Source organism: Schistocerca americana, chromosome 2 (genome assembly GCF_021461395.2).
Source record: "Schistocerca americana isolate TAMUIC-IGC-003095 chromosome 2, iqSchAmer2.1, whole genome shotgun sequence".
NCBI lineage: Eukaryota > Metazoa > Arthropoda > Insecta > Orthoptera > Acrididae > Schistocerca > Schistocerca americana.
Window position 1 is genome coordinate 368,996,804 of NC_060120.1, and position 288,358 is coordinate 369,285,161.

Here is a 288,358-nt window from a genome sequence, read left to right on the forward strand (position 1 = left end):
TCTCAGTATAGACAAAAGTCATTTCTACACGATGGCTATCAGGTGTGTTCAACGTTACTGGAACTTTCCATGTGGAGATTATAACAACACACAACTAGAGGACATACACGTGCAGATTATCACCTTTTTTGAGAAGGGTCGAATCTTTGGCATGAGGGCCACGGAACCATCATACCGACTGATTGCACAACCATGTAGTGCAGTGACTATGGAACAAGTTGCAATGAAATAGAGTCAGGATGGTAGTGACAAGAAAAGTAGATATGGGTCCTTCCAGGAGGACTACACCACAAGAGGATTGCAGGATTGTTCGACTGGCTCTGATGACTAGATGGAAGGCAGCAGTTGAAATCTGGGCAGAGGCTGAAGCCAGAGTGGGTTGAGACCTCCAGTTGCCATGTGTTGTTTACCAGTGACATTATACACAAGACAATAGATACTTGCATGGTGTGGAGTCAATTGAGAAATATGGAGTGGCCTCCTGTGGTGTTCAGCGATGACGCTTGTTTCTGATTTTGACAGATTGATGCCAATGTGTCAGTGGATGACCTTGTGGAAGGTTACAGAAAGCAGTGACTCTCGAGACCCATACTTCTCATACACTTGGAATCATAGTCGAGAGCTATCAGGTATGACAATGGGACTGGTTTGATAATTGTTCAGTTCTGGCCGAATGCTCGCCAGCATGTGCCAGAAATGGTAAACCGTTTTGTCATGCCCTTCATGACCAGGGCACCAGACAGCATATTTCAGCAGCAAACCCCAAACAGGAGCTCACACCATAGTCATTCTGAGGAATGTACAAATCCTTGACTGGCTGACTTATTCCCCAATGTGCCAGCCGTGGAGCAAGTCTGAGTTACAAAGGAAAAACATGTACTTGAATGTCATCCTTCAACTGGCAGTCGTCATCTACTGACACAGCTTGTGTTTCAGGCATGGCAAGAAATTCTTTAGGATGTCATTTGGAGGCTATTTGATTCCATGGCACAATGATTACAAGAATGTATTCATAGTAGTGGACATTAGATCTAACACTGATATCAATGGTGGAAGTCAGTTCCAAATGGAATAAAAGTAAAACGATTTAATATCCATTAGGTGATGGACAACTCAACAGAATTTGGTATCTAGGGCTGATTTAACTGTTCATAGAGACACTGAAGCCTTGACTGAATTATCTTGGCGTAATATAATAAATCATGGGGGACTAAAGCAAAGAAGGAAACAAAGATATAGTTCTACAAAACAAGTACCATCCCAACCTCACTATACGCGATCGAAGATGTTGATACTGTTATTATTTATAGAGAAGAATGTTTAAAAATGACATGGCTGCAAAAAGTGTTCGAAATTTCGGGATGTCGCAGATCCTCAGCGGCAAAGTTGAGCAGACTGACCGCCGGTGGTGCCACCTCGAGAAATAAAACACAATCTTATGTGATTTTACCACTTTTTACAGAGCTTGAGCAGCTATCGAAGATGAAGCATTACTTGTCACAAGAACTTGAAGACATGAAATTATTGCGTGGTTCAGAAGGATGTAATGCCTGAAAAGCCAAGTGAATGATACAGAGAAAACTTTCGCATTAGATGCCATCCAAACTGGAAGACATTTATCATCAGAGACAGAAACGTATGAGAAACTGGATCGTTCAAGACACAGAAAGCCGACAAAGGTTCTTGACAAGCTGTTATTTACACATTAGAATTTCAGAAGATGCTGTTGTGTCGTGATGGTTGACACTGTGGGAGAAGATTCGTCGATAAATACCCTGTAAAAGATCCCATCCTAGTGCTCTTCTCGTACTTGCAGACCTTAGTTATGAGCAAGTTACTAACTGAAATTAGGGGCTGGTCTAGAGATTGCAGTACTGGACAAACAAGAGATCTAGAAAGACCCAAATAAATCTATAGACTCAAATAAAAATATGCACTGAAGAAACCACTCAGTTACAGATATAAAAGCTTTACCAAATCAGTTAATGTGATACCACCGAAACGAGTGGAAAAGCGTCATTAAACTGTTCAAATTTACATTTTTTGGACTGACCAGTCACTACTCGATCATTAGGAGAAATTCAGACACAATAAATATCGAAATACCGTAGAAAATGGAGACGAGTGAGATAGAGGTTCTGTCAGACGATGATATGACTGAAAAACATTTACAGTTACAGTGGCTGGCCAAAAGTATCGAAAGGGTTGCCTGCCCTCAGGCGCTAGAGCAGCAGTGAAGCACCACTCAGCTGAGTGGATGGCGAGGTCTCTGACAGGCATATTTTTAATGTGCAGGCTTAATGATCGAGCTCGAAGCAACCAAGAAAAAGATTAATTTTAGCAGAGCGTGGTTTCGATCCACGGACCTCTGGGTTATGGGCCCAGCACGCTTCCACTGCGCCACTCTGCTGCGTGGAAGCGTCCACCCTCTTCGGTGCGTGACATGAGACACTTGGAAAGCGTGGTCTGCGTCGGTTTCACGCGCCTACCGTTTAATTAACTGCGTATCATCTCTCAGCTTGACTTGTCTCGACTTTGTAGGTACGTTGGTAGAACCGAAGGTCTTGCCGAACTGGGGTGTCTTAGAAGGATCCTTTGCCGTTTTATTCACGCACATGTCAATGTTGCACTACCTGTGATCATGTCGCATGAGGGCATGAGACAGGAGGGCTGAAAAAGCATAAACACCCTTTGCTGTTCTGGGTCATGTTCAGATTGCGTCGAATGGTTCTGAACGTTCCCTACTGGTTCCATCGTGTGTATCAGAGCAAAAATTACGGTCGCACTACACTCCAAGAGGGTTAGATGACGTTCAGTGGGGTTGCAGCGCCATGATGGTCCTTATGGTAGGATCAAATCGCCCGGGAAGGACGGGTGTCAGCAGCGTCGTCCTGTTGCTTACTGCACTATGAACTGTCGTTTCGACTGCAACTTGTGGGAGATCAGCTACTCAAGGGAAGAGGTAGGTTCATTGGCGCCCTTCATACCGCCTTCTGAGGATTTTTCGTGTCGGTTGGTTGCGGCTGTGTGTCTGAAATGTTTTCCTCGCCCATCCATAAGAAAATAGCGTGATTTCAAAGCTGGCTGCCGTAGTTGTGACCTCCATCGCAGGAGCGCCAGAAGAAGGGCTAAATGCGGGTAAGAGGGGCTCTGACGTCCTTCCCAGCGTGTAACACGCCCACGTTGGCCTTGGCCAGAATTGTGCCAAAGTGACGTCATTAACCCACTTTACACCTCACATGAACTGAGCTCTGCCCTCCTCCTCGCACGTGCCGACACCTTGCTGTTTGAAGCGTCTCCAACTAAGAGGGTGACGTCGCATGGCGCCATGCTTTTTCAGCATTACAAAGATAGGTTGTAGGAACCTTTGAGTATTTATCGGTTTCGAAAAAATGATATTTTTTTCGCAATGTAGATGTGCGATTCCTCCACAACGTTGCCACTTGATCTTTGGTACATTTCATCCTTTGTGAATGACAATTGAAAATCACTAGGCAGTAGAGATGTATTTTGCTCTAGTGAGCGCAAAATTGATTGTAAAATGTACAAAATGAAAAAATAATAAATGTATATCAGTACCTCAATCCATGGAGCTTAACATAATTTGTTATGCCACAGGAGAGAAAGGTGACACCAATTAAAAACTGTCTAGGGTTTTCAACTTTGGCCCCTAATTCTGCACTGAGTCAGAAAGAAAACTGTGCTGAACAGAAAAACTACTGTTTGATAAAGTCGTTGTGTAGTCTGTCTTGTGTACCTTCCACTGCACATTATAAGATGGCTTGTGGAGTATAGGTATAGACATATAACTAATTCATTAATATTAATTTATCAATATTAGTTCTTTTACTTTTTGGTTTCGTGACGTTTTTGGTCTTTTCAATTACATTTCTTAACACATGTCTTGTCTACTTGCAGGTTATCTGTCCCACTGACTTCTTTCATTGAATTTGTTAAAGCAATTTGTGTGTGTCACTTCAGCTCATGGACAGGTATTTTATCTGTGTGTACTGGCACTGACTGTAATTTTATGGATTAGTTTTGTACTGTGTTTTCATACTCTGTTGTGGATAATATAATTATATTTGCTATATGTTTTGTATAATTATTGTATTTTCGCTGGTTTCGTTGTAATTTCTCTGCACTATGTATTTAATATATGCCACTATCCTTCCTCAGTTGCTTTGCAGTGCTGTTTAGCTTCAAAATCAAAACAAATGTTGCTCATCTTTTTCAACTGAACTTTGTTTTTGTTTTTAAACCAAGTGCATTTCATTTAATTGTTTTAGGCATATTCTGTAGCATGGTGGAGTGTGATGAACAGCAGAAATATGAAGTTTGAGTCGAGAAATGCTAATGGAGAAACCAGTGATCATACCTAGAATATAAGATACATAAAAACCACTGGTGAACCCATTGGTGTGTCATCCTAGAAACGAAAATACATCAAACAGCTTCTTAATAATTTGATAAATTCTGATTTACTAACAGTCATATAATAAAGCTGTGTTCATTCTGTTTTTGTCTGGCTTGCCAAGAAAATTTGTCCCTATGTTCTTGAGCGAGTTCAATGATTATTAATTCTTTATTAATTCTGTCCTTTAACGCAGACTATGCAAATCAATCTACAGAGATGGATGGAATGGATCTGTCCCAGCTACAAAATATACCTATTCTAGAGGACCTCTGGGATGTCATTACACAGAATGGCCGCTTCAGAAGTCGCCGCACACCAACACATCGCAGAAAACTATAAGCATTGCTGCCAGCAAAGCACTCGTAAGTAACGAGTCTGAAAGGATTAGAGTAGAGTGTAATTTTTATCCTGAGAATGTACAAATACGTCATGTATCTGGCTTTCTTAACCCAAATTTTTAAATATCGCTTCACATGAAACAAGTGATCAGAGCCATGGAGTTTCATGTAGAAGCTGATAAAGATTTACTCTATGAACGGTGTGCTTTCGGATGTGCAGCCGACTTTCTGATTCCATTGTTCAGCACAATATACAATATTTCTGTGGCTGACCTAGTCGCCTTTTTTACGTTCCGCGAGCTGTTGTTATGTGTACTCATTGCCTGGGCTTCAACCACAGACTGTAAGTAGTGTCGACCGAGGGTTTCTATTCTAAACTATAGCAGAGACACCCGAATAGTTGCGAGAGGCCAGTGGCGGCAGTGTAGGGACGGAATTCAGACGGGAAGATGTATTTTCGGATTTCCACAAATCTGATTTCTCACACAGTGTTTTTTTCCAGTGTACACGTTCTTACAAACTTAAGAACAATTTTTGGTGTTGTGATCCGAAGTAAAGTCAATTCCATAATCCCCGTCTTGCAACCTCGACACCGCTGCTTTGTGGCTCTATGTGGGTAAGGTGTTGGGAGTGGAAAATTCTGAATAATCTCTGTTCATTTTTCTTATATTTGCTCCACTGTTATAGAAACTGTGTGCTGTTCGAGATTTTCTACTTTCTTATTTGAGCAGATATCCATAACGAAGCCTAGCATTTTGGAAGCAAAACTGCCACAATGTTGGTTTGATGTGTACTAATTTTTCCAATATTCCCATCCTTTATTCCAGTGCCAAAAAATCCTTGCTGACCTCGATCAGTTTATTGTAATTTTCCGCATTCACTGGAGGATAGAATGACCGGCATTGATTTAATGCACTGGAATTGATCCATTAAAAGAAATATCTGTTTGTGCAGGTGTCGCTACATGTGTCACATCAGTGTGCACCTGTAATACATTTGATGAGTTTTACAGAATACTTTTCCCTGATATTTGAGGCGTCTGGTACTATGCATTGTTTAGTGTTGTACTCGATTTATTTCTGTGATAAATGTACTTAAGTGTTTTCTGTGAGCTTTACTTTTTGAAGGGGTCAAACAATTGGTCCGTAATAAAAGGCATGAGTACAAGTAGAGCGTTACCCAGAACGAATTATGTCTGCAGCATGTACATGCTGATTTGAAACTTTCTCGTAGATGAAGACTGTGTGGCAAAGCACGACTCAAACTTGGATCTTTTGCTTTTCGTGAGCAAATGCTGTAGTGACTGAGTTATCTAGGCATGACAAAAAACCTACCCACATATCTTTACTTGCTCAATTACCTCCTTCCTTTCTTCCAGCTCTCTGAAAATACTAATCGGATTCTGAGGAGTGTAATGCTGTTGAACGCTCATTTCTTTTAGAACTACAATACCAGCAGCAGAAATGACTATAGTTACAATTGAAAATGCAGAGTCAATATCGATACCTCTGTAATTAACATAGCTCTGTAAAGAGACTATATATCATTTAATAAGGACTTTTTCTCAGTTCATTTGACTACACACAGAATTACAGCATCTTAAATGGTTCTGGCGATATCTGACACTAACATCTTAGCTGAATCACCCTGCATGGACAACATAAGCACTGCTCAGCTATCAGAGACATGGCATAAAATGAACAAAAATTGCGACAGCAGAACCACACTGATCCAGGTGTCAGTTACATCATTTCAAGAAAACTGGGACAATGTGTTTGTTTTTGTTTTAAGGAAACGGTTTTTTCTTATAGTTTAATCTTCAATGAAATGCTGACTAATATGTTAGAATAAATTTAAAAATGTTTTATTGACATCTTTTTATTGAAAGATACAAAAGTTTGGTTCCTGCATTAAACAAAGCACTTGGATCATTTTGATACAAACGAATAATGAATCTGCAGCTGTGTCACATCAAAACACTGATATAATGAGGTAATCAATCTTGACCATCTCCAGATCTGGTGTGTAACATGTTTTCATCCTCCTGGGCCTCATTGCTCCTTAGTCCTCTGGGTACATGTAGACTTGATACGTAGACTGAATGATGAACTGACGGAATAAATTTCAGAAGTTTTTTATGACTTGTATCGTTTTGCACAGTTTTGGATTTGCTACCATAGCCTGCGCAGGTATGTAATTTCAGAATCTTATCAGAAATGGCCGCAAACCTGTTTCACTAGGTTTCAGGTCAATCATTTTATTCAGAATATAAACACTGTGGAAACTTAAGAAAGTCAGACATTAGAAAGCTGACTTTGACATAAACAACAACTTACGTTACCAGTCGAAAAATACTCTATAGTCATTTTTATGAAATATGTTGTAAATTACTGTTATAAGAAATAATCACCTATAATAATATTTTGCACTTGAATCACTTCAGCTTTCGCACTAAGCTAGAACCATAAATTGGAGATGTGGCGGCAGCTGACTCAGTGCAGGTCGACCAGCACCTATGTGAAGACTAACAATTTGACTTACTTTTCGTGTGCTCTCAGTGATCTCCATACTAACTATAGAGATCACTGCGTGCTCTCATTCAGCAATGTTGTGTGTCGTTTTTGCTATCAAGTGCTATTATTGCGTGAAAAGACCCCGTGAATGAAGTGTTTATTATTTAACAGTATGTCTCTAGCACTTCCGAGAATATCGTAGTATTGATTGGAGTACCCACGGGGTCATAACAATTCAAGTGCAGTTTTACAGTTGGATTAATATGACAGGATGCATTTTTCAAAATAAGATCAAATCTAAAATGGGAGATTGAGACATTCTTATAGAAGATTGTGGTTTTTATACTTGGATAAATATGGCTTGAACTTTTGTATTTTCTCCCATGCATCCATGCAAAAAGCGCTAATAAAGAAGGAATGTCACTTGGATCAATTTGGTTCTACTATCCCCAAATGTCTTCCTGCAATGAAACCATATCGTCCAAAATGACTGATAAGGTGGCAAAGGTGGTTATGCAATTTTGATATGAATGATATTTCCCATTTTGGAATATAACTATATGCAATGACAAACTGAAAATTTTTAGACTGTAGCTATGAGAATGAAAGCCTTCAGGAGAAAAGTTTAATTCTCTGCCTTTACTGTTGGCCAAGGACTTTAATCTCTGTGGCAGTGGTACTCACTTCCATCTCAAACAACAAGTTTACTTTTACAGGAAATTAATCAAATACACATAAGGAGGAGGGTTTCGCTGTTCCTATCCCAGTGTGCACTGCTGCCAGATTTCCAATAATCAGATCCCCCTTCCCCTACCTCACTTATCTAGACCAGTTGGTGTACATATAAGATTGTTGTAAATTGTCCCACTGGTGGAGGATACAGGGGCCACCTGCATGGTTGCCGAGCTTAACTAGTTGTTGACAATGTAACCCAATCAAGCGAAATTAATTGGCAGCATCCTGCCAAGTGTGAGCTGCACATGTAGCACTTAGACAGGTAAGTCATGTTACAAGATGTCACAAGATGGTGGTCTTAAGAGAATTTTCAGAGGCTGAATGGTTGCCATGGGGAATTAATTGTGGTCCCCAATTGTGTAATCCACTCAAGTACAATTAATTGTAGTGTCGTGCCAGATGGCTTACACCAGCATTGATTGGGATAATCTACTGGAAATTCTAATTGGGATGTTACTATAAACAACTGTGGCTGCACCACACTGTAGGGTTATTTTGTAGTCATTTTGTTGATCTTCTTATATTAGCTCTAAATATAATTGCTTGGTTTGCAATCATTCTTTCTCATATGATTACAATGAATATAATAATTCCTACAATAGAAGTTGTAGATCCAATTCTTGATACTAGTTACAGCTAAGTCCTTGTCACACCATGTCACCACCATACTGCTGAAGACTTGTTACGTGTGTGGTGTATCATTCATATCTTTTGCGGGCAATGGGTGTTGGACACTGTCTGGGCTACCATGCATCTGCTGCTGAAGGGCTTCCACAAGGCTTACAATGCACTCATCCACAATCATACTGCAGACATGCAAGCTAATGGATGACAATGGCATCATCATATAAGACCTAACAAGCGACTGTGGTTCGACTGGCAATTCAGATGCTGTCAAACCACCATCTAATTGATGCCTCATTATCATTGTCAGACACCTCAGATGATGATGAGAACTGAATTTCTATGATGTGGCAGTCCGTAACATGTAGTCAGCCCCATATACTTGGCAATGTCAGAGATTGGTTAGGTATTTCTAGAGGTCTCCTTCTATCTTAACCTTTCCTTTACTTAAATTTGCACATGCCTGTATTATTAACAATGTTTTACTGACCTCTCTCCTGCTTCTTCAAATTCTTGCAAATTTGTTGTTGCAGAGTTAGAAGATGTTGATCCCTTGTATTTCTTCATGATTAAGTTGTAGTGCTGTTTGTGTGCCACTGTTTTCTTCTTCTCCCCCATTACTAGACCCAGGCTGCGTCATCAATATTATACTCGGAAGCACTTCTGTTTTCTTCTCCACCATCACCCAAAATTATTGACACAACAACCGAAAAATGTGTATCTTCTTATATTTCTTCACAGCAAGGTTCCAGTTTCCTTATTTAATTAGGACGTTGTTTTCTTCTGTCAGACCATGAATTGTTTCTGGTTCTCCACTGGTGATTATGGTATGTAATATATCATTCAGCAATTCGTTATCTGGCATCTGAATGAAAGATAAATCCTCCTCTAAATTTGTATCATCACAGCTGTTTCCACTTGCGCTAATACCTTCATTATGTGCACTCTTGTTCTCTGAACGCAGGCCACTTTCAGAATATTTTGATGTCTTGGCTTCCATACCACGCATTTGTTACGTCCCTAATGTGCTGCACATTTGACTGACTGATTGTTCAGCAATCTTAACAACTGCCAGATTTAGATCTGGCGGAATTACAGTATCGGTTGCTGGTGTCTCACCTCAATTCAGTGAGCAAGGCGCACACAGTATTTCTGGTACATTTGTGGTGATTAACATGCAATAGTTCTGTGGGTTAAGATAGTTACCGTCAACGTGGATATGACGTTTTTAGTGGGCGTTTACGATTCTCGTCCAAAGTGATGGTAGATATGACAGTGAAAGTTCAAATAAGTAGTAATGTAAAAATCAAGACCTAGGCTGTTGAAACTTTTAGCAACCGACGCACAATGTTCAGTGATTTATCGCAATGTGATTTCCACTCAGAAATATTACTTACGATAATCTGCCTTGCAAGGAACGATGTGACACGTCCTGCCATATACGAAATAACGATACCTGTATGATGGCACTAGTACGTGACTCTAAAGTCGTCAGATATGCCTGAGATAAAATGTATGTCAACATATTCATAATAATTGTTTGATTGCAAACGTGTTCAGAGAGTTATCGGAAAAGTTGTCTGTACTCCGCAAAACAGCACTGAATATTTTCCTTGTATGTTTCACAGGTATCTTGCGCGATATACTGTCGACATCATAGACCATAGATTGTTATATATGGTCTATGGTCGATAGTGTCAGCATTTTGATTACATATTTCAAAGAACATCTTTGACATTTTATGGGAGTGCAAACGCAAAGTGCAAATAATGTAAACAGTGAAGTGCGCGTTGGTTGGAGGCATGAGAGATACCGAAATAGTTTGTTGTTACGTGCTAGAAGCTATAATCTAATAAAGATGCACAGCATTTCGGACCTTAGTAGGATAGTAGTACGTTACGGGAGAACAAAAGTGCATTTCAGGGGGATGAAGACTATGCTTCTACATACGAAGTGTAGTTGTGAGAACATGTTTCGATGTTTTGGAAATACTATAAACAACGTTGACGATAGTGCTTCAAGCATAAATACAAATGGCGCTTCTGATGTATATACACCGTTTTATAAATTTCAGTATGTTCTTGCTGCAAGAAATCTATCCAGACTGAAGTGGTATCAAACATTTTGTACTGCGCTGAGTATTCCAACAGCGCTGTGTTTGGAAGTAGCTGGTTTGGTGCCAACTGATACTGTGAAAGCGGTTTTTATTTTAGGTTCGTCACTGGTTATTTTATGCAGATTGAATATTGACCTCGTTACTTAATAGTATCTAAAACAACTTTGAAAGAAAATTATGTTAAAACGGCTCCGATTCATCTGAGAAACGTCACTAGTAAGCTGCATGAAGATCCATTATACGCATTAAGATCCTCAGAAGCCGTATCTTTTAATATCTTTTCTTCCCGGAATAACATAAGATAATCAAAAAATCATAATTTTCAGAATAGTCTGAAGGGTATAGCACTAGCCTAATTCTTTTCTAGTATTCGATACATTTAGCAGCAATTGTGCTCTCTGCTGATGACTCATCTTAATCAAGCCATACACAACTTCAGCAACAAAAGGAGCAGTAAATGAGTTATTCAAAAGTATTGTTGGATATTGGATAATCGCCCATCAGCTAACGCTGAAAAATATGTTTCATTAAATTGAGCGCTAGTATGAGATATTGGAACCCTTCCCCTGTAGTTGTGAAACAGATTTGTCTGAGGTATATGTTCGGTAGGAATGTGGTAATTGTTAATTTGCATATCCAACGAATGTCACATAAAGGTTGTGGTGACAGACTGACCTGTAGCGTGGCCTCATGCATATTTGGCCCATATTTAATGCACCTTTCATCATAGAACTAAAACTGAGAGGTGTATTAAGAAAACATATTAAATAATGGGCTAGTTTCCTAATATTCTGATGTATTTAATGTACATATTTTGTACGTAAACTACAATATTTGCAAGGTGGACACCAACACAACTTTTACCCTGTTCTGTACAAGGTAAGATATACACAATGTGATCAAAAGTATCCGGACACCTGGCTGAAAATGACTTATAAGTTTGTGGCGCCCTCTATCGGTAATGCTGGAATTCAATATGGTGTTGGCCCACCCCTAGCCTTTATGACAGCTTCCACTCTCGCAGGCATACATTCAATCAGGTGCTGGAAGGTTTCTTGGGGAATGTCAGGCAGTCCACTCTTCACGGAGTGCTGCACTGAGGAGAGGGTTCAATGTTGGTCAGTGAGGCCTGGCACGAAGTCGGCGTTCCAAAACATCCCAAAGGTGTCCTTTCAGATTTAGGTCAGGACTCTGTGCACGCCAGTCCATTACAGGGATGTTATTGTCATGTAACCGCTCTGCCACAGACCGTGCATTATGAACAGGTGCTCGATTATGTTGCAAGAAGCAATTGCCATCCCCGAATTGCTCTTCAGCAGTGGGAAGCAAGAGGGTGCTTAAGACATCGATGTGGGCCTGTGCTGTGATAGTGCCATGTAAAACAACAAGGGGTGCAAGCCCCCTCCATGAGAAACACATCCACACCATAACACCACCGCCTCTGAATTTTACTGTTGGCACTACACACACTGGTAGATGATGTTCACTGGGCATTTGCTATACCCACATCCTGCCATTGGATTGCCACATTGTGTACCGCGATTCGTCACTCCACACAATGTTTTTTCACTGTTCAATCGTCCAATGTTTAGGCTCCTTACAGCAAGTGATGTGTCGTTTGGCATTTCCAGAGTGATGTGTGGCTTATGAGCAGCCGCTCAACCATGAAATCCAAGTTTTCTCACCTTTCACCTAACTGTCATAATACGTGCAGTGGATCCTGAAGCAGATTGGAATTCCTGTGTGATGGCCTATTACACAGTACGACCCTCTTCAGCTGTCGGTGGTCTTTGTCAGTCAGCAGATGAGGTTGGCCTGTGCGCATTTGAGCTGTGTGTGTCCCTTCACATTTCCACTTTGCTATCACATCGGAAACAGTGGACCTAGGGATGTTTAGGAGTGTGGATATCTCGCGTACAAATGTATGACACAAATGACACCTAGTCACCTGACCATGTTCGAAGTCCGTGAGTTCTGCGGAGCACCCCATTCTGCTCTGTCACGATGCCCAAGGACAGCAGAGGTTGCTAATATGGAGTACCTGGCAGTAGGTGGCAGCACAGCGCACTCATAACGTATGTTTTTTTTTGGGGGGGGGGGGTCTGGATACTTTTGATCACATAGTGTATCACTAACAACAATATTGATTGGACAAGATAAAGGACACTTCACATAGGTGACTATTTAAAACATAAAGCTTACTAACAACAGCATAACAATATATTTACTCTTTTATGAAGTTAGTTGTGAAGAATCTGGCATTATTTGAAAATAACAGTAGAATTCATAAATATAATGCAAATATAAATATAGCAAGAAAAAGAGCGTCTGCTGTCCACATCTTGATCTTATTCATGCATAGAATGAAGTAAAGTATAACATAGAAAAAGAAATTGACCACATACCTTGTGAAGACCAGGATTTTCATGTTCCTCAGTGTGTCATATTCTTGGTGCGGCAACTAATTGTTTCAGGATTAAATTGTAACAGAATATCTAGCCCAGCCTGAGGCCTACGTTACATTGAAAGGTGACAGTTTAGTTGAGAGTTGGCAAAGGAGTGTCAAAGACGTCTGTTAATCCATAAACTGTTAAGGTAGTAGCAATATACATCTGTATCAGAAGATAGTGCTTCATGAAGCTTCTAAAAGTGGATGTATAGCACTGACAACAATTTTGCAGTTATATAAACATTTGACCATGATAATTCATTCATTATTCTGTGATTACGAAGCTGCTTAGTGAGGCTTGTTGCAATATTATGAAATGGATAGATTCCTGTTCAGTTGCAGACGGCACAACTAAAAGGTTCTTAACACATTGAGCTTTCAGCCAAAGCCTTTTTCAGAAAAGGAAACACCCACACATTCATACAAGCAAGCACACCTCATGCAAACATTACCGTTTTCTCCGGGCGCTCTAAATTGCATATTAATCTTTTTTTTTAAGATTGTGTTTTAGCATGTCATCAGCTGGAACAGAAGCTGCTTGGGATGAACTTGCAGATTTAGAGGAAATGGAATTTCCCAAATTGTAGTGAAGCTATTGAGGGCAAACACATTACCACTCACTGTCCAGAATACAGTGGAAGCCCTTATTTTAATTACAAAGCTCATCCTGACATTGCTCATTTACCGGGTCGACAGAAGTGTCCGATCCAACGCGTCGGCTTTGACCCGTGACGTAAGGGTGTTGTCGAGTGTGACGTCATGACGGCGCGAGTTTGGTTTGAGTGTGGCTGTCTCCAGTTCCGTTTTATCTTATTTTATTTACTTTTCTGATCTGTTCGTTCTATCTCGTGAGATTTTTTTTTTAATTTAAAAACATCTATTACTTATTTTAATTGTTTCCTCGAATTTCTGTTTTAGTTTATTATATTTATCTTTCTGATCTGTTCGTTCTATCCCATGAGATTTTTTTTTTTAAAAAGACAAAAAACACTAATCAGCTACTGAAGCATCTTTATCTTCTATGGGTTGCAGGGGTTACGACCCCTGGGGAGGTGGGTGGGTATTCATGCATGGCTGTCTTCACTTACACATTGTAGCTACGCAAGGCGTCTAAATTTGTTTATATTTAGTTTGCCCCCCCACCCAAAACACCCCATTTCCCGCGCTTGTCCCGTTAGTGTCATTAGGCTTCTTGTGGAAAGTGTGTGTGTTTGTTTCCGCCATATTTGTGACGTCATGGGTCAAAGCAGACGGTTGGGATCGGACGCTTCCGTATTTCCCATTTACCTATTGCAGTGTGGGATGATGGGAAAATTTTGAGACAGTGGAATATATTTTTTTTTAAAAGAAAAAAAAAACAGAAAGTGTCAGCAGTATACTTTTCAAAACAATTTCCGGCTACAAAACATAAGAATTCATTATTTTCTGTTGGCTGATAACTAACATCTTTCTGTTACCATAGAACATAATGACTCAGTTCACTGTGTATGAAAAACAGTTCAATAAAATGAATAGGCCTATACAGGTATAGACAAAGCTCATTGCACTGTGGAAAATGCTTTAGATTTATTGACAACCGATTTTAAGGGAACAGTGGAATTAACAGTTGAAAATGTTCTGTTAAGTGTACTTTCATGATTTTGTTCAAAAGCAGCTAACATTTATGAATATGTATGCTCCATACGGGTTACAGCATACCGAGTGTTCTAGTTCGGAAGAGGTAGTTGCAGGCTCAAAGAGGAAGACAAGCTCTGATACAAATCTTGTGCCTTTACCAGGTATTCCAAAAAAATCAGCAACATGTGTTAAAGAAGTCTGAGAGGAATGTTTGGAATATATTGAGAGAAAGACGATCATAGCCCTGACAGAACAAATATAAGTAAAACTGATCTCATAAAAAATGTAAATATGTCACTAAAAGTAATAAAAGGATACTTCATGTCCTCATAGAGTAATGAAAATAAACGACATAACACCTTACAGCTATGAGTCATGTTCATGCAAAGCAGAGGGGTTTATTAACTAAACAAGTTTACAATGTTTTAAGAATAAGTTTAAAGAGGTAGTACGAGATGAGGTATATATGGAAAGATATGCTAATGTGAATGTCAATATATTTTGTATTGTCAGTATTTGAACGCAGCTTTCCTAAAAAAAATATTCAGAAAGTTCATTAAAAAAAGTCAGCAATAGGTAACTAAAAGTGTCTAAATATTATGTCCGAGGAAAAGAGAGATTTATGTAAAGGCGAACAAGCCAAGAGCCGACACCACTTGAATTCTACAAGAAAAACTGTAGTATTTTAAGGAAAATTACTTAAGTGTCCAGAAATACGCACATAAAGACAGAAATTAATAATGCTGACAATAAGATTAAAACTACATGGTCCAGTTACATTAATGAGGCCACCACTGATGTTTAATGTCAGGGTGCAATAGCCACTCGCAGATGGCAGTTAGCAGCATGAACGTGGAGGGTATATAAAGTGTGTTGGGGAGATGTGGAAGATTGCCCTCATCGTAATGTGGAACTGTAGTGATGTATCTGATGTCCAAAAGGATGTGATTGTTGGCTCGCTGGTTAAAGGTGGCATAATTTCCCAAAAGCATAAGTTTTTTCATGTGTTGCCTTGGTTAAAATATACTGTTCATGGCAAACCAAACCTGGCGCCGAGACCACTGTGGTGCACCATGGGCCATAGATGATGGGTGAATGATGGCTGCAGAGATGTGACTAGGCGAATAGATGTGCAACTGTTGAGCAGTTGACTGTACTTGAGAATAGCCTCACATTTAAGGAGAAAAAAATTTCTAATTGGATTCCACAAGAGTTGCCCAACTTTGAGTGCTGTTTATACATTCTTTCACAGCCGTAACAATAAAATATCATCAGTTGCAATTTTTTGTGGTCTTTCCAAGGCATTTGATTGCGTAGATCATGTTACTCTCTTGGAAAAACATACGTTTTATGGAACTGATGGCTTTACAAAAAATTTTTTGACTCATACTTAATAAATAGAATGTAAAAAGCTGTGCTTAACAGTTCTAACAATGTTGGAAAAAGGGAGACTTTTAGTGACTAGGGAGAAATCACAAAGGGTTCAATTTTGGGTTACTGTTATGTATGTGAAAGACCTTCCACTTCCATTTATCAAACAGAATTAGTACTTTTTGCATATGATACTAGTGTTATAATAAATCTATTTACAAACAGAACAACAAGTGATAAGGTTAATGACATTTTTCAAAGAATTGAGAGTTTTTTTGAAAATGGAAACACTAAATTTTGAGAAAACAGACTATATTCAATTCTGCACAATAAAATCATGGTACCAATTAATGTAGTACATAAACAGGAGTCAGTAAATGAGATAGAATGGTCCAAATTATTGCTTGTATGTACTGATGAAGACCCGTATTACTGAGCTGCTCAAACAGTTAAGGTCATCTACTTTTGCTGTTCATATAATTGCTGGTCTTGCAAACACGTGAACCTCATAACATTTTTTTTTGCATATTCTACTATATAATTTCTTATGGAATAATTTTCAGGGGGTAGCTCATCAATGAGGAAGAAATTTCTACGCAGCAACAATTATTTTTTTTAAATTTCCCTAATAAAATAAAATATCTGTCAGGTAGCAAAGCAAGTTTTAAAGCTAATCTGAAATTATTTCTACTGGACAACTTCTACGAGGTGTGTGAGAAAAGTAATCAGCCTGGCAACATGGAGAGAGATCTGGCAATGCTGTGTTGTTCTACTTGTGTAGACTGGTGTGTTTGTTCCTTCCAGGTCCTCGGGCTGAGTTTCAGGTTCATACAGACATCATGTGGTTTTTGAAAGTGCCATCAGTGAAGTTGTGTTTTTGTTGTGTGTTTAGAAAATGGAACAGTGGAATTTAGAGCAACATTGTGCCACCAAGTTTTGTGTTAAACTTGGGGAAACTTCAAGTGTGACCTACGTAAAGGTGAAGCAGGCCTATGAAGAACATTTCTTATTGATAGCACAAGTGTTTCACTGGCAAGGCCAAGAATGTGTTGAATATGAACCTTACTCAGGGAGACATTGAATCAAGTGAGACCGGACATTGCAGACAAGTGGATGCTGCATCCTGCAGTACCTCATATCACATAGTCGTTTCTATCATGGAATTTTTTACCTCAAAATGCAATCCTATTGCTCCACAGCCCCCCTATTCACCTGATCTGAGTCTTAGTGACCTTTTTTTGTGTGTGACCAACCTACCAGTTGAGACCTTTTGGCACTGCTACAAAGACTGGGAATGACGACTCCACTGGTGTATTGCTGCCAAAGAGAACTATTTTGAAGGGGACAGTATTGTTGTTAGGGAAAAAAAAACTTTGGTGGATAAAAAATAAGTCTCATTACTTTTCTCATTCACCTCGTACACCATAGCCAAATTTTTATTTAAAAACTAGCAACTTGCAGAAGAAAAAAGAAGTCCATTAATGTTAAACCTAAAGCTGTACACACATCCTATAAAGTGACTAGTTCCACATCGTTTTAATAAAGGAAAATCATTCAGATGATGTACGGAACATGTAACTAACTCATGGGTCATTTCTTCCATACTTGTTTTTGGCACAGTGTCTATCATTGGTGGCAGCTTGTTGTCTTTCGAAAGTGGCGATGCAAAAAAGGTGAACCACTTGGATTTGTATATTATTTCTACTCTGCTTCCACATTTCCTACTCAGGGATTTATCATATTCTGGAAGTATAAATGGAGACTTCTTAACTTTAACTGGAGCTAAGGCAAGCTCATACTTAGTGCTCAATTTCTTTAAGACATCAAATCTCCAATTTTTGTTCAAATAAGGCTTTCTTTTTGTCTGCAATCTTCTATAAACTTCAGAATACAACAACACACATGTGAGCACCAGCTGATCCCTAGTGCCTATTGTCAGCCTTCTGGAATTCAATGTCTGATCTGCTAAGTACAGGATAAATAATAATAATAAAATAATAATAATTCAAAGGTTGTCGATTCAACTAAATGTTGAGGGATTACAATTACCAACAACTTAAATTGGAGCCATCACACAGAAAATTATGAGAAAAAAGGAAAGTCAAAGACTGTTTATTGGCAGAACACTGCACTGATCAGTGCAACAGATCTACTAAAGAGACTGCCTCCACTATGCTTGTCTGTGCTCGGCTAGAGTATTGTGTGGTATTGGGATCCTCACCAGGAAGTATTGACAGAAGACATCAACATAGTTCAGAGAAGGGCCATTTTGTATTATCACAAAATAGGGGAGAGAGAGTCTTGGATATGGTACACAATCTTAGGTGGTAAGTTAAAGAACAAAGGTGTTTTCCATTGTGGTGAGACCTTTTCACAAAATTTCAATCACCATGTAAAAATATTTTGGTGGGTCACATCTACATATGGACAACTGACTGTTGTAATAAAATGTGAGAAATCAGAGCTCGCATGGAAAGGTTTCAGTGTTAATTCACCCTGCCCCCCCCCCCCCCCCCCCCCCCACTCCACTCCAGGGAGTGGAGTTTGTGTGAAAGTGGTTCTGTGAACCCTTTGTCAAGCAGTTGGATGTGAATTGCAAAGTAGTGATACAGATGCAGAAACAGCACAGATTCCCACCAAATATGAGAAGCAGTGCACTTTGACATACACTCTCCACTTTCAGCACAGTTCACTCGTGTACAAGAGTGTTTTAATTTTTTGTTTAACAAAAGTGGAACACAAGTGTATAATTTTTCGACATAGTCTCCTTGTCATTCAACTCACTTGTTCCAGTGTGTAGGAATTACATGGATTCACTAGGGACGGCAGTTTTGGTCATGTGCTTATCCACTCGTACACTACCTGCTGCACCTCTTCATCAGAATGAAATTTATTTCCTCCTGTTGCCCCTTTGAGTGGTCCAAACATGTGATATTCACTTGGTGTGAGGTCTGGTGAGTATCAAGGTGCAGGTCATTGATGGTTGCACAGGCAGTACGAGACCAAGCATTGCCATGTTGCAAAATGACACCTGTAGTCAGAGGCCCATGTTGCTTTGATCTTACTGAAACTTATTAGAATATGATGTACTGGTGACTGTGTTTCCCCTAGTTGTGTAGCATTCAAAGACAACGCCTCATTTATCCTAAAATAAGAGTCAGCAAAACCTTCATTACAGATGGCTGCATCTTGAAGTCCTTGGCTTTTGTTGATAAGCAACGGGGCCATTCCTTCCTTGCTCTGTTACTGGTTGTGTACCCAGGTTTCATCTCCTGGAACGATTCTCATGTAGAAGCCATCACCTTCTCGTTGAAAGCTCCGCAAAAGTTCTCCACGACATCAGCGCATTGGTCTTTCAGTTCTGGACCGAGCTGTTGATGACACCCACCTTGCAGACACTTATATGAAACCTGGGCACTTCGTGAATGATGCGAGGTGCTGTGCTGTGCCTTGACGAATATTCAGATTTGTGGCTTTTTAATCCATCATCACTCGGCGGTTTTCCATCACCATGGCATCAACTGCTGCAGTAGACTGGTGTCATAGCACGGAATGCCTGATGTCACTGAGCAACTATCACAGAAGTCAGGCCATTTCCGAACTTTCAACATCACTCACACACTTGCTGCAGTGATAGACACGCATCATCATACTTGGCCCTCATTCACCGACAGATTTGAATAGGTTTTGTGCCTTTATTGCTTCAGAAACATATGACAGAATGCTGTTCTTCCTTGGAGGATGTCACAAGCAGGGCAGCCATTCTGAACTGGTATTGCGGCTGCTTTTTGCTTGTCTGTAGTATGCTGCCCCCTGTAGGGCATTCCTTACCTCACTGGTAACAGTACAGCTGATAGAACAATGGCACAAAATGTCAATTTTTAATTACAGTTTTAAGGTTATACTTGACTCACCCATGTATTTCCACTTGTGCTGTTAGGAGTGTGGAGCAAGAGAGCAAAGTTGAAGGGAAATGCAGTGTGTTGCATCTTTATAACGATTAATAAACATTTTGGAATTTAAGTGTCATGACAGTATAAGAACAATGCAATGTAAATATGAATATTTGTCATTGGTAAAACCTAGAAGTGGATTTTACAAATAACTGGAATTGCTAAAGGAACTAATTAACATTCCAAATATGTGAGAAACATGCTATTGTGAAAACAGTGCATAGGAAGATATGCAAAAGTCAAAAGCATCATCCACCTATTTTATATTAAAACATTCGTGAGGCACAACACCCCAAATATTGTGATTTCTCATTCCCTTCAGAGTCTGTTTTACATTAATGGTGATTTTTGCAGTAACTTCTAAGCAATTATACTTTTATTTTTCAATAAATAATTCTTTCCTTTCTCATAAACTAGTTTATTTTTACTGTTTTTGCAGGTGCAATGGGGACACTTGCTCTACACACAATTGGTGTACTTGGCACTAATGTAGTAGGAGCATTGTACCTCAATTCATCTGAGAGCCTTGTAAAGATTTCTTATCTGGATTTCTATGGTCGCCGTATTGATACCATCTGTGGTAAAGAAGATATAATGTTGTTGTCTGAGTTAGCAGATGAACCAAATGACGTGTATATTTACCTCAGGCGTTACTCCACTTCACAGAAACTTAAGCTGAGTTTAAGATTTGGAAAAATTTTACACATGGATAAATTTGTATCAGTCTTTGGTCAAATAAAGTAATGTTTTATTACCTACAGATGTATTTACAGACTTATAATGTCAATGTAAATTTCAATTGCTGTTGCAGCATGGAAGGCAATTACCAAAAAGTACAAAAGTATTTTTTTTTCATCTATCCCCATCGGTAATGTGCGTATGCTCTGTTAGCTTCACAGAGTTTATGTAGTTCTTGCTTCCTTCTAACAACTTTTCCCTGTAACAAAAAACACAGACCGTAATGAATCTGAATGACACTTTTGTTCCCTCCATGAAAGAATGTACAGGAAAATTTCACCAGATCACTCATGACACTAAAACATTTTTATCATGGGTACAAGAAATATCATTGCCACAATGAAATCTTTGGACTTGGAACTTTAATTGAAACAAATGCAATGTGCTCACTCCTTGGTTAGCTAATGGTGATCACAATGTAATCCAAAATAATATGTTTCTGCATTTCACACATTATTATTCACAATTCAGTTGCACAGTATCCAGTTTCTTTCTTCCTGAATGGATTCTGTGTAGTAAGAAAGCTCAGTAATGAAATGTATCAGCAGCTGCTATTATTCTCATCGGACTTTAATACATAATTGTTATTTCTAACGCTAATAATGTACAGCAACTCAAAAGGATGCTTGGAAAGCCTGTATACCATGGTTTAACAATGTGTTACTATATAGACTGTCATTTTTGCATTTGCCATAAACCACATAGCACTTAAGATATTTAGGCAGCATGTTATAGCAGCAATACACAGAAGAAGCAAGACAGAAATATAAAATATGCATTTGAATATGAAAACAGTGGTAACATCACCTTTCTAGGCTTGAACATAGTAAAGAAAACAATATACACACCTTCAAATGGTCAAACAACAGACACCTCCTTTCGCTACCCTCCAACACACAAATATGCTTCACACAGAGAACTAGTCGAAAGAGCCAGTAACATATCACTGAATAAATATACAAAGCGTGACAAACTCAGCATAATCAAACAAATAGTTTCATTAAATGGCTATGACACACTTATTGACAACCTCATACAGAAAAGGAAAAATAATAAATAAACTGCTACAACAAAAATAGAAAGAAAAAAAAAAAAATCCCACTCTCCTATCAGATAGCATTTATTTTCAAATTGTACCCAATTCCCATACACAACAGCACCAAGCCACGGATTGCTGCTCACCCTGACCATCAGATCATTTATGTCTATAGAGAATAAGAACAGTCCTGAGACGGAACTTCCTGGCAGATTAAAACTGTGTGCCAGACCGAGACTCGAACTCGGGACCTTTGCCTTTCGCGGGCAAGTGCTCTACCAACTGAGCTACCCAAGCACGACTCACGCCCCGTCCTCACAGCTTTACTTCTGCCAGTACCTTGTCTCCTACCTTCCAAACTTAACAGAAGCTCTCCTGCGAACCTGCAAGGGGCGTGAGTCGTGCTTGGGTAGCTCAGTTGCTAGAGCACTTGCCCGCGAAAGGCAAACGTCCCGAGTTCGAGTCTCGGTCCGGCACACAGTTTTAATCTGCCAGGAAGTTTCATATCAGCACACACTCCGCTGCAGAGTGAAAGTCTCATTCAAGAATAGACCTATCACACTTCCATGGGGCACCTGTGGCAATAATCTTGTCCTGATGGCCTATTTGAGCCTCAGAAACATTTTGCAATACTGCTTCACATTAACTGTTGCAAACAATGGTAGCCAGACGATCAGCAGAGGACCTGCTTCATTGAAAAAGAGATTGAGCATTACTTTTCTGGCCTTAGGGATGGAGTGGCCTTGTTTTAGATGATCAGATCCAGGTTGTTGCTACTCCATGCTCGTGTATTTAGAAGGAGGGTCGAAGTGGTGACACATTTCATCATGTCACAATCTGAGCAATGAAATCCGTTACTTCCTTTGTGTATCTCAATATATGGGTCAAGCAAACACCCATTCTCACTGCTTTCTGATTCACTGAAAGCCATAATGAAGCTTCTCGTGTTTACGGAATGTACAGTTCCTTTGATGACACCACCAGAATACAGTGCACCATCCAAGACACTTATCTTCATACATCTCTTTCATCCTTTGATAAATTTATAAAACATGCTTCCTTTCTGTGCAAATACATTGGCTGACCACTCTTTGTGCTGATTGGGAAGAATCAATAATGCAACAAACTGTAGAAATAACTTCAAAAATAAGGGAATTGCTGTGAAGCTGTTAACTATGCTTGTGCAACTGGGATACCACCACAACATCTCTTGGCAAACACATCAGGATTACACACAATACCTCTACAGCGAAGGTTTCCTTTTCAATTGGGGATACCTTTTATATCTTTCTTCCTTAAATTAAGTCTCTTTGATACTAGTCGACTTCTTTTGGCCAGGAATGCCTTCTTTGCCCTTGGGTCTGCTTTTCATGTCATCCTTGTTTTGTTTGTTGTCTGTTATTTTGCTTCCATGGAAGCAGAATTTCTTAACTTGTAGTCCTTAACTTTTTAATTACCTTCCACTCCAAGACGTTAAAAAGAGATTTGCATCTAAGGCAAAAACTCAAGAACAATTCTTCACTTGGAAACTTCTATTAAAGTATTGCTAATGACAGAAGCAAAATCTACTATATACATTAGTAGAATTTACAGAGAGGAACAACATGATTATGTTAACACATTCTTTCAGAATAAATTAAACAGAAGTTGGGACTGATTAAGGTTAAATGGAACCCTTTAGTTCCAGTGACTTCTCCTCTTCTACCTCTCCCAACCAACCCACTTTTCCTACCTGAGGAAGGAAATACAAATGTTAACTTGGTTCAAGTGAAGATTCTGAAACAGATAGATAGTAGTAAAAACCACAACACTCCAAAACTGGCATCAAAGCAGGTGCATAGAGTTATCTGAGGAATGAAAAAGTGAAGGTGTGGTCCACAGCATGAAGGGAGAAAGGAAATGAGTTGAAATGGAGGAAAACAATACAAAGGGAATTTGTGATGATATTTACATAATGCTCATCAATGAATACACTCCTGAAAAATGGAAGCAATGTTTCAATTATTCTACTTCAAATGAAAGGGACTTACAATGTGTAAAAACTATAGACTTATCTGACTTTTCCCTGAAATATACATAAGATCTTCACAAGAACATGGGATTTTAATAAACAAGAAAGCCAGCTAGCTAGCTAGTTTTATAGGTGAATAAAGCACAATGGTCCGTATAAGATCACATATGAAATTACAGTCAGAGCCATAAATAGGAACCACCATTTCACTTGGGCTTAAACTATTCTCGGGAGGTGGTTGGATGGTTAAAAGCTGAAATATAAGAAGAAGAAATATTGCTGTCGCAGATGCATGCCCGAAAGTTGATGGAATGGACCAAAAGTAAGTTCCCAGATCCTTAAAGTAAGGAAATGAATACACATTAATGGAACATGTAAAACTGCCCTTCATTTTGCTGGCAACACTGTTTATCTTCAACATCTAATGAAAGAAGTTTGCAAGTAAGCTGAAGTCAATTATAATAAGAATTTGTAATTACCATACCAAAAATATATATAAATTAAGAGCGAATTCATAGAACCAGTTGACAATTTTTTTTTTTTTGTATTTAGGACAGCAAAAGAAATGAGCAGAAAAGTAAAAAAGAGACTGGAGTGTAGAATTTTCCTCTTTCAATTCTAAACTTGCCACAATCCTGATGAAATTTAACAGAAGCTGTCGCACCGTCATATGGATTCTGCAGCATAGTAACATTGGCTTAGTCAATATATTGTTTCTCAAGAGCTATTAGTACTGCTTATCTTGAAACTGACAAGGAGAGGCCCCCAGCAGTGGGATCAACTTTTTGAAATCATCTATATGGTGATGTAGGTTTAGATCACAGCTATCACCTTGTTTGCGAGTTACAGGAAAGAGGATTCAGAATTCTGCATGAGGTTCAATAGCATTAAAAAAGTAGCATCATATCGACTATAGCTTGTGTCATGTAAGATGGTGCTTCCACGCATCGAGGCGGAGCAGTGGAGGGATGAGAACTATGCATGTGTGGCAGCAGAGAGCAGCAAAGCCCACATTGCCAAACAGTGTTGCTGCAGACAAAAGTCAGGCTCATTTTCCAACGGTACATCATATTATATGTTCAAATCTATGTGGGGAATAGTAAATATTAAAACCAATTTTGATCAGGCGTCATGAGAGAAATATTAATTTACATCTGGACGATGTTGCGTCCACTGCTCCACAGATTTACTATGTGTGAGGTCGGGAGGTGAGAACAGCTGACACAGCTTTGTGAAGACACGAAGGAAAATTTTTCTCACAATGATAAGTGTCTAATAACAAGATTTTTGAAATCGCTTGCAATAATTATCATTTACTGTGATCTGAACTTTATTATAAGTAAACATTTAATACATTACAAAATCAACTTGAAGCACACATGAAATCATTGGATTTGATTGACAACTGCTTCTGCTCGATAGAATTTTGAAAAATATGTATAAGGTTTGTGTGTGTGTGTGTGTGTGTGTGTGTGTGTGTGTGTGTGTGTGTGCATGTGAGCGTGCGTGCACGTGATGTGTTTGACTGTAGTTAAGCATAATCACTGTGCATAAAAAATAATTAGTGGTAGGAAAGACTAATGAAAAGACTATTGTAAAAATGGGCAGTAAGTTGTCATATTTTTCGCTGTTAATGGGCATTATGAGTGTAAACTAATTCATTCGACATTGCAGTGAGAGACCACATTTATAATCCATTGAACAAGCAAACAGTTAACCATCAACTGCGAATAACGCCAGGGAACAGTGACCGATAACATCAAAAACCACTGATATCTCGACCAGTAACAGTTACTGTCATTTTAAGGCCTTATCCAATTTGTTCCTTGAAAATGACAGGGGTTTACATGTGGAAATATCGGACTTTTGACGAATTCATCCAGCTGCATTCTTGCATATTAGAGCGTACAAAAAATGTGGTGGGAGAAGCTTAACTTCTCCTTGGGCAATATGTTGAACATTAAAGTCTGTGTAATTTAAAGGATACAAAGTCCTAATCAAAAAGGCTAGGAAGTTCTCATTATTATGTATCAAACTGAAATGTTGACAAACATGTTTTTTAAACCACAAGTCTTTAAAACTAAGAAATATTATTACTTTGTTCCACAGTCTACATCGAAATAGCGCCATCATGTCTATTTGAGTCTGTTTCCGAACAATCTGATTGTAAATTTATGGTGATACGTTCAAGGCTTATATCCACCATCACTTCCCTGTGAAATTATTCTTTCTGAAGCTTTTCAGCATGCACAGATGTGCCCACACTACAGGTGGGATGTTGTCTATTGCCTCATGCGCAAGCGATTCAGTGAATATTATCTTGAATGTGTTTTCCTTCTCCCATATAGCCTTATCCTTTGCTCACATTAATTCCATAGTGCTACACTGACAGTGATGCATGGGTAAACGCAAAACTGTGTGACCCCATTCACGTGCAAGGAAGTCAAGTTTGTACGTTCTGTCAAGTGACCCATATAAATTAACAAGCTGCAGGACATCGGCACGAGTCTAGTTTATACTGTGCTTAGTATTTTTATTTTTAAGTCAGGGAAAAATATCCGCTTTTCTGGTGTTTATACTTGGTGTTTTCCCTGTAACAGTTTAATTATAACTGACAATGACCAACTTCGAAGCAAGGTATGACAAGAATTGTGAATCACATCACGAAACTAACAGTGTTCATTTCCGAATGGTAGTCACTGCTGTTTTTCTTATACGCAAATACAAGTTTACTCTCAGGAACGAAACCATAGGAAGATTCAGCATGCAGAATAATTATCTGAGAACCTGTTCCTATGAAAACTTTAAAACCGCCAGTACCAATACGCATTTTCCAGCAGAGCTTCCTGGAAAGCTTCTAATTGGCCCATATTCCATCAAGGTAGTACACTGCTGAACTACCTCCTCCTTTTGTATCATGAATCTTTATATGGGATGTAGTTTGTGCTGCACCTATGTCACTTCTTTGAACAAAAAACTCTATTCTTAACATATCAGGAACCAACGTCTTTTACACTGATGAAGCATTTACCACTAAAGCTATTTTTCTCCTGCATAACTGTAACAAGTTTTTGTAATGTTGGGCATTCATCATTCACATGGAGTACTTTAAAACAACGTTGTTAATACCATCCATTTGTGTTACAGGTTCCTTGTGATTTTGATGCTTTCCAGGTGACACGAAACCAAATTTTCCTGCGGTTCCTACAGCTTTGGCACTTTCTTTTACAGTTCTCTTTATATTTCTCTTGCTGATGCCACACGGCTCTGGAGTCAGTTTTTGTGAGTTCAACTGTCAACAGTAGGAGACCTGCTTTCAAATTCAGTTATTGCCATCACCTGGCTTTTTTTTAATCACACTTAAACATTTATATTCACACCTACACAGCTACAAAAAAAAAAAAAAAAAAAAAAAAAAAAAAAAAAAAAAAAAAAAAAAAAAAACAACTGACAGTTGAATGAATAATTTGATTGTCGTGAAGTGCAGCATGTAGAAGAGAGATTCTTGTTGCTAGCTGCTTGGAAAGAGAATGCATATTAATGGCTGCCAGTGGCTAGTGGAGGGGGACGCGCAGAACGGCCTTCCAACATGATGTGGACTTTAGTTGTATAGTGTAATGGATAGGGTAAGGCACTGACATATGTAAGGTTGTGGGTTTGGATCGCGTCAGGTACTTTTTTTTTTTAATTGAAATTATTTTGATCATTATTTTCATTCAACTAACTGGTTTAAATGCAATTTTTTATTTCTGTTCCTTCATTACGTCAGTTTAATCATCATATCAACTGCTGCATTTGCTCTCCTTTTTCTTCCTATCATTCTTTTCCTGCTTGAAACCTTTGTTCTCATGATTTTAATTAATTTTAGGTACTAATTACATATTAATATCTTTCATTTAATCATTCTATTTTCCATCAATGTCATTGCATTCATTATTTCTATTCCTCATTTTGCTTGAATTTCATTATCCTAATAATCCCTTCAGAATCTAAGTGTGGAATTGTGATTGCTGAAAATACTGGAATCTGAACTTTATGCAATACTATTGTTTTGCAATATAGTTTTACGTTTATTCTTATGTGCCAATGTTCAATATAATGACATAAAAGAAACAAAGAAAAAAAGAGAACAAATGAAAAAAATCATATGGTGATTAAAATGATGCGACAAAGGAGTGGAAATAAAAAATGTACATTTAAAGCAATTAACTGAATATAAACAATGATCAGAGCCACTTCAATAAAAATTTAAAAATGAAAAAATTTAAAGAACCTGACAAGATTTGAACCCATGACCTTCAACACATGAACAGCTTACACTAGACATTACACCACACCACCTATCTGCAAAATTCTTCTCTTTTAATGCTACTGAGCACCATGCAAAATTTCAATTTTTTTGGTGATTATTTGCAAATGAGTGCCCACCAGTGTGAATGCCTGCAGCGTGTGATAGCTGGGATTTTAACCTTCCTCACCATATAGATGGTTTCAAAAAGTTGATCCCACCACTGGTGACCCCTCTTTGTGAGTCCAGGCCTTCGTCAAAATTTAAGCATCCAAGACGAATCGGTACATCTGACTCATTGCTCCATAGTGTCAATGGTAAACCAGTTTAGAATTTGCAAAGGCCATAGATCAATAATACATGAGGATGAAAAATGAGGATACTAACCTAGAAGATGCTAACTCCTTAAGGTTCAGTCCAGACTAAGTATTCACAAATTCTCAATAAAACTGACAAATTCAAACCTCTATAAATGATTACACTGAGGGCTTAAATACGAAAAAAAGACCAATTATTTGTCTGTAACAAGTTAACAATGATATGAATAACTGTAAGTCCATTCTGTTGTATGAAATCTGTTCAAAAAATTGCAGAACATTTGTAATTCTGTGCCAATGGTGTGTTGAAGCGAAATGTGGTTGGCATCCCTGCACATGCCTATGTTTAATGTGTACCTGCCAGAAGTTTCGTTGTTGTATGTCTGTCAGTTATTGTTCAGTGCTGTATTGAGTAGAACATTGTGTCGCACACTTTGCAAATTTCAAGATGGCGGAGGTAAAGGAGCAACATGTCTGCATTAAATTTTGCATGACTCTCAAGAAACCTTTACAGAGGCTTACCAAATGATGCAGGAAGCCTACAGTTATCAGTGCTTAAGTCGTGTTCAGTGTTATGAATGCTACAGTAACGCAGCATCTCTGTGAGTCATTCAATGCCGTTACACAAGCAGCTCCATGGTTGTGGGTGTATAACCGCAGCTATTGTAATTGTGGTGATGTTATAGATACGCTTGGTCTTGGATCTTTCAACACTCAAGACTTTACAGCATACCACACATTTCAGCTGTCTGAGGTTTTCAACAGGGACATTGGAACCTCTTATTTTATTTTTAGTATGCCTTTAATTTTAAGGACTCGTGACATTCATAAGGATAATGAGACTGAGTCTGTTTATGTACGGTTTAAAGGTGTCGTTGTACGTGCAATTTTAAGAACAGTAGCTGATTTTACAGTTTATTATAAGAAGTGAAATAAAGAACTTTGACCTTGGGGATAAAAACTACAACAACACACTGAGCTTTCTAAAAGCCAACAAGTGATTTTTCTTGGTGTTGTAGCTCTCAGGGGCACCCTGGGATGCTCTTTGTGTGAGGCACCTCTGGGCATCTCTGTGAGTCGCGGCTCATGATTTGTTGTGCAACACTGACACCAAACCTCCAGATGTCGGGCACTCATATAGTCATATCGGTACCAAACACTGAGTGTTGATAGAGTATCAATCAAAGCACTGATCTAGTTCATGCTGTGTACTGTCGTCCATGAGAAGATGTGTAAATGGTAATTAAAAGTAACACCAGAACTTTGGAGTATAGGCAAACTGTTCTTGTGAGCTCTGAGTGTGAAGATCTCTGGTAGTGAGTTGGTAGAGGATCAGATCGTTGTACTAAAGGTTCCAAGTTTGAAACCCATAGGTGAAATTTTTTTTAATAGACTATGCATGAAATTGTTATATGGGTGAAAATTTTTCTGCTATGTAAAAGGATGTTTAGGAATTTATAGCACTGTTCTTTTGGCAGTCTGCTTCCACTTCATTAGCTGAAAATAGCAAACCTATAGCATACATTTGTATAGATAACACCACACCTATCCATACAAGTATACTCTATAGGTTTACTACTTTCAACTAATGAAGTGAAAGCAGACTGCCAAAAGAACATTACTACAAACTCCGAAACATCATTTTACATGGCAGAAAAATGTTCTCCCATATAACAATATCATGCGTAATCTGTTAAAAAAATATTGTGGGTTTCAAACTTAGGATGTTTAGTACGATGATGTGACACTCTAACCAACTCATCCAATCTTCACATTCAGAGCTCACAGATACGGTTTGCATATACTCCGTAGTTCTGGTGTTATTTTTAATTACCATTTCCACATCTTCTACTGGAGAACAGCACACAGTCGAACTAAAGTGGCGTTTTGGTTGATACTCCATTGACACACAATGTTTGGCACTAATCTGAGTGTCTGACATCTGGAGGTTTGGGTGTGAGCTGTACGAAAGGTCAGGCTGCTTGTGCAACAGCACTGAACATCTTACAGAGATGCTGTGTTACTATAGGAGGAGAAGGCATTCGCATGGTACTATTTATAAGTCTATTGACAATTTATCAATTAAAATGCAGAGCCAATTAGGAGCTCGACCTGTTCTGCACAGGGCATTATTCTTTGTTGGAGGTATTTTGAAGTTTATGTTGACAAAGAATGATGTAGCTCAACATGGTTGGGGATGGATAACCACAGCTATTGTACATTGTGGTGATTAACAAAGATAAGCTTGGCCTTGACTCTTTCAGTGCTTCAGACATTATTGCATATCACACATTTCAGATGTCTAAGATTTTCAACAATGACATTGGAACCTCTTATTTTATTTCACGTTTGCCTTTAGTTTTAAGGACATTTAAAAATGGCCAGATGGAAGTTAACGACCGATGCATGTTCAATACCACTGCTACCATGGTTAAGGACATTTAAAAATGGTCAGATGGAAGTTAAAGATGACTCTCATTCAGGATGTCCTTCAACGTCTACTGACGATGTTCATGTCAGGAACAGCAATGTGTATCAATTGAAGACAGACTGTCTGAGAGATTGCAGAAGAATGTAGAACAGCAATGAAATTGTGAGTTACAGTCGAAGACTGACTCTCTAAGAGATTGCAGAAGAATGTAACATTTCAGTTGAATCATGTCATGAAATCCTGACACAGCATCTTGGAATGCATCATGCTGCCACCAAATTTGTCCCACAGGTCATGAGTCAAGACCAGAAAGACCTTCGCCTCGCAATCTAAGAAGAGCTTTCAGATCGCACAAATGAGAATAGTATGTTCCTTCAGAGTATCATAATTGGTGATGGGACGTGGGTCTACAGATATGATATTGAGACCAAGGTTCAATCTTCACAATGTGTCCAGAAAGGTTCTCCAAGACCAAAAAAAGCTTTTCAGATCAGGTCAAATGTCAAAGCCATGCTGATACTTTTCTTTGAGTCTGAAGGATTAGTTCATAATGAATTCGTGCCACAGGGACAAACTGTTAATCGACGGTACTATTGGGACGTGTTACAATGCCTGGAAGAAAATGTGAGAAGGAAATGGCCTGAAAAGTGGCGAGACAATTCGTGGCTCTTGCATCACGATAATGCACCTGTGCATTCATCCCTGTTGGTGCGTGACTATTGCCCAAAAAACTAAATCACTGTGCTGCCTCATCCTCCGTACTCTGCAGATATGGCCAAGCAGAGTTTTTTTATTTCCAAAGTTAAAGACCCTGCTGAAAGGATAAAGATTTGCAACGATGGATGACATAAAAGAAAATTCACAAAACGCAATTTGCGCGATTCAGCAAGCGGCATACCAAGAGTGCTTTCGGAGGTGGAAACAGTGTTAGGAGTGGTAAATTTTTGAACATACTTGATTTACAATATGGCTATAACTTCAATTACATCATATGAAAAGGGACGAAAATGCAAAATTAAGGAAGCTGAATCTAGGTTACAAAAACGGTTTTCTATTTTTTACCAGTAAGTTGGAATGCAGAAATAATATGTAGAAACAAGTCTACCCAAACTATCTTTGATATGAGGAGGATATTGTTTCATTGCACAACTGCATTTGAACAAGGAATGGAAAGAGCTTGGATGATCAATTATGAGACTAGGCCTAAAAGTTAACTACAACAAGATAGTAAATATTAGTAATTAAGTTATTCAAGCAGTTGATGAATTTGTGTGCTCAAAATAACTAAAGGAAAAAAAGTAGATGGACACTGAAACATATAAACAATAGTGTAAAAATTGTTTTCAGCTCATTTAGGAAACTGAATATCATATTAAAAAGTAAAATCTACTGTTTGCCTGAAATTCTAATAGCATGCTGGTAATATTACATGGGAGCAAGACATATGAACTGGGTAATGGAACACGGAGAAATGACATCGGTGACCAGATAGGAAAAAAATGCACTCCTAATGCTAAAATGTAATACAAAAAAGTTCGGAAAAGGCCCTTACCCATTAGTGACAATAAACTTTTCTAATTTCTGAAGAATATCTTCTATTCTTTTAACCATTTTTGCTATTCTCAGTGAGATTTTGTATCACAATTAGTAACCCATCTACCCCAAATATCCTTCTTGTTAAGTATCTACTTGATAAATGACAAATCTAGATTGATGCTCTATGTTATCCATTTTTCCCTTAACTACAATACTTATCAGTACAACTTCCAGTTCTATCAGCCTAGCTTTAAGTACAGTACATCCTCCGAATCTATACAATATACTTGTTTATCCATACACAACCCCTGGTCGCAACCCCTTAACTCACTCACAATTACTTTTCCTTTGAAGGCATCACCTATAAACAAATACATGGTATGGCCATTGGCACCCGCATGACACCATCCTATGCTCACAAATTCATGGGCCATCTAGAGGAATCCGTCCTAAAAACCCAAAATCATAAACCGCTCACCTGGTTCAGATTCATTGATGACATCTTTGCTGCCTGGATCAAAGGTGATGACACTCTATCCACATTCCTCCAGAACCTCAACAAGTTCTTCCCATTTGCTTCACCTGGTCCTACTCAAACCAACAAGCCACCTCCTAGATGTTGACCTCTGCCAAAAAGATGGCTACATCAGTACCTCCATCCATATCGAACATACTAATCACCAGCAATACCTCCACTTCAACAGCTGCCACCCGTTCCATGCCAACAAGTCCCTTCCATAAGCCTAGACACCCGTGGTCGTTGCATCTGCAGTGATGAGCAGACCCTCTCAAAATATACCGAAGGTCTCACTGAGGGCTTCACTGACTGTAGTTATCCTCCCAACCTTGTACAAAAACAAATCTCCCATGCCTTATCTTTCCAGTCTCCCACCACCTCTCAAAGTCCCGCCATCCGGCCACAGAGGAGCATTCCCCCTGTCACTGACTGTAGTTATCCTCCCAACCTTGCACAAAAACAAATCTCCCATGCCTTATCTTTCCAGTCTCCCACCACCTCCCAAAGTCCCGCCATCCGGCCACAGAGGAGCATTCCCCCTGTAACTCAGTACCATCCAGGACTGGAGCAACTGAATTACATTCTCCTCCAGGGTTTCGATTACTTCTTGTTGTGCCCTGAAATGAGAGATGTCCTGCCTATTATCCTTCCCGCCCCTCCCACAGTGGTATTCCGCCATCCATTGAACCTATGCAATATAATTGTCCATCCTTACGCAACTCCTACTCCCAATCCCTTACCTAATGGCTCATAACCCTGTAGTAGACCTAGATGAAAGACCTGTCCCATACATCCTCCAATCGCCATCTACTCCAGTCTGGTCACAAACATCACCTATCCCATCAAAGGCAGGGCTGCCCATGAAACAAGTCATGTAATCTACAATCTGAGATGCAACCACTGTCCTGCATTCTGTGTGGGCATGACAACCAACAAGCAGTCTGTCGGCACGAATGGCCAACGACAAACTGTGGCCAAGAAACGATTGGACCACCCTGTTGCTGAGCACGCCGTCTCCCTGCAATATATCGTACGTTCCTGTAACCCTCCTGGCCTCAACCTTCATTAGTCACTGTCCTTATCCATCCAGCCCCTTCCCTGTTCCCATTCCAGCAGTACACATCCCTCTATTCCACCAATGCACCCAGTCTTTTTACATCTCTCCTTTTCCACTACCCCTCCCCCCTCCTCTCTGACCTCCATCTCCCCTCCCCCCTGCTCTCCATCTAACCTCCTGACTGCACCTAACTGCCCTAACCTCTCTTCATCTCATCCTTGCATGCTCCCCAGCAGCACTTCACCGTCCCCCATCCCTACTCTGCTTTCCCTACCCCATCTTCCTCCTTACCCACATCCAGTTGCCTCTCCCATCATGCACTACTGCTGCGGCTCGCAGTGTGGCTTCAGCTGTTCAGCTGCCAGAGGCTGCAGTCATGTGTGCGTGAGTTGCATTTGTGTGTGTGTGTGTGTGGGGGGGGGGGGGGTCTATTTGATGGGACTCAGCATCTCCACTATATGGTGAGTAGCAACTATCCTTTCATAATATTGTTACATAGTATTAAAGAAGAAGTTATGGTTTGTTAATTGATTACAATAACAATGTTTGAGAAAAAATGTATTATATTCATGAAGGAACTTGACTTCACCTATCAGAGTCCCAGAACTTTACAGTTTACGGTTCCTATATATCATATGACAGAAGGGGTGGTAGATGTAGTTGGGTATGTTCAATTTTTCAAATACACTGCCTAAGCTTCATCCCCCCCCCCCCCCCCCCCCTCCCAAGAACCAAGGACCTTGCCGTTGGTGGGGAGGCTTGCGTGCCTCAGCGATACAGATAGCCGAACCGTAGGTGCAACCACAATGGAGGGGTATCAGTTGAGAGGCCAGACAAACATGTGGTTCCTGAAGAGGGGCAGCAGCCTTTTCAGTAGTTGCAGGGGCAACAGTCTGGATGATTGACTGATCTGGCCTTGTAACACTAACCAAAACAGCCTTGCTGTGCTGGTGCTGCGAACAGCTGAAAGCAAGGGGAAACTACGGCTGTAATTTTTCCCGAGGGCATGCAGCTTTACTGTATGATTAAATGATGATGGCATCCTCTTGGGTAAAATAGTCCCCCATTCGGATCTCCGGGCGGGGACTACTCAAGAGGACGTCGTTATCAGGAGAAAGGAAACTGGCGTTCTACGGATCGGAGCGTGGAAAGTCAGATCCCTTAATCGGGCAGGTAGGTTAGAAAATTTAAAAAGGGAAATGGATAGGTCAAAGTTAGATATAGTGGGAATTAGTGAAGTTCGGTGGCTGGAGGAACAAGACTTCTGGTCAGGTGAATACAGGGTTATAAATAAAAAATCAAATAGGGGTAATGCAGGAGTCGGTTTAGTAATGAATAAAAAAAATAGGAGTGTGGGTGAGCTATTACAAACAGCATAGTGAACGCATTACTGCGGCCAAGATAGACACGAAGCCCACGCCTACTACAGTAGTACAAGTTTATATGCCAACTAGCTCTGCAGATGATGAAGAGATTGAGGAAACGTATGATGAAATAAAAGAAATTATTCAGATAGTGAAGGGAGACGAAAATTTAATAGTCATGGGTGACTGGAATTCGGTAGTAGGAAAAGGGAGAGAAGGAAACGTAGCAGGTGAATATGGATTGGGGCTAAGAAATGAAAGAGGAAGCCGCCTGATAGAATTTTGCACAGAGCACAACTTAATCATAGCTAACACTTGGTTCAAGAATCATAAAAGACGGCTGTATACATGGAAGAAGCCTGGAGACACTGACAGGTTTCAGATAGATTATATAATGGTAAGACAGAGATTTAGGAACCAGGTTTTAAATTGTAAGACATTTCCAGGGGCAGATGTGGACTCTGATCACAATCTATTGGTTATGAACTGTAGATTAAAACCGAAGAAACTGCAAAAAGGTGGGAATTTAAGGAGATTGGACCTGGATAAACTGAAAGAACCAGAGGTTTTACAGAGTTTCAGGGAGAGCATAAGGGAACAATTGACAGGAATGGGGGAAAGAAATACAGTAGAAGAAGAATGGGTAGCTCTGAGAGATGAAGTAGTGAAGGCAGCAGAGGACCTATGGGTAGAAAGATGAGGGCTAGTAGAAATCCTTGGGTGACAGAAGAAATATTGAATTTAATTGATGAAAGGAGAAAATATAAAAATGCAGTAAATCAAGCAGGCAAAAAGGAATACAAACGTCTCAAAAATGAGATCGACAGGAAGTGCAAAATGGCTAAGCAGAGATGGCTAGAGGACAAATGTAAGGACGTAGAGGGTTATCTCACTAGGGGTGAGATAGATACTGCCTACAGGAAAATTAAAGAGACCTTTGGAGAAAAGAGAACCACTTGTATGATTATCAAGAGCTCAGATGGAAACCCAGTTCTAAGCAAAGAAGGGAAAGCAGAAAGGTGGAGGGAGTATATAGAGGGCCTATACAAGGGCAATGTACTTGAGGACAATATTATGGAAATGGAAGAGGATGTAGATGAAGACGAAATGGGAGATACAATACTGCGTGAAGAGTTTGACAGAGCACTGAAAGACCTGACTCGAAACAAGGCCCCGGGAGTAGACAATATTCCATTAGAACTACTGACGGCCTTGGGAGAGCCAGTCCTGACAAAACTCTACCATCTGGTGAGCAAGATGTATGAGACAGGTGAAATACCCTCAGATTTCAAGAAGAATATAATAATCCCAATCCCAAAGAAAGCAGGTGTTGACAGATGTGAAAATTACCGAACAATCAGTTTAATAAGTCACGGATGCAAAATACTAACCCGTATTCTCTACAGACGAATGGAAAAACTGGTAGAAGTCGACCTCGGGGAAGATCAGTTTGGATTCTGTAGAAATATTGGAACATGTGAGGCAATACTGACCCTATGGCTTATCTTAGAAGCTAGATTAAGGAAAGGCAAACCTACGTTTCTAGCATTTGTAGACTTGGAGAAAGCTTTTGACAATGTTGACTGGAGTACTCTCTTTCAAATTCTGAAGGTGGCAGGGGTAAAATACAGGGAGCGAAAGGCTATTTACAATTTGTACAGAAACCAGATGGCAGTTATAAGAGTCGAGGGGCACGAAAGGGAAGCAGTGGTTGGGAAGGGAGTGAGACAGGGTTGTAGCCTATCCCCGATGTTATTCAATCTATATATTGAGCAAGCAGTAAAGGAAACAAAAGAAAAATTCGGAGTAGGTATTAAAATCCATGGAGAAGAAATAAAAACTTTGAGGTTCGCTGATGACATTGTCATTCTGTCAGAGACAGCAAAGAACTTGGAAGAGCAGTTGAACGGAATGGACAGTGTCATGAAAGGAGGGTATAAGATGAACATCAACAAAGGCAAAACGAGGATAATGGAATGTAGTCGAATTAAGTCGGGTAATGCTGAGGGAATTAGATTAGGAAATGAGACACTTAAAGTAGTAAAGGAGTTTTGCTATTTGGGGAGCAAAATAACTGATGATGGTCGAAGTAGAGAGGATATAATGTATAGACTGGCAATGGCAAGGAAAGCGTTTCTTAAGAAGAGAAATTTGTTAACATCGAGTATAGATTGAAGTGTCAGAAAGTCATTTCTGAAAGTATATGTATGGAGTGTAATACCCTCAATTCCATGTATGGAAGTGAAACATGGACGATAACTAGCTTGGACAAGAAGAGAATAGAAGTTTTCGAAATGTGGTGCTACAGAAGAATGCTGAAGATTAGATGGGTAGATCACATAACTAATGAGGAGGTGTTGAATAGGATTGGGGAGAAGAAAAGTTTGTGGCACAACTTAACTAGAAGAAGGGATCGGTTGGTAGGACATGTTCTGAGGCATCAAGGGATCACCAATTTAGTATTGGAGGGCAGCATGGAGGGTAAAAATCGTAGAGGGAGACCAAAAGATGAATACACTAAACAGATTCAGAAGGATGTAGGCTGCAGTAGGTACTGGGAGATGAAGAAGCTTGCACAGGATAGAGTAGCATGGAGAGCTGCATCAAACCAGTCTCACGACTGAAGACCACAACAAACAACAAGCTTCATCTATTATTTCCACTATTCTTTCATACAGGGTGAGATACTGCCAGCCAATGAGTTCAAATGCAACAACAGCGCCTCCTGTGACACTAAATTTTGGCATCGCTAATTTCTCATAATTTTCACCCCGACTGAGTTTCATGAGCTGCACAATTCAAATTTCATGGATAGAGTTTCTTAATGCCTGAGATGTACACCTGTGTAGCCAGCCTGAATACCAAGTGTGTCATCAACAATAAATTTCAGTCTTCTTCTACTTCTGCAGATATTGTGGTAGGCCTATATGGTGAAGGGAAAATGATGGTAGAGAGTGATAAAAGTTAAAACACCCTGTCTCACTTGGAGAGAGTGATAAAAGTTTCAGTTTCAGAGTGATAAAAGTTAAAACACCCTGTCTCACTTGGATGACCATGCCATAAGCTGCAAAGGTTGGTTCACATATGATGCCAGTGTTGCCTCCAGGGTTGTGGAAACCAGTAGGGCTCTGACTGCCATGTGGCGCTCTGGCCTGTTACTCTGACAGTGGTTCAAGTGATGCATCGATTAACTGTGTGCCTTGTGCCTCATTTACTACTCACTATAGTGTATACAATGGATCAATGAGTGTTCTTGTGTTGAACTATGCAACAACAGAGTTTCAGATGTCAACTTGCCTTCACATAGAAATTTTCTGATGTCCACATTCAAAATGATTCAATGACACATAGATTAGTAAAGAAATTTCAAGTGACTGGATCCATGTTGGACAAGAAAGGTCTAGAAAACCAAGCATTTCAAGCAAGAATAAAATTCACAAGTTAGAAGCAGTCTCAGAAAGAAATTCAAGAAAATCATAGCAATACTTAGCACTCCACATGGTGTCCATAGCATCAGCTCACAGAGCTGTGCACAAACTTAAATCTCAGTAACTAATGGCAGTACATTAAGTGGCAAAGTGGTCTCTGATTGGTATCAGTACTGCAACTGGCTATTTCAGCCTGTGGACGACGGAGTTTTCTGTTGAAGCATGGCTGCATTTATCAAGGCATGTGATGTTGCACAACAAGCAATGTTGGAGATTTAGAACACACCTGTTATATCAAGAGCAGCTGCATAATGTGAAAACTGGAGTATAGTATGTAATTACTCCAATGTGAATTACTGGACAACTCTTTCTCAACCAAATCATAACCTCTGATGGGTATGTGAATGGTATACTGCAATCTTATCTCTCTGTGTTTTCCAGAAAACTAACAGGTAGTGAAAAGACCTATGGTTATTTCATGCAGGACAATGCAAGAACACATGCCATCAATGCATCTAAGGCAGTGTTATGAGATTTTTTAATGGTAGGATAATTGATTAGCCTCCTCGTTCCCCGGCTCTAAATCCATGAGACTTTTATCTGTGCAAAAATACCTATAAACTCAGAGAGGCAGTATTCAGCTTGCAATCTCGTGAAAATAATGGGAAGCTTAATTTAATCACATGCTTCTTAGTTTATACTCACCTAATGGAAGACATACAGAGTCATGAGGCAGCTGCCATGGAAATTAGCTGATACACATTTAATGAAAGCTATAGGCATGCCTTTGTGTTGTTCGTATAACGCCCCGTACACTAACACTGGAATAATTTTAGGCTTCCTGTTGATTCACAAACCTCTCTAGTGTCTTAGTAACATCGCTGAAAACCAAGCTGTTGGGTGCCTCAATTTCATACTCCATCCATTCATCCCTGGCTATTCATCCCTACTCTTTTCTTCTTGTCAACAATGTTGCCGACTTCCTTCTCTCCAGCATTGCTTCATTAAATTATCAGGAGACAGACCACAGCATACTGCTTTGTTCCCACCAACTGAAACATCTTATTTATACTCAGGTTCAGAGTGAATTTTCTCTTTCTACACAATGTACAATTTCCTCTTTTCCTTTTTCCCTTCTCCTGATTAAATATGGAAACCATGTGATGCATTCATTCTGATGCTGCTGTTAGCTGTATTTTACTCTTTCTCTTCATTAATACAGCCTCAAATATACACATTGCCTCACAAGAAAAGTGAAGTGCCCAGAAGGGGATAACGAAACAAAAGGAAAATTCAAAGGTTGAGAGAGTATGTGATGGTATTTCAGTCATTAAAAAATCAAGTCAAATTTACAAAGAACTTGGCACTATGAGTCCACTTATCAGTGTTAGGTTGCTCTCCCTCTTTGTTGGATGCATGCATTGATTCATTTGGGGAGGGTGTCACAAAGCTGTTGTATCCTCCTCCTGAGGCAAGCCAGCCCACAACTTTTGTAACTGACCCTTGATATCCCAGGTGCTGGGACTTTCATGAAATTGACGTCTAAGCTGGTTTCAAACATGTTGTATCGAGGACTGATCTGGCCACGGAAGTGCCTCAACAACATACAGACAGTTTACAGACACAAATGCCATACGTGGATAAGCACTGACCTGCTGACGCCATGATACTGTCACATGAGGAGTAACACCTGATGATGCAGGATGTCTGTGACATACCACTGTGCCATCAGAGTTCTCTCTATCACTACCAGCTGTGATATGAAAACATTGAGGGCTCCCCGCACAGTGACGCCAAGAGAAATACCACTCTTTATCTCAAAAATATGGGAAGACTGACAGACCTCTCCTCCATGTTACCAACATACCCACCTACGATGGTCATCAGGGGTAATGCCGAACCATGATTCATTGCGGAAGACAATGCAACATCATTCATCAGCAGTCCAGGCTTCCTGGTCATCTGGTCACGGCAGCACTCCAAATATAACCATTTCTGTTTTGGTGTTAATGGCAGCATACACATGGAATGGTAGTTCCCTAGTTCAACTGCTGATAGAATCGGACCAATGGTGCAGGATGACAGGGAATCTGTAATTTGGTGTGGTCCTGTTCTCCACTCAAATTCCTACTCTGGTTGGTCCTGCATTTGGTCCTTTAATCATTGGTTTCTGTTTTGTCTAATCAGCACTCTCCTCAGGCTGTGTTACCTCTGTGACTCCCATGATTTATCTGCCTCCCTTTTCTACAAATGATGAGCCTGTTTGAAGAATGGGACACATACGAGAAATGTCTGCGACAACACTTTCAACCTATGAGGATTACTGATGCTATTTAATGTCCTGCCTTGTTCCTGTCATGGCTATCACCAAGAATGTATCAAGTCCTATGTCAACTTGCAGCTTCACAGGATCCTCTTCTTTGACATTTGACCAAATGTAAGAACTTCTCTTCAAAATACTACTGTAAATGCACTCATGTTATCACATCCTGGGTTGAGTTTTACTACTGTAGGAAGCAACCACATCAATTCTATCGAGCACGGGTGTCTGAACTCTGTGGGTTAAGCCGTCATTGTCATTTTCTGTCTGATGTGCATAAAGAGCCGTATGGTGAGAAATGCTATCATTCATTTAGCTTTGGATTGTGAGGTGTAAGAGAGAGCCCTCAAGTGTGAAAATCCATGCCTCTCCGAGGTTTTAGCTATTGCACAATCGTTTGAGGTGTCGCACGCTGCAGGTAACCAAATTGAGTCATGGTGTGAGGTATTACCAATCCAATCCTTTCCTCAACATGCTTCAGATAGTTCACAGGGGGAAGACATGATCACTGCGTCAAGGCTGCCAGCCTTGCTCCCAGCAGCAGCTGCACTAACAAAGTAAACAGACCAGTAAACAGCAACATATGCATACCACGCTCCCATCCTCCCCTTATTGTTTCATTAATCATGAGCACTGGGACTGCCCAAAATGCTGGGCACCTGTCATAACTGCAACAAAAATGGTCACATTGCTTCTGTTCATAATGCAAAAATTCAGCACACATTGCTTCTGTTTGTAATGTCATATTCAGCATGACAATCCCAATCCAGATATGTACATAAATATTGTATCAGCAATTTCTGTTATGCCAAACAAGCTTTTCATTGATGTTATGGTTTTTTGTAAAGTTCTGCAGATGCAAATGGATACAGCAGCTGTGGTAACCTCGTTAAACTCACAAACTTACAAGAACTTGAGCTGCCCTCCACTTCTCTTTGTGTCACGAAACTTAGTAGGTTACAATAAACAGAGTACAGAGAATGTTTTTGGATTAGATGCTTTTGAGTTGTTTGGTTTTAACATTTCAGATGAAGTGAATCTAGTGTCCTAACAAGTCCCATATACGCAGTTAGATGCATTATGTTCCGAGTTTTCCTCTTTGTTGTCTCCTGGATTGGAGTGTGCCAACAATTTTCAAGCGCACATTACCATGAAACCTTCTGCTCGGCCTCATTTTTTCTGGGTGTATCTGGTTCCAGTGGCACACAGGAAATAAGTTAAAGGTGAATTATATCACCACATGTAATCTGGCATTCTTCGGCCAGTTGCATCAAGTGAATGGTCTATCCTCCTTATTTACAGTAAAGAAACCATCGGGCTGCTTATGCGTCTGCGGCAATTTTAAAGTTTCTGTGCATGCACAATCTGTAGTGGATACATATCTGATACTGCGCCTGAACAAATTCTTTGCAAAGTCATAAGGTGGTTAATATTTCTCAAAAACTGACAATTCAGATGCCTATTTACAACTCCCTTTAGATACAGTCACAACATACGTTGGTTGTCAATACCCCTTGTAGACTGTACCAATACTTGCAGTTGCCTTTTGTAATCATCAGCGCTCCCACTATTTTTCAACATTTTTTGGAACAACTTGCAGTGTCTGTGCAGGGTTGTACAAACTATTTGGATGATACTTTAGTTTCTGGTAGCTCCACTGAGGACACTTACAAAATACACTTAAAAAATCTCCTTATTCTTTATTTCTGTCCTCCAAGTGGTGGGGTTGAAGTGTAATTTAGGAAAAGTCAATTTTTTCAACTTTCTATCATTTATCTTGTATTTGAAGTTTCTCATGAGGGTCTCAAATCCCTGCATCAACATGTTTCTGCTGTTGTATTGCTTCCACTCCCAACATCAGTCAAAGGGCTTCAGGTTTTTTCTGGGCAAAGTCGCCTACTACCATAAATTCTTGCCTGGGGCAGCAACAATTGCACAGCTGTTATATGCGTTGCTGTAGAAAGGGACTCAGTTTCGCCCCTGATGACCGGCTTGTGAAATCACATTTTCCACCCTTACACCATGTTGCAGTCTGCGCCCTATTTAGTGACATAACAACCAGGCTCAAATTAGATATTCTCAGACAGAAAAGGAAGTTTTGGCCATTGTATATGCTGTGAAGAAATTCCACGTTTTTCTCCAAGGTACCAAATTCCACTTGGTCACTGATCATAAGCCATTGGTTTCCTTATTCTGTCATTCTGCGTAATTACTAGATAAAGCAGCACATAACATTCAATGTTCGTCTATTTTCCTTTCGCATTACAACTACAAGATTCATTTCCACCCCAGGAATCAACAAGCAAATGCCGATGTTTTGTCCTGCCTGCTGGCCGGTTCGAACCTATGATTTGATTACGAAGAATTGTTTTGTTTCCACATTGATGTTGCCACATGGCAGACAGTTGATGGCTTTCCTGTAACTAACATGCAGATCATGAAGGCTGTAGCTTTGGATCCTGATTGTAGAAGATCATAGTTTGCTGGATTCACCACCTTCTCGTGTATCCACCCCCTCTGCAAGTATTACATCTTTCGAAATCGATTCTCTGTTGTGGACAGTGTTCAGGTTTTAGACACAGATCACACAGCCCCTTGGGTAGTGATCCCCTCACTGCTTTGTTCAGAGGTTCTCCATTTATTACATGCAGGTCATTGGTGTGTATGACGCACAAAAGCGTTGGCCCATAGACATGTATTTTGGCCCAGTTTTAATGGTGACATTACCTGCCTAGTTGCGTCTTGTTCACAGCGTGAGACATACCAAGCACTTCCCTGGACGTCACTGTCTCCTTGGCTGACACTGTCCATGCATGTGATCGTTTACATGTGGATTTCACTGGCCCTTTTCTCAATGCTTATTGGCTGCTGGTTGTTGTCACATATTCTCATTTTCTGTACGTTGTTCGTTGTGCTTCCACATCCACAACTGTCACCATCAGAGCCTTGGCCAAAATTTTTTCACTCAAATGCTTAGCCAAGATGTTTAGTATCTGATAATGGTCCACAATTTTCATCACAAGGGTCTGCAGCATTTTGCAATGCTCATGGTATCTGTCACTTCCTTGCCCCGACATTCCATCCAAAATCTAATGATGAGGTGAAATGCCTAGTGCGAACATTCAAAACTCAGATGAAAAAGTATGTTGCCAACTCTTCATCCCACGTTGCCTTAGATCGGTTTCTCTCCTCATACAGTTTCATGCTGACTGATTATAAGAGCCCAGTGGAGCTATTCTATGGGTGCTAGCCGAGGAAGCAGCTGCACCTCCTGCATCCTCCAGCTGGGCATCAACCCATGCACCCACTGTGGCTTTTCGGCCAGATGTAGCTGTCTGAATGCATGGTTTCGGACATTGCCCTAAATGGATTCCAGCTGTTATCGCCACATGCCGGGGGCAGCGTCTCTGCGACATCTAAATGGAGGTCGGCCTCTGCTCGAGGCACCATGATCACATCACTGCTGCTTCTCTACTCCCGCACGGGTGTGACCATCCATCCTTGGTGGCCGAACCAACAGTTTCTCTATTGCTTCTGATGCCATGGTCAGGAATGCTGTCACCTGTTCCTGAGCAACTGCTGATAACAGTATTATTAGCACTGGCAGCACCAACACCAGAGCCAATGCCTAAGGTTGACATGGAAACAGCCCCAGCATCGCCATTCGACCACGTTTTTGTTAAGTGGTGTATATTATCACTGGCCCAAAGTTAAGTAATAAAAACATGAATTCTCACTGTTGAGGTTAGATTTTAAGTTTCAAAATTTACGCAAATGAGATCATTGTCAAAAGACAGTACCTGATTATTTGCAGCATCCACTAATTCCCACGCAAGCTTTTCTGGAAAATGAACTGTGCGTTCTTTGTCTTTAGCTGCTTCAATTAACCATTTCATAGCCATGAAGTATGAGCGCTTTTCAGTGATAGGCACAGGAACCTGGAAAGCCAAATTTCTTAACATTATATTCACTTTTTAATAGTATGTCACATATTGAATAGCAGTTGTTCATGAGACATACAAACGTTTAAACTCTTAAGAATAAGCAAAGGAAATTACAGAATGAATGAAACTTTATAGCACTGGTTCTTAGAAAATGATTTAACTGATATCTGCTTTCGGGAAGATTACACTCAACAAACAACTGAAGTTTCAAATTTTGTGTAATAATCGTGTTGTTTTAGTAAACATACATCTTCCTCCACTGGTTGAGGTTACAGTAGCACTCCATGGGTAAACTGCAAAGGAATCTTTGTCCACATCCACATATATTTTCAGCAGCCAGTGCAGGGCATGATACAGTATACTTTGTTTGAACACTAGCAAATGTTAAAAATTAAACTATGCTGATAAAAGAAAGTTTAAAATGTAAGTCATCAAGTCTGAGCAAGCGTAATGCAACAAACTTCAGAATCATGAGAACTAATGCTTGGTTAGTCTCAGTTACTTTATACTACTACAACAAACAATATTGTAAAATGATATGTATGGCCTCCACAATTCATTGCAGCGAAGATTTTTGCATTGCAGTGAGGACTTTCAGCAGTTTCTCAACACCTCTGACACTAATATCTGTTTCACTAATCTTCTCAGTGGTACGAGGATCAAATTGGGGCAAGACTCCTGTCTCGTCTGTGTGTGACTGGACACTAGCTTTGGTGATACTAATAGCCTTTATATATACACAGAATTTCTTTGCGTTTTGCAAGAGATCTTTCAACAGCATTCTGGTGTGGTAGCCACTGAAGGCTTCATACATGGCTCTCTTGATAGCCAAACGTGTAGTCTCTGTTTCTTTACAATGATTGTATAGTATGGAGGATTCCTCCTATCATAAACCGTTCTACTGGTTACAAATCCATCCACTGTGTTGTCAACTATGCTGGTATAGTTCTTCTACATGCTCCTGTCCTGTACCAAAAGTTTAAAGTCCTTCATGAGATATGACACTACTACAACTTTATCTATCTTACTGAACATTTAAATCTGTCTACATGTTTTAGTTGTCCTATGTACTTTGATTGTCATTGTTACTACAACTGCCCCTTGATCAATGATACCACTTTCAACTGGACATTCTACTATACGTAGCACTTTGTAAAACATTTTTCATTCTAGAAGCTTTATAAGTAGCCATCACTTAAACTGTCTACTTTTCGTTTGTACAAAACATTACATTTTTAAAATATTTTAAAACCACTTGTACCTCAAGCAATCTGAAAAAAATAGTAATTCCCATCTTTTATTCTTACAAAGGGACCTTACACACTGAGTGTCTTCCATTTTCTACATACTTATAGGATTTGAAACTCAGTGCACAGACATCAGTTTCGTAAAGCAGTCTGATACAATTTTCAAAACCAAACTTGAACATTGTAAAACTTTCGAGTGCATTAAGTACAACACATCTGTGAACTATTAACATGGCAGTCAGTAGTTGAGTGCATTGTATAATTGTATATTTGCTCTTTTGATACTTGTTAATAGCAAAAGTTTTATTAACAAATAGAAATATGAAATCGTAAATATTCAACCATAGTTTTTAATAAAAATAATCTTTTTATTTTTAATTACCACTAGTACGAAAATGGCAGTATTCATAATAAATTAAAATTTGGTACACCAGTGCAAAACATTGAATATAAAAGAATGTTCTTTTTCATTTCTAGAGACTGAATAATATTACTGAAGTACATATTTGTTTTCATTTAACAATAAGGCAGTTAGCATATTTGTACCAAACTTTAATTTATCTTCATTCAAGCAGTAATTAAAAATAAAAAGATGTTCTTTTTATTAAAAAAAACTATGATTCAATATTTGTTAGTTAAGATTTCCATTTGTTAGTAAATATGACATTTAAATGATAACATAACAACAAAAAAATTGCAACTAGCAAATTTCGAACCAGCAACTATGCAGTTACCAGACTTGTATATTACAGTCTGAGCTACTGATGACTATATTAATTATTAACAATTGTTTTGTACTAAACAGCACTAAGAAATCTTACCTTGGAAAGAAATTTTTTTGAGTTGCGTATGCGCTCCTCCTCCCCCCCCCCCCCCCCCCCCCCCGAACTGCTTCACACTGCCCTAAGAAATTTATGTATTTGCACTGACCTTTAAATCTTACAAATACGAAGAAAACTGAAGAGGGCCAGTCTGCCTCTACGGTCTCTCTGTTAGATTAGCACAACTGATGGGATCATTATATATTCAAGTATAAGATTATGTTACTTAGGTTGTGCATATGCATTTTTAATCACTGTCCTCATTTTTCAAGGAGATCTAATTTCTCACATTCTATAACACTCTAATGCCTGAAGTTTATTTTCTCACGCGTAAACTTTCATGATAGCTTCATATCATCTTTTTGGTTCTTATTATCTTCGTGCTTTATATCTTAACAAATTACCAGACTGCCACAGACAAGAGACTAGTACAACCCATTCAAGAGGACTGCTCTGGTATTTGAGGTCTCTGTCAATTAGTCTTAACAGTAAACACAAAATAATTTAGAGAGAATTGAAACAGTTTACTGTAGTTCAAAGGGAAGTGTGAGAGGGATGCTTAGGACAAGAAAAACGGAATTGTTGGAAGAAAGGTGACATTATCGTTGGGAAAGCCTTTAGGGTAGAGTTAGAGAGATGGCAGTAAAGGCAACTCATGCAATAGCTCTATTGCCTCCATCATATGGTCACCATCTCCACTTCTATGTGTGAACGGGTTTGGATAAAGAAAGTCTACTACTAATACAGAGCACCATCTACTACATGCTAAACACAGGTTTGCAGAGTTTATATGTAGATGATTGTAATCTATTCTGGAAATGACAGGTCTTTGCTTTTCACATTTAGCACAAGTGTAATGTGCTGCGAATACATAGAAAGAAACATCCCTTATCATTTAGCTACAATATAGCAGGTCAGCAACTGAAAGCAGTTAATTCCATAAATTATCTGGGAGTATGCATTAGGAGTGGTTTAAAATGGAATGATCATATAAAGTTGATTGTCGGTAAAGCAGAAGCCAGACTGAGATTCATTGGAAGAATCCTAAGGAAATGCAATCCGACAACAAAGGAAGTAGGTTACAGTACGCTTGTTCGCCCACTGCTTGAATACTGCTCAGCAGTGTGGGATCCATACCAGATAGGGGTGATAGAAGAGATAGAGAGGATCCAACGGAGAGCAGCGCGCTTCGTTACAGGATCATTTAGTAATCGCGAAAGTGTTACGCAGATGATAGATAAACTCCAGTGGAAGACTCTGCAGGAGAGACGCTCAGTAGCTCGGTACGGGCTTTTGTTGAAGTTTCGAGAACATACCTTCACCGAGGAGTCAAGCAGTATATTGCTCCCTCCTACGTATATCTCGCGAAGAGACCATGAGGATAAAATCAGGGAGATTAGAGCCCACACAGAGTCATACCGACAATCCTTCTTTCCACGAACAATACGAGACTGGAATAGAAGGGAGAACCGATAGAGGTACTCAAGGTACCCTCCACCACACACCATCAGGTGGCTTGCGGAGTATGGATATAGATGTAGAGATGGCGATGTACTCTTTCTATGGCGTCAATCAATAAACTATTCTCCCAACCAATTTCAATAACAAGCGACAAACAATCAGTTATCTTTAAAGGTAATGATAAGGCAAAGGATTAATTCGATTGGTAGGGCATGTTTTGAGGCATCAAGGGATCACAAATTTAGCATTGGAGGGCAGCATGGATGGTAAAAATCATAGAGGGAGACCAAGAGATGAATACACTAAGCAGATTCAGAAGGATGTAGGTTGCAGTAAGAACTGGGAGGTGAAAAAGCTTGCACAGGATAGAGTAGCATGGAGAGCTGCATCAAACCAGTCTCAGGACTGAAGACCACAACAACAACAACAACAACAACAGGTACAATAAAGTTAGTCTTTTAGTTACCATTTAAACTTCAGGATTTTTGGTTATTCTCTGGTGGGAAAAAATACAAATTAAAGTTTCAAATTTGCTCAAAAACGACACATCCGAAGATTGCGTCCTGTCGTGGGAGCCAGTTGTAGTGGTTAATATAAAAAGAAAAACAGAAGAGAAGAAAAGAAAGGATTTAAAATGTGGGAAGAAATGGTGAATAAAAAGGGAGTTTTAAAATCGTTAATGACCGTGAAAAAGGGAAAGAATGAAATGCAAATCAGACTTCGAATTACAGAAAAGTTATCAGACTTAGTGATTCGGAAAAGCTATTGTTGGGGTGGTCCTTGTGGCGTTTCTGAGCAAAAGTCAAACCAATCTCCACTACAAAAATTATTTGAAGGAGTACAGAGAATAACAAAATGTGATTAATAGGGGGAAAGGGTGTAGATAAGAGTTCATCCTTTACCATGTTAACATGTCTTCTTTCGTGCGGCATCCAGGTTTTCAAAAATCTCCTACTTCATCTTTGCGTGAAAAGTAGTAGCTGCTCTGAAATCTTGCACTTGTCCAGGAATCACTAATTTATACTAATCAAAACTATCTTGGTGTTGAATGCAGTTTATTTTACGTTACTACTTCCATTGTCCGAATTTCATACCAATTTCCACAATACGTATGCACATCAATGAGTTTTTTCGTCTTAATCTGATCAAGATTAGCTAATAAGTAAGTTAAGCTTCCGCTCTCAAGAGACAAAAGACGGATAGAAAACAAAAAGAGTTACAATTTTAGTACCTTCCTTTTCTTACATATTTTCTCTGCCGTCGAGCGCTCATACAGCTGCGACGGTATAATTTATATCTGAGGAAACGAGTGTAGCACGGCGAAATTCAAAGTCCTGCTACATCATGTACATTGTCCGCACAGTCAAGTGTTTATGAGACCACACATTCCACCGACTCATCTCGCAGAAATGCTAATATTTCATCAGCTAGTTCTTTCTCTATGAAATTCCTTGGGTTCCTTTGTGATGAAATGTCAACTTTGGAAACTGTTGTAGATATAATGCAGTGTTTGCTTTGTTTATTATTGCCATTGCTCTGCTTTGTATCAACACCACTTGCACTGAAGCACCTTGTGAATTACATGTCGACTAAGCAGGTCAACTACACACCATAGCCTCATGCTGTGCTCACCATTGGGCAACTCCAGTCCTGCCCCCTGTTGCCACTAGCAGCCAATATTGTGGTTGCAGAGTAGACATTATGTGGGGCATTGATTGCCGTAAACATCACTGGCCTTTTGCAACCTCACACTCAAGGGGTTCTTTGTGTCTACAACCAGACGCCTTCTGTCTGACACAGCGATAGTAAAATAATTACACAAACCATCCCCGTGAATCGTTCTACCTGTTAGTGAAAACCATATCCAGATCCCTGCAGTAGTTCCTGACATTAGTCTTCACATTGACATCAATGAAACTTGCATAGATAGATATGTGTGGATTCTGATCTCTGATTCTCTGGAGCTGTGCTGGCTGTTTACTTTACTGCTTTTCTCTCATTGGCACTCGATGTGATTCCAGATACCCATTACATGGAATGGATAACAAAATATATATGTTACACACTCATCATTACTACACTTATTAATTATATACATAACCTTGCTTGTTAATCAGTCCATCTGTTAGTGAGGAACACATTAAAATCCCAACAGTAGTTCCTGAGATTAACCTTCTCATACAAAAGAACACTGTAACAAAGAAACACTGGTGGGGTGGACTTTATTTTAGTATTCCATACAATGAACAGCAAGTCTTTCATACACTTCCCTGGTGCAGATCTGTTGATAACTCTCTATCCAAGATAACATGCTGTAGCCTCACTACCAAGAAATCCTCTGTCTAGTTGCAAATTTCATTTGCTAGCCAATATGATAGTATTTTTGTTAATAAATTTTGGTGTGCTACTGAATCAGGTGCTTTTTGTAAGTCAATAAATACTGCATCCACCTGATAGCCTTGACCCATAGCTTTTGAGATATCATGTGAGAAAAGCTCAAGTTGGATTTTGCAAGACTGATGTTTTCAAAATCCATGCTGGTTGGCATGGAGATCATTGTTTTTGAGATATCTCAGTATGCTTGAGCTTAGAATATGTTCTAAGATTTTATAACAGACTGACGTCAATGAAATTCAAAATAAGTTTTGTAGATCACTTGTGCTACTCTTGTTGCAGACAGGTGTGACAAATGCTTTCTTTCAAACTCCGGACACCATTTTTTGTTCGAGAGGTCGGTGATATATTATGGTCAAAATGGGAGTTAACTCATCTGCAAATTGTGTAGAGAATCTGATAGAGATTCTGTTGGGCTCCAGAATTTTGACCAGTTCAGACTCCAGAACTTTGTTCAGTTTTTGCGATTTCAGGTGCTTGATAATGCCACTGACATTAATAAGTACATCACTCACTTTTGCAGTGATGAAGCAATCAAACTAGGGTAGTTCTCTTATATATCCTTTGTAAAAGGCAATTTAAAAATGGAGTTTAACATTTCTCCTATTGATTTACTACCCTCAACTTTGATTCCACTGTTATCTGTGAGTGTCTAGACACTAACTTTGATGCCATTGACTGCCTTTACTTGTAACCAGAATCTTCCAGATTTTCTGTGAGGCCTGTTGCTAAGATTGTACTGCAGTAGTCACTGAAGGCTTCAGGCATTACCCTCTTGACAGCTAAAAGTGTTTTATTCAGCATCTCTCTATGTATATGCCTCTTTTTTTCCCATACATATTATGTATTATGCAATACTCACAGTTTCTCTGTAAGTTTCTTTACAGTGACTGCATACCATGGAATGTAGGTACATATGTATTCAGTGCTTTATCAACTATTCTTTTACGCTTTAACCACAGTGCCTCTAAATTCTCCTGCTGCAGAGCTACATATTTCAAGTTCCTCATTATGATGTTAGTGCCTATCCAGTGGGCTGAACTTGTAATTTCTACTTGTTTTGGCTGTGTTTTGTTAATAGCCTTTATACCTATAGTTCCAAGTAGTTTTTCAAGAAAGTAATTGCTATTAATTTCCTGGAATTCCTTGACTCATCCGCACTTACAATTGTGTAATCATCCCAGTCAATTAAGTACCCTCCAGTGAAGACTATATGATTGGGAACATATATATTACCAAAATGAGGATTTATCTAAAGTTTTCAGTTTCACCTGGAGATTAGTCTGGTGGTTATAAGTGTATGCCCATCCTTTATAATCAGTCAGGCCCAGACTATTTCTCATGCAGCTTCAGTTTGTATCTTGATGGAATTGAGTTTCTTGGCTACTGCAACAGGTATGCCACATACGTTTCCAATTAGTCTATTCTTTCAATATACACTCAGACATAGCCAAAAAAAATCTCACTTCTTTCAATTTTTGGTTGTATCCAGCTTTCTGTAGCTGGTATTATATGAGCTCCATTGTCCTTTAGGACTGCTTCAAACTGCAAGATCTTGTTGCTAATGCTTTGATAGCATCATCTGTTGGGTGACATTTCTTTGAGTGTTACACTAATACTTCAGCCTCCTACAGCTATCATTATCTGGACTGGGTAGATAGTAACCAGATCTAAAAGAAACTCTTGTGTACATTCCACAACAGTCAGCTCTCTTGGTCGTAACCTCTGATGTGTAGTGCACCCCTGACCTATCTTATAGGACCCTACGGTTCTTAACAATATGGCACAAGTGCAGGAAGTCACAGACCAGCACGCCACAGAGCCTCCAGTTTCTGGTTCCATCCTTTTATTCAACTCACAACCGGTAAACCACAATCAGTTCTTGGGAAAATGCTGAAGATTGTGAGCTTCGCTGAGATTCATGAGCAAGACTGGTCTCCTTTGCCAGTCACTGGAATGAACCAAGTATGACCTAGAAGCTCAGACGACAGCCATCATTTACTCCAACATTTGTCACAATTTGCAAATTGTTGCACCATGTACCCTCAGTGGCCACCAGAACAGCATCTACAACATGTTACACAAGGTCCGGAGGTGTATACATTGACTGCAAAAGATGATCCTTCCCATTACTTGCTGTTATTTCTCTATGAGGTGTCAAGGTGAACTCTTGAATGTTCCGTCTGAACCATGTCGTTTGCCACGGTTCCCGTTTTTCCCTTGGTTTACTCCTGTTTGGAATTTCTGTGCTTTCCTAGAGGGCATTGCAGAGCCTCTGCTAGTGCGCCCTCTGGAAGGAGGCGCTGTGTGCCATGCCGAGGGCGGATGAGGCAGTTGAGATGAGTGTTTGTCCCTGGACGACCATTCTGCAGTGGGACGCTCAGTCCCTCTATGCTAAGTCTGGATGGGCTCAAAAACCTGGGGCGTGAGGACACAAGAGGCCATAAATCCGTGGACAAGGTTTGGTTTCTGTTCATGGGCTGGGGAAGCTTTGAAGTCTGTCTGCAACTGCCAATAACCTACAGAAGGTGGTGTCGTCACTGAACATAAGATTTTTCATCTAGTTAGTGCAACGGTCGTCATCTGGCGGGAACAATCTCTCAGTGTTGTGGGAGCTATTAATAACTGCATGGCAACGTTTCTCTGCTTTGAGTTTGTGATCGGAAATTACTTTGCGTGTGTGTTACTGCCCCCTTGCATGATCGTGTATTTGAATGCCATGCTGACTTAAGGTGCACATTGTAAAAAAATAATGATAATAATAATAATAATAATTTGCTGTGGACCTTCTGCAAGCCGTTGTTTTCCCATGGACGGCGTAGGTCATTGTTTGGATATTCACGTTGTTATGGATGTCTGAAATGCAAGATTATGTTAATGTCCGCCAATATCTGAGAATGCAGGCTTTCTCAGCGAATCTCGCTGATAAAATCTTCTCAGATTGACAGCCGAGTCAATGTGTTGTTCTCCAGAAATGTTTCAGCAAGTTTCTTACTTGCCATCTTCAGGCAAAGATGGCAAGTAAGAAACTTGCTGAAACGTTGCTGGGAGAACAACACATTGACTCGGCTGTCAACCCGAGAAGATTTTATCTTTGCCAATATCTGTTGTGTTTTAGTATGTAGGCATATTTAACTTTAGTCATTGTTATTGGGTACATATTCTCGTGTTAAGGAGTTTAGTCCCCGTGGCATTTAAGTGCTCTATTTAATTATATTTAAGGTAGTTTCTATTTGGTAATCCGCCTAGCCATGACTGATGTCAGTTGCTCAGTCTGTCTGAAACGTTGGGCTTATTGGGTAGAGACCGTTGTTGACTTGCTCTCCTCAGCTCCGAAGTCCCGTACTGATACTACGGCGGTAGTTCTGGCATTTGCAGAAGTTATTAATTCTTGTGAGCACAAATAAAGCTACCTTTGTCTCTGTAATTTTCATCTGCTGGCCAGGAAGCTTTGGTTAATGATTAAAATTAACCAACTGGTCTTTGTCCAACCTAGTGGCTCGTGTTAGTCGAGTTCCCTTTCCAGTTCGGGTAAATGTTTCCTCCTCCTGTTGGAGCCATCCTCTTTCACAAGCCACACTGGGGTAAGAGTTGCCCGAGTGTCTATTGCCACTCAGTGTTCCACGAGAATGAAATAAGAGGTTAATTATCTACTCCACCGTTATGCCCAAGAAAGGTGAATTAGAGTAGTTCTGGATAACCTAAGTGTTGTACACTGTTAAGATGGTTCTCGGTTTGGAGAAATTGCTGTTTGGTAAAATTTAGCCTTTTGTGTCTGTAATCCTGCGTATTCCACGATCCAATGTTGTTACAGAACTGAAAGATTTGGTTTTGATGCATTTGCTGGGATGTGACTTAATTATTTGCTATTGATGTTAATTGCTTTAAATGAATCTTCTTTAATTTGTGGTTATAAATCTTAATGAGTGATTGTCCTCAGTGGTGTAACATTTAATGTACGTCTGATTGTCCCCTATGTTACCTACGGACTTATTAAGAGACCGAAAAGGTGATCCTTCTCAAGTTTATGGGACTTTATTAACTGTTGAAAAATATGTTTGTTAAAAAGGAATAATTTTAGATTCCTATTGTTTATTAAGTAATTCTCAAGTAATATAGCAAATATTATGAGTGCAAATATTCTCTCATTGTTATACCTGCTTGTTCTGTGGTTAGCACTGAAGGGCGTGACAATAAATGCAAAGTCGAAAGTGAAGTGTTAAACTGGTCCCTTCTTTTTGTCAAGTTGTGCCACAAACTCCTCTTCTCCCCAATTCTATTCAATACCTCCTCATTAGTTATGTGATCTACCCATCTAATCTTCAGCATTCTTCTGTAGCACCACATTTCGAAAGCTTCTAATCTCTTCTTGTCCAAACTACAGGGTTATTACAAATGATTGAAGCGATTTCATAGCTCTACAATAACTTTATTATTTGAGATATTTTCACAATGCTTTGCACACACATACAAAAACTCAAAAAGTTTTTTTAGGCATTCACAAATGTTCGATATGTGCCCCTTTAGTGATTCGGCAGACATCAAGCCGATAATCAAGCTCCTCCCACACTCAGCGCAGCATGTCCCCATCAATGAGTTCGAAAGCATTGTTGATGCGAGCTCGCAGTTCTGGCACGTTTCTTGGTAGAGGTGGTTTAAACACTGCATCTTTCACATCACTATGCGTGAAACTTGCCCGCACGCGTTCAACCGTTTCTTCGCTCACTGCAGGCCGACCCGTTGATTTCCCCTTACAGAGGCATCCAGAAGCTTTAAACTGCGCATACCATCGCCGAATGGAGTTAGCAGTTGGTATCTTTGTTGAACTTCGTCCTGAAGTGTCGTTGCACTGTTATGACTGACTGATGTGGGTGCATTTCAAGCACGACATACGCTTTCTCGGCTCCTGTCGCCATTTTGTCTCACTGCGCTCTCGAGTGCTCTGGCGGCAGAAACCTGAAGTGCGGCTTCAGCCGAACAAAACTTTATGAGTTTTTCTACGTATCTGTAGTGTGTCGTGACCATATGTCAATGAATGGAGCTACAGTGAATTTATGAAATCGCTTCAATCATTTGTAATAGCCCTGTATTTATTGTCCATGTTTCACTTCCATACATGGCTACACTCCATACAAATACTTTCAGAAACGACTTCCTGACACTTAAATCAATACTCGATGTTAACAAATTTCTCTTCTTCAGAAACGCTTTCCTTCCCATTGCCAGTCTATATTTTATATCCTCTCTACTTCGACCATCATCAGTTATTTTACTCCCTAAATAGCAAAACTCCTTTACTACTTTAAGTGTCTCATTTCCTAATCTAATTCCCTCAGCATCACCCGATTTAATTTGACTACATTCCATTATCCTCGTTTGCTTTTGTTGATGTTCATCTTATATAATCCTTTCAAGACAATGTCCATTCCGTTCAACTGCTCTTCCAAGTCCTTTGCTGTCTCTGACAGAATTACAATGTCGTCAGTGGACCTCAAAGTTTTTATTTCTTCTCCATGAATTTTAATACCTACTCCAAATTTTTCTTTTGTTTCCTTTACTGCTTTCTCAATATACAGATTGAATAACATCGGGGAGAGGCTACAACCCTGTCTCACTCCCTTCCCAACCACTGCTTCCCTTTCATGCCCCTCGACTCTTATAACTGCCATCTGGTTTTTGTACAAATTGTAAATAGCCTTCCGCTCCCTGTATTTTACCCCTGCCACCTTCAGAATTTGAAAGAGAGTATTCCAGTCAACATTGTCAAAAGCTTTCTCTAAGTCTACAAATGCTAGAAATGTAGGTTTGCCTTTTCTTAATCTTTCTTCTAAGATAAGTCGTAAGGTTAGTATTGCCTCACGTGTTCCAACATTTCTGCGGAATCCAAACTGATCTTCCCCGAGGTCCGCTTCTACCAGTTTTTCCATTCGTCTGTAAAGAATTCGCGTTAGTATTTTGCAGCTGTGACTTATTAAACTGATAGTTCGGTAATTTTCACATCTGTCAACACCTGCTTTCTTTGGGATTGGAATTATTATATTCTTCTTGAAGCGTGAGGGTATTTCACCTGTCTCATACATCTTACTCACCAGATGGTAGAGTTTTGTCATGACTGGCTCTCCCAAGGCCGTCAGTAGTTCTAATGGAATGTTGTCTACTCCCGGGGCCTTGTTTCGACTCACGTCTTTAAGTGCTCTGTCAAACTCTTCACGCAGTATCTTATCTCCCATTTCGTCTTCATCTACATCCTCTTCCATTTCCATAATATTGTACCTAATCAAATGATTATACAATAATATTGTAAAGAATTTTTGTAACTAATTCAATCTGTTTTTCTTTGCATGGCATATATTGATGCAAAACTGTTATCTTGAGACCTTTTGGTGATTATCCGACAGAGATGTATTAAGAAAATCCATATTTTGACGAATACGATTTGCGCAGAAGTGATTGACCAGCCGCTGCAGGACAGAAAATTTAATGGTGAGTCACACAATTATATTTCATTCAAACATTCAATAGCAAACTGCAGAATCTATTTTTCTCTTTCCACACATCCTGTAGTTTTCTTCTAGATTTTTTCAAAATTATCTATCTCTATTGTAGTTTGTGGTAATTATAGTATTGTTGTAGCATATGAAAATCGTGAATTTGACCGCCAAACAGTCATTTGTTAGGAAGAATTTTGCCCCCCCTTTGCATCTTTCTCAAACCATTGTTGCAATAGAGCAATCATTTACATTGACGAGAAAATATTTCAACCTAAATTTGAGTCAAATCTTTATTAATCAGACTTATAGTATTCCCTTTTTGACTTACGATTATACATCTTATTAGAATGGAACACAGTAAGGTCGAGATAGTTTCGGCAGATGAGTTAAGTGAAATAGATTCATCGTTCAACCAACAAGAAAGTCCGTGTTTACCTCCATGGACGAGTTCACAGATCAATGCAAATCAATTGCCTCAAACTCGCAACATTTGTGATAATATACAGATAGCGACTTTAAATGACGAAATGTGGAATGGACGCGAGACTAGACCATCAGTGCCATTGTTAACATCAATGTCAGAACCGAATATGAGACAAATTCAGCAATGTGACACAAATCGGACACAGGAGACTGACAAACTGGACCGACTACTAGAGTTATTTGCAGACATGAAACGAGACGTTAGTCAGAAAATTGACATATTAAACCATACTATGACCGAAAATTTTGAACGAACGACAAAACAGATGACAGAATTAAATATCACTACTCAACAGCTCAGCCAGCGATTTGAGACATTGTCCGAGACCGAGTCACTAAACAGGAAGAAATAATATCACCTGATGTGAGAATCAGTTAACTCAAATAGTTAATGTGCAGCAGGAAGTGAACACCCCTGTGGAAGAGTTAGCTCAGGCCCACACTTCAGCTAGCTCCACCCAAGAAAAGCTGACTGAAGAAGTGGGAAATATTACCCAACAGCTCACAATGGTAGTTCTTGAACAAACCCACCTCAAAGAAAAGATAGAAAAATTAGAAGACCGAGCGGACCTCGCATCACTAAACAACGACACCAACATGGCCGAAAGAATTGTACATGAATGTAAATTGTGTGACTACTATCTGGACAAAAAACTTGAAACAATTACACAGGACATACTTTCAAAAACAAAGACACATGTTAAAGACGAGACAAAACACATAGAAGACGAAGTGACAAAATTATGAGACAATGTTGTGCCGTGTTTGGCGAGCAAACGCATCGTCAGGGAATGACAGAACAGCTAAAACCATGGCTAATGACACAGACAGAACACCTATTGTGGAATCACCCATTTCCAATCAAAATTACAATGTGCCACTTTCTTTTCCACCAAATGAGCAATATTACGGTACAACACCTAGAGTAGCAAGTGACATAAACCACATCAATACAGTTATGCCAACAGGCATGGCCAATGACATATTTGTAAGGCATGGGTATTCCAGACATTTTCCAGTGAGGAAAGCACAAAGTCCACCCTATTGTGTTTATTAGATCATTTGATGGTGTTTTTCCACGCAGTTGGTCAGAAGTCAATAAAATCAGATACGTCACCAATCTCATGAGAGGACGAGCAGCTAAGTGGGGTGCCGCTATGAAACGGCGGAGCCTTACATTTGAACAGTTCGAACAAGCCATCTTGGATGAATTGTGGTCCGAGAATGAGCAACAGAGTCTAAGGAGAGAAGTGTGCAACCCTGAGACCTATGACCCTAAAAAAGAGACATTAAGACAATACTTTGAGAGGTACCTAGACAAGACACTGTACTGGTCCAAACCACTTGCCAGCGATAATTGACACTTTAAAGAACCACTTACACTTTCCATACCGAGACAGATTAATAGGAGTACTGGAGAATGACATTAAGACTTTCTTAAACTTCTTAGATCAAATAGACGTAGTTTACAGAGGCGATTCACGCCATTCAAATTTTACTCATATTAGTAACCAAAATCAGCACCCACCCCCGTAGTGACGGTGGTTGGTGGAACCATCCGTCCGCACCGTGACACAATACGATGCCTGCGCGCGAAACATATTCACATGGAAATGTGTATGACGGTAGGAACAACCGCAGAAATTCGAGGAATAACAATAACAACAATTATCATCCATATCAAAATGGTAACTACATGCAAAATGAAAATCACAGACAGTACAACAACAACCGCAATAGGAGACGTGAGAATAACCAGCACAAACAGGGCTACTTTGACAGGAACATGCCATATAACAGGCATAATTACCACCAAAACAACAACAATCCCAACAATCACCAACAGAATATGTGGAACACACAAAATTGACGCATGACAAATCATAACCCTCCACGGAATCCGTCGCCGTTCCCCAGTACAGTTATACACTCCCCGCCACGAAGTAGCAATAACAATTGCGGTGCGCCATCAGCTGACATGTGGGTGCCTACCGGCCGGAATGTAAACATAGTGGAGTTGGTCAATGAATCCAGCCAAACACAGCAGACGATGGAAAACAGTTGACGACCGAGCTAAGCGCTCGTGCTTCGGTCGTGGGGTGTTGTAATAGCGCAAAGGCTGAGATGGTTTGTTTCCTCAGGTACGATGACAAAATGACAGCAGAACAGGAATTAACCGTCGAGAAAAACATTAAATCAGACAGTTGTGTTAAAGAATTCATACAAGCTACGGCATGGGTTAAGTTTAACGATTATAATGTACAAATTTTATTCAATACTGGTGCTGCTGCAAGTGTGATGTCAACTGCATTCTATAATGAATTGAAACAAATTATAAACATACCTACTTTACCTGTACAGAATTGCCACATGTTTTAGAGCCACAGGTACTAAATCTAAGAACATATGCATGCAAGCCCTAGTTAACTTCACGTTTTCCAATACACAGTTCAAGTGTAATTTTCTGATTGTAGACAAGCTTATTGTACACTGCATCCTAGGGTTGGATTTCTTGAATGAACACAAAGCAATCATAGATTTAAGTAAGGGCATATGTCAATTATCTGTAGGAGAACAACTAATCAATGTTGAACTTAACAAGACGATTGATCCACGAAGTAAGTCAATTTCAATTGGTATATCCTACCATAGTTAGTGTATGTAACTTAACACTTGAAGATTCAGACTATCAGGAGATTGAACAGGATTTATTGTATCAGAAATGTGTTGAATCTCATTATTTAATGAAACAACAGCAAGAAGAATTGTACAAATTATTATGTGATTATGCACAAGTTTTCACTGAGAGGCCTGGTGTAATCAGAGGTTACAGCTACAAAATGGATGTTAAGCCACATAAGACTTATTGTAGGACACATTATAATATTCCATGGGTGAAGAAACCTGCAGTTTTACGTGAAATCGAACGTATGTTGACCTGGGGTGTCATAGAAAAATCACATTCCCCTTACTGCAGTCCTATCCTGGCGGTAGGCAAGCAAGATGGCAATGTCAGATTGGTGCTAGACGCACGTGAAATCAACAAAATTATTATACCTGATAACACAAGACCCGTCAACTTGGACGAACAGGTGCTAAAATTTTATAATGTACAATACCTAACTAATATTGACCTCCGCTTATCGTACTGGCAGGTGTCCCTTCACAATGACAGTCATAAATACACTGCTTTCCTTTGTGAAGGACGCAGTTATCAGTTTAGTGTGTTGCCTTTTGGTTTGTGTGTAAGCGCGGGCGTGTTCATCGAGGCACTTGACGCCGTTCTCGGCCTGTGTTTGTTGTCACGCGTCACGGCGTACGTCGATTACATTGTTATGGCAACAAATACGTGGGAGGAACACATTGATCTGTTACAGCAAATTTTATTTAAATTTTCACAAGCTGGAGTCACAGTAAATCTTTCAAAGCCCCACTACAATGAGGAGTACAACGATGATACGTGCTTAACAAGTGAAAGTGATACTGAAACAGGTGTTGAGGCATGCAGTTCATCATGCTTGTCGAATAGGGAGAGATAAATCCTGTCCCCAGCGAAGCATAGTAAAGAACAGTTGTTGTCCAAGGAGCAGGTACTAAACATAACTATGTACATTGAAGATCATCCACAACATATTACAAAAAATTATAAACAGATTTCGAATAAACCTACAAGCCATGCGGGGTGGCCGCACGGTTTGAGGTGCCATGTCACGGATTACGCAGCTCCTCCCGCCGGAGGTTCGAGTCCTGCCTTGGGGATGGGTGTGTGTGTGTGTGTGTGTGTGTGTGTGTGTGTGTGTGTGTGTGTGTGTGTGTGTGTGTTATTCTTAGCATAAGTTACTTTCAGTTAATTTAAGTAGTGTGTAAGTGTAGGGACAGATGACCTCATCAGTTCGGTCCCTTCAGAATTCACACACATCTGCACATTTGTAACCTACAAGAATATGACCATTTAGTGCATAAGAAAAACTTACAGATATTCAATGGAGGACAAGGCGCACTTGTTACAAAAATTAGCATTTGCGCATTTCAAGCATGCTCAATACAATTTACAGGATGTGCATCATGTGACCTATTACATTACGCATTTAAAACTGCATGCGAGATAGACTGCAGTGACTTGAAGGGTAGCAGTGGATGGTTGCATAAGTTCAAAAAGGCTACAGAATTGGAAGATGTAAGATAACGAAATTACAAACAAAGCATCAACTTGATGATGCACAACAAACAGCAGAATCGGCCTGGAAATTTGTAGATGAAATCAACAAACTTATCTCATCATTCAGAAAGGAATTTGTTTTCAAATCTGACCAACTGAGATTTGAAGAGGAAATGCATATGAAAGGAACCCTGGAAATTGGAGATACCAGGAGAGTTGTATCAAGATCAATTAACATCAACACCTCAATGCATTTGTATACAATTATGCTCACTGTTAATCTGGATGTTAAATTGGATGGAAAGTTACTTAGTGTGCTGTGAGAAGTTGGAGATGCTTTGTCCCCTACGATTCTTTCTCGTGTGCATGATCTTGCAAGAGCAGAGGGGAATATTTATGTCACAGCAAGAAAGAGGCAGGAAAATGGGCTTAAGAGAACTACAACTATGGTATGAGCACTGCTTTTGGCCAATAGCTGGTCAAAATAGCTTGCTTTTGCTTGATTTCTGGTCTGCATATAAATATCGTTCTCCTTTAGAGCAAACTATCCCTCCTGAAAAGTGTGTGATATTGCAACTCATATCACCTAGAACCACTGGACAAGCCCGGGCTCTAGATGTTTGTTTTTTCCGTGCCTACAAAATATATTATTGCACTATCTGCAGCTATGCCTTAAAGGATAGCCAGTTTCACAATAAGCAGCATGACAGACTGTTTCACATTCAGTTGTGTGCCATCACATTCCATCAGTTCTCATCACCTCATTTCACCAATATGATTCTACATGCATTCCTTAAGAGTGGATGCCTAGCTGAAAGTCCTGCTCAGTTTGCAACTCCCACAGAGTTCACCTACAATTTTGATGGTGCAAACCCCTGTGATCACCATGGCATGCCATTTTTCATTTGGTGTTCATGGTGCAATCTAGTGGTTTGTTTTGAACATTTCTTGAATGTCGACAATGTCCATTTTGCAAAGTGTAATACGTACTTCCCATAGAAGGTTGATCTCTGCCACTACTGCACACTCATTTTCTGTCACCATCCTGATGCACATGTTGAGTCATTAGCAGCTAATGTTTTTCCTGTCATAATTGTTAATACAACACTTTCAAATGAGCCTTACTAAATACTGAACATGCAGCCTTGCATTTGAGGGGTTCCTTGTTAGTGCTACCTAAGCGAAGCCAGGCTAAATCGCTATTGTTGCATGTCAATTAACTGGCAGGCAACAATAATTGTAACCCCGGACTTTCCGGAGATGATGTAATTATGTGTACTGTGTATGAAGGAAGAAGTCTGCAAAAATACAAAAGCAGATTTTGATAAGATTTCAAAATGGCGCAACGACTGGAAACTTGCTTTAAATGCACAGCACAATAAAATTATGCAACTTCAGAAAATGCAGAAAAGTTGTATCCCATGACTAAAATATCAGTCACAACTGGAATCATTCAACTCATACATATATCTAAGCGGTAACAATTTGTGGGCAAGTGAACTGGAACTATCATGTGACTCAAACATAGGTAAACTAGACGGAAGAGTTTAGTTAATTTTTGGGTTACTGAGAAAATAATGTCAGTTTAGAAACAAGACAGTATACAAAACACTCATGTGGTCCTTTCTAGAATGTTGGTCAAGTATGTGGGACCTATATCAAATAGTACTAACAGGTGATACTGAATGTATTCAAAGAAGGGCAGCACGAAGAGTCATAGGTTTGTTATACTCAAGGGAGAGCATCATGAAAATGCTGAAAAAACCTGAATTGGAATACACTTGAAGATAGAAGCCAATTATCCCATGAAAGCCTATTTACAAAATTTCAAGAACCAGTATTCAATGAAGAATCCAGGAATATACTAAAGCCCCTATGTATTGCTCCAGTAGGGGCCACAAAGCCAAAAATACACTAATTACTACGTCTACACTAGCACTGAAGCAGCCATTCTTCCTTTGCTACATATGCGAACCAAATGGGAAGAAACCTTAACACATGATACAATGTTAAGTACTGTCAGCCACACAGTTCACAGTGGTTTGCCAAGTATGTACTTTATTTTACAGATTATAAGATGCACTTTTTCTATGAAAAACTGCCTCCAAAATTCAGACAGGTCTCGGATTAATATAAAAATGTCCAGTGTTTGATTTAAAATTCCCGCCAGTCTTAAAATTGGGCACACCTTTGATGTCACAGGAAACCTATCTCTATCTGGCAACACTGGATTCAACTGGCAGCAGCAGTGCACCAATGTGATGAACATAATTGCAGGGATTCACAAGCTTGCTAACATCGTCTCCCTCCTGCCCTGCCGTCACAAACCCAGAACACTGTCTAGCCTATGATGCGTCACTGCAGTCTATGGTGCCAGTGAACTTGAATTGTAAGTGGTTTGTGTTGTCCGTAAAAATACAATATTTTTGTTAGTAACTAGTTTCATAATGGAAAAAAAATAAAAGGTATTCATATGATGCAGGTTACAAACTGGAAATAATGGCATAGAAGACAATGATGACAATGAAGAGGAAGAACAAGAAGCAAGAAGCAAAGTAAGGTGTGTGTTAGAGACGTAGCCTCTTATATCTGTAAAATACAATATATAGATTTAGTTTTGCGGTGACACACACCCAACCAACATGATATCTCAAAGAATCTATAACTCAAGCAGAAATACAAGTATGACATAACTTTATGTTCTTTATTATTTCACACTATTTAAATGTTATATGAAACTGAGGAATACAGCTGTTGCTCATTTACCATATGTAAAAGTGCTTAGAATAATGCCCATATGTAAAAGCGCTTAGAATAATGTGCAAAGTTGTGTGTGACTTGTATCTCCAAAACTAATTCTTTCTTCTACGATGTCTGCTCTATCCAAGGCAGATAATTATAGTTACTGTGACATGAAACACAGTGGAACAACGGCAGAAGTAAAGCTTGAGGGAAGGTACTGTGTTTTACATAAATAATGCTCTCGACCTACCCAGTCCACATCAGGGCTCCCCTCCCTTTTCCCCTCTCCACATCACTTTCCTCAATACCACTACTCTACTCACACACCAATTTTTTAAAGACAGCTTAGTCGGTAAGTGCACTGTCTGTGAAAGGCAAAGTTCTGGATTCTAGCCTCAGTCTGGCACTGTTTTAATCTGCCAGGAAGTTTCAGTTAATGGAAGTCAATGATGCAAATCAACAATTTTAGTGGTCAGCACTACTTGTAGATAAATGTAAACAGTTCATTATTAACTCTCTCTCTCTCTCTCTCTCTCTCTCTCTCTCTCTCTCTCTCATGCACTATGGACGAGTTTCTCCATAAGACCTGGGCAGTAAATCACAATAATTAAGAAGCATAGTCAGTACAGAATCTTACATGGATTCAATCAATTAACAGAATAATATTCAAATTTTAATGACTGATTGCTGGTCATTGTAGCTATGAAGACCAGAATTAGAAATTTATAAGGAGAGAATTATGCTAAACATGCACTTTTGTTTATGGTAAGCATATGATGTATGAGGAAAACTATAAAGACCACACAAAAAATGTCGCCTGCAATCATAAAATATCTTTGTTGTATCCAGGTACAATAACATTTCATAACTCGAATATCCACCTCCAAGGGCAATAAAAGACTGTACAACTCCTGCAAGAGTGTAACACAGTGGCTGTCTCATGCTTACATAAATGATCATTTCATGCTAGAACAAGTGTGTGAGGATGAGGAGCGGGAGGAGGAACTGAGGAAGAGTGAGTATTGTTTTACATCTCAAATACTTCAAAATCATTACAGATGAGCACAGTACTGAAAAGAGAAGACAAGGGAAGAACTTCTCATGTCTTTGTTCTATGAACCACTCTGACATTTACTTTCAACAAATTCCTTGAAAAATGTCATTTGAATCCCACACTTCCAGATACGAGCCCAACAATCAAACTATTGTACCATTTCGCACATTTAGTGAATACATAGCCTGTCAAATGAGAATTTTGTTAACATCAATACAGATTTCAGAAAGAACATACTCAGAACATGTACTTTTTCATTGCAATTCTACTTTATAGCATTTCTTTCTTTCAAGGGACATCTGATTTAGTGTTCCTAGTCTTCACAAACTGTTTAAATTCTGCACACAGCTAAAACAATCACAAAAAACTTACATTATTTCACATATATTAATCTATCCAATGAAATCGTTTGTCATATATTTTAGCAGTGGAGACTGCATGTAATTTAGTGAAGATCATATTTCTGGATCTTATACAGAAGTATTAGACAGAGTTGTTCAAATGATTAAAAAACTAAGGGCCTATTCCTGAAATACAACCACAGAGAACTAAGCTTTGAAAACTTGTACTGAAAATAACTGATCTACAGCATTTAGACTAAAGTTACGCTGTTCTTTCCATTCTTCACAAAATCTTAATCCAAATACATTCTTGGATATTTTCACAAAATGATACCCAATGCCACAGACCATATACTGTTTTTTAACTTCTTTCTTTCTGCTTTTAGTTCAACTACATTTGTATTTGATAACTTTATTTGAACATTCACTATTTGATCTCTGCACTTACATACAGTCTTTCAAAACAGTTTAGTGTAGATCTTCAAATAACAATAAAGTATTTGTTTTGTAAACAAAACTGCCTTTTCCTGCTGACTTTATTTATCCCATACGCGTTTCGCCTTCTCCTGTTCTAAGGCATCATCAGTGGGATCTATAATGATACAGTTTTGTTAGTTATAGATTATCAAACAGTTCACTTTGCAATTTTTTCAATAAAGTATGTCAGTGGCATTATCATTTTAATAAAGAAATATGCCTTTACTTCATGACGGTCTTGGTCTTTAATGAGTGAATAAAATTCAGGAAAGTCAATCTAAATAACTCAGTGAAGTTCTGAAGAATGTAATATTGTTGCTCTTGAGGTGACTAAGCCTAAAATAATTACATACATAGCCTTGTAAGCAGTCATAGCAAGCACCATCTTAGTACATAATTGGGGTATACTTTTATGTAAGAAGCCGTGTGTGTGTGTGTGTGTGTGTGTGTGTGTGTGTGTGTGTGTGTGTGTGTGTCAAGAATGCTTTTTTCCTACTTGACTTTTTACAGCATTAAGTGTGGTGGATATTATGACTGAATTGTAAAAGAGAGCTTGGCTGAAGATGTTCGGTTTTAACATAAGTTAACTTACTTGATAAGTTGCACCACCTCGTTTTATTGGTGCAACATGTAGCACAGGTCTTGAATTAGCAATAGCTTTATGGAAAATTTTTTGTGGATTAGTTTCAATTTTTGACTTTTCAAGCTCATTTGCTTTGTTATATCGTTCAAGCTGTATCCTTTTTATGTTTTCAAATGCCTGTAACAGAGAAAAATATTTTCATGCATAAACTGAAATTCGTTAATAATCCTCTCATACTACACAGCAGGCAGCTTTGTATCAAATGTGTCGTACATCATTAACAAGTGTTTTCTTTCAAGGATGAAATACAAACAGTAAACTGTGAAGAAGTAGTGAGAGAAATTTTATCACCACCAAAAGTGAATATAAAACAGACTATTTCTTGAGAAAAGAAGTAGAACTGCTCTTGGAAGCTCTATCAAACTTAAACTGACAGCCATTCAATAAGACTCAGGTGGTACAAATGAAGTAAAGATATAATATGTATACTGAAGTATCTTTTTAACTTCGTGTAGCTGTTGTGTAACAATGGTGATAGTAGTGACAGGCACAAGAAGTGATGGTGACTGTTAGACTACCTTTACTGAGCACGAGATTTATCGCATCTGATTAATAAATTAATTTATTTATTGTGCATGCATCACCACCTATACTGCATACTTTCATTAAGCATCCACATGGATGCCTTTGTCATTTACTATGATAAGGTCTGCCACTGCAGGTTGATGATCTTGTATTGTACCACACTCACAGGAATTGCTCTCTTTATATCCCCATTTTCACAGGTTGGTACTGCATTGTATGGCACCAGTTCTTAAAGGGTTAGGTGCAATGCATGCTGGAAACAGTATATAATTCCCAGCAGCCATTTGTTCTTACAGCTTCATTAGTATCTGATTAACACAGTTTTGCCATAAATGTTCTTGCCGTATTTCAGGTGGCTCGGCTAAAGGATTGGTCATTCGCATAAAACTTTGCTGGGACTTCAGCCAGTATTGCTGTACCTGGTAGCCTTATATGGGTACCTGTGATCATTAGACTGTTTCCTACTTTCAGACTCAGCTGCAACTTATCTTCTGATTGTGGATAGAGCTATGATGAGAATGGATAAATTTGTTGAACTGGTGCTTGCTTTATGCAACAAGACACTACACGCATTGATGATGATTCTGAAATGATGTAGCTGATATCAAACATAGTTAGAAAAAAGTTTTAAGCACCAAATGGCAGCACAGGCAACTACATGCTTATAAATATGTTACAGATACTGTAACAAGAGATTCTTTAATGTTGAAAAGATGATGAATGGGTAGGATGAAACAAGACTAACGAGGTGTTATTTAAAAAAATCCAAGATTACAGGGCAAATGAGAGACAACAAGACAGAACACAGACAACCTAACAATGACATGCTACCGTCAGATGATATTTGTAAAACTGAGAGGGGGCAAATGATAGCTTGTAGCTCAGAGATAACCAAAACTGGGAACATATATGAGACAAAACAGGCACCAACAGATAAAATGTAAGAATGGAGTATGTAGTAAGGTGGAAATAACCATGGAAAAAAGAAACATGTCAAGCCATGTAAAGAATAATAAAATGTAAGTAATGGAAGGAATAATGGTAACCACTCAATATATAGTTGCAGTGTTGAGCAGACAACAAGATTAAAATTCAAAATTATTGAGGCTTTTGTGGCCATTTGTTGACAAACTGCCTATTGGAATCTGTTTTGGGTTCTTCTGCTGAAATTTGTTTGATGATTTTTCCAATACTTTACCAGCACGAGTGGTCAGCATTGTCAAAGCTTCACTCTCCATTGCTGGTAGTGGACTGGACTTGAGCTTGCGGGTGCAGTTTATATGTCCCAGTCACGCCAGTGTCCAAGAGCTTTTCCTTGGTCATTACCTTTATGGCTCTCCCTTGCTACCTGCAATTGTTGTTTGCCACAGCTTGGGAATCCAGGATCTATTCCCAACAAAGAATTTCCTCAAGCTTGCTGGAAATACTGTCATGTTTGTGGAACTGTACGGCTTCCCAGAACAAGTGAGCATGGAGCTCTTGTCCACAGCAAGAACCTCTGTGTTGGAAAATTTTATTATTTGGTCACTCTCACACAGTGCATGCTCCACTACAGCCAATTTCTGTGTCCCAACCTATGATACAATTTGTGTTCTGTGATCCTGGTGTTGACAGACTATCCAGTGGTTCCAACATACACTTTTCCACATATACAAGGTATGCAGTATATTTCCGACATTGCTTCTCAGAGAGCTTTCCATGTGTTGCATCTTGTGTCTGAAGTGCTGTGTCTTACATATTCTCAAGGTGAACATATCTGGAGTCCCGTGCTGCAGCAAATGACCATTTTGGGCAGCAAGGGGAGAACCATAGTGATAATGATCAGGGAAAAGCCCTCTGAAATTAGTGCAACAGGTAAATACTATCTGTAGCTGCAAGCTTGACTCCAGTCTGCCACCAACAATGGAGGGCGAAGCTCTGACAATGCCAGCCACTCGTGCTGGCAAAACGTCAGAAAAATTCTGAAGCAAATGTCGGCTGAAGAACCCGAACAGAAGCCAAAAGGCAATTTGTCACTACGCTTTCAGTCACTAAGCTTTCAGACAATGTCCTTTCTACTCTAACAGACAAAATACATACTGGCAGACTATATTATCTTTGTGCTGCCACCCAATTTTGGTCAGGGGTTGTTCTGGTGATGCGAGTGAAAGGAACAAGGAAGATGGGCAGGGGAAGGGAGGAGTGGAGAGAAGAGACAGTAATGGCTGGGTGGTAGAGGCAGCAAGAGAATGGTTTAGGAGTGTGACACCAGCAAGCCAACCCTGGACTCTGGACAAGCAGAAGAAGTTGCACAGAGGCTAAACTGAGGCCCAGCACTTGGGTGGATAGGGAGAAAACATACTCCTCCATCAAAGTGGTCACAACTAATGTTATAGTGTGTTACAAAAAATCACTGCAATTACAACAGTACACATCTAAGAAAGGGAAGATGGAAAATGAAGGGACAGATAAAGATGGATGAAGACAGAGAGAGAGAGAGAGAGAGAGAGAGAGAGAGAGAAATTTACTGTCTACATACATCTATTCATTTTCACTAATTTTCACGTTTAGTTATCGTCTTGGCAATACAAAAACTTATGCAGTGGTTGACTGTAAGCTGGATAATGGTTGTTGTCTCACAAGACACATTGAGGAGAAATAGAATGAGTGATCAGATTGTTATGGACACTTAGCAAATTAAAAATAATTACTCTTGGTGAATCAAGTAAAATACTTTCTACAGGGTACCACTGCCATCAAGGAAAATTTGATCGACACAACCCACACTAGAAAAGCATTGTGTGGTATTCTGTTGTTTTAAGAGAGGTAAGTATGTAATGGCCTTGTCGTACTACTAACCTATTTGTAATTATGGTAAACTTTTATTGTCTCTTATTATGAACCTTCAAAATTACATGACATTGATTGGCTGTCATAACATGTAACTACAAACTCACAAAGATTTATAAGTCTACACTTTGAGAATTGTTTTCACTTAAAGTGAACTTTTTATAAATATTAACCATGTGTAAACCTGACTCATTATTTGCTTATTCGATGCATGCTGGCATGGGGTGGTAGATTTGCAACTGTTCAGTAATCTGGAACTTGGTTAATTTTTTATTTTGTCCATCTCAGTTGCATTGATGTAAAACTCAGCAGTAGTGGTTACAGGTTTCGGGCTGACTCGCCCATTTTCAAACCACACACCGTGCTATTAACCTCAGTTGTTCATACAATATTGTTAAAGCTATTGTAATTATTCCAAAGTGTTCAGAGGAAATTTGGGGAGGGAGGGGACGAGAAGGAGGGGCTTATTTTCTCTAGAAACAACATTTAGCACTTCAGTTCACTCTTACCTTAGTTATGAATTTGATAATTGAAATTTACCACTAAAACAAAGTGCCTGTATTTACACGTTGGCCAGGAACCTGTGCAAACTCACCTCGAGCATTTTCCTTCTGAAAATAAATAATTATGCCTCCTAAAATTGATCACCAGTTCTGGAGGGATAAATTTTGAAAATAGTTCTGTTCACTTCACTTGAAATAATTAATAAATTTGTCTTTGTTTACTCAAACAGTCAACAGAATATTTGTCCTGACAAGTAAGGCTGCAGAGGAGGAAGTGTCTAAAAAGGCAAACAAAATGAGCCTTAGTGAAGCACCTGGTGAATGTGATCAGTGAGAATGAATTTAAGTTTTATAGTGAGTTCTGCATTTCATCCTTGCTGTGGATGTGGCTAGTGAAAATAGTGTCACAAATAGTGTCACTATTTCAGAACCAGAAGATGAGCTGTATGGTTCAAGTATTCCAGAAAAACTTCTATAAACAAATGTTGAAAATACTGACTTTAACAGAGATCAGTATAACTGCCATGATCTGTTTGTTATGTTAACTGTGAAACAGTTAGATTAAGGGGAAATGAAGTAGAGAACAAGACTGTCTTCAATGGATAACATCAGAAGTCTTTGGCATCAAGGAATGTTGGTGTTTTGGAAGTAGGCAGTGCTGGTGACAATGAAGGTAATATGTGTTTGTTGCAGGGTTCTAGAGCACATTCTTAACTCAAACACTGTTATGTTCCTGGAAGAAAACAAGCTTCTTTCAAAGAGTCAGAATGGATTATGGAAAAACAACTAGTGTGAAACAATGTTGTTTTATTCATACAAGACATCATGCAAACAATTTGTGCTGGTTAACAGGCAGATTCCTTCTTTCTGAAAGGCATTTGACACTGTACTACATCACTGACCAATGTCAAAGATAACATCAAAAAGTGCATCTTCAAAAGTGTGTTATACCAGATGGAGTGTTTCACAAAAATGAAGGTAACATTGACCATATCCTAAGGAAGTGTAACAGAAACTCTAATGTTTTTAATATATAGGGTGTTTCAAAAAGAATATACATATTTTGAACAAACATTTATTAAACGTGTAAGACAGAAAACTGTGAAACTTGGGATATGTATTTATGAATCTCTCAAATTTAGATACAGATATTTAATATGTCATCCACCAGCATCAATGCTCAAATTCCTCCCATACTCGGGCAAGCATGTCCATCGTCAGCAATGTTACAGCGCAATGAATCCAGTTCGTCACCTCTTCTAGGTTCTGTGGTAAACGTTGTCCTTAACGAAACCCCACAGGAAGAAGTCACAGGGTGTCAAATCTGGTGACCACAGAGACCAGCTGAGAAGTGTTCCTGTTTGTTTGACGATCAATCCAATAGCTCAGTTGAGTTTCATTCAGATATTTACACACATGTCGTCTCCAGTGAGGGGGTGTCCAGTCTTGTTGAAAAATAAAGTACTCCTTGTTCAGCCTCAGAAACAACCAATTTTGTACACAGCACAATACTGCTGACTGTTAACCATGTTTCCATCAAAGAAGAATGGTCCCTAAACAGATGAGTGGAACATTGCAAAAAACACATTGATTCTGGACGATTCTTGTGCATATTCAGTGTGTGCGGGTGGGTTATGTATGCCACAAATTTGAATATTGTGTTTGTTTACTTTCCACTGAAGTGGAAAGCTGACTCATCACTGAGTACGATGCGCTGTGCAAAGTGTTATCATTGTCAATAGAATTTGAAGCTCGTCAGAAAATGTCTAATGTTTGCGTAACTTGTACAGCTTCACAACCAACTGACATCTTAAAACACACCAAGTTTTGTTGCTGTAGGCAGTTTAACTCCTGGCTAGTATGACAAGTTGACTTTCACAATTAATTTAGTGGGATCCGCTTCAGCTGTACTAATATTTATCCAAAGAAAGACTGGTTTTGAGATTTTAAAATCCCACCTTCAAGTGTATGAAACTGTAACATAAGAGAGTAGGAACATAATGGAAAGTATGTGTAAAAACCAAAAGAGCAGACAGCTGAAACAAGGCGACTTACTTATTGTATACAGTAATACATAACTAGAAGAGAGGATATACTGAAGGGCAAGTTCCCATCTCCGGAGTTCGGATAGGTTGGTGTTGGTGGGAAGTATCCAGATAACCCGGACGGTGTAACACTGTGCCAAGATGTGCTGGCCGTGCACCAAGGCATGTTTAGCCACAGGGTGATCCTCATTACCAACAAACACTGTCTGCCTGTGTCCATTCATGCGAATGGACAGTTTGTTGCTGGTCATTCCCACATAGAATGCGTCACAGTGTAGGCAGGTCAGTTGGTAAATCACGTGGGTGCTTTCACACGTGGCTCTGCCTTTGATCGTGTACACCTTCCGGGTTACAGGACTGGAGTAGGTGGTGGTGGGAGGGTGCATGGGACAGGTTTTGCATCGGGGGCGGTTACAAGGATAGGAGCCAGAGGGTAGGGAAGGTGGTTTGGGGATTTCATAGGGATGAACTAACAGGTTACGAAGGTTAGGTGGACGGCGGAAAGACACTCTTGGCAGAGTGGGGAGGATTTCATGAAGGATGGATCTCATTTCAGGGCAGGATTTGAGGAAGTCGTATCCCTGCTGGAGAGCCACATTCAGAGTCTGGTCCAGTCCCGGAAAGTATCCTGTCACAAGTGGGGCACTTTTGTGGTTCTTCTGTGGGGGATTCTGGGTTTGAGGGGACGAGGAAGTGGCTCTGGTTATTTGCTTCTGTACCAGGTCGGGAGGGTAGTTGCGGGATGCGAAAGCTGTTTTCAGGTTGTTGGTGTAATGATTCAGGGATTCCGGACTGGAGCAGATTCGTTTGCCACGAAGACCTAGGCTGTAGGGAAGGGACCGTTTGATGTGGAATGGGTGGCAGCTGTCATAATGGAGGTACTGTTGCTTGTTGGTGGGTTTGATGTGGACGGACGTGTGAAGTTGGCCATTGGACAGGTGGAGGTCAACGTCAAGGAAAGTGGCATGGGATTTGGAGTAGGACCAGGTGAAACTGATGGAACCAAAGGAGTTGAGGTTGGAGAGGAAATTCTGGAGTTCTTCTTCACTGTGAGTCCAGATCATGAAGATGTCATCAATAAATCTGTACCAAACTTTGGGTTGACAGACTTGGGTAACCAAGAAGGCTTCCTCTAAGCGACCCATGAATAGGTTGGCGTACGAGGGGGCCATCCTGGTACCCATGGCTGTTCCCTTTAATTGTTGGTATGTCTGGCCTTCAAAAGTGAAGAAGTTGTGAGTCAGGATGAAGGGCTAAGGTGATGAGGAAAGAGGTTTTAGGTAGGGTGGCAGGTGATCGGCGTGAAAGGAAATGCTCCATCGCAGCGAGGCCCTGGACATGCGGAATATTTGTGTATAAGGAGGTGGCATCAATGGTTACAAGGATGGTTTCCGGGGGTAACAGATTGGGTAAGGATTCCAGGCGTTCAAGGAAGTGGTTGGTGTCCTTGATGAAGGATGGGAGACTGCATGTAATGGGTTGAAGGTGTTGATCTACGTAGGCAGAGATACGTTCTGTGGGGGCTTGGTAACCAGCTACAATGGGGTGGCCGGGATGATTGGGTTTGTGGATTTTAGGAAGAAGGTAGAAGGTAGGGGTGCGGGGTGTCGGTGGGGTCAGGAGGTTGATGGAGTCAGGTGAAAGGTTTTGCAGGGGGCCTAAGGTTCTGAGGATTCCTTGAAACTCCGCCTGGACATCGGGAATGGGGTTACCTTGGCAAACTTTGTATGTGGTGTTGTCTGAAAGCTGACGCAGTCCCTCAGCCACATACTCCCGACGATCAAGTACCACGGTCGTGGAACCCTTGTCCGCCGGAAGAATGACGATGGATCGGTCAGCCTTCAGATCACGGATAGCCTGGGCTTCAGCAGTGGTGATGTTGGGTTTAGGATTAAGGTTTGTTAAGAAGGATTGAGATGCAAGGCTGGAAGTCAGAAATTCCTGGAAGGTTTGGAGAGGGTGATTTTGAGGAAGAGGAGGTGGGTCCCGCTGTGACGGAGGACGGAACTGTTCCAGGCAGGGTTCAATTTGGATGGTGTCTTGAGGAGTCGGATCATTAGGAGTAGGATTAGGATCATTTTTCTTCGTGGCAAAGTGATACTTCCAGCAGAGAGTACGAGTGTAGGACAGTAAATCTTTGACGAGGGCTGTTTGGTTGAATCTGGGAGTGGGGCTGAAGGTGAGGCCTTTGGATAGGACAGAGGTTTCGGATTGGGAGAGAGGTTTGGAGGAAAGGTTAACTACTGAATTAGGGTGTTGTGGTTCCAGATTGTGTTGATCGGAATTTTGAGGTTTTGGAGGGAGTGGAGCTGGAAGTGGGAGATTGAGTAGATGGGAGAGACTGGGTTTGTGTGCAATGAGAGGAGGTTGAGGTTTGCTGGAAAGGTTGTGAAGGGTGAGTGAGTTGCCTTTCCGGAGGTGGGAAACCAGGAGATTGGATAGTTTTTTGAGGTGGAGGGTGGCATGCTGTTCTAATTTACAGTTGGCCTGTAGGAGGATGCTCTGAACAGCCGGTGTGGATGTGGGAGAGGAAAGATTAAGGACTTTTATTAAGGATAGGAGTTGACGGGTGTGTTCATTGGCTGAGTTGATGTGTAGGTGAAGGATTAGGTGGGTGAGGGCAATGGATTGTTCAGTTTGGAACTGGTATAGGGACTGATGGAAGGAAGGGTTGCAGCCAGAGATGGGAACTTTAAGTGTGAGGCCTTTGGGGGTGATGCCAAATTAAATTAGGACAGCATGCCACCCTCCACCTCAAAAAACTATCCAATCTCCTGGTTTCCCACCTCCGGAAAGGCAACTCACTCACCCTTCACAACCTTTCCAGCAAACCTCAACCTCCTCTCATTGCACACAAACCCAGTCTCTCCCATCTACTCAATCTCCCACTTCCAGCTCCACTCCCTCCAAAACCTCAAAATTCCGATCAACACAATTTGGAACCACAACACCCTAATTCAGCAGTTAACCTTTCCTCCAAACCTCTCTCCCAATCCGAAACCTCTGTCCTATCCAAAGGCCTCACCTTCAGCCCCACTCCCAGATTCAACCAAACAGCCCTCGTCAAAGATTTACTGTCCTACACTCGTACTCTCTGCTGGAAGTATCACTTTGCCATGAAGAAAAATGATCCTAATCCTACTCCTAATGATCCAACTCCTCAAGACACCATCCAAATTGAACCCTGCCTGGAACAGTTCCGTCCTCCGTCACAGCGGGACCCACCTCCTCTTCCTCAAAATCACCCTCTCCAAACCTTCCAGGAATTTCTGACTTCCAGCCTTGCATCTCAATCCTTCTTAAAAAACCTTAATCCTACACCCAACATCACCACTGCTGAAGCCCAGGCTATCCGTGATCTGAAGGCTGACCGATCCATCGTCATTCTTCCGGCGGACAAGGGTTCCACGACCGTGGTACTTGATCGTCGGGAGTATGTGGCTGAGGGACTGCGTCAGCTTTCAGACAACACCACATACAAAGTTTGCCAAGGTAACCCCATTCCCGATGTCCAGGCGGAGCTTCAAGGAATCCTCAGAACCTTAGGCCCCCTGCAAAACCTTTCACCTGACTCCATCAACCTCCTGACCCCACCGACACCCCGCACCCCTACCTTCTACCTTCTTCCTAAAATCCACAAACCCAATCATCCCGGCCGCCCCATTGTAGCTGGTTACCAAGCCCCCACAGAACGTATCTCTGCCTACGTAGATCAACACCTTCAACCCATTACATGCAGTCTCCCATCCTTCATCAAGGACACCAACCACTTCCTTGAACGCCTGGAATCCTTACCCAATCTGTTACCCCCGGAACCATCCTTGTAACCATTGATGCCACGTCCTTATACACAAATATTCCGCATGTCCAGGGCCTCGCTGCGATGGAGCATTTCCTTTCACGCCGATCACCTGCCACCCTACCTAAAACCTCTTTCCTCATCACCTTAGCCAGCTTCATCCTGACCCACAACTTCTTCACTTTTGAAGGCCAGACATACCAACAATTAAAGGGAACAGCCATGGGTACCAGGATGGCCCCCTCGTACGCCAACCTATTCATGGGTCGCTTAGAGGAAGCCTTCTTGGTTACCCAAGTCTGTCAACCCAAAGTTTGGTACAGATTTATTGATGACATCTTCATGATCTGGACTCACAGTGAAGAAGAACTCCAGAATTTCCTCTCCAACCTCAACTCCTTTGGTTCCATCAGTTTCACCTGGTCCTACTCCAAATCCCATGCCACTTTCCTTGACGTTGACCTCCACCTGTCCAATGGCCAACTTCACACGTCCGTCCACATCAAACCCACCAACAAGCAACAGTACCTCCATTATGACAGCTGCCACCCATTCCACATCAAACGGTCCCTTCCCTACAGCCTAGGTCTTCGTGGCAAACGAATCTGCTCCAGTCCGGAATCCCTGAATCATTACACCAACAACCTGAAAACAGCTTTCGCATCCCGCAACTACCCTCCCGACCTGGTACAGAAGCAAATAACCAGAGCCACTTCCTCGTCCCCTCAAACCCAGAATCCCCCACAGAAGAACCACAAAAGTGCCCCACTTGTGACAGGATACTTTCCGGGACTGGACCAGACTCTGAATGTGGCTCTCCAGCAGGGATACGACTTCCTCAAATCCTGCCCTGAAATGAGATCCATCCTTCATGAAATCCTCCCCACTCTGCCAAGAGTGTCTTTCCGCCGTCCACCTAACCTTCGTAACCTGTTAGTTCATCCCTATGAAATCCCCAAACCACCTTCCCTACCCTCTGGCTCCTATCCTTGTAACCGCCCCCGATGCAAAACCTGTCCCATGCACCCTCCCACCACCACCTACTCCAGTCCTGTAACCCGGAAGGTGTACACGATCAAAGGCAGAGCCACGTGTGAAAGCACCCACGTGATTTACCAACTGACCTGCCTACACTGTGACGCATTCTATGTGGGAATGACCAGCAACAAACTGTCCATTCGCATGAATGGACACAGGCAGACAGTGTTTGTTGGTAATGAGGATCACCCTGTGGCTAAACATGCCTTGGTGCACGGCCAGCACATCTTGGCACAGTGTTACACCGTCCGGGTTATCTGGATACTTCCCACCAACACCAACCAGTCAGAACTCCGGAGATGGGAACTTGCCCTTCAGTATATCCTCTCTTCTCGTCATACGCCAGGCCTCAATCTCCGCTAATTTCAAGTTGCCGCCACTCATACCTCACCTGTCTTTCAACAACTTCTTTGCCTCTACACTTCTGCCTCGACTGACATCTCTGCCCAAACTCTTTGTCTTTAAATATGTCTGCTTGTGTCTGTATGTGTGGATGGATATGTGCGTGTGTGCGAGTGTATACCTGTCCTTTTTTCCCCCTAAGGTAAGTCTTTCCGCTCCCGGGATTGGAATGACTCCTTACCCTCTCCTTTAAAACCCACTTCCTTTCGTTTTCCCCTCTCCTTCCCTCTTTCCTGATGAGGCAACAGTTTGTTGCGAAAGCTTGAATTTTGTGTGTATGTTTGTGTGTCTATCGACCTGCCAGCGCTTTTGTTCGGTAAGTCACCTCATCTTTGTTTTTATATATAATTTTTCCCACGTGGAATGTTTCCTTCCATTATATATATATATAAAAAACTGGACTGATTAGTTAGAGTGCTTACAATATTTCATTTAATGACATAATAGAATATGAACGAGCTTTGGTACACTGATAGGCTAAATAAATCTCAAGCGTGTAACAATTTGTTACTTTTTATGCAACAAGGCAATGGTATGCAGGTAACCTGAATGAACAAAGGATAAAAAACAGTGGTAAAAATTAATGGTAATATAAACCATCAGAAAGAAATTTTCACTCTGCAGTGGAGTGTGCATCGATATGAAACTTCCTGGCGAATTAGAAATGCGTGCTGGACCGAGACTCGAACTTTGCCTTTCGTTGGCAAGAGCTCTACTGAATGAGCTACCCAAGCACAACTTACAACCTGTCCTCACAGCTTTACTGGCGCAAGCATAGCTGTAAGAAGAGGTCATCAATCATGCTTGGTTAACTCAGTTGGTAGAGCACTTGCCCATGAAAGACAAAAGCCCTGAGATTGACTCTTGGTATGGCACACAGTTTTAATTTGCCAGGAAATATAAACCACGTTAAGTAAAGCATCACATTCATGATACATTATGGGCTAAGTGACAAAAATAAAAATAAAATACACAAAAACCATCACCAATCTAAAATGGGTGTAGTAATGTAAGCATCAAAATAACACACAAGAATGATCAAGTTGGAACCCATACATTTCACACAGGACGGCTAAGAGAAGCAACTAAATGAATGGGAGAAAAAGTAAATCTGCAACTTACAGATTAGTAAAAAAATATGTGCTGCTATAGGTAACTAGAAAATGGTAGATAGGCCAATCATTATTCCTTTGTATAATGTATGGCACCAACATGATCTTTTTTATGCATTGTTTCAATGCTTTCATTTTAGACTTGTGACGGTTTTTATATATTTTATTTTTGTCACTTGAACCAATAATGTATCATACATGTGAAGATTTACTTAGGATGGTTTATATTACCATTAATTTTTATCACTGATCTCACTCTTTTTATACCTTGTTCATTCATTTTACCTGTGTACCATCACCTTAAAACATCACATATTGTCACATGCTTGAAAGTTATTTGGCCTATCGGAGTAGCAGAGCTCATTCATATTTTATTATGTCCTTAAATGTAGTATAGTAAGTGCTTGGACCAGTCACTCCAGATTTTCTATATCATTGCTGATAACATCAGTTTATTTGCTTTGCACAGTTGGCACCCACACTCACCATGCTTCCACACCTCTGGCGTAGCCCTCCACTAAGTAGTAGTTGACGTTCCTACCATGGTTCTGCCCAGTGGTGGACAGTGTGAGTACTGTGTTTGTTCTCTACTTCTGTTTACTTCATCCCCCCCCCCCCCCCCTGCAAGTGTTACATTTTTAATTGATTTGATTATTGGGCTCTCCCCTTCTTTTTTTCTAGTCTCGTCTATATGCAATGATTGGAACTCTTGTACTGACTGGCCCAATCACATGTCATTTATTACCAGATACAATAAGTCACCCACCTTGGTTTGGCAGTCTGCCCTTTTGCTGTTTACACGTATTTCACATTATATTTCTTGTTTCCTCTCCTTTATATATTACAGTTTATACACCTGATGATGGGATTTTAAAATCTCAAAACCCATCATAGTTTGAATAAATGTTAGTACAACTGAAGCAGATCTCTCTAAATTAATTATCACGCCTCTCATTTGCAGATGTTCTATGTATCAAATTCTGTGAGTTGATTTTGTATGAGTATGCTGGAAAGCAGTTTGAATTTGTGTAACATTTTTGATGGAAACACAAGGGCTGCCTGGATTCTTCCCTTTACACACACATCCTGTACCTACAAACTGTCAGTACCTTCTGTGAATGTTCCAGCCATTTGGAGGCTCAGTTTGGTAACTCAGTCTGAAATGTCTCTGCATGTAATCAAGGAATTACACTTTGCAAACTCAAGAACACAAAATGATTTTTGCTGTAAGGTAGCCATTTTGCAACATGTGATAGTAACCAAGCAAACAGAAGACAACCAACATCTAGCAGCAATGAATATAAACTAAACAATGTATTTGTTCCTCCAATAACTGAGCTGTGATGCAGCAATCAATATCTCGACACACAATACTTTGTAATATGTACAGGGTTATTATAATTAAAGTTTAACTTTCAAAACACTGTAGAAGTAACACCACTGGTCAGAATGACATCAAATTGCAATGGAATATTGTTGGAGGAGGAGGAAAACATACAGCAGAAGAAGAAGAAGAAGAAGAAGGAAAAAAGAAACAGTAAGAAAATTGATGAATAGATGGCGCTGTACGTGACAGAATACGTAAACGAAAAAATGTGTCATGTGTGCATGACCCACTGAAGTTTGTATAAACATGCCGGGTACACAGCTTTTCCTCCTTTCCCGTCTGTGACGTTCACCATAACTGTCTCAATGCAGGATTGCACTCTGCTTGTAAAGCTGTATTAAAAGATTGATGACTGTGCACATGTGGCTCTGCAGAAGTTCTGGACATGGAAGGGTTTGAAAAAAGGTGTTGTGGAACTAAATTTCCGATGCATTGATCCAGTTTGGGTGTCTTTTAGCTTATGAATTACAGATACTTAAAGACACATAAAAATTAGTGCACGAACTGTGAAATTAACAGTGACTAAATAAAAACAGCTACACAGAAAAACACCGTGTCAACTGTTGGTCACTGACGAGTGCTACCAGTTGAGTTGCAGTCTAGCATTGTACAATTATTTACACGGCAGCTTTAAATGGAAAACTACTTATTAGGATTAATTAATAATTTTCACTTATAATGAATCCATACAAACTAATGAATACTGCAGCATTTTGTAGGGTTTGTGTTCCCAATGCATAGGATAACATTGTAAAACATAGCTAAGTTAATCAGGAGGATATATCAAACATGGTGCTCACGTATGAATGAGCTGGCTTTAATTATGATTTTGTGTGTGGAAAATACAACTTCAGTTTGTGTGGCACAGTTATGGAGACTTGCCAATTTCAGCAACTGTGTTGTATTACAATACATAGCAAATTTCACAAGACTAATCACTGCACTTAGAGAAAATTCCAGGGCAGTCAACTCTTGGAATTTTACATGTATGTGATGAGCTGGAATAATTTAACCATTTTACAACTTATGCTAGATTAAATTCTGCTCTACCTTACAGAGTTGATATGAAAAGTACCCAAAGGTGGGATCAACTTTTTTGAACCGCCTAAACGGTGTCGCAAGTAGAGTCCCAGCTATCACACTCTAAAGCCACTCCTGAAAGTGTACCCTCATTTGCAAGTAATTGATAAAAAGAAATTACGAATGTCACATGATGACTAGAACTTTACAAATATTAGTATCATGCAGAGTGGCAACATAGTGTAATGGTTAAGGTATATGGAGCCAGCTGAGGGTTTGAATCCTGTCAAATGCTATGAATTTTTTTATTTTTAAGTAACTCTGGTCAGTGTTTTTGTTCAATTACTTGGTTTAAATGTAATTTTTTCCATTTCTAAATGTTTGTCAAGTCACTTTAGCCATCTTATTAACTTTTTCATTTGCTTTAATTTTTCTTCCAATCATTTAATATTTCTGTCCATGTGATTTTTATCGTTTTTATGTATTGGTTGCAATTTAATTTCTTCCATTTTATCATCTTATATTTCTGTAAATAAGTTATACAAAACTGCAACCAGTCACTTATTTGAATAATTATGTTTTATTCCATGAATCGGTTTTCGAACCTTTTCAGGTTCATCTTCAGATGGTTTCAGGAAGTTACATCATTATTGCTAGCATAATGCTGGGTGCTGGCTCTATGATAAAAAGATGGAACACATTTTAATGTATCACCATGACTATAGCTTATCTGTCGATACAGATGTAAATTTAGTTTTTTACTTACTGCGACAGTATAGGCGGCTTTTCTCGGTTAGTGTCCATTGTCTGCCTCCATTATGATGTCCAGTTGTTATATCACTACGCAAACTATATTAATTTACACTCTGACAGGGAAACTTTTCCAGCATACAGCATGTGCTTTACAACTGTTGCTAGTAACAAAGATCTTGACAGAAAGATATGGCATAGGCGTACTTTGCACAGAGATGTAATTTGTTCTTCTTTACATGTGTTAAAGTCGACATAAGGGCAAATATTTTAATCAGACTGGCGATAACATGAGACTACAAAATAAAATAAATACTGTTTAGTTCAGCTAAAGGTATATGTATAAAAGTTATAGTGATTGTAATGGACTAAAGCTGTTTGTATGGCTGGCTGTACACTTTATATTTAAAAAAAAACCATAAACAAAAGTTCTTTAACTGTTAACTTACTTTTATTCTAACATTAAAGTGATCAGGAATATTGGTAAAGGCACAGCTAGAAGTAATATGTATAAAAGTACTGATTTATATTAGCGATAGAGGGCTTTGACATTTAGAAATATAGTACAGGTTTTATTCTGTGGTAGGATATTACACTGACACCGGTGTAGTTAGGATGTAAGGAGAGGGAGGGGGGTCGTTGGGGGCTGCTTTATTACAAACGCTATGTTGATGACACTCTCATTCTGTTCAATGGAACAACAGAAGAAATAGATAATCTAGCCAAATAACTTAATAAAATTCACAATAAAAGTCAATTCACAGTAGACTAAGAAACACCAGAAGGCATTAACTATCTTGATCTAAAAATCTCAAATAAAAACCAAAAGCATAAATTTCAAATTTTCAGAAAGCCAACAACCACCAATATTACCATACACAAATCCTCTTGCCATCCAGACCAACATAAAAAAGCATTCTTCAGAACAATGGTTAATCACATGCTTAAAATCCCGATTGACACAAGTGAAAGACAAAAAGAAACAGAAATTATTAAATAAATTGCCTCCAGCAATGGGTACAATGCTGCAATAATAGATAAACTACTCCATACACCAAAATTAAATCAATCAACTGCTGAACAGCCATCCACAAACAAGAAGACAACATTTATAAGTCTGCCTTTCCTAGGGAAGATTTCTCACCAAATTGCCAACCTCTTCAAGACATACAACATAAAAATAAGTTTCATCACCAACAACAACATACAAAATAAAATCATACACAGCACCAACACCACTATACAACAGTATCAAAGGTCAGGTGTGTACAAGTTCAATTGCAACTCATGTCCAAGCTTCTACATTGGACAAACTGGTAGAATCTTCACAATAAGATTTAAAGAACACATAGATGCACTCTGTCTTAAATACCTGAAAAGTCCAGCTTTGCCTCACATCTTGCCCAACACAATCATTCTGCAAACAACATAGAACAGAATCTCCAAATACTCCACTTTGCCAACAATGGCACAACACTTGACCTTCTTGAAGAAACTGAAATATTTATCTACACAAATACAGCACCTGACTACCTACTCAATGATCAAATTGAACTGAGAAACAAATTTTTCCTTCAGAACTTTGAAGATCTACTAGTTCAAAACAAATAACCACTCAACGAATGCTAGACCCCCCCCCCCCCCTTTACATCCTAACTACACCGGTGTCAATGTAATATCCCACCACAGAATAAAACCTGTACTATATTACTAAATGTTAAAGCCCTCTACTGCTAACATAAATCAGTACTTTTATACATATTACTTCTAGCTGGAACAAACAGAAGCTGCCTTTACCAATATTCCAGATTACTTAATGTTAGAATAAAAAATAAGTCAACAGTTAAAGGATCACTTTAATGTTAGAATAAAAAATAAGTCAACAGTTAAAGGACTTTTGTTCATGGTTTTTTAAAATATAAAGTGTACAGCCATACAAACAGCTTTAGTCCATTACAATCACTATAACTTTTATACATATACCTTTAGCTGAAATAAACAGAATCTACTCTTGCTAATACTCCAGATCATGTTAACATAACAACAGAAATAAGTCAACAGTTCATCTGAAGGTTTGTTTTTAATTTAAATTTAAATATAAAGGTTCTAGTCTAACAGATAGCTGCATCTCACTGCATATACAATAACTCAGTATCATTGATTCCTGGGTATTCATGTTAATGCCAATCACGTTTAAAAAAATGCTAAAAACTGCCTGTATTATATGTAATATACAAATAGAAATAAGATATCAGATCACCTGAAGTTTGTTCTTGTAGTAATTTATCGCCAGTCTGATTAAAATATTTGCCCTTATATCGACTTTAATACATGTAAAGAAGAACAAATTACATCTCTGTGCAAAGTACGCCTATGCCATATCTTTCTGTCAAGATCTTTGTTACAAGCAACAGTTGTAAAGCACGTGCTGTATGCTGGAAACATTTTGCTGTCAGAGTGTAAATTAATATAGTTTGCGTGGAAGTGTGTGTAGTGATATAACAACTGGACATTATAATGGAGGCAGACAGATGGACACTAACCGAGAAAAGCCGCCTATACTGTCGTAGTAAGTAAAAAACTAAATTTACATCCATATCGACAGATAAGCTATAGTTATGGTGATACATTAAAGTGTGTTCCATCTTTTTGTCATAGATCCAGCACCCAGCATTATGCTAGCAATAATGATGTAACTTCCTGAAACTATCTGAAGATGAACCTGAATAGGTTCGAAAACCGGTTGCTGGAATAAAACACAATTATTCAAAAAAGTGACAGGTTGCAGTTTCGTACAACTTATTTACATTCAATATACAGTCACGGTTCTAAAATATCTGTAATGGATAAGCACAAACATTATTTCACATTGCACAAAACCCACTGCTTCATACCACAAATTATTAATTGCTTTGTCAAAACTTGCAATAAAGTTGGCTCACATCTGTTTCTCCTATACCAATTTGTCCTACACAACCTGTTCAGTTCCTTTATGACCCTCTCACTGGTGTTCCCTATGGACAATATGGTGAAATCTTGAAATGTCTCATTCCATAGTATTCCCACATTTCCTCTAAATTGTACATTGTAAATTGAGGACCACTGTCCAACAATAACATGCCAGGCTTCCCCACTTGCACAAAGTAGTCCTTTTCTTTCTTCTTTATCAAGACCCCTGAAATATATCTGTTGCAGTAACCCCAGAAATATACCTGTTGTGGCCTTCATCAGTGCAGTTGAGCAGGTGGCTCTCAAACTGCCTCCAAGTGAAATCGAAGTTGTCCAACGAGATACATGCAGGTCGTTCACTAAGCATTGTGGTGTTGCCAGCAGATAATGGGACTGCTACCATCATGCTACACAAGGCAGACTATGATAGCACAGTTTGACAACTTCTGGATTCCAGAATGAGATTTTCACTCTGCACCGAGTGTGCGCTGATATGAAACTTCCTGGCAGATTAAAACTGTGTGCTGGACCAAGACTCGAACTCGGGACCTTTGCTTTCGCGGTGAAGTGCTCTACCATCTGAGCTACCCAAGCATGACTCACGCCCCGTACTCACAACTTTACTTCTGCCAGTACCTCGTCTCCTACCTTCCAAACTTTACAGAAGCAATTTTGTAGTTCACATAGTCTTTGAAGTTCAGTATGATGGTAGATTAACAGGCCACAATGCAAACAAAGATGTATAAGAAGCAATCAAATGAAAATGAGACAGGACGGAATAAAATATCGCCAGCTGCTAGTAAGACACACACACACTGAGGGATCTGTACAAACTTAATTAGGTATACGGACTGTTTATCCATTAGCAGAATCAATCAAGAACCTTGATGATTTTTGTCTGTTATCAATATTGATACTGGCAAGATATTGGCCCTAGGCATACCAACACTTTCAAGAATGTTTTAATTTCAAATTTGAAGTAGAATAAAAGAAATTTTTTTGTGAGTTATAATTAAAAATTAACAATTTCCTATTTTTTCTCTTTACTTGTACTGTGAAACCTATCTTCTTGCCAAATTTCATTATTCTATGTCATGAGGAAGTACCCTGTACATTTTACTGAGTGAGTCTGCGAGTAACCAAATATGTGACATAAATGGCCATACCTTTTGATTGCACAAACTTAGAATATTTTCATTTTTACGCCATCAAAGTACTGTAGACCACAGTATGTGACATAAATTTCAACTTGAAATATCAACCAGTTCCTGAGAAAATGGGGTCAGATATATATACAGAAAGTCTGATAACAAATGACATTTTTTTTCATGTGATATAATTACAAGTTAACAATTTCAGGATTTTTCCTTTGGTTGTAGTGTCAAATCTTGCTTCTTGGCAAATTTCAGGATCTATGTCAACAGGAAGTACAGTTTTAAAAATTTGGACATACATACATAGATACATACATCATATGTACATACAGACAGACAAAAGGGCAGTTAAGTGATCCTATTAAGGATTAATTTTTTCCGACTGAAGTACAGAACCCTAAAAAGTAAGTAAACTGTTTACTGTTTCAAACATAATCACCATAAATGTTAACACATTAATCTACTGTGGGACAAGATGACACTAGTTTCATGGAAAAATGTTTGAGGTTGCCCACGACACCATTATTGTACCCAAGCATGAAGCTCTTTGTCTGAAGCAAATGGACAAATGTCATTCTTCAGGGCTCCAAAAATATGGAAATCGCGTGGGGAGTGATTGGGACTGTATGGATGATGTGTAGGAGCTCTCCAGCAAAACTACTGCAGTGCACTTGGAACAACCTAGGCAACAGGCGGGTGGGCATTATCCCGTCATCCGTCAACATTCATGGGTGTTAGGACTTGATGGCTCACTGGCTTTTTTGGAACATGACACCACAATTAATGCACAGTGCTACGTGGACGCTTTGCAAAAACAGAAGAGCACCACGACGTCCAAAGGCCCAAGAATGTTGAAGGACAGCATCATTCTGTTGCAGGATAATATTCACTCACGTGTTGCCAAGGTTATTTCAACTAATTTTGAAGTTTCGCTGGAAAAAACTTATACATCCACCATACAGTCAAGATCCTTGACCATGTAATTTCCATATAGCTGGACTCCTGAAGAAAGATATTCACGGCCGTCAATTTGATTTGGACGAAGAGGTGGTCACCTGGCTGCAAACAGGGTTGTGTAGGCAATCATAAACATTTTTATGTGAAGGCATTGACCATCTTGTCTCACAATGGTGATTACTTTTGAAATATAAATTTTGAAAACAGTATTGGCAAAGCAGTGACTTGATTAGATAATTTGAAATAACAATCAGTCTTGATCACTATTATTATTAAAAAGTCTCATGTAATGGTAAATGGTTTTTATCCTATCTAGATCATCATCAGTCCATGTCTCATAAGGAGCACTGACAAGTTTCAGAAGACACCTCTGGCAGCTTGAGCAGTTTACTCTTATTCCTCCCTAACCCCCCCCCCCCTTCCCCCCCGAATTTGTTGCATTTTCATTTGACTGCCCGTTATACTTACAGCAGAGATCATTCTACAGAGATTACAAAACAGGTGACAGAGTAGATAGTTTCAGTAGGGGTTTTACTGTAGGTAAGCCACAAAACAATCACTAGAAATGATATGTTTATATCAGGGAAATGCTGTTGGTGTTCCTAAGCCCTGTATATGTTGGTCGGATGTTCTACAGTAATGCACACAGCTGGACAAGCCTAAGTTTGTCTTGGTCATGTATGATGCACAGTGATGAACAGTATTCAAAATTAAGTTGAAATTATAAGTTTACTCTGACAGGTGATTGAATTAATTGCTAGCTTACAGAGAGCAAAATCAGTCACGACATGACAGGGCAATATATGACCTCCTTGGAGGAAAAATATTATTTCATGCAAGTGCTAGAAGGAGCCGTTATATTAGCATTTAGTTAATAAACTCAACATTTGCATTCTTTTAATAAACACAAAGTCGAATTCTTCCAAATTTTTACATACCTTTTGTACCAGCTCTCGGGCCAAAGCTTTCCTTCCTGATTTCATAACATGATTTGTAAATTTCCTGCAAATCATAATGCAATAATGTATTCACAACAGATTAAATAAATAAATATACAGTGAAAAACTGTTGTTTATTTACCTCACAATATCATCATGAAAAACAGACGACGTCTGATCATTTAGGGCGGCTTTCACAGGTAAATGTGAGAGCTTCTGGGCTTCTCCTTCTTCTATTAATCTATTCTGTTCATTCTGCTTAAATACAGGGTCAATAAAATATGGTGCGTATGAACTAAACAATGCTTGTTTCACAACATTACAGCATCTGGAAGACATGAATACACTCATTAAAAAATAAAAAAAATAAAACACCCACACAAAATGACAGAATAAAAAATAATTGCTAAAATGGTTTTAACAATATGTCCAAATGGTGATGTGTGGAAACAGATTTGATTTCACCTCCAACAAGGTTAGATTTGAAAACCCTACATGTGGATAAAAACAAATAAAAATTGGCTTGTTCAGCAACATACAAAATTACAGAACATCTGTACCTGAGATACTGCTATTGCAGGCAGAAAAGATATGCCATGAGTTAGCTAAAGACTGATCACAATCTTGATTTGAGAAAGCAAATCGGCCATATCCCTTTCAAAGGAATAATCACAGCAATTTCCTTAAGCAATGTAAAGAAAACCACGGAATACCCATCTGATCAAGAAATCAAACTTATGCCCTTCCTAATGTGACAGTATCTCTAGTGTTTTACTCTGTGTTGCTTTGCTCAGTGTAGTTGTTGCAGGAGTGAATTATAATTTGCTCTCCTTGCCAGTCTTTACGTTTGTGTTGTCTGTTATTTGGAGTTAAATTTAAAAATAACCATCCTTTATTTTCTAAATTTGTGTGTTATATATTATTATTATTGTAAATGACTAATCAAATCTATGTCGAATGGGCATCAAATCTCATTAAAACATTTACACAAGGCTTTTGAGTGCCTCTACTAACATTAACACTATGATTCACAGCTCAAAAAGCAGCACAATCAATGGCACACAGTAAATGAAAACCCGTGCATGAAGTTTGTATGCATCCAGGTGGCTATGAAAATGATGTAACACCAGAATATGAACAAGTTAACCAAGAAGCTCAGTCCTACATGTTTTTTCCTTAAAAATCTTTCCCCTTGCTGATCTGCAGGCAGGATTGTATGGATAGTTTCAGTCAATACTGCCCTGTGGCAAAATCTTCTGGTTACTGAACTATGGCAAAGTCTTCTGGGGCAAGGCTGCCAAGGTGACAAAAGTATTTATTCTACAGGAGTGTGAATGTAAAATTGATAACCAAATATCAAGCAGAAGTGAACTGAAAGACATTGGGCTTTTTACACTCACATACCAATAAAATTATTCACTAATGGTATTTGGTTTAATAATAATAGTGAATTTGGGATGAACTGAGAAATTCAAAATCACATAAATAATTTCCATATAGCTCATGTTTCATCCATGGCAAGATGTTTAGAAAGAAGTTTTACATTCTCAAGAACAAGTATTTAACAGATTGTCATCAGACGTCAAGCAGGAAATTGCAAATCCCCAAATATTCAAAAATATAGAGAAAGAGGATCATATTACTCACTATTCCTATAGTTTTTCAGCATATTTGGGTCCAATGAATTGTATTTCCAAGTGCTGCAGTTATTCCACTACTTTACATTATACTGATGGCATTATCAGCAAAGAGAACTAATTCCGCTTCCTGGATATATGATGGAAGATCATTTATACAGAAAAACAATAACAGCAGTTCCAATATCTATTCCTGTGGTACACCCATAGTGATTATTACAGATTCTTATGATGCTATCTTATTGTGTATGCTCCCTTTGTGTACTATTAATGTAATATTTTGTAACTTATCAGTTAGGTAGGATGAAAAGCACCAGTATGATACCATGCTATTTGAGCTTCTCAAGGAGGGTACTGTGAACTGCACAAGCAAATGCTTTTGATAAGCCACAGGAAATATCAGTTGGTGGCATTTTTACATTTAGTAAATGTATAACATGATTTACAAATTGAAAAGTAGCATGTTTTGGGAGAAACACTTTGAAATCAACCAAAACAAGCAGTTTCCAGAAAGATACTAGATCTTAGGTATCTAATAATATTTTCCAGCTATGCCTATGTTCTTCTAGTCACACATGCAGGCATAAATGGGGTAATGCCTATTGATAGGATATTGTGGAGAGAGTAAGGCAAATCAACTATTTCAATCTATCCAAGAAAAATTCTAACGGCAAGAGATGTGATTTTTAAAGAAAATACAGTTCAAAAGGGTCTCCTGAACCTACCATAACAGATGTATGCTCTGTTCCATAATATAATGATGAGGTGGCATGTGATGTCACATGTGAACAAACCGAAAGTGAACAGAACACTGACAATATGTCGTTGCACAGACTTCAGATCTGTCATTATCAGAAGAAGCTTTGTAAAGTAAAGGATTGCACAAAGGTTCTCAGGCAATTAAAGAAGAGTGGCAAACATACTGAAAATAGGACATAAGAAACAGCTATTTGCCCTCAGATAAAAAGCCAGTCAACACCAAGTGGATTTTCAAAATTAAAAAGGCTGTTAAAGGCGACAATACCAGTTACAAACCACATATAGTAGTTGAACGATGCACTGAACCAAAGGGTCAGTCTACGAAGAGACACATGCTCCAGGAGTCTGCTACAATTCCATAATACACCTGTTTGCTTTAGCTTGCCAGATAAATATTATCCAAAATATATCGCTTACACATTGCTGCGGCATTCCTACAACACTATTTGAAAGAGCAGATTTATGCTAAAATCCCAGAGACTGATTTCCTCACTAGAATTATTAAGGACAAGTGCATCTAGATAGTTAAGAAAGCAGTTTGTGGGTTAAAACAATGCCGTTGCAACTGGAATATTAAACTATGTAGAACCGACTTAAAACACGAACATTAATAGATGTACAACAGGTTCATATATTTATTAGAAGAACAATGTAACAGTATTATGAAAAGGAAAGTTGCTACTCACCATACAGCAGAGATACTGAGTCGCAGAAAGGTGCAACAAGAAGACTGTCAGAAATAAAGCTTTTGGCCCATAACGCGTTCGCCAAAAATAGACTCCCCCCCCCACACACACACAACGCAACTTGCACACACATGACTGCAGTCTCAGGCAACTGTAGCCATACTACAAGCAGCAGCACCAGTCTGGCTGCTGCTCACAGTGTGGCTACAGTTGCCTGAGACTGCAGTTGTTTGTGTGTGTGTGTGTGTGTGTGTGTGTGTGTGTGTGTGTGGGCGTGCGCGCGCTTGGATGTGTGTCTGTAGTCTATTTTTGACAAAAGCTTTATTGGCTGAAAGCTTTATTTGTGACAGCATTTTTATTGTGCCTATCTGTGACTCAGCATCTCCACTATACGATGAGTAGCAAATTTCTTTTTCATAATATTGTTACATTCCATCCTGGACTTTCCATTGCTAGAAGAATAATCGGATGATATATTAATTTTTGCAGTGTATGTTGGCAACATGTTGATTTTAAGTAATAACCCACAAGAGAAGGGAAGTGACAAAAAGAAACTCAAACTACAATTTACATTCAAAAATCTGGTAGTATTGAATTGTTTGGCCATCAGAACCACAAAAGTTCACAAAAGGGAGTATTATAATGAATCAGTCTTTATATAGAATGAATACTTGATAAAAGCAACATGAAGAATTGTAATCCAAAGTTGACAAACTCTGAACAAGACATACTCAGACATGACCTGTGATCCAAGACAGATGAAGAGAGAACAGTCATGAGAAATATTCTTTAAGACGAACTGTAAGCAGGGAATGTATGAACAATCAGGCACAAAATCTGGATATGCAAATGCAGTTGTAAGTCATTTCAACAATAATCCACGAATACTGCATTGGCAAGTAACTGAAAGAATCCTGTGATACATGAAAGGACTAAAGACTGAAACTGTCACTGTCTAGTGCTGAAAATTAGGCAGGAGACACAGAGGGTAGAAAATCAGCCACTGGATTTATGATTAAATTACAAGCAGGTGCAATTTCTTGGAGCAGCAGAAACAGCCTACAGCAACTGTATCAACTATCGCAGATGAAAACATGATCTTTGCTTCAACTTGGTCACGAGACACTCAGTCAGCAAAGATTGGAAAATGAAATCTCGTCAGTCCTTGGAAGTAACCTAATTAGAATTTACTGTGATAATAAGTGTGTGACTGATTGTCCAAAGCAAGTGTCTCCAAATAATAAACCAAACATACTGATACCAGACATCAATTTCTTAGAGAAAAATAGAATCGGCTCAGGTTATAAAGGAACAAAGTCCAACAGAGCAGAAGCTCACTCAAATCTAGATGAAGCAACACTCACGACTACATAATCACGTAACTGAAGATTGTCATAATTCAATGACGTAAAATGTGTTTCTGATGCACAAGCAATGTGACACTTCTTGCTCTTTCAGTTTAAATCTCTCTTCGAGTTTCTTTTTGTCACTTCCCTTCTCTTGTGGGTTATAACTTAAAATCAACATGTTGCCAATATAAATTTCAACAATTAATATATCATTTCCAACTTCTAACAAATACACAGACCTTTTGTACATCTATTAATGTGCAAATTTAAGACTGTTTTATTTAGCTTAATATTCTAGTTGCAACTATACTGACTAATGATTTGGTGTCACCTGAGTAACAAATACATCAGAAATGTTTTAACCATTCTAAAACTGCTCAAGTTGACTGTTGGTAATGTTACTGTGAACTGGAAAGGTGAAGGAACAACTACAGCTCTGATAAGATGAGAACCATCGAGCATTGTGGAGTGTGAGTATAAAAAATTGCAAGAAATCAATTCCAATTCCAACTGACTTCCAAAGTACTGGCTCTGAGCACTATGGGACTTAACATCTGAGGTCATCAGTCCCCTAGAACTTAGAACCACTTAAACCTAACTAACCTACGGACATCACACACATCCATGCCCGAGGCAGGATGCGAACCTGTGACCGTAGCGGTCACGCGGTGCCAGACTGTAGTGCCTAGAACCGCTTGGCCACACCGGCCGGCTCCAAAGTACTACCAGGAGTCCAACTAGCACAATAACTCTGTGTAGGGGGTTAAAAAGAAAAAGGTACAGTGGTCAAGCAGCTTCTCATACATCATACACTTCTATAGTCAATGTTAAGTGATGCTTGAGGTGGAGTAGAGTGAGACAGTCTGATGGAAGATTAGGTGAATGCCTGGAATGTTATCTGGTATCATGTATGTACAGATGAGATGGTGTTATTGACATGGTTTGGGGGTGTTCCACATGCTTAGGATGTAGTTCCCCTATTGTGCTTAAGAAAATGCTGAATGTGGAGGGATATGAGCACCTGTTACAGCATTGTGTACTGTATTTAGTACAGGAACAGTTTGGGTTGTTTTGAAAAACAGTCTTATGCAAACACAATTCATTTATTTTTGTATTTACGCAGACATGTTTTGAAACCTTTGTGTCATCTTCTGTGGGTCAAATTCTTATTTCTGTAAAGTACAATATGAGATTTATAATAATTAACTGTTGTATACCTAAGAATTACAGTATGTGCAATTTGCTTTGTTTTGTTTAGACGCTCACCTTACAATTACGTTGCTAAATGAACTGCATTATTATACACCAGTTTTTTGTGCTCTTTTTCATAATTTTTTGACAGCATGTCATCTGCAAACTAGCTATGAAGACAATTAATGCATATTTATTAAGAACTGTTTCGGGGGTAGAGGTTACGTGCGTTTCTGCACTTACATTTTTTTGTCCTGTTGCGTGTCTGGATGGTTTCTCAATCAATGGTTATTTAGTTTGAAAAAGTGTGTGGAAACAGTGCACTGAATATCCATTGATCGAGACATCAACCAGACACTCAACACGATGAAAAAATGTAAGTACAGAAACACACATAACCTCTAACCACGAAACAGTTCTTGATAAATATGCATTAATTTTCTTCATGCCTAATTTGCAGGTGACATGTTGTCAAGAAAACGACAAAAAAAGAGCACAAAAAACTGGTGTATAATAATGCATTTCATTTAGCGATGTAATTAAAGGTGAGTGTCTAAACAAAACAAAGCAAACTGCACATATCGTAATTCTTAGGTCTACAACAGTTAAATTATTATAAATCTCATATTGTACTTTAAAGAAATAAGAATTTGATGCAGAGAAGATAACACATAGGTGTGGAAACACGTCTGGGTAAATATAAAAATAAACAAATTGTGTTTGCATAAGGCTGATTTTCAAAACAACCCAATTTTAAATCGCTAACATGGAAGAACATCAAGAGGAGCTTCAGACCTTAGTAAAATGAGCAACAGTTTGTAGACAATGCATACTGGCATGAACAAGTGTCTATGAAGTGATGATTTGTAGACAATAACATTCTTCAAGTGGCCTGGTCTGCTGAGTGCTCCGAATCGAACCCAACTGAACACCTTTGGATGAATTGGAAAGCTAACTGCACTTCAGGCCTCATCAGGCCACTCTCGACCCCTTGTCACAGAGATCATTTCCCATAGGATTATCCTACCTCACAGGGGCAGGGACATGTCTGAAAGCAGTCAAACTGTGGCCAAAAACAAAACTGACCATCCAGTGGCACAACATGCAGCTGAGCACAACATGCTTGATTTCAATGGCTGCTTCACAACCTGAGCCATCTGGATCCTTCTTTGCACGACCAGATCTTCTGAACTCCACTGACAGAAGTTATCCTTGCAACACATCCTTTACTCTTGTAATCCTCCTGGTCTCAGTCTTTGCTAACCCTCTGTCTCCGCACTCTCCATCCAACAGTTTCTCCTTCCTCTCCTATATCATCCCCTCCCAATTCACACCTCTATGTTACCTTCACCAAAAAATGCTCCCCACTTACTCTGGTGCCTGTGCACCACATGCCTAGCCGGCACCCCTGCCACACCTCCCTCTGGCATTCACAGTCATCAAACCCAGCTCAATGCTTCTGCTATTCGGCGAGTGGTCTCCTTTACTCCTAAATTATTTAATATTAATTATTTCGCTAGTAAAATTAAGTTCAAATACAAACTGAAATCATATTTACTTGACAACCTACACTCTGTAAAAGAGTTTCTAAAAGTGTAAGTGTGTGTGTGTGTGTGTGTGTGTGTGTGTGTGTGTGTGTTTGTTTGTTTGTTTAAGAGACATGGAGAGAGACTGAAAATAGTTAAGTATAAACAATGCAATAAATCATTGGCAAGACAAGAAAAAGGACTTAGAAGATATGAGGATCTTACTAACAAAGACAAATTCAGACTAGAAGTCAAGAAATTCAAAGGTTTTCAGAAAGCTAAAACAAACAGAAAAAAAACCTGGTGTCTAATGGTCACATCAGAGAAAATAACTCATTCTGAGAAAATGAACATGTGTTCAAGGAAATTACCCTCTCCCTTAAAACCCACATACTTTTGTCTTTCCCTCTCCTTCCCTCTTTCCTGACGAAGCAACCGCTTGTTGCGAAAGCTTGAATTTTGTGTGTATGTTTGTGTTTGTTTGTGTGTCTATCGACCTGCCAGCGCTTTGGTTTGGTAAGTCTCATCACCTTCATACCTTCGCCCTAGCCAGATTACACTCCCATATTTTATTTACTAAGGATTGTCTGACATTTGGCATTACCCCCAAAGGCCTCACACTTATTTAAAGTTCCCATCTCGGGTTGTAACCCTTCTTTCCGTCAGTCCCTATACCAGTTCCAAACTGAACAATCCATTGCCCTCACCCACCTAATCCTTCACCTACACATCAACTCAGCCAATGAACACACCCGTCAACTCCTATCCTTAATAAAGTCCTCAATCTTTCCTCTCCCACATCCACACCAGCTGTTCAGAGCATCCTCCTACAGGCCAACCGCAAATTAAAACAGCATGCCACCATCCACCTCAAAAAACTATCCAATCTCCTGGTTTCCCACCTCCGGAAAGGCAACTCACTCACCCTTCACAACCTTTCCAGCAAACCTCAACCCCCTCTCATTGCACACTGACCAGGTCTCTCCCATCTACTCAATCTCCCACTTCCAGCTCCATTCCCTCCAAAACCTCAAAATTCTAATCAATACAATCTGGAACCACAACACCCTAATTCAGTAGTTAACCTTTCCTCCAAACCTCTGTCCAATCCAAAGGCCTCACCTTCAGCCCTACTCCCAGATTCAACCAAACAGCCCTCGTCAAAGATTTACTGTCCTACACTCGTACTCTCTGCTGGAAATATCACTTTGCCATGAAGAAAAATGATCCTAATCCTACTCCTAATGATCCAGCTCCCCAAGACACTATCCAAATTGAACCCTGCCTGGAACAGTTCCGTCCTCTGTCACAGCGGGACCCACCTCCTCTTCCTCAAAATCACCATCTCCAAACCTTCCAGGAATTTCTGACTTCCAGCCTTGCCTCTCAACCCTTCTTAAAAAACCTTAATCCTACTCCCAACATCACCACTGCTGAAGCCCAGGCTATCCGTGATCTGAAGGCTGACCGATCCATCGTCATTCTTCCGGTGGACAAGGGTTCCACAACCGTGCTACTTGATCGTCGGGAGTATTTGGCTAAGGGACTGCATCAGCTTTCAGACAACACTACATACAAAGTTTGCCAAGGTAATCCCATTCCTGATGTCCAGGCGGAGCTTGAAGGAATCCTCAGAACCTTAGGCCCCCTACAAAACCTTTCACCTGACTCCATCAACCTCCTGACCCCCTCGACACCCTGCACCCCTACCTTCTTCCTGAAATTCACAAACCCAATCATCCCGGCCGCCCCATTGTAGCTGGTTACCAAGCCCCCACAGAACGTATCTCTGCCTACGTAGATCAACACCTTCAACCCATTACATGCAGTCTCCCATCCTTCATCAAAAATACCAACCACTTTCTCGAACGCCTGGAATCCTTACCCAATATGTTAGCCCCGGAAACCATCCTTGTAACCATTGATGTCACTTCCTTATACACAAATATTCCACACGTCCAGGGCCTCACTGCGATGGAGCACTTCCTTTCACGCTGATCACCTGCCACCCTACAGAAAACCTCTTTCCTCATTACCTTAGCCAGCTTCATCCTGACTCACAACTTCTTCACTTTCGAAGGCCAGACATACCAACAATCAAAGGGAACATCCATGGGTACCAGGATGGCCCCCTCGTACCCTAACCTATTTATGGGTCGCTTAGAGAAAGCCTTCTTGGTTACCCAGGCCTGCAAACCCAAAGTTTGGTACAGATTTATTGATGACATCTTCATGATCTGGACTCACAGTGAAGAAGAACTCCAGAATTTCCTCTCCAACCTCAACTCCTTTGGTTCCATCAGATTCACCTGGTCCTACTCCAAATCCCATGCCACTTTCCTTGACATTGACCTCCATCTGTCCAATGGCCAGCTTCACACGGCCGTCCACATCAAACCCACCAACAAGCAACAGTACCTCCATTATCACAGCTGCCACCCATTCCACATCAAACGGTCTCTTCCCTACAGCCTAGGTCTTTGTGGCAAACGAATCTGCTCCAGTCCGGAATCCCTGAACCATTACACCAACAACCCGAAAACAGCTTTCGCATCCCGCAACTACCCTCCCGACCTGGTACAGAAGCAAATTACCAGAGCCACTTCCTCATCCCCTCAAACCCAGAACCTCCCACAGAAGAACCCCAAAAGTGCCCCAGTTGTGACAGGATACTTTCCGGGACTGGATCAGACTCTGAATGTGGCTCTCCAGCAGGGATACGACTTCCTGAAATCCTGCCCTGAAATGAGATCCATCCTTCATGAAATCCTCCCCACTCCACCAAGAGTGTCTTTCCGCTGTCCACCTAACCTTCGTGACCTCTTGGTTCATCCCTATGAAATCCTCAAACCACCTTCCCTACCCTCTGGCTCCTACCCTTGCAACTGCCCCCGGTGTAAAACCTGTCTCATGCACCCTCCCACCACCACCTACTCCAGTCCTGTAACCCGGAAGGTGTACACGATCAAAGGCAGAGCCACGTGTGAAAGCACCCACGTGATTTACCAACTGACCTGCCTACACTGTGAAGCTTTCTATGTGGGAATGACCAGCAACAAACTGTCCATTCACATGAATGGACACAGGCAGACCATGTTTGTTGGTAATGAGGATCACCCTGTGGCTAAACATGCCTTGGTGCACGGCCAGCACATATTGGTACAGCGTTACACCATCCGGGTTATCTGGATACTTCCCACTAACACCAACCTGTCAGAACTCCGGAGATGGGAACTAGCCCTTCAGTATATCCTCTCTTCTCGTTACCCACCAGGCCTCAACCTCCGCTAATATCAAGTTGCCGCTGCTCATACCTCACCTGTCATTCAACAACATCTTTGCCTTTGTACTTCCGCCTCGACTGACATCTCTGCCCAAACTCTTTGCCTTTACAAATGTCTGCTTGTGTCTGTGTATGTGCGGGTGGATATGTGTGTGTGTGTGTGCGAGTGTAAACCTGTCCTTTTTCCCCCCTAAGGTAAGTCTTTTCGCTCCCGGGATTAGAATGACTCCTTACCCTCTCCCTTAAAACCCACATCCTTTTGTCTTTCCCTTTCCTTCCCTCTTTCCTGATGAAGCAACCGTTGGTTGTGAAAGCTTGAATTCCATGAGGGAAAAATATATCTAAAAACAAAGATGATGTGACTTACCAATCGAAAGCGCTGGCATGTCGATAGATACACAAACAAACACACAAAATTCAAGCTTTCGCAACCAACGGTTGCTTCATCAGGAAAGAGGGAAGGAGAGGGAAAGATAAAAGGATGTGGGTTTTAAGGGAGAGGGTAGGGAGTCATTCTAATCCCGGGAGCGGAAAGACTTACCTTAGGGGGAAAAAAGGACAGGTATACACTCGCGCACACACACACAAATCCATCTGCACATACAAAGACACAAGCAGACTGCTTGCATATAAATGGTCAGCACGTTGCCTTATTTTTCACTAACAAAGCGTAATGTAATTGAAAATCCTACTCACTCCAAATCCCACCGAGAAGTCGCAATAATGGTCCATGGAACACACAAATAATTGACTAACTCTGGTGTCATCCCTTTTAAGGTTTTCACAAACTTTCTGTTTGCTGCAGAGACTGCTTCTCCCTACCAATACATCTTTTTGGTATTCCTGCATCAGACAATAAGTATCGGGCCTTTTCTAATAATAATTTTTTTTACATCTCTGTCACTCCATTTTGTTTCTGTGTGTAAAGTACAGTTGTTGGATATCTTATTTCTTCATTCTTTATAAAGTTTGATAGTTCCAACTTAGTTTCATGTTACATGGATCATTCTGCACGATAAATGATGATAATGCGGAACAAGTCATTTTACATACACACTGCTAATTAATTTGGAAATGTGGCTAAATACTGAATCTTTCTAAGGCTTTTATTAAAATTTTATTTTAATGTAAATATGTGAATTTGTAATTTCTACCCACCACCTTTTACACATTACCATAGTAGGAATTCTGCTACAGAATACAAGGAGGTGTCAAGTAGAAACTTTTTCAATTTGTTTTCAAATTTTAGCCTGCTGTCTGTCAGACATTTTATATCACTGGGTAAGTGATCAAAAATTTTTGTTGCAGCATCAAGTACCCCTTTTTGTGCTTAACACAACCTTAATGTGGAGTAATGAATGTCATTTTCCTTCTGTTATCGTAATTATGTGCATCATTGTTCATTTTGAACTGTAGTAGGTTATTTGCAACAAACTTCATCTACATCTACATGGTTACTCTGCAATTCACACTTAAGTGCCTCACAGAGGGTTCACTGAATCATTTTCATACTACTTCTCTACCATTCCACTCTTGAATGGCGCATGGGAAAAAGCAACAACTAAATCTTTCCGTTCGAGCTCTGATTTCTCTTATTTTATTGTGATGATCTTTTCTCCCTATGTAGGTGGGTGTCAACAAAATATTTTCGCATTTGGAAGAGAAAATTGGTGATTGAAATTGCGTAAATAGATCTCGCCGCAAAGAAAACCACCTTTGTTTCAGTAACTGCCACCCCAACTCGCGTATCATATCAATGACACTCTCACACCTATTGCACGATAACATGAAACGAGCTGCCCTTCTTTGCACTTTTTCAATGTCCTCGGTCAATCTTACCTGGTAAGGATCCCACACCGCAAAGTAATATTCCAGCAGAGGACGGACAAGTGTAATGTAGGCTCTCTCTTTAGTGGGTTTGTCGCATCTTCTAAGTGTTCTGCCAACAAAGCGCAGCCTTTGTTTCGCCTTCACCACAATATTAAAAATGTGGTCTTTCCAATTTAAGTTGCTCATAATTGTAATTCCTAGGTATTTAGTTGAATTGACAGCCCTTAGATTTGTGCGATTTATCGTATACCCAAAATTTATTGAATTTCTCTTGGTACCCATGTGGATGACCTCGCACTTTTCTTTGTTTAGTGCCAATTGCCACTTTTCGCACCATACAAAAATTCTCTCTAGAGGAATAAATATACTGTGAAGCAGTAGACAGAATGCTCAACTCATTAAACAGATGTCTACAAAATGGCTGCAGGCTAGTGCCACATATTATTGTTACAGCATGTTTCTGGGCAATGCATACTTTCTTTCTTAAAGATTAGTTACTCCAGAACATTATATATGACATTACTGAATGAAAATATGCAAAATATGTCATCTTACTGATATGTCTACGCCCAAGATTTGCAATGATTGTAAGTGTAAATGTGGCTGAACTAAGATGTTTTAGAAGTTCGAAACTGCACTTTTTCCAGTTTAAATTCTCATCAATATGGACATGTAAGAATTTTTAAATTTCCATCCTATTTATTAATGCCTCACCATGTGTTAACTTATCATTGGTGTAGTACTCCCAGATGTACAGAACTGAATATGTTGTGTTGTTTTAACATTGAGGGTGACATAATTCATGAAAAACAACTCAATCATACTTTTAAGAACATTGTTTCTGTATATATGTTTGGTGCTAGTGTCATTCGCAAAAAGAACTAACTCTGTTTTTGTATATTAGTTGGAAGATCATTTACATATATGAGGAATGACAGTGGTCCAAAGATTGAGCCTTGGGAAACTCAGACGTGATTTCTCCCCAGTCAGAATTATGTTCCCAGATTATATTGGCCGAATTACTAAATAAAACTTTCTGCATTCTTTTGGTTAGATATGGCATTATTCATTGGTTGGCTAGAGCATCAATCCCATAAAACTTCAATTTATCTAGGAGAGTACTATGATTCACATTGTCAAATGCCTTGGAAAAATCACAGAAAATACCAACTGGTGCTATATTATTGTTTAATGCTTGCAAAATTTGGTGAGTGAACACGTAAAAAGCATTCTCAGGTGAGCAACCCTTCTGAAGCCCAAAGTGAGATTTGTTGAGGTTATCATTGTTGCTAAGGTGACATATTATTCTAGAACATATAACCTTCTCAAAAATTTAGGAAAATGACATAAGCAGTGAAACAAGTTGGTATTTATTGACATCTCTTATATCACCTTTTTTACAGAGGTTCTTAATAACTGATTCTTAACTGATATATACCATCAGTCTCCCTGGAAAAACTGTCTTGAGTCCGTGATGCATAACATATTTCCCACAAGACTGGGCGTATTATACGGGAAGAAATCTTTAGCAGTCTTTTGGAAACACCGTAAAACCCAGATATGCTTTCATTTTTAAGAGAATGTATAATTTTCTTAATTTCAAAAGGAGAAGTAGGTGATAGTCCATATGAGTGAATTCTATGAGTGTTATTTTTTCCACATACTACCGTGATTTTCTCTTGAGCTGTTTGTCCCTGCGCTTTCTATTATATTTAAGAAATGATTATTAAATATTTTTGCTACATGTGCTATTTGTTCACATATCCTTCTCTTCGTCAACACACAATATAAAAATTTTACTACCAATCTGTTTTCCCACCACCTTCTTGAAGTCTCTGATAATTTCAGGTACTTTCACTAAGTGTATACAAAAATATTTATATTGAATTATCATCTAGTAGTGTCAGAAACTGTCTAGTACCTCCAAGTGGCATTGTTTGCATTGATCCACACAAGTCAGATTGTACCAATTCAAGAATACTTTTTGCTCTCAATTCAGAATGCTGAAAAGGCAGTCTTGTCTGTTTACCTTCCTAATAATCAACACATGACATATACAGGGTGTCCAGGAACACTTTCAATTATTTATTGCACAAGACCCACACATTGTACAGATTATCATACATATGTCATTTTGAAGAGAAACCCTGAAAGTAAAGCTGACCTCAGGGAAGATCAGTTTCAATTATAAGGAAATGTAGGAACATGCAAGGCAATAGGTTAAGGAAAAGCAAATGTGTGTTACAGCACTTGTAAATTTAAGGAAAGCTTTTGACAATGTTGACTGGAATACACTCTTTGAAACTCTGAAGGCAGCTGGGGTAAATTATATGGTGTGAAAGGCTACCTACATCTTGTACAGAAACTAGACGGCAATTATAGGAGTCGAAAGCCATAAAAGGGAAGCAGTGGTGGAGTAGAAAGTGAGACAGGATTGTAGTCTATGCCTGATGTTATTCAATCTGTACATTGAGCAAGTAATAGAAGAAACCAAAGAAAAATTTGTGTTCATACACAAATTTTTCTTAAATATCAGGGAGAAGAAATAAAACTTTGAAATTTTCTGATGACATTGTAATTCTGTTGGAGACTGCAAAGAAATTTAAGAGCAGCTGAATGGAATAAATTGTGTCTTGAAAAGGAGGAAAATCAGATGATGCTAAGAGAATCAGATCAGAGCAAGACACACTAAAGGCAGTAGACAGGTTTTGCTATTTGGGCAGTAAAATAACTGGTGATGGCCAAAATAGAGGGAATATAAAAAAATAGACTTGCAATGTCAGGAAAAGTGTTTCTGAAGAAGACACATTTGTTAACAATGAATATAGATTTAAATATCAGAAAGGTTTACTGAAGGGGCATAATCTGTATCACTTCAGACAGGGGAGTTACCTTCATAGTCTCGAATGCTATAAATTTTAAAATGCTGTATCTCTGTATCAATTCTAGATATTTGTTAGAGTATTTTTAATTAGAAAGATAATTGCTTTATGATTACAATGGTATCCTCCATTTGGACATATCTGTCAAATTTTTTTACTGTCGCCTTTTGAATTTTTTTTTATAATTTACAGAAAAAAATGCCAATCCAGAAAAGTTACATTTCTTTTCTCCGTTGATTAGTACTATGTAGTACTATATTCTCTGTAAAGTAGAGCTTCCACTTTTACGTTGAACAGGTTTTATTTTAAAAAATCATTTTTTTAACTTTCAGGTGAAATCTATGACTTCACTGAAGTTGTTTCTTACTAATTTCTTTGTTGCAATGTTTATTTCTATTGTCTTTGTTGCAGTTATTTCTTATCACTTTCTCAGTTGCGGTTATTTCTTTTCACTTTCATTGCTACAGATATTTCTTACACTTTGTTGTAGTTTCTCATTGCAGATTTCTGAATTGTAGCTGTTAAGTACTAATTTGTTTACTGAAGAGGCCCCTAAGAAAGCTGAGACCATCTACTGAGTTCTGTGTTTTTGTGGGGAATTTGCCAGCTGACACAGTTGCAGTGTGTTTTGTGAAAAGGACTGTTTGAAATGTCTTCTGACTGGGGCGACAGGACAGTGAAGTGTGCTGACTATTTGCATATCCATAAAAGAGTGCTATATATGACAAACAAAATAACAGACTTCGTTCAGGTTAGGAATAAGTGTTTTCATTTGCAATCTCTGTTTCAAAGTGAAGATGCTTCCAGTGACGACTTTTTGTGTTCTAAGTGTTCTCACAAAATAACAACAATGACAGTATCTTAACAAGATGAAGCCTCCCAAGGTGCAGATGATGGAGATTTTGCATCAATAGAGGAAGAATTACATACATTGAATCAGTCAACTACAGAGGTAGGTGTTAGTACTGTTAGGAAATCATGGTCAGTGAAGTCGAGTCATAAGCTCTATGCATCACGAAAGTGCAGAGAGATTACTAAAGGTATGGATGAATACACTACAGCAAAACTGACCACACTCTTCAAAGTAGAAATTCCATCTTCAGAAGAAAATGAAACAAAGCACTCTTGTACCTCTTGCCAGGAATTTTTCACAAATATTAATTCATCTCTTGAATACTGTGCATCCTACAGTGAAAAGGAGCTCAAGTTCAAATAGTGCAGTAATTTTTATCTGGAAGATAAATGGGACTGTTCTCGCCAGAGTGCCAACAAAAAAAAAAGACACTATAACTGTAACAGTTGAAGGTCAAAAAGTTGTGAAAGTGAAGATGCCAATGACTCGCAGTATTAAAGAAACTTTTGCAATTTATAAGAGAACTATACAACTTCACATATTGGAAGATCAAAATTTTATGCACTATTGCCAAATTGGGTAGTTCCACACCCATCTAGAGAAGTCTGTTTATGTGCGCACTGCGAAAATTTTGAATTGTGTGAGGTAACTTCGAAGAACTAACTGAAGCACGTGACATATGACACCTTGGTTGGGCATGTGAAGTCATTAGTAGTCTGTGATGTTGCAGCAGCACTACCATTTGGGATAGGAAAAGTCAGTTTTGGTGCAATATTTCAGAGCACACAAGTTGCAGCCAGGCACGGGCCTGTTGACAGTAAGTTATGCTACCAGCGGTTGTGACGCAGAATGGAGGCCACAGGGCCATAGATCCGCTGAAAAGAGTAAACACAGCGGTTTTGCATGTCGCAAATCACAGGCAGAAGGGGCCCACTGGCCAACCTAGCATGTTATGAGTATGTGATGCATATGGCAAAACAGAGGCACACAACCGCGTATAAATAGGTGCAGGTTTCTAACGGGATTCATTCAAGTGTGGCAGCTCTCCTGGATGGCGGGGCGTGTAACACCACCAGCTACACGCAGCAGCAGATGGGGCGCCAGCATTCCAACTCACGGTGGGTCACTGGTTCGACCCTCTGAGGCCGACGCAGGGTTTGTAGCCAGCCAGTGGCAAGCCACTCCATGGCTCGCTACTGCGGGCAGTCTGGCTTCCAACACACGCCAGAGGCATACCGAGGTGAGGGCCGCAGATTTGGATGCCGGATCGTGGGTGCTTGTTGTCGTCACGATCTTAGCAACGCCGGCGAGAAGCACACAGCTGGCGGCCTGCGGCTCACACCGAGCGGCGCTGAGTCGGCTGCCGGCATCCTGATGACGACGTAACTCTGCTGCTGTACAAGGCCGACACACAGCTGGGCAATACAATTTTGCACATCTGAGACCTGATCCTTTACAAGTTTACACTCAGTTATTGCAAATTCTCACAAACTATCTTCATCAGTATGAATTTCCCTGATATATTCTTGAATTTCATCACGTACAAGTTTGCATTGTTGAAGCATTTGAGTATGAATTTCGTTTTTAGAAACATTTAATTTATGATCTAGTGTACTGACTAAACCTTCCCCCAAATGCTCAAGTTTCTTGACTGGATAAGGGAGCATTTGCTTCAGACTGATTAATTAAAGTTGAATGTTTTGTCACAACATCTTTCTCTTAATGGAGGGATATGTAGTGATACATCCCATTCCTTGAATGAGAGGTATCATGCCCTTAAATTCATACCATAGCATCCAAATATGTTCATGACTGAAAGTAGTGAGCACCCCCATTGTTGGGAGGCGTTTTAAATTGCAGGTGCTATTTGCAGCTACAAGGTCTAAAATATTTCCATTGCATGTGGTCTCTCAGACTAGCTGCTCAAAGCATTTTTCGGAAAATGTGTTCAAAAACACTTCACAAGACTACCTGTCTGTACTAAATGCAATGAATACACAGACTTCCCAGTCTATACTTAGTAGGCTAAAGTTGCCTCCAACTAATAATATTGCATGATCTGGTTAATTCCACATTAGTGCCCATAGTCTGTGGTTGAAAGCCTAATTTAAAGCTGTCAGTGGAAACAGGTGACTGGTAAAAAAAAAAAAAAAACAAAATCTATACCTGTTACATGTGTCCAGATAACTTCACAGCCATATTAAGATTCAGCCTCAACAGAGACAACATTTTTGTCGACTGCAATGGACACTCCTCCTCCTATGGCATCTGAACTTTCTTTCTGATTTACATTAGGCTACATGACTTGCTAAATATTTCAAAGCACCCTATTTCGAGTTTCAGCCAGCTCTCTGTTCCAAAAATTTTGACAAGTCGATTTGGCTTTATTCTTAATGCAATCTGATTATGTGATTTTGCTATCTGTGAGTCAACTAGTGAGTGTTCATCAGAGTATTTCCGGGAGAGGGAGACCATGTGTAACCACAAGTATTAATGCTCCACTGACCAATCAAGGAGGGGAGTCCTGCAATTCTCCGCCTAATAATGCAGATCCACTAGTGCCAGCTGTCCATATGAGCTGAGGATGCCCTCACAACCCCAGTGACTGGCATCAATGATGCTGACATGAGCCAACTGGCAAATCATTCCTCCCACGTGCCAGGGGAAGATCTGCGTCGGGCACACTATGAGGTGGCTCAGCAGGGTGAAACAAATGACACATGAGATGTCCTAAGCAATGCACCAAATTCTGCACCACTGCTACATCCCGAGGCAGCACCCTGAAGACAGGTGGTCATAGACAAAAGTGCATTCAATTGTCCGTGAACTGCGGGCAGCTCTTCCTGCGTCTGCACACATCCTATCCATTGCAGCAGAAGTAAACTACAAAATCACTCAGAGAAACCTAAATATGCAACTTGCTATCCTCCTGAGGTGTCACCAATAGAGACTGACTCTTTACTGAGTTGTGTACTGGCTGTTCAAAAGTAATGACTTATGTGCTACTGACTGCCTGAATCAAAAACATACATAGAATTTAAAAATTAAGCTATGAAGAAAATACAGAAAAAGCTAAATACATAACTAGCTGTTCTGCTGATGCATATTAGGTGACAGCTAGAACCTGACTGACTATGGTGGAACGAATGGTTGCTGGTTTCCCAAAACAAACAACTGAATGACAACTGTGTTATAGACTGCCTGAATCTACACTTCAGAGTTACAGTAAACCTCTCAAATAGAAAAACACATGTGGAATTTTAAGAGATATGCTACAACCAGAACACAGAAAAAGCTAAATATATAATTTGCTGCTCTGCTGATCCATAACAGGCGACGGCTGAAATCCGACCCTGGACAACTTGCCTAACTGTAACCAATAGATGTGGTATGAAGTGCCCTGAATATATGTGCAACACGTTTACAACATCTATCATTACACAAACGTCAGATGCTGATAAAAACGAAATGAGTGTATGGCATAACTGGCTGGAAGACATGTCTGAGGTTGTTTGGCCACTTGGTGCAAGTCTCCCTATTTCACACCGCTTGCATGATGAAGAAGATGGGACGAAATGATTAGGACAACACAAGTATCAAGTCACCAAGTGAAGAAAATCTTCAAATTGGACAGGTATCGAACCTGGGGTCCCATATCCAAAGGCAGACTTTTGCAGTAACCACCAGCCCACGAGCTGCAGACAGTCAGCTGCTGGTACCTTGCTCCATTCCTATGTAATATATCTAAAGAGATGAGCATATTCAGAAGCTTTGGATAGAACACGCACTGCAACAAGCCATGCTGTGCTGGCGAGGCTTCATACAGTCATACTTCAAACGTATGGGTGTATATGGAAACGTTTATAGATTGCTTTGAGGAATCTCTTCTCCCACATGCCAGGATTTTTGATCGTGGCAGTTTACCATTTCACTTCAGCCGAGGCGTTCTTCGGCTCCGAAGTGTTAATGGTATAAAATTTGTTTCCCCCAAAATACAAAAAAGCTATATAAACCACTGGATGTCTTCAAGCATAGGAGTGATTGTGTACAATGACGAGTCGGAGGATGTCAGCCAGTGTGAGTGAAAATCATTCGCGCTACTTTGAGGAAACGATTAGGCAGTTTAAAGAAGAGTTCATTTGCGCTTGTGGAAAGATGGCTCTAGAAAAAATTCACAGAGTACAGATATGTGCACAAAGTGCTGGAGATTATGAAAATATGGAACGACACTGATTGTTATTATTATTATTCGTAATTTATGTTGCTTCTCTTGCCAATAAATATATCAGACAAAGATACCTGACACTGTTAATGACATTTATTGTTCCAGCACACGTTTCGAACACTTTACACAATAGCATATTCGTCTGTTTAATCTCCAACCTTCGTAGTATTCATACGAAAATATACACTCGTTCAAATTAAAAACAAACTTCACCATCCAGACATTACTCTACGCGTCACAGCTAAACTCTTTGCTGCATTTCAAGGATCTTAATGGCACAGACAAAACGCCACAGCATGTAAACATTTCTGCAAAGGTATTTGTGATGCCTGTTAATCAATGAATTCTGCATTACGAACTGAAAGGGTGGTGAAGATAAACTACACATCTACAGTTAAAAAAACGTTAACAATGAGTGAAAGTTTAATAAAACGTAGTTCTGTGCGAATTCTTCGAACAGTGAGATAAATGTGTTAGTAAACTTTATAAGTGGGAAGCAGGTGCGCGAAGATATTCTCTCGCTAAGGTCCTAGCTTGGATAGGAGTTGTTGTTATATACCTATAACAGATGGTTTTTATTATTGGGGGTGAGCACTTTCTTTTATTGAAAGTACGAGAGAAAGTGTCTTAAAGTGGCGGAAATTTCGTATTTATTTTTGCTGAGGACAGTAATCAAAAATTTCAATATGGCGGAACCCCAAGGAAATTCTTCAAATCAAATGAACCAAGGTGTGTTTTTGTCAACCAGTCTAAATGACATACTGCTTTTATTTAAAATATGTGAAGTGTATTTTATTCAAATGTTCATTAGCTTTGAATGTCCATTTATTTGCAATATTAGCGGCTGATAAAGTGTAAGTAGTAGTTACAGCATTTTCATGACATGTCAATAGAGCTGTGTAATTTGTAAAGTTTTTGTATACCAACCCTCATTTTTTTAATTTGTCATCCATTAAATCTTGCTAGTATTGATTGTCCAGTTCCAAATATTCAGGCTTAAAACATAAGCGTTGTCAACTAAATAATGAACTGTCATTACTGGTAGTATAATAAAATGCCCAAGACTGTTGACAGCTCACAGAATTTTTAAACAACGTATACATATAATTGATATTAAATTAATATACTTTAGTTATTGAAGTTTCATGTGATAGTGCGATCTCAAGCGTTTAGAAATTATACCCTCTAGAGGACAATATTTTTGTAACTTATTGTCCAACTTGGTGCAAAGTTTGTGATTTACATTGTCACAGGGAAGACACTTTCACTGTAAAATTTAGAAAAAGAAGCATTATGCGCTGTTTATTTCTATCCATTAGTTTGTCCATGGATCATTTTGACAATGGTATGAAACACATCAAGAAATACATTAGAACAAATAGATAGTATATAAATGCGAAGAAAATTAAAATTGTAGAATAAACACTGTCTATAATTGCCATTCAGAACATACCTCCAAAAATGCAATACACTAGATGTAACATTTATTTTGTTTGATATTCTGTGTATTCACATTTGATTTATTATTTTATTTGTTTATTTGTTCTTGCACCATTCACTACAACAAAGTTGGACATGTCATATACCATACATAAATAATAAACAAATATATAAAACATAAACAAAATAGCATAGGACTAGGTAAGGAAAGGGCAGGAAGTCGACCTTGGGCTAATAAGTGGAACTATTCCAGCACTCACTTTATAGCAGTTTGGGAAAACCATCAGAAACGCAAGTCAAGATGTCCAGACCGAGTATAAAACCAGCTTCTCCCAAATACAAGTCCATCTTGCTCGGTGCACGATTAAAAAAGAGAACCACATATACGTAGTCTTCAAAGATATTGCAACACACAAAAGAATGATAAACAGTGATATAACTTGAACATGATATATTGCACCTCTGAGGAGGGGTGGGGGGGGGGGGGGAGGGAAGAAACCACATGGATGAATATAAACCCTGCTGAAAAGTGTTACACATGAACGCTTGCTGCCACAATATACATCACAACCAACCTTTTCCAGATGCCTTCTCTGAGAGAGTATATTGCACTATATCTGGAACAAACAAAGCCAACAGTAGAAATATATTTTTGCAGAGACAGACACAGCACAGATGGTACATCAGTCAACAGATTGAAAAGTAGTACTCAACAATAAACAAGGGCCTTTTAATACTAAATGCTAACACATTCACGTACATTATAGAAACACTTATTGACAAGAAATTATGTTAATCCTGTTGTAAAAGCTGTTTCCTTCTCCAACATCTTAATGGATGTTGGCAGTGGATTGTGAAGAATGACACTAAATGGCTCAGATTTCGTTGAGTGTGAGTTACTTTTACTTGTTCTACATGGAGGGTCGCCTCAGTTGCGAGTATTATTACTGTGGTAATTGGTATTGGTTTGCAGTTCGCCATGTTTAGCTCTGATCAGCATCACACATTTGTAAACTTACAGTAAGCACACACAACTTTTACCTAGGGCCTTGCAGTGGACCTCAGGGGAGCTCTGTGACAAGATTAAAATCAGGTGCCTTCTGAGAAGCAAATTTTTTCTTCACATTAAGTGTCATCCTATTGGCATTGAACCATGAATCAAAGGACTTGCGCAGTTATTGCGGACAGAGAGTTCTTATCACCACTCAGTATGAAACTAGTGTCATCTCAGACAACATAATCTTAGCTGCATTTTTAGGTCATATTTAATGAAGAGAACGGGGCCAAAACACTACCCTGTGATTCACCTATTTCAACTTTCTTTGCATCAGATACTAGTCTGATTTTATAACTAAAATGAATTGATGTGACTTCCACAACAGGTGTTGTTGTTGTTGTTGTTGTTCTTGTTGTTGTGGTGGTGGTCTTCAGTCCAGAGACTGGTTTGCTGCAGCTATCCACGATACTCTATCCTGTGCAAGCTTCTTCATCTCCGAGTAACTACTGTAACCTACATCCTTCTGAATTTGTTTAGTGTAGTCATGTTTTGGTCTCCTCCTATGATTTTTACCCTCTGCACTTCCCTCCAATACTAAATTGATGATCCCTTGATGCCTGAGAACATGTTGTACCAACTGACCCCTTCTTCTAGTCAAGTTGTGCCACAAATTCTTCTTCTCCCAAATTCTATGCAGTACCTCCTCATTAGTTATGTGATCCATATTTGTATCACTCAGGAGGCCATATTGATTACTGTTCAGTTGATTGTGGTCATATAAGTACTTGATGATTCTCTGTTTCATTACTCTAGCTCAATTACTTTAGAGAATGCTGAGAAAAGTGATATGGGTTGACAATTTTCAATTTTATGCCTGTTATTACTCTCAAATAGGTGTATTTCCTTCTGAGATTTTTAGTCTCTGGGAGGAATGTTCTGTCAGTAAATGATGAATTAACAGTGTCAGTTAAGGGCTTTGCAGTATGTAAATATTTAGGAGTATAATACTTATGTTTCTCCTGACTTGTGAAATTTAACTGTTTGGGAAGCATTTATAAAGTAATCATTTATGTAGTGTGGCAGTTGATACTCTTCATTTAGCAAACACAATTGTAATAGGCTATTAAAAGGCTGTTTCACATCATAATATTTATTAAAGCCTTGTTAGCAGTTACTTGAAGTAAATGCTGCTCTTATACCTTTTGGAATATTTGTAGTGGTACGGTATTTTTTTTAAAAAAAGAATTGAGAATTACAGGGGCTGCAGTAACTGTATTTGACTTTTTAGCATTCCTGCACCATCCTTTGTTGCTGATAGTTCTTTTAACTATAAATTCCAGAATTTACCTAGTCTGCTAGTTATCATCTTATACAAGTACTAGTTCTTTCCCCATATGGTATGCAAAACTATAAAGCCATCTGTCACCTTTGACACAAAGTAATGCATGATTCTGTAAATGTTTAGTTGTTTATCAGATTCTTAAAATTTTGAGCACATGTAGGTCTATGTGGAATGAATGTGCAAATACACAATGAATTTTTGTCAGAGTGAAATAAAGTAAGTGCGCCATAACAAATGTTAAATCTAGATATGGTTTTAACAATACAGAAGACGCAAGCCTTAATCACAAAAGACCTAATAATACCAGTACTGATATTATTATTATTATTATTATTATTATTATTCTTACTGTTAGTAATCTAATATTAAATACAGCTACTATTATCATGTTTATTTTTAATTCCAGTTTCACACTATTGCAGTGGTTTCAGTCCCAATTTTGAAGTCAAGAAACCTACATCCATTGGTGAAAATACATACAAAAGCATTAATAAAGATACAGACAGATGCTTTACTGAGAGTACAGACAGAGGTATTAATGAAAAAGATTATTGTAAATACAGTCATGCTTAGACAACATATCTGTGGACAGTAGAGAGAATTTGTACTGTAATTGGTTTCTTATAATTTGATAGGTGATGAGGTTTATGGATTTAGAGAAACCTTTATGGACAGTTCCTCTGAGTAAAATAACAGTTGGGATTTTTTTTTTTCCCCCCCACTCTAGCTGAAATGCCAAGTTTGCATATTTTGTAAAGGTTTCACCTCCTTGTACTATGCCTGTTTTCCTTGGGCAGAAAAGATGCAACAGGAAGGAGAGGAAATTTCCATTACTTGTTTAAAGTTATGAGATGTGATATATAGTGTGCAGCTGTCTTGTGTATGAAGACTGTGTGACTGGTTTATGTTTGGGATGCATGACTGTCAAGATCATGCCCTATTTGTTTCTAGTATTATAGCACATCATTTCCTTGTTACCTAATGGGGCATTAAAATACCATTTGATAGTGTTTGTTGTTATAACAATCAAGTTTATTTGAATCAGAATTGATGTGATTAGCTGTTGTTAGTCAGTGCAGTGTCAAATCCCCTAAGGTTATCACTGTGACCATTTTAAACTATTTGATTGAATTTGAATGATTCTTTTTTTTCCCCACATATATACATTTCATCATTCTGTGTCAACATGTAGCTACCAAAACACTTACTTGGGAAACTTTTTAAGAGATGGTTTCTCAGTAAGAGACTGCTGTTGTGTGACGAAAGTAGGGATAAGATTCAGTGATTGTGATTGTTGTTTGTATTTCAACTACTTTCCAATATTTTTTGTGCTGCATTTTATTTCCAAAACAATTCTGATGGAATATGATTTGTTTTAAACAATATGTCTGGAGTTTGGGAGCTCTCCTACTACCCATATTTTATTTCTACACTGGTTGGAGCTTGCATGGTTACCTGTTGTGTGTTTGTGTTTTTGTTTTTTTCCACAAGTAATATGGAGGGCTTTACATTTGCCATGGCACAGTTCAAAACAAGTGACTTCTCATCATTTGAGAAATATGGCAGAATAACAAGACGTGTTTCTTAAAATAAACAAAAGACATTTCACAAAAAAAATTAAGCATGTACATCGACATGCCTACAATGAAAATGTAAATAATGTCGTGGATAACTGAAAGATAATTGGGGGGGGGGGGGGGGGGTAATTGGGCAGGAATGGGTTGAAAAACAAAGAACAATCTTCAGTTGGGTGATTTTGGTTATCATACTTGAAATGAGCGAGGTCATACATAGTAGAATTTGTGTGATGGTTGTATTTTTCCTTAATGCATTCTTTCAGAAAACATATGGTTACAAAAATGGACTTGGCAGGGACTGCATATGACCTACAGCGAGTGAGGCTCCTTATTAATATGCAGTGGTGGGACTCATAATGGGAGAGACTGTCACAGCTGTTAGCTAGAGCAGTTTCAAATTTCATAAATGTTTGAGCACTACATGACTCATATCCTGGAGAGCATACAGTATACCACTCATTGAAGCCATGATAATTGCTAAATGTATGTGGCGGGCTTACTAAACTGCTGTCCCATTGATTTGGATGGAAACCGCAAACTTCTTCAAAGCATCTAAATTCCTTCAAAGTGTGTGTGTGTGTGTGTGTGTGTGTGTGTGTGTGTGTTTCCCTCTCTCCCATTCTCCTTCTCACACTCCTCTGTACACTGAAGTGCAAGATTTATGGGCAAAAGTAGCTTTTGGATGATTTGTTACTGCTAAGTAACATAGCTCAATGAAATTTGGACTATACATCAAAAGAAATGCAACAGTATAGTACAGAAAGTTACAGAAAGAAGTCCACAATGAGATGAACAGAAATAGCAGTTTTATTCAAAGACAATAATTGCACTGAAGTCACCACAACCCAAGATGGTCTCTTGGATATTATAAATGGCTGGACATGGTTCTTAATAGAGTGTGTGATTATCATTAGCAGCAGTGCATGTTCTGCAGCGTACTCCCATGCAGGACATGTTCTTGTGATAGGGTGTTCATTCTTCCATCAGCAATTCACAGCTACTGGTTTATCATTGATGCATGTGGATGTGCTGCAGTTTATTTTCCCAATGCATCCCACACATGCTCAATAGGATTTAGTTAGGGGAAGTGGCAGGCCCATACATTCACTGAATATGCTCTCATTCCAAAAACTACTACTACTACTACTACTACTATTCCTGTACTGTTCAGTGTGGTCACACATTGTCATCCATAAAAATGAAGTTGGCACTGAATGCACCCCTAGAAAGATTCACATGGGGAAGTAGTACAGTGTGACAACAGTATTGACCAGTGAGTGTACTGTGTTCAAAGATTTGGATGTCAGTAATCCCATGCAACATTGTGCGTCCCTCGACCTGGACCACGAAAACGATCACCTTTGACAATGCTGAACATACCCTCAGATGGCAAGAGGGGGAACATCTTCTGCTCAGTGGCAAGAGCCATAATGTTTTAGAATGCAAACTGTTGGCAGTTGCCGCTTACTTCTTTCTTGTGAATTGCTGTCTATGTCCAAACTCATGTCAGAATGTCTGGCTGTAAAGTTGTTGTTATTTTCGTATCCATGACAGTACAATAAAATTATTTACAAAATCAAACATATCTACAATATATACACAGGATTTTACACAAGTCAAATTGGTTTTGAGGCCCAGAAATTGGCAGTCTTGATTGCTGGAACATTTGCTGTGACCAGGTCATCAAGTGTGCAGGATTGAGGCAACTTTGGGCAGATCAAGAGGTGTGCATCATCTTGAGATTCTCTGCATTCACAGGCTGCATTTCCAGAAATGTATCCCCATCATTTCAAGATTTGTTTCCACTGCGTCACTCCAGTCCGCAATCTGTTCAGAGTATTCCACGTCTGATAGGGTTGTTGGAAACTAGCAACAGGCTCTTCCTTTAGGTTTTGGCTATTACTATTACCAGTTATTTTCTGCCACAGCTCAATTTGGGGAGTGGAAGGTGAAGATGTAATTGCTTCAGTTGTGTGCAGGAAACTCTTTCTGGACTTCAGCCTTGAATATGGTGCTTCACTTCCAAACATGGGATGCCAGGGGCCGTTTTCCTGTTTTTTCTTTTCAACTTCTGCCACTGTTCTTCCTTTTATCTCTAGGAGTGCGATGCCTGCCAGCTGGTAGACTTTGTCAACTGGAGTTGATTGTAGGCAACCTGTTATGACGAGGCCTGTTTTGTTGAGAGCAGTATCAACATTCTTGGTGTGTGCAGAGTTCTGCCAGACTGGTGCTCCATATTCAGTTGTGGAGGGACATAAAGCTAGGGCAGATTCACATAGGACATTTGGTTGAGCTTCCTATTAGCTATTAGTGAGCCTGCGTCTTATATTATTTTGGCTGCAGACTGTGAGCTTTGTTTTCTCGTCGTGAACTTTGAAAGTGAGTGTTCGGTCAAGCTTTACTCCAAGGTGTGTAGGGGTGTATGTATGTTGTAATTGCATTTCCCTCCAAGTTATATCCAGTTTTCTTGTAACTTGTGTATTTCTCAAGTGAAATGCAGACACCTGTATTTTGAATGGGTTGTGGTTTAAGGTGGTTGTTATCATAGAATTTTGTCAGGTCTTCAAGGGCTGCAGTCAGTTTCATTTTCACCTCTCCAAATGTAAGTCCTTGGGCTGCAACTGCTGTATCATCGGCATAGATGAAAGATCTTGTATCTGTCCCGACAGGTTGGTCATTGGTGTAGATATTGTACAGCAGTGGTGTCAGCACACTCCCTTGGGGGGGAGGGGGAGACCATTCTTCTGTATTCTCTGTCAACTTCTCTTGTTGTTCAGGATGGTGAAGAACACCCTGTTTTGAAGTAAGCATTGGGTGAACTGCATTAATTGATAGTTCTTGGTGATTGTATAAATCTTCCTTATCAGTTGGTTGTGATTCCCTATATCGTGTGCTGCTGTTAGGTCCACGAATGCCACACCTGTAATTTGCCCTCTCTTGTATCCATTCTCTATGTGCTGAGTTAGGATGAGGATTTGACCACAACATGATTTTCCTGGATGAAATCCTACCTGTTGTTTGATAGGCTCTGGTATAGATAACCTGATGTACAGTTCAAGATCATTCTTTCCAACAGTTTGTATAGATGACACAGAAGAGAGACTGGTTGAAAGTTCTTGGGGTCTGTCGATTCATACCCGGGTTCAGTAAGGCTACCAATTTCGCTTTATGCCAGAATTTGGGTATCTGTAGTTTAAAAATTCGGTTGTTAATTAGATTTAAGATCCACCTTTTAGTTTCTAATCCGAACCTCTTAATTTGTTCTACTTGTAGATAATCTAATCCTGGAGCTCTGTTCTCATCATGCAACGCATGGCATCCTCTAGTTGTGCTAATGTGAAAGGGCAGGCAATAAAGTCATTTTCTTCATCATATCTTTTTATAGTTTGGTCTTGATATATCTTCTTTTCATTTTGCCATTTAATAGCAGATGATGAGGTTCTTCATCAGTAGCTATATTAGCCATTTCAGCAGGAGCTTTAGTGTGGTCATTGTTGAGGTTTTTCAAGAGTTTTCAGGCTTTAAGACTGCTATGCTTCATGCCTGTGTCACTAGGTTGCACCACTTTTCCCTTCTGAAGGCAGATATGCCAGACACAGCTGTTCACCTGTTTCAATTCTTTCTTCAGAAAAGGGTCCTCATTGATTTCAGCAGTGCTTTTGAATCTTTGTTAAGTCGTGGAATATATGTAGTTCTGCATCCCCTAGGGATATGTTTATGTAATATGGTTTTCATTAGCTCGACAAACTGGCCATACATTTCTGGAATGAGTTACACATTTTCCACTTCCTTATCCAGATCTTCTGCAAAACTGCTCCACTTTGCTGTCTTAAAATTATGTCATCTCTTGAACGGGACTCCTTCTGGCACCACAGCTGCTTCTACAGAACAGATTATAGGTCGATGTTGGTAATGGTGGGATTGGCCCCATAACATCTTTCTTTGACTGGTGTGCTATACGTTCACTTACGGAGATGTTATCAGGATTCCATCCAGGCCACCTTCCACTGTTTCGAGGGGTGGTTTCTTAGTATCGTGTATGAGCTTCAGTTCTATGCTTTCGGCCCAATCTTTGAAGTCTTCTCCATTCTTGTCCGTGTCCCTGTAGCCCCATGATGAGCTGTGACAATTGAAATCCCCCTTAACAAGTTTTGTTGGTTTGCGACAGAAGTTACTTGGTTCCTTGAAACTGAAGTCTGTTCTTGGTGGTTTATACACTGATGTTATTGTGCATGACTGGACTTCAGCAGTCAAAATTTCTACATCATCTTCTGCCATTATGTATATGGATAGGATTAGAAGATTCGTTTTGGCAAAATATTGCGCTACCATATTGAGCAGTTGGTCTCTCAGCAATCAGTTTCATAACATTGGCGTCTGTTCATTGTGGCCTCTGTGGGTTTCTTGTATCAAAAGAAAGTCACAATTTGCTTGTTTGTAGATGTTTGATGGCAGAGCTTCTTTCTCATATGATATTCCTTCGATGTTAATGGAGACTGCTGTCAGAGCTGGCTTTGATATTTTAAAAGCCTTTTGAGTTCTCATTTTTGTTGTCCTGGTGGTGGAAGGAGCTGCCACAAGGGTGACTCCTAATGTTGCCCAGGGAATGCCTTATCATTTCTGTCGGCATATTATTAGCAGAATGATCTTCATGGAGGCTTCTTGTACCCCTGTCTGCAAAGTGTCTTGGTTTGTTTGTGGCTGTAGAGAGTAATGGTATGCTGATGCAAAGTACATATTATTAAGTGAGACAACTAGTAGGTGGTTTTGGCACAGGGATGCTCCCTGTGTAAGGGAGTAATGTTCATTTTTGGATCCAGGAATATTAAATGGTTAGGTACCCCAATCAGTCATTTGACAGCCACTACTTTTCCATACATTGCAGTATTCAACTGTATGTGCCACATTGTTTCTGGATGTTTTCTAATGTCATCTACACATATTCCATTAAGCTGCCATTTTTGTCTTTCTTTTGTCTGTATGAATCCAGCATCCATTTGCCTGTCTGTGTGTCATGCCCACTTCCATGTAATTTTTATTACAGGTGTGGCTCTCTCTGTAGTCCCTTCCATATTGTTTCCCTGTTTCTCCCAGTGATTTCCAATATGTATCTCCACTGCTTGGTGAGGGACTCTCATAATTGGATGGGTTTTTACGTTAAAAGTCCATAGTTTCTGTTATTAATCAAAACTCGTAATACACAAGGATAATGAACTTTTTTTCTGAGATAGAGGAAGTATAGTTTTGAAATCCTTGTTTAGCTTACTGAAATCACTTCAGGCCATTTTTATCCTTCAGTTTATTTCTTTTCTTGTTCATGTGGTGAGTGCCATTGACTGCGAAAATACGAAAATTCACAACTGCTTCTTTGTCTTCAGAGCTAACTTGAACAGTTTCATTTTTGACATTTGTCATCCTTTTTAAAATTTGACTCCACCTGGAACCTGGAAGTGCTCATTGATCGTACTTATTTCAGTTGGCGAAAGAGGGTACAGTAAGCAGTTGTAACTTGTGTGTATTATAGCTGATCTAGATTTCAGTCAGTGCATGTGTGTGATGATCTTCAGTGCTAGACGTAATACAGGAAGCAATTAAAATACAGTGGCATTTATGTTAACACACACCAAAGTACAGTTGTATAAATTTCATGTATGAGTGGATGGTATGTACCAGCAGATAAAGTTAACACATTTCAGTCATTATTTGGTGTAGTCCCTCTTGAACTATATACATCAAGAGTTCAAATTACACTAGATTAGATTAGATTAGATTAATACTTGTTCCATAGATCATGAATACGACACTTCGTAATGATGTGGAACGTGTCAGGTTAATAAAAGATGTCTGTGCAAGATATTACATTACACAAAATATTGCATGACGCTAATGTTTAAGGTGCACTTCCAGGTTCAAGACTGAGTAATTAAAAAAAAAAAAAAATTCTTACTGGGCATGTGCTACAGTCTAAAAATACAAAAATTCCGTGAGTGAAACTCGCAATTCTGAATAAGCACATTAACTTGGACAAAAATTGCATTGCAAGAAAGTTAACACAAAGTATGTACAGTCACACATCAAGAATAACTATAGCAAGAATGGTGGTTTTGGATGCAAAAGGAAATGTGAAGTGGCGATTATGATAAGTGAAATTCGGAGTCTCTTTGTTAAAAACAAATTTTAAATCAAGAATTATATCAATTGCTCTTCGCCATATCGGCATTGGTTAGTTCCTTGATCTTTAATCATCTTTCTTTGTTTATTTTTGAATAAGTAGATAGAGTTGCCAATGAAACTAGACTTAGAAATTTGAAAAAAAAAAAAAAAAAAATTGAAAATTTAGAGAATGAATCTAGTAGCTCTTACAGCAGTGGCAATGCAAATTTTTAATGTTATCCTTGAGAGTTTAATTTTACTAATAATATTTTTAATGGACAGGGAGAAAAAAATGTTACCGAAAGATTTCCAATACAACACCCATACGTGTATTGATACAAGGACAGTAACCGATACTGTAGTATACACCAAGGGAGCAACTGTCAGCTTGAAATTTACCAAGCACAAACAAAATAAGATCACTGTATCAGTAAATAAAACTATAGAGAGCGAAATGCTTTGATTTTCTTTTTTTAAAAAAAACCACTTTGTATTCAGCTGACAAAATTTTCAAAAAATAGCTCAGAGTTGATTGAAAAAATAACATGTAACAGTAGCTAATGTCATGGAATTTATTAGACATAACCAGTTTATGCACTTATATTCCGATAAATGAAACTATAGAGATTATTAAACAAAACTTTTAATGCAGAGTATATTATTTAATGATGAAATAACAGAATTTCTTCCAGTGCTTACTCTTATTTTAGATAACAAGTATATTAAATTCAGTGGAGAAATATTTGTACAAGAAGGTGGTTTAAGAATGGGTAGGCCATTATCAAGTTTCCTAGCAGATATTTTGTCATTTCATTGGGAAATAATTGTTTTAAGGTAGTACAAAAGTGGCAAGTACAATTATATGTTATCTTAGATATGTAGATGATACATTGCTCGTAGTAAAACAGTTGTCGACAGGTTCAGTAAATTACATAAGAAAATTATGTTTTCTTGGAGATGGAGTCGGACAATCCATAAATTTTCTAGGCTTAACTGTCAGCATCTCTAGTGATTAACACACCTTTGCCATCTACAGAAAAGAAATCCATGTTTAACTCTCCAAGCTGACATAAGAAGGCATTTTTCCATTTTGCATTTAACCAGTTAATTAAAACCCTAGTTTCTAAAATAGAATATGAAGTAGAGTTGAACATAAATATATACTGGAAAAGTTGATGATTACCCACATAATTACACAGGGCGGCAATTATTGAACTACATGGAATAAAATGATCAAAACTTCTGAACGGTTCGCGTTAGGATGTTCAAACTTTGCGGTCAGAGTAAAGCATGCCTGAGTGTATAGTACTTGTGAAGGCCTACTATGCGAGCAATAAAAGCCCAAAGGTGGTTTCCGACCGAGCTCAAGCTGAAGACAACTGGTCCAAGTGTGCTAATGATCAAGAATTTGATTCACAAGTTTGAGAGAACGGGTAGTGTTCGTGATGACAGTGTCAGCAATGTCAGTCATCCAGAGAGGGTGAAAACATCGAGAAGACGCGCTGTGTTTCAAACGAGCCCCAGGAAATCAGTCAGATGAGCTGCACAACAGGGGAATCAACTGTGAGACACTGCAACAAATTGTTGTTGAAGACCTGCACCTCTTCCCATACAAAATTCAAACCCATCAGCCATTAAGCCCCAGGACCATGGAACAATGGTTGTGTTTTGCCGACACTATTGTTCACAGGATAGACAAACAGGACTTTGATGTGAATGTGGTTGGGTTTAGTGAAGAAGCCCACTTTCATTTGGATGGGTTCATCAATAAGCAGAATTGGCATATTTGATTGACTGAGAAGCTGCATTTTGCGACAGAGAAGTCTCTTCACCCTCAACAGGTGACTGTGTAGTGTGCAGTGTTCAATCAGGGAATAATCAGTGTGATATTCCTTGATGGCATGGTGCTGGTGAATGGTATGCGAAAGTTTTGGAAGATGATTTCATACCCATTATCTAAAGTGATCCTGAGTTCGACAAAATGTGATTCATGCGAGACAGAGCTCGACGCCATCGAAGCAGGAGAGTGTTTGATGTCCTGGGGGAGCAATTTGGGGACCGCATTGTAGCTCTGAGGTCCCAGAGGCCACTGACAAGGGCCTTGATTGGCTGCCATATTCTCTGAGTTTGAACATAAACGATTCCATTGTGTGGGACTGTATTAAAGACAAAGTGAACAGTAATAACCCCAAAACCATTGCTGAGCTGAAAACAGCCATGCAGGAGATCAACAGCAGCAATGTTCTGACACTTCAGCAGGTCATGCAGAATTTTGCTGTTCATCTGTGCCACGTCATCGCCAAGGATGGCAGGCATATCAAACATGTCATAATATTTATGATTAATCTGTAGATCAGAACCATATACAGGTGAGACCTGAAAACAGTTATCTGTCAGTTTTCTTAACATGTATGTTGAATTTCACTGTTAAATGTCTTTTCAGTGTAAAGAATTATAGAAGACAACTTGGGTGCACCAATGTGGTGGTATGTCTTTATTACGTTACTTTAAATTGAAAAGACAATTACAGTGAAACAAAAGAAAAGATGCTAGCAGTAGTGAGAGAAATTAATAATTTTTTATATTTATACGGGTATAAACAGTATAAAAATTCTGCAAAGTATAATTTCAAAACAAATTCAGCTATAAAGAAGGAAACTGTATTTTTAAAAATCTTCCATATTGCATATAACTTTGATTTCCTTGACATTTTGATCCAAAGAAATGAGTTCCCTTAAAGGAGACAGATGCGATTTTTTTTTTCTTTTTTTTTTCATAGCACTTATTATTAAGTTCATACAACTGTGCACTGTCTCTTTGTGATGATAGGACATCCACTTAACATGTAAAATTCGAGAATGGGACATAAACAGCGTTTTTCCTGCTGGGCCATGAAAGGAATTGTGATTCAGCAGGAGATACGCAGTTAATCTCAACATCTTTAAATTCATGTGATACCTGGTCGAAATGTGTCCTATGTACCAATATTCATCATATTTGAAAGCCACGTACAGCCTGATTGCAACTGTTCCCACAAAACATTTTTATAAGCTTCCATGGCAACAGTGATCCCATTTTCTTTGTTTCTGTTGAGTGCGTCTTCATTAGAAAGGTGTTAGTAGCAATGCCTACAAATACTTGGTGTGAATGTGTTCCTGTAACTGTCCTCATTGTACTGTACCTGCATTCTAAGAAACCTTCATACAGTTTGATGTCCTTTGAAGAAATGAGGAAGATACTAATGCCCTGTATTTTGTAGAGTGCCCATGTGAATAGTGCAACCATTTTCCTGATGTAATGGATCTCCTAAATCAGAAATACAGACTTAATTCAACATGCAGTGAACAGATCCAAGTTTTATCACTTGCTCCACCTTCATGGAGCATTATCAGTGTAACATCTACTTCTGGTGTCACAGAGCATGTGATATGTGCAACAGGAAAAGTGAAAGACTTGTTTCTCCAGAATGCAGGAGTTGTTAAAGATGTTACCCGAAATTGCCAAACAAGATGTAGTGATGCTTTTACAAAAAGGACAATTTTTCAAGAGTTCATGCAAGAGAGGAAAGATTATGTTTCCATCATGATAAGTAACAGATTAACATGCAGAAAAGATTTATTTTAGTTAATCTGGGGGAGTTGTACACCAAATACTGCATGAAATGGAGAGTGTTAGTATGTTCTTTGTTTCTTCACAGGAGATCAAATCGTATGAAGGTTTCTTGGAGCGCAGGTACAGTACAGTGAGGACAGCTCCAGGAACACATTCGCACCAAGTATTTGTAGTCAATGCTACTAACGCATTTCTAATGAAGACACACTCAACAGAAACAAGGCAAATGGGATCACTGTTGCTATGGAAGCTTATAAAAATGCTATGTGGGAACAGATGCGTGTCGAGAAGTATGTGGTTTTCAGATATGATGAACATTGGTACACAGGAAAAATTTCCCAGGTATCACATGAATTTAAAGATGTTGAGATTAACTGCATACCTCCTGCTGAAGCACAATGCCTTTCATGGCCCAGTAGGAAAGACGCTGTTTGGGTCCCATTCTTCGATGTTACATGTAAAGTGGATGTCCTATCATTACAAAGACACAGTGCACAGTTGTATGAACTTCATAATAAGTGCTATGAAAAAATTGCATCTGTCACCTTTGAGGGAACTCATTTCTTGTTTGGATCAAAATATCAAGGAAACCAAAGTTATATGCAAGATGGAAGATTTTTAAAAATACAGTTTCCCCCTTTATAGCTGAATTTGTTTGGAAACTATACTTCGCAGAATTTTTATGTCTGTTTATACCGGTATAAATGTAAAAAATTATTAATGTCTTCATTACTGCTTACATCTTTTCTTTTGTTTCACTGCAGTCGTCTTTTTAATTTACGGTAACTGAATAAAGATATATCATCCCATTTGTGCTCCGAAGTTGTCTCCTAAAGACATTTAACAGTGAAATACAACATACATATTAAGAAAAATGACTGATAACTGTTTTCAGCTCTCACCTGTATACAGTTATGACCTACAGCTTAACCATAAATGTTTTAGGAATAGTTTTTCAAGGAATACACAAGTTTTTTATTTACCAACTCCCCATAGTGGTGAATGTAGATGGTATGTGTAATTGGCACAATTATTTTATTCTTTTCCAATGAAAAAAAGGAGTTAGAATATTCTTATTTGTAGCTAAGATTACTCCCAGATATGTTCCAGCAAAAAATCAAGTCTGTATTCAACTGTCTACATACTCCCCCAGGAGTTTTATTCCAATGGAGTTACCTTTAAGGGAAGATACAAAATAATAATTGGAATGCCAAATGCTTTTCATTATTATTTCTACTTAACACTAAGACTACAGAGTTACAGTGCAAAAGCTGTGGTACATATTGTTTTCTTGTGCAAACAGTGGCGTCAGTGCAATTTAAACACTGTATGTGTGTACTCCAAGAGAGACTATGGTAAATAACAGCTGACATGTTATCTTTATCTACTGGTATGTGCCATTTTCTTATATGTGAAATTTATACAAGTGCACTTCGATGTTAACATGGATGTGGTTGTATTTTAATTTGTTCCTGTATTACCTGTAGCATTGATTATGGTCATTCAGTGTCTAAAATGTGATTCTGCCACAATAAACACAAGTTGTGACTGATTACTGTACTTTCTTTCACCAGTTGTTTTATTATTCAATGTTTTAGTCTTGTAATTGATTTTCAGTCCTACTTGCTAACTTGCTGTGTCAAATCATTCGATTTGTTATTAAAGTTTATGTGAACAGTCTGTTTTGGATATGATCAGCTCCCATTAGCTGAGTGGTCAGTATGGCAGAATGCCATGCCAAGGGGCCCGGGTTCGATTCCCAGCTGCGGCAGGAGATTTTCTCCGCTCAGGGACTGGGTGTTGTGTTGTCCTCATCATCATTTCATTCTCATCTCTGACACGCAGGTCGCACAATGTGGTGTCTAATGCAATAAGTACTTGCCCTTGGTGGCCAAACTTCCCCGAATGGGGGACCCCTGGTCCACAATGCCGTACGCTCATTTCCATTTCTTTTTGGATATGATCATTTAAAACAGATTCATTCTTCATTTGCTCATTGCAAGGATCAGAAGACTTCCTCTTGGAATGCTGAGAATTGTATTGGTTGAATCTCCTTGCGTGACTCTTTCTACTGTCTTGATGAGGCATAGCAGAAGCCATAGAATAGATATTTGTTACTGTACTCGTATAAGTTGAATCATTGCCTTGTCTCATTAGGGCTTTTTCTACAGATTTCAATGAAAATGAGTTGGAAGCTTCTCGGAATCCATGAATTGCGTAGAAAGTAGTAAATCATAATAATTTCTTCATTCTCTTATAGTTTTGTTGATGACTTGAAATTGATCTATAAAACTAGCCCCTTCTAAAGCCAGCTTGTTCATTTGCCTGATTAATTGTTTGTTCTATGTAGGTAATTATAATTTTAGTGAATATTTTTTGCAGAGGAGGCTGGTAAGTCTAGTATTATTTGTGTGTCTCCTTTCTAGTGTAAATGAAGAAATAGAGCATTGTTACATTTTTAAGAAATTGTCTTTGTTTTTAAAGCTAATGCATTTTGTCCTCAGCAAATTCTTAGAGCATTCAATGTAAAACCTAGAATGCAGGTATGTAATGGGGCAGAAGGTAGCAATTCTTTCAGATCAAGTGCTGTTTTGCCCTATGTGGGTGCTTTTTCCTCGGAGATAGGCCATATTCTCCTTGAAACACTGTGTTAAGGTTATCTTCTGACCTCCCACGAAGATTGTAGCTTTACTCGGCTCTGTAAAGGAACATTTATGGCTTTGTAAGGCGGGAGTGTATCGGATTCCTTGTGGAAATTGTGAGAAGTCATACCCAGGTCAAGCAACACACAATGTTCATGAGAGATTTGTGGAACATCAAAGATACACACGTTTATCACAGCCAGACAGGTCAACTGTGGCCGAACATTGTATTGATACATGGCATTCCATGAACTACAGTGATTTGAAGAGTCTAACATCAACCTCTTCCTTTTGTGATTCCGTCTTCATGGAAACTATAGAGATTAGATTAGCTAATAATTTAATAAATAGAGATAATTTAATAAATAGAGATAATTTAATGAATAGAGATAATTGTTTTACTTTGTACAAAGCATGGAACCCAGCTCTTAGGATAATTAATCTGCAGAACAAGTCGTCATGGTGTCATTCTTGCCGCACACAGATCAATAAGCGAATAAAATGTCTACACGTCTTTGCCACACGTGGCACGTGTGTAAACATCTCTCTTTGTTGCCAGTTAGTGTCTATGACTTGCAGGCATGTACTGATGGGATTGAGCATATAAGGCCGCGCGTGGCACCTTGTCGTCAGTCTCGAGACTCACTCTGAGGGTGGGCGGATGATATGCACCCGAAATACCAGTGGAAGAACTTTTATTTAAGTGGCTGCATGCCCGAAATTTAACGGACTGTCCATATGCCTCCATATGAGCTGTAATTTCTCTTACCTTCACGATACTTAGGCGAAATGTAAGTTGTTGGTGGTAGAATCCATGAGATTCACAGTTCTCAGTTTCTGAGCTAAGTGTTAAACCAGTTAGTCCTTTGCCAATTTTTACAACTACGATGCAAATCAGTACTTTCACTGTTACTTTTATGACACATGTGCTGTGTGATTCATTCTTTATGTTGACCAGTGTATGATCTCAATAGTTCTGAAGAAGAATTCTCCTGAAAGATAACAGCATTGTCAGTATTGTTTATGTGCCTAGCAACAACTTAGAGCCTTCTGAGTTAGACAACATACACACACATATTCATTTAAATGCATCTCATACACACATGACCACTGTCCCTAGTTGCTGAGGCCAGATTACTAGCAACAACTCATGATTGGAGAAGCACTCTGGGTGGTGGGGGAAAGGGGGAGGCTGGGGTGGGTAAGAGGAGGGATAGCAGTGTAGGGATGAGGATGGTGAAGTGCTGCTTGTGGGAGCGCACAGGAATGAGGTGGGGAGAGGATAGGGCAGCTAGGTGCAGTCTGGAAGGTAAAGGGAGTTGGAATGGAAATTTTTTTTTCACATTTTTGGATTTTTATCTCATTATAAAATTTGCAATTTTCTGAATAAAATGATATATATATCATTTATAACCTCACGTGGGAAGTATTTTATTTTATTTTTTTAACTATAATCTACTCCAGTTGAAAATGTTAAATTTTTTACGTGTGTTACTTCAAGATCTAATGAAATCGGTAATTTTTTATATAGAAGGCTGTGGATTGCTGTGTTATAAAAGTTAAATTATGTGTTTGTATTGGTAGCACTGTCAGAAACAGTATCGTATCGTTTCATAGTATAAACATGCATTATATGTTGAAGTGCTAACATTTTTCCAAGGAAAAGTGATGAATAGATTGGTAAATCTCTCAAAAAGTAAAACACGGGTTTCATGGTAATAGATTTTTGAATAAAGGGAAACGTGTTCAGCTTGTGGCGTGTGAAGTTACAGGCAATGAAATACAGGCAAACTTGTCAGTATCTTGAGAAACACCAATTAGTGCTTCGAAGATTAAAACAAAACATTGTGATACACAGGTTTCATAAAATGAAAGTGATGTAAATGGTAGGTTAGATTATATTCTGATAGATTTACACATCCTAACAAGGGTATTAGATGAATGTGTGTGTTGTAAAATATGTGGAGGGCCAGTTAGTTTACATAAAGACAGTGAGGTATCAAATGGACTAGCCAGGAAACTTATCATTAATTGTGCCAGTTGTAAATATACTCATTCATTTTAGAATTCTGAAAAGCTAATTATTTCGAAGTAAATGTTTGGTGGTTTTATGGATTGAGAGCTATTGGCAAAGGACGCACTGCAGCAGAAACAATGTGGGCTATGATGAATATGCCACGCACACCTCGTAAAATCGACAAGTATGCAGGATTTTATTGGAGCTGCTGTGGAATCTGTTGCATGTGAGTCAATTTAAGGGTGCTGCAAACGAAGCTGTTGAAATAAATGATGGTATGACTGACATACCAGTAGCTTTTGATGGCACTTGGCAGAAGCTGTTGAAATAAATGATGGTATGACTGACATACCAGTAGCTTTTGATGGCACTTGGCAGAAGTGCGGGTACAGTTCTAAGAATTCTGTTGCTACTGACTAGTGTGGATACTGGTAAGGTGATAGATTTCCAGATTTTAACCAAACATTGTTATAAGTGTAGTCAGGGAATGAAGAAGGGCATATCTGTGACAGAGTGGTGGTATGGAGGCCTCTGCAGCTATTGAAATTTTTAGTTGATCTGTGAACAAGAAGGGAGTATGTTACCCTAAAATCTTATGTGATGGAGACTCAAAAGCATGTAACAGTGTAGTAGTCGCTCAGCCTTATGGTGAGAAGATTATCACAAACCTGGAATATGTTGGTCATATTCAGAAGAAGATGGGCACTATGTTGAGGAAGTTGAAACAAAGTTTGAGAGACAAGAAACTTTCTGTTGGTAAAACTATAAGAGGTAGGCTGACAGACAAAATGATTGATGAACCACAGCAGTATTGTGGGATGACAATTAGAAATAATACTGAGGATTTGTTGAAAATGAAGCAGGCAGGCAGTATGGGCTACCTTCTTCCACAGACTGTGAACTGATGAAAAATCAGTACATCACCTTTGCCCCCCCCCCCCCCCCCCCCGCACCTGATTCATGATGCAATTACCGCAATGCCCAGTGCTCAAATAGTTCATACAACCATAAACATTCCATCGCAGCAGCAGTCATGGATATCATAGAACCTATTTAACAATACCAGAGAAGGAAAGTTGCTACTCACCATATAGCAGAGATGCTGAGTCTTGATAGGCACAACAAAAATATTCACATAGTTGTAGCTTTTGGCCATAAAGGCCTTTGTCAGCACACACACACACACACACACACACACACACACACACACACACACACACAAATGCAACTTGTGCACACGTGCCCAGTCAAAGAGAACTGAAAGCACACTGCAGACATGTGTGCAAGTTGCGTTTGTGTGTGTGTGTGTGTATGTGTGTGTGTGTGTGTGTGTGTGTGTGTGTGGGCGCGCGCGCGTGTACTGCTGACAAAGGCCTTTATGGCCGAAAGCTACAGTTCTGTGAATCTTTTTGTTGTGCCTATCGCAACTCAGCATCTCCACTATATGGTGAGTAGCAGCTTTTCTTCTCTGATATTGTTACATTCCATCCTGGATTTTCCATTGTTTGATAAAACCTTTTTACAGAGACCTTGCAAATCCTGAATTACTGAAGAAGTGTCTGCATGGTCAGACTCAAAATCTTGATGAGTTGTTCAATAATCTTATATGGACTCACTTACCAAAAAATGTTTTTATTGGAATGAAGACACTAAAGTGGGGGGTCAGTGATGCTGTTATTGCTTTTAATGATGGCAACATTGGTAGGGTGAAAGTGCTACAGCATATGGGAATTAATCGTGGAGCAAACTGCATTAGAGAACTTGAATGGATGGACAAGGTTCGCTTTGATAAAGCAGAGTATGCAGCATAGTTGGCCACTAAGGAGACGAAAGAAGAAAAGAAGAAATAACTTGGAAAAAGATCAAGAGGATGATATACAGTATAGCGCATGGTGCTTCCGAGTGACTAAAAATAAAAAATTAAGCATATATAAGTGAGTTACAGTCTTTTGAAACTTTAGAAGCATTTCCTGAAAATTTACATTTTCTGTTGCATTTTTTCCTAAATCTCAGAAACCACTTCTTGTAGAGTATTAAAATTTTCAGGGAGTAATAAGATACATATCCTGAGTCTACTGAAGTAAAAGAAGAACATAATGTTATGTATAATTAAAATTATTTACGATAACATACAAAAAAGTACACAAAATTTTAACTGTGTAATTAAAAAATTGTATTTTCAAATTCAGTGGCTGAAATGCAATTATTGTAGTTCAGTAGACTCAAAGCATACAGTTTAATGTCCTGTAAAAGTTTCATGTCAGTGGCTACAGTGGTTCCTGAAATCCAGGGAAGCCAAGTCACTAAATTGAACATTGTCGGGATAGGGTATTCCAACTGGCTTTAAGACGGGCCTGGAAGAGGGGGGCAGAAAAAAGGAGAAATAAAAAGATTGTGAGTGTGTTGGTGGATTAGAAGGCTGCATAGTGCTGGAGTGGGATCAGAGAAGGGGATAGTTGGGTGAAGGACAATGACTAATGAAGGTTGAGGCCAGGAGGGTTATGAGAACATAGCATATATTGCAGGGAGAGTTCCTACCTGCGCAATTCAGAAAAACTAATGTTTGTAGCACAGGCTGTGAAGCAGTCATTGAAACAAAGAACATTGTTTTGGACGCCATGCTCAGCAACTGGGTGGTCCGGCTATTTCTGGGCCTCGGTCTGTCAGTGGCTGTTTGTGTGGACAGACAGCTTGTTGATTGTTGTGCCCACGTAGAATGCAGCACAGCGGTTGGAGCGTAGTTTGTAGATCACATGATAGCTTCAACAAGTAGCCCTGTCTTTAATGGGGTGGGTGATACTTGAGACCGGACTGGAGTAGGTGGTGGGGGAATAGATGGGGCAGGTCTTGCATCTAGACCTATTACAGTGACATGTGGCATTAGGCAAGGGCTTGGGAGCAGGGGTGGAGGAGGGATAGAGGGGGATATTGTGTAGGTTCAGTGGACGGTTGAATACCACTGTGGAAGGGGTGAGAAGATAACTGGGTAGGACATTCCTCATTTCAGGACACGACGAGAGGCAGTCGGAATCCTGGCAGAAAATGTGGTTCATTTGCTCCAGTTCTGGGTGGTACTGACTCATGAGGGGAATGCTGCTCTGTGGCTGTATGGTGGGACTTGAGAGGTGGTGGGTGACTGGAGAGACAAGGTATGGGAGGTCTGTTTTTTGTACAGGATTGACAAGGTAATGTGCTCCCACAAGCAACACTTTACCTTGCCGCAATCCTACCATGCTATCTCTCTCCCTCTCCACCACAGCCTCCTCCTTACCCTCACCACCAAGATTGCTTTTCCCATCATGCATTGTTGTTCGCAGTCTGGCCTCGGCAGCCAGTGGTCATGTGTGTATGAGTTGCATTTGGGTGAATGTGTGTGTGTATGCCGTCTAATTCAGAAGGCGGCCTTTTAGCTGTAAGCTTACTTGTTTAGCAGTGTTTGTGCCTGTCTGTGACTCAACTTTTCTGCTGTAAGGTGAGTAGCAATCTATCCTTTTCATAATATTGTCATTATTCTATCGTGCATTTCCCATTTTATGGAATGTGTGTGTTATACACAAAGTCCATTCTGAGTAAGCTATCATTATTGTAGCACTTTGTGTAATTACTATAAGTTCTGTTATGCCTTTGATCTGTCATAATTCCTTGTGGTTGGGTTTGTATATGAGCATTGGTCTCCTCACTGCCAAATGGGGTGTTTTATTGCTACACGACACTTACAATGAAGACTAGACAGATGTAATAATCGTATGTTTCAGCATCTTTAAGAGCTCTCTGCGAAAGGTTTATCTCATGACGTCAGATGTGAATGGAACTAAATTTATTTTCCCCCACAATATTTGCTCACACATTGGCTTGCTACATCTTCCTCTGATGGTACAGTGGCTAATGTATATGGCATTCATGCATCACTTGCTGTGCTTGCTTATGGGGAGTCAATAAATACTGCAGTCAGTCTCTGATTTCTATTTTATTGCTCATCCTCAAAAGTTTGGAAAAATCTCATCTTCAGGTGGACAAAAAATCCATATCTATACTCTGCAAATCACTGTGTAGTGTGTGGCAGAGGGTACGGCAGAGGATACGGCAGAGGGTACGTCACATTGTACAAATTATTGGGGCTTTTCCCTGTTCCATTTACAAATGGAGTTTGGGAATAATGATTGTTTAAATACTTCTATATCCTGTAATTAGTTCAATTTTGTCCTCACTATCCTGATGGAGCAATATGTAGCAGGTTGTGAGGTATTCCTAGATTCCTCATTTAAAGTTGGTTCAGGAAATTTTCTAGGTAGCTTTTCATGGGATAATTTGCCTGTATTTTTAAGTATCTGCCAGTTTAGTTCTTTCAACATCTTCGTAAGACATTCCCATATGTGAAAAAAATGTGTGATGAGCTGTGCTGCCCTTCGTTGTATCCATTCAATATCCCCTGTTAGTTCTACTTAGTATGGGTCCCACACACTTGAACAGTATTCTAGGATGGGTTACATGAGTGATTTGTACAGTGTGTTAGCTTTAAGACGGCTGAGTTGTGAGGGGTGTGCGGGGAGAGAAGGAAGCAAGCATTGGCTGGCGAGGGGAGAGGAGCCATTGGGGGGGACAAGGCACGCCTACCAGTTGCAGTGCTGGCGCTACAAATTGCGCGTCATGCTTACAGGAAAGCAGACGAAAGGCTTGGAAGTAAAACTCGCTTTAAATGTTGTTCGTAAACGAAACTGAAATCGTCATGTATATTAAAATCTATTTATATAAAAATGAATGTATGTATGTTTGTCTACTATGCGCTCAAAAAACCATTCGTCCGATTGCAATGAAACTTTGATGAGTTGTTCTCAGAACGCCCGTAAAGAGTAATGGAAGCAATTTTTTCTGCTCCATTTCCCTTTCGCGGCATTCAATCACACGCAATATAATTTTGCGAGCATCGCTATGTAATACTGGTTTCCTTCTAACTGTAGCCCTACCGGTAGGGGTTGTTGGCGACTCCCCAGATGGGCCAGCAACTGCCTCTTCACTTATTTTGATAATGTTTAGCACAACTGGACGGTAAAAACACGCAGAACAGTACAGCGCAAAACAATAACGAAGCAGACGACAATGGCTACCTTGTACAACACAGTCAGCTACGTAATGTTGGCAGCAGTCGCAACTGCATGCCTACCGAAGCCTCCCGACGTTTACCGACTTCTACCGATTCGGGACTAGGGAGAGGTCTGCCATCTAAAAGTTTACACACTGTAAGTACTTTTCTTTGTAGACTGATTGCAATTCCCCAGGATTCTGCCATTAAACCAAAGTCTACCATCTGGTTGACCCACAGCCGAGTCTTATGTTATCATTCTATTTCATATACTTACAAACTGTCACTCCTAAGTATTTGTGTGAGTTGACAGATTACAACTATGATATAGCCATAGGATACTACACTTCTTCATTTTGTGAAGTGCACAGCTGTACATTTCTGAACATTTAAAGCAATTTGCCAATCTTTACACAACTTTGAACTTTTTTTTTTTATGTGCATCTTTTCGACTGGAAGTCTTGGGGAACATGGCCGTTGACTATTGTAAGAAAATGAAATGCCTATAGCCATCTGCATGATTTTATTTATTGTGTAGCTATCAGTTTTGGCATTTCAATGTGCCATCTTCAGGCCATAGTTGATGCTGAAGGGGTTATCACGATCCATATGTACACTGAATCAGTGGCTGACATAACTGGGTTACGCAGTTTACCTGTAACTGTGGTGTCAGTAATCCAAACCATCAAATGTTGATGGTTGGAGTGCTGACATCATAGTTAAAGATAGTCTGCGTAAACCAGTTATGTTGGCCACTGATGCAGTGTATATATGGATCGTGATAACCCCTTCAGCATCAACTACAGCCTGAAGAGGGCACATTGAAGTGCCGAAACTGGTAGCTACACAACAAATAAGATCTTAAGGATGGCCATAGGCATTTCATTTTCTCACAACTGTGAACTCTTGTCAATATCTGACTGAATATTTTTGCAGCTTTTTTTAGACAGTGCTTCATTGTAGAAAACTGCATCATCTGTGGAAAGTCTGAAGTTACTATTGATATTGTCCATGACGTCATTAATATTCAACATAAACAGCAATGGTCCCAATACACTTCCCGGGTCACACCCCAAGTTACTTCTAAGTCTCATCTCACTCTGTTTGCAAGTGAAACGGGAAAGGAAATGACTAGTAGTAGTACAGGGTATCCACCACCATGTGCCATTCAGTGGCTTGTGGAGTGTCTATGTAAATGTAAATCTGTCATTGCCTCTCCATCCAAGATAACTTGCTGCATCCTCTGTACCAAAATATCCTCAATCCAGTCACAATACTTTTGACAGCCCAAGTAGTCTAGGTGGAACTGGCACTCTCTTTTGTCATCGTTGAATGACTTTGTCAGGCATACTGGTTTCCTTCAAGAGAGCCCTGGTCTTCTTGTCCACTTTGTCTGTAGGGTCACAATCCAAGAGTCTATACGTAGGGTCCTCCAGAAGCTGGCGCACTTTCTCATCATAATCAGTCTGCTGCAAAATGAGCAAGAGTTCCCTTTGTCTGCTGGCAACACCATGATACTTCTGTCTTCGTGAGCTTCTTGAGTGCAAGCCACTCATCACTTGAGGTGTTCTATTTTGGAGTCTTTGTCCTGGTGAGCACCCTGCAGGTCTCCCAGTGAATTTCTTTAGCCACATTTGGTGTAAGTACATTGGTTACTTGCTCCACTGCACTGATGAAACCTGAAATGGGCACATTTTATAGAAGTCATTGCAAAGTATTTTCAGAGTGGTGTCATCAAACTGGTGGCCACTTAGGTTAATCACAGTGCAAGTGTCCTCCATCTGCTTCTGGATGTAGAGTCTGTTGATGTAATTCTTCATACTTATCTGGTGATCTGTTGACATTTTGTGTCAGGTATTCTGCTGAACATTAGCATCAGTCTTGCATGATATTTCAAAGACGTGACTCGTGATCTCCATCGGGTGTTACCTGCGAATGCTTGTCAACTAGAATAGTTTCAGTATTTATATGTACACTCTTTTCCCTCCAGCGTTGGTTCCACGCATTCAATATGCCGTGTGCTCCTGCTAGCAGTGTCCTTAGGTGTTCCATCTTTGGCCTGAGTGCCTGTCTGTGGGCTGACATTCAGTTTGTGGTCCACTGTGGTTCCTGTCTGGAGTCTGCTTCCACTAGAGATGTTCTTAGCTCTCGTTGGTCCAGCCAAGTATTAGTGTTTTGTCTTTGACCCCATGCACCAATCTGCACACTGGCATTCTGTTTTTGGTCCAGTGCTGTTCTAGGTGTTTCCTTTGTGGTCTGCTCACACTAGAAGTGCCCTGTGACAGTCCATCTTTGGTCTGGTGAGCCTGGATCTTTATCTGGGGCTCATTTCCAATGTCCACACCCTCAGCTCTTCTTTTTGTGGAGTTCTGCTGCTGCTCCCATTGTGTTTTCAGCAACTCCAGTGCAGAATTCCAGGCTATACTGAGTAGGTACACAGTGTCATGGTTCATGAGGTTTTCCGTCGCCTTTATCCCCATAGATCCTTTAAGTCTGATCAGTGCAGGGGAGCAAATAGCCAACACACTTCCATAAAATGTAACAGAAGAAATTTACCAGAGTCATGCAGGGTGATCACCAGGACTAAGCCTCTAAAATTCAACATGGTAAGTGATGAGAGGCTTGCACACAAGAGGCTATGGCAAGGCAGCAGCACCATGGTGTTGCCAGCAGACAAAGGGAACTCTGCAGTTATTATGCATTAGGCTCATTACAATCATAAAGTGCATCAACTTCTGGAGGCCTCTGCATGCAAACTCGTGGAATGTTATCCTATGGGCAAAGTGGACTAGAAGATCAGGGCTCTCTTCACGGAAAGCAGTATGCCTGGGAAGTCTTAAACAACTATGAACTGGAGTGCCCTCTTCTATGTAGACTGTATAGACTGTGGAAGGTACACCAAGAGGGTATGCCACTGTGCCTAGTTGTGAGCAACATTTGTGCATCAATGTACCCAACAGCCAAGTATTTGAAGAAACTGCTATTCCCATATGTGGGGAAGTGTGTTCACCACATCCACTAATCTGAAGACTTCTTGCAGTGTCTCAAGCAACTACATCACACAGAATCTGATATAATGGTCAGTTTTGATATGGTATTCCTGTTCACCAGGGTTCCACTGAAAGACTCGCTGGAACTGATTAAAAGATACTCTGTTGGACCTGTTCAGACATATACTGACCTTAACTTATTTTCTGTATGGGGGGCAATATTATGAACAGACAGAAGGTGTAGCCATGGTCAGCCTTCCGTCTCCAGTGGTTGCCAATATGTTTGTGGACAGATTTGAAGAGTAGGCATTAGAGATGGCTAGATACAAACCCAGACGCTTCCTCAGGTATGTAGATGATACCTTTGTGATCTGGCCTCATGTGGTTTAGGCTCAATGCCTTTCTGGAACTTGTGATTTCATGCCACTCAAATATTAAGTTCATAACGGAACTGGAAAAGGATGGCCACCTGCCATTTCTAGATGTACTTGCCAAAAGGAGAGCTGGACCCGATGGGATACCAGTTCAATTTTATACAGAGTACGTGAAGGAACTTGCCCCCCTTCTTGCAGCGATGTACCGTAGGTCTCTAGAAGAGCGTAGTGTCCCAAAAGATTGGAAAATTGTACAGGTCATCCCTGTTTTCAAGAAGGAATGTCGAACAGATGTGCAGAACTATAGGCCTATATCTCTAACGTTGATCGGTTGTAGAATTTTTGAACATGTATTACATTAGAGTATAATGACTTTTCTGTAGACTAGAAATCTACTCTGTAGGAATCAGCATGGGTTTCGAAAAAGATGATCGTGTGAAACCCAGCTCGCGCTATTCGTCCACTAGACTCAGAGGGCCATAGACAGGGGTTCCCAAGTAGATGCTGTGTTTCTTGACTTCACAAGGCGTTAGAAACAGTTCCCCACAGGCGTTTAATGAACAAAATAAGAGCATATGGACTATCAGACCAATCGGGTGATTGGATTGAAGAGTTTCTAGGTAACAGAAGCCAGCATGTCATTCTCAATGGAGAGAAGTCTTCCGAAGTAAGAGTGATTTCAGGTGTGCCGCAGGGGAGTGTCGTAGGACCGTTGCTATTCACAATATACATAAATGACCTTGTGGATAACATTGGAAGTTCACTGAGGCTTTTTGCGGATGATGCTGTGGTATATCGAGATGTTGTAACAATGGAAAATTGTACTAAAATGCAGGAGGATCTGCAACGAATTGACGCATGGTGCAGGGAATGGCAATTGAATCTCAATGTAGACAAGTGTAATGTGCTGCGAATACATAGAAAGAAAGATCCTTTATCATTTAGCTACAATATAGCAGGTCAGCAACTGGAAGCAGTTAATTCCATAAATTATCTTGGAGTAGGCATTAGAAGTGATTTGAAATGGAATGATCATATGAAGTTGATCATCAGTAAAGCAGATGCCAGACTGAGATTCATTGGAAGAATCCTAAGGAAATGCAATCCGAAAACAAAGGAAGTAGGTTACAGTACACTTGTTCGTCCACTGCTTAACTATTGCTCACCAGTGTGGGATCCGTACCAGATAGGGTTGATAGAAGAGAGAGAGAAGATCCAATGGAGAGCAGTGCGCTTCGTTACAGGACCATTTAGTAATCGTGAAAGCATTACGGAGATGATTGATGAACTCCAGTGGAAAACTGTGCAGGAGAGACGCTCAGTAGTTCGGTACGGGCTTTTGTTGAAGTTTCGAGAACATACCTTCACCGAGGAGTCAAGCGGTATATTGCTCCCTCCTACGTTATATCTCGCGAAGAGACCATGAGGATAAAATCAGATAGATTAGAGCCCACACAGAGGCATACTGACAGTCTTTCTTTCCACGAACCATACGAGACTGGAATAGAAGGGAGAACAGATAGAGGTACTCAAAGTGCCCTCCGCCACACAACGTCGGGTGGCTTACGGAGTATGGATGTAGATGTAGATGTAGATGGCCTGTTTGGCCGCAATGTGTATCGCAGATCCACACACACTGATTTGTACATGCAAGTCAGCAGATGCCACCACCCAGTGCAAAAGAACGAAGTTCTGATGACATTGATATTTTCCTCCTTCAGTGACATATTTTAGGTGCCAAATGTTCAGATGTATGTCCTCCCGCTGTTCTAATGAGGCTGTCTGTAGGGCATGTGGACAGGTGTCCCATGAGGGCAGTCCTCAGTATGTTAACTGTCTGGAACAGCAACCTTCTCATTCACCGCAATGCTCAGTGTTCAATAGGGAGAAGGAAATTCAAGAGTATAAAACACTTCACTGCCTATCTTATCAAGATGCAAAGAAAAGTTTGAAAGACTTCATCTGACTGATATGGTCTCAAATTTTGCAACTGTTGTGTCACAGTCCATATCTCAGGTGATGTCAAGGTCTCGCATGACACTTCCTGGCCCTCGTTGTATTCAAAGGCTTGCCCTACAGTTGAGGGAGGGAATGTCAGCTCCTTTACTCTGTACAACTGTAGCACCGATGGCACCCACACCATTGGTGTGACCAGAGGTGCTTAGACTCCTCTGGCATCATGTGGCATGATACCTGCCAAGGAGCCCCCCTGTCAAGACAAGGACCAGTAGCCAAAGGCTATATGGTCCTCGTTGCTCCTGGAAGATAAAATGGGGAAATCTTTAAGGAAATTGAAGTCTCACAAGGATAAGATAGATAAGCAGAAAGATAAACTACTTTCTGAAGCTTTGGATGTTGCACTACCCGTCCCTGTAGAGGTTGAGCCTATGCACACTGGTGATGCATCTCACAATCAGGTGGACTATGATCTAATAGTGAAGTAATCACACCCATCTTTTCCATTCGCCATTTTCTCAGATCTTACTCCATTGCTCCTTCAATGGAACTTTAACAGCTCTTATCACCATCTGACTGAACTCCATCAATTAATGGCTACTTACTCCATAATGGCATAGTACGTCAGGAAACATGGTTTACAGCAAAACAGCTCCCTGCTCTGGAAAACTACAAACCCTGCTGTATCAATTACGTTAATGTCAAGAGAGCGTCCTGTGGGGTCTGTATCCTCGCACCCTCTGATACTTCCAGCAAGCAGGTGCAATTTACCAGTGCACGAGAGGCTGTGGCCGTTAGTGTGTACCTGTCAGCTTGGGTGACAATATGTAAATTTCATCTACCCCCAGATGGACCTTTCCATTATTACGAGTTGTTAGAGTGGAACAGCTATCTCTCTCCTTCCTCTTACTGGGGGACTTTAATGCCCATAATCCTCTGTGGGGCGGAGAAACTATGTCTTGCAAAGGTAAAGTACTAGAACACCTTTCAGAATTGGCCGTTCGCCTACTCAACACAGGAGCTGCAACACATTTAGTGCAGTCCAGGGAACATACTCAACTACTGATCTCACGGTTTGCATCCCAAGTATCTTATACCTGATTCAGTGGGCATCCATGTTGATGATGATCTTTGTGACAGCGACCATTTTCCTATTGTTCTCTTCCTCTCCACTCACAAATGTCTGGAACATGATCCATGTTGGTCATTTTGAAAAGCTGACTAGAAGGCTTTCATCGTCATGGCCAATTTTGCAGCCAGTTGTGCAATGGATATCCGATAAAGTGGTGCAGGATACTCTTGATACTATTAAACATACTGTAGCAGCAACGATACCCTACTCCTCCAGTTCATCCTGATGATCACTGGTACCGTGGTGGTCTGAAGATATAGCCGCATCTATCAGCACAAGCACCATCCCTCTATGAATAATTTAATAGCATTCAGGAGACTCTGGACGAAAGTGCAGTTTTCATTAAAGAAAAGGAAGCAGGGGTGTTGGGAGTAATGTATATCAACTGTGCAATCTCACACACCATTGTTCCAAGTAAAGACTAAACTCTGGCGCATTTGTGGCCTCTGCCATCCTCGGCAGTTCCTGGTGTCCTCGTCAGTGGTAACATCTGCCCTGATCCCATGGAACTTGCTGAACGTTTTGTGACACAGTTTGCGGAAGTGTCTGATAGCAGTAATTACTATCCTCATTTCCTGACTCTGAAACATCTTACTTGACACCACTTGCCGACCTTCCACACACACGGCACATGGCTCTCTATCGTACAGCATCACTTTCAGTGAATGGGAGCTTTGCAGCACTTTGAGTATCGAGATATGGCTCCTGGACCTACAAAATCGTGACCCAATGCTCTAAATTCATTTTGCCAACAGCTGTGGTGTCACCGCCAGACACCACACTTGCTAGGTGGTAGCCTTTAAATCGGCCGCGGTCCGGTAGTATACGTCGGACCCGCGTGTTGCCACTGTCAGTGATTGCAGACCGAGCGCCGCAACACGGCAGGTCTAGAGAGACTTCCTAGCACTCCCCCCAGTTGTGCAGCCGACTTTGCTAGCGATGCTACACTGACAATTACGCTCTCATTTGCCAAGATGATAGTTAGCATAGCCTTCAGCTACGTCATTTGCTACGACCTAGAAAGGCGCCATTACCAGTTAATATTGAAATTATAAAACATGTACCGTCAAGAGCGATGTACACCAATTATGGATTAAAGTTAAGTATTACATCAACTACGTACTTTATTTGCTACTATTAATTCCCTTAACTGTTCCAGACCTCACAACAATCTGCGTGTAATTAAAAGCGTGCATTTCGGCCGCCTCTAGCAACACGGTGTTGGCTCTTCTGCCAACACTTCAACAGCAAAATATGTATCCTTGGGCTTTTTAATCATATTTTGGAGGAAGGAGAATTTCCCTCTCAAAGGCAGGAAGGTATTGGTATTCCTTTTCTGAAACTGGGAAAGGACCCACATATTTTAACTAACTACTGGCCAGTCTCTCTAACAAATGGGCTGTGTAAGCTATTCGAATGAATGGTCAATCACCATCTTTGTTGGTGCCTTGAAGCTGGAGAGCATATATCACAATTTCAAAGTGGCTTTCAGGCTTTCCAGTCCATCACAGATCATATGGTTCATCTAGAATCTGCAGTGCCAATGCTTTTGTGTATTGCCGGCATCTGATTGCTGTATTCTTTCACCTATAGATGGCATACCATACCACCTGGTTATGTCTGTCACACCCGATCTACACTACAGGAGTGGTGTTTTCGGGGCAGTTTACGATTTTGATCGAGAATTTCCTGTGTCTCGGTCCGGATAGGTTTCAACTTTCAGCAACCATTATGTACAGGAAACTGGAGTGTCTCAGGGATCAATTCCGAGCGTAACGCTGTTCGCTCTTGCCATCAATAATATCATAAATGCAGTGAGTCTCACAGTCTCTCCATCACTGTATGTGGATGATCTTTGCCTGTGCTCTACTTTTGCATCACTGCGCACTGCTGAGTGCCAACATCAGGTGGCTGTCTAGAGAGTAAGTGATTGGGCCCTGAATCACGGCTATCAGTTTTCCCCTGCAAAATCATGAGTTGTGCATTTTTGCAACTCCGAACTCTGCACCTGCAACCAAAAATTTATCTTGGTGACCAGTCACTTGAAATCATTGAAACTTTTAATTTCTTAGGTATTAATTGTCAACCATATAACTTGACTGCCACATGTGCAGTTGGCGACGGGAGCCTTCCTTATGATCACTGTTGACAGCCTCGTGACACAAGCTGGTGTCCCACCATTGTGGGTTAGATGATAGCAGCTTCTGGCAAATTATGCAATCATAATCTGTCAGAGGCCTACTCACCCTTTCACCCAACTCTGTTCCACAACCAACGTTGGGGCATCACCCAAAACTGGGTGGACCAGGTGGGAGTAGACTTGATATTCTACTGAAGGACCTCTACAGCCTTCTTCACTCTGTGTTCCTACAGCTCCCTCTTGACAGCTCCCATAGTCTGTACCCTGTCCTGCGATACAGATGGATCTGTTTTCTTTTGTGACCCCAAAGAGGATGCTCATCCTACCCTTCTCCGACACCTGTTTCGTTCGATCTTCCGTTATTATTTTAATTCAATATGCATCTACACAGATGGATTGAAAGTCAGTGACAGGGTTGGTTATGCTTTACCACATGCAAGGGGACACGAGAAGCACTCTGTCAAGTGCCTGCAGTGCATACACTGCAGAGTTGGTTTCTGTATCTCAGGCATTGAGGTATGGCAAATCCATGGCCACAATGAACTTTCTGATCTGTTGCGGTTCCACAAGTTGCTTAAAAGGCATATTGCTGTGCTATCCCAGAAAAATGTTTTGGACACGAACATCCAGAACCTACTGGTTGAGCTCTACAGCTCTGGAAAGTCAGTGACCTTCCTCTGAACACTGGTTCACATAGGGATTCCAGGAAATGAACTCACCGACCATTTTCTGTTGTACAAGAATGGATGCAGCTGCACGAGACCAACTTGACGTTGGAATAATGAGCTACTGGGCATTGACTTATGACTACAACTTCAACGCAATCATCAAGAAGACATTGGTCCACCAGGCATGCAGCGTGTCAGATCCGGATAGTCTGGTGGCAGAAATAGAGTATCTATGATCAGTGTTATACAAGAATGGATACACAGCCAAACAGACTCAGAAGGCCCTTCAGCCACTCCAACACATGACCTAGAGGAAGAGCAAGATGAGGCAAAGACTCTTGCATACGTGCCCTATGCAGAATCAGTTTTTCTGCCAAAATCGGCCTGATTCTGAGGAAACACAACGTGAAATGTGTGTTCTGTCCTCCTACCACAATAAGAGGGCTACTGTGAAATATGAAATATGACCGGGGACTGCGAAAACCAGAAATTTGTAATAAACCTTGCCAGTGTGACATGCCATACACTGGCCAAACAACTAGGACATTGGACATCATATGCAAAGAACATCAGAGGCATATCCAGCTAAGACAGAGAACTATATCGGTCATTACCAAATATTGTCAGGAACTCAATCATTTCCTGAACTCTTATGAAATGAGGGTTCTGACACAGACCCCCAGATACTGGGCGAGTCTACGGAGATAAAGGTGATGGAAAACTGGCTACCAACTCAGCAGGGCCGTGAGTTCTGCACTGGAGTTGCTGGAAACACAATGGGGGCAGCAGCAGAACTCCAGAAAAAGAAGAACTGAGAATGTGGATGCCAGAAACGAACTCCAGACAGAGCACCAGGATCACCTTACCAAAGATGCAGCATTGCAGAGCATTTCTAGCGGGAGTAGCCTGAAGAGAGAACACCTAGAACTGCACTGGACCGAAAACAGTATGCCAGCGAGCAGACAATTGCAAGGAATTGAAGACATAACACCGGCACTTGGCCTGGTGCACAGGACAGAAGAGGGAATGCTTAAGAACGTTTCTAGTGGGAGTGGACTGCAGAGAGAACACCTGGAACCGCAACAGACTGAAAATGGTATGCCAGTTCACAGACAACCACCATGGACTGAAGAGAGAACACCTAAGGACACTGCTAGTGGAAATGCACTGCAGACTGAACACCTGGAACTGATGCGGGAGGGGTAAATGCATGGATATAAATACTGGAACCATTCCACGTGACCAGCCGTCTGATGAAGATAATGAGTCAGAGTTGTCAAAATATTTCGTGCAAGGATGATGCTGATATCCGACAGAATACCCAACACCTCAAGATGAATTTCACATGTTTGATGTTTTCAGAATCCATGCTTGTTGGCATGGAGGAGGTCATTCTGTTAGAGATATTTAATTAGTTTGAGTTCGGGATATGTTCTAAGATTCTGCAACAAATGGATGTCAAGGATATCACATGGTACTTTTGTGGGTCACTTCTGCTATGCTTCTTGTTGATAGGTGTGACCTGTGCTTTCTTCCATCTATTGGGCATGTCTTTTTGAGAGATCAATGATAAATTATTGTTAAAAGGGGCCTAACCTGGCTGAAAATTCAAGATAGAGTCCTTAGGAATTTCACCGGGCCCTGGAGCTTTGTACAGTTTTAGGAATTTCAGCTGCTTCTCTATGCCACTGACACTAACATCTATTTCTCTCATCTTTATGGTGGTACAAGAATTAAACTATGGTTGTACTCCTGGGTTTTCCTTTACAAAGGAACAGAAACTTTGACTGTCAAAATTTTATCAGTAAATTGTTGAAGTATTCATAACAAATTTACCTTATTTCCCATATTGTTAACGTTGATATGCAGCAAGATTTTAGAACATAAATTGTGTTCGAACATTATGAATTACCTCGAAGGAAACAGTCTATTGACACACAGTCAACGTGGATTTAGAAAACATTGTTCCTGTGAAACACAAATAGCTCTTTATTCACCTGAAGTGCTGAGTGCTATTGACAAGGGATTTCAGATCGATTCTGTATTCCGGGATTTCCGGAAGGCTTTTGACACTGTACCACACAAGCGGCTCATAGTAAAATTGCGTGCTTATGGAATATCGTCTCAGTTATGTGACTGGATTTGCGATTTCCTGTCAGAGAGATCACAGTTCATAGTAATTGACGGAAAGTCATCGAGTAAAACAAGTGATTTGAGGCATTCCCCAAGGTAGTGTTATAGGCCCTTTGCTGTTCCTTATCTATATAAACGATTTGGGAGAGAATCTGAGCAGCCGTCTTCGGTTGTTTGCATATGACGCTTTCGTTTATTGACTAATAAAGTCATCAGAAGATCAAAACAAACTGCAAAACGATTTAGAAAAAGTATCTGAATGGTGCGAAAAGTGGCAGTTGACCCTAAATAACGAAAAGTGTGAGGTCATCCACATGAGTACTAAAAGGAACTCGTTAAACTTCAGTTACACGATAAACCAGTCTAATCTAAAAGCCGTAAATTCAACTAAATACCTAGGTATTACAATTACAAACAACTTAAATTGGAAAGAACACACAGAAAATGTTGTGGGGAAGGCTAACCAAAGGCTGCGTTTTATTGGCAGGACACTTAGAAAATGCAACAGACCTACGAAGGAGACTGCCTACACGACGCTTGTTCCTCCTCTTTTAGAATATTGCTGTGCGGTGTGGGATACTTACCAGGTAGGACTGACAGAGTACATCGAAAAAGTTCAAAGAAAGGCAGCATGTTTTGTATTATCGCGAAATATGGGAGAGTGCGTGTCACAGAAATGATACAGGATTTGGGCTGGAAATCACTAAAAGAAAGGCGTTTTTCGTTGCGACGGAATCTTCTCACGAAATTCCAATCACCAACTTTCTCCTACGAATGTGCAAATATTTTGTTGACACCGACCTACATAGGGTGGAACGATCACCACGATAAAGTAAGGGAAATCAGAGCTCATATGGAAAGATATAGGTGTTCATTCTTTCTGCGCGCTATACGAGATTGGAATAATAGGGAATTGTGAGGGTGGTTCGATGAACCCTCTGCCAGGCACTTAAATGTGATTTGCAGAGATGTACTCCCTTCAGGAAATTTCTCACACTCCGATTATTCTCAGGACTAAGAGCTGGCTGAAATCCAAAGTAGGAAGCTCTGAGATATTTAGCAATTCCTATAATGTAGATTGGAGACAGATTTGATGCCGTAGGAGGAGGAGGAGTGTTCATTGCAATCGGCAAGAATATTGTCTCTACTGAGGTTGAATTTGAGTGTGACAGTAAAGTTGTATGGTCACATATAACAGATCCAGGTGAAATCAAGGCAGTTGTTGGATGTTTTTACCAGCAACCTGATTCCACTGTGACACTTGTAGAGTCATTCAACCATAGTCTACAGTCAGTAGCTCAGAAATAACCAGATCATGCAATATTAGTTGGAGATGACTTTAACCTACTGAGTATAGACTGGGACATCAATGTATTCATTGCAGGGGGTACACAGAGGCAGTCTTGTGAAGTATTTGTGAACACATTTTCCAAAAGCTGTCTTTGAGCAGCTAGTTTGAGACTCCACACACAGTGGAAATATTTTAGACTTGGTAGCTACAGACAGGCCTCACCTTATCAATGATGTAAGTATAGAGACAGGGATTAGTGACAATGAGGTCATCATTGCGACTGTAGTTACTAAGGTTAATAAGTCAATCAAGAAGGACAGGAGAGTATTTCTAGTAGAAAGAGCAGATAGGCAGTAGTTAGCATCATACTTAGACAGTGAATTAACATTATTTAGTTCCAGTATGATGGACACAGAGGAATTGTGGGTGAAGCTTAAACAGACTGTAAATCCTGTTCTGGGGAAGTATGTGCAGAGTAGGTAACAACAAAATTTGGAAACTGCTGTGGAAACAAAGGCTGTTGCACTCTCGGTTCAAAAGAGAATGTGCAAATGAAGATGAACTAAAGTTAGTAGAGATTTGTGGATCTGTAAATAGATCAGTGCGCAAAGCATATAGCAACTAGCACCGTCATACCTTTGCAAAAGATCTTGTTGAGAACCCGAGAAAATTCTGACCGTATGTAAAATCGCTAAGTGTGTCTAAGGCTTCCATCCAGCCACTCATTGACCAGTCTGTTGTGGCAACAGAATATATTAGAAGGACACCTGAAGTTTTAAATGTCATGTTTAAGAAATCATTCACACAAGAGAATTGTTCAAGCATTCCATCGTTTGACCATTGCTCAGACTCCTGTATGGAGGGCATAGTAAGAGGCATCCCTTGTGTAGAGAATCAACTGAAAGTGTTGAAAACAAATAGGTCACCAGGTCCGGATGGAATCCCAGCTTGGTTTTGCGAAGAGAATTCTACAACATTGGCCCCTTCTTAATTTGCATATATCACAAATCTCTCACCCAGCACAAAGCCCCATGCGATGGAAAAAAAGGCGTGTGTGACTCCTGTATATAAGATGGGTAAAAGAACAGATCTGCAAAATTACAGACCAATATCCTTAACATCAGTTTGCTGCAGATTTCCTGAAAATATTCTGAGTTTGAATATAATAAATTTCCTTGAGATGGAAAAGCTGCTGTCCACAAATCAGCATGGTTTCAGAAAGCATCACTCGTGCAAAACTCAACTTGCCTGCTTCTCACTGATATCCGGTGAACCATGGATGAAGGGCAACAGACATATATTTCATATTCATAGATTTCCAAAAAGTGCTTGTCACAGTGCCCCACTGCAGACTGTTAATGAAGGTACAAGCGTGCGGTCTTGATTCCCAGATATGTTAGTGGCTTGAAGACTTCTTAAATAACAGAACCCAGTATGTTGTCCTTCGCAGCGAGAGTTCATCAGAGGCAATGGTATTGTCAAGAGTGTCCAAGGTAAGTGTGATAGGATTACTCTTATTCTCTATGTACATAATTGAAGTGTTGGACAGAGTGAGTAGCAGTGGACAGCTGTTTGCTGTGGTGTATGGGAAGGAGTCATCATTGAGTGACTAAAGGAGGATAGAAAGTGACTTACACAAATTTTCTAGTTGATATGATGAATGGCAGCTACCTCTAAATGTAGAAAAATATAATTTAATGCAGATGAGTGGCAAAAACAATCCTGTAATATTTGATTACAGCGTTAGTAGTGTCCTGCTTGATGAAGTCACCATTATTAAATATCTTGGTGTAATGTTGCAAAGCAATATGAAATGGAACAAGCATGTAAGGCTTGCAGTCAGGAAGGTGAGTTGTTGAACCCTTCATTGGGATAATTTTAGGAAAATTTGATTCATTTGTAAAGGAGACTGCATGTAGTACACAAGTATGGCCCACTCTTGAGTACTACTCGAGTGTTTGGGGCCGAACCAGGTCGGATTAAAGGAAGACATTGAAACAATGCAGAGGTGGCTACTAGATTTTTTACCAATAGATTTGAATAACACACAAGGATTACAGAGATGCTTAGAGACCTGAAATGGGAATCCCTGGAGGGAAGACGGCATTATATTCAATGAACACTATTGAGAAAATTTAGAGAAATGGCATTTGAAGCTGATTGCAAAATGATTCCAGTGCCACAAATGTACATATTGTCTCTTACTGAGGCATACAGACTGTCATTTTTCTCTTGCTCTATTTGCGAGTGGAACAGGAAAGGAAATGGCTAGTAGTGGTAGAGGGTGCTGCCCGCCACACATCTTACAATGACTTGCAGAATATATATGTAGATGTAGAAGAATTTCTGCTTTTGCTTTACTATCCTCAGTTTCAGTTCCTGTCACATTTGTGATTGATGGGGTGCTAACAGTCTTTAATGTTGGTGTACATAATTTGTGTGTGTGTGTGTGTGTGTGTGTGTGTGTGTGTGTGTGTGTGTGTTAGATCATTTATGTGGGTTTATGATTACAAGTAATGTAAATGCATACATTCAGTAGTAGTAGCAGACTGCTTTTAGTTGTGTGAAATTTGTAAGAGTACTTATGTTGCAACTGGGAAAGACATTGCGTAACTAGTAAGGATCTCAAACAATAAATGGAAAAAATAAAAATAATAGCAGCTGTGAGTTGAAACAAGGCATAGGGTATAGTTAACTGAAATAATTGTAAAAAACCTATACGACAAACCAAAACTGATATCGAGGCACTCTAGCAGCCTGTGTGTAATACGCAGATCTGCATATCACAGAATATTGCCAACATCTTCAGGTTCCACAGTATTCACCATAAATAAATAAATAAATATATAGTAGAGATTTAGACTTTATATAAAACAGGATGTAAAGAATAGCACACAAAATCAGGCATATATAGGATCATTTATAAGCTGTGTTCAGTAGGTAAGTTACATCCAGAATGTTATGTTGCTCGACAATCTGAAAGAGAATTTTATAAATGCACAAAGAAGAGTATATGATAACAGCAAATGTTTGACTATTGTTAATCATACAGAAGAAACAGGCCACAAGTTTGATAAGAGACATTTCTCAGGATATTGCGCAACATGGAGAAGAGAGACCAAATGAAGATGCATGGAGAACTAGACATATTTTTCGCTTCTGTTGAAGGTGAACTGCATAATGAAAAATAAGATAACTCTACCCTTTCCTCCAGGCATTTTGAGAAAATGTTACATAATGTCAAAGTGTTGTGTTTATTAGTACCCTGCTGAATTGTATAATAACAATATTATTTGTACCTTTGCACTCACTTAAGTGTATATTAATTTAAAAGTATAGTATTATTGACACAAACTGTCTAATTTGGACAGAACAATACATGTGCCACAAATTCTTTATCTTTATATTCAAATGTAAACACTATGGTTGTGTATGTTTGTGGTGGGAGGGATGGGGGATAGTTGGTAGAGCATTGCAGTAGATGCGTAACGTCCAAAGGCATTATGCAAATCTCAGCACATTTAGTCTGGTAAATAGTATATGTACAAACAGGTTTTGTATGATTCATTGAAAATACTTGAAGGAAATGTAGCTGCTCAGTGACTAAAGGTGATAGTTGTTCAGAACCTGACAAATTAGGTATACTCATGGTAACCCCTCTTTTTCTGTCCATCTCTATTTCGAGCACTTCTTTGTAATTTAGGAAGCATCCATCCATTGTTTGGTCTGTGTTCACTGATGATATTTGCTCCACCTGAAATAATAAATTTATCTTATTCTGTTTTTAGAAATCATTTCATGTGATCTTTTCTCTTAATGCCATGTGATACTCCTTGTTGAAGATCGTATCTGTTCAGCAGTACTTATTGAAACTAAAACCTGTATTCCTGAGTTGCTTTCCTGTTTAACGCCTCAGTAGTTTGGTTTTCTCCAGTCCTTTCCCATCCGAGTATCAGATGAAGGAATGGCCGCACCCAAGGTGTATGTAGGATTCTTGCCACATTTTATTTGTGTATTTATTATGCTACCTGAGTTTTAGACTTTGTTCTATATTACATTGATTGTAATTTCTTTACCTGGTCACTTTTAATTGTTGTTATGTGAATAGCTTACCATTTGAATACAGTAAAGTATTTTGTGACTTGCTCCTGAGGGGTAGTGTGTTTAAGTACACAATATACTGCCTTTTACAATTGTACATATACTGATTCATTAAGTGATAATATGATATAGCTCTAAATAATTTGTCATCCTTCTGTAGAACTTGTACATTGTACTATTTAATTTATAATTTTGATAATTTCTTGATGTGTCATCAGGGTTTGTTATGTGTACAGTATGTATTTCACACTGATCAATTGTGTTGTCCATTACAGCTGAGAAAAGGAGACAGTTGAAACTCAGTTTTGGCTCATCTGGCGGTGGTTATGGGAGCGGTTCAAGTTATCAGCCATTTGTGTGAGTGAAAACTACAGGAGTAAACTCTATTATCATAGTCATAATGAGAGCAAAATTTCTGGGACATTATATGTGCAAAGGAAGAATAGACCACCACTGACTATATAGATGAAACCAGTGGGTGGTGCATAGTAGGTGAAAAAGGACAGGCGAATTGCTTAGCACCCAAAGTCATCATTTATTTTTCATGGAACAAGAATTAGTGAGAGAACACATGACACTTCTCTGTTACTGTAAAGCTGCTAATTGTATGTGTTTGGGGAGGAGAGGGGACAAGCTACCTATTACCTCTTTCACATATGGCACATGAAGCTATGCACTGAAAACATATACGGGAAAAGCATCCATTCAGATCATCTGTAATGTTAGTGGTTGTTTCTGCTTCCTTCACTTTCAAATCCAGCTGCAGGCTGTATCTGACGATGCTTTTTATAAGTCTATTAGTCTGCTGCAGTCTAGTTGGTAGATTTTGGTTTCTTTTTTTGTTTAAAGATAAAATGTATTGCATTCATTTTGGGCTGCATTTTGTAGTATGAAGCATACAACACCATCACAGAGTATTATGTCCTAAAATTTTTGTTTCTGTTTGTCAGCAACAGCACATTGAACGTTTCACAAGGGAAGTAGTGTTTTTCCAGCCTATTTTATGAAATATTTTAAATGTAATGAATCATTCTGGGTGGATGTTTGTAATAACTGTCTCACAGAAAAGCACACTGCCTGCAAATTTCCATTCTGAATAATAAATTTAAATAGTATTTTATTTGTGGTTCCTGTGTAGTTTCATGGTTCTTTATCTTGGGACTGCAGCCAGTTGATTTCTTAGCTATAATAATTTATTTCATTATAATCAGATAGATGTCTGTGTTCATAGTCCGATAAGAGAATGTCTCCTTCTGTGCTGTGTTAATAAAATTATCACAAAGCCTCTCCCACAGTAAAGGAAAATACAACAAAAGTCTTAGATAAATTATGCAGGATTGAAATTGTATCTCTCACAAGCGTTAAGTGACATACATATTGAGAAGTAAATCGACATCTATTAAATTATTTCGTGTGGGGTGTATTATCAGCTTCCCATAAAAAGTGCGTGGTCATTATGACTAACATGGTTGCTTGTATCTTTGATAGTTACACATTTGATTACAAGCAAATTAGTATTGTGCAGAACTGCAATCTTGTAGTAGATCTTTTGTCATTTCTTTGATTTTCAATACCATTCTCTGGTGGTCACTCACAAGTGCTGAGTGATGAATCTGTTGTGACAGTTGAAAGTTTTTGTCAAACGGAGATTTGAACCCAAATATACTGCTCACATAACCAGTTGCTTTAACTAATTTGGCCATCTGAGCCAGTTCAGACTGTTGTAAAGCTGACCTGTATGAAGCAGTGGTTTTCCTAGAAGTTTCAATATTTTATACTCCTGTTCTACCAGTGCTGGTATTTTTGGGTATTATAATACTTCACAGCTGATATTGCCGTGTTTGAGTCCTGATGAGGATAAATGTGAATTCCCACTGTGAAGTTCAAGTCCAGTATTGGAATCAAAGAAATAAATTGAATGAAAATTTAAAAATGTGATATCTATAGTATGTAAAACAAGGGGAATGCACTCACCCATAGTGGACTAAGGTGTGGCGCATAGAAACATGTATCAAGAAGCACTGTGCTTTTGGGCTTTTGCACTTTTTCTAGTATAAGTACACTCATTCCCACACAAACACTCAAATGCACACACTGGTGGCCATGGTGAGACTAATTATTACTGATTATTTGTAGCAATTACCTAGACTGAAGGAGGCATAGGAAAGGGTGCAAGGAGGGGAGAATGGGGAAGAGAGAGGTCTTTTGACAGATGACTTGGTTTCTGAACAACAATATGAGAGGAGTAAAGAGAGTAGAGCATAAAAGAGAGCTGGAAAGAGGGAAAGGGGGAGGTAGGGGGGAAAATGGACAGGAAGGTAGAGAGCGCTAGCTCTGAGGAAGGGCCTCATCCAGAACCTTAGTGGCAATTTCAGTGTTTATTTTCTTATCAACTGCTCAAAAACTCATTCAGATGTCTTACTCTGTTGATAAACAGTTCCTGAAGTGAGACTACTGGTCTGACAACAATTTTTGGGTATTCTTCTCAGAAACCTTCAAAATACTGGAAATAAAGAAATTGGTCAATAATTGTCTGTATTATTTCTCACACTCACACTCATACTCCCACTAGTTTCAGTAAAGAATGTTTTAATCTAGCTGAGAAGTATGTGAAAGATACATTGCACAAGTGACTAGTGCAGCAATTACATATACCATATCCCTGCATTTCACTGCAGTCTTCAGGCATAACAACCTTTGTACAGGCAATAGCATTGACGTGAAAGCATTATGCACTAGATCACTAATGTGCATTGTAAAGAGTGATGGCTCTATCTCACTCCCTTGGGATACTCCTGAAATTATCTTTACATCATAGATTTTGTTCTGGTAAGTATGACATGTGTTTTATGTGCAAAGAAGTCTTGAATCAGTCACATATTATGTCTGACTCTCAGTACTCGTATTTTGTTCACTGAACAATAGAGCATAACTATATCATATGCCTTTCTGAAATCAAGGAACATTCCATGAACCAGGATGCTATTGTCTGCAGCACTTTGGACCTGTTGGACAAACAGAGCAAACTGAATCATTTGAGGAATTCATGTTGATTTTTATAGAGGAGTTTTCAAATTGTTATTCTTCAAAAATAGTATAATACAGGAACATAAAGAATATTCCATAATTCTATAATAATATTATGAGAAGGAAAGTTGCTACTCACTGTATAGTGAAGATGCTGAGTCGCAGATAGACACGACAAAAAGACTCTCACACTGAAGCTTTTGGCCAACAGACACACACACACACACACACACACACACACACACACACAAACACGCACACACAAACGCAACTCACCCGCATGACTGCAATCTCAGGCAATTGAGAACACACTGCGAGCAGCAGCACCAGTGCATGATGGGAGTGGCAACTGGGTCGGGGTAAGGAGGAGGCTGAGGTTGGGAGGGGGAGGGATAGTATGGTGGGGGTGGTGGACAGTGAAGTGCTGCAGGTTAGATGGAAGGCTGGGGAGAGGTGGGTAGGGGGGGGGGGGGAGTAGCAGGCAAAGAGAAATAAATAAAAAGACTGGGTGTGGTGGTGGAATGATGGCTGTGTAGTGCTCGAATGGGAGCAGGGAAGGGGCTGGATGGGTGAGGACAGTGACTAATGAAGGTTGAGGCCAGGAGGGTTGTGGGAATGTAGGAAGTATTGCAGGGAAAGTTCCCAACTGCGCAATTTAGAAAAGGATCCATATGGCACAGGCTGTGAAGCAGTCATTGAAATGAAGGATATCAAGTTTGGCAGCATGTTCAGCAACAGGATGGTCCACTTGTTTCTTGGCCACAGGTTGTTGGTGGCCATTCGTGCGGACAGACAGCATGTTGGTTGTCATGCCTACGTAGAATGTAGCACAGTGGTTGCAGCTTAGCTTGTAGACCACATAACTGGTTTCACAGGTAACCCTGCCTTTGATGGGACAGGTGATGTTAGTGACCGAACTGGAGTAGGTGGTGGTGGGAAGAAGTATGGGACAGGTCTTGCATCTTTTGTTGTGCCTAACTGTGACTCAACATCTCTGCTATATGATGAGTAGCAAATTTCTTTCTCATAATATTGTTATATTCCATCCTGTATTTTCCATTGTTTGATAATTCTATAACAGAATGACATCAGCAATATTGGTCTATAATATGTGTATTTATTGGACAACCCTTCTTGAAAACAAGAATAACCTCCACTTTTTTTCCTACAGATGGATACCTTATTGCCCCAGTGACCTATGATAAACTGCAACTAGAAGGGGAACAAGTTCTTTTGTACAATCTCTGTAAACCTGTATCATGTGCCTCATCTGGTCCAGTTAATTTTCCACTCTTGAGCAGGTTTAGTTGATTTTCTATTCCAGTATCACTTCTCAATATTCAATATCTGTGATTTTGGTGTTCATGTGGTGGAGGAAGAGCCACTACAATCTTCTGGGGCAAAGTGATCTTTGGAAGACCAAATTCATTATTTCGGCCTTCTTTCTGACACCTTCTTTTTCTGCGCCAGCATAGTTCCTGAGTCACTGAAATAATGATTTCAGTTGGTTTTAATGAACAAACCGTACAAATGCCCTGCATGTCCCCAAGTAATGTGACCAGTAGCTGAAGCAGAATTGAGTCATTAAATCTAGTATCCATGTGAGGTTCTGGTAAGTCACTTCTGTGTAGCAGAGGGGCTGTGTTGCACTGATTATGAGTCCATTACTAATAGGAACATGGTAAGTGACATTGCAAAACAAAGTTGTATAACAGGTGAATGTTTGGTACATTCATAGGCCGGTCAACTACACAGCTGAAAAAAAAACCAACATATTCCATCTGTTGCATATGTTTCTTGAAGAGACTGTTTGTGAGCTGATGGATTGTGGAACTATAGGTTTTGATTTCAGTGTGTTGGTAAGCTAGGAAATATTAAACTGTGTTTATTGAAACATGAACATAACTCCAGTCTATGTGTACCCTCTAAGTTCATTCTCAATTTTTCTAACAAAACAACAGATCCTGAAAGAAGTGAGAACTCTGAAAATAGTGAAGAGGATGTAATGCAAAACAGTATTGTCTATTTTGCTGAGTATATTAGCACTTGTAAGATATCTTCAGAAAGTTACCTCAAATAATATAAATAGTGTACAAATTAGTAGCTGATAGTTGCTAGACTATAAGAATTTTAGAAGTAGGCCAAGTGTATCATTGGCAGAACAGGTAGTAATGTATATACTGCGTGCAAAGACCCACCATGTGCATATTGTGAAATAGCTTGTGTCATGCTGATGCTGGTGTGGTCTCTTTCATGGCCATTTGAAATCTGTTTGGTGAAGTGCAAGATGAAAGGACTATCCTCATTAGCAGATATAAGTAAACAATAGTGGCATTAACTGAATTTAATGTCAGAGTCTGGTAGAACATGACAATAATATTTAATAAGAAACTCTTTCCTTTTACCCTATGGCTATACATGATCATAGGACACTGGGTCAGACTACAGAAGCTTTCAGCAAGTGTGCATGTACAAACAGAAAAAGAAGGTACAGAAAGTTACTTTTTAAAATCCCCTTGATGATGAAATTGTTAAAGAGGCATCACAAGTTAGTATTTGACAAGTATTATCCAGGATATTGGCTGTGGCCCACTTGAAAAACTAGCTTTTAATTTTCTTGAAGTCATTCAGTAAATACTGGCAGATGAAATCTGGATAGCTTGAAGGGATTTGTACTTCTCTTAATCCAAGTTCTGTACTAAGAGGAACATACTGAATGACAGTGCCGAAGTTGGTTGTGCGATAAGTGAACAGTGGTCACAGGTGATTGACTGGTTCCAGCAGACAGACAGATTTTGTAGACGTGGAACAGTCTTACAGTTTGTAGGTGCTATTATGGTTTACATCAGACCTTAAAGAACTTATTTACTGAAATGTGTTCATTCGCTGCATACAGTCAGACAAGGAACAAAAACTTGAGGGAATGGAATTGTGGCTGGCAAACTTTTTCCCAGTATTATCCAGAATAATTCGAGCTTTATTTTCAGCATCGTCATTAGTGCTGGAGCCATTATACTATTATTTTCATTTCATTAGTACACAGTAAAAATACATGAAATTACCACAGCTAAAAAAGTCACATGTACACTATTTAAGAAGATACTGCTATCATCTTTTAACATAGAGCACTAACCTTGAAATCTAGTTGAAGATGAAACAAAATAACCTTTTCTTACGCCATAGCTTATTTCTCTGTTTTATGGCTTAGTTTTGTGATTAATTCATTCACTCATTCATTCACCATGTTGTGAAGAACCTTCAGGGATTTGGAAGAAATTACACATATTCATTAACAAAGGGAGGCTGTGGTTGGGAAGGGAGTAAGACAGGGTTGTAGCCTCTCCCCGATGTTATTCAATCTGTATATTGAGCAAGCAGTAAAGGAAACAAAAGAAAAATTCGGAGTAGGTATTAAAATTCATGGAGAAGAAATAAAAACTTTGAGGTTCGCCGATGACATTGTAATTCTGTCGGAGACAGCAAAGGACTTGGAAGAGCAGTTGAATGGAATGGACAGTGTCTTGAAAGGAGGATATAAGATGAACATCAACAAAAGCAAAACAAGGATAATGGAATGTAGTCTAATTAAGTCGGGTGATGCTGAGGGAATTAGATTAGGAAATGAGGCACTTAAAGTAGTAAAGGAGTTTTGCTATTTGGGGAGCAAAATAACTGATGATGGTCGAAGTAGAGAGGATATAAAATGTAGGCTGGCAATGGCAAGGAAAGCGTTTCTGAAGAAGAGAAATTTGTTAACATCCAGTATAGATTTAAGTGTCAGGAAGTCATTTCTGAAAGTATTCGTATGGAGTGTAGCCATGTATGGAAGTGAAACATGGACGATAAATAGTTTGGACAAGAAGAGAATAGAAGCTTTCGAAATGTGGTGCTACAGAAGAATGCTGAAGATTAGATGGGTAGATCACATAACTAATGAGGAAGTATTGAATAGGATTGGGGAGAAGAGAAGTTTGTGGCACAACTTGACCAGAAGAAGGGATCGGTTGGTAGGACATGTTCTGAGGCATCAAGGGATCACCAATTTAGTATTGGAGGGCAGCGTGGAGGGTAAAAATCGTAGAGGGAGACCAAGAGATGAATACACTAAGCAGATTCAGAAGGATGTAGGTTGCAGTAGGTACTGGGAGATGAAAAAGCTTGCACAGGATAGAGTAGCATGGAGAGCTGCATCAAACCAGTCTCAGGACTGAAGACCACAACAACAACAACATTAACAAAGTGAAGGAATTGTTAGAAAGATATTGTATGATATACTTGCATTTCTTTGTTTAATTTTATGAACATAGACATATGCAGTTGTGTGTTTGGGCTTATAGGTGGTGATGGATAACATATTTCATATTGAATATTGCTTTTGAAATGAATCTATCTTTAAGTTCGCCTTAATATCTGTTTGCTTGTCTATGTGATTTCTTTTCTGTTTTGTTAATTAGAATATTTGAAAATATTTTTAATTAAGGTAGAAGTGATAGTTCTCTGTAGTAATAAGCATCTTGTTTGTCACCTTTTCGTGTTGTGAATGTATGTTTCCATTTCTCTGGTGTCTGTTCCAAGTTATATCTTTCTTGGAAAATTCTTTGTTGGCCTTTAATGATTTTTATTTAGGATCACTTCAAAAGCTCAAAAGTAAATTTTTTATGCAGCAAATTTGATTTGCTTTTGTTGAAACTCTGTATTAATGTTACTTCTCATTTTCTATTCCTACATACTCTCTTTTTACTTCTCACTGGTCTAAGTATTTCCATTTCTGTATTATTGAAATTGTTATTGTGATTGTATTATGTTAATTCTGTTATTATTTGTGTTTTTATTTCTAATAACTCTAAGCAAATAAGGTTACTTACTTTTAAGTATAAATATTCTAATACCTAGTACCAGTCTCTAGCTCACAAGTCCTTATAGACAAGTTTCTGAACTATTATCCTCAGTATATATGTTTCCACTAATCTCTTATTCTTTGTTTCACTCTAGTTGATACGTTAGATATGTTACCAAACTTGCTTAAAATTCTAAATCTCTCGACTTTGTCAGTGCATATTATTACCAATGCAAACAGTGTGCTTTCAGAAATTTGGTGTGTCATATTAATAAGTACTGTGCTGTGCTGTTATTAATTTGTGTAAATCATGCTTTCTTTGTATCATTTGTGTTATAATGTTTTTGTGTTACATGCATGAATATTTTTGCAGCACATCCATGAAAAAGTGATAATATTTGTCAGTATAAAATAATTTACAGTTACCAACATAATTCTTACAGGCTAATAGTAGCCAGAGCAGGAGAAAAAAAAAAAAAAAAAAAAACCTTCAGAGCCAGTGGCGTGTGGCGAGCTTACATGTTTCACGCAGCAGTGTTGTCAGCACTCACCATGAGGTATAAAGGGTGCTGTTGATTCCAAGCAGCCAGTGAGAGAGTAGCAGACAGATGGTGTATTCTGAAACAAGAGATGGAGAAATATTTTCGCATTCTCATTTCTCATGTCAGTATACCACCACCTTGGAAATTGTAACATATTCAGAAGAAACAGTTAAATAATGGGGGGGTGGGGGGGGGGGGGTAGTCATAAACATTGGGCAAGCTTTTGAATCTTAAGTTTGACAAGCTTGAGTAGCAAACTTCACATTTTTGTCTGTTTCCTATCATGTTTCACATGTGCAGCTGTTTCATGTATTTGTGACACCATTCAATTTTTAATTTCTAAGGAGCACTTACTAATTTTGTATGTTGTAGGAACTGATCGATTTGGTTTGTAATGCTAAAACAGCAAATAAGTGAAGAAAAGCATCACAGTATTTGTTTATCATGTTTGTAATTTTTGTAACAAGCCTTGCCACAATGTTTTTCAAAGCTGATCGCTGTTTTCATATTCATCTCATTTGTCAGATGTAGAGCTGAGTGTTACCTGATAAAACTGCACATTGATTAAAATATTTAAAAAGATGACTGTTATGATTGATATCTCTGTCTCCAACAGATTTCTTTTTTCTAGTGAATACAAGTGCTGTATGAGTTGTATGAAGCATGTGTGCTGGTATTACAGATTGAAATAACAGGTAGCCTTTCTTGCAGGTGCAGATTTACGCTGTGCTATGATTGTCTTGCATGCCCTGTGTAGGTTGCAATCATCGCTTAATGTGGCGGGTCTGTCAGCTGTGTAGTTGTGTATGGTTCAGCATGTGCATTGTATTTTAATACGCAGTTTCCCATTACCGAGCTCACTACTCGTGGTACTGGTGAATATTACTAATTCTGTTAACCGTTATTGGTAGAGGTGGGTGGTTTTTCTGTATACACAGCTAATTTGTAAAAAAATTCTATTGCACAACTCTCAACATTTTGCTACTGTATAGTGCCAGTTGAATTATATGTTGATTAAAAAGAGAGAAAATGAAGTTCATTATGAGATAAAAATAATTGCGATTGTGTTTAGGTGTCGAACATCTCAATCTGGTTCAAATTCTACAGTTGATGAGAGGCTCAACTCAAGTCCTGTTCGCTCACGAACAGGATTTTCTCGCTCTCGACTACCCTTCACCCAAGACCTGATGCCCGACAAGTCACGGTGAGCCCCATTCTGTCAACAGTGTGCAACCAGCAGTGTGTGTGTGTGTGTGTGTGTGTGTGTGTGTGTGTGTGTGTGTGTGTGTGTGTTTAACCAGCAGTAACATTAAATAAGCCTGTTGTAATTAAATTCATGTTTTGTAACAGGTTTAGATTTCTTGACTAGTTCACTATGAGATGTGTAAGTTGCATAGTGACTTCAGATGTAGAAGTGCAGAGAGTGCTGATTGTAGTTCCCAATTTCTCCAAATATTTCATGTTATTTATTACCTTAGAATATGCTAGAGCATATTCTTTGGCCCATATTGATGATTTAAATTTTAATCTGTTTCTTCATCATTTTAAGTTGGGTCAAAAGTAAAATAAAAAAAAGTAAACATTTATCACTGTGACTGTAGGAATGTATGTTTGCTCCATACTAGTTTGGAGAATTATTCTCTTACCCCAAGTTTATTATTAGCTGAAAAAATCTGTTCTGGCAACTAAATATGTTGGGGCAATTTTGTATCGTTACAGTCTATTTTCTGTTATAACTGTAACTATTGAAAAGCTGTATCCAAGGTTCTCGGGTGTCCAGCCGGATCCGATCGTCAAAGTTCCACGATATTTCGGCGAATAACTGTTCTGCCATCATCAGGTGGTGCTGATGGAATGATCTGTCTGCGCTGTGTCCGTGGTATTTATGTCAGCAGCCAGTCTGGCCCTGACCAGGGCCAGACTGGCTCTTCGCTTAATACAATTTGCTGCTGGCGTGCTTATGTGATGCATCATTTTGGCCAAAGTAGGTATGGTGTTTTCATCCCTACACCTTAGTAAAAAGGTGAGAGAACTCAGCAGACGTCCTTTCTGGTTTTGAAGCTTCCAGTTTCTTCACCAGTTGGTACATATCCTCCCCGTAGAGGTTGGTAATATGTGATCTGAGGCTTAAGCGAAGAGCCGGTCTGGCCCTGGTCAGGGAGAGGATTCGCTACACCCGTCTACTACTCGACAAGAACGCCAAGGAGCTGCTGCATCTTCACCTACGATTATCCTTCGTACTCCAAGATCACTCCTGGGAATGGGTGGACAGTGTTACCTGGGCCCAGGCAGACTGGACCCACCGGAAATCCACGGAGAAGCAGATCACCAAGTTTGCATGACTACCTGGTAAATCGAAAACCGAAAAATGATATAGTGCCCACTAGACGGTCCGTGATTAACCTCATGGGTAAACCACTCGACGACACAGCTACAGCTGTACTTGAAAAAGGACTCAATTTCGCACCAACACCTGCATCTCTGCCGTTCAATGAAATAATCTCTTCAGTAGAACTGGCAGTCTGTGGCTTACCAGATGACAAAGCAGAAGAAATCAGAAGGGAAACTTGCCGGATTGTTTCAAGGGCAACACCGGCCAGAAGCAACATCTCGGGAGCAGAAAGAGCAGCACTACGAGCCCTCAGAGACAATAAGGAGATAGTCGTTCTTCCTGTCGACAAAGGAAATGCCACAGTCATCTTTGAGAGATGCGACTATGAACAGAAGATGCTGCAATTGCTAGACGATCCAGCATATCGGAAAATCAGCACAGACCCGACCAGGAAGATACAACAAAGCACTGCCACCCTTGCTGAAAAATGGCGCGCTTGTTGACAAGGACATCAAAAGACTTTGCCAATATTCAACGGTAGCTCCAAGGATATATGGTCCCCCAAAAATGCACAAAGAAGGGATGCGACCCATAGTCAGCAACATAGGGGTACCAACGTATCATTTGGCACAGCACTCGGCGGGTATGCTAAGACCCCATGTGGGGAAATGTGCGCACCATATCCGGAACCCGACGGACTTCATTGGCCGCCTGAAGGAGATGACAGTACAAGAATCCGACATCATGGTCAGCTTCGATGTCGTTTCATTACTCGGACATGTCCTGCTGGAATATTCTCTCTACTTAATCAGTGAGAAATTCGGGCCTGACCTGACACAACTGTTCAGGCACATGTTAACATCTATGTACTTTGTCTTCAATGGTCAATACTACGAGCAGACTGACGGAGTAGCCATAGGGAGCCCGCTCTCCCCAGTGGTGGCCTACCTGTTCATGGAGAATTTCGAAGAGAAAGCACTGGAAGCTGCCAAACTGAAACCTGTATGCTTCTTTCGCTACGTGGACGACAAGTTCATCATCTGGCCACATGGACAAGAACAGCTACAGATACTTTCTACAACATCTAAATTTGGTCCACAGTAACATTCAGTTCACCATGGAGACTGAGAAAGATGGAAAACTACCCTTTCTTGATGTCCTAGTGGAATGTATGTCTGATGGCTCACTGGGTCACAGTGTGTACCGCAAGCCTACACACAGTGACCTGTACCTACATGCCTCCAGCTGCCACCATCCGGTGCAGCTTAATGGAATGCTCAACACCTTGGTACATAGAGTACACTCGATCTCTGATTAACAGAACTTGCCAACAGAACTCAAACACCTGGAGACCGTGTTCCGCAAGAATGGGTATGGCAACCGCCAAATCCAGAAGTGCAGCAAGAACCGAGATGAAGAACAACCCGAAGAAGAGAAGCAAGCTCGGGCCTTTCTGCCGTTTGCTGGCAATGTGTCGTCAAAAATAGGGAGACTGTTAAGGCGACACAAGACTGACACAGTCTTCTGACCACCAGCAAAGATTCGTGACCTACTAGGAACGGCAAAAGATGACGTAGGCCTTAAGAAAGCGGGCGTATACAAAATCCCGTGTGACTGTGGCAAATCCTACATCGGCCTAACAGTTCGCACGGTTGAGGACCGATGCAAGGAACACGAATGTCACACCCACTTTCGCCAACCCAGCCATTCGGCCCTAGGAGGACACTGCATTGAAACTGGACACACAGCGAGATTCAAAGAGATAAAAATCCTGCCGGCCACAAGTACCTACTGGGGCAGTACCTACAAGGAGGCCATAGAAATTTGTGTAAGAGATAACCTCATCAACAGGGACATCGGGTTTCAACTTAGCAAGGCCTGGAAACCATTGTTAAACACCATCAAAGAGCAACGGCGTGAGCGGACGTGAGATCCTTCCACCACGGAGGACGGAGATGAACTGCGCCTACCACAGGGCCTGGCTGCAGCTAACCCCCCCCCCCCCCCCCCCTTTCCCATCTCCCACCACGCGGCACTCCGCTCCACCGGCCGTCCGCGCCGGGTACGACTCGGGACCCTGCGGACATAAATACCATGGACACAGCGCAGACAGATCATTCCGTCAGCACCACCTGATGATGGCAGAACGGTTATTCACTGAAATATCATGGAACTTCGACGATCGAATCCGGCTGGACACCCGAGAACCTCGGATACAGCACACTCGCTGGGAAGGCCTCAGATCACATAGTGAAAAGCTTGTTTTCTTTTTACCTAATGTGCTACATGGCACTGGGGTTGTATGGTTTGTATATGTTTAAAGTTGTTGAAATTGCTTCTTTTTGTGTGCGCTTTAATACGGTGATGGTTTTTCTACCTTTGCATTGCTTTTGGTTAACAAAGCAGCTTATGCTTGGATAGTGGATTGTTATAAAGAAAATGAACTTGTTTGGGTTTCTGCTTGTTTGTCTTTGAGCCTTTTACCAGAGTGTGTAGGCAGTTAATATACATTTTTGTTATTGGTTGTGTTTACAATAATTTAAGAGGTATGAAAAACAGACAGATGTAGAAAACTGATGTAAACACAAATTTACCACTGTAATGCATTCCTGGACGGGTTGGGGATTTTCTCCGCCTGGGGACTGGGTGTTCATGTTGTCCTCATCATTTCATCATCATCATAATTTGTGTAAAACTTGGGACTTGGTACGCGTGCTGGTGACCGCGCAGTTGAGTGCCCCACAAACCAAACATCATCGTCAACACTGTAGTACATCAAAATAACTTGAAGTTGTGCATATTATGTGTTGAGGAGTGTAATTAACTTCTGTTGTTTGATTTTTTCAGTAATTATTTGATCAAAATGTTGTTTCTATATCTGCTTAAGGTGAATCTCTTGCTGAATGAGCACAAAAGGGATGGGCTAAACAACTTTTTACATCCAGCACTTTAGGTACCCATAGTGGCTGCATATATTTAAAGCATTTTCAAGCTGCAAAACTTTGTGATATCAGAAGCAGATTGTTTAATGAGCTACTAATATCTGATTCGTTTTTTTGTCCAACCTGCTTGTGATATCTAGTGCATTCTGTGTTTGCATCGTGTGTTTATGTAAAATGAAATGAGTCTTACAAAGAAGACTGCATTATTTTAAGTTCTTTGCTTAATGCAACAGCAGATATAGTCATGCAAACAAAGCCATTAAGTAACAGCCATTAACACTTAGGTATTTCATGCTATTAGAGCCAACCTGTCATCATCACTTTCTGACACAGATGACTCGCACTCGCCAAGATTTCTATTAATATGATCCGTGATCATGCTCCTCCTAATTTTTCTGTGGTAATCTTTATTCTACAGTTTTCTGTGTGTCTTATGCAAGCTGCCCATGGAGGTGTTGAGGTAGTGTCTATTGCTTCGTCTGTGCCTCTCAGCATTTTGCAGTTTGGAATGTATTATTATTCTCCACTATGTATGACTGTACACGAATCCATACTCGCTTTGTTGGGCTACAATGACACTATTATGGTGGTAGTCAAACAACACAGTGCCCATACCGATTCAAAATTTCATCAATAAATTTGGTATGCTAGTTCGTGGGCAGTGAGAAGAACCCGCTGTTCTCTTCTGAATTAACAGTGACATGAAGTCAAGTACCCATTGAACTTGTGCTAATATGGATACTAAAAAAGATATATAGGAGGCACAAGTTTGTGGTGACTGATTTATTTAATGACACAGGTCGATATAATCATCATCAGATAATCAAAATATGAACTGGACCAATATGCGAGTAGTATGGAGTCATGTAAATTACATCAAGATAACACGTCCCATGTCATATTTGCATGTGCCTAAATTACATGACCCCATACTACTTGCATGTGAATCCTATTCATATTTTGATTATCTGATGATGATTACATCAAAATTGTCATTAAATGAACTAGTCACCACATAACTGGTGACTTCTATATATTTTTTGTAGTGAACACTGTTTGAATGGTTAAAAAACTCTCCTCTGGTCTGTGACAACCCAAGAGGTATTCTGTATGAGGCAAACTCGGCAATAATATGAGGCAAACTCGGCAATAATGTCTGTCTTTTTGATGTTCCCAGTTGGAGCTTAGTTCACTTGTGCAGAGTGGTTGATCACGTTATCCACAACTATAATCAAACATGCAAGAATACACAGCAACAACAGTTTTCAAAGACATTGTATGAGATATGAGAATGGTAATCTTCAGAATTTGTAGTTTGCTAATTCTGGAGAATAAAGCCAGTTTCTACAGCACCTTAAAAATCAACTTTGGAGAATAAAGCCAGTTTCTACTGATCTAACGTGAAGCACTATGTCACTTACCGTGCCAACTGGAACTTTTAGTCCATCGTACCCATTACTTAATTGCAGCACATTCCTCTTGCCTAGTTGTGATTGATTTTAGTTTCATCTGTAGTGAAGTCTCTATTTACACTTTTCAAGTTACTTTAAGCATGTTCTTTATAAAAATCAGTAAGCCATTTTATTAATTGTATTGGCTTTTGATCTGAAACACTTAGTTTTACATAGGGTTGATGTTTCATGAACAGATTGATAGTGTCTACTTTTCACAAAAAATTCAGAACTGTAGTTTATTCGCATTTCTTGTCATTATTATTTTTCTATTTAGTTTTCTAATTCATAAATGTGTTTGAACGTTCTGATGTCTACATCTGCAGCAGATTTTATTTTATTTTATTTTATTTTTTCGCTTGCCCACATACAGCACAGGCATGTTATTAATTCATAAACATGTACAGTTGTTCTAAGCCTTGTGAGAACAGGTTGAATTATATAAATTAATAGAGTATCATTACCAGCAGGCATTCTTGATGCCTGACTATAAATGACACACACACACACACACACACACACACACACACACAAATTCCTGCTACGTCTGTTATTTAACAGCTGGTCTTTCACAACTAAATACGTTTTGTGGTTTTCCATCCTCGTGCAAAGATCAGAACATATTAAAATCGATTGATATAGAGTTTTTTTTTATTGTTTGTGGTAATCTAATGATCAGAACAACAAGAAAAAGCTATCTTATACATGGTGTCCCAGGAGGAATGGTCAATATATAGGGATATGATGTAAATGATCTTTTTTTCTTAATAATAAAGGATGGGGCCCCTCCACGCCCACACCAACGTGGTGACCAAACCAAAAGTTCTACTTTCACCTCCGTATAACATGTTTGTTTTTGAATCAGGAGTCACAGGATGCGGGCTGTGCTGTTATATATGTGCCTGGGTAAGATTACTCATTAACATGGTCCATCAGGAGATAGAAAGTGGATGAAAGCGATAGAAGGGTAGCGGTTGTAAGGGCAGAGGAAAAAAAGTTCCAAGGCAGGCGCCAAGGTAAAAAAACCTCTGCGACAGTGCATGCAAGGTGTGGTTATGTTAGTGCGAGGTATCGTGCATTGTTACCTTTGTCGTTGCTGGAGCTTGTTGCGGGGCTTGCTGCAGTTGCTGCGTCCCTGCAACAGTTCAAGGTCGTTGTACATTAGTGGGCGATCGGTCATAGATTGACTCACAGACAGTGTAGGGGGTGTGTGTGGTTGGTTTGCGTGCTGTGTATAGTACAGTTTCCCTGCGGTTGCCTGTTTTTTGGCTGGTTGAGCATCTGGGGTTACCAGTAGTAGCTGTGTTGCAGGGGCTCGCCAGTACTGTCGTGTTGGCGTGCTATGGACCATAGATGTTTAGTTCCTAGCCAATAGTGTCTTTGGTCTGTTATGCTTCCATCTATGGTTGTGGTCGTAGTTACCCAGAGAAAGGATAAACGGGTTGCGCGAGTGTCTTGTGTTATTGTACATTCGTGTGGAGAGTTTTTGGAATACCTGCAAGATGTTATCTAGCTGGTATTTCCGGTGAAGGTCCGTGATGCGTGTGTAGCGCGGAGCGTTGCTTATGATTTTGAGTACTTTGATCTGTATGAGCTGCAGACGGCACAGGCGAGTAGGCGCAGCATATCCCCAGACAGGGGCTGCGTACATCATCAGGGGTTGAATAAGTGTCATGTACATGGACCTAGACACCTTCCTATTCAGTGTGCTATGCCTGTTAAGCATAGGGTAGAGTTGTTTGAACCTCGCGTTTGCTTTGTTGGTCACATGTTGGATGTGGTCCCCCCAGAGTAGTTTCCTGTCCAGCCAGATACCGAGGTATTTGACCTTCTTGCGGAAACGTATTGGGCGTGTGTGTAGTGTTATTGGGTTGCAGTGCTGATGTTTGCGCAGTTGCTTCGGTCTTCTAGTGAACAGAATGGCTTCGCATTTGTCGATGTTTACTCTAACACGCCATTTCACCAGCCAAGGCTCCGCCGTTCTGAGTGCAGTCTGTAGTCGTGAGTTAATGTTAGATGGCTTCCAATCTTGGGCAAGGATGGCGGTGTCATCCACGTAGATTGCCACCATCGTGTTGTGTGTAACTGGGAGGTCGTTAATGTAGTGGTTAAACAGTAAGGGCCCTAGGATGCTTCCTTGGGGTACTCCTGCCTGGATACCATGTTGTGTCGATTTGGAATGATCATATCTACATCTACATATATACTCCGCTAGCTACCAAGCGGTGTGTGGCAGAGGACACTATTCGCACCAAAGTCATATTTTTCCACTCTGTTCCATTCGCGGATCACGCGAGGGAAAAATGACTGTCTGAATGCCTCAGTACAAGCTCTAATTTCCGTTATCTTTCAGTGGTGATCATTGCGCGATTTGAAAGATGGTGGTAATAATATATGTTCTACATCCTCAGCGAAGATCGGGTTTTAGAATTTAGTGAGGAGCCCCTTCCATTTAGCACGTCGTCTATCTGCAAGTGTGTCCCACTTCACATTTTATATGAGGTTTGTAATGCTCTTGCTATGGCTAAATGTACCAGTCATGAATCTAGCCACTCTTCTTTGGACCATTTCAATTTCTTGAATCAGACCCAACTAGTAAGGGTCCAATACAGACGAAGAAGACTGGAGGAACTTAAGTATTGTAAGCAATTTCCTTTGCTGAAGTACTGCATCGCTTCAGGATGCTACCAATCAATCGCAATCTAGAGTTTGCCTTACCCGTTACTTCTGTGATCTGATCGTTCCATTTGAGATCATTTCGAATAGTCACACCCAGATACTTGACAGATGTTACCGCTTTCAAAGACTGGGCATTTGTTTTGTACTCATACATTAATGGGGATTTTCGCTTTGTTATATGCAGTAGGTTACACTTACTAATATTGAGAGATAATTGCCAGTCATTACACCATGCATTTATTTTCTGCAAATCCTCAGTGATTGTTCACAACTTTCCTGTGATACTACTTTCCTGTAGGCTACAGCATCATCAGCAAACAGTCTAATGCCGCTGTCAGTACCATCAACCAGATCACTTATGTAAATCGTAAAAAGCAGTGGACCTATTACGCTGCCCTGCGACACACCTGATGTTATGCTTGGTTCTATTGAAGTCTCCCCATTCAGGACGACATACTGCTCTCTGCCTGTTAGAAAACTTTCTATCCAACCATAGACCGTAGGCGCGCTCTTTTTGGAGCAAGCGACAGTGCAGAACTGAGTCGAACGCCTTTTGAAAGTCGAGGAATATGTCATCGCCCTGGGTGCCGGTATCTGGAGTCCAGAAAGGTCATTATGTCTGAACACAAAATATGTGTCATGATTCTACAACAAATCGATATCGGTGAAATTGGCTGGTAATTATGTGCATCCGATTTTCTACCCTTTTTATAGATTGCTATGACCTGGGCCTTCTTCCAATCCCATGGAACTTTCCACTGTTCCAATAATCTCTGGTAGATGATTGATAAGAGTGGTGCTATATTTGTAGCATAGTCAACATAAAATCTTACGGGGATACCGTCTGGGTCAGATGCCTTTGTGGCATCTAAGGATCTTAACTGCTCTACAATTCCAGATACACTAAACATTATGTCAGCCATCCTTGCATTTGTTCGATAATTGAAAGGGGAATGGTGCTGCAGTCCTGTACTTTAAACAAATTTTTGAAAGCTAGGTTTAGAATTTCGGCCTTCTGTTTAACATCATCTGTTACATTACCCATACTGTCAGCAAGAGAAGGTATTGAATTATTTGTAGCATTCATAGATTTTGTGTACGACCAAAATTTTTTTGGGCTTATTTTTAGAATCTGCAGATAAAATATTGCTTTCAAATACCTTAAAAGAATCTCTCATTGACCTCTTGACAGCTGCTTTCATTTCGCATAATTTCTGTTTGTCAGTGGAGCATTGACTACATTTAAAACAACTGTTCAAAATTCTCTGCTTTATCAGGAACTTCCTAATATGTTCGTTGAACCAAGGTGGATCCTTTCCCTCCCCTATATTTTTGCTAGGCACATATTTCTCTAGCATGTGGTGGACAATACCTTTAAATTCCGACCAAAGATACTCATTATCTTTGTGTCCCGCGGTGAATGCTTGGAGCTGACTATGAAGATATCCATTAATGGCACTTTTATTTGCTTTCCCAAACAAGAAAACTCTACACTTTTTTTTTTTGCAGCTTCCCCTGACGTAGAAGCCATGACGACATTATGGTTGCTAGTACCTTTTTCTAGATAAACTTCCTCAAAAAGATCAGGTCTGTTTGTCACCAAGATATCTAATATGTTCCCATCTCGAGTTAGTTTTCTAACAAATTGCTCAAGGTTGTATGTTAAGAGCGCTCCTAGAATAACTTCACACGAATCTTTGCTTCTGCCCCCTGTGATAAATGTGTAACTTTCCCAGTCAATGGACATCAGATTAAAGCCTCCACCTATGACTAATGGATAATTTGGATATTCATTTCCTATGTACTCAAGACTTTCCCTGGCACATTCTGTGACATTTGTTGTGGATGCTGGTGGTCTATAAAAACATCCTAATACAATGGTCACTCCTTGTATGATTGGCAACTTTATCCAGGCTATTTCACAGCCCGACCCAGTATTGATCTCAACTGCATTTAAGCAGCTTTTAACTGCAATGAACACATCACCTCCCATAGTGTCAGTCCTATCCTTCCTAAACATTTTCTAATCTGAGTTCAAATTTTCACTGCTATTTAGTCTGGTTTCGACCAGCTTCCGTTACCTAATATAATATTGGCATTACTATTGTTTATTTTGTAGAGTAACTCTGGGATCTTGCTACACTTCGACAATGCAATGAAGCAAAACATTTCATATGGTCATATACCCTATTCTGAGTGGTTTCCAAAATAGAACACATTGTGAAGGTTCAGTTAATTTTTTTATTTATTATTTTTTTTTAAATTTTCTTATTGACCAACTAAGATAAACGTAACAACTTCAGTTGCACTTCTTTTCTTGTTGTTTTCTGTTTTTCCAGTACTCCTTCATCTTCTCCTCATGTTCGCATTTCCTTTCTTCTTTACATGTTGTTCTTGATTTCTTGTTTCTTCTACATTTAAAGCCTTGTTGTTTTCTGTTTTTCCAGTACTCCTTCATCTTCTCCTCATGTTCGCATTTCCTTTCTTCTTTACATGTTGTTCTTGATTTCTTGTTTCTTCTACATTTAAAGCCTTCTAAATTTAATGTTTTATGCTTAAAAATTCTCCTGTCGTTTCTGATTCATTAAGTTGTTACTCTCCTTTTTTTAATTCCTGTAATCTGTGCTATTGACGATTCCTTCTTCCAGAAATGCAGGAATATTGTTTCATGAGCCTGTTCTCTCATACATTCAGTAAAGGTGTACAAAAAAGATTAATCTTCTTTTAGCCATTACTTCTGATATTTTGTCTGTATTTTTGTAGATCTCCTCATTACTTCTCATTTTCCAGCCATTTGTAGTTTGTATTGCACTCATTATTTTTCTAACTACCCGTATCTTTCAAGTACCTCTATTGTGCCCGGCTTATAGTTCATTGTTAGGTATTCACATCCATATAAACATTCTAGTTGTACCACTGTGGTTTAGTGTTTCAGGTTTCAGTTTTTTAAGATATACTTTCATTTGTAAATATTCTTTGTCGAACCATATGCTCTCATCGTTTTGTTAACTCTTACATTTACTGCATATTTTTCTAGTCTATTTTGTTGTATAGTTTCTCCAAGATATTTGAATTTACTTACTCACTCTGTTTTACTTATTTGTGTTTCTATGAATTTTGGTGCATTTTTTATGTTTGTCATCAATTTTGTTTTTTTTACAGCTCAAATTTTGAGACCAGTTCTGTTTGCTATTTTATCCAGAAGATTTATTTCAATGACTGTGTTTGTCAGATTTTCAGAAAGTATTGCATAATCATCTGCAAAACCCAGGCAGTATAGCTTAATACCATTAGTTTTCCTCCCTAGAATTGTTGGTTCAATTTTTGTGATTCTTTAGTGTCAAAGTGCAGAGCCTTACAATTTTTTCTTCAATTCAGCTAAACAGTAAAAGTGATAAACCATCTTTTTCCCTTCTTCAGAAACACTTTTCTTGCCACAGCCAGACTACATTCCATTATCCTCGTTTTGCATTTGTTGATGTTCATTTTGTATCATCCTGTCCATTCCATTCAACTGCTTTTCCAGGTTCTTTGCTGACTCTGACAGGATTACAATGTCATTGGCAAACCGCAAAGTTTTTATTTCTTCTCCATGGGTTTTAATTCCTAATCCAAATTTTTCTTTTGTTTCCTTTACTGATTGCTCAATACACAGACTGAATAACATCGGGGCAGGCTACAACCCTGTCTCACTCCCTTCCCAGTCACTGCTTCCCTTTCATGCCCCTTGACTCTTATAACTGCCACCTGGTTTCTGTACAAATTGTAAGTAGACTTTTGCTCCCTGTATTTTGCTCCCGCCACCTGCAGACTTTACGTCAACATCGTGAAATGCTTTCTGTAAGTCTACAAATGCTAGAAATGTTGGTTTATCCTTTCCTTAAAGTATGTTCTAAGATAAGTTGTAGGGTCAGTATCGCCTCGCTCGTTCCAGCATTTCTACGGAATCCATACTGATCTTCCCCGAGGTAGTCTTCTACCAGTTTTTCCATTTGCCTGTAAAGAATTTGTGTTAGTATTTTGCAGCCATGATTTATTGAACTGATAGTTCAGTAATTTTCACAGCTATCAACACTGGCTTTCTTTGGAATTGGATGTATTACATTCTTCTTGAAGTCTGAGGATAGTTTGCCTATCTCATACATCTTGCTCGCCAGATGGAAGACTTTTGTCATGGCTGGCTCTCCCAAAGCTGTCACTAGTTCTAATAGAATGTTGATTAGTCCCGGGACCTTGTTTTGACTTAGGTCTTTCAGTGTTCTGTAAGTTCTTATGGAAATATCATATCTCCAATTTCATCTTCATCTACTTCCTCTTCCATATCCATAATATTGCCCTCAAGTACTTTGCCCTTGTATGTGCCTCTATGTACTTCTTCCGCCTCTCTGCTTTTCCTTATTTGCTTAGAACTGGTTTTCCATCGGAGCTCTTGATATTCATGCAGGTGGTTTTCTTGTCTGCAAAGGTCTGTTTAATTTTCCTGTAGGTAGTATCTATCTTATCCCTAGTGGCATATGCCTCTACATTCTTACATTTGTCCTCTAGCCATCCCTGCTTGGTTATTTTGCATTTCCTGTCAATCTCATTTAGATGTTTGTATTTCTTTGAGATGTTTGTTTTCTCCTTTCATCATTTAAATTCAGTATCTCTTCTGTTACCCAAGGATTTCTACTAGCCCTCGCTACTTGATCCTCTGGTGCCTTCACTACTTTATCTCTCAAAATTACCCAGTTTTCTTCTACTGTATTTCTTTTCCCTGTTCTTGTCAGTCGTTCCCTAATGCTCTCTCTGAAACTCTCTACAACCACTGGTTCTTTCAGTTTATCCCGGTACCATCTTCTTAAATTCCCACCTTTTTGCAGTTTTAATCTACAGTTCATAATGAACAGATTGTGATCAGAGTCCACAGCTGCCCCTGGAAATGTCTTACAATTTAAAACCTGGTTCCTAAATCTCTGTCTTACCATTATATAACCTATTTGAAACCTTCCAGTGTCTCCAGGCCTCATCCATGTATACAACATTCTTTCATGATTCTTAAACCAAATTATGCTCTGTGCAAAATTTGCCCAGGCGGCTTCCTTGTTCATTCCTTACCCCCATTCCATATTCTCCTACTGCATTTCCTTCTCTTCCTCTTCCTGCTATCAAATTCCAGTCCCCCCATGACTATTAAATTTTTGTCTCCCTGAATAATTTATTTTATCGCATCATACATTTCTTCAATCCCTTCATCATCTGCGAAGATAGTTGGCATATAAACTTGTGCTACTGTGGTAGGAGTGGGCTTCGTGTGTATCCTGGCTACAATAATGCGTTCACTATGCTGTTCGTAGTAGCTTATCTGCGTTTTTATTTTTTTATTCATTATTAAACCTACTCCTGCATTACCCATATTTGATTTTGTATTCATAACCCTGTATTCACCTGACCAGAAGTCTTGTTCCTGCTGCCACTGAACTTCACCAATTCCCACTATATCTAACTTTAACCTATCAGTTTCCCTTTTTAACTTTTTAAATTTTCTAACCTACCTGCCCGATTAAGGGATCCAACATTCCATGCTCCGATCTGTAGAACGCCAGTTTTCTTTCCCCTAATAATGATGTCCTCTTGAGTAGTCCCCACCCGGAGATCCAAATGGAGGACTATTTTACCTCCGGAATATTTTACCCAAGAGGATGCCATCATCATTTAACCATACAGTAAAGCTACATGCCCTCAGGAACAATTATGGCTGTAGTTTCCCCTTGCTTTCAGCTGTTCGCAGTATGAGCACAGCAAGGCCATTTTGGTTAATGTTACAAGGCCAGATCAGTCAGTCATCCAGACTGTCGCCCCCGCAACCGCTGAAAAGGCTGCTGCCCCTCTTCATTAATCACATGTTTGTCTGGCCTCTCAACAGATATCCATCCATTGTGGTTGCACCTACGGTATGGCTGTCTGTGTCGCTGAGGCACGCAAGCCTCCCCACTAATGGCGAGGTCCATGGTTCACGGGGAGGGGGGCACCTATTAAAAAAAAAAAGTAGTTTCTATCCATTTGACCTATGGCAGCACCATCTAGTAGGCCGTCCATAGCGCAATCTGTTTTCCCCCCATCACGCTTGAATAGATTTATTGTTCTTATTTTTTCATTTGCTGCTAATTTTTTGAGTAAAATAATCAATAGCTGTTAACTTTTATATCTTATAGGCTCATTCACATCAATAGCTAAAACAGCTGAACTTTTTAATTACAAGAGCAGACGCAACCAACACTATCTGACTTATAGATGCCATTAACACCACCACTTAATCTGAATAAACTTTCATTCCTCATAACACTACAAGCCATGTTGTGTCCTCAAGGACATGCAAGTATTACTACTTGTATTTGAGACCAGTTGCTAACCGTAGAGCATTGGTTAGATTTGACCTAAAACTTTGCATGTTATCCTCTGTAACACCTTATGAGTTTTTATCCGCAATTATTACGTGATTCTCATTTTAGGAGTCATGTCCTTTCATTCACAGACTGCCAGCTGAGTGTGTGTTACATATCACGAGAATTACCATAAATAACAGGTTCCTATGACCCTAAAGGTGCTACTTGTGACCCCTCACTGATAAATGCATCAAAACAAAAAGGACAACAGTCTCATGACACATTGCCTAATGCAGTCAACAAAAAGTAGTACCTGCCGATGCTATACCCCAGGTAACCTTCTACCTAAAAATAAAGTAACAGTGGAGTCCTCTCCTTGTATTGCCAATTAATGCGTGTTATGGGCCTCTCCAGGCTTTTAACATATGAGCTACACCTCGCCTTGGACCCTTTCCAGTTCAGTAACATCATGAATCCTGCTACTTACTAACAATTACTAATTGACAAAGCTGTGATTAGAATGATGACAGCCATGCTTAACTTATTTATTGATCACTATGCTAGCCTACTGACCATTTCTCGGTGATTTAGTTTGCATTACCTGTCACATCTAATGGACCTATGATAAATATTTGCATTACTCTTCAAGTTTCTGTGTTATTCTGTTTATTTGATAATTATTAGCCTTAGGATTCAACATCTTTCATTGAAAGCAGTATGAAAACTGACAAACATCTCGGTTTTAACATTTCGGAAATAAAAGGGTCCGCACTGTAGGATGTAATGAAGGTAAAGAGGGACTGTATTGTCAGAAATTTCACAGGGTGGTCAGAAAGAAAAGGGAGTTAAGGATTCAGTCCTGAACACAGGCAACTGACACTATCCTGCAGCTCAGTAGCCCCTCTACTTGTAAGGCTTGTTCTCACAGTCTGGATGAGTGATGTTAGTTATCCCACAGAACAGGAACTGTGGGTCTTCCTTACCAGCCCCAAAATGTGGTTCCAACTGCTGCTACTTTAGATAACCAGTATTCCAGACTTTTCCCATATTCTCTATTCAAAATGTTGAATATTTCACATACCGTGTTCTACTAGTATACAAAAATGTTGTTAGTCCTTATCCAGTGAATATAAGTTCACAATTGACTCCCTTTTTATCAAACTTTCATAAATTTAATGGCGTTAGAATTATGTTCATATATCTTCTTTTCTCTCAAATAAATCAGTAATGGATTTACAAGGTTAGAAACTATTCTTTCACCTTAAAACTAGCAGCCAGTAAAAGATTTCCAAAATATAAAATTAAAATTACATTCTAGTGACAATTACATATGCTTATGCTGTTAGCTTTAGCATTAAAACCAAGTTTGTACTGTTGACCTACTTAAGGTAAGTACTCGGTATTGTCTTACTTGCTGTACATCATATAATACATTGACTTTACCAGTTACTCAGTCTTTAAAAAATAAACCTTTGGATTTGGTTTGTCTATTTCCCAAGGCACTACATACCAGCAAGAAAGTATACATATTTCCTTGTACTTTGATCTGCATCTGTGCATTTATATCATAACTAGCTCACCGACAATAAATTCAGGTTTCACGGTCCTTTCACTGTACTTCTGCTATCTGTTTCCAACTACTTAATTTTTTTCTCTCTTTGTACTGTCGACAATGGAGGCCATTTCAATTTAGCTAATAATGGTTCCCCTATCACCTTGTTTCCTATTATCGAGGAGCTTTGCTTGTACTTAAGCGAGTCATTGTTTTTAATAACTTTTCAAATTCACCAATTTAGGGTGTCTTTTTGCACAGTATGTGTGACATAACCTCACTAGTTATCTCATGACTTGTCCAGCTGGACTCCCTTATGGGTGGCATTTTGATATCATTACGTGTCATACAGAATACTTTGTAGCATATGTTTGAGCCCTGAAAACTGACTACCGTTACCAGATAGTGATCTGTTGAGTATACTACAGTTGGGAAAATAATGGTTTTCCAGACATCTGACTACATGCCTTGCAGTAGTGGCTCGTAATGGGTATAAACAAACACATTTTGATCAACATTACAATGTTATGAAAATGTGATATTCCTCCTTGACCTTTAGGTAAATGACTGAAAAAATCTACTGCAGTTAAATCCCATAGATTCTTAGGTGTTATGAGGTTCCTACAGAATATGAGCGTTAATTATTCTGCATACCCCCCCCCCCCCCTCCCCCCCCTGACCATTTTGTTCCAATGGTAGACTTCGTTCAGGTTGGCTAAATGTTTTCTAATCCTATAACGACCGTATCCATTATGAATATATCCAGTCAACAATATGGATGGATACACAAATTTTCCGCCACTCCTCCAATACAAAATATTCTTATGCCTAAGCCACATAGAATTCCTTTCTATTGTCAGTTGTTTGGCTTTAGTGACAGATTTCATATTGGGATCAGAAGTTTGCTCAAAAATCATGGCATGCATTGTTGGTTTTTTGTTGTTTGCAAGTAGTTTGGGTGTTATGAAATAGATTTTAAATTCTCTTCTTGTCTCTCCTACTTCAGGTTATTCATCCAAACCATCAGAAATGTTAGATGGTGCATCAGTTATTACATTTTGTGGTCCTTTGTTTATTGTATTTCAAAATCAAAATGGTATAGGAAAGACTTGTCTCCTCAGTCAATGGTGCAGTAATGTGTAAAATTCATGTTTGACCATCAGCTGCTTTTACTTTAACCCAAATATCAACTGGTTTCAGTCATGGATCATCATCGTGGATACGGGTTAAAGTGGTTTAAGCCACCACCATTACATTTGTCATTACTTAAATAATGTGTAGAACATGTCATGTATATCAATATATGACACAGGACTTTTACAAGCAAACATACTAATACTAAGTGGGTACACAGAGCAGTACTGAAGAGAAGATCAGGTGCAATAATCTACTTGTCCTTGAAATCATCAGTGATTGGTGGTCTGTGTAAACTATCGCCTTACTGCCATGTAGAAGATACCTAAATCATTTGAAACCTCCACGCTATTGCCTTTCTCCATTACAGAATAATGAATTTCAAGTTTATTTAACAAATGACTGGCAGTGCAATACTGTGTGTTCTCCCTTGTTAATGTGTCTCACCTTGAAACACTTCACATACCAGACCATAATCAAATGCATCTGTCAACAATTTAAATTAATCTGACCTGGGATGGTGTAGTAATTTAATGTTAATCAAGTCTCTTTCGCGTCTGTCAAAGATAGCACATTCTTCTTTTCTGAATTACCTCTTATGTTTTTGTTTAAGAAGATGCATAACAGCTGGGTTGGTTATATGAATTACCAATAGAAATTTACTCTAAAACTCAAGTTTAGTATCCCTGCCAGTGGATACTTAGATGGATGGAGATGAGTGTGCATGGGTATCAAAGCGGAATAGTGCAGAATGCTGCCACAGAGGGTTTGCTTAGGGGCTTTGCATGGTGAGAGCCACTGACCCATGTGTTTACCTGCTGGCGGCAGTGAGTGTGGCCAGGCAGTTCTTATGCAGATATCAACTTCCTCAGACATAGCCTTTGCATTGCACAGTGCTCTATTTTCTGTGTTCTTAATTACTCTGTCACTCGGGCTGGTCGCATTGAGTTAGCTATGTGGTGTTCGGACTTTCTGCACCCCTGTAGATTGACTTTCACGTTGAGTTTCATTCCCACTTCGTGGATTCAGCTTTCTGGGCAGTTACTCGAGCCACTGTCATCTAGTTTACTAATATTTTGTGCCAACAATGTGTGTATTGTGCAGATACAAAACCAACCATTTCCTAAAAGGGTTTTAGTTTCTTGCAGTTATGAGCATAAGGACACTTAGCAATAACTTCCAGTTTTTTTGGGTCACGCTTAGCCAATGAGCATGTAGTACATGCCCTAAGAATTTCACTTCTTTCCATCCAAAGGAAGACTTCAGTTTCACAGTAATACCCCTTTCTATAAACTTTTGAAAAATGCTACAGAGCATGGTACATGTTCATGTAATGAGGTCATCAACAATAACTTTTTGTAATTATTCTTGCACAATGCCATGTCCAGGGCCTATGTAAATATTGACACACATACATTTATACCAAATGGCAAAACACAAAATTGATACAACTGTTCATAAATCAAGTAGACAATATACTTTCTAGAATCCATATACTAAGGTACATGCTGATATCCAGCAGTTAAGCCGATTTTGCTAGACTAGTTACTATTTCCCTCATCTGTTGTGACCCACCTCATTGCATCTCTATTCGATTTAGAGTATGTGCATCTAAAACTAAACATATTCCAACTCCTGGTTTCTTCATAACCAAGAGAAGATTGTTGTAAGCACTTTTAGAACATTCGGTAATACCTTGTTCTACATTGAAGCACCAGAGAAACTGGTACAGGCATGCGTATTCAAATAGAGAGATATGTAAACTGGCAGAATACGGCACTGCAGTCAGCAACATCTATATAAGACAACAAGTGTCTGGCGCAGTTTTTAGATCGGTTAATGCTGTTACAGTGGCAGGATATCCAGTGCATGAGTGATTAGACACAGCATCTCTGAGGTAGCGATGAAGTGGTGATTTTCCTGTACGACCGTTTCATGAGTGTACTGTGAATATCAGGAATGTGGTAAAACATAAAACCTCTGACATCGCTGCAGCCGGAAAAAGATCCTACAACAACGGGACCAATGACAACGGAAGATAATTGTTCAGTGTGACAGAATTGCAACCCTTCCACAAATTGCTGCAATTTCATTGCTGGGCCATCAACTAGTGTCAGCGTGCAAACCAGTAAATGAAACATCATCGATATGGGCTTCTGGAGCCGAAGGCCCACTCGTGTACTCTTGATGACTGCACGACACAAAGCTTTACAACTCGCCTGGGCCCATCAACATCGACGATGGACAGTTGATGACTGAAAACCTGTTGCCTGGTCGGACGAGTCTCATTTCAGATTGTATCAAGTGGATGAATGTGTGTGGGTATGGAGACAACCTCATGAATCTGTGGACCATGCATGTCAGCAGGGGGCTGTTCAAGCTAGTGGAGGCTCTGTAATGGTGTGGGATATGTGCAGTTGGAGTGATATGGGGCCCCTGACATGTAGATACGACTGTTAACGGGTGACATGTACGTAAGCATCCTGTCTGATCACCTGCATCCATTCACATCCATTGTGCATTCCACGGACTTGTGCAGTTTCAGCAGGTCACTGTGGCACCCCACATGTTGATATCTGCTACAGAGTTGCTCCAGGAACACTCTTCTGAGTTTTTTTGGGATGCCTTGCAACGTGCTGTTCAGAAGAGATCTCCACCCCCTCATTCTCTTATGGATTTATGGACAGCCCTGCAGGATTCATGGTGTCAGTTCCCTCCAGCGCTACTTCAGACATTAGTCGAGTCCATGCCACGTCCTGCTGCGGAACTTCTGCGTACTTGCGGGGTCCCTACACGATATTAGGCAGGTTTACCACTTTCTTTGGCTCTTCGGTGTACATACCATTTTCTTCTAGTAATTCCTACCTTGAGAATTTTTTTTTTTTTTTTTGTCTAAAGCTTACAGGCTGGAGTACTTGGGACCCCCCTGCTTTCTTCGACATTGGATTTAAATTTGGTGGCCAAATTATTGCTGTTTTATAGTCAAAAATCCTCCCACTATTCTTTAGCTGAACTAATAACAATACATCTTAGCTGTTCCAGACAACTTTCATTTGCAATTAAATGTTCAGGTTTATTTAACATTTTCTTTTCCCGTAAACTTTCACTTTAACAAAGGGTATATCTTCCTGCTTCATGTTCCTGACTGAAATTTTTTTTTGAAACAATTCAATTTTAATTATTTCTGTGACAAGTGCATGCTAATAATACTTACCTGCTAATGACATATCCATCCTCAACCATTAACACTTTCCCAATACTGTACACATGCACGCACGTACACACGCATGCTGAGGTTTCATTTTTTGTTGTTTATTCTTTCTTGTTGTCTGACTCTGGATACTATCCCTGTTGCTCTTAGGGGCTCAGCATTCATTTGATGGGTACGGAGTTGGCGATCCCTGGGTTCCTGAGCTGGGGACTAGTAAGTGCTACAGTCCTGTCACCATAAGCTCTGGGCATGCAGCATGATGGCAGAACATTGTGTGTCGCAGGGAACAGGGATCTTGGCTTTACTGCCCAGATCATGAGGATGGTAAAAACTTCTATTAAAAATTCCTCACCCTCAAGGTGTGCTGCGCACTGACGAGATGCATGGCTGTTGAGGTGAAATGTTCATTAGCGGACAACCTCTGGGGAACCTGCCACACCTCAGTTGTATAAGGCATTTTTAGGCACATGGGCCTCTGTCTGAATGGACCCATATTTCCCTAGCTGCTCTTGGGACCAAGGTGGAACCCTCAAAATCTTCCTCTTTCTCCTCACGGCGTTATGAGTGTACTGCCTGGGAGTATTCACACCCAATCATCCAAACAAATGAGAGAAACTAGCCTTCCTGATAATTGGAATCAGTTGCACTACAGCAACAGGGCTGAAGTAGTCATAGAGGAGGAGGGGGAGGAGTTAAAAAACCTTGGTTCACCTGGCCTGGATGATGGTACCTCGTGAGGGCCCCTTGCCAGGGATATAGTGAAGACCTCAACGGCAGCAAAGGCGGAGAAGATGGACTTTGATACGGCGGAGCTGGTGGAATAGGCACCTTTTCTCTTTGGATACAAAAAGAGTACAAGTAGTGACTGTACCACAGAGGGGCAGCTACAGACAGCATCTGACTCATGGTGAGTGGCTGACTTTAGACTGGGCATCCTATTGTCTATGTGGAAAGTAACGGGAAACTACCACATTACATTCCCAAGCAGTACTTGGTATGTCTCTCCACGTGAAAGATTCTGGAGTTAAAACTTCCGCTCATTCGGATTTCCGGGAGGGGAACACATTGAGAGTAGACATATTTGAAAGGAAGAAAGGGACAGTGAAGGGAGGAAAGATAAGGATTGGAACATGGAATGTGAGGACACTACTGCAACCAGGAAAGCTAGAGAATGCCAAACAGGAGATGAAAAGGAACAGATTAGGTGCCCTCGGTTTGTGTGAAATGAGATGGGGAGAGAATGGGGAGATAGAAAGTGGGGATTATCAGCTCTTTTACTCAGGGGAAATCAAGAGTGGTGAAAACGGTGTAGGAATATTGATAAGGCAAAAGTTGAAAAACAAGGTAATGAAGGTACAATATATTGATGGAAGACTGATGATGATACGACGGAAGGGTAGTTCAAAAGATTTGGTGTTAATACGGGTATATATGCTAACCAGCCAGCATAGAGATGAGGAAGTGGAAGAATATTATGAGAATATTGCTTTATCATCATGGGGGACTGGAATGCATTGGTGGGTGAAGGAAGAGATGAAGATGCAGTAGGAAAATTTGGATTAGGAATAAGAAATGAGAGAGGTAAACGACTAATTAGTTTCTGTAAAGAAAATTCATTATCAGTGGGTAACACATTATTTGAACACCACAAAAGGAGACATTACACATAGATATCAAATTTGAATGGGGAAAGATATCAATTGGACTACATCCTGATAAAAAAGCTTTAGGAACTGTTTGAAAAATGCTAAAGCTTATCCAGGAGCAGATATAAATTCAGACTACAACCTAGTAATGGGAGAAATACAGGTGAAGTTGAAGAGAGTCTGGAGAGGTAAAGCAAAGGAAAGACCAAACAGAGAGAGACTCAAAGAGGTAGGAAAGGTATCAGATTTGGAGAACAGATTTATGAGAAAATGGCAAAGAGGTAGTGTTGATGAAAATGTTAATGACAAATGGATAAAAATGAGGGAAGGACTCATGAACTCTGTCAAAGAAGTACTAGGAATTAAAGTATCCCAAAACACCAGGAAAGAATGGCTAAAAGAAAACATGGAAGAGCGTAGAAAGTGGAAAAGTGTAGAAACTGAAGAAGGCAAAAAGAGGTACAGGAAACTGAATAATGAATTAAGAAGAGAAACTGAAGAAGCAAGTTAAAAATGGATGAAACAGAAATGCGATGAAATAGAGAAAATGGAGAAAGAGGCAAAGTATGAAATGATGTATAGACTGGCTAGTGAGATAGTTTTTGAAAGTAAAAGAAAGAGGAATAACATGGACATAGAAAGAGCGGATGGTACTCTATCAGAAGAACCACAGGAGGTTTTGAACAGATGGCAAGAATATATTGAATGTTTGTATAAGGGGGATGAAATGCAAAGCGAAATTAAGGTTGAAGAGGAGCAATGTGTGCTGGAAGATGGAAAGGGATTCACCATCTTGGAAGCAGAAGTAGAAAAGGCGCTGAAGGAGACGAAGAATAGGAAAGCATGTGGAATTGATGATTTGCCAGCAGAACTGTTGAAGAGTCTGGGAAACAAGGCAAGAAAAGAAATAGTCTACCTCTGTAACGAGATATATGACAAAGGAGAATGGCCTGAGGACTTCCTTGCAACAGTTATGATACCAATAGAGAAAAAGAGAAATGCTAAAAAATGTGAAGAGCATTGGACCATCAGTCTAATTTCTCATGCAGCTAAAGTCTTGCTTAGAGCGTTGAATAGAAGGCTATATGGTAAGCTGGATAGAGGGATTGCAGAGGAGCAATTCGGATCTAGAAGAGGAAAAGGAACAAGAGATGCTATTGGCCTGTTAAGAACTATAGGGGAAAGGTATGTGGAAAAAGGTTGAGAAATCTTTGCTGTTTTTATAGATTTAGAAAAGGCTGTTGACAGAGTTCAGTGGAACAAGCTGATGGATATTTTGAAGAGGAAAGGAGTTGATTGGAAAGAGAGACGACTGATACAGAATCTATATTTACACCAGAAAGTAAGGATAAGGATTGGAAATGAAATGTCAGAAGGAAGCAGCATTGGGCGAGGTTTTAGACAAGGTTGTTGCCTTTCCCCACTGCTGTTTAACGCATACCTTGAAGAGATTATTGCAAAAGCTTAGATGGGAAAAGAGGAATATGTGTTGGTGGAAAGAGAATAGAATGTATAAGATTTGCTGATGACATGGTATTAGTGGCAGAAAGTGAGCAGACAGTGAATAACATGCTGAAAGATCTGAATGAAGCTTCTGTAGAATATGGTACGCAATTAAACACAGCAAAAACAAAGAGTTTGGTCATCAGTACAAGATGCAGACTGTCCAATATTAAAATATGACAATCTACCATTAGCCAAGTAAGCGCATTTAAATATCTCGGTAGCACAATATCTGAAGACTTGAGATGTCACCAGTAGGTGAAAACTCGAATTGCCATAGCAAAGGAGGCACTCAACAGAAAGAGGAGACTCTTACATGGCAAATTAGATAAAGGTCTAAGGAAAAGGCTTGGCAAATGTTTTGTCTGGAGTGTGGCACTATATGGGACAGAAACATGGACACTGAGATGAGAGGATTAAAGGTGTTCTAATCACCATGAACAAAGTGAGCATGATTAATAACTCTGCTGCAGGTTGCTGACCACCATTTTCTGAGATACATTGCACATCAAAAGGCTGTTGTTGCTGACCATCGTTTCCTCGCATACATTACACATCAAGAGGTTGTGGTTACGTTAGGATGCAAGTGTAAATTCAGGGCTACAAAAAGCATCATTTCTCATAAATTTTTAGAAAAGAACAAAAAAATTAAATTCAAGAAAAAATGCTTCAAGATTGACTACTGTTTCTTACACAGCTGCACTCTTGGGATCACACAGTATAAGGTTCACTGTAGAACTCCCTGTACTGTTGAGGAAGGAATGGCAACATTGTCGATAGGCCTCCGTGTGTTACATCTGTTAAAAATGGCTGGTCTTTCAGATGAAGTTCAGTTTGGCACAAGTCAGCCATGGACTTTCATCCTTGAATCCACTGACATTTTTTGACTTTTCTGATTCAGAGTAAGAATTTTTGATAGCTATTTGAGATGGATAAGTATGACAAACTCTGATCATGCTTCATTAGGAGACCATACAACCCTGCACTAACAACTATGTTTCAGCAGCATCTTTAAAATAAAATATGTCAGTTGTATGCATTGGAATTACATGAAATGGGTTCATAGCTTTAACTGACTCAACAGTCTAATGTAAATCCTGCAGAACAAAGGCCTTGCGTACCATTCTTCATTTTTCTAGAATTGCAAAATCTCTGTTGTACCTCAAAAAATTGCGCCAACTGAAGTGGAAACTGGCATTTTATCTCCTTAAACCATCCTAGACTTACCAGAAACATCATTAAAAACACAATTGTGGTATTTTTATTTTGACCTGCATGGTTGTGTGACAAGATAAGTTTGGTAAGGAAAGTTCAGACAGACTATAAATAATTTAGGGTGAAAGGAGACAACTCAGTTGATAGTAGGAGCATTCAGTAGTTGATAAGCAGACAAGAAAGGATGAGAACTTTCAGATGGATCCTTTAACATGCTAGAATGTGTACACACACACACACACACACACACACACACACACACACACACACACACACACACACGTGGGGAAGTTCGGATGGTGTGGCTATAGGGAGAGGTGAAGCGAAAGAAAGAGTTGGGGGAGGGCTGGCAGACAGCTCGTTGGCAGTAATGCGGTGCAGAAATTGCAGCAGATTTGGTATATGACATGGATGCTTTCATAGGTGGCACTGCATCTGATGGGATACTATTGCATTTGCGTAAATATGGGCCGTACTTCTTTTTTCTAATTTTTGGATTGAAAAAGGGTAGTGCAACCTATAATCGAGATTTTTCCCATTAGATCATAAATTGTCAAATTTCAAAATGAGATGTACACATATCGTACTGATGCTTTGAGAACTCAAATGGGAATCCCTGGAGGGAAAATGACTTTTTTTCTAGAAATGCTGTTGAGAAAATTTAGATAACTTGTCATTTGAAGCTGATTGCAGAACAATTCTACTGCCACTAACATACTTATGTGTAACAACCACAAAGTTAAGAGAAATTGGGGCTTGCATAGAGGCATATAACAGTCATTTTTCTCTCGCTCTATTTGCGAGTGGAACAGGAAAGGAAGTGACTAATAGTGGTTCAGGGTACCATCCACTGCGCAGGTACAGTGGCTTGCGGATTATGTATGTATATGTGGATGTAGATCTTATGGATTGAAATTAATACTATTGCAACCTACTGCTGTTACTTTTGTAAACCATCAAAGATTCAAGAAGAAAATAGCAGAAAAACATACCTTGTTTGCAAATAAAGTAACTGTACTTTGTTTTGTAGAACTGTGTCAGCTTGTTTGTACCTACCCAAATCGAGCACATTCACTTCCCATCATCTCAGTATCACTGGATCTGATTCTTCACCATTGCTAGGTGATTCAGATACTGCTCAGAATCACTATCACAAAGGAGGTCATCTTAGTCCCATCAAGATTTTGGATATTCCAGATTTGTTGAAGCTTTTCATGACATGTTCTTCTAATTTATGGACTTCAAAACAGCACGTGTAAATGTGCAGTGGTGTGTCATAGTGAAGAAATATGCAAATGAGACATTTGGAGTGAACATACAAAGAAACCCAGTTGTAAATCATTCAGTTCCACAATTTCATAAATTAAGAGGAGGTGAAGAAGACATTGTCAAGTGTGCAGCATCATCATTTTTTTACCTTACACCGTAAGATACTCAAAGTAGCAAAAAAACTTGTGATGGAGAAGGTTTCTTAGGATTTCCTTATTGATGTTTGATCTGGGTGGTCGTAGTTCTGTTATAGATTAGATAAAACACTGGCCTCAGTGTAGATTGGAACCGACAGCCAACGTAGCACGACCCCATTACCTCAGAGTTGTTGAAGAGCTGTTGCATTTGTCTCTGCCTGATGCCCCAGTAATGGCTAGGACAGTCTGATCACAGTGCAAAAGATGAGATTAATTGCAATTGGCCTTCCTTGACCCAAGACTATAAATTGATAATGAGATTTCACACCTGATGTGAAAATCACTCAGATTACTCTATTGAAAAATATCACGAAGGAGTTCCTGGGTGAACAGCCAGGGGTTTGTGGCCAACAGGCGCAATATTTCAGCAAGCGACCACGTTGCCATCATCAGGTGCACTGATGAACTGACCGCCGAGGCGCCGGGCTTTTATCTCCTTCCCTACTCCAAGTGTTACCAACACGGTCTGCGTCCAGGTACGGAGCATTCGGTTCGCAGTCCGCACACTGGGCAATGTGCTGGTGGCGTCTTTTTAGTATCTCTGCCTGTTCTAGAAGTCATTTCATTGTGGGATGTCTTCTTTCTCCTTTTAATCAGATTCAAAGTGGGTTCCCAGGCATTACTAAGGATGTATTTGCTATCTTGATTGATCAGCAGTTCACGTATGCGAATCTTGATAGATTCTTTAATGCCGCAGTTCCAGTATTTGGACATCTGTGTCAGAACCTTTGTCTGGTCGTAATTCATTCTGTGTAATTCCGAGAGGCAATGTTCAGCACCCACTGGTTTGCTAGGCTGCTGCAGTTTTGGTGTGCCATTGATGTTCTCGGCAACCTTCTATGATATGCGCGCTGTTTGACCTATGTAAGTCAAGCCATATTTGCAGGGGATCTGGTAGACTCTGGATTTCCATAGTCCTAAATTGTCCTTGACATTACCAAGCCATGCCTATGTCTTAATTGGTGTGCGTAAGACAGTCTTCACTCGATGTTTTTGAAGAATTCGACCTCTTTTTCCTGATAAAGCATCACAGAATGGAATAAATGCTATGCTCCCATCCTGCTGAGTTTCCTCTTCTATTTCCTCCAGTTGTACAGTCCGTATGGGACATAGAGCTCTCCAAATCTGCTTCTCTGTGTAGCCGTTTTTCCGGAAAACTGACCTCAGATGTTGAAGTTCTTGGTTAAGGCTCTCATTGTCTGATAGGATATGGGCCCTGTGAACCAATGTTTTGAGGACGTCGTTCCTCTGCAATGTATGGTAGCAGCTGTTTGCGTGTAAGTAAAGGTCAGTGTGCGTCTTCTTATGATACACGCTGTGACCCAATGTTTCGTCTTCTCTTCTTTTAACCAGGTTATCCAGAAGGGAACACTCCATCCACTTTGACTTCCATGGTAAACTTTATGTTCTGGTCTATGGAATTGAGATGTCGGAGGAAACCATTCAGTTTATCTCTGCCATGCGGTCATATGACAAAGGTGTCGTCAACATAGTGGGTTTCCACTGTGCTGAATGCAGGGTTTCCTCTTCGATATGTTCCATGAACAAGTTGGTGACAGTCTATCAAGATTTGGGTACGGGAACCACTGATCAATTGAGATAGCGGTTACATCCTTAGTAGGGGCTGGGATCCTGCTTTGAATCTGATTAAAAGGAGAAAGAAGACATTCCACCATGAACTGACTTTGAGAACAGGCAGAGATACTAAGAAGATGCTGCCAGCATGCGCCCCTGGGTTTGGACCGTAAAGGAACAGATGCTGGATGCTCCGCACCTGGGTGCGAACTGTGTTGGGAACACCTGAGGGTGGAAGGAGATAAAAAGGCCAGTGCCGGCGCTCCAGCACTCAGTTTGTCAGTGTACATGATGAAGGCAACGTGGCTGCTTGCCAAAATCCTGTGCACATTGCATACTAAAACTGGGCTGTTCACCCATGAACTCTTTCGTCATGAAGTACGCTGGGGGAAATTGAAGAATCATAAAAAAATATCAATTGAACTTAGCAGGATAATTCTGTGCCATTCTGGATGTAACTTGATAAACAGTTGCCAAACATATTCTTTATTGTTGGCAAGTTTCTGTTGTACTGCCAGCAGTAGAATATGTTTCCAAGCTTGTGTGTTCCTTGAGTGAGCTCAGAAGTGCACACATCTTGTGTCATAAAAACACAGCTGATGAGGCTGGAATACTGGAAGTATATGCCAAGGAGTTTTATTCCCATTTCTGTTATTAGTTTTAGGCACAAGAGTATAGTTAGTAATAATATTCATATTCACTGACTGCAAAGCAAACAACATAAGTCTATAACGGTCATTATTATTTTTGTATGTCTATTTTAAATGTGCTGAAAACAGGAAAGTTCATTCACTACATGTGATTCACATTTTTGGAGCATCTCCTGTGTAAGTATGATGAATAGGCAACACATATTTGGATCATTATGGACGTAGAGTATGCTTTTCTTAAGAATGGTGCTATTGGCAGTGAATGACTTAACTGCCATGTGAGCAGTGTTTAACATGCCGTAAAAGATGTAAAAAAGTTATTTACAAAACAAGAGGCATAAAGGATCTTTATACATGCAAAAATGGTGCTAAAGCAGACATGATAAAATGTGAAGTAACCTGTGTTGAGTAGTACTATGAACAGTAATTATGTATATTATGAAATATTGTAGTTATGATTGGTAAATGTGTTTGACTAAACTACAGTATAAATACATACTGCAGGTGCAAAGGACAACTTTATTTTATACCATTACTCCATTGTGAACATGCCGTGGAAATTACGTTTTTAGTTTCTCAGAAATTAACAACAGTTGTGGCATTACAGAATTGATAAGCAGAGTTTTGATTTTGTTATTTGTCAGCCTGTAGAAGCTCTAAGACACCATGTTACAGTCAAATGTTTACTTCCCAGAAAGTGAGACATTATTGATAATAGCTTAACTTCCCTTCTCCATCGTCTTCTGTCCATTGCTGCAATCCACCATCTGTGCACATCTTTTGCTGACTGATGCAGGTCTTTATGGAGGACATCACTCCACTTCTTCCTTGGCCTTCTAGGGGGTTTCTTTCCTGTAGGGATGAAATGCTTGGAGTTTCCATGGCCACCTGTTGTCTTCCATCCAAGTTACATGTCCAGGCCACTGTAGTCACTTACTTCTGATGATTTTGGCTATATTGGCATCTTGGTACAATTCGTCTAACTCTTGTTTGTGTCTTATCCTCCAGTTACTATTGATTGCATCTAATATTGGACCAAAGATCTTCCACAGCACTTCTGTCTCATATGTAGGGAGTTTATAAAAGTCGTGCTTTTTGGATGCTCTCCATCGCTCAGCCACATAGTACTGCGGGTTGGATCAAGGTTTTATTTAGCCAAATATTGAACCATCGTGAGAGACATTTGGGCCGAAGCATTTTTGTTAGGCTGTAGAAGCCTACTGGGATCCTGGCGTTGATCTCTTCTTTGCATAATGAGTTCTCTCTGAGAAACTCTTCATATATTTAAATTTGCTGACTCTCTTGTAGGACCGGTCTCTCATCCACAGTGACTGTAATTTCCTGTCTCTTGACCTTATTGACAACCCATTATGAAGAAATCCTTCATGGATCTGTTTATGAGTAACCTAGATGATAGTTTTAAATAGTTTTAAAATTGCTTTGTGTCTCAAAATCTTCATCATTTAACTGCTTGTCTCCTAATATGAATTATTTTTTATGAATTTTTAAAATTTGCACAATATGTCATTTTTGACTGACGTCTGGGTAATACGACAAATGGGTATAGCAGATTTAGGAAGGTTTAAAAAGTAACATTTAATGCATGTGTATTGAGTTAGTTATTGTTGAGAACAAACCAACAGTGTATATTTAAAAATAGCTCTATTTACGAACATCACAAAAATCTTTGCTCTATTACTTTGACCAGCATATTCAGTGTGTGCACATTCCTTAGACTGTTGACACCTTAACCAGTACTTTCCAAATTTTGACTGGGAATTCAATTTGTTGCACTGGAAGCATGGACAATCATCTGAATCATCAGCCAGGTCATCCAAGAATTTTCTTTCACAGAATACAGGGTTATTACAAATGATTGAAGCGATTTCACAGCTCTACAATAACTTTATTATTTGAGATATTTTCACAATGCTTTGCACACACATACAAAAGCTCAAAAAGTTTTTTTAGGCATTCACAAATGTTCAATATGTGCCCCTTTAGTGATTCGGCAGACATCAAGCCGATAATCAAGTTCCTCCCACACTCAGCGCAGCATGTCCCCATCAATGAGTTCGAAAGCATTGTTGATGCGAGCTCGCAGTTCTGGCACGTTTCTTGGTAGAGCAGGTCTAAACACTGAATCTTTCACATCACTATGCGTGAAACTTGCCCGCACGCGTTCAACCGTTTTTTCGCTCACTGCAGGCCGACCCGTTGATTTCCCCTTACAGAGGCATCCAGAAGCTTTAAACTGCGCATACCATCGCTGAATGGAGTTAGCAGTTGGTGGATCTTTGTTGAACTTCGTCCTGAAGTGTCGTTGCACTGTTATGACTGACTGATGTGAGTGCACTTCAAGCACGACATACGCTTTCTCGGCTCCTGTCGCCATTTTGTCTCACTGCGCTCTCGAGCGCTCTGGCGGCAGAAACCTGAAGTGCGGCTTCAGCCGAACAAAACTTTATGAGTTTTTCTACGTATCTGTAGTGTGTCGTGACCATATGTCAATGAATGGAGCTACAGTGAATTTATGAAATCGCTTCAATCATTTGTAATAGCCCTGTAATTCTTTCCCGAAGTAAACTTGTGTTCTCGATTTTCTTGCTGGAACACCTTTTTATTTTTCAAGTTCTTTTACACACAAACAGTAGGGTGTTATCTTGGATGTTTACCTTCTGTGTAGTCCATAGGCATGCGACTTGAAATGGAAGGAATGGCACTGATGTTTGATGTTTGCTATTTGCAGTCTTGGTGATGGAGAGATTTTCTGTTTTGAAACATCCGTATTGATGACAGTAGCAGTTTTAGGGTTCTGTTTATTGGGTTGCCCAGTTGTTCCAGTTTCTTCATTTTCACAGAGTGACCAGCCCATTGGGAATTTCAGGTTGGTGCATCCTAGGGTCAGATATTGAATGTCTGTGGTTGCTGTTGCAGCAGACAAATGATATGGAAACATGTCTAGGTTGAGAGGTGAAAGTCCAGTGTGCCCAAAGCCACTCTCAGCAATAGGAATAGTTGCTGCTCTCTCATTAGCTTTAGCAAATAAATGACAGAACTGTTATTGAGAAATAGTCCTTCCATGATTGATATTGAGGAATCTTGTTACTTCCTGATGATAGTATATTTTAAGGGGTCCATAGAATGAGACCTCTAAGGGTTTCTTAAGTTGTAGCCATGTAGAAGTTCTTCTTAGCAGTGCTGCTGATGACGAGTGCCACAGGTACATGAGCGGTTTCACACACAGCCACAGCCACTGAACGAAGGCACTGCTCACCATCTTGGTGGCCTGCTTTGCCGCGAGTGGCCACCACAAAAATTGTCATAGATAGTGCTGTTGGGTATGGGAACACATGGACCAAACGTCAATACAGAAGTTTTACCATTGAGATTGAGACGTGGCCTACCATATGGGACCTGAAACATGACAGTTACAGCAACAAGATGCCAAAGAAGATTGTGTGGTAGTCCATCATACGGAAATTTGAAATGATTTCACTGGCATGTCCACAACAGTAAAAAACTTGATCAGTAAGAAAAGTAAAGTTTATTTCCGTCAAACATCAGTAAAACAGGAAATATTTTAATAGCTAAAATACTTTATAGAAATTCAGTACATAAAAAGTTGCACTTCAAGCTGACATTTCAGATGCGTGTTAGTCCTGATTTCAAATTTGATGTTAAATTGAGTCATTCCCATCTTCCTTCATCAGCTGTTTGGATGCATTTAGTTGCACTTCCAGGTAGAGACATGTCTACTGGCATCTCACCCTCTAGTCCAGCAATAAGAAGTGTGTACTCAGACATATACCCATCCCTTTCTCTGACAAAGTTATGCAGAAGGCAGCAAATTTCTGTTGTAATTTCTGCAAAATATCGTTGATCTTATGTACACTAACATGCCTTTGTAGCACCACTGACACACATTTGGAGTGCCACTCATGCTCAGTAGCAGCCGTCATTATTTTTGTGGCTTGCATGCCCATCTAAAAGAAGAATGACTTTATTTTCCATAACAGGTTTCACGAAGGAACAGAAACGTTTCAGCCACTGTACAAAAATTTCACCTGTCATCCAGTCTGTTTCCCACGCAGTGCTGACTGTTCCTAAAGAAGCCTCATCATTTAGTTTGTTCTTCCAGTTTTTCCTGTGGTAAAGCAATATAGGTAGAATGAATCCAGAAGGACCCAAGTAACATTATTAATCACATGCACACCCCTTTCTGCACTGGTTTGTGCACTTACCTGCTTCTTTCTAGCCTGAGCAAATACTTCTGCAGTTTTGTGTAATATAGTAAGACTAGATTCGTCCATATTGTAAATGTTGCATGCAGAAATTCCATCCTTGCTCAGAAATTTATCGTAAATACAAAAGAACTGCTGCACAACTTCTTACTTAAAATTAGCTGGACAGAGAAAGGAAAGAAGAAGAGATGAAAAGCAAGAGGCGCAGGAGGAGACGGACAGGGAATGAGGATGGGGATGGAGGAGAGTGACAGAGAGGGGCTGAAGGAGATGGTGTTCGGAAAAGGGGGGGGGGGGCAGAGGGAGGTGAAGAGATGGACTAATAGAAGATTGGAATAAATACGTGCTTGCACAACACCCAGTACTCAGCTGGTAGTACATAAATACTAAACATGTAAGTACTGTTATTTCATACACTAAATAAGTAAAACATTACCTTTTGATATTTGGTTATACTGTTTACTGTTTAGGAACAAATCCTGATGTATTTTATATTCCACTTTTCTTCAGTTGTATTTTGTTGATAATTTGAAATCTTATAACAATTTCGTGTAACCATTTGCAAATTTATAAAACTTGTCACAAGTTGACTACCATAATTTACCATCATGATTTACTGCTTTGGTTAAGTCTACAGAGCATCTGTTTCTTGTATCACCCCACTTGTTTTTCATAAGTGAAAAAACTTTCTCAACAAAGGCATTGGAGACTGGGACACTAAACAGAAACGTAACAATTTATATGCCTCAGCATTCCTTGTTTACATTTTTTGATCGATTATCATTATAATTACTGAATTCTTAGTAAGTGTCATCAACACACACATGATCAGGAAGGTGAAGTATTTCCACTGCATTCTTGTCGTTTTGTAGATCAAAAACTTCTAAAGATTTATACTTATTATTTTGAGTGACATCAAACTTATCTCCAAAATACTTCTTCATGGAAGCGTACAAACTGATGAAAACTGTCTTTTGCAATTGTATAGACAGCCCATTCATAAGTTCCATTGCCTTGCTGCCATAGACATTATCCTTCTATCTTTGATGGATTTTTGTGGTGAGAAGTTTAATTTGTTTGTATGTTTCATCATTAATGAAAACAGTTTACAGTAACTTAGGACAATCTCCAATACTCTGGTAGTAGCTTTTAATTACATCCCACTTGTCTAGCAGTCTGGTTAGAGCAGGAGTCGATGAAAGCTACCTGCGGGAACATGGTGTAGAATCTTAGCCCATTTCAAATCCACAAATTGAAAAAATGATTTCAGTTGGTCCCTACCCTTGGCAGAGGGCAAAAAGGATTATAAATTTTCGATGCAGTGTTCTTCACGCAAATATATAATTTATTTATAGCAAATTTCTTAGCATTGTGCAGTGTGTGGTTGGAACAGTTGGGCTTTAAAAGGTTCTCATTTCTATTGAGCAGCAACTAATACACTGAACGTTGTTTTTCCCCTGAAATTAACATTTGCATTGTCAGCACTGTATGATGATACCTGATTTATACTCAGATTATTGATTTTCAGGCTCTGGAGGACCAAATCAGTCATTGCTACAGAAGTTTCATGAGCGTTCTTGACGAATCAAGTACTTTTTGTTTTGAACTCCCTGCAGTGGCTCAAAGTAGTGTATGCATACTGGAAAAAAAATTTCTGTTGTTTCTGTTCCATGCATCTGTTGGCAGAGAAAATGATTTGAAAGCCTTTTCTGGACAGTTTAAAACTTCTAAAAAGTTTTTAATGCTTTTGGGAGCTTGCACATTTTTCACAAGCACTTCTTCCTTTGGTTGTTAAAATATCAGTTTCAGAACAATTGTTAATGGGTGAAAATATGGGATGCAAATTCATTCCCCTCATCAAACGTAGACTAACTTAGAAGTATGCTTTACAGCATGATAAACTAAACCCAGTTCACATGCGCAACACCATCACACTCAACTTTGTTATTTAAGTTTAGAAAATAGTTCAAGAGTTCAGAACTGCTTACACTTGAACTTTGATTGAGTTTATGTCATTTATACAGAGAATGTTGTTTGACTTCACTTTGTCCATCACAATGCTAAAATCCATTCTGCACATCATGCAAAGTGTCCTATCCTTATTTTACCCTCAGTTTTAGCAATGAAAATATCTTCTCCCAGTTCTTCAATTACATCTCCCAGTTCTTCAATTACACCAGCTGATGAGATTTTACTTTCTTCTTTGAAGAAATCTTTTCACTATCACTAATTTCTAATTACCATATGTTAAGGACTGCAAACTTGATTGAATCATTTGCTTTATCACAGGGCAAGTGGTGAGCACAGAACACAAACAATGCCAGTGGTGGTGATGGGACGTAAACAATACAAGCAGGGATCAAAAGGATGCTACTTTCAAACCAATCCTTGTTTGTTTTGCTTGCAGTTGTTTCCAGCATTGGTGTGTATAATAAAAAATTGGTCTCTGACCAGAGGTAGTCACATTTCAGGCTTAAAAATATATTCTTTTTTATGGGCCATGTTAAATGTGACATCTTTTGCAACTGTTAAAAAATGTAAAATTAGTGACTCCGATCGAAGAAAAAACAGAGGGGCAAAATTAAACCCAAAAAAATGGAGGAATCTTGTAAAATTAGTGACTCCGATCGAAGAAAAAACGGGCAAAATTAAACGAAAAAAATGGAGGAATCCATTAAAACGTATTACTTGGCAACCCGAGAACATACTCACTTTGGTACTTTGCTCAAGAATGTGTCTGCCACTTATTCTTTGATATGGTTAAATAAAATTATAAAACAGCAGGTTACCAGTGCACTTAATTATGAGGACTGAGTTGTGGGTGATTGGAAGTGTTATTTTGATTTTTATGCTTGTCTAACCACTTGCAGAGTGCTATTCTGTACATAGTTGTAAGTAATGTGACCTCTTACTGCCTATCTCATATGATAGGTGTTATTTTTGTTTAATTATTTGTATAAATCACCTGACTCACCACACTTGACAGTTGTATTAAATGTAACATTAGCAAAGTTTGTTCCCCTCCTTTTCGTTCCCACAGTGTGTAACCAGGCAAAAGAGGCAACACAGTGAATATATGGTGCCCAAGATAGAGCTGGCATTTGATGACACTTTCTCTCAGTGATCATGAGGTGCTTGCATGTGATGTTCTTGTCATATTTTTTCCCAAAGTTGTTCTGTTAAAATAATACCTTTCATTTTCCCTCCACAAAATAGATTAATGTTAGATATAACTTCATATTGTTACCAGTAAGTACTTAATTATTCTGACTGAATCTTTACAGCTATCTGCTAGTTATCATACAAAGAGAAATATCAAGTGGGGAATTCTGCATTTTCTTACAGCAATGATAGTTCACCATAGATGTTGGCACCATGCTGCTTACACTGTATCAGGGATTGTTTCATAAACGTTTCTTTCATGATTCAGTGATGCAAACTAGGCATTAACTATTGTTATGATAGACACATACCATCCAGGGCAAGGCTGAGTCGACAGATTGGAGCCAGTGTTGGCATCAACAGTGTTTGTCAATTGTGTGGATAGATGGAATAGCATTGGCCCCCAATGTTAGTATGATTCCATTGCTTGTTGGTATCTTTACTGAAAATCGGTTGACATTGGACCAGTATCACTATGCTGATCATCCATTGATGGCAACTTTATTTGTTTTCTCTCTCTTTACTGTTTCGAAACTGAGTTCGTTTGTTAGTTCATTCAACATCGTATTCATTTCAAAGTTTAGTTTTTTGAAATGTCTCACAGACAGTGGAGCAATGTTATTTATGCTCAACATCACAAATACACCTGCTGCGATCTGTGTGTCAGACTTGTTTACATTGGCTCTGTATGAATTCAACTGAATGTTGGCTTCAGCGTGTGAGCACTGTCCCATAAATATTGGCCAAAGTTGGTGCCAGAATTGGCATCAGTATGTGGACAAAGGGTAACGTTATGGCTTCTAACCATCATGATTACTTTGGAATAGGTCTGTAAAAGTAACATATAAATTGGAATTATGTGTGTTCAGTCTTATCAAATTACCCACCTGTTACGTAGTATTGATTACTTATTTCATGTATTAATATTCACTGTAATTATGCATGTGTGTTACAATATGTCATTACTGTGAAGCGATTGTTATATATGAGTTTGTTAACATTTTTACTGTGTGACTGGTGAGGGAAGTGTAAAAACAAATCTCTAAACATTCTTGACTTTGGGTGAATCATCAATTGCAAAAAAACAAGTATTACTTATCAGTAATTGTAACTAATTAAACACTATGCATTCTTAAATTCAGCAGCAAATAGTAATTCTGTGTTGTATTGAGCTCTGCCATAAATAGATTGTTTGACATTCTTATCAATGCTTGGTGGTAAACGCTCCTGCTGCTAGCACTAAAGCTTTGTCTGAAAAGTTATGGAGCTAGATGTCAAACATTCTTAATATATGGTGTGTATATGGTTTGATTCAAAAGAGATGAATAAATTCAGATCTCTGTTAAAAGGAAACTGTTTTATCATTATTATAATTTGCTATTGCTATTTATGCGATGCAACTGGGAAATGCAATAAATGGACACATTAACTTAAGTTCTCTATTTTTGATGTTCAGACACACATCTAATGATAACATATTCATAGGACTAATGAAGTGAAATATGTTGACTATTTGTCTTGGCCTAAGTTGGACATGAATTACCCATATGGAGGAAAAGTTACAAGTATCTTAAGTGTTTTTCCTGAATTTAAGAATGCATAGTGTTTAATTAGTTACAATTACTGATAAGTAATACTTGTTTTTTTGCAATTGATGATTCACCCAAAGTCACGAATGTTTAGAGATTTGTTTATACACATCCCTCACCAGTCACACAGTAAAAATCTTAACAAACTCATATATAACAATCGCTTCACAGTAATGACATATTGTAACACACATGCATAATTACAGTGAATATTAATACATGAAATAAGTAATCAATACTACGTAACAGGTGGGTAATTTGATAAGACTGAACACACATAATTCCACAATCAGTACGCCGGCAAAGCTTTAAACACACATCTTAAGTGTTGTTGGTATCAAATGGAACTTTGAGAATGTCTATTACTCAGTAACAAATACATTTGCAACAATTCCTCATGTGGGAAAGTGCTCAATGCGAATGTGTGAAGTGGGTCTGTAAGTTTAGTAGTGTAAACCCCGAAGCTATTTAATGACTGTTGAGGTGAAATCCTATTGAAGAGAGCATTGTTGTGAGGCATCAGTGTAATCATTGTTGTGGAAGAAGTGTGTAACATTCTTGTGTGTGTGTGTGTGTGTGTGTGTGTGTGTGTGTGTGGAGGTCGAGGAGGAGGAGGAGGAACATGTGGTAATTACATTTTGGTTGGTACAAAATTGATTTTCCATTAATATAGACCTCTGGACTTATTCAGAAGGCAGACAGTTTGTAAGCATCAAGTTGGACAATCATTTTTGGGTGGCACAGACATTTTTTGTGAGGGCCAGAAGGCAGTGAAGGATAACAAATGCAACAGGTGGCATACAACTGGAAAGTGGCAACTGAAATAATAGAAAAATTTGGACAATCCAGTTGAGTAGTCAGTGCATGTTATCTGTAACTGGCCATGGCATATAGTTTTTAGTCAGTTGTATTGAGTACATATCAAGGAGAAGGGTCTGAAGTACTTATGATTGTTGCCCTCCCTACCAAATTCAATATTGTCTATTATTCTGGCTTCTTTTCTGATCTTAAATATAATACACGTTTTAATACTTCCTGGGCAATCTTGCTAGCCAGATTTCTCACAGTGGCTCAGATTTTTTCCACAAATTTTGGCAGTGCTTTATCTGGAGCGTGAGACTTCTCAGATTTCATCTATTTCAGGCTGATTTTTACCCATTTTACCTCTTATGGATATGTCATCTTATCAATTGTGTTTTCCTGGAGAACCCTGTTACTTCAAATGAAATCACCTCTTCTGTCATAATCAATCTACTTCAGGCTCAGTTCCACATTACTTGGTGCTAAAACCCATTACAGACAACCAAGAAACTTTAGCACCTCTCAGTTTCTGCAACAATTCCAAACTCCAATGACTTCATATGGCATATTCCAATTTTTCCAACGTTTTTTTGCTATCATCACTTATGTTCACCATTAATAACTATGGTTAGTTGATTCACAACCTTTACATCTTCATTTTCCTGGTATTCCTCCACAGGAACTTCACACTCTCTTGTCTGGGATTTTCCTGTTGAGCCTATATTTCAAACATCAAATGTTAGAAGATGAGTTTCATATTACAAAGAACTGTAATTTTCACCATTTTATCCAACATTCTTGGAAAACGGACAAGGTGCATGAAATGTGTTTCATGATTCTTCACCCAGGAATAGAATTAATTTAAAACTATTGTTTGAGCAAATTTCACTGAAATTGTGGCTGCCAGTCTAAATTTTTTGATGTCAGATTTTCCCAAAGCATCTAACGTTAACATAGTTCAGTGTTGAATAAGCAAACAGTGTTGAATAAACCTACTTGTAGTTTTAAATCTTGATGGAGGAGGATGGAGAGTTGTTGGTGTTTGTTGTGGGGGTAGCAATAAAACGCTTGTGAAATAAGCCAGCTGATTCAGCTTGAAAACCCATAGGATTTTATTCAGTCAAACCACAATGAAAGACTTTGAGGATAAATTCTTAGACTGCCATAGCATCACCAGCAGAGAATGTCTGAATGACTGACTGTTACTTGCAAGTTATATAAAATTGTAACAAATTATCGCCTCAACTGAGTGAAATGCATATGACTTTGTCTTTACCAAAACAAAGCGGAGTTTCTGCTCCGTAACTAGTGACCTGAAAAATTCGCATTGTGCAATAAATGTGAATATAGATGTGACTTCTGCCTCAAAAGGCAAAAACTTGAAATTACCTAACAGATACTATTTACCACTGAATTGTATCCTGAAGAACTATTTCATCAGAGATAGTTTGAAATCATGGTATTTTCTGTATATAAATATTGAAAATTTATCCAATTTTTCATTACTTGTATTGCACATCATCTGGTGAAGTCCAGTTTGGAAAGATAATGTGCATAAGAGTGTATTTTCAAAGCAAAAAGTGCATGAATGCAATGACGTATCAGTGCACTCGATGCACTAGTGCCACACCAACTGAGGCCAATTGCGTGGTGTGTAAAAGATACATGCTGCATAACGCAATGTAGGATTCTGCCATGAGACCTAACATTGTAGAACAAAGAAACATGTAAATGTGTTTGCTAGCTAAAGCTCAAAATTTGGTATAATGTGGACACTTTAATGCAAGTTTTAGATGGCCTTTGTTTTTAAGTGTGGGTGTGTCAAATAGGTAGTATTCCCTCACACTTTCCCTCTGTGCTCTGGCAGTCTTAATTGTAGATTGTTTAAGCCTGTGCCTGGTGACCAATTGATAGCATCTGATCAGTGCATTACAGTGATTGGAAAATGAAACTTGTCATTGTATTTCAACCACGTCAGAATTCTTCCCTAATTTGCAAATAGAGTTATACTTCTGAGGTAAGTGCCGTTTTCATTCTATCTGTAGCATTGTGTATTGGTCATAAGGCTGTGAATTAAATGAGAGGACACACTTTATACTGGTGGGGAAAATGCTGCTGCTTCGCAACAGACACAATTGTTTTTTGGCTGCTTGAATAGAGCCAGAAAAAAAACCTCAATAGGGAGGGAAAAACTGCTGAATTTTTTGCAAAATCCAACATTTCGGTCAAAAAGCTGTCCATTCACCACTTTTTAAAATTATTTTTAATAATGAATTTCAAAGCGCTAAAGCTTCATCTTCAGACATACAGCTTGAAAACTTTTTAACTTTGAACATACAATCATTTTTGAAGTAGATGCGATCTTAGTCAGAAATAGATTAAAATTTTGCTAATAATAGATGCTACATTTTCATGTCCCTATGAGCATGACACTTAGATCAAATCACTTTGTAGCCAAAAATCAAGTGTCAAGCCTCCCTCATCCTCCATTCCCAATTTGGCTTAGGTGTACTTCTTTCTTTTCCAAAAAACATATACATGCTTGGAAGGTAACTCAATGTATCTCTGTTACCAGCATTCAGAGGGCCACCTAGACAGGTTGAGGGGGCTGATTACGTAAAGTCTTTTGTAAATTCACATGCATATTTTAATTTATGTGTTAGGGAACTTTCCAGATAGACTCTTATTTCCTCCACAGTTCTTGAGAAACTGCCTCATTATAGTGTTGAGGGCTAGTCTATTAAACCTGACTTTTAGGGGATCCACTGTACATTATTTTTTATCTAAGTTTAGGAGGCAATCTGGTTACACTTCCTTTAAATTATTGTTATTGTTATTATTTCACAACAGCATGGAGTGATGTATAAAAACTTACTTCATCTACAACTGGCTGGCATTAACTTGTAGATAAACACTGTAATCTTTACTTTATACTATGTTTGTGAGACACATAGGGGAGGTCTTCTAGCAGATGGCTCATACTGTTGATAAATAAATAAAGAAACCCAGTTTTTGTGGTAAGCTTTGTTTGCAAAGGCAACAGCTTCTCACAATAAATTTCAGAATATTCAACTTTTCACTGAAGTTGCTGACTATAAGGAAACATGAAAAATAAAATGTTCTCATTGTTTTGTTAATATTTTTAATTAAGTATTATTTTTGTACATTGCAGGGAGAAATTCAGAATGTGTCAAAGTATCCAGTCCACTGGGAAACTTCAAGTGTCACCTACTTTGGTAAACATCTTGACTTCTTAAATCTAGTAACTTAATGGAGATAGGATTATTGATTATGTCATTAAGGAATTTTAATGAGAAAACTCTTTCTGATCAGGTCTACGATTTCACTTCAGATGATCTGCAAGATCTTGGTGAAATTGGGAGAGGAGCTTTTGGTACTGTAAATAAGATGGTGCATAGGACAAGTAATACAGTAATGGCTGTGAAGGTACTATAACTTCAACACAAATAGAACAGTCAGCACAATTATAAAGTTTTTCATCTTGAGTTATGTTGTTCATTGTGATCATTGTTATTGTTGTTGGCAGAGAATTCGCTCTACAGTAGATGAAAAGGAACAAAAACAATTGCTAATGGATCTTGAAGTTGTTATGAAGTCCAATGAGTGTCCTTGTATTGTCCAATTTTATGGTGCCCTCTTTAAGGAGGTGAGTTTAAATTGAAATAATTTGCCTTATACATTCTTTACTCTTGTTATGCTGATTTCACACTGCGGCAGTACAGTAAACTAAAATAGTGTTGTTAGACCAGATAGATAAAGATGACATAACTATTTAATGAACCCAGAAATTAATCAGTTTTGTGTGACAATTTATAATTAAAATATTGAACAAAATTGAAGTGTTTAATGCTTTATGTTGCCTTTATAACTATTTCTCCTGTAACATTGTACAGACCCAATGTCAGAAGTAACACCAACCAAGTTTTTTTCTGCTTTCATATGAAGAGATTCGTAACAACACTGAATGAAGTACAGAACAGTACAAAGGCTCATAACTATAGAACACATCTGTATACAGCCTCATGGGTAAGCTTATGATAACTAAGTAAACATAAGTTAGACCAAGGGCCTGGCGCGCCAGTGTTATGTTGGGCTGATGTGCGCATAGCATGGCGCTTGCTGTGCCATCTGTCCAACTTGTGAGGCGACCTCTCTAAGCAAGCCTTGGAGATAGTTGTGTTGCACAGTGTTTGATTATGCGCACTCACACTATAGAGTTACAATACTCCTTCTTCCTTGGGCAAAAGTTTTCACTGTGGACATGTCCATGTCTTCACTGGTAGGTGACAAATGCTGAAGCAAGTGTTGTGCAGACACAGAAGAATAGGGTCTGAATGGCATGGCATGGACAGACCCGGCACCCACTCCTCACAAGAGGCTGTAAGGCAGCACTGGTGATAATGCTGCTGTATCTATGTCTACATCCAGGCAGGTACTCCATGATGGAGGCAGTAGAGAAGGCGATGGTGGTGGTGGTGGTGGTGGTGGTGGTGGTGGTGATGATGGTGATGGGCTGTGGAGGTAGAGGTGGCCCAGCACTGACAAATAAACCCGGTGGTGGTGACACCCAGAGCAAAGACGGTGCTGGACCTGGAGGATGCATGGAACATGCTGCGGGGCCCAGCACAGTCGGCCACATGGGTGGAGGGCTCTTCTGTGTGCTGTCTGTCACACGTGGATGGAGCTACTCATAGTGACGACGCCAAACCATCAAAGGTGCACACGATACAGAGGCGGTGGCCTCGGTAGCACTGGACGACTGCTGGTATCCACTTAAGATACCTGCCAAACCACGGGCAAAGTGGATGGAATCGATGTGAGGTGGGTGCTGGTGGATAACTGGGAATCTGCTGGAGCATAGAAGGGGCTTACGGGGTTGGTGACTTTGAAGTAGCTCTGCTGGACTATAGTTGCCAACTGGAGTAAACATGTTGAACTCAAGAACCTATCAAGGGCTTCCTTGGGAAAAGATTGAGTGATACATTTTTTGTCAGGATTTTGAATGTATGGACCAGCTGCTCCACCTCTCCATCGGACTGGGATGAGAGGGGGGGGGGGGGGGGCTGTAACATGCTGAATGCCACTATTTGTTCAGATATCTTCAAAAATCTTGAGACACAACTGTGTGCCGTTGTCCGTCACAAATGTATAAGGCAATGCTTCTAAGGAAAAAATCTTCGAGACTACGGTGACCAGAACTGCTGTGGATGTGGACAGGAAATGAACCACATAAGGGAATTTTGAGAAAACATCAACTACTACAAGCCAAAAGGAGTTACCGAACAACCTGCAAAATCAGCATGAATATGATCTCATTGTCAGTACCTGCTCAGAACGTGTGGCAGTAGGCAAGCAATTTTGTATGAGAAATGCCCCAGTGATCCAGGTGGAGAAGGCACATGATACCCCACGAGTGGAATCACAACCCTGCAGACAGCCTCTTTGGTAGCCGACAGTTGCACACCATCAAGAACTGAGAGGCGCTGATGGAGATCATAATAATTATGCAAAGGATCCAATGCTCAGCCAGATGGTGTATCCAGCCAGCCGTGGTGGAAAAACTGAACAACCTGACATAAGACAGGATCGGCTGCAGCTGCCACCAAACTCTAAAAATTGGTAATGAGAAAACTGTCAATGGTGTTTTGGGCTTTGAGATCTAAATGGAAACACAACAGTTCATCCTGATCAAATTCTGGGTCATAGCCAATCTGCAATTGAGAAGGAGCATCCACCATAGCCTGTTGTGCTGTGGGTCGGAAATGAATCGCATAGTTATCGAGTGACGGAAACAGAGCCCAGTGCTGCAGGCAATGGGCTGCCTTGTCCGGTAAAGATGCCTAAGGACTGTAAAGAGAAACCAGAAGTTTGTGATCAGTAACCAAATGAACTTAGAACCATATAGAAAAACATAAAATTTTTTGAATCTGTACACAATAACAAGGGCTTCTTTTTCTATCTGTGAGTAGCACTGTTGTGCCTGATTCAAAGTTTTGGAAGTGTACATAGTAGGGTGTGTGGAACAGTCAGCATATTTTTGTGCAAGAATGTCCCTCAGGCCATACTGAGAGGTTCTGTAGCAAAAACAAGATGTTTCTGTGGTTTGAAGGTACCTAAGAAAGATGACGAGTGTAATTTTGACCATAATAAGGTAAAAACATGTTTGCAGATGGGTGACCAGTGAAAAGGAACATCTGTATATAAGGGACCATGAATGGCTGGGCCCATGTGGCTGCACCAGAAAGAAATTTATGGTAGTATGCAGTCTTTATGAGAAAGGCTTGTGACTCTTTGACAAGGTAGGACATGGCAAAGCTGTAATGTCCTCTACTTGCTGGCATAAGGTCTTGACGCCAGCATGCAAGACTTCAAAACTGAGATAGATGATAGACAGCTGAAAAAATTGTGATTTGTCCAAGTTGCATTTCAAACGGGCAACCTGTTGCACTGTGAACTAGGGACAAAGGTTCTGTAAATGTTCATCTGTTGATGAAACCTGAAACCACAATATCATCTATGTAGTTAATGCACCTTGGCATGGTGGCCAAGAGTTGCTCCAAAAATCATTGAAAAATGGCAGGAGTCCTAGACATGCCGAATGGCAGGTGCTGGTATTGATAGTACCCGAAAGAAGCATTCATTGTGAGGGCACAACCCCAAGGAGGTATTCACTGTGAGTACACATTTGGAATCATCATCCAGAGGCAGTTTTAAGTAGACTTGTGACAAGTCTAATTTGGAAAAATATTGCCCCCCCCCCCCCCTCCCTCCCTCCAGAAAGCCGTTCTAAGAATTTGTCCAGATGGCGTAAGGGATACGTGTCAGTAATGTACTGTGAATTTACAGACACTTTAAAATCACCAAAGAGCCGGATGTTGCCATTAGGTTTGTTGACAATTACCAACAGAGTAGACCATTCACTCGAAAAGACATGCATGATAAAACCCAAAGACACAAGTTTATTTAGTTCCAATTTGACTCGTTCCCGTAAAGCTACTAGGACTGGACCAGCACAAAATAAAGTGGGGGGGGGGGGGGGAGGGGGATCAGTTTCATTATGAAGTGAGCCTTGAACTGGTAGCACACCCTAAAGCTTCTGAAAACAGGGACGAATATTCTGAGCAAAGCACATCCAATTGTTGGTACGAAAATTGATCCAATAGCAGATGCACTTCATCAGAAGTAGAGAACCCAAAGATTTTGATAGTATGTAACCCAAATAAGTTTCCAATGTTGACACCAGCTACTACTTCACATGTCAAACATTGAACAGCTGGTTTGTACTCTACGGGAGTAGAGGACTGCCCCAATGTACGTATTGTTGTTTGTTGTAGCTCACAAACTGACGAGACACAGGACGATCCTGGTGAGACGAGATCCATATAGGTTTGAGAATTTTAACAAAGCCACTGCTGCACCCTTGTCCACTTGTATTTTTAAAATCTTGTGCATCACATGTACTTTAATGTAGAGCTTGTTGGGGGCTCCCATCACTTGGGAAACACTGTTCATGTCCATGTTTATGTTTGGTGAAGCAGGTTGAGTTGCACCCAGACGCAGTATATCCTCTTTTTTTATGAAGGTCACTTGTCATCCAATGCTTTGGGCATGCGGCCCTCCCATGTTGAACAAGACAAGAATGGCACAATGGAAGAGGAACATGTGGCAGTGGTTGTGATGCTGACTGCTATTGCTGCTTGGCATGGCGCTGCCCCATGTGGTGTGGAGGCCGTGGTTGCGTGACCATGACATCATCTTTGTGCCATGAGTGAAATGACAACAGCCTAGGAGGAGAGCAAGCAATGGTGGTTACTTCACACCATTCTTCTATGTGATTAACCGCTACTGTGGATATTTTAAAAGACTGAGTGTTGTTCAGAACATTTGTGAGAGAGGGGTTTTCACATTGTAAAGCACATTCACAAACTTTCCTGTCAGGGACCTGGCATATTATAACATCTGAACCATTGAATCAGCATATGAGTCCCAGTGGGCCTCAGTAGCAAAGTGACTGTGATGGCTAAGCATAAGAAGTTCTGCTGCCCAAGCTCTGTACCACTGTTGTAGCTACTTCTGCAATGGTGGAAGTCAGTGCGAGCAATAATAACATAGTATGTTTGTAATGATAATTAGAGATCGACTAACACATTCAGCAAAAGAGAGACTGGTAGGTTCATGAAGAAGAGCTCACTTACACAAAACTTGATAAACACAAGGAGACATCCATGACAAAAGCAAAACTTATATAAGTGGGGGCTGGCATCTCCAAAACCTTGAAAATGTTGCTGAAAGAGCTTTTGATATGCACCCGAATCTTCTACAGAATCAACATAGTAGAATCATCATATGGAGAAAATATTGGGGGTTGTATCAGTCGTGGCGGGACCTGGCACATCAGTGAGTCTGTCAAACTGTTTGGTACCACAGAGAGAGCCTGTTGCTGGTCAGTGAGAGCTCACTGTTTCTCATCAAGAGATTAAAGATCTTCTTCTACTGACATGTTGGTTTTATATCGAACCAAGAAACAGAAGACACATCAGAACACCATACTCATTGCCGAGCATCTTGTAACGTTGTACAGAAGCAATATCAGAAGTAATACTAACCAAGTTTTATTGTGCTTTCTCATTGAGAGAGTCACATTAACACTGAATGAAGTATAGAATGATAAAAAGAATCATAACCATAGAGCACATAAATATGCAGTCTCATAGGTGAGCATACAGTAAGTATACATAAGTGAGGCCGAGAGCCCAGCACACTGGGATTATGTTGGGCTGTCGTGCACACAGCAAAACACTTGCTGGATCATCTGTCCACATTGTGAGGTGACCTCTCTAAGCCAGCTGCAGAGGCATTTGTATCACACTGTTTGATTTTGCATATTTCACACTATAGGTAACAACAAGTTTCATGCCAACTTTATTAATTACTAATGTTTTTGGAAGAAGGAAAGACCTAAATGACATCAAAGAATTTCTTATAAATCCTGTTATACATATTGTTGTGCAAGAGCAGTCAGTTTAGATAGAAAGCATATCAAGTTTCTCATGAATTTAACCTGTTGAGCTAATTTATTTGATATTATACAATGTATGTGGCTATCTTATGTTGTTATCAGACATGAATGCTATTGCTCAGCACACACACTCATTTGCAACTTGTTATATGAGATGTATTTTTGATGATACTGCAACAGAATCTGATAAAAAGAGAGTAGATACCAGCTTTTTTATGCTAAAAGTGCGAACTTTGAGTACTGAGGAAAACACAGGAAAATCGTAAATTAGGATTTGGATTTGGAAGCTGCTAGAATTACACTTTGGAAGATCATTTGGAATGAGCAGAAAAGCTGTGTAAGGTTGCATTTGTTTTTGAGAATTGTGACAAATTAATGATGATTACAGGTACGTCATCAGCATTTTGCAGGACATAGTTTATTGAATGTGTTCATACCATATTCTTACATTAGTAAGTAGTTGGAGTGATAATCTGAGTGATTATTGTGAAGAATGACAACATTAACATTTATTGTCTTAATATTAAAAATCCTGAAAACCCATATCTGAGAATTTAATGCGACAGCAAAATATTCATACATAAATTATACAGCTTGCCCCAAGAGTTTTCGTTGACACAGTTAGCAATTTCCAGTAATCCCTGCAAACCCCCCCCCCCCTCCCCCCCCCCCCCCCCCCCCCCCCCCGATCCCTTAAAAACTGGAACTCCCACGTATAAAATAACTTCAGACATCTGATTACTTTCCAAATGAGTTAATGTGTCAAATAACTGAGGATGAAAACCTTTATGTTTGATGACGCAAACACCCTAATTATGTTGGTTGTATTAGGAAGGGTTACACCGTGTTTGGATGGGACTGTTTGGGCACCCTTCACTGTGGCGTGTGTTTCATTTGATCTTGATTTGGCAGCATGTATATTTTCATCTGCAGCTTGCAGCCAATCAGTTACAAATAGTCTTCATCATCAAACTTAAATAGAATATCTCTTCGGACAATTGTTGTACTCAAGTTGATAATTATGCGTTCGATGAAAACAGATCACTTTAGCATTGAGCCAAGATAGCAATAATTACAATTGATATACATAACATACTCTGTAGGTTTTGCAAAGTAATTTTTGTTCAAGTATGCATTATTATAATTTGCCAGCACATTTACAATACTGAACAAACATTTAAATTGCATTTATTAATACTAAAAACAATTCTCCATGCTCAGTGGTAAAAACTTGCAAGAGACACACTAGTCAACAAGTTCAGAATGGTGGGGGATGGGAGGGGGCAGCAGTTGTAGTGCACAGTTAAACCTCTCTTAAAATGAGAACTTGTAAAGGAGTCTATAACGTTCAATGCCCACAGGCACAACCGATAAGCAGTATAATTACAACTAGTTGCACATGACCAAACTACAATTCACATGTGACATACAATGACAAGAAGTTGCACTGTCACAACTGTTGCCCCTTCCATACGCTAGCTGCATTAAAATGTGATGAACACATTACCAACACCTGTTCATTTTAACACACCACAGCTGCTGGAAATGAGCTAGACAAATTACCCTATGATATCCAAATTATTATCATTCATGGTGAATTATAGTTAATCCACTTGCAAACTTAGGTCTAAGCCAACCCTTGTGCAAGGAAATAAATCAGGTAGGAACCAAACCCGGGACCACGGTGAAAGGTCAGAATGAATGCCGGTATGTGAACGTGTGACCAGAGAGTTCCTTAACCATAGCTCATAAAGCTCAAACCAAACTAAATGCCTCAAAAGATCACTGGCTAGAACCCAGTTCCAAGGTTGTGTAATTTCTTACTTAGTATTTTCATCACGCTCACAAGTACAAGTCTCAACAAGAGAGGACAACCAAATTGACAGTCTTACAGTTAGCAAGCAAATAGGTTGTGAACAAAATAGAATATACCAATTCAGTACAAAAGTTGTTGATTGAATTGCACCTCTCCTCGTATGTGTCCCCCTGTGGTAATTTATTTACTATTGAATATATACGCCAAAGTTTCATTTACATCTGCTTGGTCTAACCATCCACAGCACACCATACTATACAGGAATTTAGGAGAACTGATTATAAATGCCACATTGCAAATGCCTATGCAACTGGTATGGCAGATTACCAGTAATGCTACAATAGGTGGCCCATCTTCCCAACTTCTATTGCAGTACAATGGCAATTGTGATGTTTTCATATTCTAGCTAGCTAGTAGTCAAATTATGTTTTTTCCACAAAGAAGGCCTTCCTTTTCTGATGCCAACATCACACAAGCTAGCATGCTGCTCTACCAAACCTCCTCGGCTTTGTCACATAGGGAACCACAAGGCCCAGAATCATGATCATCTTTAGGGAGCTCAGCCGAACCACACCAATTGTTAAACAATGATGTCTTTTATAATTACAGGTGGTGATGAAGAATGTGTATCTTAGCAGCTCTGTACTGGCTGATAAGAATTTTGGTCTCAGCCTAACGTTAACTAATATGTGACTTTAACTATCCGCACGTTGAGTGACATATTTTTAGTGCTAAAGAATTAGCAACATGTCTATCAGACAAGCACCATGGGCAGTTTGCAACATTGACTGTACTGTAAAGGAAGATTAGGGTTTAACATCCCATCGATATCAAGATGGAGCATGTGCTCGAATGTTTCAAGGCTGGGAAAGGAAATTGGCCATGCCCTTTAAAAGAAACCATCCTAGCTTTTGCCTTAGGCGATTTAAGGAAATTGTGGAAAACCTAAATCACGATGGCCAAACCATCGTCTTCCCAGTGTGAGTTTGGTGTGCTAGCCACTGTGCCATCTCACTCAGTGACTCCATAGTAAATAGTGCTGGACATCTACTTGATTGGTAATTGTGTTGTTTCAATAAAGTGACAAGTTTGTACAGGACAATAACTCCCTGACCCAGGAAGAGTTCAAAGTTAGTGGTTGCTATCGAGATTGTCAGCAGTTTCTTGCAACGAAGATTGGCACTCTCGTGTTCTTATATCTACATTTTCCGTAGTATAAAATTACAAAGAAACGTAATGCATTGCCAGTACTTATATTTAGGGGATGAAATACCACTGATGTGATGGTAAATTGTAAGCTCCTCCCCTGTTACACTCTTGCTGGATATGATTTTTATCCTCCTCCTCCTCCTCCTCCTGATGGGTGGGCTGTAGGAGGAGTTGGAGGAGGAAATTAGTGTTTAACAGCCCATCAACAATGACCTTATTAGAGACGGCGCACAAGCTAGGGTTAGGGAAGGGTGGGGAAGGACATTGGCCATGTTCTTTCTTAGGAACCATCCTGGCATTTGCCTGAAGCAATTTAGGGAAATCACAGAAAATCACCATCTTCCATCCTGTCCCTGCCCAAAAGATAATGACAGAATTACTAGGAAATTTTGCTCATGTTCTTTGCCATCAATGTAACACTTTAGTAACATCTAATTCATAATTAGTTTCCTTCTGTTTTCCACAGCACTGATAATACGTGCACTACTCACACAAAAATATGAGAGCTCTGCAATCTCACTTAACTGTAGATACAATTTATACGTTAGTATATTGATCTGGCTACCACTGTCCAGAAGTCCATCAGTTGTAATACTATAAACATTAATGTCAATAATGAGCATCAACACATCTTCAGTATTACTTGGCAGCTTATCCATTCTCTATGTACAGTTACCCTCAATAGCAGCACCTCTGTCAAAACTGGGTGAAAAGTTAGTGATGGGAATACTGTGATAATGTAGTTTACTCCATTCACCGTTGCAGTGCACAAACTTTAATTGCACTCGGATGCTGTATAAAATACTTTTTATGCCCAGTTTGAGTCTCATGTATTTCAGTTATACACAGATAATGAGTTACCACATACCACACTTGTTGATGTCCTGTAATATTGTTTGATTGCACAGTTGTTTATGGGTGGCAAGTAAATCATTAAAACAGTCACTATGTAAGTCATTTTATATAAGTCATTCATTACACTGTCCTTCCAATCAAATAATCATATCAGAATGAATAAAATATGCATATTATCAGTTATGAAAACAACACACTTTTGTCACAGTAGGTGATAATCATAATTGAAGTTTAACACAGCCACTGAGAATATTTTCACAGCCAAATTAATCATTTATCATTTAAAACATTCACTAAATTATTTAAAAACTCTCAGTCATGAATGTTACACCAAACATGGGACATATATTTTTGTATGTTAGATGTTAACAAAGCACAATTAAAGCTTTATACTTCTGAGTAGGCGAATAGGAAAAGAGGATTCATTTTTAGCATGAACTTTGAGATATAGTAATAATTTCTGTGGAATTATAATGGTTAGTTTGTACAAATATGTGATTCTATTTCAATAGCAATGTTTGAAAAGATGATGTTAGTTTCTCAAAATTAAAAGAGTACAGGTGTTGCTAATATATATGTTCATTGTTGGTTGTATGAATAGTTTATTTATTTATACAGCTTGTTCATCTGCATTATTATCAGGAATTCAGTAATTATATGTATGTTTACATATGAACAATAACAAACTTGAAATTACCCAATATTTCGTGTTTAGCACAGTTTTCAAGCAAACTAAGTAGCTCATTATATTCCTAAACCAAAATAATGTAATCCATTTGTATAATAAAAAGGATGTATATATGTGTGTATGTTTCACATCTCCTCCTAAACCACTGGACCAATTTCAACCAAACTTGGTACACACATATCTTACTATAAGGCAACCATTACAGTGGGGCCTAAGAATGACCTACCTATCATAGTCCAGGTGATATGACGGCTTAAATAATGAGATGCGTGAAAATTTATTACTTCTTTGCTACTAATGCTATTCTCAACACATTTTGCAGACAGTATACACATAAGCCGCTGAATGTACCTACACTTACAAATCATTGTATGACACACAGTGCAAGAGATAACCCTTACTCCAACAGTTCTCGTCTTTCCTCAAGAGACTGCGGTTTCTAGTAAGAATTGCTTTTGCAGTTACAATTAACAAGTCACAGGGGCAGTCTTAAATACTGAGGAGCAGATATGACAGCTCCACATTTCTCTCTTCAATGACTTTGTCACTCAAGGGTGGGTTCACTCAAGAATGTATTCATTGTTCCTTCTGGACAGGAAACTAAAAATATTATTTATAATCAAGTTCTGAGTTAAATAAACATTACAAAAAATTTGTGTGTTGCATACTACGTTTCTTAATGTGGATATTGTCTTTATACGTTTGTACATTATATGTATTTCTTTGTACGACTGTTTCATAAACTCAAAGGTGTCTTCATGAATAGATGTAAATGAAATTTTTTCAGTATTACATTATAAACACAGATCTTTTATTGGTTTTCATTTCTATGAGAAAACTGCCAAATTGAATACCCAGGCAAAGCCATATTTGTTGTCAGTAATTAAGCTTTTTAGGTGCTGGGAATGTGTGATATAAGTGACAGTATTGAAGATACAAGTGATGGAAGAAAAACATAACAATGTAAAGAATCCTCCTGCTTTGTCACAACTTCCCACTCTCACAAGTTCATCCCTTATGCCATAATCCATACCACACTGATTATTATTAATGGCAAGTGCTGACGTGTTGACTACACCTACACTTTCGATTTGAGTCCCACCCAATACTGCACAAAGTTTTAACTATGAAGGTCATACTGGTAAGCATTCATCATTCCTTTCTCAACCCATTGATCTGTCTTGTTTTTTGTCTGTCATCTGTTACAATCTTCCCTATGTTGTCAGTAATCTGCATTTCTACATGCTCCGTTTTCCCTTCTGTCAAAGTGATTTGGTGACCCATAATTTTCTGTGAAAACTATCTTCATGTGGTGAAAAACGTCTTACAGTTTCCTCTACCAAAATTCCATCTCTTTATGTTGTCTCCTTTCATGATCATTATTATCCATGCAATATAATGACACGTTTCATCAGTTTCATGGTAGCAAAGACAAATCCGTTTTTGCTTGTACCACTTAAGGCAATCTTCGAATTAAAATTTCTGTTAACTAATTATCTTTTACTGAATCATCTAAGTATGCTTTCATCCAAATGCTTTTGAAAATATTCTCACATGATTACTGCTTTGTGAGTGTAATTTTGTGATGACAATAATGATGTTTTGATAACCCACTGATGGTTTTGCAACCAATATTTGTTAAAAAAAAGCTGATTCAAATTCTTCAAAAGTTTCACATTTTTCAAATGCCTTAGGTGCCACACAGGTAAATGGCAGTTTTTAAATAGCTCACACATGTTAGTTTCTGTCTTTCTGATCATATTTTAGGGAAAAGATTTCAGATGTGTTTGATGAAAATCACTGGATACGTGCCATGAGCCGATTTGAATTCCTGAAGTCTTCTCAAATTGTAACCTTTGATAAGACTCCAAGTGTGATAACTAGACCTTGGATTCTTAGGTCATACAAAGCGCATTTTAGACACCTAAAATAGGCTCTTTCAGTACCTCATTTAGGCTATATAAAACATAAAAAGCACATTACATATGTATGACAATATTGTTAGTCATTAAAAATACAGACAATGAAAAGAGGCTGTTTCACAATATAGCCAGCATTATATTACTTTACTGTTCAAATGGATCCCAAATCTTTTTACTTTTTCCTGGACAAAAATACAGTATAAAAAACATATAGGCATAGGTTGAAATACGTGAGTTTAATAAATACCTGATAAAGCAGTGGTTTCAAACATTCAGATCATAGTCATCATAACAGTAAATAACTAAAACCTTCTCTAGGTTTTTGGCACAAAACACTGTGGTTGTAACGCCTAAATTTATATGCTGAAAAAGGATGTCTACACCAATGGTGGTCAACCTAGTCCTCTTTTTAATAAAAATGTTATGTTTGGTAAGTAACTATTATTATATGCTGTGAATTTTTGTAACTCTGCTTATTATTTTTATACACTAAAGTTACTTCCCTACTTTATAAATTACCATTACTATGGAATGGTGAGCAGTTAGTAAATTGTACTACAAACAGAGGTACATAAATGGGTGGCAGGTAATAAGGGTTGATTACCTCTATTCTACATCAGCGGATGTGTCAGGGGTGTGCTTCACTTCCTGCACATGTTGACTGGAACGCTGCAATTAGGGGAGCTTGATTTTTGCTAAATATGGATTCTATTGCACTTGAGTCCTGTTCTCAGCATTTTCTTCCATTGAACTGTTCATGAACTGAAACTAGAATGCATTTTTATCAATGAACATGTTACTCTTTATATGTCTGTTGGTACACTATGTAAAAGGTTATTTTGGGAGGTGGATAAAAAAAATTGACATTCCTACAATGAGAGTCAGTGTATAACAAAGGTGGGAGGTGTGGATCTTTTAATGCAATGCCTAGGCAGCTTCAACTCTCCCCTTGTGGTGTCTCCCCCCCCCCCCCCCCCCCCCCCCCAAGTGAGCTCAGTTCAAGGTCTATGAATATCTTTTTGGAAACAGGCAGTTAACCAGGATTCTATGAGCTACAGATTCTGTCCCCCCCCCCCCCCCCCCCAATGTTGTTCATGCTGCTCTATCCTGTGCAAGCCTCTTCATCTCTGAGTAACTACTGCAACATACATCCTTCTGAATCTGCTTACTGTATTCATTTCTTGGTCTCCCTCTATGATTTTTACCCTCCATGCTTCCCTCCAATACTAAATTTGTTATTCCTTGGTGCCTCAGAATGTGTCCTACCAATCAATCCCTTCTTCAAGTCAAGTTGTGCCACAAATTCCTCTTCTCCCCATTAGTAACATGTTCTACCCATTGAATCTTCATTATTCTTCTATAGCACCTCATTCAAAGCATCTATTCTCTTTTTATTTAAACTGTTTATTGTCCTTGTTTCATTTCCATACATGGCTACACTCCATACAAATACTCTCAGAGAGGACTTCCTGACATTTAAATCTATACTCAATGTTAACGAATTTCCCTTCTTCAGAAGGAAAAGGTCTGCGACGGTCGCAGCTTAATATGTAAGACAAGCAATGTGGAACAGAAACAGCATTTATTTTATTGGTTCAACAAAACATCTATCTTGATAGTTATTAAGTTTTTTATGACCATATGCACTGATATTCAGGCACACCTTCAAATAAAATATAAACTGTACTACTCAGATAATATGCATGACCAGTGTAACCTGCTAGACATGTGTCCACACATTTGACTCAGTATCAAACATACTGCTGTGCTGAATGGTTGCTGGATGCTGGCACACACCAAACTACGCCCGTTGTTGAAACCAGGAAAAGAGAGCGATGTATTTTCACATTCACACAATGTATAATTCAGAAAAGTCATCAAAAACGCACATACACAGGTACATTACTCAATAAATTCACCAAAAACTGGAACGTCTCATGTACATGTATATCTCAGAAAATGTTAAAAGTAGAGAAAATTATCCCTAGCTTTTAAAACTGTTAGGTTTTGGAAGGGGGGAAGGAGGAGCCAGTTACTCAGACTCATGTTTGAAAGGGTTGCACCTCTTACGAGATTGACACAAAAGCGAGAGGGGTGGGGTCACATTAGGAGTTCAAATGTAGTACATATTTAACCACTGTACAAGACTGAGTGAGAAGTAAATATGGATTAAGAGAAAGATAAATAATAAGTGGAATGAGTAGTCAGTTAAGAATAAGAGGAAATTCATAAAGGAGCTGTAGAAAAATTAAAATGAAAAAATGACGAAGACAAAGAAGAATTATAATTAATAATTGAGTAACATACTACAAAAAACTAATATAAAAATATACCAGTAAAGAAATATTACCAATCCTTACAACTAGTGGATTCCTCTCAGACCAGTCTGAGTGACCTGCCCCTTCTTCTTACCCTTCCAACAACTATCCCTCTTTTCTCCCTTAGTAAGGAACTAACAGTTCTGAATGTGAGGAAAAGTTTTCTCTGCCTTTAAATGTTGGCATTGACAGTAATGAAATTTTGCCTCATGAAACTAAGTATTGGCCAACTATTCTGTATCCATGTAGTTTACAGTTTTGTCAAGTGAATTACTATAACATGATAGTTTAGAATCAGTGATAGAACACTGTGCTCAGCACAGGCTTTTCTAATCTGCTGTGTGCCTTCCACCACATGCTGCTGTAGAAATTGAAATGAGCAAAATACTCTGTGATCGTATAACAACATGATTAGATTAGATTTACTTTCTTTCCACTTGATCTGTAGTGAGGAGGTCCTCCAGGATGTAGAACATGTAAGAAAAACAATAATACATGACAAATATTTGCAACTAAAACAAATAAGCTAATTAACCTTCCACAGGTCCCAAGTGTAATGATCGCCATTTTTTTTAATTTTATTTTTAATGAACACTATATGAAAGGATTATTTTACAACACTCATTTACTAAGATTGCATTAATGCACTAAATTTAAAATTAAAAAAAAGGTTTTTTTGTTTATAAGGTAATAAACATATGATAGAACTACTACAATAGTTATTTACAATGAACACATTATTGCACTGAAATGGCGCAGAAGTTAGAGAGAGAGAGGGGGGGGGGGAGTGTAATCTGGAAAGTTATTGTGTGTTCCTGAATAATGCACACCTTTTTGTACAAGAGTAAGTGACTTTAAATCCTTGTGAAGATCATTCTTACTTCTAATATTGATTTCATGACCTGAGCTGTTGGTTTGAAAAAGTGATATATTTTTAATGACAAATTTCATTAAGGAATAAATATATTGGGAAGCAGTAGTTAGTATCCCTAGTTCCCTAAACAGGCCCCTGCAGGATGTTCTTAAGTTCACACCACATATAACTCATATTTCAAGTTTTTGTGCCCAAAAAACTTCAGCTTGGCGTGATGAATTACCCTAAAAAAATAATCACATATGACATTATGGAGTGAAGTAAGCATAGTATGCCACCTTCTTAATTTTTAGTCACATTGCAAATAGAGATTTGTTTCAGCAGTTCTGTGGTGTGCTCCTCCCAATTGAATTTATTATCAAGCTGTAATCTCATGAATTTAACACTGTCCACTTCTTCTATCTGCTTGTCATCATATGTTAGGCATATACTCGTGGGACACCCCTTACAAGTTCTGAACTGCATGTAGTGTGTTTTTTCAAAGTTTAGTGACAAAGAATTGGCTAGGAACCAATGATAAATGTCCACAAATATTGTATTAGCTGATCTTTGCAAGACTACACTTGATTTGCTATTTATTGCAGTGTTTGTATCATTGGCAAACAAAACAAATTTGGCACCTTGTAATGTTACTCGTGAAAGGTCATTGACATACACAAGAAAAAGTAAGGGCCCGAAGATGGAACCTTGTGGGACCCCACACTTAAACAGAGGCTTAACTTCAGCATATTTCAACCATTCAGACAATATTCCACTGATAAATGACTGGTTACACAGGTAGCTTAATATGTTACTTAACTCAGAATCACATTCTGTAATTAACTTTGTTGATATTTCATCATACCCACTAGATGTTTTTGATTTTAAAGATTTTATGATGGACATTACTTCTGCTGGGGTAGTGAGGGTCAGATTCATATTATGGAAGTTACTTGAAATGTCTGGTCTGAGGTATCCCATGGTAGTATCTATAGAACCTGAAAAAAAACATCTCTTCAGTAACAGCTATAAAATGTTTGTTAAAAAGTTCTGCAACACCATACCCTTCTGTCGCCAATGTATCATTTACTCTTAATGCTGTTTGCCCCTCTTCATGTCTGGTTCTACCAGTCTCCTTCTTCACTACATCCCATATAGTTTTTATTTTGTTATCTGGTTTGACTATCTTTTCCTTGTAATGTATTTGCTTTGATGTCCATATTACAGTCTTTTAATATTTTGCAGTATTTCTTGTAATGTGCTATAGCATCAACATCAGAACTGTTTCAGATTGACAGATATAGTTTTCTTTTTGTTTCACAAGATACCGTTATTCCTTGAGTAATCCTTGGCTTCTTTGTAGACTTTGCTCTAATGTTGGTTAGATTGGGGGAAAACCGTTTTCAAATAAGGTGGTTATTGTTGTGGTCTTCAGACCTGAGACTGCTTTGATGCAGCTCTGCAGATCTCCATGCTACTCTATCCGGTGCAAGCTTCTTCATGCCTTCGCATTCGGGAGGACGACGGTTCAATCCCGTCTCCGGCCATCCTGATTTAGGTTTTCCGTGATTTCCCTAAATCGTTTCAGGCGAATGCCGAGATGGTTCCTTTGAAAGGGCACGGCCGATTTCCTTCCCAATCCTTCCCTAACCCGAGCTTGCGCTCCGTCTCTAATGACCTCGTTGTCGACGGGACGTTAAACACTAACCACCACCACCACCACCATCTTCATGCCTGAGTAACTACTGCAACCTACATCCTTCTGAATCTGCTTAGTGTATTCATCTCTTGGTCTCCCTCTACAATTTTTACCCTCCACGCTGCCCTCCAGTACTAAATTGGAGATCCCCTGATGCCTCAGAACATGTCCTACCAACCGGTCCCTTCTTCTTGTCAAGTTGTGCCACAAACTCCTCCCCAATTCTATTCAATACCTCCTCATTAGTTATGTGATCTACCCATCTAATCTTCAGCATTCTTCTGTAGCACCACATTTCGAAAGTTTCTATTCTCTTCTTGTCCAAACTATTTATCGTCCATGTTTCACATCCATACATGGCTACACTCCGTACAAATACTTTCAGAAACGACTTCCTGACACTTAAATCTATACTCGATGTTAACAAATTTCTCTTCTTCAGAAACGTTTTATTTGCCATTGCCAGTATACAGTTTATATCCTCTCTACTTCAACCATCATCAGTTATTTTGCTCCCCAAATAGCAAAACTCCTTTACTACTTTAAGAGTCTCATTTCCTAATGTAATTCCCTCAGCATCACCCGACTTAATTCAACTACATTGTATTATCCTCATTTTGCTTTTGTTGATGTTCATCTTATATCCTCCTTACAAAATACTGTCCATTCGATTCGACTGCTCTTCCAAGTCCTTTGCTGTCTCTGACAGAATTACAATGTCATCGGCGAACCTCAAAGTTTTTATTTCTTCTCCGTGGATTTTAATACCTACTCTGAATTTTTCTTTTGTTTCCTTTACTGCTTGCTCAATATACAGATTGAATAACACCCGGGAGAGGCTACAACCCTGTCTTACTCCCTTCCCAACCACTGCTTCCCTTTCATGTCCCTCGAGTCTTATAACTGCCATCTAGTTTCTGTACAAATTGTAAATAGCCTTTCGCTCCCTGTGTTTTAACCCTGCCACCTTCAGAATTTGAAAGAGAGTATTCCAGTCAACATTGTCAAAAGCTTTCTCTACGTCTGCAAATGCTAGGAACGTAGGTTTCTCTTTCCTTAATCTTTCTTCTAAGATAAGTCATAAGGTCAATATCACCTCATGTGTTCCAATATTTCTACAGAATCCAAACTGATCTACCTCGAGGTCGGCTTCTACCAGTTTTTCCATTCATCTGTAAAGAGTTCATGTTAGTATTTTGCAGCTATGACTTATTAAACTGATAGTTCGGTAATTTTCACATCTGTCAACACCTGCTTTCTTTGGGACTGGAATTATTATATTCTTCTTGAAGTGTGAGGGTATTTCGCCTGTCTCATACACCTTGCTCACCAGGTGGTAGAGTTTTGTCAGGACTGGCTCTCCCAGGGCTGTCAGTAGTTCTAATGGAATGTTGTCTACTCCCGGGGCCTTGTTTCGACTCAGATCTTTCAGTGCTCTGTCAAACTGTTCACGCAGAATATCATCTCCCACTTCATCTTCCTCTACATCCTCTTCCATTTCCATAATATTGTCCTCAAGTACATCGCCCTTGTATAGACCCTCTATATACTCCTTCCAACTTTCTGCTTTCCCTTCTTTGCTTAGAACTGGGTTTCCATCTGAGCTCTTGATATTCATACAAGTGGTTCTCTTTTCTCCAAAGGTCTCTTTAATTTTCCTGTAAGCAGTATCTATATTACCCCCAGCGAGATAAGCCTCTATATCCTTACATTTGTCCTCTAGCCATCCCTGCTTAGCCATTTTGCATTTCCTGCCGATCTCATTTTTGAGATGTTTGTATTTCTTTTTGCCTGCTTCATTTACTGCATTTTTATATTTTCTCCTTTCATCAATTAAATTCAATATTTCTTCTGTTACCCGAGGGTTTCTACTATCCCTCGTCTTTTTACCTATTTGATCCTCTGCTGCCTTCACTATTTCATCCCTCAAAGCCACTCATTCTTCTTCTATTGTATTTCTTTCCCCCATTCCTGTCAATTGTTGCCTTATGCTCTCCCTGAAACTCTGTACACCTTTTGGTTTAGTCAGTTTATCCAGGTCCCATCTCCTTAAATTCCCAGTTTCTTCAGTTTTAATCTACAGTTCGTAACCAATAGATTGTGGTCAGAGCCCACATCTGCCCCTGGAAATGTCTTACAATTTAAAACCTGGTTCCTAAATCTCTGTCTTACCATTATGTAATCTATCTGATACCTTCTAGTATCTCCAGGGTTCTTCCATGTATACAATTTTTTTCATGATTATTGAACCAAGTGTTAGCTATGATTAAGTTATGCTCTGTGCAGAATTCTACCAGGCGGCTTCCTCTTTCATTTCTTACCCCCAATCCATATTTACCCACTACGTTTCCTTCTCTCCCTTTTCCTACTATCGAATTCCAGTCACCGATAATTATTAAATTTCGTCTCCTTTCACTACCTGAATAATTTCTTTTATTCAAATAAGGTAAGCACTTTAATAGCAAAAGTGTTTCATTCATGCCATGAGCACTGTAAGGATCATTCCATTGAATGTCTCTGAGGAGTGTCATAAACCTTGCAACTGTGTTGCAAGAAATGGAGAACAATATCCACACACTTTTTGTTTGTAGTTTTCATTGAAATATGTGAGAAACAGTGACAGGTAGCTCCACAAACACAGAGAGGTACTCACAGAGGGGAATGTAATGTAATGGATGTGAACCATTGTTGCCTGCATTGTGTGGCTAACGAGAGAAATGTGGCCTTATTTTGTGCTTCTTGGTTTATATTGTAAAAGTTAAGGCTGACATACAGTTTACTACTACTTGGTCATCTTTGATACTGTGAAACACATATCTTCTACTGCAAGCCCTTTGGTTTCCATGTTTTTCTTGCCTTTAAGATCTTTGGGAACTTGTTCAGTAGATGTTTCACAGTAGAGAAGATGAGCAATTGCTCATAGCTCTTGAGGAATGCATTTTAGAGCTCTTGTTTACTAGACTTCTTTTCTTGTTTTGGTCCATACGACCACATCTGAAAGTTGTCTGTCCAACAATCTTAGTGACTACAGTAGTGGTACATGTATTCCACTGTTAGAGGTATCAGAATGCTTTTTACTTATAACTTTTGACTCGCTTTTGTGAACCAGGGTTCTTTACTTGAGACTGATACATTTATCCTTCTCCATCACCCTTGAAAGTCTGTAACATCATCATGAGATTGCTCTGTATATTGCTTCAGTAAAAATATCAATTTTCACAATGTTGATAAATTAAAATCAGATGCACATAAGCATTTTTTCTTAGTGCTTGTATAAAATTTGTGTGAGATCTTAAGACTTTTGTCAGATAAACAATAATTCTTCTCTGACATGTTAATAAGCAAATGACAAAGACGGTTTTAATGAGAAACAAGCCTCACCCTTTGGAAATGAATTAAAATTTTTAAATATCACTAAATTACTGTATTAGGTTTATTGTGACTGACTGATATGTTTATGATGTATTTTTATTTGTTGCAGGGTGACTGTTGGATATGTATGGAGCTCATGGACACATCATTAGACAAATTCTACAAATTTATTTATGAGAAATTAAATCAAAGGATACCTGAATGCATCTTAGGAAAAATAACAGTTGCCGTAAGTTTTATTTACCATACTGTTACGTGCTCAAAAGGGGAGGGGGGAAGAGTATAGAACTGCATTGTTTTTCACAGTTTAGTTAGTTTAAATTGTTAATCATTTTATTGCCAGCATGTTTGTATCATTGTTTGCTTTTAGTAAATGATAGAATGACTTTTTGTATAAAGTGTCTGTATTGTTATCTTAAGTTACTCACTAAAGTTTTGTTGAAACAGACTGTAACTGCCTTAAACTATTTGAAAGAGAAACTGGCAATCATACATCGTGATGTGAAGCCTAGTAACATTTTGTTGGACAAACGGGGAAACATCAAACTTTGTGACTTTGGTATCTCAGGACAGCTGGTGGACTCAATTGCACGAACAAGGGATGCTGGTTGCCGACCATACATGGCAGTAAGTACAGCTCTCAACCGGGCGAGCCACTAAAATGTTTATGCATTTTATTTATTAAGATTCCTTTTGCCCTTCACATTTCGGAGGAAATATTAACAACATATTGTAAGACTTTTAAAAGTATTTATTTGCTAAATCAAATTATTTTAGTTTTTTCTTTAGACTTATTATGCAGTGATGTTGTCAGTGAGATAAAACTGGGTATAGATGATGCCAGAATATTGTTCATTCATGATCCATGTTACATGCCATTTGCAAGGACTTTAAGCACTCCAATGCTTGCAAAATATGTTTCACAAATATTTTCTGGGAAGAATAGTCAACTATAAGACTACTGCTAAGTAAAGGTGGAAATAATATACTAGATGATGGAATGTAACTGGATGGATTTAAAAAAAATAAAAAAAAAGAATGTGGGAAATCTACTCACCTAGATGTGGCAAGAGTACACACAGATGTCAAAGTTAAGAAAATTAGCAAGCTTACAGAGCCAGTGGCTCCTTCTTTTGGCAGAAGCAATGAAGGGGAAGGTAGAGGGATGAAGAAAAAGGATTGGTGAGGTTTAGAGAATGGGGAGAGTTTGGAAAAGTCACCCAGAACCCAGGTTTGGGGAAGACTTACCTGGCGGGATGAGAAGGAAAGACTGATTGTTGAAAGTCTTGCTCATATGAATATCTCTCTCTCTCTCTCTCTCTCTCTCTCTCTCTCTCTCTCTCTCTCTCGGTGTGTGTGTGTGTGTGTGTGTGTGTGTTTGTGTGTGTGTGTGTGTGTGTGTTTTCTTTTCTTTTCTAAAAAAGGCTTTGGCCAAAAGCTCAACGTGTAACATTTGTGTCAGTTTGCAGCTCAACATTTTATCTTTTCAGTGAGTAACAATCTACCCTTTCCATAATATTGTTGATATTCAAACTTGGACTCTCCAAAACCTCAGAATCCTTTCTACATTTTTGGAATTTCTTCTGTTACAATCTACAGTTAATCACCAATAAACAGTGGTCAGAGTCCACACCTGCCCCTGCAATTGTCTTATGGATTAAAATTTGGTTCTGAAATCTCTGCATTACCTTTATATAATCAATCTGAAAGGTTCCAGCATCCCTCTCTAGGTCCCTTTCTTGTATACACTATTTTTTCATGAGTCTCAAATGAAGTGTTAATGGTGCTTAAATTATGCTTTGTGGAAGATTCTGCCAGGTGGCAGCTTCGTCTTTCATTCCTTTCCCCCAGTCCATATTCTCCTTTCGTTTTCCTTCTCTTCCTATTCCTATTATCAAATTCCAGTCCATTCCTCCATCACAGTTAAATTTTTGATAATCTGATTAATTAGTTTTTATCTCATCATACATTCTTTCAGTCTCTTTATCTGCAGTGCTAATTGGCATATAAACTTGTCTTACTTCAGTGAGTGTTGGCTTCGTGTCTATCATGGCTATGATGAATCATTCAGTATGCTGTTCATGTAGCTTACTTGCATTCCTATTTTCATATTCATTATTAGACCTACTTCTACATTCTTCTTCTGTGGTGCTACAGTCCATGATGAACCTTGGCCTTCCCCTACATTACCCCTATTTAATTTTGTATTTATAACTGTGTATTGACCTGACCAGAAACTCTGTTCCCCCTGCCAACAAACTTCACTAATTCCCCCCCCCCCTCCCCCCCTCCCCCATATCTACCTTCAACCTATCCATTTCCCTTATTAAATTTTCTAAACTACCTGTCTTATGAAGGAGTTTAACATTCAAGCTCTAACCTCTAAAATGACTGTTTTGTTTTTCCTGATGGTCCCTGTCCAGAGATTTGAATGGGTTGAATGGGGAGACTATATTACCTCTGGAATATTGTAGCCAAGATGATGGGATCATTTAACTACACACGAGAACTGCATGCCCTTGGGAAAAAGAATGATTGTAGTTTCCCTTGCTTTCAGCCATTCATAGTATCAGCACAACAAGGCCATGATGGTTGATGTTACAAGACCAGATCAGACTGTCGACCTGCAACTACTGAAAAGTCTGCTGCCACTCTTCAAGAACCACATATACGGTTGGCAGGTCCACAGATATCTCACCATTTTGGTTACACATACAGTACAGCTTTCTGTAATGTTGAGGCCTACAAGGGGCCCCACCTCAGCGAGGCGTGTGGTTCTGGTCACACAGTTTGATAACATTTCACACAACACTATGTCGCCTCTCCTGACTTCACTGTCCTTCAAATACATTCCACAGGTGTCCACAACATTAGGACACAACCAGCCGATTAGCTTCGCTTTTTCCAGGATCCTAATTCCCGCACTCCAGGCCATGACAGTCTGCCTTTTATCAGTGGATTTCCTCATTTGTGGCCTGCATTGTCACTGGAATGATTCCCCATTTGTCTCTGCTCCGCTTACATACTTTCCTTTCATTTCACATACCTAACACATTACCAGACAGCATGCAGTCTAAATGGTTGGTGGTAGTCATAATGCTTTGGCTCATCAGTGTATATAATCAGGCTTTTAGGCTATAAAGCCTGAATCAGTTTCCGTGTATTCAACATAGATCATATCTCACCATTCTTCACATCAATAACAAACAAAAACTGTTGTTTATCTTCATGTTTTTGCAGTGTAATACCCTGATCTTTTAAATTTTGGGATTAAAGCCAAGTAAACTCTTAATTCTTCTTCTACTATTTCGGCTATGTACCTTTCAGCTGTCTTCGGAGTGAGCCAACAAACTGAAGCTGCACTCCTGAAATTTAATGTATCAAGAACTGTTCTGTTACACACCATAAAAACATCCTTTGAAATTTCATGTCCATTGCTTTCTTCTTTTTTGTCAGGAAAATGGGCACTATGTACAACTGATGTTCCTTTATTTCTACAGGGTGGTACATGAAAAACCGACCACAAGTACTAGGCTACTCATTGATGCCTGTCAGTTGTCGTCTATTGTTTTGAAGCTGTTGCTTCCAGTAGCTTATTTGTTATTTCATTACAATCGTATTACTACATGTTTACCTATGTGTTGTTGTACCTGCTCATGGCGGGCAACAATTTGCTTGAAATTGGCGAGCAGTCCATACTCAAGGCCACTTTTCCTTTGCCACCCTGTATTTTACATGGCAGTCCTTTAACCTTTGAGTGGGTGTGCTGTTTTCTGTAACATGAGCAGGCACACAGCATACTTTGTACATATGTCAAGAATAGCTCTGTTTATGGTACCAAGGTAATCATGTATGAGCAATATCACAGTTTAGTGTTAGTTTAATTTAGTGACTATAAAATAAACTTACATTATATGAGCGAAGTCACTGGTTAATTAAATAGTGATAAAATAAAATAAACTTCCATTGTATCATTCTGTTGGCATTTACAAGTATCACCCCACAGTAATGGCCCACTGAAAGCAGTACACTGCGAAATAGCGCCAGATCTCAGCTGACTGCTTCTCAGTTGCTAATTATCTTGTAGACGATTGCCTCATTGTGGGATTATGCTGATAGTTCATAATCTGGGTCGTTTTCTTGCATGGGTCGTAAATTTTTTTTTCTCACCTAACTCGCTGTTTATTTTATATTACTACCACACTCTTGAACATACGACAACATAACTTAGCATAGTGTAAGGTGCAACAATGAAGAAAAAGTAGATATGGGCCCACAGTTGAAAAACAACAATGGAACAGTACAAGATAACGTCATTTGTGGTTGGTGCACTTTATACATACACACACCTGTTCGAGTGCTAATAACATCCGGCTGTTTCAAAAATACATCTTCATATTTTATACCACTGCAGCCAAATCACCTTTGGTTTCTTGATCCAAACTTTTGATTTATTTCACCTTTTGCTATATTTTTTTTGGTTCTCTGTGACAGCTTGGTTTCTTCTTCCTTGATACAGCATTTTGTGTGACTAGAATTTCTGACACTCTTTACTTTTCAACTTTATATTCATCCTCAGCCATTGTCTGCTACATACCGGTGAACCCTTTTTCACTGTCCATTATTATCTTTACTTTAAATTTATTTGCTTGAAACAAATCATTTTTTCTGGATTTATTAATTCTAAAGTCAATTGCCACATTATACTTAACCTTCCAGTTGACTCTTTTTATACATTCCTGTCACAAATTATACACAACCAACATTGCCCCTGAATACCTTCTTTCATCAGTCTATAAATCTAACAGTGCCTAATACATTAAAGTGCCAAAAAACTGGTATACTATTCAAATACAGAGAGATGTAAACAGGCAGAACACAGTGCTGCTTTTGGCAACACCTATAAAAGACAAGTGTCTGGCTCAGTTTTTAGATCGTTTACTGCTGCTACAATGGCAGGTTATTAAGATTTAAGAAAGTTTGAATGTGTTGTTATAGTCAGCACACAGTGATGGGACACAGCATCACTGAGGTAGCGATGAAGTGGGGATATTCCCGTACGACCATTTCACGAGTGTACTGTGAATATCAGGAATCAATAAAACTTCAAATCTCCATATCGCTGCCGTCGGAAAAAGATCTTGCAAGAACGGGACCGATGACGATTGAAGAGAATCATTCAACGTTACATAAGTGCAACCCTTCTGCAAATTGCTGCAGATTTCAATGCTGGGCCATCAACAAGTGTCAGCTTGTGAACCATTCAATGAAACATCATTGATATGGGCATTCGGAGCCGAAGGCCCACTTGTGTACCATTGATGACTGCACAACACAAAGCTTTATACCTCGCATGGGCCCGTCGACACTGACATTGGACTGTTGATGATAGTAACATGTTGCCTGGTCGGACGAGTCTCATTTCATATTGTATCGAGTGGATGGACATGTACGGGTATGGAGACAACCTCATGAACCCGTGCACCCTGCATGTCAGAAGGGACTGTTGAAGCTGTTGGAGGCTCTGTAATGGTGTGGGGCATGTGCAGTTGGAGTGATATGGGACCCCTGATACGCCTAGATGCGACTCTGAAAGATGACACAAAATTAAAACATCTTGTCTGATCACTTGCATCCATTCATGGCTATTGTGCATTCCAATGGACTTGAGAAATTTCAGCAGGACAGTGCGACACCCCACACATCCAGAATTGCTACAGGGTGGTTCCAGGAACACTCTTCTGAGTTTAAACATGTTTGCTAGGGACCAAACTCTCCAGACATGAACATTATTGGGCATATCTGGGATGCTTTACAACGTCCTGTTCAGAAGAGATCTCCACCCCCTCGTACTCTTACAGATTTATGGACAGCCCTGCAGGATTCATGGTGTCAGTTCCCTCAAGCACTACTTCAGACATTAGTCGAGTCCACACTACCTCATGTTGTGGCACTTCTGCTTGCTCGCGGGGGCCCTACACAATATTAGGCAGGTTTACCAGTTACTTTGGCTCTTCTGTGTGTTTTACGTTTGTGTGGCTAGCACTAAGTGCATATACTAAAACTTGGAATATTGTCATCAGCTTTCAGAACTTCTTCGTACATTCTCTCAGAGTTTTCGCAAACTTCATTGCAAGAATTTAATAAAATTTATAGCTTAATATCATTAATCTTAGTTTCCTGGCCGTGTCAGAGATTTCCTTTGCTCGGGGACTCAGTGTTGGTGTTGTCCTCATCATTTCGTCTCATCTTCATCACAAAGATATGAAAGTGCCCAATTGGATCAGATACAAATACTCGCACCAGGCAGTCAAGTGACCTCAGATGGGATCTCCTGGCCAATATCATTTGGTCATATAATTTCATTTATAGCAACATTTACTAGGTTTTATGCTAGCTCCTCCTATTGTGTCTTTTAATCATGGCTGATATTCTTCTCTAATTGTACTATCTGTTTTCCATGCCTTTTATCATTTTATTTGGTTTGGTTCTAGTACTCTCCTGTTTCAAATCTAACAACATTTAGCAATTCAGTGATCATTCTTGCCAAGTCTGTTTTTGTACATACTCTTGTAACCTAGTACTAAAATATTTGCATGTGCATCTTGTTGGTATTTTTCTTTTCCCATACTCTGCTGTGCCAAGGTCGATTTTTTCGATATTGTGTTGCTTTTCAAGTGATGAGATCAAGATTCTCATTTCCAACTGTGGGTAACCCACTGTCCCAGTTTGCAGCCTTTCCTTTCAAATACCTAATCACAAAACAGACATGTTTTGCATTGATGCATGTGCTTGGCAAGAGACAGTAAAACCACGCAAAAATGCTAGTAAGTGTATATTCCACTTTAGTATAAGTGTATTAAAATTTACTTTAATATTAAATTGTGTTAGTTGGACTTTATGCAGTGAGCTTAGGGCTCAACTGCTGTATCTTTTTCTGGAAATACTACTGCACTACATTTGCCATACTTTTTTGTGTTCTGTAATGTGTGTTCTGTAGTAGCTGATGATGCCCGATTAGACAGTGGCTTTGCAGTTCCTGTGCACTTTCTCAACATAAACTTGAACACATTTACCTTTCTCTGAATATCTCGCACGTTTTTGCTTTTTGATGATTTTTGTGTGTTCTTCTTAATTCTCTATAGGTCATGATTTAGACTTGAAAATTTCTCAAGTACCCATATATTTTTGAGAGTTCTGCTACTGCTACTTCTAATTACTGGATTGGTTTTAATTCACTCATTATCCAATTTTGTCTTAATTTAGTTGTAATCTAACTTTTCATATCTAATGCTGCATTCATTTTTCTGTTAATTTTTAACTAGCTGATCTAGCTTTTGTCAGTAACTATTTGTTACTACCTCCTCCCCCATTTGTTTGTAGCCTTCTTATCTTGTTTACATTTTTTCTGTCTCTTTCTGCCCTGACATGATTTGTGGTATCATCCTGTATGTATCTTGGTGCATCTGTTTCATAACCTCTGTGCTTTTTTCTGGCTTTTCTGTATGTTAAAATCAACATCTACACATATACTCCACTAGCCAAGCGGCGTGTAGCGGAGGGCACACTCCTTTTTGGAGTAAGTGACAGTGCGGAATCGAGTCGAATGCCTTTCGAGAAATATGGCATCAACCTGGGAGCCGGTATCTAGAACCTGTTCTATATCAGGTAGAAAGAGGGCCAGCTGTGTCTCGCGTGACCGCTGTTTCCTAAAACAGTGCTGGTTTCTGCAGATGAGCTTCTCAGAGTCTAGAAAGGTCATTATGTCTGAACACAAAATATGTACCATGATTCTACAACAAATCGATGTCAGTGAAAGTGGCCAGAAATTATGTGCATCCGATTTTCTACCCTATTTATAGATTGCTATGACCTGGGTCTTTTTCCAGTCTCGTCGAACTTTCCGTTGTTCCAATGATCTCTGATAGATGATGGATAACAATGCTGCTATATTTGTAGCGTACTGTCTGGGCCAGATACCTTCTTGGCGTCTAAGGATCTTAACTGTTTTACAATACACTAAACACTATGTCAGCCATCCTTGTGTTTGTTCGATAATTGAGAGGGGGAATGGTGCTGCAGTCCTCTACTGTAAATGAGTTTTTGAAAGCTAGGTTTAGAATTTCGGCCTTCTGTTTATCATCTTCCATTACATTACCTGTACTGTCAGCAAGAGAAGGTGTTGAATTATTTATAGTGTTCATAGATTTTATGTATGACCAAAATTTTTTGAGGTTATTTTTAGAATCTGAAGATAAAATATTGCTTATGTCCCCCGTGATAAACGTGTAATTTTCCCAGTCAGTGGATGCTAGATTAGAGTCTCCACCTATAACTAATGGATAATTTGGATATTCATTTCCTATGTATTCAAGACTTTCCCTGACACGTTCTGTGACATTTGTTGCGGATGCTGGTGGTCTATAAAAACATCCTAATACAATGGTCACTCCTTGTGTGATTGACAGCTTTATCCAGACTATTTCACAGTCCAACCCAGTATCGATCTCAACTGCGTTTAAGCAGCTTTTAACTGCAATGAACACACCACCTCCCATAGGATCAGTCCTATCCTTCCTAAACATTGTCCAATCTGAGTTCAAAATTTCACTGCTATTTGTGTCTGATTTCAACCAGCTTTCGCTACCTAATACAATATTGGGATTGCTACTGTTTATTTCGGAGAGTAACTCAGGGATCTTGCTAGAGACACTTTGACAATTTACTAACATGAGATTTAGCATATTTAAATGACCTGTTTAGGCGAACTAACAACTTTTACAGTTGGCACACCCACATCAGTGTCACGAATTGGTAATTTTTCAGTCCAATGGTTTGTTTCCCGTGGGTGTATTATCAGCTTTTAACGCTCTGCTCAATCATATTCTGCTAATGTCCAGAGATCCTAAAAGTTTGAATTCAGCACTTGTTTCTCCCTCATTTTTATCATGTATTCCAGTAACTACTCGTGATTGCACTTCTAGTATTGGTGTTATAATTCTGATTTCTATTAAAGTTAATGAAAATGAAAACTATAAACACCCAAATTACTATTAAATTATCACACAAATAATAATGTACTACTTTTAAAAATAATTACCTATAGCAGCAAATGTGCAACATGACTTGAGAATATTCCTCATTGTGCTGTTGTTGAACTCAAGAGATAAGAAAAGTCAGAGGTAATGATCTAGTGGAAATAGGCTAGAAAACATTAGTAAACATGCTAGTGCAATATAGAATGTGTAAGACTGTAGACAATAATACATTGAGTAGTCTGGAGGTGGTTGTTATTCAAGAGTGGATGATGGAGGGATGGATGATGATGATAGAATTAAGAACAAGGTTTCATTACTTTCTTTATGTTTACTAAATTTTGTGAAAGACAATCCAACTACCATAATCTTTTGCGTTTAATAAGGAAAATTTTCATCACCTTTCCATACTTTTGAAGTACAAGATAAATCATACAGTTTCATACAGCCCTTTCTTGCAGCCTTCTTTGATGTAGATAAATTTCACTTCCATAAATTACAGCATTTCAACAGACCAACTGTCTAGCCTTTTTTTGCATATGTAACTATATTTGACAGTTCTTTTTTTGTGGGTAGCAGGGGGATTGTGTGTGTTGGGAGGAGGAGTGGGTGAGACTTGTTTGTGGGCTTTTAGAACCAAAAATTAAGTTCAAGCCAAAGAATTTTTTTAAAGCAATACTAATAAAAACACTGCTCTAAAATTATTCGCGTGAGGTTATAAAATAAATGTTGCATGCACTGTGACTGAATACATTAAAGTTAGTGTGTATGATATTGGGGAATGCCCTTGTTGTCCATCATTTGTCACTGTGCTAAGCTATTTTGTTCTGAACAATCTGTGTTGCTTAAAACTGTGCCTTTTAGATATCCCCAAAAGAATCCTTACAACACATAACTGAAGTTCTCTCAAAATCATACAATCACTGAAGAGACAGTACATTTTGCTCATTCTAGTGTTAGAGAAGGGAAACAGCCACTTGATGTGTTCTGATGAACGCATGAGACTTGTATAAAAGGGGGTGAAACCAGTTGTATACTGATTCAGCATTGCACATCAAGCATCAATCACCCTTATGTAAAGGATTTTTCAGATGTCGTGCTGGGGGTTTTAATTGATAAAACACATTAATTTTGAGAACGGATACTTTATTAATTATGGAACCATTGAAAGCATGTCCTGTCCATGAGTGAAGTGTAATTAAGTCAATAAAATCCCAAAGAAGCTTTTAAAATTATCAAAAGTATTCCATTCACTGCCACTGTTAGCCCTCTTTTACTTTACATTAAGACATTGTCTGTATTTGACAGTGTCTGTTAAGTTTGGTCCATTGAACTTTACAGACACTGTCAAATACAGACACTGGTGTAACATGGTTCATGCGAAAGCCTAAGCAACCTGATGAGAAAGCTGAACATGTCCCTCCTTGTGTAGGAATCATGTAATTGTGCAAGCAGTGAGGGAAGCTGACACTGGGACCTATGGGAAGTTTAGTTTTTTCCATGAAGCATGCTTTGATAGCCAAAGCGATTAAGGTGACCACTTGTGTAAAGTGGGAAATTCCGGGTTCGAGTCCCAGTCTGACATACATTTTCATTTGTTTCCAGTAAATTGTATAGCTGTGCTGGTACCACATTCACAGTATGTGAACACCTGGCTATTGAACTTCCTGGACATAAATCCAATTGAGAATCTGTGGAACCACCTCAATTGGGTTGTTTACTCTGTGGATCCTCAACAGAGCAGCCTAGCACAGCTGACCACAGCACTGGAATTGGCACATCTCCACATCTCTGTTTGTACCTTCCAGAGCCTCATTGACACTCTAACTACATTTTCACAATGCTTAAGGTGTTTTTTTCTGTCCTTTTACAAGTGGTCACATTAATTTGACTGGGCTATGTATAACACAATAAAGACACGCACGCATTTTGATATCCTGTCAATAAACATCACATCAAAATTTTAGTAGGAGTCTATCTTAGTGTAAGTCATAAACTCTGTGTCCTGTAGCAAGTGAGACTGAATGTAATGAATGCCTTATAAGTCCATGCAGATACAAATATATGTCTGGAGGTAACAGGAGTAGTGTTTAAACTTTCATTCATGATGTGAAATCTTTGTCTGCAAGTATACCATAGTAACAAATTGTATTAAATAATGTTCACCTTTTGCTTTGATTTCCATTTCCTGTTTCATACTAAAATGAATGTTTGCTTTTACAGCCAGAGAGGATAGATCCTCACAGAGCACGTGGTTATGATGTCCGCTCAGATGTCTGGTCCTTAGGAATTACTCTCATGGAAGTTGCAACAGGTCATTTTCCATACCCAAAGTGGAACTCAGTCTTCGATCAACTTAATCAAGTTGTGCAAGGCGACCCTCCTCGCCTCTCACCCAATGATAATGGAAATCATTTCACAATGGAATTTGTAAACTTTGTTAATACTTGGTAATATTTTGATTATTTACTGTTAGTTTGTGATTTGTGTGTGTGTGTGTGTGTGTGTGTGTGTGTGTGTGTGTGTGTGTGGTGTGTGTTTTGGGGAGGTGGGGTGGGTGATAATATATTTTAAATTAATTTCATAGTTTTGTTTTGTGAATTATGGTGCATTGTAACACTTTTCTTGTGTAGTTTTGATGAAACATGTTTTTGTAGACTATAAGATGTAACTGAATTGTTTTAACTTTTTTATTTCAGCCTCATTAAAGAAGAAACACAGCGTCCAAAGTACAGTAAATTGCTGGAGCATGAGTTCATTGTCAGAAGTGATCAGGAGTCAGTAGATGTTGCACATTATGTGAGCAATATCTTGGACAGTATGGCAAACAATGGTGCCACTATGTTCACTATGAACCAGCCATGATGACAATCATGTTATGTTAGTTTAACTTATGAACTCTGGAATCCCTGTTGGCTTCCACATGTCCTTTCCCCCAGAAAACTGGGTTTTGGAATTGTGGCTTTATTGATGGTCCTATGTCCAGTATCTGCTAGTGTCAGGAGAGTATTATGGAAGTAAACGAAGTGAGACTGGCATGTGCACTGTGGATGGAATTGGAATATGTTCCATACACTTTTATATAAAAGGGAAAAAAAATGTTGGAATTGGTTTAAGACACCCGTCATTTTGCTCATGTAATTATGTATTGGGATATCAAGAATGCCTATAGTACAATCACATTCTGTATTTTAACATGTATTGATCCTTGCTCATTTGTAGTGTTTTAAATGTTGACACCCTAAATTGTTAAATCAACTAGTAACTTCATGTAGCCCATAATCTTCTCTAAAGTTACATATAGTTTGAGAAGTAGTGCTGTGAAATCACCTTTTTTAACTTCAGATTGTTGTACTGAAGAGCAGACACTCATATTTTTATTGCAATGTGTTGTAGTGCCATGGCAGACCATTTTTATGTATAACAGTGTCTGACTGGTCCAGCAATTCCTCTTACCCAAAGAATGGGTATTATATAAAATTGTAAATATTGATGTTAGTGGACTAGTGATTTGCCGTTGTGTGATAACAAACTATTGTTTGCAAAAGTATTTATTTACAATTAATAGTCGAAGGCTGTGCAATAATGGAATTTTCTGTTTCTAGCAATTTGTGTCTTGCCTCTTCAAAGGTAGACATAACAATGAGTCAGATATTTTTAAGGAAATGAAACTATCTGTTTTATAAATGCTAGAAATTCTGTGATTTTTCCATTAATTTTGTTATTTTTGTCTTCTAGACATACATGTTCATATGAGGTATTCTGCTGTATTTGTTGAAGAAGAGATATGACCTCATTTTGTATTTATTTATTTCTCTATCTTGCTTCGTTATGGTTCTCATTGTATTACTTTGGAAAGGCTTATCAGCTGTTAGTTTTCATTCATTCAGCCAGAATCTATATTTCAAATTTGGAAAAAAATTCTCATTTGTCCTGTATTTGTTTATCCCTTCTCAGGTTTTTTTAGAATAATAAACTATCACCTGCTGGTCTTAATTAGAATTTTTTCCTCCTTTATACTTATTGTGACTGCAGTTTGCAGTAGTAGCCTACTTGTGAAAATGGCAGAAAAAACTTGTCACACATTCTTCTTGCAAGAGTCATGGAATCACTCAGATGATTGTTGTAATACAGATGTTAAATTTATATATATATAAAAAGAAAATGAAATCAGCAACAGTCCAAAAATTCTTATTAAAGAGAACTGCACTGTATAATATTTACTCACTGGCCATATAATGTAATGTCAGACTCTTTTTTTTTTTACATAAACATTTATTGGAAGATAGTTTTCATTTTATTCCTGCCATACTGCTGTAAGATTATTGTCAGAAATCTTTAAAACATGTTTGTATTTTTATTGAAGTGGAAATCTATGCTTTTTGGTAATTTATTTGTGGATAAACTGTATCTTCCGTCTTGCAATATTATGAAATCCATAATTTACTGATACAGTACATGTGTCACTAAAGGACTGATAATACACTGAGAAATATGTAATGGTGAAATAGTGACATTTCAGCAGTGTAATAGATTCTTTAGTTCAGTGTAGTTGCTGATTATTTACTAAATTATTCTTGTCAACATTAGTGACAGTTACAAAAACACTTTAAGCATTAACTGTCAAACATATTGAATGTACCTTTTTGTTACTCCTTATTCATCAGATGTAATGAAAAAAAAAAAACTAATATTTGTTTCAAATGAAAAATCATGCATTGAAAAAATTAGCACCTAGTTGCAAAATGGTGGCTAACTTTACACAAGAACCATGTAGATGCCTCTTTAAACTGACAAATGGAAGTAGCAGGTAGCACAAATATGCCAGCAGATATTTGTAGTTATGTACTGTATTCACTGTTGAGATGGTTATGTATGGACATTGAGCAGCAAACAATCATTAAAACTTTGTGTAGCAGCCTCATATGTACAAGTAAATATCAACAAAAAACTGATGTGACACAATAATAATGTTGAGTAGGTTTGTGTAAGTTTCATCTCTTGTACCTTAATTTCTGTTCCCAGTTGACATAACATTTATGTCAATTTTATTGGTTCTTTGAAGACATGCATTAAGGTTGTTGCTGTCTAGAATTTGATTAAAGGAGTGAGAAGCTGAATAATATACTGTCTACCTGAGGTGTGCTATTCATTTTTTTCCCGCCAACTTGAATTTAATAGTGTGGTTTATACTTTGTAGAATATATACTGAAGTATATTCCTTACAAATGTATTATTTTTGACTTGGTAGAAAGTATTTCTGTTTCACAGTTGTATCTTGTAGATACAATCTGCTTCTTGTACTGAAACAGAAAATTGAATTTTCTTGAAAAGAATGTTTAAATATTCACACAGAAGTTTTGAATTTACTGTAAGAATAACTTTAATGAATTGTGACCTTTTTTACGTACTGCTCCAATCAAACAAAAGAAGAGACACATTTGGTGAGCATTATTTTAAAAATTACTGCTTTCCGCTGAATTGAGAATTATGTCTACATTAAAATTTTTAAAGAGTATGAGTTTTTTCTGTGAAAAATAGATCTTGGATAATATGAAAGATCAAATAAATTATATGAACATGTCCATTAGAAATGTAATTTATTAGTTTTCCCTGCAGTAGCATCTAACAGCGCCCTGCCTAAAAGTTTACAAGTGATGCTGTGTCCTGTTATCCAGGCGCGTAATATTCTTTCTTGGTGCAACTTTCAAAATAAAAGCTATATTTAGCAATTGTTTCTTGATTTAATACTCCATGTTTTGCTACATGTCATGCTGACCTTAGTCGACAGTAATTATTGAGCTAGGGTTTTCACTGGGATTTATGTAGGGAATGAACGAAATTTTGTCGTCTCTGCAGTTTTTGCGGCTAGTAGCTCTACCAGTCATTTGATATGACTGAAAGCAACTGCTCTCTCTCTCTCTCTCTCTCTCTCTCTCTCTCTCTCTAATTTAATGTGAGAATAAGAACATTAACTGTGGTATTCTGTTTTGATCTGCATGATTAGGAATCAGTATTCCTTCACCATGAAATTATTATTATTATTATTATTATTATTATTACTTTCTTTAAATATAACATTTATGAGACACTCAGATTTTTGTCCATAATTTCAAGAGTTGTTTAGTACTCAGTGTTTCTTATTGTTAAAATAATTGTCACAAATTATAAATATTGCTTATGTATTGTTTGAGTTGATATAACCCAACAAGAAATCAGTTTTACCCTTTTTTATCTTCCATGAGCTTCAAGTGACATGTTACTCATGTATTTTGTTCAGGATGTTGTGTTATTGTGGTTCAATCCAAAGACTGGTCTGATGCAGTTCTTCATGCTACTCTATCTTTCGCAAACCTCTTCATCTCTGAGTAACTACGACAACCTATATCCTTCTGAATCTGTTTACTGTATTAATCTCTTGGTCTCCCTCTACATTTTTTATCCCCCATGCTTCCCCTCCAGTACTCAATTGATGATCCCTGAATGCCTCAAAATTTGTTTTCTAGTCAGGTTGTACCACAAATTTCTCTTCTCCCTAATTCTATTTGGTACCTCCTTGTGAGTTACGTGACCTACCCATCTAATCTCCAGTATTCTTCTGTAGCACCACATTTTGAAAGCATTTATTATCTTCTTGTCTAAACTGTTTATCATCCATGTTTCACTTGCATACATGGCTACACTTCATACAAATACTCTCAGAAAGGACTTCCTGACATTTAATCTATACTCAATGTTAACAAATTTCCCTTCTTCAGTAACACTTTTCTTGCCATTACCAGGCTACATTTTAAATCCTGAACCATCATCAGTTATTTTGCTGTCCAAATAGCAAAACTCATCTATTACTTTAAGTGTCTCATTTCCTAATCTAAATCCCTCAGCATCACCTGATTTGATTTGAGGTACACTCTATTATCCTCGTTTTGTATCTGTCAATGTTCATCTTGTATCCTTGTTCAGGATTTCATTCCATTCAATGCAAACAGTATTACTGTTTGACTTGTTCTCCTTTACTGTTCACATGAAATCCTACTGGCAGAGAGTTTTGTACATTGCTTGATTGCTGTTTTGTTAAGAGGGTGTGTTGAAAAGTAATGGATCTGAATTTTTTATGTGAAAACTCTTAAAGATTTTTAAATAAAACAAATGTTATTAACATTGAACAATTTTATTCTGCATGTCTACTTATTTGCAGTCCTCTGCCACTGGAGGTCTTTGTATTGTAGCATTTAATGTATCTGTCTGTAACATAATTATGTTGGTTCTTGAGAAACAGCCTGCTGTAACTGAGTTCCATTTTGAAAAGTTTATCCACACATGGAGCACCCTCTCCTTGAGCATGACAATGCCAGACCACTCATGAGTGCTGTGGCATTTGGAACAATCTGACATCTGGTGTTCACTGTCATCAGTCATCCTCCATACAGTTCTGATTTGGTCTCAACAGATTTTCATCTACAGCAGAGTCCCAGTAATCCGAATGTTCGTTTAATCCGAATATGAAAAATGTTAGTCTGAGTATGGAAAACTGTGCAGTAAACTGCTGTACATACACACTATTTTAATTTACACAGTACAGTAAACATGTATTAGAAAATTGGCAAGAAAACATTAGGTTTAAACAATGCATAACAATGAAAAAAAGCTGTCAAACTTACTAAAATACAGCAGACATTTTATCCCTACTTTTTAGATGACAAAAACTTAGTCATTGTTTTTTGGCGTAATGAAGTCAGTCTGTTATATGATGCATAGTTTCGCCATCATCTCACAAACATCAAATCAGCAGGTGTAGCAGTGGGCTGTTGCTCCAAATAACTAGATTGTCCTGAAATTCAAGAGATGTCCACAGTTTTCTCCACGATTTTCTCAGAGTGTTTTCTGAAATATTCTTCAAAGGCCTCAACTGGCCCAATAAACAACATCCTTCACATTAGTCTTTTTTATTTTGTCCTGTAAAGGAATGCTATCATCTTGGATCAGCATTCTTAAAAATTGTTTTCTGTAAATCAGTTTTAATGTTTGCAGTACACCCTTGTCCATTGGCTGTGGAAGTGGTGTAATATTCAGCAGCAAAAACTTCACCACAATTTCTCCATCACATAATTCCTCAGTCCTGGGGTAAGATGGCGTGTTATCAATTAAAAGGATTGCATGGGGAGACAAATTATTTTCCTTAGAAAACCATTGAACAGAGGAAACAAACTGGCCCTGAAACCATTCTTTGAACAGCTTGCCATCCATCCATGCTTTTTCCGGGTTGTGATAATATACAGGCAGGGACTTCATGTTGCAGTTTTTAAAAGCTCTGAGCCTAGCAGATTTGCTGGTCAGCATTAAAGGCAGCTTGTGATTACCAGCATTGTTGCTGCACACTAATAAAGCCACACGATCTTTGCACATTTTAAAACCAGCAGCATGGCCTTCTGCTTTTGATGCCAGGCTTTTTGTTGGCAATGCCCTAAAATTAAGGCCAGTCTCGTCTGCGTTATAAATTTGTTGGTGGAATACTTACCCTGTCTTATCATTTTTCAAACTCACCCAAGTATTCTTTCGCTGCATCTCTCCAGTAATTGTTAGCTGATGGATTCCATGATGTTTTATGAATCTGTCCAACCAACCCGTACCCACTCGCACTAAAAGAATTGTCACCATTCATTAACTTGTTCCAGTAAACAGCCTTCTCCTGAACCAGTGCTCCACTCAAAGAAGTCCCCCTTTCTCTTTCTTGCGTAAAACAAAGGAAAGAGCTTCATCCACTTTATCATATTGGGACTGTTTCAAAGTCTGCCGAATTTTGAGTGTTTTCCCCGAAGACATTGCACAGGACTGTTCAAGCTTCATTCGGTTCTTCCTCCAATCACAAATGGTTGCTTTACCAACAACCAGTTCCATTGCCAGTTTAGATACATTCTCACCATTGTATATCTGCTTCAAAGCATTCCGTTTTTCTTCGAGATTTAATGTTGTATGTTTTTGTTTACTAATGAATGCACCACTATACCATAACGAATACAATACAACTGTTAGAAGTGCCAGCGATCAATAACTAACATAACCGAGCACTTTGCGAGCCAACTGGCTGTGCACTGACCTCAGACACTACAAAGGTCTCAACAATGCATGGCAGTAAGGGCAAGGAGTGAGAGTAAGCCATGGTTCCCACACTTGTTCCCATTTGTTACCTACTTATCTGCTTGGTATACTTCATTCTAGAAACTCGTCACCGTAATTCCGGCTAATCCGAACAAATTGGTAATCTGAACACGGTCTGGTCCCAATTAGTTTGGATTAACAGGACTCTACTGTATTTCTAAAACTTAAAGAACACCTACAAGGACTTAACTTTAAACCATGGTTCTGAAACTGCCTTTTCGACTGACTCCTGCTTTCTTTACTTTGAGAATGGTAGCTAAGCCCACTTTTGTAACACAACCGTCTGTATGCATTGATCATAATGAACATACCGTATTTACTCGAATCTAAGCCACACTTTTTTTCCGGTTTTTGTAATCCATAAAACCTTCTGCGGCTTAGAATCGAGTGCAAAGTAAGTGGAAGTTATTAAAGATGTGGGTAGGTGCTGCCACAACTAACTTCTGCCATCGAATATATGTAGCGCTACAGAGGCATGCTTTGCAGGCACGAAGATAAATACTGGCGCCAAAACCTCTGCGTCAGTAAATGAATTAAAAAAATGGGGAAGACGAGCTTTTTTCTCCGCCTCGAGTTTCGACCACTGCATTTTCATACATTATCCAACGAAGTAAATAGAAATTCCATATTGTTCATTTTCAAATGTCGCAGCATTTCAATGTACTACGAAAATCTGACTGGCAAGACTGTTTGTTAATATGGCCAACTCTACGCTCTGAATTTTTTCCTACCTTTAAGAAGAGATGGTTGCTAATAGGAACCTTTATGAATTGTGAATCACATGCAGTATTCTCTTCGCCGTAAGTATAATACGAATAAAAACATTTTGCCATGTATTCTTTCATGTTTGCTGCTATCTCATTTAAATCCTGTCTGCCTAATAAACTAAGAAACTAGAGTGAGACAACAGCAAACGCGGAAGAATATACATATCATGTCATGTTTATATTCGTATTATTCTTATGCCTGATAGTGATACAGTCAGAAATGAAGCACGGCAATTGACTAGATTTTTAAATCTAAGATGACTAATTTCTGTGCAGAATGTAATGTACTAAACAGGCGCCTGCAAAGATTTTCAAACGGAGAAATATTTTCGCTAAACTCTCGTTCAGAACATGTTCTATCATACGCATTCTATTATTTGGTTCTTGTTGATCATTATCAAAGAAAGCAGCAGTGTAAGTAACAACAAGTAGCAGTCTCTTGCCATTGTTTCACTTATGAGACAATTCTTCTCTTTTTTCTTTTTAAATTGTAAGCGTTAGGCCCCTACAAAACCTTTCACCTGACTCCATCAACCTCCTGACCCCACCAACACCCCGCAAACCTACCTTCTTCCTAAAATTCACAAACCCAATCATCCCGGCCGACTCATTGTAGCTGGTTACCAAGCCCCCACAGAACGTATCTCTGCCTACGTAGATCAACACCTTAAACCCATTACATGCAGTCTCCCATCCTTCATCAGACACCAACCACTTTCTCGAACGCCTGGAATCCTTACCCATTCTGTTACCCCCGGAAACCATCCTTGTAACCATTGATGCCACTTCACACAAATACACAAATATTCCGCATGTCCAGGGCCTCACTGCGTTGGAGCACTTCCTTTCACGCCGATCACCTGCCACCCTACCTAAAACCTCTTTCCTCATTACCTTAGCCAGCTTCATCCTGACCCACAACTTCTTCACTTTTGAAGGCCAGACATACCAACAATTAAAGGGAACAGCCATGGGTACCAGGATGGCCCCCTCGTACGCCAACCTATTCATGGGTCGCTTAGAGGAAGCCTCCTTTGTTACCCAGGCCTGCCAACCCAAAGTTTGGTACAGATTTATTGATTACATCATCATGATCTGGACTCACAGTGATGAAGAACTCCAGAATTTCCTCTCCAACCTCAACTCCTTTGGTTCCATCAGATTCACCTGGTCCTACTCCAAATCCCATGCCACTTTCCTTGACGTTGACCTCCACCTGTCCAATGGCCAGCTTCACACGGCCGTCCACATCAAACCCAACAACAAGCAACAGTCCCTCCATTATGACAGCTGCCACCAATTCCACATCAAACGGTCCCTTCCCTACAGCCTAGGTCTTCGTGGCAAACGAATCTGCTCCAGTGCGGAATCCCTGAACCATTACACCAACAACCTGAAAACAGCTTTCGCATCCCGCTACTACCCTCCCGACCTGGTATAGATACAAATCACCAGAGCCACTTCCTCAAACCCAGAACCTCCCACGGAACAACCACAAAAGTGCCCCACTTGTGACAGGATACTTTTCGGGACTGGATCAGACTCTGAATGTGGCTCTCCAGCAGGGATACAACTTTCTCAAATCCTGCCCTGAAATGAGATCCATCCTTCATGAAATCCTCCCCACTTCACCAAGAGTGTCTTTCTGCCGTCCACCTAACCTTCGTAACCTCTTAGTTCATCCGTATGAAATCCCCAAACCACCTTCCGTACCCTCTGGCTCCTATGCTTGTAACCGCCCCCGGTGTAAAACCTGTCCCATGCACCCTCCCACCACCACCTACTCCAGTCCTGCAACCCGACAAGGTGTACACGATCAAAGGCAGAGCCACGTGTGAAAGCCCCCACTTGATTTACCAACTGACCTGCCTACACTGTGACGCATTCTATGTGGGAATGACCAGCAACAAACTGTCCATTCGCATGAATGGACAGAGGCAGACAGTGTTTGTTGGTAATGAGGATCACCCTGTGGCTAAACATGCCTTGGTGCACGGCCAGCACATCTTGGCACAGTGTTACGCTGTCCGGGTTATATGGATACTTCCCACTAACACCAACCTATCCAAACTCCGGAGATGGGAACTAGCCCTTCAATATATCCTCTCTTCCTGTTATCCACCAGGCCTCAATCTCCGCTAATTTCAAGTTGCCGCCACTCATACCTCACCTGTCATTCAACATCATCTTTGTTTGTGCACTTCCGCCTCGACTGGCATCTCTGCCCAAACTCTTTGCCTTTGAATATGTCTGCTTGTGTCTGTATATTTGTGGATGGACATGTGTGTGTGTGTGTGTGTGTGTGTGTGTGTGTGTGTGCGAGTGTATACCCATCCTTTTTTTCCCCCCTAAGGTAAGTCTTTCCGCTCCCGGGATTGGAATGACTCCTTACCCTCTCCCTTAAAACCCACATCCTTTCGTCTTTCCCTCTCCTTCCCTCTTTCCTGACGAAGCAGCCGTTGGTTGCGAAAGCTAGAATTTTGTGTGTATGTTTGTGTTTGTTTGTGTGTCTATCGATCTGCCAGCGCTTTCTTTTGGTAAGTCACATCATCTTTGTTTTTAGATATATTTTTCCCACGTGGAATGTTTCCCTCTATTATATTCATATCATTAATTTGAACCCAACAATTACGTTTTTTATTGTCACTGTTGCATTTCGAAATCTTTTCTGTCGTCTTATTTTCTCTTTATGTTTTTGCCAGTATTTTCACTTTGTATTCACCTTCTCCTTTTTATTGTTATCTACTATACAATTTTATCCCGCCTATATATACTCAATAATACGTAACCCACTTCCAAACCATAACCAAAAAAATTTTTTTCTGCTTTCAACACTACCGCTGCTATAAAATCCACCGTTTCTAGTTCACAAACGTTCCTTTCACCTATTAAACAACCATTTCGGCTAGTTCTAATAACTTTCGCTATATTTCCATTTCCGTTTTTTCCCACATTACTGATAATTTTTAGCCGCTTCCCACAGGTTTTAACGTAATTATTTCTTCGTCAGATAATTGTTAGCCTCATTTTCATAATCTGCCACCACAAAACCACTCCTTTTAATACATTTACACGCAGTTTTTTCGAAATTTTGCCGAATTTCTCCACCCTTTAACGTATTTTGGCGGCAACACAACCACCTAACCTTTGTACACATCGTTGTCTACCAACCCAAGCTCACCACAGGATCAACATAGCCCAGCTTTAACCAACACTTTTTCGCCTTTTTTCACACCAGATCTCCAGTTACTTTCTAGTTCACCTTTATCTCTCCCCATATATTTTTATTTTCATTTTCATTTCAGCCTAATGTTACACTTTCCACCTTCTAATACCATGTCACCCTTACAACACCCCCACAACGACCCCATTAAATTTTATTTACATTCCGTCCGCAAACATGCCTTCGCCCTAGCCTGATTACGCTCCCATATTTTATTTGGCCACCAATAAATCCTTTAGGCTTCTCTTAAACTGAATTTCATTGGTTGTTAAGCTTTTTATGGCTGCTGGCAAGTTATAGAAAATGTGTGTTCCTGAATAAATGCACACCTTTTTGTACAAGGCTAAGTGATTTTAAATCCTTGTGAAGATTATTCTTATTTCTAGTATTGATTCCATGAATTGAGCTGTTGGTTTGAAAAAGTGATATATTTTTAATGACAAATTTCATTAAGGAATAAATATATTGGGAAAATTAGTATCCCTAGTTCCCTAAACAGGCTTCTGCAGGATGTTAATGAGTTCACCCCACATATAACTCTTTTTGCACGTTTTTGTGCCCGGAAAACTTTAGTTTGGCTTGATGAATTACCCCAAAAAATAATCCCATATGACATTATGGAATGAAAGTAAGCATAGTATGCCAGCTTTTTCATTTTTATATCCCCTTTGTCTAACAAAATTCGAATTGCAATTGTTGTGCATTTGTTAAGACGCTTCAGCAGTTCTGTGGTGTGCTCCTCCCATGAATTTATTGTCAAGCTGTAATCCCAAGAATTTAACACTGTCCACTTTTTGTATCTTCTTGTCATCATATGTTAGACATATACTCGTGGGACACCCCTTACAAGTTCTGAACTGCATGTAGTGTGTTTTTTCAAAGTTTAGTGGCAAAGAATTGGCTAGGAACCAGTGATTAATGTCCACAAATATTTTATTAGCTGATCTTTCTAATACTACACTTGATTTGCTATTTATTGCAATGTTTGTATCATCAGCAAACAAAACGAACTTGGCTTCTGGTAATGTTACTGATGAAAGGTCATTGATATACACAAGAAAAAGTAAGGGCCCCAAAATGGAACCTTGTGGGACCCCCACATGTAATTAGTTCCCAGTTGGATGATGCCTGATAGCTTGATACATGTCTCTTTCCTAATAACACCCTTTGTTTCCTGCCAGAGATATAAGATTTCAACCATTTTGCAGAATTTCCTGTTACGCTATAATACTCTAATTTACTTAAAAGGATATTGTGATTTACACAGTCAAATGCCTTTGACAGATCACAAAATATACCAGTTGCCTGCAATTTTTTGTCTAATGAATTAAGCACGTTTTCACTGTAAGTGTAGATAGCCTTCTCAATATCAGAACCTTATAGAAATCCAAACTGTGACTTTGACAGTATGTTATTTGAGATAAGATGGTTATAAAGCCGACTGTACATTACTTTTTCGAAAGTTTTTGAGAATGCTGGCAACAGTGAAATTGGATGGAAATTTGATGCTATTTCTTTATCTTCCTTCTTAAACAGTGGCTTAACTTCAGCATATTTCAGCCATTCAGGAAATATTCCACTGATAAATGACTGGTTACACAGTTAGCTTAATATGTTACTTAGCTCAGAATCACATTCTTTAATTAACTTTGTTGATATTTCATCATACCCACTAGATGTTTTTGATTTTAAAGATTTTATGATGGACATTACTTCTGCTGGGGTAGTGAGGGTCAAATTCATATTATGGAAGTTACTTGAAATGTCTGGTCTGAGGTATCCCATGGTAGTATCTATAGAACCTGACAACATCTTTTCAGTAACAGCTATAAAATGTTTGTTAAAAAGTTCTGCAACACCATACCCTTCTGTTTTACTCTTAATGCTGTTTGCCCCTCTTCATGTCTGGTTCTACCAGTCTCCTCCTTCACTACATCCCATATTGTCTTTATTTTGTTATCTGATATGACTATCTTTTCCTTGTAATATATTTGCTCTGACACCCATATTACAGTCTTTAATATTTTGCAGTATTTCTTGTAATGTGCTATAGCATCAACATCGGAACTGTTTCGGATTGACAGATACAGTTTTCTTTTTGTTTTACAAGATACCCCTATTCCTCGAGTAATCCATGGCTTTTTTGTAGACTTTGCTCTAACCTTGGTAAGTTTTGGGGGAAAACAGTGTTCGAATAAGGTAAGCACTTTGTTAGCAAAAGTGTTATATTTTTCATTCATGCCATGAGTGCTGCCAGTCCAGTGAATGTCTCTGAGGAGTGTCCTAAAATAATGAATTTTTGGCTTATTGATTACCCTCTTGAGCTCAAATTTAACAGATTTTATATCCTGTTCAGTATTAACATTTACCAAAAGGAACTGCATGTCATGGTCTGAGAGGCCATTGACTATTGGTTTTGTAATATAATTTTGTTCATTGGACTTTTCTTTATAGATATTATCAATGGCTGTTTGTGAGCAAGTGGCTGTCCTACTGGGGAACTTTACAGTGGGAATTAAGTTGAATGATAGTGTTACTAACTCAAATAAGTTCTTATTGGGAGTGTCTTTAAGGAAATCTACATTGAAATCACCAGCAACCACTATTTCTTTGTTTTTGGTTGTTAAATGGGCCAGTACAACTTCAAGGTGGTTTACAAACAGATTAAAGTTACCTGCAGATGCTCGATATACACTTAATATTATGAAGGATTTTTTGTGAAATTCTAATTCTGTTGCACATTCTTCCATATGCTGTTCTAGGCAAAATTTATGAATGTATATGTTCTTAAATTTATGACAGTTCCTAATGAATGTGGCAACTCCTCCTTTCTCCATTTCTGATCTACAAAAGTGAGATGCTAACCTAAAGCCTGTAACACTTAAAAGTTCTATACCAGTGGTCCCATGATGTTCAGAGAGGCAGATTATGTCAGCTGGGTTTGAAGACTCTAATTCATCTATGCAGATAGTTAATTCATTAATTTTATTTCTCAGTCCTCGAAAATTTTGATGCAATAAAGATAGCTGACATTTCACACTGACTGAGTTAAAATTTGGTAGTTATAATATCTGCTGACTGTTGAAAATTCTTAACCAATAGCTGTTTATGCTGATGTAATAAGCTGGAATTATGTTTTTTGATTTCTTTCTCAAACTTAAGGTTTGTCTCAGTTCTAACCTCTCTTAAAATTTGCTTTCTTTCTGTCCTCCCTACCCTAAAAAAGGGTCTTTTCTGAACCCTATAACCACTGGTATTTTATGACTCATGACAGTGCCTCCCCCTTTAATTTTCCTGCTATTTCCTCAGCCAATTTACTCTTCCCCTTCTTGTTGAGGTGAAGGCCATGCCTAATATAATCTCACCTACTGAGAGAATCAACAGGAACCACACCAATGTGTGACCCTGCACCCGACATAAGCAGCCGTTCCAGCTCCAAATTGACTCTCTTGACAGAAGAGTTCAAATGAGGTTGGTCATGGCGCCCAAGAACAGATACAAACTCAACACTAGTATGCTTCGATGCTGATGCAATCTTCACCAGGTCACACTCTATTCTGTACCCAGGATCTCTGTCAATACTGTTACCTGCCCCACCCACTATAACCACGGTGTCTTCCTTAGTGAAATCTTTGCAAAGTGATCCTAAATCCTCTGTCACCTGCTCCAGAGCAGCACTAGGTTTAAAAAAAATGGTGACCTGGTATTGTGATCCTATTTCATCCTGCAAACGTTGGCCAACACCTCTTCCATGGGGACTACCTAACAACACCACCTTCTTTCTCTTTACTGATTTCCTTACATTCTTACTTTTCAATTTGCTGCTGAAAGTTTGTTGTGTCCTGTCTACACCTGCAACTGCTTGAGGCTCACCAGCTTCTAACTGAAGCAACAGGTCAAATCTATTTTCCACATTCACCATGAAGCTGTCAGACAAAGTTCTAGGCCTGTTCCTCCTATTGCCTGTTGCCACTTCCCACCTCTCTTTACCCTTCTCCCCCCTTAACCTGTCAAGATCTCCCCTGGCCTTGTCTAGCTCAGCCTGAAAGGCGGCAATTTTCCCCTCCTGTTCTAGTATCTTCCTATCTCTACTACAAATCCTACAAAACCACTGATGAGTCTCATTTACTTCCCCTATTCCCACGCCACTAGTCACCCACATGGAAAAAACTACAGCACCCATCACACCAAAGCCCCGACCTAACAATTCTACAGCAAGTCAAGCACTTTTCACTCATGATAAAAGTAATGGTTTATTAAGAATAAGTCAATTAATTTACAGATAAACACGAAAATTCAGTTACACAAATTTGGCCTATACGCAACTGTGTGTAAACAAAAACAAAAGTGCAAAGTTTCTGAAACAACAACTTAAACTTTACGCTACTTTCCGGAAATGCTAGTTAAATAATGAAGAGGTACACTAATTTAAATTGTTGGAGAGAGCAAGGAACAACTAAAACGAAATTCTATAGATTTGCTGCAGCAGAACGTAAACAGAAAATATGACTGTACGGTCTTTTTGCGTTTTCTGCTTTATTACGTAAAGAAAAATGAAACTTTTAATGGTACACTTAAAAGGCACACTAATACACCTATTTACCACGTAATCAGTACTAATCTATATGTTTTATAATCTAAAATGACTTATCTTTACGAGAACACCAAACAGTACTGGATGAAGTTAATGTGGACTCCACACCATCATTGAAGACCATTTACTTTTGAATTACTGAGTTTAAATGTGGTTTGACCAGTATTAAGGATGAAGTGCACTCTGACCGTCCAGTTGAGATCATCACAAAGGAAACCCTTGACAGAATCCACGATACAGTAAAGTAAGACTGCCGAGTAAAAATTTGTGACATTGTTGAGACCGTACGCATCTCAACCGAGTGAGAGTATAATATCGTGCGTGAAGAATTGGCTATGAAGAAATGGTGTGACAGGTGTGTGCCACAGTTGCTCACAGTCGACCAAAAGCTGTTCTGGAAAAGCATTTCATCACAGTGTCTGGTGATGTTTTAATAGCTATGTGCAAAAATTTTTGTGTCAATTTGTGACTGTTGATGAAACCTAGATCCAGCATTACACACCAGAGTCACAACGGTGGACAAATGCTGATGAAAGTGCACCAGAGAAGGCAAAGACCATTTCATCAGCTTCTAAGGTGATGTACACTGTTGTTTTGGCATTACCAAGGAATAATGTCCATACATTACTTGTAAAAAGGTAGAACCATAACAGGACTCTATTATGCTTCGTCATTAGAGCATCTGAAATTTGCGTTGGCTGAAATAAAACCAAGGTTGGTACACAAAAAAGTGCTCTTTCAACAGGATAATGCACCATCCCAACATCATCTAAAACCAAGTGGAAGTGCCTGAATTGGGCTTTGAACTTGTTCCTTGTCCACCCTGTTCACCATACTTATCCCAAAGTGACTTCTTCCCATTACCTAACTTGAAATTTTGGTTGGTGGGAAGAAATTTCCATCAAATGAGGATGCAATATTTGTAGTCAACGAGTATTTTGCAGAATTTGACAGGATCATTTTTCTGATGGGATGAAATAGCTGGAAGATTGTTGCATCAAGTGTATATTCCTCAAAGGAGACTATGTCAGAAGTAAGATGAGTTGTTTAAGGCACAAACATTTCTTCTTGATTTTATTCCAAACATATCAAACCCCTTTGTATATTTCCCATGCCATTGAATGCATTTTGTAAAATGTCTTGTGTTATAAGATTTGACACGAAATCTGCTGCAAAGGAAATGTAACTTACTAACAAATTTGATGAAACTCATTTTACTTGGGAACATCTGATAGAGGCCATTGTCATATTATACAATTCTGTAACAAACACAACTGCTGATGAATAATATTATGATGACTGCATTCATGATTACACACATTTCTTCAATTGTCCTTCTGGTCAGTTGTTAGGTTTTTCAGCAACATTTTGGCATGTTCATACGTGCAAAACTTTGGTCAAAATTGAATGTACAGTGAAAGTGTTGGAGTTTTACAGGTCACCCTATTCTTATTGTTGAACATTGGTCTGATGTCACAAGAGCATGCACACGTTCAATTTTTCCATCAGTTTTTGAAGTTGAAAGTCTCCCTGAGTGAGGTTCATCTTTAATGTGTCCTTGGCCTTCCAAATATGATTTGTGCCCATGAAAAACTTGTGCTCTTGTTCCCCATAGGCCTGTTTCAACCTTTCAAAAGCTCACACTCGGGGATTCTCCAAGTTTGACACAAAACGTTGCTCTAAATTCTACTGTTCCATTTTTGTAACGCATGACAGAAAAACAGCTTCACTGAGGGCACTCTCAAAAAGCACATGTTGGCTGTATGGAGGAAACTCAGACTGAATATCTGGAAAAGGTGCACACACTGGTCTACACAAGTAGAACAACACACTATTGCCAGATCGGTTGCAGTTTTGTCAGTCTCATTACTTTTCTGACACAGCTCATATATTCCTTCAGAAAGTAGTTGCTAAGTAAAGCAGCAAAATATAGAATAAAAATTGATGCTGTGTGACTGAATATTCATATGCTTAAAAGTGCAAGTTTATTGAGTCGGGGCATCGAGTGCAGCATTAGAAAACAATGGAGGTATTAGAGTGGTGATTTGCCTCACCAGTGAAGTTAGAGGGCAGACTGTAACTTGTGATAACTCATGAATTTTGCACAATTAAGGACAGGAGCTGAACTTCTCAAATTTGTTCCTTTGCTCCTTTCATTTTATAGTTGCAATATTACAACTTCAGGCTTTAACACCTGATAGCTATTCTACAGTGGTATGAGCTAACAAATAGAGTGGCTCACTGGAAAAGAACTGATCTTGATTTGAGCTAGTTTTGGAAGGAAGGAAAAAAAATGTGGGGGACACAAAATTTCAGTATTAGCGACCACATAAGTTTTGCAGAATGTCCCGTTTTTCTGCTTTACAAAACTTTACAAGCTTCTTATTTGCAGATGTTCATGAGGCGGCATAAAATTGTGAAATTCATAATTTAGTGCCATGGTTCACTCACTTTTACACAAATGGTCACATGCCAATGTCATGTGAGGATTTATCAAAAGAAAATTATATTCTGAGATTTTAATTATTTAACTTTGTTGTACAAAGAACACCATGAAATAAAGACAGTTTCTACTTCGAGATTTCTGTAGACGTCTTGCAGAATGTGGTATAAATTTGATAGGGCTCATATTATCATCTTTCATCTTTTTAATTCCTCAGAAAGACAACATTGCGAGGTGCATGACATTTTACATTCCTTTCTTGTAGACATATTTTTTCTTCTGTAGCTGTGTCACTGAAAGGAAATTTCACATACACTGTGCATTCATGCCTGAAGTTCTGACATCTGCCTAGTGCACACTTCCTGCTTCATTGCTGACACTCATTAGCAACATTTAATGCAGATTACTAAACTTTTTTTTTAAAAAAATACTCTCAATCTTCATTTCAATACCTGTATGATTTTTTTACTCTGTTCTGCTTTTATGAGTTCAGCTTGTTTTCCAGGGGAGTAAACTACTTGTGTTCTTTTTAACTTTTCTACTAAACCAAAAACTGTGTCACTTGTATGGAACATACACTCTAGCATGAGAAATTAGTATTCAGTTTCCTCAAACCACCCATAATCAGCCAGGCACAACCCTTGCTTCATTTATGTGAAATTCATGTTTTGGCTATTCATCTTACAACGTAGTTTAATGTCACTGGGCTTTCTCAGGAATCACTTCTCCAGAAGTGGACATACAGTCCTTTATGCTCTTCCGAAAAATATTATTCTTCCATTTGTTCCATTCATAAATACATTTTTTTGCCTCTTGGATTTGTTTTCAATACTGATATCACTATTTACACTGGAAAAATTGCCATAATGCAGTCACTACTTAAACAACAAAAGAGTCCTTTTGATGGCACAACAATGTGGCTGGCTCTGAGCACTATGGGACTCAACTGCCGAGGTCATTAGTCCCCAACAACAATGTGGATACATACTTGTGTCGAAATGGGTCTTCCTCCCACTTATGTGCAGGAATGTTGGAATCAGCACTAGAAATAAACTGTAAATGCAACTTAGCAGTAAAAGAGTTGAACATGAATTCTGTAAACTACATAATTCAAAATGTTCTGTACTTAGTGTTGTAATAATACCTGATACTGTCTTATTCCTTTTGTTTCATCATACTTTGATTTCTCTTCTGCTTTTAGAAAAGGATTGTTGGTGGTGGAACTATTTTTAAAATAACTGCCTCAATTTCAGATTTTTCATATAAATGTTGGCATTGTCAATCATGGGGGAAGTAAAAACACATCTATAGTCTAAAATATAATTCTAGTTTTGTCTAAATATTTTCTTGAGAATTACATCTGCCATAAAAAATTAAAGATATCAAATTTGGATAATGGAAGTGATGGGGGAAGAATGACAGACATTGCACAAGAAATAGACGTGATTAAGTATTTTCACATTTACTAGTGAATGACCATTGCAGTTCTGAAACTAAGTGGAATGAATACTACACAGAAACTTATTTTAACAACAATTAAAAAATGTTCACATGTTCCTTCCAGTTTCTCTTATTTTTCTGCCATTATTTTTGCAACAATATGAAAAGCATAGATTGCCACTCACTACATGGAGGAGGAGTTGAGCCGCAGACAAACACAATGAAAAGATTGCTAAACTTTTAGTTTTTGAGCAAAAAGTTGTTCTTCAGAAGCAGAAGCGGGCGGACGGGCGTGCATGCGCTCGCGCACACACACACACACACACACACACACACACACACACACACCAGGCATGCACATGGCTACATCAGATCTGATTATGACACTCTTATCCGAAAGCTAGAAGCTTAGCAGTCTTTCAATTGTGTCTGTGACTCAGTGCCCCCTCTATATAATGAATAGAAATCCATCCTTTTCATATTGTTGTTCCATCCTGGGCTTTCCATTGTTTGCCTTTATTTTTATGGATTTACAGCTCCTCAATGTAGTCTTCGTGCCTTACTCCATCACTTTTTGTGCAACTTTTATTCTCTTTCACAAATCTCATTTCTCAGCGCTTCGTTTTCAGTATCTATATGTGCTGGAAGATATATGTTGTTAGATTAGGAAATGAGACACTTAAAGTAGTAAAGGAGTTTTGCTATTTGGGGAGCAAAATAACTGATGATGGTCAAAGTAGAGAGGATATAAAATGTAGACTGGCAATGGCAAGGAAAGCGTTTCTGAAGAAGAGAAATTTGTTAACATCGAGTATAGATTTAAGTGTCAGGAAGTCGTTTCTGAAAGTATTTATATGGAGTGTAGCCATGTATGGAAGTGAAACATGGACGATAAATAGTTTGGGCAAGAAGAGAATAGAAGCTTTCGAAATGTGGTGCTACAGAAGAATGCTGAAGATTAGATGGGTAGTTCACATAACTAATGAGGAGGTATTGAATAGGACTGGGGAGAAGAGAAGTTTGTGGCACAACTTGACTAGAAGAAGGGATCCATTGGTAGGACATGCTCTGAGGCATCAAGGGATCGCCCATTTAATATTGTAGGGCAGTTTGGAGGGTAAAAATCGTATAGGGAGACCAAGAGATGAATACACCAAGCAGATTCAGAAGGATGTAGGTTGCAGTAGGTACTGGGAGATGAAGAAGCTTGCACAGGATAGAGTAGCATGGAGAGCTGCATCAAACCAGTCTCAGGACTGAAGACCACATCAACATATGTTGTAACAATAGGATATTTGACTGTTTCCTGGAAATGGTCTTAAATGGTAAATTATGTAATTTTATGCCCCTAACGTGCTTTTTTTTCCTCTTGAATTTCAATATTCTTTCATACAACTGGAAATGCAATTCAAATCATTTGAATGCCTGCTAAAATGCTCCATTTGAGTCGTGATGCCTGTGATGTCACTAGCTAGCTCACTACTTCTATTGTCACAATGCTAATCCACAGTGATGTCTTGTTTTGGAAAATGGGTTGCAACTGGCTTTTAGTACCATACTGTACAAATACATCTACAAAAACTCCTGAAAAGTTGGTTTTGAGTGTTCCAGAAATGAGAAGATGCATAGAATATAGTTGCACTGTACCGACCGAGCGAGGTGGCGCAGTGGTTAGCACACTGGACTCGCATTCGGGAGGACGACGGTTCAATCCCGTCTCCAGCCATACTGATTTAGGTTTTCCGTGATTTCCCTAAATCGTTTCAGGCAAATGCCGGGATGGTTCCTTTGAAAGGGCACGGCCGATTTCCTTCCCAATCCTTCCCTAACCCGAGCTTGCGCTCCGTCTCTAATGACCTCGTTGTCGACGGGACGTTAAACACTAACCACCACCACCACCACCGCACTGTACCGGCAAATTGCCACCCCCATTGACACAGAAGTTCATGAACTTCATCAAAAGTGTGTTGCATCGGAAGTTAATTTTAACTTATTTCCAAGACATTCTCTCCCACTGTTACAATGAAAGATAGCATCATTCAATGGAGTTAATCTACCAGAGAAAATTGTCGTTTTAACTAACTATATCTAAATTGTTTGGTAGCTCAGTCAGAGCGATAAACCTTCAAATTTCATAAGGTGATGTCCTTTTACAGCTGGTTCGAATCTAACACAAAATAACATCTTAACTTACTTGTAAAATGACTCGACAGTCATCTCATATAAAACCAAATCACAATCACCACAACAATGAGAAACGTAATTTTATTGTGTTCTTGCTGTTTTCATGTACTTACATTTGCAGTCGCTGTTCACACACGTCACAATCAAAAATATATTTTCTATTTAATGTGACCACACACATTTTACTTTATTAGAAGCTATGTTTTTATCTTCATACTGTCTAGCTAGGATCATTATTCTTTAAACTTTGGCAGTTTCATCATCTGACGTAAAGATGAAGTCAGTCTGCTTCAGATGCTCACATTAGATTATACTCGCAAACATCACAGCCCTTACATTTGTGTCACCTGCATGTTGTACATGGTTTATATCTCTCCATATAATCTCATGGTCCTACACCTTCGCTATTAGCAGTGCTTTCCAAAAAAGTGAACTGTTTGTTCGCAAAGTAATGCATTTATCTTCTGTTGTCCATATGTCAAACTGAGACTAGTGTGAAGCTATATACACTGAAGTGCCAAAGAAACTGGTACACCTGCCTAATATTGTGTAGCACCCCCATGAGCACGCAGAACTGCCGCAACTCAATGTGATATGGACTAGACTAATTTCTGAAGTAGTGCTGGAGGGAATTGACACCATGAATCCTGCAGGGCTGTCCATAAATCTGTAAGAGTACGAGGGAGTGGAGACCTCTTCTGTACAGCATGTTGCAAGGCATCCCAGATATGCTCAATAATGTTCATGCCTGGGGAGTTTGCTGGCCAATGGAAGTGTTTAAACTCAGAAGAGTGTTCCTGGAGCCACCCTGTAGCAATTCTATATGTGTCCTGCTGGAATTGCCCAAGTCCATTGGAATGCCCAGTGGACATGAATGGATGCAAGTGATTGGACAGGGTGGTTACTTACTTGCCACCTGTCAGAACCACATCTAGACATATCAGGGGTCCCATATCACTCCAACTGCACATCCTCCACAGTATTACAGAGCCTCCACCAGCTTGAACAGTCCCCTGCTAATATGCACGGTCCATGGATTCATGACGTTGTCTGCATACCCGTACATGCCCATCCGCATGATACAATTTGAAACAAGACTTGTCCAACCAGGCAATGTTTCCAGTCAACAGTCCAACGTTAGTGTTGATAGGCCAAGGTGAGGCATAAAGGTCTGTGTCGTGCAGACATCAAGGATACATGAGTAAGCCTTCGGCTCTGTAAGCCCACATTGATGATGATTTGTTGAATTGTATGCACACTGACATTTGTTATTTATTTATTTATTTTTATTTACACATCTGGTTCCGTAGGATGAATTGAGGAGCAAATTTCCTAGGTCATCGAATGTGTCAGTACATGAAATTACAACATAAAAGTATAACAGATACAAATGAAATATTTATGAACCCAAAAAAAGGTCAATCAATAAGTTATAGTATATGAAATCAACAATACAACGAGAATCAGCTTAATTTTTCAAGGAACTCCTCGACAGAATAGAAGGAGTAACCCATGAGGAAACTCTTCAGTTTGATTTTGAAAGTGTGTTGATTACTGCTAAGATTTTTGAATTCAAGTGGTCACTTACTGAAAATGGATGCAGCAGTATACAGCACACCTTTCTGCACAAGAGGAGTTAAGTCCTATCCAAATGCAGGTTTGATTTCTGCCGAGTATTAACTGAGTGAAAGTTTCTTATTCCTGGGAATAAGTTACTATTGTTAACAAGAAATGACAATAAGGAATTGGAATATTGAGGAGCCAACGTGAAGATACCCAGGCTGAGGTCGACAAGAGGTTCGTGAACTTACACCACTTATTGCTCGAAGGCCCATTTCTGAGCCAAAAATATACTTTTAGGATTGGAAGAGTTACCCCAAAATATAATACTATACAACATGAGCGAATGAAAATAGGAAAGTAGACTAATTTTCATGTCGAACGATCGCTGACTACAGATACCGTTCAATTCGTAAAAATGGCAGTATTAAGTTTTTGAACAAGATCCTGAATGTGGGCTTTTCACAGCAGCTTACTATCTATTTGAACACCTAGAAATTAAAACTGTTTAGTTTCACTAATCATATGCCTGTTCTGTGAAATTAAAATGTCAGGTTTTGTTGAATCGGGTGTTAGAAACTAAAAACTGAGTCTTACTGTGATTTAGCGTTAGTTTATTTTCTACAAGCCATGAACTTAGGTCATGTACCGCACTATTTGAAACCGAACCAATGTTTCACACAACATCTTTTACTACCAAGCTTATGTCATCAGCAAACAGAAATATTTTAGAGTTACCTGTAATACTAGAGGGCATATCATTTATATAAATAAGGAACAGAAGTGGCCCCAACACTGATCCCTGGGGCAACCCCCACTTGCCCATACCCCACTCAGACCCCACATCACAATCATTCTCTATATTGTGAATAATGACGTTTTGTTGTCTGTTGCTAAAGTAAGAGGCGAACCAATTGTGAGCTACTCCCCGTATTCCGTAATGGTCCAACTTCTGGAGCAATAGTTTGTGATCAACACAATCAAAGGCCTTAGTTAAATAAAAAAATATGCCTAGCATTTGAAACCTTTTGTTTAAGCCATCCAGTACCTCACAGAGAAAAGAAAATACAGCATTTTCAGTTGTTAAATGACTTCTAAAGCCAACTGTACATTTGATAGCAAATTGTGCAGCATAAAATGATCAATTATCCTTACACACACAGCCTTTTCAATAACTTTAGCAAACACTGATGGCATAGTAATAGGTCTAAAATTGTCTATATTATCCCTTTCTCCCTTTTTATGAAGTGGCTTTACTACTGAGTACTTTAATCGTTCAGGAAACCGATCATTCCTAATGGAAAAGTTACAAATATGGCTAAATACAGGGCTAACATGTGCAGCACAGTACTTTAATATTCTGCTAGGCACTCCATCATATCCATGAGAGTCCTTAATCTTCAGTGATTTAATTATTGACTCAATCTTCCCCTTGTCTGTCTCACAGAGGAGTATTTCAGACATGAATCTCAGAAAAGCATCTGCCAAGAAAGTTACATGATTCCCTGTAGAAACTAAATTTTTATTTAATTCAGCATCAATGCTCAGAAAATGATTGTTAAATACTGTACATTTATCTGATTTATCCGTAACAGAAATATTTTTAATACAAACTGACTCTAAATGATTGACCTTGTGCTGTTGACCAGACAATTCCTTCACAACTGACCATATAGTTTTAATTTTATCCTATGAATTAGCTATTCTATTTGTGTACCACATACTCTTTGCCTTCCTAAGAACATTTTTAAGCATCTTACAATACTGACATTTTGAAAAAAATGGGACTTTTGCCAGATATTCGTGTCATTCTTGCATGATATTTCAATGGTGTAACTCATTGTCTTCTTCAGCTGCTACTTGATAATGGTCTTTGGGTGGATCGAGTCCAGTATTTATGCCTGTGGCTGGGCACTCTCCAGTTGGTCCGCACCGCATCAGGTGTTCCCTCCGCGGTCTGCACCCGCCAGATATGGCTTCCATGGTTGCTGGTGTTCCCACTGCCATCCGTGTCTGGTGGGTGCAGACTGCAGAGGGAACACCCGATGCAGTGCGGAGCAACTGGAGAGCGCCCAGCACCTTACAGGCATAAATACTGGACTCGATCTGCCCAAGGACCATTCTCATGTAGTACGTGAAGAAGACAGTGAGTTCTGTTGTTGAAATATCTTGAGAGAACGACGTGAATATCCAGCAGAGTCCCGTTTTTTCAAAATGTCAGCAGAACGCCGGGAAAGCCTGGAGAATTACACCTTACAAAACTGTTTGTAATGGGCTACTGTAGCTTGATTGTGACTACTTTTAGCATTTTGATATAATTCCTGCTTTGTTCTACATGACATCCTTGTTTCCGGCACTATAAACTCTTGTTCCTTGACAAGGTTTAAAAAAAGTCTCTATTGCTGTTGGATTAACTTTTCTGTGTAGTTTGCAATTATATGTGACATTTGCTTGAGTACAGAAGCCTTTTAGTGTTAAAATTTGTGCATCATGGTCAGAAAGGCCATTCACCCTTTTACTAACAGAACACCCATCTAGTAATGAAGAATGAATAAAAATATTGTCTATTGTTGGTGGCCCAGAATTGAAATCTGCAGCAGTCAGCAGAAGGGTTGCACTTCTGTTATGCTGAATGATTCTCTTCAGTCATCATTGGTCCCATTCTTGCAGGATTTTTTTCTGGCAGCAGTGATGTTGGAGATTTGATGTTTTGCCGGATTCCTAATACAGTACACTCATGAAATGGTTGTAGGGGAAAACCCCACATCATCGCTACCTTGGAGATGCCATGTCCCATCGCTTGTGCACCGACTATAACACCACGTTCATACTCACTTAAATCTTAAGAAACCCGCCACTAGCAGTAACCAATCTGCACCAGACACTTGTTGTCTTACGTTGGTGTATTTGAATATGCATGCCTATACCAGTTTCTTTGGCACTTCAGTGTAAAATACATCCCACAATCGAAATGACTGCTACTGCTACAATGAGTTCCAGCTAACACTATTTTCATATTTCATGTAAGACTTCTAAAAAGTATATGACTCTTCCAGGATTCGAATATGTGACCTTTTACACAGCAGTTGTCTGTGTTATCCATTACGCCACAGAATCCCTGACAGATATATGCTCACTGCTGAGTGTCTTGAAATCACCACTAAGTTTTATCAAGAATAATGTTTTTTGTGCTTTGGATCGTAGCTCGTGACTGATAGTCAACAATCAAGTTATAATGTAGAGACCCATTTGCAAAAGTTCTACAATTCCTTAGTTTTGAACGATTTTAATGATGCTGCAAGGAGCAGGGAAAAGAACATCTGTCAGTTGCACACATCGTTGCTCTAAATGGGTAAAGCATAAATGATCGATTTTTGCAAGGCTCCTACCATCAGCATTCACAAAATTCCTCTCTATTGTTACTTTCTATTGTTGCATTTTCCATCACTAAACAGCTAAACTGTTTGCATAGAAATATGTACAAACCTTGTAATGCTCCTATAACATAAGCATAGCTTCGTCTTACTCCTAGCTTGTAACATCACCATAGCATCAGCCAATAACACAACATTATTTCCCCCCCATGAACCATGGACCTTGCCGTTGGTGGGGAGGCTTGCGTGCCTCAGCGATACAGATGGCCGTACCGTAGGTGCAACCACAACGGAGGGGTATCTGTTGAGAGGTCAGACAAACATGTGGTTCCTGAAGAGGGGCAGCAGCCTTTTCAGTAGTTGCAGGGGCAACAGTCTGGATGATTGACAGATCTGGCCTTGTAACATTAACCAAAACGGCCTTGCTGTGCTGGTACTGCGAACAGCTGAAAGCAAGGGGAAACTACAGCCGTAATTTCTCCCGAGGACATGCAGCTTTACTGTATGATTAAATGATGATGGCGTCCTCTTGGGTAAAATATTCCGGAGGTAAAATAGTCCCCCATTCGGATCTCCGGGTGGGGACTACTCAAGAGGACGCCGTTATCAGGAGAAAGAAAACTGGCATTCTACGGATCGGAGTGTGGAATGTCAGATCCCTTAATCGGGCAGGTAGGTTAGAAAATTTAAAAAGGGAAATGGATAGGTTAAAGTTAGATATAGTGGGAATTAGTGAAGTTCGGTGGCAGGAGGAACAAGACTTTTGGTCAGGTGATTACAGGGTTATAAATACAAAATCAAATAGGGGTAATGCAGGAGTAGGTTTAATAATGAATAAAAAAATAGGAGTGCGGGTTAGCTACTGCAAACAGCATAGTGTACGCATTATTGTGGCCAAGATAGACACAAAGCCCATGCCTTCTACAGTAGTACAAGTTTATATGCCAACTAGCTCTGCAGATGATGAAGAAATTGATGAAATGTATGACGAGATAAAAGAAATTATTCAGGTAGTGAAGGGAGATGAAAATTTAATAGTCATGGGTGACTGGAATTCGTCAGTAGGAAAAGGGAGAGAAGGAAACATAGTAGGTGAATATGGATTGGGGGGAAGAAATGAAAGAGGAAGCCGCCTTGTAGAATTTTGCACAGAGCATAACTTAATCATAGCTAACACTTGGTTCAAGAATCATGAAAGAAGGTTGTATACCTGGAAGAATCCTGGAGATACTAAAAGGTATCAGATAGATTACATAATGGTAAGACAGAGATTTAGGAACCAGGTTTTAAATTGTAAGACATTTCCAGGGGCAGATGTGGATTCTGACCACAATCTATTGGTTATGAACTGCAGATTGAAACTGAAGAAACTGCAAAAAGGCGGGAATTTAAGGAGATGGGACCTGGATAAACTGAAAGAACCAGAGGTTGTACAGAGTTTCAGGGAGAGCATAAGGGAACAATTGACAGGAATGGGGGAAAGAAATACAGTAGAAGAAGAATGGGTAGCTCTGAGGGATGAAGTAGTGAAGGCAGCAGAGGATCGAGTACGTAAAAAGACGAGGGCTAATAGAAATCCTTGGGTAACAGAAGAAATACTGAATTTAATTGATGAAAGGAGAAAATATAAAAAATGCAGTAAATGAAGCAGGCAAAAAGGAATACAAACGTCTAAAAAATGAGATCAACAGGAAGTGCAAAATGGCTAAGCAGGGATGGCTAGAGGACAAATGTAAGGATGTAGAGGCTTGTCTCACTAGGGGTAAGATAGATACTGTCTACAGGAAAATTAAAGAGACCTTTGGAGAGAAGAGAACCACTTTTATGAATATCAAGAGCTCAGATGGCAACCCAGTTCTAAGCAAAGAAGGGAAGGCAGAAAGGTGGAAGGAGTATATAGAGGGTTTATACAAGGGCGATGTACTTGAGGACAATATTATGGAAACGGAAGAGGATGTAGATGAAGATGAAATGGGAGATAAGATACTGCGTGAAGAGTTTGACAGAGCACTGAAAGACCTGAGTTGAAACAAGGCCCCGGGAGTAGACAACATTCCATTAGAACTACTGATGGCCTTGGGAGAGCCAGTCATGACAAAACTCTACCATCTGGTGAGCAAGATGTATGAGACAGGCGAAATACCCACAGACTTCAAGAAGAATATAATAATTCCAATCCCAAAGAAAGCAGGTGTTGACAGATGTGAAAATTACCGAACTATCAGTTTAATAAGCCACAGCTGCAAAATACTAACACGAATTCTTTACAGACAAATGGAAAAACTGGTAGAAGCGGACCTCGGGGAAGATCAGTTTGGATTCCGTAGAAATGTTGGAACACGTGAGGCAATACTAACCTTACGACTTATCTTAGAAGAAAGATTAAGAAAAGGCAAACCTACATTTCGAGCATTTATAGACTTAGAGAAAGCTTTTGACAACGTTAACTGGAATACTCTCTTTCAAATTCTGAAGGTGGCAGGGGTAAAATACAGGGAGCGAAAGGCTATTTACAATTTGTACAGAAACCAGATGGCAGTTATAAGAGTCGAGGGGCATGAAAAGGAAGCAGTGGTTGGGAAGGGAGTGAGACAGGGCTGTAGCCTATCCCCGATGTTATTCAATCTTTGTATTGAGCAAGCAGTGAAGGAAACAAAAGAAAAATTCGGAGTAGGTATTAAAATCCATGGATAAGTAATAAAAACTTTGAGGTTTGCCGATGACATTGTAATTCTGTCAGAGACAGCAAAAGACTTGGAAGAGTAGTTGAACGGAATGGATAGTGTCTTGAAAGGAGGATATAAGATGAACATCAACAAAAGCAAAATGAGGATAATGGAATGTAGTCAAATTAAATCGGGTGATGCTGAGGGGATTAGATTAGGAAATGAGACACTTAAAGTAGTAAAGGAGTTTTGCTATTTAGGGAGTAAAATAACTGATGATGGTCAAAGTAGAGAGGATATAAAATGTAGACTGGCAATGGCAAGGAAATCGTTTCTGAAGAAGAGAAATTTGTTAACATCGAGTATAGATTTAAGTTTCAGGAAGTCGTTTCTGAAAGTATTTGTATGGAGTGTAGCCATGTATGGAAGTGAAACATGGACGATAATCAGTTTGGACAAGAAGAGAATAGAAGCTTTCGAAATGTGGTGCTACAGAAGAATGCTGAAGATACGGTGGGTAGATCACGTAAGTAATGAGGAGGTATTGAATAGGATTGGGGAGAAGAGAAGTTTGTGGCACAACTTGACTAGAAGAAGGGATCGGTTGGTAGGACATGTTTTGAGGCATCAAGGGATCACAAATTTAGCATTGGAGGGCAGCGTGGAGGGTAAAAATCGTATAGGGAGACCAAGAGATCAATACACTAAGCAGATTCAGAAGGATGTAGGTTGCAGTAGGTACTGGGAGATGAAGAAGCTTACACAGGATAGAGTAGCATGGAGAGCTGCATCAAACCAGTCTCAGGACTGAAGACCACAACAACAATGCTATTTAAATGTTATCAATCAGAATAACAACAATCCAAACCATATTCTTAACACCACCTATTATGGTAACGGAATTCTCTGTAAATACTGTAGGAGTAAAGGTAACAACTCACTAAATAGTGGAGGTGTTAAGTCATTGGAATGCATATAAAAAAAGACTAAAACTTCCTAGCACTATAGAGTTCATGTAGCTCAAAGTGAGATTGAGGTGGATGAGTGGGTTGTGAAGGTGTGACAGAATAGAAGTAGGGGAAGTTGTGGAGTAGAGGGTGTGAGCAGAGGCTGAGTGAAGTCAGTGTACAGTTGGGTGTGGGGCAGGGAGCTAGTGGAGATTAAGACCAGGGTATCATGGGAACAATGTATGTATTGCAAGAACAACTCCCATCTACATAGTCCAGAAAAGCCAATGCTGCTGGGAAGGATTCATACAGCCATTGAGACTGGGAATGGACTGCTCATGAGCCTGTTCTGCCAGTGACAGTGAGTAGTCACCTTTGCTGGTAGTGGTCATTCATTCGGGTGTATAGTTGCTTGGTTGCAATGCCCACATAGAAAGCTAGGCAGCAACTGCAACATAAGTGGTGTATGACATGGCTGCTTTCACAGGTTCTCATGCCTCTGGTGGTATATGATAAGCCTGTGATTAGTGGAGAAGGAAGGATGTGCTAAATTGATGGATTGGACAGGTTTTGCACCTCTGGGTCTTTCACAGAAATGTGACACATGTAGTCAAGGACAGGGAGGGGATGTGGCATAGAGATGGGTGAGGATATTGTGTAGTATGGGTGGGTAATGGAATACCACTTTAGGAGTAGTGGATAAGATATTTCTCATAAACTGGACATGATGATAAGTAGTCAGAGCACTGGTGAAGGATATGGTACAGTTGTACCAGTCTGGGATGATAGTGAGTGAATTTTATTTTTTAGGGAAGAAAAGGGAGGAGGATGCTCCTTTTCAACCACTTCTTTGACAGGGGGGAGTATTAGAGATATGGCATGGTATGGTCTAAGAAATTTTTCTGTAGACCAGACTTACTTAGCACCTATTTGTAAAGGCCTTAGTGAGACACCTAGCACACTAGGCAAGGGAATTCTCATCACTACAGATGTGCTGTCGATGGGTAGCTAGACTATAAGGGAGTGATTTTTTCGTGTGGAAGGGTTGACGGCTGTCAAAATGCAGGAGTTGTTGATGGTTGGTGGGCTTCATATGTACAGAGGCATGGATGGAATCATCAGGAGGATAGTCAGTATCCACGAAGGTGGCACATTGGGCTGAGGAGGACCGGAGAAGCACAGGGGGAAGAAGGTGTTCAGGCTGTGGAAGAATGAGAACAGGGTGTCATGCGCTTGGTCCTGATTATGAAGATATGATCAGTGAACCTCAGTTAATGTAAACCAGATGAGGGGTCTGGGGTTGTGAGAGGCTAGGACGGTTTCTTCTAGATGGCCCTCGCCAATGGTTGATATAAGAGGGAGCCCATGACTGTGCCACAGATTAGTCAGTCAAGTGAAGATGTAATTTTGATGTATAAGCAATGTGGTGGTCGGTTTGGAGTCAGAAGTACATAGGGAGAGGTAGTGCTCAAGAACAGCAAGATTGTATATAGAGAGTTGGTGTTAACAGTGACTAGTAGGGATGCAGATGGTAATGGGGTGGGAACGATTGAGAACTGGTGAAGGAAGTGGTTCATATATTTGATATGAGAGGCTAGGCCATGAGCAATTGATTGAAAGAAGTGATTGAGAAGAGTGGAGATTCTTTCAGTGGAAGCACAGTAACAGGATTGTTGGGTTTATATATTTTGGGAAGCATGTAGGAGGTGGCTGTATGAAGAGTTGATGGGGAGAGGAGGGAGATGGATTTGGGAGAGAGATTCTGGGGTGGCCCAAGGATTCAAGTAGTTATTGCAGGTTACACTAGACTTGTGGGATGATATCACTGTGGCAGGACAGCTGAATCATATCCTTCACCAGGCCTTCAACTATCTATTGCCATATCCAGTAGTGAGAAACGCCCTAACCCACAATGCTTTCTATCCCTCCTAAAATGGTATTCTGCCACCTACACAATGTACACATCATCCTGGTCCATCCCTATGGTATACCCAATCCCATCCCTTAGCCACATAGGTCATACTCCTATGGAATACTCTGTAACAGAATGTCCAGTTTACATTTATGTAGTGTGTTGTCACTGTCTTTATTATATTTTATTAATGATCATTTTAATATGAAGATATGGAGAAAAATGTTGCAGATTGGTTGTAAAAGTATATTGCGATTAGTAGTCAATCATTTATTTCATTGTTATTTATTAAAATATTTTAATTAAAACATATCCTGAGGGAATAATAATTTAATACAAGGTGTACAACTTTGCTTTTGCCGTTTGCTGATAGGTGACAACAACGGTAAGTAGCGGTCAAACAAAAGAAACAGATCGCAGACATCAGGCAGTTAGCTTGGACTTCAGTCAACATAACCTCACTCAAACATTAGTCAATTTGTGTCTGCATCATAAAGTTGTTCTTGATTGAAAATTTCAGTTTATGAGCCTAATTCTCGTCATTTGCAGAAGGTGTTACTGTTTTGTTTCAATATGAAGAAAACAGCGGCTGAGTCTCATCAAATGCTCTCAAGTACATATGGTGAGGACACCATTATTGAAAGAAGATGTCGTGAGTGGTTTCAACACTTACAGAACGGTGATTTTAACGTTGTAGACTGGCATAGTGGTGGAAGAGAGAATGTTTTCGAAGATGCAGAATTGGAGACATTGCTGAGTGAAGACTCTTGTCAAATTCAAGAAGAATTGGCACGATTAGTGGGAGTGACACAGCAAGCCATTTCAAAATGTGTCAAGGCTATGGGCATGATTCAGAAAGAAGGAACTTGGGTCCCGTGTGAACTGAAACCAAGAGATGTTGAATGGCGCTTATGTGTTTGTGAACAGTTGCTTCAGAGGCAAATACGGAAGGGATTTCTGCATCTCCTTGTGACTGGGGATGAAAAATGGGTTCATTACAATAACCCTAAATGCTAAAAATCATGGGGATATTCTGGCCATGCTTCCATGTCGACGGCCAAACCGAATATTCGCAGCTCCAAGATCATGATCTGCATTTGGTGGGACCAGCTCAGCGTCGTGTATTATGAGGTGTTAAAACCAAGTGAAACAATCACAGGTGCTCATTAACAAACACAATTAATGCATCTGAGCAGAGCATTAAAAGACAAACGGCCACAATACAATGAGAGGCACCATAAAGTGATTTTGCAGCACAACAACACACGACCCCACATTGCAAAAGAGGTCAAAAAGTACTTGGAAATGTTAAAATGGGAAGTCCTACCCCACCCTCTGTATTCTCCAGACATTGCTCCCTCTGACTATCACCTGTTAAGGTCAGTGGTGCATGGCCTGGCCGACCAACACTTCTGATCTCATGAAGAAGTCACAAATTGGATCGATTCATGGATTGCTTCAAAAGATGAGGAATTTTTTCAATGCAGGATTCATACACTGCCTGAAAGATGGGAGAAAGTAGTGGCCAGAGATGAAAAATACTCTGAATGGTACACGTGTAACCAATTTGTTTCATTAAAGCCTCAAATGTTGGGGAAAAAACGGCGGAAACAAAGTTGTACACCTTGTATGTTTGAAAGAGTGATATTAGCAGCAAAATAGTGATGCCATTATTCCGATGAGCTGTTATGTTTCCATTTCTGGAACATCTTTCCTGCAGGAAAAATGCACTATAGTCAGGCACAGAAGGCAGCGATACTATAGGTAACGGTAGGCCTTGTTGTGTTTGGTTTCTGTAACATTGTTTCTTTGGAATGAGGATGACAGCAGACAGACTTAAGTGAGGGACTAGCCAGCAAGCAGTGGTTGAGAGTAGTCATGTAATGGTGTGCTCCTCAAGTTTTGAATATTTTGTGGTAACATTGATGCAGTTTATGGTGGAAGGCAATAAGTAAGTATTTCACAGTAATACATCATCTTTGGTTAACAAAAGCCATGGATGCAAGGTGTTTCCAGACAAAATATGATTACATCATGGGACAAGAAAAACTGAGATTATCTGGACCATTTATAGTTATTTAAGTGGAGAAGCAGGGACATTTTTGTGTTTTTTGATTATTTCCTTGCACAGTTTGGTGCCATTACGACTCCAACAATGGCTTTCTTAAATGCTCATTAACAACCCATTTTTTTGCTACGTATTCCTATATCAATATAGGGTCATATTGGCAAATACATGATTTTGAAATTACGTTTTCAAATGTGCAAAAGTTTTCTAAAAATTCAACAGTAAGAATAATGTGACACTATTACTGTTGAAGAGAAATATTTCTCTGCTAGACCATTTTTAACATGATTCTGTGAGCAATATTTTCATTCTGTTTGGACTGAAGGATCAAGCAAAAGTTTCATGAACCTGTGATCATACAAACATCCTTGTGTTTAATTGAAAGAATTTTCATGTTGGGTACAGTATGTAAGGTATTTTTCCATATTCTTGAAAATATGAAAGCTAGAAAATAAGAAAAAGTTGATAATGTTTTTTTACAATTTTGTGAAGCTACTCTTGTGCCATTTGCCAGCTCACAAGGTATATGTCATCATAAATATAATAAAAATAACGATTTTTCTTAGTATGTGTTCATTTTTATGTATACACATATTGTGTATTCAAATTAATTAATTATACTGTATTTTCAATGATTATCTGAACTTTGTGATTATGCCATGAAAATTAGTTTTGTAGTAAATGACAGCAAAAGAGTATAAAACAGGAGTTATAAAACTTGTTCTGCATCCGATATAGTGAATTTGATGTGCAGGTATGTGATTTACGCTGGTAAGAAATTCAATCGTTTTCTTCTTAACTTGTATGTGCATTCCGAGTTTATATTTTGCTTGTGATTTTGGACAGTGTTTGTGACTATGGATTGAATAATAGTAAATAGTAATAAAACATTGGAACCTGCAAACAAGTAGTTATCCTTCAAGCCTGTCATTTATGAGCCGTAGGACATATTGAATTACATTTATGCTACGCAGTTATGAAGACCCCTAGACACTGATGCCATTTGAAAGTTAAATAAATAATTAATGATATGTGTGATGATTTATGTCTTGAATTTTATTAATAAATATTGCTACCAAAGTGGTTGCCACTCATGTGGCATTGCATCAATTGTTAATTGATTGATTTTTTATTGGTCCAGTTTTATCATATAGCACAAATTGTACAATTGATATTGAACAGGTCAAAGATAAGTTACAATAATACATAGTATTAGCAAAATAGTAGGCAAATTAAAATAGGTACCTATTACAATTAATTTTGTTACTTATTCAGAAATTCTCTGACAGAATAGAATCAGTGTTTTATTAGAAATGCCTTTAGTTTAGCTTTAAATATTGGATGAGTAGTATTTTTTACTTCCTCTGTTATCTTATTGTGTAGTATTACACCAATGTTAATTATGCTCCTCTGATAGGTGGTTGTTCTGTGATATTTTTGATGTATATTTGATTCCCCTCTGGTACTATAGTTGTGTATATTTTTCTTCTGTAGCAGTTTGCCTGTTTTCAGGAGGTAGTCCCTAGTGAACAAGATAGTTTCATAAATGAATAAACTTGGAACATTTAGAACACCAAGCTCAGCAAAATGGGATTTACAGGACTCCATCTTTTTAAGGCCACAAATTATTCTTAAAGTTCTTTTTGGCATTCTAAAAACCTTTACACTGTGAGTTGATTATCCCCAGAAAATGATCCCACATCGGATTTGTGAGTGGAACTGTTTGTAGTATACCTGCGGTACTGTTGTTTTGCTTGTTGTAGCCTTTAAAATTCTTAGGCCATAGCACACAGATGATAGTTTTCTACACAAGTTATTTATATGTGTGTGTCCCACTTTAAGTCTTGCTGAACCCATAGACCCAAGAATTTTGTGACATTTACATTTTCTAGGTGGTCATTTTTTAATTGGGCTTGAATAGACATTTGATTAGTTGGAGGAATTAAATGAAAATCGACACACAGAGTTTTTTCAGTATTTATAATGAGTTTGGTTTTTGTGAACCACTCATAAAGTCTTTTCATAGAACTTTCTGCTGAGGACCGCAAAGTTTCTGGACTGGATCCGGTGAGCAATATGCTGGTGTCATTGGCAAACAGGATAGTTTTTGTGGGTCTCATATATTCAACTAAGTTGTCCACATAAATCAAGAAGAGCAGTGGACCTAAGATTGAGCACTGTGGTTCACCATCTTTTATTGGTAATTCCCTAGAAAGAAAGGAGTTGTATCTTGTTTTATTCATTTTGTTGTTCATACTGAAGTGATACTTTCTGCGTGCGGTTTTTAGGTATGAACACAACCAGCTATGTGCTACACCTCTTACTCCTCATCTTTCTAAGTTTTTGAGCAGAATTTTAAGGTCCAGGATGTCGAAGGCTTTTGATAGATCTAGAAAAATACCTACAGCTAATTTATGTTGATCAAGGGATTTTAAAATGCAGTTTAAGAATTCGAAAATTGCTGTCTGTGTAAATTCAGACTTTCTAAAATCATGTTGTTGTACTGTAAGAGGTGCATATTTATTCATGAAACTTAAAAGCCTGTCATAGAAGAGTTTTTCTAGAATTTTTGAGAAGGAACTTAACTGTGACATGGGTCGGTAGTTTGATATTTTTTCAGAAGAACCTTTTTTTAGCAGTGGTGCAACTTTTGCTATTTTAAAAATATCTGGAAATACACCAATTTTTAAAGAGAGGTTGAAAATTTTTGTCAAGGGGTTTGCTATGTGGTAAGCACATGCTTTTAATATGAAATCAGGTACTCCATCAAGACCACTTGACATTTTATTGCTTAATGATTTAATTGTACTTATAATTTCATTTGGGTTTGTTTCATACACATACATAGAAGCAGTTGAGATCACTGATTTGCTGGAGAAACTTTGGACTGGTCCTTGACAGTGTACTTGAATGAGGTCTTCAGCTAGGGAGGTGAAGTATTCATTGAATTTTTCCACAACTGAATTTGGGTCTGTGACTTTTGAGCCTTCTAGTGTTAATGATGCATTCTTTTTCTTTGGCACTGAACTACAAGTTTCTTTCTTTACAACTCTTCATGTGGATCTCATTTTGTTAGATGAGTTTCTCATCAAATTGTCATTCCACATCATTTTTGCCTCTTTGACTACTCTACCATAAATTCTTTTGTAGGCTATTGAATAATCTGCAAATTCTTTGGTTACTCTATATTTCTTACAACACTACTGCAGAAATCTTTATGCCTTTAGTTACCCTTTGCTTATTATTGTTAGGTTTTAATGTTTTTACTACTTTTGGAAATGATACATTAAAATAGTGAAGAAAGGTACTCTGAAAACTCATGTACATGCTACCAACATTGTTCTGAGTGGTGATGCTTTCCCAGTTTTCCTTCACCAGTATGAGATTAAAAATTCTAATGTTATCTTCAGAAAAGGTTCTTTTTTCAACTGCTTTTCTGGAACTGCTACTACTTCTTGGCATTTCTATACACAGCAGCTGTGCCTCATGATCACTATAATCCATGCTCACAAGGGAACCTCCCCATCGCACCCCCCTCAGATTTAGTTATAAGTTGGCACAGTGGATAGGCCTTGAAAAACTGAACACAGATCAATTGCGAAAACAGGAAGAACTTGTGTGGAACTGTGAAAAAATAAACAAAATATACAAACTGAATAGTTCAAGGGAAGATAGGCAACATTAAGGACGCTGGGAACGCAGGAGCTCCGTGGTCTCATGGTAACGTGAGCGGCTGCGGAACGAAAGGTCCTTGGTTCAAATCTTCTATCGAGTGAAAAGTTTAATTTTTTATTTTCAGTTTATGTGACAAACTCTTATGTTTTCATCACTTTTTTGGGAGTGATTATCACATCCACAAGAAAACCTAAATCGAACAAGGTAGAAGAATCTTTTTACCCATTCGCCAAGTGTACAAGTTAGGTGGGTCAACAACATATTCCTGTCATGTGACACACATGCCGTCACCAGTGTCGTATAGAATATATCAGATGTGTTTTCTTGTGGAGGAATTGGTTGACCTATGACCTTGCGATCAAATGTTTTCTGTTCCCATTGGAGATGCACGTCCTTTCGTCTACTAATCGCACGGTTTTGCGATGCGGTCGCAAAACACAGACACTAAACTTATTACAGTGAACAGAGATGTCAATGAACGAACGGACAGATAATAACTACGCAAAAATAAAGAAAGTAAAATTTTCATTCGAGGGAAGACTTGAACCAAGGACTTCTCGTTCTGCAGCTGCTCACGCTACCACGAGACCACGGCACTCCTAAGCTCATATTGTCCATTATGTTGCTTATGTGTCCCATGGACTACTCAGTTTGTATATTTTGCTTATTTTTTCACAGTTCCACACAACTTCTTCTTGTTTTCTCAATTGATCTGTGTTCAGTTTATCAAGGACTATCCACTGTGCCAACTTATAACTAAATCTGAGGGGGGTGCGATGGGGAGGTTCCCTTGTCAGTACTCTGCTTGTGAATCTGTAAGTTGTTTCTGAGATGAATATTTGGTCAATAATGGAATTTGTGCATTCTGTTAATCTTGTTGGGCAGTGTATTGTGGGGATCATATTGAATGTGTTGGTCATATTTATCAAAGCATCTCTGGCACTGCTGTCTTTTGAAAAATCAATATTGAAATCCCCACAAAGCACTATCTTCATATTTAGTGTACTGACCCTGTTCAGCAGAACCTCTAGTTTATTCATGAAGACTGACAGGTTTCCACTTGGTGCTCTATGTATGTTAATAACTATGAAATTAAGCTCTGGCAGTTTGGTAATGGAAAGTTCAAAGTCTTTTTCAATTGAGTCAATATAACTTTTACTGACATCACAGAAGAATCTTTAAAATACAAATGGTCAGAGCTTTGTTTGAACCACAGAACAGTGTCACAGAGATTTGAACTGGCAGATTCTTGAGGGTAGATGTGAACTATCCTGAGAAAACCTATTTATAAAATTTCGGGAAAGGGCCTTAAATTCTGACTCGAAGAATGTACTATGACCTCTACATATTGCTCCCCTACGGATCATGTAGATAAGATTAGATTAATAATACGATGCATAGAGGCATTTACATAGTCATTTTTCACACACTCAATATATAAATGGAACAGGAGAAAGTCATAATAGCTGTTACAATGAGATGTACCCTCAGCTATGCACTTTAGCATGGTTTGAGAGTATGGATGTAGACATACATCAGTAGGTGAGTCTGGTGATTAATAGAAGGATCTAGTTGTAAGTTTATGCCCATCACTGTTACTGAATGATACCCAAACAATATTGTATGAGGCTTCAGTTGCTATCTTAGTTAATTACGAGTTTTAACCAGCTTTCTGTAGGTAGTATTATGTGAGCTTCTCTGCTATTTAAGATTTCTTCAAAGTCTGACACTTTATTTGAATACTTCCACAGTTAACCACTAGGATTTTAATACTCTTACATGTGGTGGGCATTTCTTTGGATCTTACAAAACACTTGTATGCACACTACACACATTCAGCGACCAGGATAGCCAGCTCTTTTGTACACACCTGACTCTTTAGGGAGAGCCAACTGTTCTGAACCCTATGGTCCAAGTGTAGGAAGTCACAGCCTAGCTAGTCACAGAAGCTTTGCAGTCTCTGGTACAAATGTTCCTCTCAGCTCAGAACCCAGGGGGTCATGTACTGTTCCTGGGACAATGCTGCAGATTGCGAACTTTGTTGGAACTCCGTTAGCAATGCTGATATTCTCAATTGTCTCTGCCAGTTGCTGGAATGATTGAAGCATGACCTTGGAGCCCAGATAACAGGTATTGTTTTTTCCAATGTGACTCAATTTTAGAATAGCATAAACATAACATGTATTTTGCTATACTTGAGTTTCTGTTTTCCTGTATAATTACCACAATACAGTTAACTGCAAGGCTCATGCTCGTCACCCCCCCCCCCCCCCCCCCTCCACCACTTTTTAACCAATCAATACATACATTGGATATTGGTATACTGTCAAAACTGACACTACTGGCATGAAGCCAGCGTGCTGCCATCTGTGCTAGTATGACTGCTGTATCTGTTGACTTCACAAATAATCCACGTTTTTGTCAAATTTTGCCTGTCTAATTCCGGCAGTGTTACCAATGGAAAGAATTTCATACAGATGTAACGAACCCTGAAATATTATATGTAATCAGAGTTGACACTGGTTGATACACATCTGCATATGTGGTTGAAATATATCTCTATAATGGTTTATAATCATTATCAACAGTCAATTCAACCACTTGGTGTTGTGGACTCTTTGGATTGGTGTATAACATAGGATAGCAGCAGATTCTTCCATATCTTTTAATCATGAGCTTCCTGTTGCCAATTGAATCCAGATATCTTTTGTATGTCTCTGTCCCATCTGCTCAGTGGTGTTTCCCCTAGTAACTTGGGTTCAAATCTATTATTTGTCTGACCATCTGCCCCTCTTTCAAGTGAGATGGTCAACTATAATATATCCGTATCGACAAAAATTAGCAGCAGAAATGTGGCACATCTCACATTTACACTCATGTACCTCACAGACATACTGGAAATTGTATTCTTGAACAGTGTATGGCATGTTTTTCCAATTTAAAGAGGAACAATACAGGATTATATTAGTTATTTGGCTTGTGTTTCTGAATGAGGGATGTAATTCCTCCTGCAAAAATTAGTATTATTCATAATAAGTTTTAAAGAAATCAATTCTACTGTAATCTCAGTATTTTGTAACTCAAGAACAACTAACTATCTATATTAATATAATAGAGGGAAACATTCCACTTGGGAAAAATATATCTAAAAACAAAGGTTCTGTAACTTACCAAACAAAAGCATTGGTACGTTGATAGAGACAATAACAAACACAAACACACACACAAATCTCAAGCTTTGGCAACCCACGTTGCTTCATCAGGAAAGAGGGAAATACGAAAGGATGTGGGTTTTAAGGGAGAGGGTAAGGAGTCATTCCAATCCTGGGAGCGGAAAGACTTACCTTGGGGGGGGGGGATAAAAGGGACAGGTATACACTCGCACACACACACACACATACCCATCCGCACATATACAGACACAAGCAGATATGCTGCATATGTGCGGATGGATATGTGTGTGTGTGTGCGAGTGTATACCTGTCCCTTTTTTCCCCCCAAGGTAAGTCTTTCCACTCCCGGGATTGGAATGACTCCTTACCCTCTCCCTTAAAACCCACATCCTTTCGTCTTTCCCTCTCCTTCCCTCTTTCCTGATGAAGCAACCATGGGTTGCGAAAGCTTGAGATTTGTGTGTGTGTTTGTGTTTATTGTTGTCTCTATCAACGTACCAATGCTTTCGTTTGGTAAGTTACAGAATCTTTGTTTTTAGATATAACTATCTATATTGCATTTTCAAAGTGACACTGTGGCAAGTGCAACATTAAATATGTCACACACATTAAAAATGAACAATAATTGAGTAATGGACAGACAGCATTGTGTGAATATCTCTGAGGGTGATGATGTCCTTTAGAGTCTGTTTTAGTCCCTGTGCCTTAAGTGTGTGGATCTCTGTCTTTCTACATGCGTATAATGTGATTTATATGAAAAGTGCATCCAATCATATATAGGCAACCCTGAAGTGGTGATCCCAAGTTTGAGTGAATATGTTTTTATTCTTGTCAGTGTACTTTTACATTCTTGCACTATGACTAATATGCCACACAGTGTGAAGACAGAACAGCAAAGTTTACTATTTTCCAGCTCTGCTCCTCACCCTACTGCTACTGCAGTTCTCAACAGTACTTTTGATCTTGGCAACAGCTTGATGTTGAGTTACTTGAAAATTCTGCATTTCTGTCCAAAAGGCCTCAGGCATAGTTGGTTTAGGTGAAGGCCATTTCCTAGCGTCACAGCACTGTCTCTGACGCCTAAAGGTTATCTGTAGTTGTATTCAAGTTGGAGCTGAATTTCATTGAACTGTTGGATGATATATTACTGCAACATTCTTTTGGTGTTTTGAAATATGCTGTCACATGCCATTTCTTGATACTACTGGAATGATATATGAATCTGAATTGTGAACAGTGATTTTGGGGCTGGGGATTCCCCATCACAAGTGCTGTGTTAGCTTTGTTCTTCAGCTGAAGGAGAACTTTTATCAGAACAATCTGAGAAACTTTTTTGACTGAGGCAGCTACCTCAAGATGCGTATGCAGTACTATCTGCTTTCCTTCAACTTTAATTTGATAATCTGGCAAATAAAGCAAATGTAATAGCAATCACTAGTGTTAGTAATAGTAATTCATGTGTTGCTTTAGACAAAGTTATGGATGCTGTCCTGCATTGCACATACCTGGTGAGAGGGGCCCAGATTTGCACATTCCACACACTAATGGGAGCATGACAGAGCCACCTATGGATAGAATTTTCAATGAAGTGGCTAGGCCAAGTTGGACAACACCAGCAGTAAGATAGTAAGAAAGTAATATGAACATTCTACTCCCCAAAGTGAATGGTGATGGTACCACAGATGTTTTGGCCAAAGTGCAGGACAGTGTACAAAGCCCTGAAATTTACCTAACACCACTGAGAGGCACATCTAGGCTTGTGGGCCCATTTACAAGCTGTACAGTGCCTATCTTGTTTCAAAAATGCTACTTTTCATCACTGATGAAGCATCAGGATTAAGTTCATGATGGATAAGGGGTCTGGGGTGGTAGTGCAACATTGAATACATGAAAGACATTAATAAATGAACAATAGTCAGGTAATGGACAGTTAACATTGTGTGATATATCTCTAGTGCGGTTACTGCATCGATGATTTCAGCCATAAATAGAAATATTAAAAAAGGTAGGAAGATTTTTCTGTTTAGCAAAAGTGACAAAAAGCAGATTTCAGAGTACTTGACAGCTCAACACAAAAGTTTTGTCTCAAGTACAGATAGTGTTGAGGATCAGTGGACAAAGTTCAAAACCATCGTACAGTATGCATTAGATGAGTATGTGCCAAGTAAGATTGTAAGAGATGGAAAAGAGCCACCGTGGTAGAACAACCAAGTTAGAAAACTGCTGCAGAAGCAAAGGGAACTTCACAGCAAACATAAACATAGCCAAAGCCTTGCAGACAAACAAAAATTACGTGAAGCGAAATATAGTGTGAGGAGGGCTATGCGAGAGGCATTCAATGAATTCAAAAGTAAAGTTCTATGTACTGACTTGGCAGAAAATCCTAAGAAATTTTGGTCTTATGTCAAAGCGGTAGGTGGATCAAAATAAACTGACCAGACACTCTGTGACCAAAACGGTACTGAAACAGAGGATGACAGACTAAAGGCCGAAATACTAAATGTCTTTTTCCAAAGCTGTTTCACAGATTGCACTGTAGTTCCTTCTCTAGATTGTCGCACAGATGACAAAATGGTAGATATCGAAATAGACAACAGAGGGATAGAGAAACAATTAAAATCGCTCAAAAGAGGAAAGGCAGCTGGACCTGATGGGATACCAGTTCAATTTTACGCAGAGTACGTGAAGGAACTTGCCCCCCTTCTTGCAGCGGTGTACTGTAGGTCTCTAGAAGAGCGTAGCGTTCCAAAGGATTGGAAAAGGGCACAGGTCATCCCCGTTTCCAAGAAGGGACGTTGAACAGATGTGCAGAACTATAGGCTTATATCTCTAACGTTGATCAGTTGTAGAATTTTGGAACACGTATTATGTTAGAGTATAATGACTTTTCTGGAGTCTAGAAATCTACTCTGTAGGAATCAGCATGTGTTTTTAAAAAGACGATCGTGTGAAACCCAGCTCGCGCTACTCGTCCACGAGACTCAGAGGGCCATAGACATGGGTTCCCAGGTAGATGCCATGTTTCTTGACTTCTGCAAGGTGTTCAATACAGTTCCCCACAGTCGTTTAATGAACAAAGTAAGAGCATATGGACTATAAGACCAATTGTGTGATTGGATTGAAGAGTTCCTAGATAACAGAACACAGCATGTCATTCTCAATGGAGAGATGTCTTCCAAAGTAAGAATAATTTCAGGTGTGCCACAGGGGAGTGTCGTAGGACCGTTGCTATTCACAATATACATAAATGACCTTGTGGATGAGATTGGAAGTTCACTGAGGCTTTTTGCAGATGATGCTGTGATATATCGAGATGTTGTAACAATGGAAAATTGTACTGAAATGCAGGAGGATCTGCAACGAATTGACGTATGATGCAGGGAATGGCAATTGAATCTCAATGTAGACAAGTGTAATGTGCTGTGAATACAGAGAAAGAAAGATCCTTTATCATTTAGCTACAATATAGCAGGTCAGCAACTGGAAGCAGTTAATTCCATAAATTATCTGGGAGTACGCATTAGGAGCGATTTAAAATGGAATGATCATATAAAGTTGATCGTTGGTAAAGCAGATGCCAGACTGAGATTCATTGGAAGAATCCTAAGGAAATGTAATCTGAAAACAAAGGAAGTAGGTTACAGTACACTTGTTCACCAAGTGCTTGAATATTGCACACCAGTGTGGGATCCGTACCAGATAGGGTTGATAGAAGAGATAGAGATGATCCAACGGAGAGCAGCGCGGTTCATTACAGGATCATTTAGCAATCGTCAAAGTGTTGTGGAGATGATAAATAAACTCCAGTGGAAGACTCTGCAGGAGAGACGCTCAGTAGCTCGATGCGGGCTTTCGTTGAAGTTTCAGAACATACCTTCACCGAGGAGTCAAAAAGTATATTGCTCCCTACTATGTATATTTTGTGAAGAGACCATGAGAATAAAATCAGAGAGATTAGAGCCCACACAGAGGCATACCAACAGTCTTTCTTTCCACAAACAATACAAGACTGGAATAGAAGGGAGAACCGATAGAGGTCCTCTAAGTACCCTCCGCCACACACTGTCAGGTGGCTTGCGGAATATGGATGTAGGTGTAGATGTAGAGTGATGTTCTTTGGAGTCTGTTCTAGAGCTTTTTGCTTAAGCATGTGGTTCTGTCTTTCTGTATGTTGTTGTTGTTGTTGTTGTGGTCTTCAGTCCTGAGACTGGTTTGATGCAGCTCTCCATGCTACTCTATCCTGTGCAAGCTTCTTCATCTCCCAGTACCTACTGCAGCCTACATCCTTCTGAATCTGCTTAGTGTATTCATCTCTCGGTCTCCCTCTACAATTTTTACCTCCACACTGCCCTCCAATACTAAATTGGTGGTCCCTCGATGTCTCAGAACATGTCCTACCAACCGATCCCTTCTTCTCGTCACGTTGTGCCACAAGGTCCTCTTCTCCCCAATTCTATTCAATACCTCCTCATTAGTTATGTGATCTACCCATCTAATCTTCAGCATTCTTCTGTAGCACCACATTTCGTAAGCTTCTGTTCTCTTCTTGTCTAAACTATTTATCGTCCTCGTTTCACTTCCATACATGGCTACACTCCATACAAATACTTTCAGAAACGACTTCCTGACCCTTAAATCTATACTCGATATTAACAAATTTTTCTTCTTCAGAAACGCATTCCTTGCCATTGCCAGTCTACATTTAATATCCTTTCTACTTCGACCATCATCACTTATTTTGCTCCCCAAATAGCAAAACTCCTTTACTACTTTAAGTGTCTCATTTCCTAATCTAATTCCCTCAGCATCACCTGACTTATTTCGACTACATTCCATTATCCTCATTTTGCTTTTGTTGATGTTCATCTTATACCCTCCTTTCAAGACACTGTCCATTCCGTTAAACTGCTCTTCCAAGTCCTTTGATGTCTCTGACAGAATTACAATGTCATCAGCGAATCTCAAAGTTTTTATTTCTTCTCCGTGGATTTTAATACCTACTCTGAACTTTTCTTTTGTTTCCTTTATTGCTTGCTCAATATACAGATTGAATAACATCGGAGAGAGGCTACAACCCTGTCTCACTCCCTTCCCAACCACTGCTTACCTTTCATACCCCTCGACTCGTATGACTGCCATCTGCTTTCTGTACAAATTGTAAATTGCCTTTCGCTCCCTGTATTTTACCCCTGCCACCTTCAGAATTTGAAAGAGATTATTCCAATCAACATTGTCAAAAGATTTCTCCAAGTCTACAAATGCTAGAAACGTAGGTTTGCCTTTCCTTAATCTTTCTTCTAAGATAGGTCGTAGGGTCAGTATTGCCCAACGTGTTCCAATATTTCTACAGAATCCAAACTGATCTTCCCTGCAGTCGGCTTCTATCAGTTTTTCCATTCATCTGTAAAGAATTTGCGTTAGTATTTTGCAGCTGTGACTTATTAAACTGATAGTTTGGTAATTTTCACATCTGTCAACACCTGCTTTCTTTGGGATTGGAATTATTATATTCTTCTTGAAGTCTGAGGGTATTTCACCTGTCTCATACATCTTGCTCACCAGATGGTAGAGTTCTGTCATGACTGGCTCTCCCAAGGCTATCAGTAGTTCTAATGGAATGTTGTCTACTCCGGGGGCCTTGTTTCGACTTAGGTCTCTCAGTGCTTTGTCAAACTCTTCACGCAGTATCATATCTCCCATTTCATCTTCATCTACATCCTCTTCCGTTTCCATAATATTGTCCTCAAGAACATCGCCCTTGTATAGACCCTCTATATACTCCTTCCACCTTTCTGCTTTCCCTTCTTTGCTTAGAGCTGGGTTTCCATCTGAGCTCTTGATATTCATGCCAGTGGTTCTCTTTTCTCCAAAGGTCTCTTTAATTTTCCTGTAGGCAGTATCTATCTTACCCCTAGTGAGATAACCCTCTACGTCCTTACATTTGTCCTCTAGCCATCCCTGCTTAGCCATTTTGCACTTCCTGTCGATCTCATTTTTGAGACGTTTGTATTCCTTTTTGCCTGCTTCATTTACTGCATTTTTATATTTTCTCCTTTCATCAATTAAATTCAATATTTCTTCTGTTACCTGAGGGTTTCTACTAGCCCTCATCTTTTTACCTATTTGATCCTCTGCTTCCTTCACTATTTCATCCCTCAAAGGTACCCATTCTACTTCTAGTGTATTTCTTTCCCCCATTCCTGTCAATTGTTCCCTTTTGCTCTCTCTGAAACTCTGTACAACCTCTGGTTTAGTCAGTTTATCCAGGTCCCATCTCCTTAAATTCCCACCTTTTTGCAGTTCCTTCAGTTTTAATCTACAGTTCATAACCAATAGATTGTTGTCAGAGTCCACATCTGCCCCTGGAAATGTCTTACAATTTAAAACCTGGTTCCTAAATCTCTGTCTTACCATTATGTAATCTATCTGATACCTTTTAGTATCTCGAGGGTTCTTCCATGTATACAACCTTCTTTCATGAGTCTTGAACCAAGTGTTATCTAAGATTAAGTTATGCTCTGCACAAAATTCTACCAGGCGACTTCCTCTTTCATTTCTTAGCCCCAATCCATATTCACCAATGTTGTTTCCTTCTCTCCCTTTACCTACTCTGGAATTCCAGTCACCCATGACTATTAAATTTTCATCTCCCTTCACTACCTGAATAATTTCTTTTATCTCGTCATACATTTCATCAATTTCTTCATCATCTGCAGAGCTAGTTGGCATATAAACTTGTACTACTGTAGTAGGCATGGGCTTTGTGTCTATCTTGGCCACAATAATGCGTACACTATGCTGTTTGCAGTAGCTAACCCACACTCCTATTTTTTTATTCATTATTAAACCTACTCCTGCATTATCCCTATTTGATTTTGTATTTATAACCCTGTATTCATCTGACCAAAAGTCTTGTTCCTCCTGCCACCGAACTTCACTAATTCCCACTGTAACTAACTTTAACCTATCCATTTCCCTTTTTAAATTTTTTAACCTACCTGCCCGATTAAGGGATCTGACATTCTGACATTCCACGCTCTGATCTGTAGAACGCCAGTTTTCTTTCTCCTGATAACTACGTCCTCTTGAGTAGTCCCCGCCCGGAGATCCAAATGGGGGACTATTGTACCTCCAGAATATTTTACCCATGAGGACACCATCATCATTTAATCATACAGTAAAGCTGCATGCCCTCGGGAAAAATTACGGCTGTAGTTTCCCCTTGCTTTCAGCCGTTCGCAGTACCAAAACAGCAAGGCCATTTTAGTTAGTGTTACAAGGCCAGATCAGTCAATCATCCAGACTGTTGCCCTTGCAACTACTGAAAAGGCTGTTGCCCCTCTTCAGGAACCACACCTTTGTGTGGCCTCTCAACAGATACCCCTCCGTTGTGGTTGCACCTATGGTATGGCTATCTGTATCATTGAGGCATGCAAGCCTCCCCACCAACGGCAAGCTCCATTGTTCATGGGGGGATGGGGGGGGGGGGGGGGGGGGGGGAGGTTCTGTATATAGATTAAGTATTTTATAATAAAAGTGCATCAAAGCATATATAGCCAACCATAAAACATGCTTAAATGGCATATTTGGATAAAAAAAAAAAAAAAAAAACAGTGTTACCACCAAATATAGTCTTGAAAAATAAAATACTAAAAGAAAAAAATTATTATACTCACACAGCTCATTAAAACAGTAGCCCTTAGTTTCAGCACAAATCATTATGTAACAGCAAGAAGACAATTTCTCAGCCTACCAGAAATATAGCATTGATAGTGATTAATCTTTTATGTTACTGCATGTTGTGCAATAAGGTCATTCAAATGCTACTTTTATCTGTACAGTAGTGCGTGGGTTATGCACTGACATGTAGAGGTGTGCAGATTGTGGAGCTTATGGCACAAGTTGCTATCCTACAAACATGGCATTCCAGTCACCAATCTCAACAACACCACTCAGCTGATCACCTTCATCAAATAAACTTTTCTGGTACCATAGCTGATTGGGTTCCCAACAGTCCTTGATTGAAATTGGAAACACAGTAGAGTAGAAAGTAAGTAACGACAGTGACTGGCTTTCTGACAACAGTCGTTGACTGTTCATCACCGACCTTCACACAAAGCTACAGTTCTTGGTAGTCATAACTGCAGACATGTCAGTATATCTATCCTTCCATCTGCCTCTGTGTAGGGGAGATGACTATCACCTCTTCACCATTAACGGATTTGTGACACACATACGGCCACGTGACACGCTTACTGATCCTAAGTCTACATTGTACAATTGAATAACAGTTTATCAAAGGAAATGTGACACATCCTATACTTTGAGCCAACTATCTGTCATTTTGTGGCCTGCTACCAGACCTTCAATGTCATTGTCTCCTTGATACCACCACCAATCGGGACCAACAATCCGTGCTTGACTATGCTGCTTGATACCAGAGAAGCTGAAAGTACACAAACAAGAATTTCTTTCATGGTTGTGCAAGAATCTGCTGACCATCAAGGAGCAGCTGGGCCTTGCAACTACATGTTGTTTCTAAAAAGACCAGTGGGTGGCATCTGTGCAGTGACTACTAGCAGCTCAGTGCCAGGACAATACCTGATCGTTACCCAGTTCCACTTACTGAAGAACAATATCTATAGCAAGCATGTGTTTTCCACCTTAGACTTAGTGCATGAATACTATTAAGTACCTGTAGCACCAGAGCACATAGCTAAAACAACCATCAACACTTCATTTCATCTCTTTGATTTTACAAGTATACCATTCAGTTTATGTAATGCTACACAAATGAAGTTTTGCTATGTATATATTGACCACATATTGGTTATGTCCATAACATCTGCACCAGATATATACACGGTTGTGCTCACATGGACTATGTATTAATCAATTGAAATGAGTCTTCAGAGTTTCAGAAGTCCACTTCTTGGCCATGGAATTTGGCTTCCACAAGAGGAGATAGGTACCATAGTCAACAATATGCAGCCTGTGATTGTTCGCAAATTATGACAATTTCTAGGTGACACCAACTTCTACTATTGCTGCATGCATAATCATGCTTTGTTTGGTGCTCTGCTGAATGATATTTACACAGCTCATCTAAACCAAGTGATAGATTGGTGTGGAATAACGAGGCAGCTTCCTACAATGTGAGGACTGATATAGCTGAGGCTGCTCTATTAGTGTACCATGCCCTGCAAACTCCACTTGCCTTAACAGTTAACACTTCAGCTGTAGCAATAATAGGAGCCACACTACAACAACAAATGGATCAACAGTGGCAACCCTTGGGGTTCTACAGCAAAAAGGAGTCACCATCACAATAGACCTGGTCTATGTACGATCCCAAGCTGTAACCAGCATATGCTTCAATTAGGAAGTTCAAGCACATGCTCTCACCATGGACCACAAACCACTGACAAAGCATCACCCTGTCAGCTTCATCATTTGGACTTCATAGGACAGTTGAAAACCCATATAGTCCACATCGAGGGAGAATTAATGTCCCAGCAGATGATCTCTCCTGCACTCAAGTGATTTCATGTACAGTCAACTACAAGACCCCAGCATTGGCACAACAATCTGACAGAAAGATTGGAAATTTATTCAGATAACCATCCAGTCAATGTCTCCACATTGAAGTCACAAAACTCTGTGAACAGTGTTTATACAGGGTGCTACAAAAAGGTACGGCCAAACTTTCAGGAAACATTCCTCACATGCAAATAAAGAAAAGATGTTATGTGGACATTTGTCTGGAAACACTTACTTTCCATGTTAGAGCTCATTTTATTACTTCTCTTCAAATCACATTAATCATGGAATGGAAACACACAGCAACAGAAAGTACCAGCATGACTTCAAACACTTTGTTACAGGAAATGTTCAAAATGTCCTCCGTTAGCGAGGATACATGCATCCACCCTACGTCGCATAGAATCCCTGATGCACTGATGCAGCCTTGGAGAATGGCGTATTGTATCACAGCCGTCCACAACACGAGCACAAAGAGTCTCTACATTTGGTACCGGGGTTGCATAGACAAGAGCTTTCAAATGCCCCCATAAATGAAAGTCAAGAGGGTTGAGGTCAGGAGAGCGTGGAGGCCATGGAATTGGTCTGCCTCTACCAATCCATCGATCACCAAATCTGTTGTTGAGAAGTGTATGAACACTTCGACTGAAATGTGCAGGAGCTCCATCATGCATGAACCATATGTTGTGTCGTACTTGTAAAGGCACATGTTCTAGCAGCACAGGTAGAGTATCCCATATCTGGCGGTGAATCGAGGAAGTACAGTACGTACTGATGAAACTAAAATGAGCTCTAACATGGAAATTAAGCGTTTCCAAACACTTGTCCACATAACATCTTTTCTTTATTTGTGTGTGTGGAATGTTTCCTGGAAGTTTGGCCATACCTTTTTGTAACACCCTGTAGACAGCAGGCAGTCACGTCTCTGCATGACCTATCTATTTCTGGGGTCCATGTGACAGCAAAGTTGGTAAAACGAAGTTTGGTGTGGCCTAAAATTACAGCGACTGTAAGACATTTTTTCACCAATGCTTGGTCTCACTGAAATAAAATTGTTCACCTCATTAGTGCACTACTTGGCACATTCATTTCACCTAACCAGTGATTTGATCATGTCCATATAGGCATCATTGGACCATTGCCTCCATCTGAGGGATGTACCTACTGCCTCATTGCCATTAACTGATTCACTTGCTGGCTTCATGTCTTCCTCATGTCCCAGACAGTTACAGCTACCTTCTTTCAGTGATGGATCACCCATTGCAGCATACTATTGCACATTACTGCCGAACAGGACATGCAGTCTGAATCCTATCTGTTCAAGGCAATTGCCACGTTGTTAGGTATGATGTGTATCAAGACAACAGCTTGTCACCTGGCAGCAAATGGTTTTGTGGAACGTCTAAATCATCTGTTTAAAGTATCCCTTTGGTGCCACGAATCCCAACATTGTACTGAGATGCTACTGATTGTCCTTCTGGGCCTCTGCAAGGCCATCAGGGATGATCTGAAAGCCACTGTAGCTGATCTTGTCTGTAGGCAACCAATCAGACTGCTTGGTGAGTTCCTTCGCAATATGCCGGATACTGTCATTGATGTGTCTGACTTTGTTAGCAAGCTGCACCCACAGGTATGACACAGGTTGACATGTTCCACATCCTAAATCTGTCCTATTGCACCAAGAGATCAAGAGACTTGCCACCCTTTCATTTTCACCAATTTGTTGAAGTGCAACCAAGTATTTGTTCGGCACGATGCTCTCTGTAAGCCTCTGCAGCCACCATATTAAGGCCTGTACCCAGATTTCAGGAGAGAGGAGGGATGGCAAAACATTTAAAAGCAACATTATGAGTACCCCCACAACAATCTCTATTGATAATCTGAGACAGCCCTCAGTGCTGCCTCCACTGATGCACACAAATTGCCTGGCTCACCACCTACAGACAAGACTGAATCACCCAGAACTCCACCACTGACCACCGACAAGCTGCCACAGCCATTGAGTGCTACCCCTGATGGTTCCAAGATCTATCATCACATGATCAAGAGACCATGTTAAGTTCGGTCTCAAATATTGTTAGTACTTGAGAGAGGGAGTTGATGTACTGGTTGTGTCGATGTGTAAAAGTGTGCTATATGTAAAATGTTTATACTTAGCAGCAATGTCAGTGACATTGCTCTGTTCTTCACCTTTTGATAATTAATCTGTTATTTATTTTCTCATTACTGGATTCTTGGACTGTGGTGTACACACATGCATGCAATTAAAAGTTTCAGTAAAATTAAATTATCTAGAACTGCAATAATAGTTGAGTATAGTTATGTTGTATGCATTTTATCCAAATGGATAACTCAGAATAACATACTATCATGAAATTCATGTTTTGGATGGTTCATAAAGAGCTTCTCATTTATTAAAAAAAAAAAATTAGAAATGGGCACCTAAATTTAAATGTGCCCTGCTTCACTTGGATGTGATCCATGTAGTGAATGTCACAAAACTGCAAAGTCATGAAAACATTGAGAATCTTGGATGTGCAGCAGTTAAAGGTATACCGAAGAACAAAAGAAACTGGTTTAGCCATGTGTATTCAAATACAGAGATATGTTAACAGGCAAAATACAGTGCTGTGCTCAGCTGCACCTTTATAAGACAATGTATCTGGCACAGTTGTTAGATTGCATACTGCTGCTACAATCACAGGTCATCAAGATTTAAGTGAGTTTGGATGTGATGTTATAGTTGGCCCACAAGCAATGGGACACAGCATTTCTGACATAGTGATGAAGTGAGGATTTTCCCATATGACCATTTCACAAGTGTATTATGAATATCAGCAATCTCATAAAACATCAAATCTCAGACATTGTTGTGGCTGGAAAAAGATTCTGCAAGAATTGGACCAATGATGACTGAAGAGAATCATTAAGTGTGGCAGAAGTGCAACCCTTCCACAAATTACTGCAGGTTTCAATGCTGGGCCATCAACAAGTTAGTTAGTGTTCCATTGATCAATAGCACAGAAAAACCATAATGATGTGGAATGTGTCAAATGCACAAGAAATGTGCACAGGGAACAAGGTTTTTTTTTTTTTTTTTTTTTTTTTTTTTTTTTTTTTTTTTTTTTTTTTTTTTTTTGTGTGTGTGTTATAATGTTATAGTGTTATACCTAAATATTTCTATTATCTATCCCATTCCCTTAAATGGCACAAAATGCATGTATTATATCTCCAGATTTATTTACTTATATTCAAGAATTCATCTATGGTATAGAAGGAATTGTCAAGGAGGTATGATTTCAATTTGTTTTTGAAACTATTACTGCTGCCTGTGAGACATTTTATTTCATCTGGTAATTTATCACAAAGTTTTATAGCAGCATATTTTAGCCCTTTCTGTGCCAAAGATAGGTTAAGCAAAGGATAGTGTAGGTCTTTCTTTTCTCTGGTATTGTAATCATGAATGTCGCTGTTGATTTTAAACTGGTCCCTGTTGTTCAGAAAAAATTTTATTACTGAGTAAATGTACTGTCAATCAGTTGTAAGAATTCCTAACCTTTTAAACAGATACCTACAAGATGTGCAACTATGAACTCCACACATTATTCTAACTACTTTCTTTTGAGCAGTGAATACCTTTTGCCTAAGTGCTGAGTTGCCCCAGAGTATTATTCCGTATGACATCAGAGAGTGGAAGTATGCAAAGTATGTTAGCTTACTAATTTTTACATCCTCCAAATTGCCAATTATTCTGATTGCAAAAGTTGCTGAACCTAGTCGCTTTAGGAGATCCAAAATATGAATTTTCCAATTAAGATTCTCATCTATATGTACACGCAAAAACTTATTATGCTCTACCCTGGCTACTGACTTCTTTTGATGTGTTATGTTTATTGAAGGAATTATACTTTTTGCAGCAGAAAATTGGATGTATTGTGTATTTTCAAAGTTCAGAGCAAGCCCATTCACAGAAAACCAATTAATGACTTTTCCAAAGATCTTATTTATATCATTTTCTATTAGACTTTCTTTTACTGGATTAATAATTATGCTTGTATCACCAGCAAACAGTGTCAGTTCAGCATCATGTTTCACATAAGAAGGGAGGTCATTCACATATATCAAGAACAGGAGGGGACCCATGATCGAACCTTGTGGAACACCTAATGTAATTTCACCCCATTTAGATGAAGTGG

At 39.3% G+C, this 288,358-nt stretch overlaps 3 protein-coding genes across 6 annotated transcripts; 2 read left to right on the forward strand and 1 right to left on the reverse strand.

The window, feature by feature from the left end:
- Positions 1-10,348: 10,348 nt before the first annotated feature.
- On the forward strand, positions 10,349-20,891 carry LOC124595013 (transmembrane protein 186-like). The gene is made up of 2 exons (XM_047133561.1): positions 10,349-10,840; positions 20,573-20,891. The coding sequence occupies exons 1-2, from the start codon at positions 10,369-10,371 to the stop codon at positions 20,875-20,877; spliced, it is 777 nt and encodes a 258-aa protein (XP_046989517.1). The 5' UTR covers positions 10,349-10,368; the 3' UTR covers positions 20,878-20,891.
- LOC124595014 (28S ribosomal protein S7, mitochondrial) lies at positions 20,860-109,314 on the reverse strand. Its single transcript, XM_047133563.1, has 6 exons — positions 109,137-109,314; positions 88,984-89,169; positions 88,842-88,905; positions 67,383-67,550; positions 44,977-45,114; positions 20,860-21,070 (listed from the first exon to the last, which is right to left on the reverse strand). The coding sequence occupies exons 1-6, from the start codon at positions 109,196-109,198 to the stop codon at positions 20,990-20,992; spliced, it is 699 nt and encodes a 232-aa protein (XP_046989519.1). The 5' UTR covers positions 109,199-109,314; the 3' UTR covers positions 20,860-20,989.
- Positions 109,315-109,360: 46 nt separating this feature from the next.
- On the forward strand, positions 109,361-237,024 carry LOC124593978 (dual specificity mitogen-activated protein kinase kinase 4-like). Of its 4 annotated transcripts, XM_047132327.1 has the most exons (11): positions 109,361-109,791; positions 113,248-113,373; positions 150,983-151,064; positions 160,186-160,317; positions 201,803-201,866; positions 201,964-202,077; positions 202,178-202,297; positions 222,512-222,631; positions 222,850-223,029; positions 233,661-233,887; positions 234,137-237,024. In XM_047132327.1, the coding sequence occupies exons 1-11, from the start codon at positions 109,749-109,751 to the stop codon at positions 234,300-234,302; spliced, it is 1,374 nt and encodes a 457-aa protein (XP_046988283.1). In that variant the 5' UTR covers positions 109,361-109,748; the 3' UTR covers positions 234,303-237,024. The 4 variants fall into 4 exon arrangements, with proteins under 4 accessions (XP_046988283.1, XP_046988285.1, XP_046988284.1 ...); XM_047132329.1 differs by lacking the exon at positions 160,186-160,317; XM_047132328.1 differs by lacking the exon at positions 113,248-113,373.
- Positions 237,025-288,358: the final 51,334 nt, after the last annotated feature.

Bases quoted from the DNA above. Each gene is read 5' to 3' on its own strand.
- LOC124595013 (XM_047133561.1), top strand. From the start codon at position 10,369: ATGGGAGTGCAAACGCAAAGTGCAAATAATGTAAACAGTGAAGTGCGC. The intron at 10,841-20,572 runs GTTCGTCACTGG...CTGTTTTTGCAG, and splicing joins GAAAGCGGTTTTTATTTTAG to GTGCAATGGGGACACTTGCT.
- LOC124595014 (XM_047133563.1), bottom strand. From the start codon at position 109,198: ATGCTATTGTGTAAAGTGTTCGAAACGTGTGCTGGAACAATAAATGTC. The intron at 88,906-88,983 runs GTAAATAAACAA...TATGATTTGCAG, and splicing joins TTTCATGATGATATTGTGAG to GAAATTTACAAATCATGTTA. The intron at 21,071-44,976 runs GTACTGTCTTTT...TTTTTGTTACAG, and splicing joins TGGATGCTGCAAATAATCAG to GGAAAAGTTGTTAGAAGGAA.
- LOC124593978 (XM_047132327.1), top strand. From the start codon at position 109,749: ATGGCGGAACCCCAAGGAAATTCTTCAAATCAAATGAACCAAG. The intron at 109,792-113,247 runs GTGTGTTTTTGT...TTTTAATTCCAG, and splicing joins TTCAAATCAAATGAACCAAG to TTTCACACTATTGCAGTGGT. The intron at 223,030-233,660 runs GTAAGTACAGCT...TTGCTTTTACAG, and splicing joins GTTGCCGACCATACATGGCA to CCAGAGAGGATAGATCCTCA.